This window comes from Myodes glareolus, chromosome 27, assembly GCF_982192425.1.
Source record: "Myodes glareolus chromosome 27, mMyoGla1.1, whole genome shotgun sequence".
Lineage (NCBI taxonomy): Eukaryota > Metazoa > Chordata > Mammalia > Rodentia > Cricetidae > Myodes > Myodes glareolus.
The window spans coordinates 23,042,810-23,331,167 of NC_142052.1; the positions used below are offsets into that span (position 1 = coordinate 23,042,810).

Consider the following 288,358-nt stretch of genomic DNA (forward strand, 5'->3'; position numbering starts at 1 on the left):
TACTATTTAGCATTGCCCAATCTGAAATACTAGAGTTAATTTGTACATTAATACGACATGTTATTCTGAGCAGTGACAAGACTCTACTAAAATATGATTTATTCCATAGTCACTAAACACATTAAGCCCACTTAGAACATTTTGTTCATTCTAGAACAGTCCAGGCCAGTCTGTAAATAAGCGATGACTACAAAATAGTTTGATGTGGCTCATATGTATGATGATGTCACTGCCCAAGCTCTCCGTACAGTGATCCACTGAAGTCTCAGAAACAACCCAAAGAGCTCATTTTTGTCACTTCTTATGGTAGAAACGATTTATTTAGAATCACAATGCATTGCGAATGATGGCTCATTGCCAGAACCCAGGGGGCAGAAGTCAGAATGCTGAGGGTTTGAGGCCAGCATGAGCCAGCATGAGCCAGCATAACCCTGTCTCAACACACCTGAACACCAAACTGAACACAACCAGAAATAGCACCTCACATGTGATGTATGGTATACAGGTAGCTTTCTTAGGCCAAAGAAGCATGGGACAGAGGAAGACCATGAAATTAATAACTAATTTCCTTTTTTTTTTCCAAGACAGGTTTTCTTTCTCTGTATGGCCTTGGTTGTCGTGGAACTTGCTCTGCAGAGCAGGCTGGCCTCCCGAGTGCTGGGATTAAAGGCGTGTGCCATTACCACCTGGTTTATTAATTTTCTTTTTGAGGAAAAAAGATATTTACTTTTAAATGGCACAGTGTTCTGAGTTTATTTACAAAGAGTTATTAATCCTCCTAAACAGCTCATTAAATCACTCAGAAATAAATTCCTTTGCAATATGGAGCAGAAAGTCCATAAGCTGAGTGTTCCTTGGGGAGCAAAGGGGAAAGAGTTAAGAGCCCAGCTCACTCGCTCTCCCTCTCCCAAGCCCATGGTGTGTGTGTGTGTGTGTGTGTGTGTGTGTGTGTCTTGAGTGCACATGTGTTCATGGTACCCAGAAGTCATTATTAGGTGTCTTTCTCAGTCAATAACTCCCCATCTTTTATTTATTTGGGACAGTGTCTCATTATATAACCCTACTGTACTCATATAGACCAGGCTAGACTCGAACTCACAGATCCGCCTGCCTCTGCTTCTTGGGTGCTGTTTTTAAAGGCATGCACCACCGCTGCCCAGTAGTCTACTTACTTTTTGAGGCAGTCTCTCAGTGAACCTGCTCAGTGAGTCAGCTAGACTGACTGACCAGGAAGCCCCAAGCTTCTCGTGTCTCTTCTTCCTCAGTGCTAACATAACAGGCCTGCGCCCCTGCTCCCTGGTTTTTGGGGGCTGGGGATCTGAACTCAGGTCCTCACGCTTGCACAGCAAACACTGTGCTGACTGAGACAACTCTCTACTGCCCGCATCGAAGAGTATGTGTTGGGAGCCACCTGGAGTCACAGGTGGTCCTGCAGTTTGGAGGTAGCCATGTGGGGCTGAGCACCCCTGCCTGCACCCTTGCTTGCACATGCTCAGACCAGCAGAATGGCATTAACCAATCAGGACAGCGTTCAAGCTGCTCCACCGTTTAAAAGCAGCTGCCTCGGGGCCCAACGCTCTCTCTCTAAGCTTTCTCTCGCCCCTGCTCTATCGTCCCTTCCCCCAATTTTCCTCAAGGGAATGCTCCAAATAAAGATGTGACCAGAGAAGGAATTCTCGTTTTTGGTGGGGTTCATTCCTGCTGGACAGGATGGCGCCCCGCAACTGGTGCCGAAACCCGGGACGCTGAGGGACCCTGACAACTACGCCGGGGGACCCTGAGAAGGAAGCGCCCAACAACGCGCTGAAAGCCCGAAATCAGACACCAGCACAGAGAGCCTTGAATTTCAGAACTCTGAGAACGTGGAGCGGTGAATGACGTCGGTTGAAATCCCCAGAAAGGGGAGGAAAAGAAATGTAAAAAGGAATTTCAAAGGATAGGCCTAAAATAGAAAAGAAAAAAAAAAATCAAAGTTAAGGTATCTGAAAGAAGGTACAAAAAGCAACGGGGAAGAAAAATCCCTTAAGTTCAGTGCAGGAGGAATGTAAACAGCAGCAAAAAGGGCGAGGTTTACGGTTGGGAGATCCGCGGCTTCCTCCGTGCGTACTCGCTGATAAGAGACTCGGGGCAACAGTCTCGTAGGGAGGCGAGTTTGATCGTGTTCGAAGACTGCCTTCCCTATTCTTAAAGAGCCACAGAGCTTTTGGAGGTGATTTTCGCCTAATTTTGTTAAGAGAGCTCAGTCTCTGGCTCTCACGTACAAAAAACTTTAATTTTTGACTGAGAAAGACAAGCTGCTTGATCGTGCTGAGAGTGCTGGCGGCAGCCGGCCCGCCTTTGAGCGGTAATGCCTGATTAAAAACACGGAAGTGGGCCAGGCACGGTGGTGCACACCTGTAATCCCAGCTACTCAGGAGGGAGACGCAAAATTGCACTCTCCAGTGCTAGCTCGTTCGGGAGGCGTGGCCATGCTAACCAGTTGCTGGCGGGAAATTTGCTGGAGTCCGCAGAGGCCTGCGAATAGCCAGGTCGCGGGCGGGCTAAAGTCCATGTGACATCAGAGGCCTTCTGGCGGGGCTATGGTTTTTGGAGGACTTTTTCAACACCTGAGCGGACTCGCCTGACTGAGGCGGAAGCTGCATGGTGAGCAGCGGCGCCATAGAAGGCAGAGAGGAGCTGAATCGGCTCTGCGGAAAAACTGTGTTTCCATAGCAACATGGGCGAGCGGGGAGGTGAGTTCCCAGAGAACGGGGCTCTGCGCGCGGGCGGACAGGGCAGGAGAAGCCCCTCCACGGGTGGGCGGATGCCCCCCCTCGCCGGAGCTTGGAAAAGGCTCACAGCCGGCGGTGCGAGTTCATTGCCTGAGGTGAACCGGCGAGCCGCGCACGGCCCGGGGCGGGGCCATGCGGAGCGCGCCATAAGGGGCCTCAAAGGCGGAGCTGTGGCAGCCGCCGCCCTCCGCTGCTGCCGCCCTCAGCCAAGGTCGCCAAGAATTTAGTCAGATAAGAACATTTGTCGCCAAGAATTCAGTCAGATAAAAACATTTATCCCCCAAACAACGTCCCTTCGTCAGCAGGAAGTAGCCAAATCGATGGTCTACGCCCACTCTCCCTCAAAGAACTGGTCGTGATTATCATAATAAAGGCGTGTTTACCTGGTTACCGTATCCTAGGTAACAAAGAAAGGCGGACCTATTGCCTGAGGCAACAGCTGGAATTAAACAAATGCTACCTAGAGGTTTTTTCATCTGAATAGGGGAGCTGGAGAGATGGCTCAGAGGTTAGGAGCACTGACTGCTCTTCCAAAGGTCCTGAGTTCAATTCCCAGTGACAACTGCTTTGGTTTTTAAACAATAGAGGGGGACTAGACTACCAGTGACAGCTTCCCCCAGAGAAAGGATTTCCCTTGCATTCTTTACACTTAATTTTTAATTCAAAATTTTGCTGGTACAGGCAAACAAGATTTGCTTTTTGAAACAGAGACCTGCAAGTCTCTAAGTTCAAAACCAGCCTACTTCCAGTACTGATTGTGCTGAATTTTTACACTGAGAGTTTTTAGTACTCTTAAATGTTAATTTGGGAGGAGAGTTTTGTTTATGTTTTTCTAGGAATGCTGACATACATCTGGATGCCAGCGAGACCGACCAGAGAGATAAAGAAGATGACCCAATGGATGCTGAGTGTCCTGCTGTGGAAGATTCATGCGGAGGCAGCAGAGATGACCTTCTGGGCAGTGCCAAGAGCAGCTGTTTCACAACATCGACTTGAGCAACACCCTGTGCAACCTCTTATCTCTGACTCTATTTTGCCTTTTCCCTCCTTGGGGATGGGTGGGAGCAGATATCCTTGGCATGCTGCGTCTAGGTGGGGACCAGATTGGAAAATAGTTTTGCCTTATTGCTCTTAAAGACAATAATTAGGGGGAGATGTTGGGAGCCACCTGGAGTCACAGGTGGTCCTGCAGTTTGGAGGTAGCCATGTGGGGCTGAGCACCCCTGCCTGCACCCTTGCTTGCACATGCTCAGACCAGCAGAATGGCATTAACCAATCAGGACAGCGTTCAAGCTGCTCCACCGTTTAAAAGCAGCTGCCTCGGGGCCCAACGCTCTCTCTCTAAGCTTTCTCTCGCCCCTGCTCTATCGTCCCTTCCCCCAATTTTCCTCAAGGGAATGCTCCAAATAAAGATGTGACCAGAGAAGGAATTCTCGTTTTTGGTGGGGTTCATTCCTGCTGGACAGGATGGCGCCCCGCAAGTATGGACATGCTTTTCATACCTCTTGTTTGCAAAGGTGGTTGGCTTTATCATTTCGTTGACATTAAAAATAAAAAAAGAATGTTAAAGTCCCTAGACCTTGTCACAAATGTGCTCCACTGTCTGATATTCACTCTGTTCACTCTGGCTTTGCATATGATCACGAATCCCCCACATACAGAGGAGGAAAACTGAGAATGGAGACTTCACTTTGCAAAGTAGGTGAGGATGAATGGGATGCTAACTCCATTGCATGAACGACACATATTTTTCCTCTTTTCAGCTTCTCATTACTTGAATTTCTCAGGGAACAGTGTAAATTACATGAGGGCACACACCCTTAATACATCTTTTAAAGTTAAAGTTTCTTCTTTGCTATGTAGTCTTCAAGGACCTATCTTCCCATCATTAGACAAGCAGAGCAAAAAAAAAAAAACCCACAGAAATGACACCAATCAAGAAAACCAAGAAATTCAGATAAAAAACAAAACCAAACAATATTGAGTTCTATAAACATAAAGAAACAGATCTGGGAGCCCAGGAGCTTGAAACTCTTAACCATAGCATATGTACAAATCAGTTCATCTCATTAAGTGTCCCAGGCTCTGATGCCTGGGATAGGATGAGATGGTGAGGAGTGTACCAGCCTGTTGTTGTTGGAGTGATCCTCTTCCACCTCCTTCTCCCAAGCAGATGAGTGTCTGGGTTTGCTGGGGGACGTCTGGCAGGCTCTCTGCTTCCACAGCCTGTTCCCAAACATAGACCCGATGAGTGTCTCATTTCATTTTATTTATTTAGGGATTTTTTTCTTCTTTCAAGACAGGTTTTCTCTAATGGCTCTGGCTGGCCTGGAACTCACTTTGTAGAACAGGCTGGCCTCGAACTCACAGAGCTCCACCTGCCTCCGTCTCCCGCGTGTTTGGATTAACAGTGTGCACTAACACCAGTCAGCTCTTTCCTTTCTTCCTCCCTCCCTCCCTCCCTTTCTTCTTTCTTTCCTTCCTTCCTTCCTTCTTTTGAGACAGGGTTTCTCTGTGTAGCCTTGGCTATCCTGGAAGTATATATTCTTGAACACCTTTACAGAAAGCTGACTCTCCTTCTCCCAGAAGCCATCAGCTGACAGCAGTTCCTCGGCTGCTCCCTGCTGCACTACTGACTGGTGGGTTCACGCACCTCTTCCTGCTCCCTGCTGCACTGTTGGCTGGTTTCATCTTTGCAGGTCTTGTACAGGCAGCCACAGCAGCTGTTGTGATGTCATGAGTTCAATGGTTCTGCCATGTCCAGAAGACACTGTTTTGCCCTAGGCAAGAATGGGTTTGGCGAAGCTGTTTCATATTTATTTTTAGAGCTGGGGATGCAACTGGTGAAGTGCTTGCTTCACATGGATGAGGCCCAACATCACTACCACAAAAGAAAATTCCTGTTAGCTTTTGCTTTGGGTAAATGGATCATACCAACCAAAGGTGCAGGTTCCTATGGGGAGCTTTCATCTTAAAGCTCAAGAGAAGTTCAAACCCCATCCTGCTGGTATAGTAAACTGGGTTTCGAACACTCAGAGCCATTGGCAGAGAGTACCAGAACCCAAACTTGCAATACTCTGCCCACTGTATTTATGTTATGACTTCTGTGGATGATCTGCCTAATTGCTTTGTTTCTTAAGGCGCTTAAACCCTCCCTCCACACAAAGCTCTGTTTCTTGTGGAAGGTCTTTCGACTCCTGAGTTTGTGGCATTCTCTTGACTAACTGAAAGAAAACGGAAGCTGGCCCTTGCTAACCTATTGAGTGCTGAGTCTTCTTGGAGAGGTCCTAGGCCAGGTGTTCAGGGCCTCTGTCTAGAGAAACCTGAGTGATGAACACTGGCATACTCATTGACTGTGTGCTTAGCTACTCACTCTCTCCAGGGCACAGGAATCGCCTGGAACCTCTGGTAAAGATTAAACCTTGGCAGTTTGGACTTCCTCATGGAAACCAGTAGGTTTGTCACAATACCTAGCATGTAACAGATCCCACAATAGCCAGGTATGTTGCCACAAGCCTATAATTCCAGTGATGGAAGCTGAAGTCATGGGTTCAAAGACAACCTGAACTTCATAATCGGACTCAGTCTCAAAAATCAAACCAATCAAACATAAAGCCTAGCATACAACTGCTACTCAGGATAAACGTATCTACTGAGAAGCATCATTGTTTTGCTGATCAAATACAGTTGTCTCTTGTGGTCTTTCTTGGGGATTGCTTCCACTACTCTTGAGGCTGCTAAAATCTTTGAGTGCTCAAAAGCCCTATGTAAAATGGCAAGACATTTGCCTATAACCTGAACAACTGTTCCCATACAATTCAGTTAGCTCCAGATTACTTATGATATACAGTGCAATCTACTTATGTAAATCTACGTGCAAGCACACACACACATGTCGGGGCTGGAGAGTTGGCTCAGGATTAGGAGCGGAGGACCTAAGGATGTCTCCTAGCTCCCACATCTTGAGGCTCCCAGTGACCTGTACCTCCAGCTCCAGGGGCTCTGACACCCTCATGACTTGCTCCCAGCTACTGAACTCATGTACACAAGTCTAAACAAGCATCCATATGCATAAGTCTCTTAATAAAAGTTAATTCTTCTTAATTTTTTTTAAAAAAGGAAGTGGTAGATGACCATAATTTGTGAGTCGCCTCCTAATCATCCCTTTACTCAGTTTCCATTTCTAGACCTCTATGACCCCATGACACCCAGTGACAGAACGGAGGTTAGACCAGGAGTGACAGGGAAGTCACACAGATCGCCTTACACAGGACAGCCTTTCATCTCTGTTACTTCTTCCCCAGCGTGGTTCTTTTGAAGGCTGGATGACTTCAGTCCGTGATTTGCATAATCTTCCCCTGAGAAAGTTCATGAACGGATTATGTCCTCATATGGTACAGTTTGCTACTTTCGGAATTTTCTTTCTTTGATTTACAAATCAAAAGACCCAAGGAAGCAATCTAAGCAAAGCATTTGAGAAGCAACCAGTGGTTTTGCTTAGTTATGTTAAAACATAGTCGCGTTTACTGGTCCCTCCCTCAAAGCCAACAGTGTCCTGTTAGCTCACAGGTACTGCGCAGAGCCTGCCTGCCAACCAGGGTTTGTAGGAGCAGCAACAATCTCAAAGAACTCCCTCTATACCGCTAGAATACCTCACCTTGTGGTGCTGTATGTAGACCAGACTAGCCTCTTGAGGTGATTCTCCTGCTGCAGCTTCCTAAGTGGACCGCCACACCCTGAGGCAGCTGACCTTATCACACTCTCTGTGTCGTTACTTCAAGCTAAAATAAAAAAATTGGCAGAGACTCCTGTAATTTTTGATTAGGCAAAAAACATGAAAGAGGAAGGAGGGAAAGATGAAAGGGAGGGCTGGAGGGGACGGAGGGAGGAAAGCACCAGCAGTGTCCGAACTATTCAAAGACAAGACACTAGTATAGTAAATAGCCTTAAAAAAAAAAAGAAAGAAAGAAGTTTCTTCCACACATGTGTGGGGTCGGGGAGGGTCAGAGGTTGATGAGTTTCCTCTAGTCCATGTCTGTCTAATGTTTTTGAGACAGGGTCTATCAGTGATCCTTAGCTCTGGGATTACAGATTTGTGACACCTTGCCTAGCTTTTTGTGTGAGTGCCAGGGGATCCGAACTCATGTCTTCATGTTTGCACAGTTTTGTTGTTGTTGTTTTTAATGGACTAACCCATCTGCCTTTAATACTGACAGAGAGACGCGCAAGCAGGTCATTACCTTTCAAACACTGGAGTAGCACGTGACAGTTTGCTGCTGCAGGGAGACCAGCTGCAGAGGCCCCTGCCTGACTGCAGCCCGAACCTTCGGAAAGTTCAAGGCGCGCACGGGGGTGAGCTCCTGCGCACTTAACTATCCCCCAAGTCCTTAATGGTTGTTGGGAAGGTGGCAGTGTGGCCTCAGAGAAAGAAATCCAAACCGAGTCCCCCGCTTAGGTCCTCCGGGGAACTGATGGAGCGATCCTGGGCTCTCTGCCGGAGGGAGGCCCCGGGGGTCTAGGTTGGGACTGTCCAAGCTCACTGCACTTCCGGAGGGCCTGGGGGCGCCTGGCTTGGAAGGTGAGAGGCGGGGTGCTGGCGGCTGGGAAGGGACCAAAGGAATAAGTAATTGGAAATTCTGTAATCGAGAACCCTGTGCCTAACCCTTTGGCTCTTTCCCCTCAACCCCCTGCGGGGAGTCGAAGGGCCGAGAGACGGTGCAGGGAAGAGTCACGTTTCTGAGAGGGAAGTGAAATAAAGAGGGCGGCACCCGGGGGGACCTGTGCGTCATTGAGGGACCACGGAGCGGCCAGTGCGGAGGCGTGGGGCAAGGAACCGGAGGGGCAGCTGAGCGCCCGAGCCGCTGCCCGGTCCGCTGCCCCGCAATCTACAGCCTTGTAGGGCGCAAGATGTGGCAGGCAACCCCGCTCCGACCCCGCGCACCCTGCAACTGGGAGCGGGTCCTGCTGGTCCTGCTGGCCCTGGGCGGCGCGGGGCTGTGCCACGCGAGCTCGCAGCCTGGGTACCACGCGCGGCCCAGCGCCAGGAGCAAGTAAGTGCGCGCCCCTTCTGCTCGCCTCCAGTCCAAGTCCAGCGTCCCTGCCGGTCCCTTCCGAATCCGCTTGCAGGCTCTGGAGTTTTCCTGCCAATGGCGACGGCCAGCAGCAGAGAGATCTTTATGGGTTTTGGGGCGTCACCACCCTGGGATGACCATGTGCTCCCCACCAGGTGCCTCGAGCATCCTGAAGCGGATCAGGGTAGTAGGGTAGTGCCCTGCTGAACCCCAACACTTCCTGGAGTGCGCGGGGTGTGGGGGATCTTCTTTGATACTCCAAAGACTTAAAGAGGCACCCTGGGGTGGCGGCTTTGGCACGCTCCAGCCTTCGGAGCGGGTGACTCTTAACTTGCTGGGTCTGCTCTTTTGTCCATCTGTCCATCCGTTAGTCCCTCCGTCCGTCCGTCCCCCCCCCCCTCCACCAATGTCTCATTGTTCTCCAAAGTTTACCCAACTCTTCTCTCTCAACCTCAGGAACTGGTGCGCCTACATCGCGACTAAGAATGTGAGCTGCACAGTGCAGGAAGGAAGCGAGAGTTTTATTCAGGCTCAGTACAACTGTCCCTGGAACCAGATGCCCTGTCCGTCTGCTCTGGTGTAAGTCCTGGAGCTCGAGGGCCGAAAGGGTGGGTGAGCTGGGGCGCTGGGCTCCGGCCCTTGTGGAAATTTCTTCCAGACCCTCTACAAATCCTTATAAAGTCTGAGAGCTGCGCCAGCTACCAGCAACGCTGGGCTATTTAAGAGTGTGCTGTTCTGTGGGAGCCTTGAGGATGCGCAAAATTTGGGTGATTCTCCAGGCCACAGAGGAGGATGAACAAAGCCCCTACCCCCATCTCTCTCTCTCTTTCAATTTTATTACTAACATAAGGCAGCTGAATGTAATTAGATCCATATTGTATGTTCTGGGGCGCATGAAGGATTCTAAAATGTTTTCGGTGAAGGATTAGCTGAGAGGTTTGACTGCTTGGTGTTCTGATGTAGATGAGTTTTATCCCAGCAATCCTCTTCAGTTTTTTTTTTTTAAACTAAACCTCCCAGCTTGCTTTAGAACACCCCTTCCCTTTCTTCTCCAGTTAGATTTGTGGATTCAGTGGGTAGAGATCTCAGAATAGAATGGTCTTGAAGATGAGCAGAAAAGTTAACCATCTCTTTGCTTCTAAAACAAAACAAAACAGAAACAGAGGGAAAATGATTCGTTAGCCTACAGATTCTGCAAACACATCTGTAAGTATCAATTGTGATCAGAAAGGTCTTTGAGTTTTTGTGGAAGTCGGATCTCGGGAGACGGCTGATGTGGATAAAGGGCTGTTGGGGACACGTGATGGCAGGGATTGTTTCCAGGAAGAATAAGCTGTTTGTCTTAGGGCATATTGTCAGCACTGCACAGAATGGTCAGTGGCGGGCAGCTCTGACAATCGGGCTGAGCTTGTGTTCCAGGGAGCTGCTTCAGGGGGCAGGGACAGAGGAGACTGAAGACTCGTAGGGAGGAGGTGGTCACTGGGTTCCACCCAGGCTACTTAGGGGAGCCACAGGGCCTGGGAGTTCCTGGGAGGAAAAAAGAAGGCTGTACAAACTTGAGGAAACACAGGGCGGTCTCTACTTCCTAACACGTGGTCATCACAAAGACTAAGAACAACCTTAAATTAGCCTGTATTGAGATTTAGACCTCACACTCCGCTGCTGGCAACAAGAGAACCAAGTCAGGTTTTTACACTGTAACCAAAACACAAACTGAATATTCAACACAATTTGGTAGAATTTTTGCTTGAAATTAGAATTGAATTGTCAGCCAAGGCAATTTCGTTCATTTTATACAAGAACTATATTTTGTTTTTCTATAATGTTAACGACAATTCAGAGATAAACAAATTTTTCATTAAAAGTAAAACTTAAATGGGGGTGTTAGATGGGGTGGGACCATGGCTCAGTGACTTGCTACGCAATCTTGAGGAACTGAGCTTGAATCCCCAGCACCCACTTAAAAAGCTGGGGAAGGTGACTTCCAGATAATCCCAGTGCTGTGGAGGGGTGGGGACAGTAAGATGGCTGCTTCCTGCTTGTTTCCAGCCTAGCTCAGCGAGAGACCTTGTCTCAAGAGTAAGATGTAGAGCAGTAGTTGATTCTGATATCTCTGCCTCCATAAACACCCGCGTCTGCACACATGTGAACACACACCGAACATACCTGCACACACCTACACACACACTGCACACACCTACACACACACTCAACATACCTACACACACTGCACACATGTGCACACACGCCGAACACACTGCATACACCTGCACAGATGTGCGCACACACTGAACACACTGCACATATTCTGAACATACCTATACACACACTGCACACATGTGCACACACTGAACATACCTACATACACTCTGCACACACATGCACACATGTGCACACACACTGAACACATGTGAACACACACCGAACATACCTGCCCACGCACTCAATACCCCTACACACACTGCACACATGTGCATACACACTGAACACACTGCAACACACTGAACATACCTACACATACAATGAACACATCTGTATACATGGGAACATACCCGCACACACGAGAACATGCCTGCACAATACATAAATATGTACATAGAAATTTGCATTTCTAAAGGTAATTTGTTTTTTGAGACTGAGTCTAACTATGTAATCTTGGCTGGCTTCAAACTCAGATATCTGCCTGTCTCTGCTTCCAGAAGTGCTGCGATTAAAGCCATGTACCACCATACTTGGTGGTAAATGTGGTTTTGCTTTTAAATTTGGCTTTTTGAAGCAAGGTTTGCTATGTTGCTATGTAGAAACTCCCTGTATTAACCATGCTGGCCTTGAACTCAAGGTTATTGTGCCTTGGCTTTTAGAGTGCTGGAATTATAGACATGAGACACCACTCCCAGCTTTCCTTTTTGTTTAAAAGATGATTTGGAGCTGGGAGTGTAGTTCAGTTGGTAGAGTACTTGCTTGACATGCGCAAAACCATTGCCAGGACTCATTGCCAGGACTACATACACCAGCCATGATGGCACACGCCTCTGCGCCTCAGATCTGGGACTCTTACTTGGTCCTAGGAAGACTCCTTCTTGGTCCTAGGCTGACTTTGGGAACACATTTTGGGAGACACGAGAATCTGAGGGACATGGAATTCTTCCTGTGAAGTTCCTGGAACTGAGGTTGACTTGCACACTCTGTATTTTCTATTTTTATAGCAGCCCCCAAGAGCCATTAGAAAGTAGCAGAACCTACATCCACGTCCAGGTCTTTTCTTTCTCAGTTTCAGTGTAGATGGAAGTTTCTATCTTGCCTGGTCCCACAGCCATTCAGTCCCAAAGAAACACATAGAGAATTATACTAATTATAAACTTTTTGGCATATTAGCTCAGGCTTATTATTAACTAGCTCTCATAACTTAAATTAATCCATAATTCTTATCTATGTTTAGCCACGTGACTTGGTACCTTTTCTCAGTGAGGCTTTTTCATCTTACTTCCTCTGCATTTGGTGACCCTGCCTGTAAGTCCTGCCTGGCTACTGGCCAATCAGCATTTTTTATACATTTTTATTGATATTTATTGAGCTCTATATTTTTCTCTGCTCCTCTCCCTGCCTCTTCCCTTACCCCTTCAACTCTTCCCCAAGGTCCACATGCTCCCAGTTTACTCAGGAGATCTTGTCTTTTTATACTTTCTACTTCCCATGTAGATCATACCTATGCAAGTCTCTCTTAGTGTCCACATTGTTGTCTAAGTTCTCTGGGATTGTGGTTTGTAGGCTGGCTTTCTTTGCTTTATGTTTAAAAACCACTTATGAGTGAGTACATGTGATAATTGTCTTTCTGTGTCTGGGTTACCTCACTCAAAATAATGTTTTCTAGCTCCATCCGTTTTCCTGCAAAATTTAAGCTCTTGTTATTTTTTTCTGCTGTGTAGTACTCCATTGTGTAAATGGACCACATTTTCCTTATCCATTTTTTGGTCGAGGGGCATTTAGGTTATTTCCAGGCTCTGGCTATGACAAACAAAGCTTCTGTGAACATAGTTGAGCACATGTCCTTGTGGCACGATTGAGCATCCTTTGGATATACACCCAAAAGTGGTATTGCTGGGTTTTGAGGGAGGTTGTTTCCTAATTTTCTGAGAAATCACCACACTGACATCCAAAAGAGTTATACCAGCTTGCATTCCCACCAGCAATGCAGGAGTGTTCCCTTTCCCCCACAACCTCTCCAGCATAAGTTGTCATCAGTGATTTTGACCTTGGCCATTCTTGCATGTGTAAGATGGAATCTCAGAGTTGTTTTGATTTGCATTTCTCTGATGACTAAGGATGTTGAACATTTCCTTAAGTGTCTTTCAGTCATTTTAGATTCCTCTCTTGAGATTTCTCTGTTTAGGTCTGTACTCCATTTTTTTTATTGGATTATGTGATCTTTTGGTGTCCAATTTCTTGAGTTCTTTGATTAAACCAATATGAGTGACAAATCTTTACAATGTACAGAGCATTGACTCGCAGCACCTCAGCCTCCTCCTACTCCCTCAACTTCGTAATCCCTGCTGTCTAGCCCCACCACGTGTCCTGTGTATATATGTGTGCATCGCTGGTCCCTCTGGCCCCAACCCCACCACGTGTCATGTGCATGCATGTGTGCATCGCTGGTCCCTCTGGCAGACAGGACTGGAGAAGGAAGGGCCTGCTGTGTAGACAGCCCCTCCTGCTTGTGCTCATGTTTGGTTGGCTGCTGGGAGAAAATGGCTGTATTTCTCCTCTGGACAGGACTAGACACCCCATCTTCATGCTTCATGGCAGTGATTCTGGACAGTTCCAGAACCTCCTCCCAGACCAATAGCTGTTAGTTGTTGAGACATCTGAGATTGCTATCTGTCGTTTGTAGTTGTTGCCTTATTCCATTTGCTAGAGGTTTACATATTGTTTTCTGTAAGGGCAGGAGGGTAGACATTTAAGGGGATTTGGGTCAGGCAACCTCTGTTCAAGTTCACTGTTAGGGGAAGCAATGTACTTGTCATTGAAACTGTATGGCTGCAGATAGACTCCAGGGGTCCTAGACCATCCGGGGACTGTCTGCATTACTTCTGTTGGTGTTGTTGTGAATGAAGTCGCTGTAAACACTCAGAGACGGGTATCTGTGGCAACTGTCATTGCGGACCCCTGGGCTTATGGTCTACTTCTTGCCCTCAGCTGTAGTTTGGACCTTCAAACTTTGACTTTTGAGATAGTGCATAGCCCTGCTGGCCTTTCTGTTGGTGTTGCAAGCCTGAATTGAAACTACTGTTGAGTCCCATCTGTTCTGGGGGAAGATTATGACAGATGACATGCTTCTGCACTCAGAGTCTAGAGTCTGGGTCTCACAGCGGGGAAGGCACAAACAAATGCTAGAGCCAAGGCAGGCGTGGTGGTGCATTTGGAGGGTGGAGGATGAAGGTTCAGAAGTTCAAGACCATTCCTGGGAATTTGAGGCCAGCTTAGGCTATATGAGACCCTACTTCAAAAATATAAAAACCATCTGATGAGATGGCCTCAAACAGTGATGGGTACATAGCGCTGTTGTACAGCATCCCAGTTCAGTTCAGTGAAGGGTACATAGCGCTGCTGCAGAGGACCCCAATTCAGTTCTCCATCCCTGTGCTGGACTCACAAGCATCTGAAACTTCTGCCCTAGGGCCCTGCACTCTCTTCTGACCTCCAAGCACAAGTGCACTCCTGTGCATTATCTCCGCACAACACACATACATACACAGAATTCGAACAACAAAAGCCAACTAAAGAAACAAAACAAAAGCAGTACTAATCTCCAAATACTACAGCTTCATCCATGCTGCCCGATCCGGACACAAAAAATCACTCCGTAAAACCTCAGTCTGCGGGACAGATTAGCGAGGATCAAGGCTGACAAGCAGGTGGGAGCATGGGTCTCAGGCAGCGGTTCTCAACCTTCCAAATGCTTCCTTCGGCCCTTTAATAGAGCTCCTTAGGTTGTGCTGACCCCCAACCACAAATTTATTTTTATCGCTATTTCACAACTGTGATTTTGCTACTGTTATGAATCATAATGTAAATATCTGCATTTTCCAGTGTTTAGATGATCCGTGTGTGACGGGCTGAGAACTGGTCTGAGGACTCTGATTCCAGAGCACAGCCTGGGTCAGTGTTCCTCTGCCCAGTTTCTGCCAGTCTGGCATCAAAGGAGAATGTCGTGACACACTGCTCTTTCAGAAAATCCTCCGTGGATGCAGTATAGTCATCGATGCCTCACAGTAAGGGACACTAAGGTAGATCCTGGTCTAGCCCTGGCTAGAGTGCGGGCTTCTCAGGGACTGTAGTTAGGTGCCTAACTCACTGTCTATTATTGAGGGATCCAGTTACTTGAGGCCTGTTCTGGCAAACTCCCCAAGGACTGCAGTACTTGCTTCTCCAGGGGGTTACACCTCAAATTTGGGAAGCAGTTTCTGCCTTTATGTTACAGAGCAGTCTTGTGGTGTCATAGAGGAGTGAGGATTTCCAGCTTCCTGGCTTGGGATGCTCGAGTGAGGTTCAGAAGAGCCAGGACAGAACCACTGAGGGTAAGCTCCTGCATCACAGGCCTTTGTCTTAAAGAAACGATTGTGGTCACCTGTACCCTCTGCTGCTGGCTTTGGTTCCTGCAGTGGTAGGAAGCAAATCAAAGATCTGAGAGAATTCCTACCTTGGCCAGTTTCTCCTTCCTTCCTTCTTTACTGTATGTATTTATCTGGGGTGTGTGTATGTGTGTGTAGGGGGGTGACTGTGTGCCACAGCGCTGTGTCAACATCAGAGCCAACTTGGAGGAAGTGGTTCTCTCCTTTCAACCTGCATGTGGGTACTGAGGGTTAAGCTAAGGTCATCGGGGTTGGTGGCAAGTTCCTTTACCTTCCTGAGCCATCTTAGCCAGCCCTAAAGCATTTCTACAGCCTGGAATCCGAGAACCCATTCATGGATGCTCATGACGGCTGAGGGGTTCTGCCGCTCTGACTTTTTAAAGATTTATTCTTTTATGTGCGGGGGAGTGTTTTCCCTGCAAATGTATATGCGCACCGCCCTCGTGTCTGGTGTCCATAGAGCCAAAAGAGGGAACTTGAGTTATGGATAGTCAGGAGCTGCCAGGTGGGTGCCGGGAACTGAGCCTGGATCCTTTGTAAGAGCAGCCTGTGCTGTTAACCACTGAGCCGTCTGACGGACCCTTGGTTCAGGTTTTGTTGCCGCTGCTTTGTATCCTAGACTGGCCTTATATTTGAGGTCCTCCTCCCTTGGTCTCCTGAGTGCTAGCGTGACAGACATTGGCCCCGGTGTCTGGGTGCTGTAGCTGCTCTGTCTCACCACCCATTCCGTGAGGCCACAGGCCAGAGTGGGATAGAAAGTCTTTGTTCTGATGAGAATGGGATGAGGGTGGTGTGGGGCGTGCGGCTGCTGTGCAGAACTCTGTGAGAAGGGCCTAGGAATTGGGACCTAGGCAGGCTGCTGGGAAAGGTCCTTGCTCGACGCCTTCAGCTCCTGAACTTTGGGCTGCACCACTCCCTGTCTGCCTGAGACATTACCAGCTTTCTTTCTGACTTTTCTGTATTTCTCCTTCTGTAGCAATGCTTGTCCAGATTAGTGTTCTCTCTCTCTTTCTCTCTCTCTCCTCTCTGTAAGGATTGGTCCCAGGGCCTTTCTCGGGTTAGGTCAGTATTCTACCACTGACTACATCCCCGGATCAGCCCTCTTAGGAAGATAAATCCCAGCCGGGTGGTGGTGGCGCACACCTTTAATCCCAGCACTCGGGAGGCTGTGAGTTTGAGACTAGCCTGGTCTACAGAGCACGTTCCAGGACAGGCTCCAAAGCTACACAGAGAAACCCTGTCTTAAAAAACCAAAAAGAGAAAAAGAAAATATAAAAAAGAAGATAAGCCCCAAGAGGGGCCTGGGTGGGGTACACTCAGAGTCTGTAGCTGCTGGGAAAACGTACACCAGCAGGTGTTGGTTCTGGGTCAAGTTCCAAGACACTTCTAACTTCAGATTCCAAAGGGAACAGATGGTCATCCAGTTGGAAAGAAAGTTGTCTATTAAGGGCCAGTCCTCGCCAGGAAAAATAGTTGGTTTTTTATTTCCCTTCTTAAGTACAGGATGCTTAAGGCTAAAACAAAACCCCAAGGGCCGACATCTTCTCCAGTCGGCTTCTCTCGCTGCATCCCCAGGAGCAGAATCTCATCCAAGTCCTTCACCTTTTAAACAAACACTTTGTACACAGCTGGCTGGTTGGAGCCTTGCTCCTTAGCACTGAAGGGACATCAAATCACCTGCTGAAGGCGGAGGTGGTATCAGAGGGCACCTGCCAGGGCGGCAGAGAGACCAAGCATTTAAACCTGAAAGCCACGTAGCTGCTGTGGAGCCTTTGGCGGCAGGGAAGACCCATCCTCTAGCCCTTTGGGGCTGTACCTCCGTATAGAACTCAAAATTGTCTTCCACGCCTCTTGTTTGTTTTCCCTTCTAGGTGGCTGTGTTTGGGAAACTCTTTCCAGAATATTCCCATAGTTACTCTTTCATTCTTGTTACTAGTTCAGCTAGGAGAGTAGGTAGGACAGACACGGGGGCTCAGAAAAATAACTTCACCATGTACGGCCCTGAATTCAATTCCCAGCATCACAGCAAAACAAAACGCCAAACTTTTGTGTTTTCCTTCCTAACTTTTTTTAATCTTGGAGATCATGAATACAATTTAAATAGAAGTCGTGGCCTTAAAAAACAAAAAGAAAAAGGAAAAAAGAAGCCCAGTTGCTTCTGTTAATATGCGTTTTCTTACCATTAATTTATGGTTAATAAATTTATGGTTAATTATTGGTAAATAAATTAATAAATGTTAATCTTTCCCACCTGTTAGCATGTGGTCCTTGAGTTGAACTACTGAGGTAGCCAGGACGGAGCTGGGTGTGGGTAGCCGGCCTGTAGGGAGCTGTGAACTGATAGGGCACCTAGATCAAGCTCCCCTTGGTGACTTCAGTCCAAGCGTGTGGGACGGCAACATGTATGGGCTAAGACTATAGGAGACCTGGCAGCTGGCCTGGGCTCCCAAATACCACCCACCCTCCCCACCATGCCGTGAGACACCGGTCAGTCACCAGCAGCTGAGGCACAAATTTTTCAGGGCTAAAAGGCAGGGGGTTGTGGGGAGGAGGCCGACATGAGGGTAGCCGGTCTAACTGAGAGGACTTTGAAAGCCCCCTGCCCCAAGAATGTGAGGCGCTCCCGGCAGATCACCCGGCGAACACGCATTGGCTCCATGTGCCCAGATGCTGCCGCCTCAGGAGTGGTGCTCTTTGAAGGCTTGAGAGCTGAAGGTCACGCTGAGTTGTTGGAGGAAAGATTGGAGTACTAAAGATAGAGAAATAACCCAGTGACCTGAGATAATGAGAAAATGGCGTGATTGCTGAGTGCAAACAATGCTGTCAGTGCAGAGTATACCGGCCATGCCCTCCTCCCAGAAGGAGTTTTATTTAACCCTTGGGCCGACAAACTGCCGGTATACAGATTGCTTCGAGTCTGTCGGTGTCCTGACTTATGGCTCGCGTGACTTTGTTTTTTCAATGTCCCAGAATTAACTGCTTTTGGTCCTTTCAAGAAGCGATTTCCTTGGGGCTGGGGAGATGGCTCAGAGGTTAAGAGCACTGACTGTTCTTCCAAAGGTCCCGAGTTCAATTCCCAGCAACCATGGTAAGGAGATCTGATGCCCTCCTCTGACCTGCAGACATGAATAAATAAATCTTTAAAAAAAAAAGAAGCGATTTCCTGGAATAAACGTTAATAGTGAACAGCTGATCAAATGGTGTCATTTCAATGAGGTTCAGAGTAGTTACTGTCAGGCTGGGGTAGCGCTCACCTTTAACCCCAGCACTCAGGAGGCAGAGGCAGGCGGATCTCTGAGTTTGAGGTCAGCCTGGTCTACAGAGTGAGTTCCGGGACAGCTAGGGCTACACAGAGAAACCCTGGCTTGACTCCCATCCCCACCCCACCCCCCGGAAAAAAAAAGAATAATTTCAAGGAGTGGTTGTGCTGGGAGGAATCCAGGGAGCCATCGGAGTTTTCGATGTGACAGCAGTTCACATTGCAGGAAAATGGTCAAACTATTGCATTAAACTTGCCACTACCGTTTGTCCCTTTCTTATTTTAAGAAGCACTAGGTGCTGGGGGTGAGTGGAAGCGGGAGGGTTTAGCTGAACCCCAACTCCTGGTTCAAAAACGCTGTGGAAGGCAAACTCTTTGGCGTGTGACACTTAGAAGAACCCAGCTGTTATTTTTTTTCCCCACCTAAGAATACTAAAAGACGAGGGAGTCCGCCTAAAACCTCGTTTTGGCGAGTCAGCCTTTCAGGACAGCGTCGTTCATTATGCATTTGCGGAAGAGGAAACGAATTTGGGCATTTCCATGAAAGGGATCTTCGTGACTTCTCTGCTTCCCAGTTCCCTATATCTGGACTTTGTGGGCTTAACTTTGTATCCCTTTGTAGCGATTAGCTCAGCATGGTCCCTTACAAAAGGCCTGCCTTTAATTTCCAGCACTCAGGAGGCTGGGGCAGGTGGATCTCTATGAGTTTAAGGCCAGTTTACTGTACATAGCCAGGCAAGACCATAAAGAGAGACTGTGGCTCAAAAAACAGATGTTAAGAGTTTCCTTCAAGCCGGAAGTTGTTTCACTGTGCGCGTCAGACAGGGATAATAAGATAAAGGCATATAAATGCCTCCTGAACCTCAGCTGAGGGAAACACTTTGTTTTTCTGCAAGCTGAGGCTTTTCCATGTAACTGGGCAAAGAAGGTTGGGAGCCTTAATGCTGATTGCAACAGAGCTCAGGGCGGGGGTGGTTACGAAATCCAGCCCTTCGTTGGAGGCTTGTCTCCACTAAAGCCTTTCCCTGGCTCCAGACAGAGGCTTGCTCACACACTCTCTCTCTCTCATGCTCTTCCTCCTTTTCTTTCCTGGTGATGGAACTGGAGGCCTCACATCTGCTAAGTGCAGGTCTCCATCCGGTCCTCACACAAGCTGCTTGGCTGAAGGACTTTGGCAGGGAGGCAGCAGCGTCCTTCCTTAATATTCCGAACAGTCCAGCCTGCCAGGGTAGGGGTGTCCAGGCCTGGCTTAGCATCAGGTGTCTCCTGCCTTGGAGGGATGTCCTGAAGCAGCACTCAGGGGTCAGCACAAGGCATTGCAACACCGCCTGCCCTTGCAACAGAGGCGATATCATCGCATTGCATCACTGCGGAAAGCCAGTTCAAGACACACCCCAGAACTCCCCCTTACTTTGGTACAGGAGGGAGCCCAGAAAGGCATTTGTTGCTTGTTCTCTGAACCAACTGCCCCCCATCAAAATCATTACTGGAAAGTCACTAATCCTGACAGACCCTCAATTTTTCCTTTTTATTATGTTCTGGGGTGTGTATGCCACAGCATTCTTGTGGAGGAAGACAGCTTGTAGGAATCCGTTCTTTCCTTCCACCATGTGGTCCTGGGGATGGAACTCATCAGTCTTGGTAGCAGGAGTATTACCAACTGGGCATCTCATCAGCCAATTTTCTGCTTTTTTTTTTTTTTTTTTTTTTTTTTTTTGGCTTGTTCAAGACAGGGTTTCTCTGTGTAATCCTGGCTCTCTCTGCAGACCAGGCTAGCTTTTCAAACTCTGCCTCCCATGTGCTGGGATTAAAGGTGTGTGCCGTCACCTCCCTGCCCTTAGTTACTTTTCTATTGCTATGATAAAACACCATTACCAAGGCAATTTCTAAAAGAAAGCCTTTAATTGGCTCAGAGTTTCAGAGGGTTAGAGTACCTGGTGACAAAGAGCAAAAGCCACACGGCAAGCTTTGAGCTCACATCATCCCTGTCAGCAAGTAGGAGACAGAGCTGTGAGTGGTGCCCCTCCTTTGAAACCTCAGTTCAGCTGACCTCTGCCTCTGGAGTACTGGGATTAAAGGGGTGCCATCAACCGGCTCATTTTCTCGTGTGTGTGTGTGTGTGTGTGTGTGTGTGTGTGTGTGTGTGTGAGTGACAGGATTGTGTAGACCATGTTGGCCTTGAGCTAACAGGTCTCCTAAGTCAGCGCTTGGGTTCTGGGGTTTCAGCTGTGCACATCCAGGTTCGTGTCAGTGATCACTCTTCTGCGAAGCACAGTTTAATGAACTTATGAGAAATTTCTTGTAGAAACTAAAGCCAGCATCACTGGGTCACTTTCAGAGTTTGTTATATTTCGTTTTCTGGTTCAAGGACTTGAACGCAGGGTCTTGTACATAGTAGACATGAGCTTTGCCCTGGGGCTATATCCTCCTTTGTATTTTCAAAAGCTAATATCTCTCTCTATATATAGATATGGATATAATGTATCTATCTATATAATTATAATTATCTATGTAGATATCTCTGTATATCTATGTATATATATATAGATATGTAGATATCTATATATATAGATGGACATAATATATAGATATAATTTTTTACATTCTGGCACTTTGAATATCTGGCAGATATTTAAAGTCCTATCTTGACTGTCAGAGATAAGATGTAACCCTGACTAAGACAGAAACTGGTATCAATATTATGGGGTGTTGATCTGACAGGCCTGATCATGTTTTGGGGAGGATTGTGGAAGGACATTGGAACTTGGGGCTAGAAAAGTCACTGAGTTTTGGGCCGTTCTGTGGTAGTTTGGAAGGTCAGATGAGGGCAATGCAGATGATGGAAGCCAGACTCGTGAACATTTAGAGGGGAATTTAAGTTTATACCCCGGGGGCATTTGCTATTTCAAATTAAGATCACATGGTGCCCGGTCAGCTGCAGCTGAGGAGTCCGCTGTGATTAACAAGAGACTGGAGTCACGAAGTGAACCTTTGCTTTGCTGGGATAGTCCATGCTGGGCAGCTGGAGCTGAGGAATCAGAGATAATTATGGAGAGACCAGCATCACTGAGGTAAAATCTCTGGAAGTGTTTCCTCAGAGTCAGCACGCAGAAGCTATGTGCCAGAGGCGGCCAAGGTCTCACCGAGTGCTGGCGGGTGAACTTGGTGGTGTAAGCGTCACCCAGGTGGTACTGATGTTGAAGTCTTGAAGGGGTCATGGAGGGCAGTGGAGGCTTGGCACTGTGTGACAAGGTTGTCCCTGAGGAGAGCCCAGGAAAGCTATTGGTGAAAGTGCAGCCTAGTTGCAGGAAGGAACCCCGACATTATGGAGATCCACTGTCGTGGGATGGACACCAAGAACAGCATTGGTAATAAAGCAGAGACTGCCAGAACCCAAAAGACAGGCGGTGTGTGCAGAAGAGGGTAGATCGTGAGGGGCTCCAGGACACTGGACACTGAGTTATTTACACTGTTGGAGTTCGGTTTTACTTTGCTCAGATGGTGACTATGCCCTCATTCTTCCCTCTTGAAGTAAGAAAATGCTTAACTTATTTTTTTATTTTTACAGGAGCCTACATTTGAGAAATTTTGAACATTTAAAGAGATTTTTTTTGTTTTGTTTTTTGAGATAGGGGTTCCCTGTAGCTTTGGAACCTGTCCTGGAACTTGTGTAGACCAGGCTGGCCTCGAACTCACAGAGATCTACCTGCCTCTGCCTCCCAAGTGCTGCGATTAAAGGCATGTGCCACCACTGCCTGGCTGAGAATTTGGAGTTTTTTAAGATGTTTTTTTTCTCGAGACAGAGTCCTTGACTGTCCCTGGAGCTTGCTGTGTAGACCAGACTGATCTCAGAAAGAGTTTGGATTTTAGAAGAGACTAGACATTTTAAAGGGACTGAAATTTTTTTGTTCTTCTCTCATATATTACATCCCAACCTCAGTTTCCCCTCCCTCCACTCTTCCCAGTCCCTCCCCTACACTTCTCCTCTCCCCCAGATCCACTTCCCTAGTTCCCTTCAGAAAAAGCAGAAGGAGGAAAAGGGTTACAAGCTCCCCACTCCCACTCCTGGGAGTCCCACAAGAACACCAAGGTACATGCCTGCAGAGGACCTAGGAAAGAGCCATGCAGGCCCCCGATTGGCACTTCGAGAGACTGAATTTTTAAAGTGTTTGAATTTATGAAGCCTGCGGTTCCTTTTAACTTTGTAAAAATTTTTTTATTGTGATGTTGATATTCGTATATGATCTTGGGATGAGCAAGAAAGGGAAAGTTCTGGCTGATTAGGGATCTCTGTGTGTCAAGTTGACAAGAGAAGAGTTGTCCTGGCTAGCTTTGTGTCAACTTGGTACAAGTTAAAGTCATTGGAGAGGAGGGAGGCTCAACTGAGAAGATGCCTCCACAAGAGCAGGCCGCACACAAGCCTGTAGGGCACTGTTTTAGGGACTGATGTGGGAGGGGCTGGCCCATCGTGGGAGAGTCCACCTGTATCCAGTGCTTCCCAAATGTCAAACCTTTCATTGATCCCTCCTCCCACTCTCACCACAAATCTTCAACAGAAGCTGCCAATACCTTCTTTCTTTTAGTTATTAAAGCTCGGTTTGGGACCTTCTAGAGTTTTCTATAAATGGTATCATATGGAATATGATATTTACTTGATCTGACTTTTTAAATTGAGCATAATTCATTTGAGCTTTGTCTGTGTTGTCCTCTGTGTTCATCGCTAGTGGTCTTTCCACTGTAAAAACCCTGCCCTTTGTATACACTCTGCCTGGAGGTTTCCCAGGAGCTACAGACAGTCGATCCATTACATTGATCATGAGGTTACCTCTCATTTTCTGAACAACAGTTGAGGTGCTAAGCACATAACATATGCGGACCATGAGATAGAACCATAGTGGAGTTTAAAAACACACATCACATTTGTGGTCTTAGAAATATGAAATTAGCCAGGTAGTGGTGGCGGTGCATGCCTTTAATCCCAGCACTCTGGAGGCAGAGGCAGGCAGATCTCTGTGAGTTCAAAGCCAGTCTGGTCTATAGAGCAAATTGCAGGACTACATAGAGAAATCCTGTCTCAGAAGAAGAAGAAGAAGAAGAAGAAGAAGAAGAAGAAGAAGAAGAAGAAGAAGAAGAAGAAGAAGAAGAAGAAGAAGAAGAAGAAGAAAGAAAGAAAGAAAGAAAGAAAGAAAGAAAGAAAGAAAGAAAGAAAGAAAGAAAGAAAGAAAGAGAAATGTGAGATTGTGAGATTAGGTATGTGTAAACTATGTGACCTAAGCCATTTTGAATTACAGAATTTGCAGGAAGCTCAGTGGAGATGAGAGAAGCTTGTAATTCAATTGATTTGACTACTTCATTCTATTAAATATTTTTGTGTCAGGCCTACATCTGATCCCCAAACTAGGTGCCTTGGGGGTCAAACAAGGACCCTTCTCCTGACCTTCAGAAATCCATGTCCAGTAGATGAAGTGAAGAAGAGGTGATTATAAAGTCAAGGAAAGATGCAAGAGGATGTTTGAGACATTCAGAAAAGGAGAAGCCATGTCTGGGCAGGTACATCTGAGAAGTTGTTTGGGAACCCTGGCATCTTGGCAGGTATTCGAAGGAAGGTTCTAGCAGGATATGTGCAGATGTGAGAGAAGGTAGTGCCATCACAGAGAAGACATGAACCAAGAGCCTGCAGTGGGAAAAGGTTGCTTCCTCCATAGGTGGGAAGCAGTGGCAGGCAGAGCCGCTCTAGGTCCTCCCTCCTTGGCCTGCTGAAGGCTGCATCTTCTCCCTGTGGCTCCTAACACTATCACCTCCCTAAGGACATGTTAACCCTGTGCTTTAATCCCCTCTTTGACGAACATGACCTCATGTTAATTTGATGACCTTGAGTTGCTATGGGTCCTCTACCAAGTAAGGTCACCTTCTGAGATACTGGACTCAAATATCTACGGGGGTGGGGCACAATTTAAGTCCATACCACCATGGTTGTGAGTTTGGGCTTTGTTGCTCAAGTGAAGGGAGGTTGCCAGAGCCATGCTTCCAAATGTTTATTCAGGCAACATAGATAAGATGAATTTGCCTTGGGGAGTGTGGGCAGGGATGAGGGACTCAGGGAGATGGACAGGAGACTGGCCTTAGTCTGTGCCAGGACTCCCAGGTAATGGGAGAACTGACCAAGTTAGAATGTGTTGGGCATGACAGGACATACCTGCAATCCTAGTGCTTGGGAAGCAGAGTCAGGGACCAACACATATTCAAGACCGTCTTTATTTACGTAGTGAGTTCTAGGCCAGCCAGTGCCATGTAGTGAGTTCCACTTCCTACTGTCCTTAGAAAATGAATGAATCAGAACGCAGATGGGAGCCCAGGACTGGGGTCAAGCTGTTCTGAATGTTTATTGGTTCACGGATCAGCTCTTAGCTGGGGTCTTGAGAGAAAGGACTATATGTTGCAAGGAAAGGGAAGTGGTTTCTGGATTTTGTGGTATTTATGGAAGGACAGCTTTTAAAATGGTGTATGTGTGTTGACAGAAGCTAACTTTGAAGTCCAGGCTGTCCCCAGGTACTAGGACCATAGCTGTGTACTGCAGCCACACCGGCCTTCCGACAGCGCTTTCAGCTGCATGGCATTGTGACTTCCCTGCTTGTCACCTGCTAGTTGGGGTTAACCCCATCACGTGACTGACTGAAACCATTATTCTGGAAGGAACCTGTATGTTTAATTTTATAGCAAACCTGTAATTTTATTTACACACCAAATCCACTGTATACAAATTTCAGTTGCATGAAGCTCTCCGAACTGGTACCTAGTTCTTTTATATTTGGAAGACAGAAGAGGGGTAAATGTGAGTCTCAGTTTGTGTTCGTGGCAACTGAATAGAGAAATGTCCTGATTGCTCTGATGCAGCGACCTTTGGTGACATTGGAACTGGAAGAATGTCTGATGTTTTAGGTGGCAGATTTTGTGTGTTTCTTGTGCATATGGTTTCCAGATGGATAAAATTTTGCATATTGGATTCTGGTGGCTCAAAGAATGACATGGAGTAGGCCTGGGTACCCTGGTACCTGCCTTCTGGTATGGAGGCAGAATGTGTATTTTCCTTTTCTTGTTAAGACTTGTATGAACTGAGTTTGGCTTTCAATTCTCAAATATAGAGACTTGTAGGCAGACAAGTTTTTCTTTCCCGCCCACCAGTTCCCAAATAACCAACACAGAGTTTCAATATTAATTATAAATGCTTGGGTGATATCTCAAGCTGTTACTAGCTAACTCTTATATTTTTAATGAACCCATATTTTTATCTATACTTTGCCATGTGACTCATGGCTTGTTACCTCATTTCATACACATCCTGCTTCCTCTGTGTCTGTCTGGTCATTCCCAAGACTCCACCCTTCTTCCCCGACATCCTCCTAGTCTGGCTTTCCTGCCTAAACTTATCCTGTCCAGCTATTGTCCAGTCAGCTTCTTTATTAAACCAACCACAGAGACATATATTCACACAGTGTAAAGGACTATTTCACAGAGACTGTTAATTTGAACAACTATCCATGGCTTGTTGGATCTCTGGGTTCTATGGTAGGTCTCAGACCCACACTAAGTAGCTCTAGAAATAGGTTCCCATGTCTTCAAAGTCTCTAATAAGAGTCTAGTTCCCTGAGTCACGAAAGAGTGAGGATGTTGAAGGATATACAGCATATCTTAGGTGTCCTTGGACTCCAGTACCACCCTGCAATAAATCTTGAGGAAAGTCTTTACTTACTGCTTTTCTATGGAGCCTCCCCCATTTCCCTCCCTGCTAAGAGTCTATAAAATTGGGTGGGGGGAATGGGTAGGGTAAGAGGGAGGAGGGGAAGGAGTGGGAGCTGGGATTGGTATGTAAATGAAAAAAGATAGTTTTTTCTTTTAAAAATAAAATAAAATGATTCTTTTTGTGTGTGTGCATAGATCTATGTGCCTATGTGCGTACATGACCATGCCTACACATACATGTGGAAGCCAATGGTAGATGTTGGCAATTATTCTTCAATTGCTTCCCACCTTTTTCATTTTAAACATATGGCTTTCATTGAATCTGATTGTCCACACTGGCCAGCAAGTCCCAGAAATCCCCCTGTCTCTGGTCTCCTAGCACTAGGATTAAAGGTGTGTGCTACCACACCAGGTGTTTTTTGTAGAGGTGCTGGAGACCTGAGCTCAGCCGTTACGCTTGCATGTCAGGTAACACTGGCCGAGTTGTCTCCCCAGCCCCCAAATTCTTTTTGTTTTGCTAAGCCGTGCCCCCGACCCCTGATACTTGTTCTATACTTAGAACCTGGCGTGGAGGTCAGGCTGTGGCAGCGTGCTTCAAAAGAAAAGCCAGTGCCGGAGAGCGAGAACAGCACCTTCTCGCTGGGTTACCTCTCGCCACTACCGCCTACCACTCAAAATATAGGTCGTTTTTTTTTCATTTTTCTTTTTTTTTATTTTTATTAAGCTCTACATTTTTCTTTGCTCCCCTCCCTGTGTCTCCCCTTCTCTTCAACTCTCCGCCAAGGACCCCATGCTCCCTGTTTACTCAGGAGATCTTGTCTTTTTCTATTTCCTGTGTGATTAGACCTATGTATGGTCCTCATTGTTGTCTAGGTTCTCTGGGATTGTGGTTTGTAGGCTGGCTTTCTTTGTTTTATGTTTTAAAACCACTTATGAGTGAGTACATGCATGTGATAATTGTCTGTCTGTATCTGGGTTACCTCACTCAAAATAATGTTTTCTAAATCCATCCATTTTCCTGCAAAATTCAAAATGTCATTATTTTTTTTCTGCTGTGTAGTACTTCATTGTGTAAATGTACCACATTTTCCTTATCCATTCTTTGGTCGAGGGGCATTTAGGTTGTATTCAGGTTCTGGCTATGACAAACAAAGCTGCTTTGAACATAGCTGAGCACATGTCCTTTTGGCACGATTGAGCATCCTTTGGATATATACCCAAAAGTGGTATTACTGGGTCTTGAGGAAGGTTATTTCCTAGTTTTCTGAGAAATCGCCACACTAACATCCAAAGGGGCTGTACCAGATTCAAAACAGAGGTCTTAAGTCAGCAGGATGACTCAGTGGATAAAGGCACTTGCCACCAAGGCTGGCGTTAAGAGTTGTGCCCAGAGCCTACATGGTGGAAAGAGAGACCCGCCTTGTGCAACTTGTCCTCTGACTGCTATATATTGTAGGCTTTGAGACTTAACAGGCACACACACCAACACCACCACCACCAACAACAACAACACACAACTAAAAATTAGATACTTCTTCAGTGGCTCTGAGCAGAAAGGCTGGGCTCATAGGCCATGGGAAGCTGGGTCTGTGATGAACGTCTGCCTCCTGGCCCAGGCCAACAGATGTTCTCATGGTCCACACTGTGGGAACACAAGGATGAGTTCATTAGGGAGTGACTGGGAGCTGCATTGCCTATGATTCTTCTGCCAGGAATGGGGAAGCAGAATGGAAGAGAATAAGAAACAGTGCCGTATAGATTGGGGGAGAGCTCCCAACAGAAATGGGCCTCCCATAGAGAGCTGGCTCAGGCTCAGCCCCCCTTCTCTTTCCCAACACCCAGTGACTTGATTTGGAGATGAATTTCCCAAAGCTAAGAAATGTGGCCTCCTTGGAACACAGCCGTAAGCTATAGTTAACTGCTGGATGTGGCCAGCACCAGATGACCTCCTCTGCAGCACTTGTGAGTCTGCTCAGAAGGCAGGCCCCCATCTTTCGGCAAATCTAACGATAACAGCTCCTTTATCTGTTGCAGCTGCGTTGGGGCAGCCTCCCCACCGAGCCTCGGTGGCTTTCTTTAATCCTTTCTTTAGGAATGAAGATTGTACTTTTTTTCCAGGATAATTAGAAATTGTAGGAGAAACCTACTCATTACTCCGCATGGTCAGGGCAAAACGCTGGTGGTGAGAAGGATTTGGGGTTTGAAATCAACCTTGCCCTTAAGTACATAAGGAAATTAATTCAGGAGGAAATAGAAACACCATCGACTTATAATCATGGTTTCTCCGGTGATTGTATCCTTGTAGTGGAACCAGACGACCCTTCTAGAGGGACGATTTCATTCTGAACATATCGCTTTGATCGAGGATCTATTCCTTTTAAGCACATACGAAACTTTCTTGTAATCTGACTTTAACTGAGGTTCATTAACCTGACATTTAGATTCATTATTTACATTTTATATTTCAAAAAAATATTGTGGCCTAGGCATTCTGGCTTTTTTAAAAGTTTAGATGAATTTTCCTAAAAAGCCAAGTGATGCATTTCACATGTCTTTGCTCCCAAGTTAAGCTCTCCACACAGTGATCTGATTAAAAATGTGTAATGTAGCAGAAAAGATGAATATTTTGATTTTAAGTTTGTTCTTAAGTTGTAAGAATGGCCTTGACTTTGGAGTGGAGCCATGAAAGGAACCCAGAGATCAGATCCACCCCCTCATGTTCATAGACCATCTTTGGACATAGCCATGGTGTAAAATGGCCATTTTTACTTTCAGTCAGACATGAGACTCAAGTAAGGAGTGTTTTGAAATCCCAAATTCTCAGTTTTTAAATCAGTCCCAACTTCATGGCCTTCCTTGCCTGACTGCATTTGCTTTTGGCAGAGGATTAATAAGCAGAAAAAGCTCATTTATTTATCCACTCACTGACCAAAAAAAAAAAACCCCACAAAAATAAGAAAAATATGCCAGTGGTTCCTAGAAAAATCAGTCCATTGTTTGGTCAATTTTTTAATGAGACCAATTTTGTGAAAGTGAACTGCTTGTAAAAAAAAAAAAAATGGGAGGGGCATTTGGACACACCCTGCAACGTGGAAGAACTATGAGGGCGTGAAAAAGTCAGACAAGTGCTTTAAGAATCTGCGTGTGAGGGACCAAGACTCAAGAACTCACAGAGGAAGTGACTGCCAAGGCTACAGAACAGGGAGGGCCAGGGAGTTAGTGTTCAGTGGTTACATAGAGGGTTCCTATTTAGGAAGATAAGGGCTTGGAGGTGGACACCATCAGTGTGCTAGGCGCCACAGAGTCACGCATGCAAAGATGGTTACAATGCGATGGGCAAGCTCGGGGGTGGAACATTGGCTGGGGTGCATGATGCTCTGGGTTTGAATCCCCAGGACTAGTAAATGCATGAAATTTAGCATTTTGACATTTACTTAAATATTTATCTCATATGTATTTTAGTGCAATTTTATTTCGAAAACTGTGAACTGATAGCTGGGTGGTGAGGGGTGCACACCCTTAATCCCAGCACTGAGGAGGCAGAGGCAGGCAGATCTCTGAGTGTGAGGCCAGCCTGGTCTCCTGAGTGAGTTCCAGGACAGCCAGGGCTACATGGAGAAACACTGACTCAAAAAACAAAACAAAACAAAACAAAACAAACAAGCCAAAAAATGAATCATTGGCTGAGACATGGCTCAATTAGTAGTGTTTGCTTATCATGCACAAAGGCCCAAGTTCAGTTCACCAGCACCACATACAGAATTAGGCATGGTGGTGTATGTTTGTGACCCCAACACCGAGAAGATGGAGGCTGGAGGATTATTAGCATTTAAAGTCATGCTCAGCTACATAGTGAGATTCAGAGGAGTGAGGTCAAAGGGGAAAAAGTGATTTGCTGGCATACGCATTTATTTTCTAGGATGCTCTGGGATGAGTCATTCTATGTGGTTCCTTTCTCCATCCTCCCAGACTCACCCCAGCCATCAGTACTGGGCATAACAAATGAAGCCCGCGAAGTTGGTGCCAGGTTTGGGAAGGCCAGTGAATGGAAAGGAAAGAACTTACTAGAAAGTGTGTTCTCTTGAAAAGTCCCAGGCTGAAGTGTATTCCCATGGGGTGCTGGACTTTTGATCTATGCCACGTTTTAGTAATAAAATACAGGCAAATGTCAAAAGCACTGTGTGGATGGTCCCTTGACAGCCTCCAGTGGTCCTCTTGGGGAAGCTTTCTGTTTGTGTCTACATGGTGTGTTGTATAAGCTGTCTGCTCACAAGTCTCCTGGGCTCAGAAAGCATGGTTTGATGGGATCAGAGATCAAGATCTAACGCATGAACTGCAGCTTCATGCACAAGCTTGCTTATTTCTACTACAGCAAGTTCTGTCTGGTGGGTTTTCTGTGCTAACATTTAGGTTGTGTACTTGAAAGGTGGCTGTTGCAATTAAATATTTAATTTTATTTAGTGTAATTTAAATAGCTCGTTGTGGCTGGTGGGCACCTTGGACAGCACAGCCCGGGGTCATCCTTGGGTGTGTGGCCCCTGTGTAGTTCATACTGAGCCCAGAGACACACAACTCCGTTTAACTCCGAGAAGACCGAAGAAGTCTCGGCTGCTTAGACCAGAGGAAATGGTTTTCTTTTGAAAATAGGATATTAGGTCACACAAACTTTGTACAAACATAGTACTTTTGTTTGATTAGTCAACTATTGATCTAATCAGTGGTTAACAATTATTAATTGACTTTCTGCAATAGGACACTCTGTATTTAGGAATGATGCTTTAGATAATGAGATACTATTCAGCCTTGAAAAGAAATGCTCAGACTGGAATGTAGCTCAGTCATAGACTGCCCGCCTATCACATGGAAATCTGTCAAGCCACAAAAAGCCAGGAGGAACTAGAAATGGCCTTCATAGCAAAAGGAGACAGCCTACGAAGCCCAGAACCCTGTGGTTACAGCTATGAAACATTCTGGTGAAACGAGGGAGAAAGTAAAGACCAGGGTCCCTCAGGGGAGGTGGAAGAGGAAGGATAAGTAGCCAGGGGACTTTTAGGGTAGTAAAATTGTACTATAAGACACTGCGTGGTGGCTACAGGCCACTATGTGTTTGCTCCAACCCGCAAATGCACAGGGGCTGCATAATGGTGGTGGTGGTGGTGGTGGTGGTGGTGTGTGTGTGTGTGTGTGTGTATGTATGTGCCTAGTGTGAACCAGGGGCTGGGGTGGTGGTAGTGTATATATGCCCGGTGTGAACCAGGAGCTGTGGTGGTGGTGATGGTGTGTGTATGCCCAGTGTGAACCAGGAGCTGGGTGGTGGCAGTGTGTGTGTGTGTGTGCCCAGTGTAAACCAGGGACTGGGGTGGTGGTAGTATGTATATGCTCATTGTGAATCAGGAGCTGTGGTGGTGATGGTGGTAGTGGTGGTGGCTGTGTGCCCAGTGTGAACCAGAGGCTGGGGTAGTGGTGGTGGCGTGTGTATGCCCAATATGAACCAGGAGCTGCAGTGGTGGTAGTGTGTATATGAACAGGGTGAACCAGGGGCTGGGGTGATGAAACACCCAGTGTGAACCAGGAGCTGGGGTGGTGGTGTGTGTGTATTTAGGTTCTTTAACTGAAACAAATGTCTGCCTCAGTTGTAGACATGGCTCCTTCATACTTCCAGGGTGCTGACATGGTCCCAGCTGGGAGAGACTGGGAAGGGAACCAGGCTGTGATCCGAGTTAGCTCAGCCGCCATGTGCTCATGGCCTTGACTGTCCCTTGGCTGTTTCCTTGGTATGGCTGCCCTACCCTGGGGATGTTAGCTAGCTGTCTGGTCAGCAGCTTGTGAACTCTTCCCATTGTCAGCACAGCTGTCACGTGGGGACAGCAAACTATTTGAGCTCTGCTTCACTTCCCAGTGCTCAAGGAGGTGGGTGGGTTTCCTGAAGGAGGAGATGGAGCCTGGGCCTGGGGCTCCTGAACTCAGCTGCCTTCATATCTGCTCGGGGAGTTCTGAAATGTACGTGAGGTAAAGGCCTTGACTACTCTTGTCCAGTGCATGGGAAGAAGCGCGCCTTCACGCCAGCAAGTACTCTGTCGCTAAGTCACAGCCCTGAAAGTCTGTAAACGTCTGCACTTTCCTGTGTGAGGACTCCTGGATATTGTAGTGGCTCCTCCCGGGCTCTGGAGCCTCTTAGCCTGGTGTTATGTTAGTGGGAACCCCACCTTAGCTGAGAAAAGTACAACAGGTTTATGGGGCGTGGCTGATCCTGTGCTGTGTTGTGCCCCTGAAGGCCCCTCACCCAGACCTAGGGACCCTCTACCAAGGCCCAGGGTCACCTCAGGGACCTGTCATTTAATGTAGAGAGAAATTCCCCTGAGGTTTCCTGCGTCTGAAGGTGGCTGCCTGACCTTTTCCAGTTGCTGCTGCCTGCTGCAGTGACCTCCTGTTCACAGCTAGAGATGTTTTCGCCAGTCAACCCGAAGGGCACTACCAGACCCCTGCAACTGACTGACTGGGGCCAGGTGGATGTGGATCGAGCGCTCAGTCAGAGCAGGGCGGGAACTCGGGACTCTGCTGAGCCACGGTGAGCCCCACCCTTCCTTTATGTGAGCCTGTGGGAGAGCAAGCCCTTCCTCACCCTCCACCTCCTGGCTCAGGGTTAAGGGAAGGCTCTAGAGGGGAAGGTGGGCTGCAGCCTACCTCACTCCTCTCCTCAGAGGGCCGTAGTGGGTTCTGCTGGGTGCAGCCGTATCTGGAGGGTTTTCTGCAGGCTGTCATCTCCTGGCAGACCCCCACGCAAACACATTTACACATTCCATTCCAATGCTCAGAGAAGCAGAGTCTCTTCTGAGGTTACACATTCTTCTAGCGTGATGCTCTGCTTGAGTATGTAAGATGTGCGGGGCAATTGTCCCTCTGTGGGAAGGGATTCCAGGAGTGTGGGGGTGGGAGGGAGCCCAATACTAGCGTCTACCTGGACCGGAGAAGATGCTCAAGCAGGCATCTGATGTGCGGGAGTTCAGATGCTTCCTCCCAGGGATTTAGCGCTCTCTGGACTATTTCCAGGTGGAGCCCTGCTTTGAGCTGAGAATCTGCCAGAGAGAGTGACTGGCTGTTAATGCATGCTGGGAGACTGTGTGTGGCACAGAAGGACCCAGAAGTTTCCATTCTAAATACTAAGAATGAACTTGGGCAGCTCACTCAATCTCAAATCTCTGTGGTTTTTTGCTTGTGATAGAGGGTAAAAATAAGAATTTTTTTAATTAAAAAAGAGCCAATGCAATTTCTTTTTAATACTTAAAACTATGTTTATCTCTCTCCCTTTTGGAATATGTATGTGTGTGTATGTGTCTCTGTGTGCATGTATGTGAGTGTGTATGAGAGTATGAGTGTGTGTCTCTGTGTGTCTAGTGAGTGTGTGTGTATGTGTGTGATGTGCATGTATATGTGTCTGTGTGGTATGTATACATGTGTGAGTATACTGTATGTGGTATATGTATTTATGGTATATATGCATGTGTGAGTATATGTGTGTGTGAGTGAAAATGTCTGTGTAATTGTATTGTGATGTGTGTGTTAGTATATGTCAGTGTGTATTAGCATTGCATTAGCATATAAGTATGTTTGAGTGTATGTATGAATGAGTCTGTGTGTGTATGCATGTGTTCTTATGTGTATGTGTGCATGAGCATGTATGTGTGTATACGTACATGTGAATGTCAAAGGGAGAATTGCTGAGTTGTTTGTTCTCTTCCTCCGTGTGGATTCCCGAGGTGACACTCGGATCACGCTCAGTGGCAGGTGCCTTTATTCATTGAACCATGTCATTGGCTCAACCAATGACGCTCTGAAGAGCCTGGGAAAGAATCTGCCCGCTCTGAGCTGTCACCGCCCCCAGCCCCATCATGACTACCCTAGGTTTTGCTTTTGCTTTTGCTTTAATTTCCCAGGCTTCCTCTTTGGTTTTCCTTGGAGAGATTCTCTCAGGAGCATCTCGAAAGGCGCACACTCAAGCCCCACCTCAGGCCCATTCCAGGCATACCTCTTAGGTGCAGCCGCGTGTCCACATTCCTTGGGTGGTTGTGACAGCGGAGTTAAGGACTACAGCCCAGGGAAGCGGGACAGCTGAGCAGAAGCCTTCATGGGGGCTCAGGGTTGAGATTTTCACTCTCGGGGAAAATGGAAGACTGTTCCCATAGTCATTTGTGACTTCCCTAGGAACATAACTGAGTGCACGGCTCTGAAGCTGGTGCTTAACCTAGAGTTGCTTGGCTGACTGAGTCCCACAGTTCATTCCGAGGTCCCCACAGCAACCCCAAGGGAGTGATGCAGAGCCCCGTTTCTCTCTGGAAATTGGCCCCCAGAGAAGTCCTGCTGCTGGCGCTAGTGTGGAAACGAGAAGGTGAAGGGGGTCCCCAGGCCAGAAACTGGAAACAGGGTTGAGTATGAAAGGGCTTTCCTGCGTGGTTGGGCTTTTTGTCTGTGATTTGAGCAGAAGCCTGGCCGAATCCCTTGTCTCTGGCCCTCATGCGTGCCTGCCAAGCTGAATTATCATTACCAAGTTGGATTGTCAGTGTCCCAGGCCCAGAAGTGGGTCCAGAGGATTTTACAGCTCCCAGGAAAGGTCTCTAATGTCTATTATTGTTGTTGTTATTGTTGTTTTCCAAATCAAATCTCGAATCTCAGGTCCCTGCTAGGCCAGGGCTTCCCCGCTGAACTGCACTCTGACTCCTGGCACTGGGGCTCTAAGCAAGGCCCCAGCGCCTCTGTTAGGCAGCTTTCAAGGAGAGAAGGCTTTGACTTAGGGTTCAGAGGTTGGTGCCAATACTTGCTGGCCCTGTTGCTTTGGGGCCTGAGCTAAGGCAACAGACATGTGCAAGAGGAGTGGGCAGGGTCAAAGTTTCAGTTTCCTACTCAAGGGCATCCCCAGTAACCTAACCCTCCCACTAGGTCCCACTTCCTAAATAATCTCCCACAGGCTGGTGATCAAACCTTTGTCACATGCACATTCATCTGAACCATAGCAGCTTCCACATTTCTGTCCTAGGAAGTGTGGACCAAGACATCTTTATCAAAGATTGTGAGCCACAATCACAATCTGCAGAGGTAACTATGACAACTTATGCCTCGGGGGTGGGGGGGCAATGGCTCCAGAGATGTTTCTTGAAACCACAAAGCTAAAGAGCTGTGGCGTGTAGAACAGAGGTTGCTACTGACGTGAAAGCTCACTTTGACGTCTGGGAAGTGTCTGTGAACAGAGGTTGTGGGGATGGGTTGTCACCCCGAATCTAAGTCTGGGAAGTGTCTGTGAACAGAGGTTGTGGGGATGGGTCGTCACCCCGAATCTAAGTCTGGAAAGTGTCTGTGAACAGAGGTTGTGGGGATGGGTTGTCACCCCGAATCTAAGTCTGGGAAGTGTCTGTGAACAGAGGTTATGGGGATGGGTCGTCACCCCAAATCTAAGTCTGGGAAGTGTCTGTGAACAGAGGTTATGGGGATGGGTCGTCACCCCGAATCTAAGCTACGGAAGGACTAGGTCTGGTAGCATTACCTGCAATCTCCACACTTGGGGCCTGATGTAGAAGGCCTGCAAGTTGGGGGACAGTTTGGGCTACATAGCAAGACAAACCCCAAACCATCCGCCAAGCCAAAATCAAGCAATAAAGAGAAGGGAGGGCTCTAAATGACTGAATCAAATGCTTGATGGAAAAAAGTTAGAGGTGGAAGGATTTGCTTTGACTCTGTCGGAGATCCGGTCCGTGGCTGCTTAGATCCACACTCCTGCACAGGGCGCATTGTCAGCGAGAACATGTGAGAGGAGGGCTGTACACAGTGGGCAGGAGGTAGGATGGCTGTGGAGAGGAGCAGGCAGGGTTACACTACTCCCAAGCACCCACCTCCTCCAGCTAGGCCCCACCTAAGACAGGCCTTCGGAACCACACAAAATATTACCGCCATTTAATACAGAACCTGTGTAGGACACGTCACATCATAGCAAGATCCAGCTGGGGAGGACCAGAGACGCTCCTATAGTGGTCACTAAAGTGGGACCCCATCCTCTCTGTCTTCAGGTATCGGGTGAACTTCAGGCCCAGATTCGTCACTAGGTACAAGACAGTGACACAGTTGGAATGGAGATGCTGTCCTGGTTTTAGAGGAGCAGACTGCCAAGAAAGCCCCAAAGATCCCCTGAAGAGCCCCCGGCCCCCACCTGCTCGACCAAGAAACAACCTGAAGAAAGCCACAGGTAAATTGATGTTCCTGGTGTAAATGGCAGGGTCTTTGATGGACAATTGAACAATGGTATTTGAAGGAGCAGGTACAGTAGGTTGGGACACTTCCTTGCAAATAAATTGCTTCCTTAGGGTCACTTGTCAAGCACTTCCTTTATTCTTATATCTAAATCGAAAGAAGTTAAGATTCTGTTTTTAAAATAGGTAGATTAGCCAGGAGTATTGCACCTCTGGGACGCAGTGGCATGAGGATCACCGACAGTCTGAGGCCAGACTGGGCTACCTAGTGAGATTCTGTCTCAATAAGCAAGTGAATGAAAATGAATAGAGTAAAATAAAATAAAATAAAATAAAATAAAATAGACTGGTCCTATCTGTTTGGATGAACTGTTTGCAAAGCTAAGCCAAAGTCAGAATTCTCAAGTGCCAGAAATCTCCCAAGTGTCAGGATTCTCTCACATGTCAGGATTCTCTCAGGTGTCAGGATTCTCTCAGGTGTCAGGATTCTCCCAAGTGTCAGGATTCTCTCAGGTGTCAGGATTCTCTCAGGTGTCAGGATTCTCCCAAGTGTCAGGATTCTCTCACGCCTCAGGATTCTCTCACGCGTCAGGATTCTCCCAAGTGTCAGGATTCTCTCACGCATCAGGATTCTCTCACGCGTCAGGATTCTCCCAAGTGTCAGGATTCTCTCACGTGTCAGGATTCTCCCAAGTGTCAGGATTCTTTCACGTGTCAGGATTCTCGCACACGTCAGGATTCTGTGTTGCTCGCCTTTGGCTAAAGCATAAGAATGACAGGGTAAACTTCTATGGGTAATTGTTTTCCTGTGTATGACTTTATTTCCCCCTCTTTTTAATTTCAAAGAAATGAGACCAATATTCTCCTGTGAAATTAAATGTTTAAATTGTTGTTGGTTTTTATTTTTCCCATGAGATGTTTTACATTTTAAAATAGTAATTAGTCAAAATATCTTTTGTAAAGTAGTTTGTTCAATAAATTTCATTACCAAAACAATGTACATAAATTAGGGAGTATTTATAAAACATAGAAAAATATGTGTTTTTTAACTTTATGTTTTGTTTTTTTTTTTTAAGACAGGGTTTCTGTGAGTAGCCCTGACTGTCCTGGAACTTGCTCTGTAGATCAAGTTAGCCTGAAGCTGCCTCTGCCTCCCAAGTCCTGGGATTAAAGACAAGTGCCACCACGCATTTTTTTTGTTTTTGTTTTTAACCTTAAAATAGTACATTTTTAGAGACTGATGTGCTCAAGATATACAAGGCAATGAATGACCTCATCTAGTATGCAGTGTGGAGTGGCGGCCACATTAAGTTAGCACCCTAACCACCCATGCTGTGCTTTAGATCCCTGGAATGTAATCATACATGTAATCAATCATGCCTTTGGTCAACACCTCTCCGCTTCCCCCAACCCCAGCCCCTGGAACCCACCACCCCTTGTGCCTGTGTGTGAGTTTGACTCTTTAGAGTCTATGCAGAGGGACGGTCCCATGTGTTTACTTTTCTGTGCCTGGGTTATAGTACCTTCACACAGTACCCTCTAGGTTATCTGCCACATGGGGCTAGACTTCCTTTATTCTCTGTTTAATGTTCGTGTGTGTGTGTGTGTGTGTGTGAGAGAGAGAGAGAGAGAGAGAGAGAGAGAGAGAGAGAGAGAGAGAGAGAGTTTGTCTGTCTGTCACTATGTGTGTTGTACATGTTTAAAGAGGCCAGAGAGGGCATTGGCTCTCTTGGTTGTGAGTTGCAGATATTTGTGAACTGTCCTTTGTGGGAGCTGGGAACTGAACTCAAGTCCTCTGTTCTTAACCTCTAAGCCATCTCTCTCCAGCCCTGTATCCGTATCTGAACATCGTTGCTATGGTAGCTGAATTTCAATGAGAGGCCTATTGTGGAATTTCATGTCTGTAATCTCAGCATGTGCAGAGGCACAAAGACCCTGTCTAAAACAATGCCTGCCCGGGAAATACTTCTTGACCTTCTCTTTCTGGTAGGCTGGATATTAGCTACTTGGGGAAGCATAACATAAGGAAGTCAGAGTTTCCAGCTCATTCGAGGTAAGTGTTAGGCAGGGCCTGTGAGGGACGCTCTGGGTGATGGGAAGTAAGGGCCTGCTGAATCCTGACCATTTGTCTAGGGTCAGGTTCTATATATCAAAGTTTAGACATATGTGTAGCTTCACAAATCTGTCGGTTTTATGAGGACTAGAGACAAGGAGAGTGATGACATTTTTCACTGCCTTGGAGGTAATTTACTGTCAGTGTTTTTTGTTTTTCTCCCTGTGCTAAGGACTGAACCCAGGGCCTTGGTGGCAGGAGGCAGGTGCTCTACTCCTGAGCCAGGTCTCTGGCTCATGTGAGCACTCGCTGAGTCTAGGACTTTACCTCCTTAGCTGGTGTCTTCTCGTTATGGAAGGTGAAGTTGCCACTCTCTTTCGTCCATGGCACAGCTGTGTTTTCCAGTTACACCATGTGGTTTGCACCATCAATATTCGCAGTATACAATATAGTAACCACACAGAATTTTATAGCTGTGCCCCATAGTGCACTATGGATTCTTTGGAGTTAGTAATTGTACGTCTTTTTCCTTTGCTTGATTTTCAGTGCTCTTATCCCTACATCACCCCAAACTCACCTCTGGTTATCTTTTTATGTCTTCTGCTCCATTCAGGCACAGCAGCAGATACTCTGACTGAAGAGATTTTTCAGAAATCCTCTCACCCATCCCACTGTGACCAGTCCTCCTCCTTCTGTCACCCTGGGGTCAGGACCCACCTCTCTTAGCTGGAATCTGGTTCATTTTTTCATCTGGCTTGAACACAGCCTGCAGTTGCTGCTTTTTTTTCTTTCTTTTTCCCCATTGAGATAAGGTCTCAAATAGCCCAGGCTAGCCTCAGACTTGCTATGTAGCTAAGAATAGCCTTGAACCTCTGGCCCTCCTATGTCTATCTCCCAAGGGTTTACAGCCACAAGCCAGCAAGCCTGGTTCATGAGGTGTTGGAAATAAGCCCAGGGCTTTGTTGCATACAGGGCAAGCAGTCTAGCACTGGGCTACATATATCCCTACCCCTCCAGTATGTTCATGAAGAGATTATGTAGGGGGTGAACTTTTGTTCTGTATGTATGTAGTGTGTGTATGTGTGTGTGTGTGTGTGTGTGTGTGTGTGTGTGTGCGCACGCGCATGTGTGTGTTTGCAGGGGTGGAGGCACAGAATTTTTTTCTCAGAATTTTTAAGACAATGCTTAGTTTTCCTTTGGTTTCGATATTACTGTTACCCAGTCTGAAAATTCTTGATCCCATTTTTTTATATGCTTTGGGGTGTTTTTTTGTCCCTCCCTCTTAAATTGTCATATTAGTGGGATGTTACACGAAAGGGAAGAAAATGTTTATTTCCTAGCCGCTCACTAGAAGGCGAAGTGCATTTGTGACCCAATGCTTGGATGGCTTCAACAGAAGCGTTGAAAGTTTGAGGCCAGTGTGGTTTACACAGTGAGCCCTTGTCTCGAGAACAAATGCTTGTTTCTCACTTTGTAGTGTCGTTCATTTCCTGGCTTTAGAGAGTACAGTACGTATGTGAAGCATTAATCTAATTCACCCTAATCTATAAAAACCAGGAGCCAGATATCGGGGCAAAGACCTGAACCATCAGGGAACCAGGAGCAGTGGCCAGTTGCTCCTTCCTCCTTCCTGTATCCCCAAAAGCCCGAGATCCCAGCTATACATCCCCTATCACTTCCTGTTTCCATCGAGTGCTGGGATTAAAGGCATGCACCACCACTGCCCTGCCTCTATGGTTAACTAGTGGCTAGCTCTGCCCTCTGATCTCCAGGCAAGCTTTATTTGTCAGAACACAAACAAAACGTCACACAACAAGTATAACTCCTGAAAGATTGCATTTTTTTGGGTGGGGGCAGGGTTTGAGACAGGGTCTCACTATGATCAATTGGCTGGTCTGGAGCTTACTATATAGACCAGGCTGGCTTAGAATTCAGAGTTCTCTTGCTTCTGCCTCTGAATGCTGAGATGCTAAGCGTGCACCACCATACCCAGACACCCTTGTGTCTTATTTTGTTTCATTTCCTTTGCTCAAAAACAGCATTTAGTTAGTTTAGTGATTCTGAAGATTACTCCCCCCGCCAGTATCTTTATTTATTTATTTTTAATTGAACTTCTTTATTGATTCTTTGAAAGTTTCACATCATGCACCCTGATTTCGTTTACCTCCTGGTCCCCCATATCTTTCCCTCACCTCTGTAGCACCTCCTCCAAAGAAAACAAAACAGAGCAAGCAAGCAAACAAAAACAAGAGCAAAACAAACAAACCTCTTCTCTTCATTTTTCCTGCCTCTCCAACACCTCTCCATTTGTCCTGGTGCCATTGGGGACCTCCATGTGTCACACAGTGTACTCTTGTTCAATCAGAAAGATACTAACAAATGTTCATGCAGTGAGTCACTGGCCTGGTTCAAGGTCTCCGGTTTCTGGTACCATCACTAGATTCTCACCAGAACTCCTTCGGGATGCCCCTGAGTCATGAAGATCCTGTAGATATCATTCCACAGGACCAGTCCCTTCACAACCTCCAACAGGTCCTAGAAGGGGTCGTCGTTAGGGTGGGCCAACCCAAGACCAGGCTGTGGACCTGGGTGGCAGTTGAGCTGGTCAGTCCGGGTCCCAGGGCCACCCAGTTCAGGCGAGGGGGCAGAGTCAGCTCCCCTACGCCCTTGCCCCTCAGGTTTGGTTCATTTTGACCTGTGGTGAGGGATGGGGCCATCTCTCCTGAGAATAGGGGCCAGCTCTTTCTCTAGTGTCTTAAGATAGAATAAAAATCCCAATGAGTTCTTTATAGTTCTCTGCAGGAAAGCACATTAGGAGTTTGGACATTAGGTTTTGAGTCTTGTTTTCCTGCTAAGTGGATTTAATAACTGAAAGCTGCTTGCCGTCGCAGTCCTGTGTGAGAGAGACGAGATAAGAAACACGAAGCCCAAATGCCCACAGTGCTCTGGATCCCAGGGTCTTTCATTGTTAGGCTCACATGCATTGTTTGTGGGCACGTCCTTGTTGTTTGGTTGCTTACTTTCCGTGCCAGGTTTGCCAGTGAGAGCCTTGTCCAAAGTTCCGTCTCCTCTGCTGCCATCCAGGGTGTGGCCGCTTTGCTTCTCACTCTTTACTCCGTTGCCGTGGTTTCTGTAGCGTCTGTCTTTTCTTTCTTGTTTAACTTCGTGCTCTCTCTATCAATGTCCTCCCCTTTCTAATGTAGTGCCCTCTCTATTGATGACGTCATCACATTTCAGGATTCATTACTGTGGCTATTATTCATCTATCGGGTTGTTTTCCTGGGTTCTTTTTCTCAGAGTCAGATTATTAGATGTTTATATACTTCTATCTCTCTTTTTCTTTTCATTTTTTTCCTCCTTTTTTTTTGTGCTGGGGATTGAACCTAAGACTTCACACATGCTAGGAAAACATCTCTTTTTTGCATTTAGTATCCATTATCTTCATAACAAGGGCAAACAAGCCCCTTTTAGTATAAGGATGCTAAGCAAAGTGAAAAGATTTCTGGAGGTGTTTTGAGGAAACCTCAAATATGGGATATTGGTGCCCACATGTTAAATCTCTCTGGCGTGCTTTGTGGCATCTTATCACCAGCTGTCAACTGTGGGGTGGCTACAGCTCACTGGGAGTAGTGATGCAGTCACATGACACAGCAGATGATATGATATGATAAGGAGACATTAGGGTGACAGACATCACTGATTATCTTGCTTCCTGTGCATACTTTTCAGCAACCCTCTTTACAGAGGAGGGCAGTGGAGCTCCCAGAGTTGGGCACAAACAGTAAATAGCAAAACCAGAGTAGAAAAGAGGTCTGCTTGACTCGGAACCTGTTCTCCGTCACAGAAGGCTTCAGGATCTCCTCCAGACACCTTGTAGAAACTGGCCATTCAAGTCCCGCTCTTTCTTTCAGATACTGATCCAAGCCACGTCTCACAGCCTAAGGAAACTCTGTCGCCAACGGATACAGCAGAACCAGACCAGGTAGCAGATCCAAAGCAAGGTCCTCCAGAACTTAAGCAAACCAAAGTCCAGGTGCTGGAGGAGAAGGTTGTCCGGCTCACCAGGATGGTGCTGGATCTCCAGTCCTCCATGGCAGGGCTGAAGGAGAACCTCAAACACACTGTTCAAGATGATAGCAGCAAAGGGCCAGCCCCGTGGCTCGGTCACGTGCACCCACAGCCAACCCCTGACAGCACCTTTGCCGGAGACGCAGAGCCGAGCCAGCTCCCTGGCCTCCTCTCTAGCAAGGACTCTGGCATGAAGGACATCAAGTCCGAGCTGGCTGAAGTCAAAGACACGCTGAAGACCAAGAGCGACAAGCTGGAGGAGCTCGACGGGAAGGTGAAGGGCTACGAAGGGCAGCTCAAGCAGCTGCAGGAGGCGGCCCAGGGCCCCACAGTCACCATGACAACCAACGAGCTGTACCAAGCCTACGTGGACAGCAAGATAGATGCCCTGAGGGAAGAGCTCATGGAAGGCATGGACCGGAAGCTGGCCGACCTGAAGAACACGTGCGAGTACAAGCTGGTGGGCCTGCAGCAGCAGTGTGATGACTACGGCAGCAGCTACCTGGGGGTGGTAGACCTGATTGCCGAGAAGGAGACGAGCCTGAGAAAGGACATTGCCGACCTTCGAGCCCGGCTGCCGGATCCCTCAGCCCAACCGAGGTGCTGTGATAGTCAAAAGAATGGCGACTTTGGCCAACAGATCAAGACATTAGATCAGAAAATCGAGAGAGTCGCTGAGGCCACCAGGATGTTGAATGGGCGGCTGGACAACGAGTTTGACCGCCTCTCCGGTCCAGAATCAGATGTGGACTTCGATGCAAGATGGACCGAGCTGGACGCCAGGATCAACGTGACGGAGAAGAACGCAGAAGAGCATTGCTTTTACATCGAGGAGACCCTTCGGGGGGCCATCAGTGGCGAGGTAGGTGACTTGAGACAGCTTCTCAACCAGAAAATTCACTCCCTGGAAGACCGTCTGGGGATCGTTCTGCAGGTGGCCAACAGCTCAGATGTGGAGTTGGCACCAGTGGACCCTGCCTTTCCAGGGCAGCCAGGGGCAGGGAATGAGCAGATCCTCGTGGAGCTGAGTCACCTGAAGGACAAAGTTCAAGTGGTTGAGGACATCTGTCTGCAGAGCTTGCCTCATGGGATAGATGGCACTTTGCCGAGTGGAGAGGACCTCACCCACGTCAGCCTGAGCCTTTTGGAATCCCTCAATGATACGATGTACAAGAAGTTCCAAGAAACAGGTCGCAGCATTCAAAAACTTCGAGAGGACTTCAGCTCTCTCCACTCTCAGCTGAATCACTCGGAATGCAAGGGGACTTGTTCGCGGAGCGGATTGAGTGACAGCAGAGCCGGTGACAGTGCCGAAGCAAGTGGGTTTACTAAGACCGGGGAGCAAGAGAGGACAGTGGGGACTGTCCCATCTCCTGGCGCCCCATGCTGCGGCCAGCTGGAGGAGCGCTGGCAGAGGCTGCAGAGCCGAGTGCTGGCTGAGCTGGACAACTGCAAGGAGAGCGCTCACGGGGCTCAGAGTGGGGTGTCTGTGGTCGAGGGCAGAGTGTCTCAGCTGGAGCAGACTTGCAGCCGGCTGGATGCCATCTCCGGGGGTCTGCAGAGGATCAAGGAGGGGCTGAGCAAGCACGTGGGCAGTCTGTGGAACTGCGTCCGGCAGATGAACGGGACGCTCAGGTCACACTCCAGAGACATCTCTGGCCTCAAGAACTCCGTGCAGCAATTCTACAGCCATGTTTTCCAGATATCTACAGACTTGCAAGATCTGGTGAAGTTCCAGCCATCAGCAAGTAAGTGAATGGGCACTGCATTCCAGTAATGCGCTTGCGGCATGTGGCAGAGCTGTGCTGGCCTTTCAGACGGTTTGGGAATTAACTAAACTACGTCAGTGCTTCACCAAATATGATCCATAGGTCAGTGGCAGTTTGTGAATCAGCAACATGCCAACAGTGAGAATGCCAACCAGCCTGGGGATGTAGTTTAGCTGGCAGAGTACTTACCTATCATGCATGTGGCCTTGAGTTCAATTCCCAGCACCACCTCAAGGGAGGTAGAGGTATGGTGGCTAGAACTTGGGAGGTGAAGGCAGGAAGAACAGAAGTTTAGGTATCATGAGACCCTGTCTCAAAAGAAACACACACACTCACATGCTTCCATTTACACCCCTCCATGCATGTTCATGTGTGCATGTGCACACACACATACACACACTCAAAAGATTAAGGCAACCTAGGTTATGTGAAACCCTGTGTCAAAAGAAACACGCATGAACACACACTCACATGCACTCACACACGCTCACAGATGCAGCCCTCACGCGCACACACTCACACATGCACATGTACACTTACACATGCACACTTACTCTCTCATATGCACATGCACTCACACATAGGCTCCCACATGTACCCCTGCACATACATGCACGCACTCCAGGAATTTACAATACAGTATAACTTCATGGCAGCATTCAAGCACATGATCTGTGTGTTTTATAAAGAGTCAGCTTGTAACACACTGAAAATAGGAAATAAAATCTGATTCACCACAGACAGACGGCAAAGAAGTGATCTGTACCGTATGCTCCGGGTGGAGTGAGGGGACCCCGCAAAGAGAACAGGGCAGCATGTGTCGCCTCTGCCTACGCCAAGAGAATCCCCCCTCCGTCGACCCATTTATTTCTTATGTGTGTCGTTATTGTCACCACCGTTTCCATTTCCTAATCCAGGACAGTCGTGGCAGATAGGGTGACGCCATGTTGTGTTCACAGATACAGACAGGACTGTGACCGAGCGTGGATTGAGGGCAGGTTCCTGTACTTCTGTCACCTAGGAAGCTCAGCCATGGTGCTAAAAGCAGCGCCTACTGCAGTGTAGACACCCAGCAAATGTGTAAATGGCTGAGTGACAGTCTCTTGTTCTGAGGAATGTATTTCATAGTGAAAGTTTTACTTTAAGACAAACACATAATCCTCGAAGGATAAACATGCTTTCCTCTGATCTTCTCTTGTCCACAGCCCAGGAACAGGCCAGAACTTAGAGGCTGTCCTGGTTAGGGTCACTATTGCTAGAGGGAACACCATGACAAAGCCACTCGGGAGGAAAGAGGTTATTTGGCTTACTACACTCCACTATTCATCAGCAAAGGCAGTCAGGACAGGAAGTCAAACTGTGCAGGAACCTGGAGGCAGGAGCTGGAACAGAGGCCATAGAGGAGTTCTACTGACTGGCTTGATCAGTCTGCTCTCTTTTAGAAGCCAGGACCACCAGCCCAGGGTGGCCCCACCCACAGTGTGCTAGGCCCTCCCCCATCACTAGTTAAGAAAATGCCTTACGGGTCTGCCTACACCCCAATTTATGGAGGTACCCCCTTTTATTAAACTTAGATTCTTTTCTCATATAATATAATCTGCATACAGTCTCCTTCCTCCCAGCTCCTCTCCACCTCCCTTCCCCCTGGATCCTTTCTGTCTCTCATTAGAAAAGGACAGGTTTCAAAGATGAAATAACCAAACATAACAAAATAAAGTATATTAAGATAAAACCTTCATATGGAAGTTGGTCAAGCCAAGCCAACAGAAAAGCAAAGGAGTCCCAAGAGCAGCACCAGAATCAGAGACCCACTTGTTCACACATTCAAGATCCCTATGAAAGTATTAAGCCGAAATTCATAATACACATGCAGATGAGCTGGTGCAGAGCCATGCGGGCCCTGTACTTGCAGCTTCAGTCTCTGCGAGTTCATACGAGCTTGCTTAGTTGACTGAGAGGGCCTCGTTTTCCTGGTGTCCTCCATCCCTGGTCTCCCCTGCTCCTTCTGCGCCCTTGGGGTTCGCTGAGCTCTGAGGGGGGGGGGGATCTGATGGAGACATCTCATTTAGATCTGTGCTCCAGTGTCTCTGCATGGTGTCTGGCTGCGGGTCTCTGTGTTTGTTCCCATCTGCTTAGGAGGAAGCCTCTCTGATGCTGGCCGAATGAGGCGCTGATCTGAGTAGAGTGGACCATCATTAGGAGTCATTTATTATTGCTTTCCACCATGTTAGATTTCCATACTGCCCCCCAGGTGTCCTTCAATTCTAGCTGTCTCTCCCTCATTCCCTCCCTCAATTCCCTCTCATCCTCCCCTTTCTTACCTGATCCTGCGTCCTCTCTCTCCACTCCCCTCCCCTCTCCAAACTCTTCCACCCGTAAAACCTATTCTGTTTTCTTCCTCCCAGGGAGACCCACGTGCCCCCTCCCAGTCCTTTCCTCTATGCCTGCCCTCCTTGGGTCTATGGATTGTAGCTAGCTTATCATTTATTTAACAGCTAGTCTCCAGATATAAACAAATACGTACCATATTTATCTTTCTGTGTCTGGGTTACCTCAATCAGGATGATTTTTTTTCTAGTTCCATTATTTCAAGATGCCATTTTTAAGGGTTGAATAATAGTCATTGTATAAATGCACCACAATTTTTTGTCCATTTTTCTATTGAGGTATATCTAGGTTATTTCCAGTTTCTGGATATTATGAACAGAGCAACAACAAACATGGTTGAGCAAGTGTCTCTGTAGTATGATGAAGTGTCCTTTGGATATAGGCCCAGGAATGGTATAGCTGATTTTGAGATAGAACAATTCACATCTTTCTGAGAACCAACACACTGATTTCCATAGTGACTATACAAATCTGTACTTCTCCCAACAATGGAGGTGTGTTCCCCTTGCTCCATATCCTTGTCAGCATCGACGTAACTTGTGGTTTTGATCTTAGCCATTCTGACAGGTATAAGATGGAATCTCAAAGTAGTTTTGATTTGCATTTCCCTGATTGCTAAGGATGTTGAATAATTTCTTATTAGGTTTCTCAGCCATTTGAGTTTCTTCTATTGAATAGAGAGAGTGGACACTCTTGTCTTATTCCTGATTTTAGTGGAATTGCTTTGTGTTTCTCTCCAACAAAGTTGATATTGCCTTACGATATTTCTTAATTAAGGTTCTCTTCTCCGAGATGGCTCTAGCTTGGGTCAAGTTGACACAAAACCAGCCAGCCAGAGGTCATGCGTGTGCAACAGCTCTGTGTACCAGCATGGTTCAAGTCCACTGGCTTATAAGCCCATAGCCCACCCACATGGATGGTGGAGTTTTCCAGAAGGAAATGTGTACCATTTCCATAGCTTGTGGGTGGAGCTGGGATGGGCACTGGGAGCATGCAAAGGTCATGGTCGCTGCATCGCGCTCAGCCTTGTGTCTCCCAGAGCTGAATGCAGACGCGTAGGGCCCACGGCCCGTACAGAACACCAGTCGTGTGTTGAGGAAGCCATTTCCCAACCTCCCCTCCCCTACTTTCTCTTTTCTTGTCCTTCCCTGCAAGCCTGTCATCTTTTCTTCCCTGTTAACTCCGGGTGACACAGAGCTGAGCCCTCCTGGCTCCTGAGAGCCTGTGGTAATTTCTGACTGGGCCCCCACTGAGAAGGAGCGGTGGAGAGGACCAAGGCCGGGTCCTGTCACCTCAGGAGGTGAGGGGAGAGAGAGTTCATGGTAGTCAAGTAGACATGCTCTGGATTTTGTCTCTAAAGAGCTCATTTTTAGATAAGGAGTCACCAGGGTCAAGCAGGGCTGGAAACCGGCCACCGTCCCCAGGCTTGATTATCTGCAGGACTCAGCCCCCACCTCAGATCTCAGCCGCTGCGTCTCTGGAATGTAGAGTTAAGGTCGTGAGTCCTGTGTGCTCACAGGGCAATTGTCCCTTGCGGTCGAAATGCTGTCTGGTCTGGTCTTTACAATAACAGATGCAGCCAGATACTTCCAGTTAATTAGCAGTGCTGAACAGCGTGGGAATCTGTGTCCGTTCTGAGGCTCTTCTCTGCAGAGCTGGAAGTTAAACTCTGGAGACAGCGTGGTTTCACGCACCATCCTTCCTGGGCCGTGCTGTGAATATAGACCGTGTGCGCTTGGGAGAACTTGGGATGAGAGCAGCCAAAAATTAAAGAGTAGTATTTATTCTGTGACCTCCAGAACCCTCGGACCCAGGGGTCCCGGAGTGACTCTGAGGCTAAGGCTGAAGTCACACGTCAAACAGTTAAAAGGTAACAGCAGGTGAGGCTCTGTGAGAGGTGCAGAGATCACAGATCCCATCCTCCATAGAGCGACTCAGGTGCACGGAGAGAGCGCAAAGCCTGCGCACAGTGCGGGGGGGGGGGGGGTGTTTAAAGTACAGGGCCGTGCAGAGACCCAGCTCTCCACTCACACGCTCTCGCGTACCCCTCGAACATAGCAGATGGTGGCTTCACAGGCGGCAAGTGTGAACCAAAGACTGGTGGAGAACCAGACAAAGAGGATCATGGGAATTGGCTGTTCCCCAGCCTCCCAGAGGGCTTTGCAAAGGAAGAAGCCCCAGAGACGATCCTCCAAGCTTAAGCAATTACTGAATCAGGTTGAGTGAGATGGTGAGCCGTCAGGTAAGGGGATGAGGGAAACTTCTGGAAGAATGTGAACAGATAATTAAGTGGGTGAAATTCCAAAGGCAGGAAGAAAAGGCGTTCATGGGAAGACTTTGGGGTGAAAGGGTGTTTTATTTTTTGCCGTGTAATCTCCTACCCCAATCTCGGTGGTAGTTATTTTCCATTAGTCCTGGATCGGGGACTTGTACAGGGCTCAGCAGCTCTTTTGTCTAATGTCAGCCTGACTCAGTCACATACCCACTAAACTCCATGTTGTGCTTGGCAGGAAGGTTCACGTTCACATGGGCCACAGACCTGGGGTCCTGGTGATCCCCCATGCGGCCCCTTCCTTGTATCCCAACAAGGCGTGTGCTTAAGAGTGTATGCAATATATATATTTCAATACATATATATGTGTGTGTGTTCATGTGTATATGGACTCTGATAGGTACCCAACTTCTAAAAGATGAACAACAACATGAGAATTAATAATAATATGTCACTGTGTATCGCCACTCCTGATTTAGGAGATCTGTCCGAAGCTATGTTCTGTCTCAGTCAACACAGATCTAATGCTCTAGGTCTAGAGTCTAGAGGAAAAGACCGAACAGCCATGCTAGTGAAGGTCCACCTTTAGTTACAATCAGAAACTTGAGGAGAGATGAAACATAATAGATAATGCTAGGCGAGAATTTGTTTCAGCTGCATGGCTAGGGAGAGCTGCACCATGGAGACGGCATTTGAGATATAAACAGATTGAGGACATCAACCCCTCAGCAATCTGTGCAGGAAAATGGGCCAGGCAGAGAGAATAGTGTGATTCTGGGATGCCCTGGGACAGGGATGGATTTGTTCTTTTGCAAACTTAAGTTTGGCCAAGTGTATCCGCAAGACAGAAAGTGAGGGGCTGCAGGATGAAAGAGAGGAGTCTGTTTATGCCCACTACACAGCTACGGTCAGGGTCTTGAAGTACTATGAAAAGCAACTAGGAGGGCTGGAGAGATGACTCAGAGGTTAAGAGAACTGACTGTTGTTCCGAAGGTCCTGAGTTCAATTCCCAGCGACCACATGATGGCTCACACCCATCTATAATGAGATCTGGTACCCAGAACACTATATACATAATAAATAAATTTTAAAAAAAAGCAACTAGGAGATCTTGGTTCTCTCCCAGGTTTGAAATCCCAGCCTACCCGTACTGAAGCTCTGTGACTTTGGGTAGGTTGTTAGCACCCTGAACACTTACCTCCTTTCTATCTGTGAGTTGGAAGGCAGTTTTGTAACATGAGGGCTGGCTTGCTTGTTGGGGTTTCTGTCCTGCCCAGTTCCCCACAGCTGGCAAGCCCCAAAGAAAATCACACAGAAATCTCCATAAGTTATAAAACTGATTGGCCCATTAGCTCAATCTTATTATCTCTTGTAGCTTATATTAACCCATTATTCTTATCTATGTTAGCCACGTGGCTCAGTACCTTTTTCAGTGGGGCATGTCACATGTTGCTTCTTCGGTGGTCTGGGCTGGACTGCAGGAGGAGGTTCCTGCTTCCCAGAATACTCCTGTTCTCTTTGCTCCACCTCTACTTCCTGTCTGGTTGACCCGCCTATACTTCCTACCTGGCCAATCAGTGTTTATTTAAAACATGATTCACAGAATATAATTTTCCTGTACCACAGTTTTAATAGTTTTATCAGGGATTTATTATAGCACTTGGTAATTGACAAACAAACTCCTCCCCATTTTAATTCACTCTTAACCCATTGTATGTAGATTCTGTTCCTGGCTGAGCTGTCTCCCATTTTTATCCTGCAATGTGTCCCTCCCCCAAACCCGGAGGAGAGTGGAGCCTGGGATGGGTCAGTGCCTTCCAGGCCGAGCTGCTGAGAGCTGCAGGGTGATGCTTCTCTTTCCCTTCTTTTCTACATTAGGGGCCAAACAGAGAGTATAGAGCCTAGACATCTCCTGCCAGAACCCACAGCATCACATCCTAAGACCTACAAGCTTGTTCCTTCTGAACACACTGCGAGTTTCTCAAGCCCTTTGTTCTCTGTGCACCAAGACCTTCAGGTTGGGGTAGGCCTGGGTCACTGTGTTCCTAGCTCTCATTTTCTCATATGGGTGGCACTGTTGGTCCTTGAAGCCTCATTTCAAACGCCTTTGCTTTCTCTTCCTCAAGCCTTTCGTTCCCTCCTCCTCAAGCTGTGGCTCGTCACCCGCATCCCCGTGAGCAGAAGCATGTTTGGTGCCCAGTTAACCCTCCTAGGAAGCATGAAAGCCGGAGTCTGTCTTCCTGCCCGGGACCTAGGATAGCCCTCATCTCTAACATGAGGCCGTCAGAGAGTGGGTTTGCAGGGCCAGCCAGTCTCTTGCTGAGGATGACTCTCCCAGGAACTGGCACTTCCCCTCTAACTGGTGAGGAGGGGCGGTGCTGGAGTTGAGGAAGCGCTGCTGTGGACACTAAAGCCTCTTGTCAGGCTTCCAAGAAGGGGCAGCCCTGCCTCGACCCAAGCATAGTCTTTCAACACCCTGTGGTGAGAATGTGCGGCTGTGCTTCTCGTTTCGTGGCTGCTGGTCTTGCCCCCAGGGAATCCTTCCTCTTGGAATTCTGTTATGCCACAGACTTAAGGATCCTATTTTTCATTAAGTTCCTTATGTTAAGCTGTAGCAATGAAGTAGCTCAAACTGCTGAAATACTGGACCATAACGTCTGACTCGGGCTGGTGGCCTGATAATAGTATCCTGATGGCTTTCGCCATGGACTTGAAATCCACTGAGTTTGGGGGTTTAAGGTACAGTGATGGACTAACAGAATTCTGTGAACTCACATAAAATAAGTGAAGATGTGTGTCAGTCAGGCAGTCAGAACTCACGGACCGCTCTCCTCTGGGGGTGCCTGGCTTTACAGACTGCTCTTCTCTGGAGGCGCCTGGCTTCTGTTACATCCTAGCTTTTATTCATCAAAAATTTAAATTTTGCATCTGTAGAGATGATTCAACAATTAAAACATATGTGGCTCTTACAGAGGACTGAGTTCAGTTCTAAGACCCTGCATTGGGGAAAAGCTCCTAGCCTCTTATGACTTCAGCTCCAAGGGGGACTCCACACGTCTGGTCTTCTCAGGGACATGCACACACACACACACACAGACACACACACACACAAATGCACACACACTATACAGTAGTGATGTTAGAACAACAACAAACTTCTGAATTTGAACAAAGGTGTTCTGGACAGAGCCTTTCTCATGGCTACATGTAAGTCCTGTGTAACTTCCAAAGACGTGGATCACACATGAGAGTCCCACTCAACAATTGGTGAGGTGCTCACTGGGAACTGGTTGTTAAAGTGAAAACCTCTTCCAGAGGGTTCTAGAAGTGGGAGGAAAGTCCCCTCACAAGTGGCAGGGCAGACAGATGTGCAGTCACACAGGCAAGGTGAGCCCATATTGGGTGAGACAGACAAACTCCCAAACTGGGCACCACACCACTAGCACAAAGTCAGCTCTGTGAGGGAGTCCACGTACGGGCTCCGCTGCCCTCCGGCTTCTACTGTTCACCTCTCTGTCAGGCTGAGGAGAGACCCGCTGCCTGTGTGCACTCAGCAAGCACTGTACCACAGAGCCACATCCACGGCCAGTGTCAGCCTCGGATCACTCACTCCTCTCTGCCGTGGATCAAGTGCTGTAATGCAAACGGCTTCAATTCTGATGTCACCGCAGATAGTAACACGTGACATGGCTGTTGATGTCACAAGATAGTAACATGTATGTTACAGCTGTTGATGTCACTGCAGATAGTAACATGCGTGTTACAGCTATGTCACCGCAGATAGTAACATATGATACAGTTGTTCTGGATTCCTGTTTCCACTGGTTTGAACCAAGCAGAAATTAGATCCTGTTCCCATTTTGTCCTTCTGTGGGTTTCAGTCCTTCTCTTCTGACTCCTCTACTGGAGTGGCCGCAGGGTCTCTTGAAGGCCCCTGTAGCGTCCCCTGCACTATAACTCAGACTGTCTTTCCATTCTAACGGGAATCCCGAGTGAGTGGTATGGTCAGAGCAGGCTTTCTGTCCCCTGTGTGCATTTCCACTTCCATGATGCCTAAAGAATAGTTCAGACCATGTGACGATTTCACAGACCCGCCAGCTGCATGCGGTGCACCAGCCTCCTGCCTTGCTGTCAGTAGCTGGGCCCTTGTACTGCGGAACTCTGGAGCCCATGTTTCTGAGCTAAGGCCACAGTTTCTATCCACATCTTGAGGATATAGCTCTAGATGCTTCCCCAGGACTCAGGCTCTACTGAATTCGTGTCTTCTGCAAGGGCACCCTGTGCTCTTAACCAAGGCGCTGCTCCATCCTTCTACCATATTTTTTGAGGCGGAGTCTCTCTCTGAGCCTGGAACTCAGTTTCTCAACTTGCCAACAAGCCCCAGGGATCTGACTGTCTCTGCCCTGTCTCAAAGCACGGGGGTTACATGTGTGCCCCTGCACCTAGCTCTTTTGCACGGTGGATGCTGGGGTCTAAACTCGGGTCCTCATGCTTGCGTGGCAGGCACTTTGCTGAATGAGTCGTCTCCCCTTTAGTGTCCCCCTTTCATTCTTGAGGGCATGTTTGGATACACCAGATCTCAGCACCATCTTCTGATAGACTGCACTCGACATTCACGCAGTGTGCTCCAGTCAGCCCCTGTCTAGTAGGTGTCGAATTCTGCCTGGGTGAGAAGAGGGGGTGCTGCAAAGTTCGAGGCTGAGAATTAGGAAGGCTTTGCTGGCTTCCCACAGCCAGACCTGGAAGGCAGACCTAGCAGTAACAGTGAGGGTCACCTTCTCAAATTCTTTCTGTGACTAGGCACCACCCAGCTGCAGGTGCCCGGCTGATACCTGCCTCTGCGGGGAGCTCAGCCCCGCTATCCCCAGGGTACGGAGGCAGCAGATAACAACCTAGACTCCTGTGGGTGGATGGTGTCAGCTCAGCGGAAGACAGCACCATAGCCCTGCAGCCTCCTAAGGAGAGACTTGTCTTAGTAAAGCTGACATTGGCTTCCAATCAGCACCCCCCCACACACACACACCTCTCTTTGGGACAGTCTTACTCTCTATCCCAGCCTCTATTTATAGCCTCAAACTCATAACAATTCTCCTGCCTCAGCTTCCTAAGTCCTGAGATAATAGCCATGAGTCACCATTTAAAACTCACCAGAGCTTTGAAGGACAGGGCGGGGTCACCCAAGGGAGTGAACCCTCCTCTTCTCTCCCACCCTCCTGGGGCCACTTGTTGGCAGCTAGGCCGGGTGCCCTGGTGGCTTAGTGTTCCTTCTGCTCCCTCCTCAGGTGATAACCCTGACTCACTTTCTGAACGAGAAATGGGTGCACTCAGCAGGGTTCTCTCTAGTTGACGGGAGGGCTGCTCAGCTGTTGCTCGGACTTGGTAATAAATGTCTGTGGAAACACCACGTGGCACTGGGCGGAGCCCAAGCTGGAACAGAACCAGCTTTTTCGCCGTTATCTCCCTATGAAGTGGTGACAGTTTCCCAGCATGCAGCCCTGCTCACCCCTAAAGCCCTGACTTCCCCAAAATGAATCGGAGGCTCTTTGCTCAGACAATATCTTAGATGTTTTTGACTTGTTATGATGTGTCTGATGTTGAGATCTAAATTAAAAAGAGCCATCATGGTCCTGTGTGCCCAGACTGCCCAAGTAGGACCCTAAAAAGGCAGTGACTTGTGGGTAGAATTAGGGTTCCTAGGTGAAGTGTAGTAACTCCCATACTTTGAGAACCTCTGTCTCTGCCACGTGCTTCGCCTATGCCGAGGACTGGGGATCGGAGAAAATGAACCCAGCTGGAGATGGAAGACAGATGAAAATCCAAAGGGGCCCAAGTTCCTTCCTGCTTCTCTGCTCTGCTCAAGCTCCCCACCCCCCAACAGATCTTCAGAGCTTCACAGAGGTGGTGTTTGGGCTGGACTTCAGGGATGGGTGCTGAAGAGGTTTTAGGGGACAGGCGCTGCTAAGCAAAGGCACCAAGTCAGGGAGGCTCAGGTGAGGGTGTGGCACGGGTGATGGGGGCAGGAACCCGAGGAGGAGATGCAGTGGATTTCTAATCAGTGGATATGAATTGTACAATATGTTTTATGACATTTTCATGAGTGCCCAATGCGCTTGGATCTTTCCTCTCTGCCTTCTGCTGATTCCCTTCTCTGTTGATTTGAAATTTGATGTGTCTATCTGCATACATGTTCATGTGTGTAGGTGGGTGTAGCATGTGGAGGCTAAATGTCTATTGCATCACGAGTGCCTGTGAAACTGGCTTTTCGCATGGGTGCCAGGGCTGGGGCGCAGGCTCTCATGCTTGCCTGGCAAGCACTTCATCCACAGAGCCATCCCCCTAGGACTCGGTGCCTTTAAGAAACCCACCTCATTCATTTCTTACCCTCCTCCCCTTCCTCTTGGTACCCTTTCCCAAAATAGTCTCTCTACTGTTTTAATTCCTTATTTTTGTTTTTGAGAGAGAGTCTAAGTGATCCAGAGCTTGATCTGTAGACCAGGCTGGCCTTGAACTCACAAAGCTCCTCCTGGCTCTGCCTCTTGAGTGCTGGGATTAAAGGCATGAACCCCCATAATTGGCTCGTAACTTTTAAGGAAAAAAGTCCATATTCACAAGGGGCTGGGGAGAAGGCTCAGAAATGCCAAGAAACTCACATAAATGCCAGGTGGGTGTGGAGGCCTACCTGAAATGCTAGCCTCAGAAGGCAGAGACAGGGGATTCCCGGAGCAAGGTGGATAGGAAAGCAGCCATATCAGTGAGCTCTAGGTTGGATTGAGGGAGCCTGCCCCAGTGACTAATGGGTGGCCATAATGACGGTTCTCATACAAATGACATTAACTCTGGCCTACCTCTACACATGTGTACTACACATATACAAAACATGCATACATGCACATCACATGTACGAAAATAGATTTCAGATATGTGAGGAAAGTTGCTGTCTTCTCAGCTCCCAACAGCCCTCAACACAATTTTCTACATTATAAAATATATCCGGACACTTTTCAGTTTCATGTTTAAAATATTAGCAAGTTTTCGCTGTGAACTCTCCTGCTTCCTGATACTCCTGGCTTTCTATCTGTGGGCTCCCTCACTGACCTTTAACCTTTGTCCTGTGAAAGACCCTTAACTCTTTCATGGTTTCCTCCCTCGTTTCCATGGAACACGTGCCCCGAGCTTTTAAAGAAAGAATGTTTGTGAGTTTTTATTTTTCTGAGAGGAGTTTTAGTAGTGCTGGCTGGCCTAGAGTTTGGTGTCCTCCTGCCTCAGCCTCTTGAATATGCCAGGACAGTCACCCTATCACATCCGCTTACTGCCTGCCTTCGGGATGTCACCTTCGGGAGAACTGAAATGGTGTTCACGCAAATCATTTTCTGTGGAGTTTATTCTCCCGTGAAAACTGGGCAGAGAAGGCTGAGAAATAACTTTCTGGGGTGCTCTGGCTACTTGTTCTTGGGTGGAAGGGGAACTACAAGACATATTTTGTCCCTGTAACTGTCCAGCTCCAGGTCCTGGGGCATGGCAGACACCAACATAATAAAGGAGGTGGACAGTCTTTGCATTTGCAAGTGGTATATGTGTTCAGATGCTTTGTGAGCAGTAGCCAGGGCTGGTTGAAATGCAGTTCCGGGAATGTATCCAGAGAAAGGAAGGGGTGGCAGTTCTTGGCTGAGTCATTGTGGTGGCCACTCAGAGAGGCATGAAGCAGGAGGTTCCCCGCCTGGGAAGTCCCTCCACTGGTGATCTGAAGGTCTGCGGAAAGAGTGGCAATGCTTCTTTGGGGTCAGTGACAACTACGGGGACAGGCAAAGTTCCTGACACCTGCCTGGGCAGCCACTCAGGAGCCAGCAGTGAGGCCCCAGCCTGGCACTGGGGCTGGCTTGCTGTTGAGACTGTGGTAGCCAGTGGCACGAAATCCTGGTGGGAAGACATAAGATTGCAGTGAAAGGCCATGCGTGTTAGAGCTGGGGTCGTGCAGTTCTGGGGCGCCAGCATCTACAAGGAGGCCCCAGCTTCTTCCCAGGTGAGGAGGCAGTGCGGTTGTAGTTCCTTCAACAGATACCAGGCAAGCATCTGAAGCCATGGTATTCTCTACACCCTGTGGAGGACAATGCCTCAGCTACGCAGGCACGGTCGTTTGTAGCTAATCAAGGGCTAAGCCATGGAGGCTTCACACTGGGGACCTGGAGACATTTTTAACTCTGGTTTTCTCACTTCTTAGCAGAGGAACCCTCAGAATCACCCCAGCCATCATCTGAGAAGACCCCACAAGAACCCACTGGACCTTCAGAGGACACCCCCACTGAGCCACCCCACCTGACCCCACTGCCAGAGGACCCTGCCAGACCTCCACAGACAGGCCAGCGGCCAATATTGCCCCAGAAGCCCCTGCAACCACCACCTTTACCTGCCTGGCCTGGCCGCCCAGGGCTGCCCTTCCTGCCTGGCTCTAGTGGGGTCAGCATGGAGACGGGAGAAGCTGGGCCTCCAGGCAGGATGGGCGTATCCGGAAGGGGCCTGCCCCAGGGAGTGGATGGACAGATGGGGCAGGGGCCCATTCCTAGCTCAGAAGGCTATGCAGGTGCACCAGGTGCGTTTACCCTTCAGAAGACCTGGGATGGTGAACTGCTCTAGCCTATGTCTGGTGCTGCATGTGTGTGCTGTGGGTCTAGAGTTCCACCTTTGGGATAAAGTTCAGAAAGGTAGCTTCCAAGGACACTAGAGTTTGGAGGAACCACATTTTTTTCTGATCTGACATCAGATTAGATGTCAAGAACACCTCAGGACAGCAAAAGAAATAAAACTGTAACTGTCCCCGTCGTGGGTGAGAGCCATGACTTAGCCAGAGTCAGACCCTAAAGCCATCTCTGTCTGTAGCCATCCCAGCAGCACTCAGAGGCCATACTGGCGGGCTCTGTTTACATCTGTGTCCCAAGCACACCTACTGGGGACAACGCATAGTCCCTTTCCAATCAGAGGGGGTTGACTCCTCCCAGTGATCTGATACATCAATAACTGGTTTTGGACCATGGCTGTCTGGTAAGCTCGGACACTGGGGAGGAGACACCTGCTCTTAGTCACCATGGCTGTGGCCATCACAGTTGCTTTTTCTAGAATGAGTCCATCATGTTTTTGTTTTAGGGACGCGTATATTCTTTTGGGCTATTTGCACATCCGTCCCACCATGCTTGCACGCACACACCTAATGCACGAGGCTGTCGGTGGGGTCTCCTCGCCTTAGGCCGGCACTCCTGTCTAAGCTGGCAGGTGAAGAAGACGTCTCTGAACTTGTGTTCTTGCTCTGTTTCTTTAGTGACAGAGGCCCAAGTTGAGCGTTTTGGTGAAGGGAGCATTCTATAAAATACCTGCTCAGGATCTGACACTTCACTCTCTTGTTTTTCAGGTTACCCCAAGTCACCTCCGGTGGCTACCCCAGGTATGTCCTGATTAGAATTGTTTTCCTTGGTGGTCTCTGCCCTGCAGGCATGGGTGGAGCCTGGAGCCTAGACCTTCCACACCCAACAGCCCCGAGGTCCTGGCCTCTAGGGACTGAAACCCTAGAGAGGCTCAGAGGCAGGATTTTTTCCTCCTATGCTGTCTCTGTTCATGTTTTCCAAGGGGAACGCTGGGTGGGCGGGGCCCTGTGTGATCCTGATGAGCTCTCTGGGGCCCAGGCTTCAATGGATCAAACAAGCAGCTCCCTAGATGGTTTTCCTTATGTACCGAGCACCAGTCCCTGGTGCAGCACACAGCAGTCTCTAAAGACATACACACAGCTGCATTCTTTCTTACACATACATTCAGCTTTGTATGTGTTGCCCCTTTGGGGCTTTCACATGAAGTACCCACGTGTCTCTTATCCCTGTCCATTCAGTTTCTCTGTACTAGCTGTTGGTCTAACGAGGGGAGACTCTGGACCTTTGGCATAGCTTGTACCCCAATCTACATCAACACTTTCAGCAGATAGGCTGGTCCATGTGCTCTTGCCTCTCTCTGCCCTAGGGGTGCCACTGCCTGCCCTGGTGTCCTTTTCAGCCGGCCTTACCCAGAAGCCTTTCCCCAGTGACGGAGGCGTCGTCCTCTTTAATAAGGTGCTGGTCAACGACGGAGGTGTATACAACCCCGCCACTGGTGAGTGCGGTGGGCTTCTGTCTTCATCCACATGCGGGCACCCCCACCTCATCCTGTGTCGGTCCTCTAAAGCAGGCCGGGGAGAACATAAGCTGCTTTGTCACCAAACCTCAGCTCCTGGGCTGCAGGTGCACACCGGCCACCAAGCACGCTTTCTCTGTGAATCATCAGCGGCAGAGACTCCCTTCGCAATCTTGTGTTTATGATGAGAGCCAAAAAAAGGGCTGTGCTTTCTCCAGAAGGGGCCTCACACACTGAGACAGAACTGCACTGTGAGCTTGGGCGTCTCTGCAGCACCTACGCCTGTCTCCAGGGAGCCCTGTGAGGAGTGTGGTGGAACCTGGTACAAGCTGTGTCAGCACGGCCACCTTTCCCTTCCTGCAGCCTGCACTGTGTCACACCCCTGTTCTAGGCCACCTCCTGATGTGCTGTCCTTCCTGACAGCCAGGCTTGGGGCGTTCCCTCCTAGGCCCATCACTGGCTCCCCAGGATGATTCCCGTCTGACCGTGGGCACTGCCTCCTTGCTCTCGCAGTCACTGCTGCTGTTTGTGTAGGCAGGGCCCTCAGCATCTTCCCGGTAATTTTTAGCCACTCTCTCCCCAGTCCCTGCCTGGTTACCATCTGGCTAAGTCACACTGGTTCTGAAATGTCAGTTGCATCAAAGTCACTGACAGGACTCAGTGTCAGAGAAAGAATTCAGGTATCCAGACTGTTTAAAGCAAAGCTTAGCAAGCTTTCTAATCTATGCTTAGAGGTTTGGTGCCAGAGTTGGGGTTGCTTTCTGGCTATGTTGGCTCTAGGAACCCCTTACTCACACAGGCTGGTGATCTTCGCAAGGAGGCCAACAGTCACATTTTTCTCATTCCGAGAACTAGTCTCAACAGCAGGTCAGCGCTATCAAGGAAGTTCTAGGCCATTTTGAGCTAGACTTGCCCCCGCCAGACAGGCAAATAAAAGCTTGGCTCAGCACCTCTTGAAACATCCTAGGAGTTATAAACAGGATACAACTTAAATGGTAAGCAGGCGGGAGGCCTGAGTCAGACTTACATCCTAAGCTCTGAGTATACGGACCTGGGACCCGCCCTTCCTGGGATGGAGGCTCTGAGTGGTTCACCTCTAGCCTGGGACCCGCCCCTCCTGGGATGGAAGCTATGAGTGGTTCATCTCTAGCTACTTCCCAGAGCATGTGGGCACTGAGTTAGTGAATAACAGGGCTTTTGGCCATGAGTGAATAGCACCTGTATCCAAGAGGCTGAATCTTCTAGATGAGGAGAGTAAGCATGGCCTCCTAGGGCTGGGTGGTTTGGTATCTGCCTCTTCTTGGGCTAGGCAAGTTTTGTTCTCATCAGCTGTCTTATGAATTAGGTCCAGCAGCCTAGCTTTTGGGTATATGCAATGAGGAGAAATGCCACCAAGAGACAGTCAGGGTTTGGGAAGGTGGTTTTTAACATGGCAAGGGCTGGGTCTTGGGCCTAAGTCTTCAGCAAGCACATGCCACTGTAGACGGCAGAGCAGGAATGTTGGTGGAACTGGCTGCCTGTCCCAGCAGGGTCAAGGCTGGTTTCTGTCTTCTAGCCTTCTGCTATGGTTAGATGAGGAGAATCACACTACTCCAAGTCCTGGGTTATTGGAGCTTTCATTCTGGTGGTTACAAGCGTAGGACAGTGGGCTATGAAATGAGGAACACACCAGCATGCGCTGAGTGGCCCGTCTGTAGGTGCAGCAGGAGAGCCACACCGGGGTTCATCTTCATACTGAAAAATAGGTGTGGCTGGGTGGCACCATCTTCCAAGCAACAAGCCTTCTACAGGTTTGGTGACTATCCTGATTTGTCCAGGACTTTGGGTGCTAAGAGCCAGGGGCAATTGGGGGCAACTTGAAGTGGCCTCGTAGGGTGAACGGGCGGCAAAGGCACCAGATTGGCTCACCTGTCTCCCTGCATTTTCCTAGGTATCTTCACGGCACCATACGATGGGCGCTACTTGATCACGGCCACCCTCACCCCCGAGAGAGATGCCTACGTGGAGGCAGTGCTGTCTGTTTCCAACGCCAGTGTTGCCCAGCTGCATACGGCTGGGTATAGGAGAGAGTTCCTGGAATACCACCGTCCGCCTGGGGCTGTGCACACCTGTGGGGGCCCAGGCGCCTTCCACCTCATCGTGCACTTGAAGGCAGGGGACGGGGTCAATGTTGTGGTGACTGGGGGCAGGCTGGCTCACACAGACTTTGATGAAGTGTACTCCACCTTCAGTGGTGTTTTCCTATATCCCTTCCTTTCCCACCTCTAGGGAAGTCAAGGTGGGGGCAGGGGGGAAGGTTGTAAAAACTCCAAAGCTTTAATATATTCAGTGTGTGTCACTGGAGAACGCCCCACCTGCCCCCAGGATAAAGGTCTTCCCTCACTGTAGAGACTGTCACCCCTCAGGAGTTTCCAAACAGCCTTGGAAGGGACACATGCTTAACGAGGCCCTCATTTTTCTGGAACTCTAACTGGGCAACCAGAAGACTTGGCAAAGTCCCTTTGGCTGAAAGCTGGCGTCTCCTGGGCTGGGCCTATGTGGTGCTACCTGTGGAGGCTGAAGCTGCTCCCCAGTCGGGCAGAGCCTGCAGCAGCTGGCCTTCACTGGAGGACACTGGAGCGGGTGCCTCTCTCTACACTGCCCGCAGGAGAGTTTGAACACTGAAGTGCTGAAGGCTGGGCCCAGAATGGAATCCAGGCCATCCCACACTAGGCTTGTTACCGCCTGGGACTCATCAGTCCACCTGGGCCCTGCTACAAAGGGGGATGCAACAGATATTATTTATGAAGCTTGTTGGGCTCCTTAAATGACATGTACGATATAAGTGCAAAGACAGGGAGCGTCAATAAAGATGTCAATATCACCTTACGTTCCTCTTCTGTATCTCAGGCCTTATGGACTGGGGGAAAGAGCAACCTAGAAAACTTTTTATGGCTGTAAAAATAATCTTGTGTGTAAATTAATTCCAGCCTTTAAACTGCTACCTTCCAGCTTCCAGGCTGTACACATTTAGGTTCTGATTTTGGCTGGTAAACAGAGACCAGATGGCCTTGAAGGTCAGGGCCTACCACAGTCCTGGAGCTGAAGAGGGGACTCTGTTAGGGAAGCGGTCTGGTTAGAGGCGGATGAGACTGCCTTCTCACCGCTCCATTGCCAGCTCACTGGCAGAGACAGTAAGTACCACCAACTCTAGTTCCTAAGCAACACGAGGCCCCGATACAACACGGATGGCTGAGTGGAAGCTGAGCTCATCTGAGAGGACAGGCACATTGGTCTAGGAGGCCTAGCATAATGATCTTTTCCCAGCAGCCCACAAAGTTTTAGGTACATATGGGACATTCAGTTTGGTGGCTTTTGCTAACCAGCTTTGGGGAAAGCCTGTTGATGAACGAGCACCCACAGGGAAAGGCAACTCCTTCAGGTCCCTAGTAGAAGACAGACAGGGAAACCAGGGTGTTGATAGTCGTATTCTCAGCCCAGTTGGCAGAAGAGGCTATTGCTATAAAAATGCCTTGGGTTTCACTGGTTGTTGGAAGGACGGGCCTGGACTGCATAGTTTTTAGAGCGTTCCCTGTTTCTACAGCTGGGGAGTTGGCTACAGAGTATCCTTGCCTGTCCTAGCAATGACTAATGGAAAAATCCACAGCAGCAGTGTTTTTCAGGAAAACCCAGCTGGCGCAGGGGCGCTATTGCCCTTTCCTCTCACACTCTTCTTTGAAGAATTGTTCAGTGCCAAACTGGCCAAGTGACCGGACACTAGGTGCATGGCCACTGTACGCCCCGCTCCTACACAGGTCTCTGGAGCATCAGCTAGAGCTCGGCCCGCCAGTGTGTGGGACTTACCTCCCTAGACCCAACAGGCAAAGTGGAGCGAGCCCATACTCACTGCAGGACAAAAGGGAATGAAAGCCAGATGCAGCCCTCACAGGATACAGGTCTAAAAAGGTAGAACCTATCTTTTTTTGGAGCTGGAAAATAAGGACAGACAGGCAGCCTGTCCGTGGGGGGAAAGTTTGGAGCAGCCCCCCAAGTCACCACACCCCTCAAGTCATGTACCCATGAGTCAGCGGTATAAAATGAATTACTTAGGCCTTTGGTTTCAATGATCTATAAAACATTTTGAGAGTCTAGTTGTCACTCAGTTGGTCAAAAAGTCCTCCCAGGCAGAACCAACTTGCACACACCACATGGCCACCATGATCGAAGTTCATCTTGTGAAAATCAAGGAGCTCTTGATCACTGAGAAGAAGGGCAGTATTTACTAAGGACTGGGGACATGCACACCATCAAACAGGACCATCGGAATGACTAAAGATGACAGCTACATGACCTTCCCAGGAGACCGCAAGTCTGCTCCAGGTCTATCCTACATCATTTCAGACGAGCACGTGAACGCATTCCCACTGACAAGCATTCTTGTTCCCACACATCTGCAGCACATGGACCCTATCTGCCTCCTAAATGTCCACCTGTTTTCCTTATGCCATCTTCTGATGGGTAGGAGGGGCACACACAGGCCTCACAGAAGGGACGGACAGACCAGGTCCTCTGGGCTCCACACTCTTCTTCAAACTGTTCCGAGGAAAACCCCATTTCTTTATAGTCAGACTCTTTCTTTCTAGGCCAAAGTATACTGACAGAAGACCTGTGGCTTCTCAGCCCAGCCTCGCACCATGGGAAAGCAGCATCAAACAGAGTTTTTATTAACGATCTGTGACCTGAGGGGACACAGACACCACTCTTGTCATCGCCTATGTGACATGGGTTGTGGGAATATCAGGACTGTAGCTGCCACGTGCCTCAAGAGGGGCTTATAAAGGGGTACTGAAGGTTGAGCGGACCCCTAGGGGACCCTGAAGGGCTGGTGTGCTGGCCAGACTGTAGGGGAAATGACAGAGGAATCAATCACTACTCGGCAGAACCTACAAGGCAGAGGCATGAGCTCCTGTGGGTGGAGCTTCACTTCTAGAATTGGGGTTTACAGGTGAGCAACAGGAAGAGGTTCCTCCTTCAGACACAAATGCTATTCATATGTAACTGATAATTATAATTACCAATCTCAGGCACTAATACAGACAAGATGGTCAAACATCCTCTAAAGGAAGGAGCCCAATGCACTCGGTTTGTGTTAGTTTATTATTGTAACATTTTGTTGTGAACATCAAACACTGCACCAAAATATGAGCCGTTCATCTGAAGATATCTTTACCATGACTGAGGCACGGCGCCGGTGTTTACAATTACACAACCTAAACTGCTTAGTGACAATGCTGTCTGATTATCAAATGTCATCAGCTGAACACAATTATGAAAAGAGCAATCTTTCCTCTGCCTTCAAGTCAAAATGAATCAAAGTGCTGGAAAGAGCACTTACTTCACCCGGTTTTAAATAAATCGCAGCATGCTCTCAGGCTCAGAAACGAAGTGTCCCAGAGCTACACAATAACGCTGCAAGTTCCCTGCAGCAATCAACTGCAAAAGGAGAAGGTGTTCCCGTCGTCCTAACCGTTCCTCTCTCTCAGATGCCGTGCTTCAGCAGCACTGCAGAAGGGCAAAGGGGCTGCAAGGACAGAGTCTCCCTGCCACTCAGCTCTGGTCCTTGTCCATTCCATGATTTTTAGCAGCTTTAGTTTTGGGTCACCACAATAGTATGTTTCTTTCCAACTGAAACTATGCAGATGGGCTAGACCACAGGAAGTGCAGTCCTGATCACAGGGCTAAGTGTGCATCCTACACAGCCTGATGGAGGGAGAGCAGCCACCAGTTCTACAACAGTGCTTCAACACTCAAGTCAGAGTGAGCTGGAGGACAGAGGGCAAGGCTGACAGCGACTCTGAGGCCCATCTGCCAACAGTGCCCCGTCAGCATCACCTGCCACTGGCGACAAGGGAGAGACTGCAACAAGCCATCTAAGGGTTTGCGTGCAAACACACTTGAGGGCATCTCTCTTTCACAGAAAGAACAAATGTCATTTGTAACAAATGGCAATGGATTTTCAGCACAAACCTAATACTTCAGAACACTACAGCAATAGTAATCATCTACTTTCAGCAAGAAGACTCCTTTAAATAAGGAAAAAGAGTTACATTCATTAGCCTAAATACCCACTGATCAATTTGTAGTGACAAGTGCAGGGCTAATGGACATGGGGAGAAGATCAGCACAGGCCAGGAGCCCCACAACCTAAGCTGGGCCCTCTGAAAAGGCCCATGTGTCCAAAGAAAAGAGTTTGTCAAGGAAAGGAAACAGGCTGCTGAGGCAGACTCCACAAAGGATAAACTGAAGCTGTCTGAGGAAACACGATGAGATTTTCTGTACCACAGAGACTCTACTAAGCGCAGGGTAAGTGCACACAACTCCTACTCCAGAAACCAAAGGGTGCTAAATCCAAAGGGTGCTAAATCCCAGGCAGTGCTGAGACCTTGACAGCATCAGGGGGCTGCTCTACACATCTTACTTCACTGCCTGGGAAGAATTTCACATAAACAACTGAGTTTCCCTACACCTAACACAAACAAGCGAGGCCAACACTGTGGAAGCCTGCACTGCCCCCTCTCTGTGAGCATTGCCTCCAGTGGTTCTGCCACTGAGAACTATGTTCAAAGGGTTTTTTCTTCTATTAAAGAATGTTACATGGTCTCTGCATTCAACTGCAATACTGAATCGAGGCAGGGACACTCAACTCTCCAATCTGGAAAATAACCACCCCTTTCTAATCCGACTCTAGGTGAGTGTTATTTTGGGTGAAGCAAACTGAAACACTGTGACAAGGCCAGTCATCCAGCTGCAGGGGTGAGGGCTGGAAGTGGAACCATCTTTCTCTGCAGTGCCTGCTCTGCTGAGAAGCCTTCATTTCCACCGTCCAAGAGGAGGGCTGTCCCAAGACCCAGTGAAGGTCCCGGGACGCCTTCCGCCAACACTTCTCGCCATGTTTGCACTGCAGTGACCGTCCACACCCTGTTGATCATAGGCTGTGGAGAGTCCAGGACGTAACTCTCCCTGTCACATCTGTCCTGACATTTGACAAGAGAGTTTAACTAGGCCAGTGCATGTTGCTGCCAAGAGAATGCAGAGGCGCCCACATCCCCAGAGGCCTCATCCGCAGTATCAACCGTGTGAACTGGACAATGGGCCGGTGCTGCTGCTGCGGTGCTGGCTCTCCACAGTCCTTTCCTGAAATACCTACTCACCAGGGCCACTTGAGCCAGATGACAGTGTCAGAGGAAAGGGTGACTCCTAGGACCCAGTGCAGTTGCCTTTCTACACTTGGGAGGCAAAGCTGTTGCCTTTTCTGTATTTCAAACCAATTTCTCCTGATTACTCCAGATATAAAATGTGCACTTGTTCTTCTGACTAGGGTAGAGCAGTAACTCAATCGGCTTCTTTCTCCCTGGGAAGCAGCACAGGTGAGGAGATGATGCCAGGTGCTCTCTCCTCAAAAGCCCATGCTGGTCGAGCTGGGATCATGGTGCTGGCACACAGTTGCTGGGGGTTCCCATCTTGGCACATGATGCGGTTGTCCTAGTTCAGTGACCAAGAGCAGAAGTGTCCCAAGGGGGACATGAACACGTAGCCAGCAACACTAACCGGACTTCTGGAGAAAGCCTGGTTACAGAGAGAAACGATCAACTGAGCAGTGGAAATTTTAACTCTTTACTGTGTAGTAATGCGCTGGTTCATTCTTGTTCAGTTTCTTATCTCTGCCATTCTAAGTCTCGCAGCCAAGGGGCGCAGCACACAGCTCCACAGAAAGCACGTGAGGAACCCCACATGATGGAGCTCAGGCTTGGACCTCCGCCAGGGGCTGAGTGGTGCCTGGGGAGGTGAGGGGGCAGCAGTGCCAGCTCCGGGGACCCTGTCCCTGTTCTGGAGAGCAGGTTCCTGACTGCAGGCTCCGGGGTCTTCATCTGTAAGAGGCCAGTTACTTTCCCTGTTGGGAGGCATATAGCCGTATAGTCGTTCAAGCTAGGTCATCCAGGTCCACATCAGGGATTGGGTCTCGCCAGTAACAGAAGGAACTGAACTCTGGGCATGGAAAAGCAGAATTCTGTTCCTTACTGAGAAGTGGGAACACATGTTCCACAAGCTCACTCAGCCTGTGATACCTGGAAGGAATTGGGAAGACATACAAGCTGTTATTTTACAACATGTTTAGCAAAGACCATAGGCTGTGATGCTGGCTATTCAGATTATACAAAAGGGCTGCTCAGCACTTGCTCAGAGCTCGGCCCCATCCCCCGGTCCAGACTGTCTTCCACACATAAAATAACCAGAGACTCCTTAAACCGCTACCCAAAGAAAATGTTCACAGAGGTACAACTCTACTCCTCCTGGCTGGGCCCCGTCTCAGTTCTTATCTGTCCTCAGCTGTACACGGCTGCAACACGAATACACTTACGATGACTTGTTTCCTTTGGTCCTTTCTTGTATTAATTCACCCTTTGGGTTCACGGTGAATATCCTACAGTCTGGAACTCCGACTTGTGTGTAAGCATAGACATCCTGCAGAAGACACAAAAACTTAGCTGGCTCCTCATAAGCCAGAGCCACTACATGGGCTGAAGATGGGAAATCTTTAGACAAATCCAGAAAGTGCACAGAAAATGGGCAGCAAAGAACAAATCAGGGTCCTCTGAGAATACTGAAGTAACCCCTTTAGTAGTCCAGATATGGAGGACTCCCCCTCCCCCATAAGATGCAGTACACAAGCCAGGGTGAGAACTGTCAATGAAGAGGGAGTATTTGCATCCTGGTTCTGGTGTGGACCAAGGGCATGGCTTAAGACCAGTTAGAACACTGGCAGAACTGACTGAGGAAATAAATTAAAGGGGTGGGGGTGGGGTGGGGTGAGGGAGGATATCCTTCTATATACATTCTTGGGGCCAAAAGGTAACTACAGCACTTTCCCAACTTCTGGGGAAATTTGAAAAAGCCTGGCCCTGGTGCAAACCTGGCTACTCAAGCAGCCGAGGCAAGAAGATTTCAGGTTCAAAGGCTACAGAAGCTACAGAATGGGTAACTTACATAGAACCTGTTTCAACAAAAAAATGTACATAGGGACTGGAGGGGTACTCATGGCTGAGAGCACTTGCTGCTCTTGCAGAGGGACCTGGGTTTGATTTCCAGCACCCACACGGTGGCTCAAAACCACCTGGAACTCTAGTTCTAGGAAATTTGATGCCCTCTTCTGACTTCCACTGGCACCGGGCACACATGTGGGTCAATGTGTGTGTGTGTGTGTGTGTGTGTGTGTAGACGGAGCACTCATACACAAAAAATAAATGAAAACAAAAGTGGAAAGGGTCTAGAATAACAAAGCTCCACGGTAGAGCGCACTCCTAGAATGCGGGGCTCCAGCCCTGAGGTGACGGTGTACGTCAAGTGAGACCCCACTAGGCACAACCGCGAGTTCACTCTGCTTATAGACTGGCGTGAGAACGACATGGCTATACCCTGACATGCACCTCTCTGACTTCTGCTCACACAAAATTCACACACTCCAAAGACACTTACATTAGGACGGTTTCCAAAGGCAGCGTAGAAGGGCTGCTTGGACGGGGCAAACAGGTTCTTAATATCATTCAGACACTCAATTTTGAACTTCTCTGGTTTCTTCTCTATCACTTCCCTAAAGAAGAAGAGATACAACCACCAATTCAAAACAGCAGTTTTTCCAAGAGTATGTTCTTAGACAGATCTTCACCTTCACGTCACCCTGTGTCCCTCATAACCCGCAGGCACCGTCAGCACTCTCCCTCTTTCGCTAGCCCGTCCTGCGATGGAGGATCTGGGTAACACTAGTGGGAAGAGTCACACATTCCCTTCATCATCTTAGAGCACTTCAGGGAGCCAACAAACGACAAAAACACAGACACTCTACTGCCTGAGGGAACCTGTTAGAGTTCTGTCGCCAGCACCCCACTCCCCACCCCGCCCCCAGTGGAGGAGCCCAGCATGCCCCCGGGAAAGCTACCTGTGGAAGGCAGAGAACAGACTGCTGGGAGACAGCATCAGAGGGCCTCGGGGCAAGATGGTGCCCTTGTCATTGACCCAGTGCAGATAGCCTCGGGTCATGTCGGCCATGCCAATGGCGCGTGCAGAACAGTATAGAAACTTGTAACCGTTCCTAAAAAAACAGACAAAACCAAAAAACAACAAAACAAGCATGAACGCATACACAAATATAACAATCTGGTTAGCCATGTCTTGTGGATACAGGAAAAACTTTTTTTTCCTTTTAACAGATCCAAATAAGTTCATCTCATTTACTTTGAAAATGAAATTACTGAACACAGAAGGAAACCAGTTAGGGTTAGAAACCATGGAAAAACAGAGGCATATGCAAAAATGGATTGTGTTAAACTGCAACGTGACTTGCACCGACTTAATACATGTTGCACCTAGTTCAGAAGAAGATCCAGAATGGACAAAACTGGACTATATGTAAGGTATTTGCTGTAAAGGATCTAAGGGGCCTTATTTAGTTTGTAGGTCACAAACCATTCTATAGGACAGGGGCATAATTACACCTGAGTAACTGACATATTCTGACTTTCATAGAATGGTATTCTCAACTCAAGCTGAAGGTGGAACTGTATCTCCAGAGCAGTGGCACGTGGACGTGCTAGGATCCCAAAAAGGAAGGCATGGCTTCCCTTGAGGAACTGTTTTCCATGCATGCTTATGCTAACCAGTAAATAAACCAGATTTTAAAAGTCAGCTCTCCTGATAAATCCTAGCTACAAACAGTTACAGTTCTGATGACCTAGGAAGTTAGTGATTCCCAGAACTTAGCTGAGTTATGGCAGGTAAAATGCAATAATAAGATACCAAGCACTTAACACTTTTGAAAACAAAACCAAAAAATACCTAGCCATAAACACACAATGTATACAGATCTATATTATTTTTCTCTAGTTCTTGGTCAAAGACACAGGGATGGGTACTCACTCATTGATAGAATGGTAGAGCTTCGCTATACCCTGATGAGTCCAGTCTTTACCCAGCTGTGGGAGAATCTGTCCCAAAGCATCAGATCTGGTAAGAGGGTAGAAACAGAAACAATATATAGAGCTGAGCATTTTCATACTGGCTGCCAGTAAGCACTAGGTGGGGGCACAAAACTGGGGACACTATCTCAAGGTGGTTTCCCCCTGCCTTCATGTAAAGGGCAAGGCAGCCCTGCAATAACACACCCTGAGGTGCTCCTACAGGGGGAGTTACAGAACACACAGTATTTATTTTCAGAGACAATCTACTAGCACATCTTTTTTCTCTCATTCCCTAAAATCTTAAAAGTTTATCTTCACTGAATATTAGAATTTGGGAACCAAATGGCCAAATCTTTCCAAGTTACATTTGAGAATTCATTTGTATGGTTCCACACATCTCCTCCTCACCCATAGAAAATGACTCCATTTGGGGTGTTTTCAGGATATCTCAGGGCATATGGTTTAAAAGACACTCTCATTATTGCTGGGTTCTGACTGCTTCCCCAACCCATATCCTTCCTGCCACCCACAATGTGCTCGAGCTTACTTGGTTATTGTTCCATCAATGTCAGAAATGATGATTTTGTCATTCCAGTTCCACAGGTAAATGGTACCCGCACAGCGACAGGTACCCTGATACTGGGTTGTGATACTGAATACAACGTCATTGGGGCCGTCAAGGAGCTTCAATTTTGCCTTTTATAAAAAAGCATAACATTAAAGAAAGCTGAAAATACAGACTTTGGAACAGAGTTTAACTCTTGACAATGAAACTCAGAGCATATGGTTTCTCTGGGTTCGCTAGCCCCGACTCAGGCATGGCTATGATGGTTGAGGAGACACACTGCTCGAGTACTGTTTTCCAGGTCCAAGGATTTCCTGATACAAAACAAAACCTCCCTATCGTCCATCACACCTAAAATCACTATTCACTGCCCTAGTCACGGCCTCATACTCAACCCAGTAAAACCATTTCATAGTACAACTGTGTCAAAGTGAGATGGAAAAAATTGCATTTAAAATGTCGTTGCTCTGCTGCTATGAATGCCAAGCAGCAGCATGTGGTCCTGTGCTGAATGAGCAGTAAGATTCACCAAAGAAACCTGCTAAAAATACCCATTCTTTGGTTCATTTCCAGAAACTGGGGCAGGTGTTCTACGTGGGGAGGAACCCAGGTCACAAGCTCCCTGAGTGATCCTAACTGCTCACCAGGATTTGGGGGCGCTGTTCTCCTAGAGGAGCATTTATATAAGTACAACTCTACTGCGTAATACTTACTATCTGGTCCGAGGAGAGTCGGAGAGACTTCTTATATGAAGCTGTGCTACAGTGACTCAGTGTCTCCATGGAGATGGTATCGACTTTGATTGTTTCTTCCAACTCCTGCGACCCCTCATCACTAGAAGTATCATTCTCTGCAGGCCTAATCAACAAACTAGTCACAATGAGCCAGGGAACTGACAGATGAGAGCGCTTATAAATTAGGACAAGAAAATAAACAGGTGTTACATATCCATAATCCAAGTCTCCAGAAGACTGAGGCAGAAGGATCTGTTCAAGGTTTGGTTATATTAAAACATCATTGGCAAAATGAGCATAGCAGGAAATATTTCTAAATTTAGGAAATTGACTTTATACTTCTTTTCCAAGAGAAAGTAAGGAGAGTGGGAAGATAAACTCCAGACTAGGATAACCACTGTGGGAGTGGGATCAGAGAACAGGGTTGGGAATGTGAGCACACACAACACAACCGAGAAAACTCAAATGCCCAAATCCGCCCTTCAGAAGCTTTTTAACATCCCTTCTGCCACCTGAAAAGCAGGGAGCAGGGCTACTAGCAGGGCAGTCCCGGTTATGTCCAGGATCCCTTCCTGAAGTTCTGCCTTTCCTAGTAGCCTGGCTCTGGGATGGGCGCAGTAGTTAGAAGCAATGTTGTGTATTAGGTCCTGTAAACGGGGAAAGGCATTCTTTATCTACCAAGGGCACTGACAAGCCACTTAATGTCATGTCTTTCTCTAGGAAAAAGGTATTTATGGCTAAAATTAAGCAGAGTTGCCAAGATCAACTTTGATCTTACACCCAAGCAGGATTGCCCAAGTGCTGTGAGCTAGGAGAAAGGACAGGGCACCCACCTGGCCGACCCCTCAGCACTGGAAGGTGGGTCATTTGTTGGCGGGACCTCAGATTTTCCCTCCTTGGTCTCTGGTAGCTGGACAGAAAGATGATAATGTCAGTGTACAATGTTTTCTCCAAACTTTGGCTGTAGTCCTTGCTAGGAAACAAAAACCTCCACCCATGACTGCAAACTTGAGGAACTTTTTCCACTTGAAGTTGAAGGACAGAAATCACGCACTGCTTGTAAAAAGCTATTCACAAAATATAACTGGCCCAATGGTCAGGTATCTGGTTGAGACATCTGGACTGCACCACGGAAGTAAATACTGGTGCCTTCTCCTGTCTGTCACCTGCAGAAGGGAGAAGGGCAGCCTGACCACACTGATATGGACATGAACTTGGTAAAGGCAAGACCACCCTCTGTTATCTGAAAAACAACAGTGAAACTCCCAGAATTCCCTTATTTAGAAGTCTCATCTAGTGGGAGTCTCTGCTCTCCTGCTGCCTTGTTAAAAGGGACATCCTGCATGCTTGCATGTGGATTTGTGCAGGATCTAACCTCTTGTTCACACCTGAGAGGTAACAGGGAAGCAGAAAGAGCAGTGATCTGGAGTCAAATCCCAGTTCAGCCCCAGCTCCACCCTCACTATTCACAGGGCTTCACCCAGCTCTGCCTACAAAGTGCAAGCTTCCAAAAAATCCAGCGGCTCAAACATCTGCAGAAAGCACCAGCGTAGCACCTGCACGCAGCAAAGCCTCTATCACTGCCATACAGCGACTGTACCCTGCTTTTTACGAGTGGTAGAGAAAGAGTTGTGTTTACACAAATCAGAGTCATTACCTGTTTGGTCATGCTTTCTCTCTTGCGCCAAAACCACCACCGACCAGATTTCTTTGGCATCTTGTCTTTAACCCAGGACTCGACCGTGGCCTGCAGACAGAGGTGTGGGTCAGCACAGGAGATCCAGCGGCTGTAATCACTGACTCCTCACTACCATTCTCCCATAGGACACGGCCTTGTTACAGAACGAGAGACGCTCTACACACCTCTCAAACCCACCAAGTGCTCTCCACAGCTCAGGAGGAAATGGCAAGGCTCCAGGGCAGTTTTGTGAGGCCCAGTGGACCTCAGGGTTCTGCAAGCACACAGCCTCCACCTCTTATTCTTGGAATCTGCGGCTTTTATGATACAAAGTCTGACGATATCTTGTGTGTGAGCAGAAAGTTCTCTGTAACAGGCGTCCCAACCTCAATCTAATTCAGCCACATGAATATCACCTTTCAGGAGCCCACTTCTTGCTGTTTCTTCCCATACTGAGAAGAAAATCTTTCGTGCCTTGATTCCCATTTTAACTGATGATTTAGTAAGCCTGGGGACCGCACTCAGACCTTCACACATTCACGAAACTGCTCTATCACTGAGCACTCAGTCTAGAGCTCAGAAATTGGTATAAATAAATACTTAAGAAAAATGAGGAAAACTGGCAGGCCAGGTGATTGCCTGGGATTTAGTGAACACAGCAGCTTGGATACTAAACTCAGAACCTTGACTAGAATCCAGTAATAGAGAATATAAACTTTTGGACTGCTGTATGTTAGATACTTTGAAGGAGACTTCAAATGCAGATCACTCACCTTAGGTAAACTCTTCTGGAATACTTGCAAGCTAAGGATCATGGGAGCAGCCAAAGCCCAGTTGTAGTAACTATGAGAAATAAAAATTGTGCAAACCCATCACACAGAGAGTCAGAAGCAAAAGCAGGGTTTGGGGGCAGGGCTGGAGCCTAGAGATGGTTGGGGGACTAGAGGAAAAGGAAAAAAATAACCTTATCAAATTGCTTATTCTTTCCAGTAAAGAGATGAACAACTAAATCTTGAAGATCTGCTTTAAGCCAAACTTTGGTGAACTGAGAAGCAGTAAGACTCATAAAACAAAGAGCCGGCATTGCACCAGCTCAGGTCAAAAGGTGAAGGTTCAGTCTCACTTGTAAATCATTGTGCTCTCGTTTGTGTGATGACAAATCTTACAACAAGGAAAACAATGACAGTTAGAAACTGTGGAGTACTTAGCAACGATCAAGACAACGGTGTTTACCGGTTATATATCCGTATTACAAGGTTCGGGTTGTCGATAAGGCCAGGGTTTTCTGCAAACTCATGGTAAGTGATGATATGCTCCATGAACTTTTCTGCAAAGTAAAGCAGCCATCAGCTTGTGAGAGTGCACAGATCTCTGTAGACGGTCACAGTACTCAGCACTGAAGGACTTGTGGGCTTAAAAAAAAAGGCTTTTAGAGGAAGCTATGTTTTCCATATTTATCAAAAGACATTTTTAGGTTTATCAAAAGACACTTTCATAGTTTTAGAACTCAAACTAAATCCCAAACCAAAATATAATAAAACCCCCACCCCCTTTCTAACACTCTGTGAACCCCTGCTGCCATCTGAAGCAGTTCTAGGGCTCTGCCCACCAAGTCTCCTTTCCTACCCTAGCTATCTGGGGAGAGGGGACAAAGGGCAGTGCTAATGTCAATGTGCCAGTCACGGAATGGAGTACCTGCCTTCCAGGAAAAGCCATTACAGGTTAGGGGCCAAACTCAGAAAAGTTGTAACTTAAAGTGAATACAAAGTTGGACAAGCGAGGAATCACATCTGCCTGGACTACAAAGGTCAACCCAGGCAACTCGGTTCAGTGCTGTTTACACTGCAATAGCAGGGGATCAGGTGGAGACAGTGGTGCACTGCTTCCTTGCATGCATAAGGCTCTGCAGTTAACTCTTAACACAGGAGGTGGGAAGTAAAGGCTGCAAGAACATGGACGGACAGCTCTCAGGCCCGAGACAGAAGGCAATCCCGCATTTTGCTAGGAAAACAGACTGTTGACTCAGCGGACAGACACTGTCCCACTGCTTCAGTCTTCCCTCATCGAGTCCTGGGGCTCGTCACACATGCAACATCAATGGCACGTGATCCTACCCTGCTGCTCTGCGGCCAGAGCAGTCCTAAGTTACCAGTTTCCGAGTGTGAGATTAGAGTCTCACAACAAAGGTCCTCACGGAACTACCCGCTCCACACAAAGGTACTGTGAGACTCTAAGACAAGGCCTTAGGGAAAGGTACCCATACTCACACAAAGCCAGTCAAGAATTTATGGGAACTAAAAGTAGATTTCATTAATATCTTCCCCTCATGCCAGTAATTTATTGAACAGAGGTCTGGGCACAAAGGCAGGTGTTAAACCAAGTGATGGCCAGGCTTGCCCTTCTGAGGTGAAGACAGGGATGGCTGTCCGGCATACCTTTAGAAATCTCTCCATTCTCACTGAGGCCTCCACAGAGGGAGAGAGTGACATCAGGCAAGTCCATGGCAGAGTCTGAGAGGCACTCGGTGCCACTGTCTGCAGCTGCACTTCCCACAGACTGTGGGGACTGAGAGCCAGAGAACGTGTCGGATTCAGGCCATTGCCGGGAACCAGGATCGGTGTCACTGTGCAGAGGGAAGGAAGGAGAACTAAGGATTTATTCCATTTTTGGCTTAATACATGGTCCTCTAGAATCCTACGAGGAATAGATGGGAAATCAAAAGTAACTTCTGGGATGTATGAGTGCATGATGTGTGCATGTAAGTACGGGGTAACAAACACACATGAAAAGGCCAGAGTATGGGGTGAGTCAGGTGTTCTCTATCACTCTGAGACTTACCTGTTGTAAACAGGGTGGCTCCCTGAACTCCAGCTTGCCATTTGGGCCAGGCTGGTCAACGACAGAGCTTCTGGGATCTACCTGTCCCCAGCTCTCAAGGCTGGAGTTAGAGGTACATAAAGTGCTATGCCCTGTTTATGTGGACTGGGGATCTAAACTTGGGTTTTTAGGCTTCTCATAGTTAAGTGCTCTTATCCACCAAGCTATTTTCCCAGTGACCCCGCTCCACAGCTTTTTAAAGTAGAGTTTAAAACTAGCCGGGTAGCAGTGTGCACGCCTTTAATCCCAGCACTCAGGAGGCAGAAGCAGGAGATCTCTGTGAGTGCGAGGCCAGCCTGGTCTACAAGAGCTAGTTCCAGGACAGGCTCCAAAGCTACAGAGAAACCCTGCCTCAAAACACACACACACACACACACACACACACACACACACACACACAAACAACAACAAAATCACATTATAAATGACAGCAGCAAGAATCTGAGAACTAAGAAATTAACTACAAATGTAGTAAACACTTCACATGGTGCCAGCCTTTCATCAACTGGGGCCTTCCTGACTGTAACTAAAGGAGTAAAAGAGTTAAAAGCACTTACTTAAATTGCCACAGTGAAATAACAGGGCAGTTAAGAAAAATCTGACATTTGGAAGCCCTTTGATCACTGCATTCCAAGAAAAAGGGAATGGTAACATACACAGTTTGTAGAAAATTACTAAGTCCAAAGCTATATTCTGAAAACAAAACCCAAGGCTTTTCCTAAATTCATCTTAATACTATCCAAAACTAGCCTAATTTAAAAACAGAAATACTCAAGGGAAAAGTACTCAAAAGGCTGGACCCTCTAGAACAATGCAGACTGTCTGTACAGCAGTGAGGCCTGGACCTCACTACTCTTATTTCTGAGACAAGGCACAGAAAGCCTGGTGCCAGAAGGAGCGCACACTGGACTTTTGGAAGGGAGCTTAAATGTGAAGTAAGGAGATGGCACATCACATTTCTCAGTCAGAAATGGAAACTACTTCTAATATTTGAGATGCTCAGATTAGAAGCTAGCTCTCCCTCCTTTTTTTAGTACTGGGGATTGAACCCAGGGTCCTCATGTGTGACAAGGCAGGCACTCGGCTGCTAAGTGTCATCACCAACCCAAGAACCCAGGGTCTTTCAGGTTTTACTGAAGCAAAACAAAACATGACACACCTGGTGACATGAACATGTACTTCCGGAAACATCTAAGGGCTGAGGAGCAGGTGGCAGGAGACATGTTCTCATAGGAAGCCATTTATGTTTGGGGGAATTTTCTCTTAATAGCAATGTGCACCTTCAAACTAAGAGGAAACTGACAGAGAGATGATCTCCTCACAAGAGCCAAGCTCACTGAGATATGGCAATGCAGCAACTCATGCGGTGAGAGGCAGGGAGGCACAGTCACACCTGGAGAAAACTCTAACTCCAGCACATGAGAGGTCTCTGTCGGCCACCTGACTGAGCTGTGGATGTGGGAGACAGAGGTCTCACACTCCTGTCCCCGTCTGTTCCTCTGTAGAGCCTCCCACCAACACTAGAGACGGAACGCTAACCCAACAGTAAGACAAGGAGCTTTATCAGTTACTGCAGCTGGTGTCACCCAGCCAGAAGGGCATGTCAACACGAGGGCTGCCTCCTGACTCAGCATGCTGCCAACTCACAGGAAGGACGGGACACGTGTGAACATCAGCTGGATAAAGTATGACTATTCAGTAATATAGTGACAATCACAACAGAGCACACTCATATGCAATAAAATAGCCTATGACATACCCCAGTTTTCAGTCCTTACACTACGTGTGGCTAATCAACAGACAGTAGCCTTTACCAGGAAAACTGTAACCAAGTTCATTTTCTTTCCCTTACTTTTTTTCTTTTCTGTTCTTTGAGATGTGTTTTTTTCTATTATGTAACTCCAGCTGGCTGCCCTGAATCTCCTTATGTAGACCAAACTGTCCTCTAACTCACAGAAGTCTACTTGCTTCTGCCTCCTGAGTGCTGGGTTAAATTAAAGTATGTGCCAGCATGCTTGGCCTTGCTCCCTATTTTTTAATAGAGATATTTTTTTTTTAAAAATTCAATATAAAACTAAAGTAAAGGACTGGAAAATGAGAGAAAGTCATAATTCTAACAGATCACATTTTAATTTTTTTCTATCCTTAAAAAAACTGGACCAATTTCAATTTTTTCATCTATAAAAACCCATTACTTCAAATAAAGTATGTGGATATTTTAAGATAGTCTACTATATAGAGTTACGAACAAACTTTAAGAACCTCTCAAAAATACAAGGACATGTGCTCAACTATGTTCACAGCAGCTTTGTTTGTCATAGCCAGATCTTGGAAACAACCTAAATGCCCCTCAATTGAAGAATGGATAAAAAAAAAATGTGGTACATTTACACAATAGAGTACTACACAGCAGAAAAAAGTAACGACTTGAATTTTGCAGGAAAATGGATGTAACTAGAAAGCATTATTTTGAGTGCAGTAACCCAGACACAGAAAGACAATTATCATATGTCTCATAGGTGATTTTTATACATAAAGCAAAGATAGCTAGCCTACAAACCATAATCCCAGAGAACTTAGACAACAACACAGACACTAAGAGAGACTTACGTCGATCAACGTGGGAAGTAGAAAGTATAAAAAGACAAGATCTCCTGAGTAAATTGGGAGCATGGGGACCTTGGGGGGGGCGTTGAAGGAGGTGGGGGAGAGGCAGGGAGGGGAGCAGAGAAAAATGTAGAGCCCAATAAATATCATAAAAAAACAGAGAAATGGGTTAAATAAAGATGTGAGAGTTAGCCAATAAGAGGCTAGAGATAATGGGCCAGACAGTGTTTAAATGAATACAGTTTCTGTGATTATTTCGGGTGTAAGCTAGCTGAAAGGCCGGAATGAAAAGCAGCCTGCTCGCTCCTGTTACACTGGTGCATACCTTTAATCCTAGGGTTAATGGAGGGAGAGGAGGCAGAGGCAGACAGATCTCTGAGTTCAAGGTCAGCCTGGTCTACAGAGCCAGTTCCAGGACAGCCAGGGCTGTTAAACAGAGAAACCTTGTCTCAAAAAATAAACAAACAAAAGATAAAAACAAAAACAAACAAACAAACAAATCTTAAATATATTTATGTCAACCTCATTTTCCATTCCAAGTAAAAAATGAAGTATGTTTTCCCAATAAATCATATAAAAGAATGCATGTATATAGTGCACAGTAAATTCAAACCATACTTTCTGAGTAGAAAATTAAGCTTTATAATCAGCATATTAAGTAGTAATTCCTTTTAGATTAAAATGAACTTAGGAACACGGTTAACATACATTGTGTTTGAGGTTCATGGCTGAGTTATCTTAGGAAGAATTATTTTGTGACATGGTAGGGACTATGGGCACTATGGGGACAGAGGGTTCCTTAGAATGTGGCCTTATAAGACTCAGGTTCAGACGTGGATTCACATTCTTCAAAGGAGTGAAGAAATTCTTTGTAAATTAAAATGTGCTGTTTAAAACACACAAATAAAACAAATGCCAAAGAATTCCTCAAGTGTATTCAGTTTGTTATTAGCAACTATAAAGAGCACTGACCTAGGACTGCAGGATGGCTAAGCAGGTAGCAGTGCTTCTGAGAGCTTGACAACCTGAGTTCGATCCCTGGAGCCTGGCTAGTGCAAAGAGAGGACCGACCCGGCTGTCCTCTGCCCTCCACAAGTGTGCACTGCAGCACCAGCACTACACGCACACACGCACACACACATACATCTCTTACGTAGGTCTCTCTCCTTATTGTACTAAATGGTTTATAAACAACACGCACTATCTGAGTTCCCCAACCTGAAGCATAGCAGGTTTACATGAGAGACTGTCGCGCTGCTCCTCAGATGAGGAACTGGACTTTCTCCAGCTGTTCACACCTCACTGCACAAGCACACACTACCTTTTAGGGAAATAGAGAGCTGCCACTTCAGGCTCGAGAGCTTTCAAGTCATCAAGGTAAATGTCGTCAGGTCCCTGGTGCTGACTTCTTTTGTGGACACCTGTTTTTAAAAGAAAAACACAGCAGAGGTAAGAATTTGTTCTCTATTTACAACTCTGCAATAGCATGAAGTTTTCTAAACAGAATAGGCCACTATCTGCCTAAAGCAAGGTCTAAAGATCAATCCCTAGAAGGGTTACTGCCTTGCCCTTGTCCTCGCTTTGTGCCCCGTTTCTTTCTTTCTCTGTGTGTCTGTCAATAGTACTTTAGTTCTACAGAGACTATACTTAGGTGGCATGTCCTGGAGTCTTTAAGGGAGAAATGGCACAATGTCTAGAACTTGCTGTTTGTGAGTCAGGAGATGGCAAGGAGACACCGCTGTGCACTGCACCACATGAGGGCACTTCAGTGGATGCACATACAATGGTGGGACCAAGTTATCATAAAGCAACTGAAAATTTCCACCACCCAGTAGTGTCTTAGGGTAACAGACTATGTTTGTAATGATGGTGGAGTAAATGAACCTATGGCATTGCTAGTCCGGTTAGTATAGCAATCTAATTATGTACCCGATATAATGCTTGATAATGATAAAAGTGACTATTTATATGTTTACTATTAGTTTAGGGCATACTCCCATATACCTACTGAAATCTAAAACAGTATGTCATCATATACCAGCAACAGCATCATGGCATGTTTCCTGCATCTCCTGACTGCACCAAGAGGACAAGTCGACTGATTTACACTGTGTAAAAAACAATACTAAATTGCTTGATGACATACTTCTCAGACAACAGCGCTGTCACTAAGTGATGTACCACATGGTATGTATAAAACTTTCATAATCAAGTTGGGAGGCGGTGAAGAAAATAAAGCGAGGAAATGGTAGGAATCTTTCCCCTATCCCTGTGAATTCCTACAGTGTCTCAGACCAAAACAAAGCATCTACTATAGAAGAACTGCTCATGCCCCTTAACAGTTCTTACAACAGAATACTTGCGTAGATTTCTGAGAGAGCCACTGTCAGCTAGTCATCAGATTTGGTCACAGAGCTTGTTTCTGACAACTCATTTAGGAATGATCTGAGTCTGTATCAGTTTGTCATAATGGAATGTTTCCTGCTCCTCTCCTTTTTGTCTTCAAAGTGAAGCAGGCACTCAGCTAATAAGACAGGTGGTTTTAGGTAAGGTTTACTTCCTTAGTTAAAGGCTCCAAGTCAGCATTCAAAGCGTGTAGTTTCTGACTCTTACTGAGACAACTGATACAAAGTAAGGAGTTGTGACAAGGGCTGGACTCATCCTTCACACCAATTTAGGAGGGAAATTAGTGACAGAAAGCACTGGACACTTAAAAATATTTCTATTTTAGGTGTATGGTGTTTTGCCTGATATATGGCCATGTGCTTGGTGCCCAGAGACCAGAAGAGAGCACTGGGTCCCCTGAAACTGGAATCACAGCTGATTGTTAGCTGCCATGTAGATGCTGGGAATCAAACCTAGGTCACTCAAAGTACAGTCGGTATTCTTAACCATTGAACCATCTCTCCAACCTCCAGTAGATATTTATTTTTAAAACCATACGAAACCTACAAAATTTTCCTTTAGCTAAGCAGATGTTTCTCCATTCTACTTTTACTTTTATTTAAGCAAAAGGCCATTTAAGATTTTATTCACTAGCACATTTAGTTAATAATCAAAGACAGCACATGAATCTTGGTAGAACCTTAATTTAAAAGCATAGCACAGGCCGGACAGTGGTGGCACACACCTTTAATTCCAACACTTGGGAGGCAGAGGCAGGTGGATCTCTGTGAGTTCGAGGCCAGTCTGGTCTACAGAGAGAGTTCCAGGACAGGCTCCAAAGTTACAGAGAAACCCTGTCTCGAAAAACAAAACAAAACAAAAGCATAGCACAGATACTTAGTGTACTTTGGGAATACAGAAATGATTTCTTCACACTGACAGTGGTACTATCAATGCACTCATCAACTGATTAGAACGCAATTCTTAGTAAATATTTGGTAAAGGTCTACTGAGCATTGACTCAGAAATTAATAGAAGGACGCTTACCATCTTGTTTGGAATTTAGAGAGTAAGAGAAGTAAGAGAAGCCACATAGGTGAGTCATCACAACAAAGTCTGGGACATGTTCTGACTGGAGATCACAAGAGCAAAACCAGCTATCTCACAGTATGTGAAACACTGAAATAATACACCATCCACTGATGGTGTGTGATGTCAAACACACACTTACCTTTCTTCTTTGTTGGTGAGTCTACTTTAGCAGCTGGTTTGGATTCTGTGGGAGCTTCTATTGAGGACGGACTGGGAACATGGTCTGCATCTAACATAGATGAAGTCTGAGGAGCCTCAAGAGGCAGTTCAGGAAGTTGAGCAGAAGCTGCATCACTCAGCTGCTTACACAGGGCTCTGGGTGTGGGCTTCACTATGGTACAGATAGTATCTTCAACAGTAGCATCCTTCTCAACTTCTCTTATGAGGCTGTCTTCACTGGGAATGACCCTAAAATGAGTGTTTTCCGATGGTGTAATTGTAGCTGTCCTTGGGTGACAGTCATATCTTTCTCTTTTGCTGACCTGCAAATATGAATTGTTTAAAAATGCTCATCTTGAGGGAAACAGCTTATATCACACATGAAAACTTCATTCATGACCCTACTGCTCCCCCCGCCCACGCCCATGCCAGGGGCAGGGGGTAGAACCCACTGTCTAGAGCACAGAAGGCCAGTCTCTACCAACTGCGTTATATCCCACCCTAACTTTCGGGACTTACATTTTCAGTGTGGAAACTCTAAGTTTCTTTTAGGTATCTTTAATTTTTTTAAATAAACATTATTTGTTATGTAGAAACACAAAAGATATTATTGTATTAAGTTATAAGTACGTGTACAGTGGAAATTTTATAAAGAAATGTTAATTTTTATTTATCTTTCAACCACAAGAGGGCAATGTCATCATTATACTCTGAGCTCAATACGAAATTGCTTCCTTCATTTAACAGAGCAAAGACTCTTTACTGGTGCTTACTCATGATGTGGGAGTCCCCTCTGTGTATTGCTTATATTGGTTAATAAATAAAGAAACTGCCTTGGCCTGATAGGGCAAAAGTTAGGTAAGTGGAGAAGACAGAACTGAATTCTGGGAGGAAGAAAGCAGAGTTAGAGGAACGCCATGGATCCGTGGCTGGAGGTAGATGTGCTGAAACTTTTCTGGTAGGCCACAACCTTGTGGTGATATACAGATTGTCAGAAATGGGTTAAATAAAGATATAGGAGTTAGCCAATAAGAAGCTAGAGCTAATGGGCCAAGAAGTGTTTTAATTAATACAGTTTCTGTGTGGTTACTTCGGGGCTAAGCTAGCCGGGTGGCCGGGATGAACAAGTGGCCTCCTTGCTACATACTCAGACACATCCCAGTCTTTCCAGTAAGTCCCAGTACCTTGGTAGACTCTGGGAACCCGCCCCAAGTCCACTCCATGTGAGACTCAGATCTGAGCAGGCTCTCAGCGGGCTTCACCTCCAACTCTGAATCACTCTTAGGACACATTGCCTGGGAATAAGTGCTGCAAGCACACAAGAAGAAAGAAAAACAAGGCTCAGTCTTGGTGAGATTCGCAGTGTGTAGAGAAAAGTAAATGTAAGTGTGAATATGTCAACTATAGGTACAAACACTCCAGTGAGGGAAACATCAATTGCTCATTCCACTTGCGTTCTTTAGTAAAATAAAAATGACAGTTAGTGCTTATTAAGGACTTTCCAGGTCTTCTGTAGACCCTCTATAATGTTTGCTTCTCACAGGAAAATACAGGTAATTTTGTAAGACAGAAAACATACAGGAAGGTATTAATCAGTTAATATGGCTGCAGAAACGCCTCAGTGGTAAAGAGTTGGAGAACCTGGGTCCCGTTCACAGGAATCCCATGGCAGCTCGCAATTATCTGCTAACTGTAATCACCTGTAACTAACTTCCTAGGGCATCCAACTTCCTCTTCTGGTTTCTGTAGGCACCATGCATGCATACGGTGCATAGACATATATGCAGACAAAACAATTTTATGCATAAAATACATAAACCTAAAAAATCATTTAAAATCTGAAGGTTTGATCACAGAAAATAAACAGTATGACCACACATTCTTTCACATTATTTATTTGACACCAAATAATAGAATTTAACAGTAAGTAGAGCAAATTCTATGCTAATTATTCAGATTTACAACTAGCAAACACCATCAGAATAAGATTAAATTTAGGAACAAAATGGGTTGTTAAAACAGTTCATATACATGTTAAATTTTACCTAATGGTTACTCTACTATTATATAAACAGAAAGTATTATTATTATCAAATAACATAAAGGCTACTAATATGCACCCCCCTCTTCCCTTAGGAAAACAGAAATTTCAGAGATACTTACGTTTCTAATGGGGACCAATCTCCATCAGATAAGGGATAGTGATCCCCGGAACGGAAGAGTGGAGGCTCCTTATAGTCTTCTTCCTTTAAGGAAGCATTTGAAGATCCTCTACAAAAGTGGAAAAACAGAGCAAAACCCAGAGATGTAGGAATGATTTAAAGTCAGCTTTAAAATGGGTACCAACAAGCCTCTTAATCAACAGAAGGCCACATGATTAGCAGCATCTTTTGGAAAAGGCTAACATGAACAAGGAGGTATGTACCAAAGCCACCCACCATATAACAGGAAGATAGCCAGTAGCCATATCATAGAAGGATATAAAATAAATGTGATTAAAATTTCTGATATGGTGGGGATGTTGCTCCAGTTAGTACAATTGTCCAAAGTAAAAGCTATGGCTTCACTTTTCATCATTAGGGAATTTATCACACGTCAATATGAGGTTTATATGGGGTAGCATGTGGAAATCTCTGGAAAGCATAAGGCACATTACCGCATGCTTAAGAGCTTCTTAGAGAACACTCAAGCCCCAGTAGTGCGTTGAATGTAAACTGGAATCACACCACTTAATTTGGTGGGCTAAGGGCACAGAAAGAAAACTGCTGTTTGTTCTTCAACCACTATCAAATGGATGCCCTTCCAGTGCTCGGGTCCAGTGCTCAGTCAAACAGGTGGAAGAAAATTCTATCTTAACTGAGAAAAAAAATGAACATTCTACTTTAAACTGCTACCTTGAAATTTCAGGCAGTTCTGATTTGAAAAGTGTTACAGGTTTTGAGTAAGTCTAACAACTGGTATGTAAGTGGTGATCAGAAACTCCCACTTAAACTGAAACTCCTTTAACTTATAAACTCAAAACAAAACTGTTTCAGAGGAAAAGGTCTGATACCAAATGTAAGAACCTGAGAAGGAATGCCAGGTGTATTGGTATATACCAATCCCAGTATATACTCAGGAATTGGAAACAGAAGGATTATGAGTCTGAGGCCAACCTGTGCTCTACAGTGAGACCCTGTGGAAGGAGGGGGAAGCAAAAAAGAAAGTGGGATAAGGAAGGGAATGGGATAGGAAGGGAAGGAAAGGGGAGGGGGAGGGAAGAAAGGGAGGGATGGGGCAAGCAATGAAGGAAGGGAAGAGGAGAGCAGAGAAGACAGGAGTAGAGAGAAAGGGGAAGGGAAAGGAAAGGGAGGGGGAGGGGACGGGAGGGGAGAGGGAGAAAAAGGGAGAGGATGACAAAGGGGCAGTGAAGGTGCAGAGGAAGGGCAGGGAAAAGATCCTAGGGTTGGAAAGCTACACAACTGGACTACAATGCTCCCATTTGAATCTGTGCACTCCCAGCAAATTATTCAGTAAGAACTGACAGTTTGTTTTCTGAAACGTCCTCAATGGAACGAGGCACGCCTCCAGACTGTCCAAAGAACATTAGCAGCACACTCACAGATCTGACAATAAGTGGGATGTGATGCTTCTTTCACTTGATCCCACAATAAATAGTTGGGTGAGGGCATCAGACTCACACTACACACCTTCAAGAGTAACAGCAGCTACTAGCTGCCTTGGAGCTCGACTGGGTGCACAAGGGCAGGGCCAGACACCTACATAAGCCCCTGTCCAGACTGGGAACTTTACCTTGCTGTCTGGGCTCCCTTCTCATCATCAGAGCTCACACCCACATCACATACGTCTTCTGTGACAGGAGAAGCCGCCTGTTCCTCCTTTCTATTGTCCTGCTTGCACTTCTTTCTCCTTCGTTTCTTCTTTTTCACAGAACTTGGAGCAAAAACTGTCTCTGTTTCCAAGGTGTGAGAAGTATCTGGGCTCTGAGATGGTTTTTCATCTCTGCTTGATTTCACCAAAGGGTTGTCAATATCTTTAAAAAACTGGTCTTCAGTAGGAATTGGTGAAGTGGCAAGATAAGCAGGTAGTTTCTCCTTAAAGAATAAAAGAAAAGTTATCTACAACAAACTGGACAGTTATCAAAACAATAATTAATTTCTCAAGTATACAACTTTTTACAGGGATAGGAGGACATAGTCCGTAAAGGTAGACTTAAATAAACGTGAGTTCATTTCAGTATGTAACTGAGTCTTTGTCAGAGCCACACAGAAGATGAAAAGGCTGCAATTAAATTCTGAGCCAATTAGCTAGGCAGTGGGGGAGCATGCCTTTAGTCCCAGTATGAAGAATGCATTGGCAAGAGTATCTCCTTGGGTTCAAGGCCAGCCTAGTCTATGTAGTTGAGTTCCAGGACAGCCTGAACTACACAAAGAAACCCTATCCTGAAAAACAAAAACAAGAAAAGAATCTGAACTGATTAAATTCTGTACAAAGAGCTACCAAAGTAGCAGCAGCGTGCTGAGTGTTACAAGGACTGACACGATGGTCAGAGCCTGGTGACGCAGAGGCCAAGGCCAAGGCCAAGACCACATCTGACAAGGGCAGCAGGGCAGGATTTAGAGCCAAGTGGTCAATGAACGGAGAGTGAAGAAGTGATCATGATAGAGACAACATCCAACAATGAAGGAGATCAGAGCACTACAATCGAAGTACCTTTCAGGAACTCAAAGGAAGAAAAGGCAGCCCGATATTCAAAATATCAGGATATTTTCAACTTAATACTGAATAAATTAAATCTAGTGAACTTCTCAATCATTTATTTCAATCAGGAGAAAGGAGAGGTAGACAAGCACAAATTATCTTCATAATTTAGAATGGTCAAATTTTTACACAATAGTCAGAAAACACTGAGTTTCCATAATTGGCACCCACTAAAACTTTAAGCTGGACTTGGTAAGCATCCGGAAGCTGGGAGTTTTGTTTACCAGGCTCATCACTAACATAGAACTGTCATCACACTGAATGCCCGAGTCTCCAGGTGAGGCAGATGTGCCCTGATTTCTAGAGCCTCGCATATCAGGTTGCCTTGCGCTTCTCTTCAAAGCCGTTTTGGTTTTTGGTAGTGTCTTCTAGTTTTATTACAGAAGTATTCAACATGAGGTAGAAAACACCTCAGTGTCTACTTGGTTATTTTTTTTTCAACCTGGCACAAACCTTATGTATCTAGAGGAGGGAATTTCAGTTGAGGAATTGCCTCCATCAGATTGCCCTTTGGTCAAGCTTGTGGGGGCATTTTCTTGATAAATGATTCAAGTGGGAGGGCCTGGCCCATGGCAGGCAGATGGTCCTGGCTGGTATAAGAAAATAAGCCATGAAGAACAAGCTGGTAAGTAGCGATTCTCCGTGGCCTCTGCCTCAGTTTCTGCCTCCAGGTCCTGTTCCAACTTCTCTTAATGGAGTAAGCTGTAGGGTGAACTTCATGGTTCATACAATAGATCACAGAAAAAGAAACAAAATTAAAACATCTACCAATAAGACAATTCAATAGACCAGGAAAATCTACACCTTGAAAACTGTTAAAAAGAGGTGTTGTTTCAGAATTGCTGACTGAAAAGGAACGTTGATAATGGTCAAAAAGTCAGATAAACAAAAACTAAATAAACAGCACCCGCCGGACAGTGGTGTACACCTTTAATCCCAACATGGGAGGGGGGCAGAGACAGGAGGTTCTTGTAAATTCAAGGCCAGCCTGACCTACAAGGGCTAGTTCCAGTATAGGCCTCAAAACTACAGAGAAACCTTGTCTCAAAAAAAAAAAAAAAAAAAAAAAAAACAAAAAACAAGCAAGAAAACCCACCACCTAATAGGGTTTTGTTAACTTTTTTTTTTTTTTCCTGGACAGGGTTTCTGTGTGGCTTTGGAGCCTGTCCTGGAACTAGCTCTTGTAGACCAGACTGGTCTCGAACTCACAGAGATTGCTGGGCTTAAAGGCGTGCGCCACCACTGCCCGGCATTGTTAACTTTTAATCCCCTTTGAAAGCAGATCTTATTTTATTATTATTTATTCATAGAGTAGTAATTCTAATATTTGTAAGATGGATTGGGATTTTTTTACTGTATTATTTTTATTTTAAAGAGGCCCTTAGTATGTAGCTCTGGCTGTCTTATAATATACAGTAGTGCAGGAAAATCTGGTCTATTTAGTCATATATGAAACAGAGAAGTTTTGCAAAGCTGACCTTGCTGAAGCAGGCTTTAAACAGAAGCAGGCAAAGGATCACTGGCTCACATAATGATCATCAGTGAGAGGTCTCGCATCTGATGTTCAGAAACATCACAAATATATTATGTGCTCTTAGCCTATGCTCTGATGAGGTGAAATTGTGTTTATTATAAATGTAAATGAGGTAATAAAACACCAGTAAGATGTCCAGGAAAACAACGGGATAAGGTTCCTTTATAAGTTGCACTACCTCAGGGCTACTCCACAGAACAGTGCCTACAATGAAACTCTTTTTCAAGCTCAAAAAAAAAAAAAGCAACCAAAATAATCTTGTTTTGCTATTTGTTATTTTTGTTGTCATTTTTCTCTTTGTGAATTCACTACATCAAATTAGTAGTTCACCTTCAAACCCCAAAAGTCTCTGTATCCAAATAACTTGAAGATTCGTGTTTTTGCGGAAAACGATAGTGATGCTTCTACAAGGTTTTTAATAAGAGCCATATTGACTACATCAAGAAGAGCTTGTTCTTGTTCCCACTCAGGGATACCCAGACTGCACAAGGACATGGGGCTTGTACAGGATGTGCTTCTTATAGAAGAAGACGACATAGGCCAATTAACCTAACTCTTGAAATCATAATCCAGTGGCTCTTAAGGTCATGGGTATAATATTCCTAACCAAACAAAAGAATCATTAAAAAAAAAAACCCTTATTATTAGTGTAGGGGGGCAGGTGGATGGCATAGCATCAGTATGGCATCAGAGGACAACTTTTTGGAAAGGTTCTCTCCTTCCATCTTTATATGGCTCTCTCTAGATACCAAACTCACATTGTCAGGCCTATATGGAATTTGTCTTACCAGCTGAACTATCTCTCTGGTCCTGTAAATATGTCTTCCAAATTTAAAGGTCACATATGTACATACTCACACACAGTTTAAGAGATATATCTTGAGGCAGAGCTGAATGAATTGAAGTCAAGTCATAAGTTTTAATGAACATGAAGGAGGAAAGCCCTTTGACACTAGCCAGTCTCCAAACCCTGAAAGCTGGTGTGAATTCATTTTTGGGTTTAGTTCAACATGTAATGAAAATTTACTGGGCAATAACAATCGTCCACATAAGCATGGAAAGAGCTGAGCAGTTGTTCTGAGATGTGTTCTAGAAGCCTGACACAATGTGCCCAGGGACTGTGACCTTTGAGACTTACATATTCTTCTTCAGTCTCCTCTACAAAGAAGGCTTCTCCATTGTCACCCAATTTCATATGAAGATCCACTGCACTGCCGTTGATCTCTATGTCAATCTAAGGAGGAAAAAAACATAATTCAGCACAGAGAATCTTTCATCTAGGCTAACCTAAACCTCAATTCTTGGCTCACACGCCAAATGTGGCACTGGGTTTCTAGAGATATAGCCCTGAGAAACACTGTTACCAGCCCCAGAGTCCACCCCTAAAAGAAATAAACTTGGGTACTGGGAGAGAATCAAAAGAAATGTTTTCACAGCATTTTAAAATTTATTGCTTAATCTCTAGATTTTCTTTTCTTTCTCTCTTTGGAGGACAGGGTCCTGCTAAGTTGCCTACCCTGATGTTGACTCACAGAATTCTGGCTTAGAGTTTTCAAGTGCTGCAGTTACAAGCCTGAGCCACCACGCCCAGCTTAACCTGACAAATACTGCAAAATGTGAGAAATATTGTTAACAAACATTTCTGTGTTTCCCAAGTTATAGACAGCATAACAGGGCTTGTCTCCCAGAATTCAAACATTAAAATGTTCCAGTACCCTCGTATTGAGCTTTGTGTGAATTCCCTGCTAGGGTTTTTATCCCAGGTCACTATGAACAACAGATGCTGTAAGGACCCATGAGCAGTCACTGGTCTTCTGCAAAGTCTGCTGGTGACTGGCACTGTGTTTTGTTATTCAGTTCAGCCACAGAGCAAAGCTTGGGGGCATGTGGTTATAGATATCTAACTTTTGTATATGTGTGTACATGTATGTATATCTTTGTGTATGTGTGGGTGCATATGCACATGTGAGTGCTTGGAAGTCAGAGATCAAACTTAGTCTGTGAGTCCTTTAGGCACTGTTCATCTTTCTTGAGCCGGCCTCTCACTGGAACCTGGGCTTGCCTGATTAGGGTAGGCTGGCTAGGCAGAAAGCCTAGGAATCTGCGTGTCTGTCTCCCCACAGCTGATACCAACAAGCACATGCTACTATGCCCAGTACTTACATTGGTTCTGGGGAATCAAACTTGGCTCCACATGCTTGTAGAACAAGCACTTCACTGACTGAGCCACGTCTCCAGACCTCATGTAACAGTTTATAAAAATGAACAATTCAAGGAGGAAATTATTGGCCAAGATATGAAAACATGGGCAAAAAAAAGAAAAGCGATGTAAGAAAAATTCAGCTTTTCCAAGGTCTCACCTGGTAGGTTAGTTCATATCAAGGAAACTTCTCTTTGCCACAGATGGAGACCACTACAGAAACCACAACCTCCCAAATGCAGAGTTGTGGAGCCCAGGCTCAATGTATACACAAAACTCTTGCACTCAGGTAACATTGCAAAAGAGGGGTAGGGAGACTGTAAGAGCCAGAGGATCATTGATTGTGCTTCCTGGGAGTTAGAGGTGACACTTATGAGTCTCACCAGCACAAGCTGAACAAAGACAACAACACTGTGGTATGCATACATGCTAATGTGGATGTGGGCAGGGGGACAAGAGGCTTCAACCTGACACGGACAACTGCAGGCAACTACGGATGCTAAGTATGAGAAAGTGTTCTCCAGGCTTCTCATGATCTGTCCTGAAAGCATACACACAAATAACATTATACAGATTGTTTCAGATTACACACACACACACACACACACACACACACTCAACAATTAATGAATAAAGAAATCAAGAATCAGCCAGGCAGTGGTGGCACCATGTCTCTAATCCCAGCACTCAGGAAGCAGAGGCATGCAGATTTCTTTGAGTTTGAGGCCAGCCTGTAGTGTTCTTTTGACCCTGTTCTCTTGGTGGTGGTGGGGCACACAGTTCCCTAATAATCACATGGAAACTTATTCTTTGTATGACTGCCTAGTCTTAGCTTGGCTTGTTTCTAGACAGCTTTTCTTAACTTAAATGATCCCATTTACCTTTTGTCTATGGGCTTTTATATTTCTCTATTCCATATACTTTTCTTTCTTACTGTATGGCTTGTTGTGTAACTGTCCCTGATGTCCTTTTCAATCCTTCTCCTTTTCTTGATCCTTCTCTTTTTTCCTTATACTTAATCTCTCTGCTTGGCAGCCCCATCTAACCTTTCTCCTGCCTAGTTATTGGCTGTTAAGCTATTTTTTAGACCAATCAGGTGTTTTAGACAGGCAAAATAACACAGGTTTACAGAGTTAAACAAATGCAACATAAAAGAATGTAATACGTCTTTACATCATTAAACAAATGTTCCACAGCATAAACAAATGTAACACATCTTAAATTAATATTTTACAACACCAGCCTAGTCTATAGAGCAAGGTCCAGGACAGCCAAAGGGTAAACAAAGAAACACTGTCTCGAAAAACCAAAATGAAAAATAAGTCATGAATTTGAAAGGAAGCCAGAATGGGTATCGGGGAGGGTTTGGAAAGAGGAAATGATGTTAATTATAATCTCAAAACAGAAAAAGTTTAAAAAAAGAGAAATTCAAATGAAATTTAAACATTACAGAAGAAACAGCTCACTACAGGAACCATAAGCTTGGATAAAGTATGCATGCGTGCACCTACATCTAGACCAGTTTCCTGATTTGCCAGTTGAGACATCCTAGAAGTAATGATACCTTAGTTGTAATGAGAAAAACCTGTGATCAGATTATTGCTTTTAAACACTAATTAAGTTAAAAGCCACCAGAGCGCTTTGGACATGTAAAATGAATGATTCTAAGGTTGAAGCAGGGAAGATTTTCCTAGACTACCATATGGAAGAATGAGTCAATTTAAATAACCAAAATTATAAGGATAAGGCAAAATCTGTATTGTAAAACTAATACTATGGATTCACATGGAGAGAAACTGAGTAACTGAAGAACAGACATGAAGATAAAGATGGTCCTCAATTTAAAATTTAAATTAAGAACGGGAATAAGAAAGTTAAAGCTAAATCACAGATACACACATGAATAATTCTGTAGATAAATTTTATCAATGTACGCTAAAATTTATGGGTTGAACAATTATGGGAAACGTGAATATTTGGGTAGTAAGCCAAATGAGGAGAAAAATCGAACATTCTCCTACAGTAGCTTTGTAGTGGAGCAACCCTAGCAGACACCGTGAATCAGGGAAGCACAGTGAGTGTCGACAGTAACAAGACACGCAGTGCAGATGAGTGTGTTTTAGAAGAGTAAGCATCATTCTATATTGATATTTTAAAGGAGCAATCTCCACAAAGACCTCTGTGTTCCTACATTCCTCACTGGACAGTCACAGGGAAGGACTGAGGAGCATCAAGGACACGCAGTACAAGATCAACATTGGAAAGGACGCTGGGACGGACAGCAGACAGTCCTAGAAAGCCCGATGAAATCTGGGTGATGCCTCTGGTTGACAGCGTATGTTAGCACACATTTCTGGCAAAAGTACAATGGCCATATAAAGTACTAACATTAAGGAGAAGATATTAGGCAGAAGAAACTTTTAATTTTTATTTCTTAAAATTGTTATATTTATTTCTGAATATTGATAGGAGGGCAGAGGCCATAGTATCCACGTGGAGGTTTAAGAACAACTTTCCGGAGAAGATTCTTTTCTGTCACCAGGTTCCACGGACTGAACTTAGGTCACCACACTTGAATGACAAGCACTGTCACTACTGACCATTTTCACCCACCTAAAAGTTTTTTTTAAAAAATATTTTTGTGACTTGCCTGGAGGTCAAAAATTAATTTAAAAAAAGGATTACAAAATTAATCATTATCACTTGGGAGGCAGAGGCAGGTGGTTTTCCATGGGTTGAGGCTAGCCTGGTCTATACAGCAAGTTTCAGGACAGCCAGGGTTTGTTTGCAAAATAAGACCCATCTCAAAAAACAAACGATAAATAACAGAATAAATAAATAAATAAATAAATAAATAAAAGTTAATTAGTATGACACAGGTCCATAATCCTAGTACCAGGAGAATAAAGAAGGAAGAGTGAATTTGAAGGTAGCCCAGGCTACATACAGAGCTCCTAGCCAACTTGGATCACACAGTGAGATCCTGTTCCAAACATATAAACAATGTAATAAGATAACCATAAGAAACAAAGGCATGGGAAGCCATTGGAGACCAGAGGAGACTAAGGAGACAGGACAACAAAATGTTCCTCATCCTGGTTGTAGAGATGGTTTGCATGGTAAAAATAGGTTAAAACTTGTCATACATTCTTTAAGTATATGTAATTTATCATATGTTAATTAAAAACAAACCAAAAATGGTTAAATTTCACAGACAGTTAATAATACACTAATTATCCTACACAAACACATTCCCTTTACCTTTTAAAGGAAATGGCCACGTTTGCATGTGTGTGTGTTTATGTATACATACACTAGTGAGCCTCTGTGAAGAGGCCTGAGGTTGACCTTGTATGCCTTTCTTGATTGCTCTACACTTTATATACTGAAGCAAGATTTCTCTGGAACCTAGGGCACTCTGATTAGTGTACCTAGACAGCGTGCTCCAGGGATCCCATCTGTACCTCCAGTAAGCTGGGATCACAAAGGGGCCATCCACCACTTTGTACAGAAAGCACTTTTATCCACTGACCCAACTAGTGCAATGTTTAGTCATCTTTCTTAACATTTTATATTACTGAGAATATTTACTGCCTAGAAACCAAGGAGTAGAAGTATGATTTTTGAGGTCCTCACAGCCTAGCAGTTCCTCTACAAGCACAGAAGGATGATTACTAACTTAAACACTGTAACAACAGTTGAAGAGACAGCTCAGCAGCTAAGACACCAGAGCAGTGGGATTCCCAGCACCCACGTCAGACCACACATAGCTGCTTGTAACTCCAGCTCCAAGCACACACCCTCGTCTCACTTCCTCAGGCAGCCACACTCACAAGGTACATATATATAGACACAGATGCATTAAAAGTAAAAAAAAAGGTAAATAATTTTTTAAATGAAATTACTAATACTAATATCGTCTTTAATGAAAATAGATTTACACCAATATCCTTCAAATTTTTCATTTTTAGATGCTATCAATTTAACCCAAAGATAGGGAAATGAAATAATGATTTTTTTAATATTCAAATTCAAAGTCTTAATTATTTAGGTATCATCTTAACACTTCACAGCCATTATCTTATATTTCAAACATTATTTTATACATTCACTATTAACTCTCTTGATTTGTGGATGAATGAAGCTTTGTCTTTCCAAAAATTTAAATGTATATAAAATTGTGCCAATATTGAGTGCACTTAAAAGGATATGTGAGAAGTCTTTAGCAAAAAAAATTATGCATTTGCTCATGTGTATGTGGGTGAGTGCATGTGCACTGTTCCCAGTTGGTGGAACTATTTAGGAAGGATTAGGAGATGTGGCCTTGTTGATGGGGATGTGCCACTGGGGGTAGGCTTTGAGGTTTCAAAAGCCAGGCCAGGCCTCTGTCTCCAACTTGTGGATAGGAATGTAAGCTTTCAGTTCCAGCACCAGGCCAGTCTGGCTGCATGATCCCTGCCATGATAGTCATGAACTTCCCTCTGAAAATGTGCTACTAATTAAATGCTCTCTTCTTCAGTGTCTCTTCACAGCAAACAACAGTAACTAAGAGAAGCACCAAGGTAGGACAAGTGCTTCCCAAAGTTACTATTTTAAAGAGGACTCTCAATCTGATAGATCAAATTCTAGTAAAACTGTCTGCTAAAATAATGACTTTCTTTCTCAGAGTCATATTTCCTTGACTGTGGTTTAGTCTTGTTCAATGTATATAACTGATGCTAAAATGGAAAAGATGCACACAAATAGTGAATTAATAAATAAATATCTGGTTTGGCATGCACTTTTTGGATGAAGATATCTCTAAATATCTTTTGGGAATCTGTCCATCCTTATTTCAGATTCTACATTTCTGAGATGTAGATTCTGGTGACAGTGAGGCTGTGGTTTAATCCAGTCCAATCAACATGTTCCACTCCCATTTGCAGTGACAGGTCTGTGATGGATGTGATTCAAGTGCTCTCATACACTGTAAAGATTTGTCACTCATATTGGTTTAATAAACACTGACTGGTTGGTAGCTAGACAGTAAGTATAGGCAGGGCAACTAGACTAAGAATTCTGGGAAGGGTAAAGGCAGAGAGATGCAGTAGTCAGCCAGATGCAGAGGAAGCAAGATAAGAATGCCTCATTGAGAAAAGGTACAAAGTCATATGCCTAAACAAAGATAAGAATATGGTTAACTTAAGTTGCAAGAGCTAGTTAATAATAAGCCTGAGCTAATGGTACAAACAGTTTATAATTAATATAAGCCTCTGTGTGTTTCTCTGAGACTAAATGGCTGCAGGACCAGGAGGGACAGAAACTTCTGTCTACATCCAAGTGCAAACACCAGGACTTCTAAAGGAAGTGTCTGCTGAGCTAATGGAGGTAAGGTTGGAAGCCCTGGCTGCTCTTGGGCATGAAGAAAAACCCACTCAGAGGCAGCACTCTGATTGAGGTGGGGAACTGGAATTCTGGTAGCAATTTTGAAACATTTCTAAAACAGCGCTGACTGAAGTAGATGCCCCTGGACTCTGGCTTTTCTGCTTATGAGAGCAGGAGGCAGTCTTTTATCACCCATGTGGGGACAATTTCAATACACTGGATATTTTCCTTTGATAAGTAACCATAATATCGACTTTGTGAAAGGTCAACACAAAGTTTGCTTTCTTAAATTAAACTCTTGAGTTCTGGGATGTAGTAGAAGTGCTGGTGTTCTATCAAACATCATGGAAAATGACTGCCTCTCTAGACAGTACTTTTAAAGTCTTTAGGATTTCAGGTCCATTTCTCAGGTGTCACCACGACTGAAAATTTAGAGTCAGTTAAAAACAAACAAACAAACAAACAAACAAACAAACAAATAGCTGACCCTAATCCCAAAAGAGTTGAGACAACAGGCTTATACAACCAGTAGTGCATCTTAATACAGACATGGCTTATGTTTTCCTGCCATAAGAAGGCTGTCTTTTGATAAATAAAATGGACAGGTTTCTTCCCTAATATGCCCCCCTGAGAGTCTGGGCTATAAAGGAAGGAACAGGATTGTGCCTTTTATTATGCCTGTGTATTATGTTCCTACAAGTACTGGGGTTTTTAACTTTGACTGGGTATTTAATAATAGAATTAACTGTGTGGCCTGGTAAAGATATCAAACACCGATGAGAAGGCACGCAGAGAATGCACCCATCAGTTCCTCATCACTTCCAGAGGACACTGCTTACACACATCTGCTGCAGCTCTGCTCTGCAAGGCAACCTGGTTCCAGGGTGTGGAGTGGTGGGGTGGAGTGTGGTTGGGGAGAACTTGCTGGGAAGATAGCCAGAGAAGTTTTACAAACAGATCCTTGGACACCTAATAAGAAATTTCAGGGCATAAATGAATGGTCTGAGTACCCCCAAATAGTTCCAATCTGAAAGCACTAATAGTGTCACTACAAACAATACAAAGAAACCAATGGTGAATCCCAGTTTTTAATCTCAGCATTGGAGGCAGAGGCAGGTGCACTCTGTTCAAGACCAGCCTAGTCTACAGAATGAGTTCCAGGACAGCCAGAGCTACATAGAGAAACCCTGTCTCTAAAAACAAAACAAAACAAAACTACAAAAAAAAAAAAAACCCAAATATCAAGGCACTAACTATGGCTGGACAATGCTGCCCTGGAGTGGAAGCTGCCAAGTCAGGAAGTAGAACTGTAGCTGCTTTTGCTTTCCAAAGGTGATCAAGCAACGGCTGGTCTGCAAAGTATGGTGGAAAATAATTCTGCAACACTCAGAAAGGACTATTTTTCCTGGGGAGGGGGAGGTTAATTTTGGGAAAAGAAAAAACCTAAGCTCAAGAAGAGGAAAATGTGCACCCAAAAATACCAACACAAAGCTCATCACTCTTAACTTGTACATGTTAGTCTTTAACACATGCATTTCCACCTATGCCAGGAAGCGGGGCAGTGTTCTCACAGGGCTCCACAATCTTAGTGAGAGCGGCTGACATTAGCTAGGTGGATAATGTGGGTATGAAAAGTTACCAACTACATGCTCTGCAAGTTTTATAATTAACTCAATTTTAAAACTTACAACATACACACCACAAAACCTCCCTAGTGCCCAATACTCAAGGCAGGGAAAGGATTATGCTTTCTTGTTCCACCAGGTGGTCTGAGGGGTTAAACTTGGGTCCTCAGGATTGAAGGCAAAAGCTTTAGCTCACTGAGTCATCTTACTGGTCCTATACTATTTTAAAGCGCTGTCTTAAGTAAAGGAAATATTTCGTTTTTGAAACAAGCCCAACTTCCTTGTTTGTACCTATCTTCAGTTTGGTTCTGAGTTTCAACATGTAGGATTATCTTCATAATGTCAGTTTCTTTCTCATTTGGAGAAACTTCCTGTAACAGAGTCTTCTGAATTTACAAGCCACTTCAAAAGCAATGTTTCCTTACCACTTCTTCAACAGCATTTAAGTTAAAAAAAAGAAAAAAGAGTAAGGAGGGACAGCTCACCACGACGACCCCTTCCCCACCTGAAAGCGGGCTGGTCACTGCACTTACCACTTTCTCCTTGGATCTCAGGACTCCCAGCTTCCCAAAGCGCACGTGAAAAGGTGAGCACTGATAGGTACCATCCTGCTGTCGCACCACGACAACATCGATGCACCCAGACAAAGTGGCTTGGTTAATGCCCTTGTAGAGTTCCTTCACAGTGACGAGCACCTGCCCAGCCAGCTGGCCCACATAATTCATGGTTTGAGACTGTAAGAAAATAAAGATGATATCAGCACTGAATTTGACAATAACAATGACAAAAAAAAGTTTTAATTAAACATATACTCTTGTTTGCTATTCAGGGCCCATTCCTTTCCTGCTGCTTCTGTGGTCACACACCACAAGGACAGACATCTGACTGGGAGGCTGCCTCTAGGTGGGGCCTGAGGCTGCGGAAGTTCCATTTCCTTTTACACTCCCAGGGTGGAGCCCACTGTCATCAGGGAGCCCACCTGCTCTATCTCTTTCCACCACCAGCTCAGGACCCGAAGAGAAGCAACTGAAGAGCAGTCACAGCTGCACTCCTGCCAGGGCCCTGGAACCTGCTACATCCACTCTGACCACAGCAGCCAAGCAGAAAAGGCCCAGGGGGATCAGTCCTCCACCAGAAATAAAGGATGCGATTGATAGTTGAGATGTTATGGTTCAGATACATGCTGCATCAAACTACAGTGAGCTTCCCTAGGACTAACACATGCTGACACTATTTTCCAGGGAAACCCCTTCAGTACCTCAGCACAACCCAATGGGGCATACGCTTGTGTCCCACAATATTCAGAGCACAAAAAGGGCTTTTAATTTGTTTCTCACTACTCAAATCATGATCACTAGAGCTCTGCAATTTGAAGGAGAGGTTCACCTAAACCTGGCTTTACCTCCCACCCCCATTCTTCCATGGGAAAACCCAATCCGTACAGAAACAAACCCCCTAATCCTTAGGCTCAGGTCTCATTCCGGTGCTTAAGCACACCATCACTCAGAGGACACTTTTATGTTATGCCAAAGCCAAATCCACAGAAAGCCCTTCCCCTTGAAGTAGGATCAGAGAAACCCTTCAGTTCACGGCTAATCCAGAAGTCAATTTTTATCAGACTCCAGGAGTGACAAGTCCCAGCTCCTGACCATGCGCACAGTGGTCTCTTTAGACCAGCTCTGGAGTTGCCTTAAGCTCAAAGTTCCATCTCTGCTAAGTTCTAGAGACATTCTGTGTTGTCAGGTAAGTCCTAGGGAGAACAGGGACAAAGCACTGATCCATTGAGAAAATGAAGGGGACCTGCCAGTTCCTGTCTGACACAACTCAGCCTACTCTCCAGAGCTGGGCAGTGCTTGGGCAGCACAGATTCCACTCAGCAGTCTACATAGAGATGACTATACCACAATCTACCTGCTTGGCAGCCTGAGACATATAATCCTAATTGTTTCCTTGGGTATTTATATGACCAAGGCTTCAAATTGCGCATACCAAAGAGCTGGCTTTGAGCAACATACACCAGGAGCTAAATTTATTACAATCTCCTAAGGTGGAGTCCTTTATGTTATAATCATGAAACAATCACAGGCTGGTAGCTTTGGATTTAGGATTACTTACTATCAAAGAATTGGCTTTGATAATAAGGCCAGGTTAAGCATACATCAAATATGCAATTTTTAAATTTTTACTTTATTGAGACAGGGTCTGATTGTGTAGTCCTGGCTGGCCTGAAACTACGGAGATAGACTAGGTAGCTTTGAGCTCACAGAGATCTGCCTTCCCCTGCCTCCTGAATGCTGGGATTAAAGGTTATGTCACCACGCCTGGCCAATCTCTCTCCAGGGTCTCACTTTGTAGCCCAAATTGGCCTCGAACTCAAGGCCAAATAAAATCCTATTTTAGCCTCTCAAATGATGGGCTTACAGCTGTGTGCCACTGTATCTGACAGTAATTACTTCTTGAACAAAGAAAGGAAAAAAAAATCAATGAACTACCAATACATAAGCTAAGACCAATCAATAAGCTAAAAACATGCACTGTGTGTGGCAGAAACACTGCTCCATCAGAATACTCACGGATCATCTCACTGTATCTCTTTCTTCTTCATCTTTTTGTCTGTTTTGTTTGAGATGGTCTCACTATGTAGCTGTGTGTGTCTGGAATTCACTCTGAGGACCCTACTGGTCTTGACTCACAGAGATCCACTTGCCTCTGCCTCTTGATTTCCACTAGGCCTGACTGATTATATTTTTAAAAATTAGCCTTTCTAGATCAGAAGTTCAAGGACAGCCTGAACTATCTCCAAAACACCAAATAAACAAATGAATTAGCAAACTTTCTTTCTACTGTGAGACCAGTGTAGATTTCAGAATTCTAAGAAAGAACACAGCTACATCCAAAGCCTCTACTGAGTGCCCTCCACTTGGGATGCACCAGCAAAACATCACAACCAGTGTTGTCTTCTCCCCAGTTCCTAGCAACCATTAATATGTCCTCTATTTCTGAAATGTCTGTCATTTTAGAAAGGAAGTCATATAAACAGCACCATAACTATGTAGTCTTTTAGGACTGCCTTCTTTCCCTCATTTTTTTCTGAAGACTTATCCATACGGCTGTATCAATAACTCATTTCATTTTCCTACTACATAGCATTTCATGGCATAGACTTATCATTAAAACAAAACACAACACAACACAACAAAATCCCTTTCCTTGCTGAAGGACAAGTAACTGCACTTCTGGCTATTACAAAGTTCTAAGTATCTGTGCACAGGTCTGTGTGAATGTGCATTTTCATATTCTAGGACAAATGCCTAGGAGGACAACTGAGTGCAAACCAAGTGCAGGCTTAGCTGCCTTGGAGCTGTAAGACTACCACTTTCCAGGATCACACTACCATTTCACATTCCCACCAGCAATGGGAGGTGGGAGGTGAAATTATCTGGCATCCTCATGATATGTGGCATACTGCTTCCTCTAGCCTTAACAATATATAATGATTTGCATTTCTTTAATAGCTAATGATGTTGAACATTCTTTTCATGTACTGCTCTGCCACGTGAGTGTCTGTCTACAGTTTGAAAGAGTCCTTTTCTCAGAGGGCAATGAAATGCAGATCTTTGTTCCCACTTCTGTGGGCAAAGACTATCTCTAACCAGAACCAATGTGAAGTTCATCTGGAGGTAGTTCATCATATCACCTCCTCTCCCAGGAAGTGTTTCTCTGCCACCTAGAATGTTCTGAGTTGCTCTGTTGTGTAAATCACTCATGTTCAGGACATGCTCTTTTGCCTGTTGCAACACATGAGCTAGGTGGCACACAGAGTCAGTATTACAGACTGACTGATGATGGCAATGCTAAAATGTTACAATTTGTAAAACAAACAGACAAAAAAACAAAACAAAAAAACTGTAACAGTATAGACCTTAAAAAAGAAACTGAAAACAGCAAATTTTGAACATCAGCCATAAACAATCATGTTCTAAGTGTAGCAAGCGCACATCAACTAAAGCATATAACTCATAACTAAGTCTAACAACATCTATTCGTGACGACTTTAATTACTGTGGCTAAGAGCTGTGCTGTTATACATAAAATAACTATTGTACAAAAGTTGTACAATGTAGTTGTAATTTAGTTGCTAAATGTAGAAAAATACAGGCTGTCAAGAAACTCATTTTCTCTTGGACGACATGAAGCCATTGGGTTTGTATTTTGTAGGCTGAGAAAACAAAAACAGATGGAGGCCAGGGCCTTAACATGTACTACACCCCAGAAATGGCCAGGAGCAACCTGTCGACTACACAATACATCTAATAACAGAACTTTCAGAGAGCTCACTACACCCCAACGTAGACTATTTTGAGACAAGATTTCACTGTCTGTCTGGACTGTGCTGGAACTATGTAGACTAGGTTAGCCTCAAATTCACAGACCTGCCTCTGCTTTCAGAGTGCTAGGATCAGAGGTGTGCACCACCATGCCTGCAAATAGATTTTAAAAGATAAGGAAGCTCAAACGTCAGAGACATAGGTGATGTTATAAGGTGGATACTTATGTGTGTCTCCTCCCCACCCCTACTCCATGTACCGAGGCCCTCACCTCTCAAATGAAGGGATTTGGAGATGGGCCTTTGGAACATAACCAGGGTTAGGTGAGGTCATGAAGGTCCTTATATACACAGAGAGACAGAGCAAGAGTCAGCAATCTCTTTTACCCTGCCATGTGAGGACATAACTAGATACTGGCAAGTCTATAAAAAGGTGCCCCCCGCAACACATACATTGAACCTCTCAGCAACTCAGCCTTGGATTTCAAGCCACACCAGATTTGTAATAAACGTTTACTGTGTAGTCCACATTAGTTTAGGTCAGATGCTATCCATGACATTCTGTTCAACCTTCCTAAGTGTCTTCTTAAACAGCAAATGCTGCAGTCACTTCAGCTCCAAAATAGATACTGGGATGCAGTAAGCATCGATGAGGGACCCAATCTGATTAGATGGGCAAAAAGGGGCATATGTGGCAGGGAACTTCCTGTTAAGGGTTTGTTTGGGGGTTTTTTTTGGTTTTTTTTTTTTTTGTTTTTTTTTTGTCTTAGAACAAGCTCTTGTAGACCAAGCTGGCCTCGAACTCACAGAGATTCACCCGCCTCTGCCTCCTGAGTGCTGGGATTAAAGGTGTGCGAAACCACTGCCTGGCAAGGTATAATTTAAAGAGTTACTATACATGATCAAAATTCTTACCATTTATACTATTAACTTAAAGAATTACTATACATGATCAAAATTCTTACCGTTCCAGCCGTTTTCTAAAATAGAACTTCCCTTCCATTTACAAAAGCACTTAATGACTAATTATGAAGGTAAGCCAAGTTAGGCAGTCACAGCCCCACGTGAATGCCAAGAGTCTCTGTTAATCTTTGCTACTTCTGCAATTAGTCTGTCATAAAACTGACAAACAACATGTACAGCCTTAGGCACTGTTTTGTGCCTTTCTCACAGGGAAGCTTTAGAATCCTTGAGCTGGTGTCTGGGGCTCCAAGCACACCTCCTGGGAGAACAGGCTTTAGTCAGTTAGAGGTGCGCTTGGAGGATCCCTGCAGCTTCTCACTTCTCTTTTCCTCTAACTGAAGGAAAACAGCAAGGACTATGCCCTAGGTCTGTATTTCTCAGAGGGTCTGTTATGATTCTGACCAACACCTAGGCTCAGAAACTTCCTGCAGGTTCTAGTCTCGTAACCTCTCCTTTTAATCTTGATTATACTTGTAGAAAAACCAAATTCTGAGGCTGGAGATCTCGTTCTCTAAGGCATACTCTATAATCCAATGTCTGACTGAAATCTCAGTGGGATTGACCTGACCATTTTATAGCAAATGAAATTTAATTTGTATTTTTTAAAAAATGTGTGTGTGTATTTGTGTGAGTGCCGATATGCACATATGCTGCCGTCAGAGGACATCCTTGGATGTATTCCTTGCCTTCTATCTAATTTGAGAGCATTTCCCTCATTCACTGCTGTTTATCCAGGCTGACTGGTCCATGAGCTTCTGAAAATTTTTCTGTCTCTACTTCTCACCTCGTTATAGGAGTGCTGGGATTACAAATTGTGTGCTAATGTGTCTTGATTTTACAAAGGTTGAGTAGGGTCCAAACTCAGGTCCTCATTTTGCAAGGTAAGCATTTTACCCATCGAGCCACCTCACCAGTGGAAGAAAGATAGTTTAAATGCACATGTGATGCAATAGCTGACTCATAAAGTAAACATTGGGCTGGTTCTCTATATTACAGTGATTTTTGTCATTCATAAAAAACTCAAGGGGTTGGAGAGATGGTGCTATAGAACAATCTTTTTGTACATGTCCAGTATTTGTTGCTCTCATTGGTTTAATAAAGGGTTAACTGAATAATAGTTAGGCATGTACCAGGGATATACAAACTTATATATAGGCAAAACACTTACGTATATTAAAAATATTTTTTAAAAAACAAACAAGAATCTTCTCAAACACAGGGATGAAGCTCCTCTGCAACTGAGCCTGCAGAAGCACTGCTATCAGCTGACTGGTGGGGTGGGGTGTGCCTAATTCTTAGATGTGTGCAGAGTCACAACAAGCAGACAGAGTCACCTGAGTTGGGATGTATCTAGAAATGAGATTGCAAGTAGCCACTTTTTGCCCTCTCAGCATCTCTCCTAAATTTCTATTTGCCTGGACTGTTTGGAGTCCATTTCTAAAGTCTACCTAAGGATACGCACATGCCCACACTGTTATAGCCGAGGTTTCAAAAGCCCAGGCCTCTGTTATATTCCCAAAAACCAATTGGTAAAACTAGCATACAAACAGCTCAATTGCAATTAGCAGAGGTGCTGCCTACTTAAAAAAGTTAGTCGTGTTGGAAATTGAAGCCAGGTTCTTCATATGCTAGACAAGCAATTACCACTGAGCTAGCTACCAGCCTAATTGTGTTTTTTCTTTTTTTCTTTTAACGAGAAGATAGAGGGCCTTAAGCAAAGTGATAAACTATGGTTCCATCAAAGCATATTTTCTACATGTTCTTTTGTTTGGAAAGGTAGGGTCTATATAGACTAGGTTCATGGTATAACTTAATTTGGGACTCTTCTGCTGCAGCCTTGAGTGACGGGATTACAGTGTGCAACGTAACACTCACTACTGTATTTCCTTAAGGGAGCAGAAAACATTACTACTGAGGTCTGTCTTTTATAATACCAACCACTTTCACTACCTATAAAATAAATTAGCTAGGTTCAGTTGAGTAAAAGTGGTGGTTTGAGTAAGCATGGTCCCCACAGGCTCATAAATTTGCTTGGTCACTAGGGAGTGGCACTACTTGAAGGATTAAGAGGTATGGCCTTGCTGGAGCAAGTGTGGCCTTGTTGGAAGAAGTGTGTCACTGGAGGTGGGCCTTTAGGTTTCAAAAGCCCAAGCTAGGCCCAGTGTTCCTCTCTTCCTGCTGCCTGAGGATCTGGATGTAGAACTCTCAGCTACTTCTCCAGCACCATGTCTGTGCATGCCACCATGCTCCCTGCCATGATGATAATGGCTAGCATGGGCTACAAGAGACCCTGCCTCAAAAATAACAAAAGATGGAGTTAGAGAAAGGCTCTGTGGCTAAAGGGATTTTCTGCTTTTCTGATGGACATGAGTTCAGCTGCCAGAACCCTATCAGGTGACTCACAACTGCCTCTAACGTCAGGTCTAGGGGATCCAATATCCTTTCTGGTCTGTAAGCACTGGACACAAAATATACAAATAAAAATAATAAAAAATTAAAGTCAAAGACCAAAAGAGCAAAAAGAGAAAGAAGGGGAGTGGGCAGTAAAAGAGCATGGTGGACAAGATCATGAAATTGGTACTGCTGAGGATGCATGGGTCATGAAAGGATTCTCATCCCTTTTCTCCTCATCCCCGTTTGATGCTATTGTAGCTCCATATAATTAAATTATGTCCCTACCTATATTTTCACTCCATTTTTCTCATTCTCACCTGCAGAACAATGTCTTATAATTTAGTTCTAATCTCTCAACTTAAATATTCCTGGTCTTCACGTCCACTATAACAGGTTACCAATGCTGTTACAGAGAACATCTAACTTGGCTAATAATGAGAAATGTAAGAAATAAAATTACATACCAGGTGGCAGTGGTGCACACCTTTAATCCCAGCACTCAGGAGTCAGAGGCAGGTGGATCTCTGTGAGTTTGAGGCCAGCATGGTCTACAGAGCAAGTTCCAGGAATGGCTCCAAGCTACTTGGAAATGCTGTCTTGAAAAACAAAACAAAACAGAAGTAAAATTACTAGTATATGTAATGGATTTTAAGATTTTGAAAGCCATCAAATTGTTATTAAATCAACCAATGGAATAATTATCTGCATAAGAAAAGTTTTAGCTAAATGTTTATATTGAATCTGTTCTGAAACATAATTTTAAGATTTTAAACATCTGTACTTGGGGCTATTCAAAATAAACTTTACATATAATAAAATTTATTCTTTTGTAATATTTGTTTATATGTGTATAAGTGTCTGTATGGAAGTGTGCATAGGCCAGAAGAGAGTGTCAGGTGTTACATGGGTGTTGGGATACTGTGTATTTTAAGTAAGCACTTATATAATCATAGTAATCAAGATATAGAACAATCAGATTGCTGTCTCCTCTAAGTCCTATGCCCCTCTGTGGTAAGCTCTCCTCCTCCAACTTCCCAGCATGCTTTCTGTCCTCACTCTTGTCTTTTCCTGAGTTTACACAAATAGAATCATGGAATATGTAGTGATTTCTTGTATTTAGCACAATGCACCTAAGATTTTTTTTTAACAGTGTTATACACATTAGTAGTTTATTGTTGTGGGTTTAGTTTATTATTTTTTTTCAGAGACAGAATCTCACTTTGCAGTCTTGGCTGCCCTCAAACTTGCTATGTAGGACTGGCTAGCCTAGAACTCACAAGAGAGCTCTGGCTGTCTCTGCCTCTGGAGTGCTGGGACTAAAGGCGTGCTCAGCTAGCGGTTTGTTCCTATTACATATTGCTCTGCGGTGTGACTATACTCTAGTTTACCCTTTTTCCCTGGGTGTTCCTAGTTCTTGACAATTACAAGGTAAAGCCAACACAAATATTTGTGTAAAGAATTTTATTTGGTTAAACAGGAGTGGGGTTGCACTAATTAGGAGTAGGTGTGAAAACTTTTATTGTAGCAATTGTTTAGATTTCCTTAAGGTGCTCTGTTGCAATTTATAGTAAAATAGTCCCACACTAGCCCAGGATGGAGTATAATAAAGGTTTCTTTACTTAGGGGCAGACTCACATAAAAAGCAGTGATCAGCAGTCCCGTGTGAGCGGGGAACTGGAACTGAATCCAGGAGCCGAGGGGTATGCGCATGCTTTTCATCTGCATTTATAATTCATGAGACCACGCCCAAAGTAGGCCAGTATCTTAAAATCTCAGGGGAGTTTCTTGTTAAATCTCTTTTCAAATTACTTTCAAAATGAGTTTACTTGTTTAAATGTACTTCATGTTCCTATGCGAGATGTGTACCTAATGGTCAAAGTGCAAATTCTTCATTTACTCACAAGTCATACATACTTTATGTACATCCATGACAAATCACATATGACCCAAAGCACTTCAATTTCACCTTTCCAAATGAGTATTTTATTCTCACCATCAGACAAAGCGTATGTCATGGATTGTATTAGGTATGAAAACCAGGGCCCACAGAGGTTAGGCATCCTACCTGAAGAAAAGCAGCTACAGAGAAACAGGTCCAGTCCAGTGTCCTGACACGCCACTCCCTATCCTTTCCACTGTATCTAAGAACTTACTGAGATATGTGTAGGAAGGAATTTCAAAGGGCTTTAGAAGGCCATGAAGATTCTCCACATGGTAGCATATATTAAAGACAGGCCTTTTATTACCAGTAGACTTAGATATAATGTTATGATCAGAAATATAAGGTTTTTTTGTTTGTGTGTGTTTTGTTTTTCAACACAGGCTTTGTGTGTGTGCGTGTGTATAGCCCTGGCTGTCCTGGAACTCACTCTGTAGACCATGGTGGCCTCAAACTCACAGAGATCCACCTGCCTCTGCCTCCCATGTGCTGGGATTGAAGGTGTGTGCCACCACTGCCAGACAGAAATATATGTTTCAAGGGACAAGTTCTTAACTTTCTTCCCCAGCACCCTATCTTAAACTTTCTCTACAATATGATAATTGTACAACCAACCTATTTTTGTAGTGATCACTGATAACCATAAGATCTCCAAGATAAACACAGAAGCCCAATCCTTCCTTGGCTTTCACATAAAGTCTCCCAATTTTAGCAAGCTGCTATTTCTATACCCATACCCTCTACCTCAGAGATAACTACCAAATGTGCTGGTAGTATAATTTATAATTTCTTTTGAAACATCCTTCTCTACTGGAAATTCTATTGATGCACTGACCCCTAAGTCAAGAATTAATACGACACTTTTATAGTCAAAATACAGTCTCAGCCTGGGTACAGACTGTATTCATGTAGGTTGTAGGCCCAGGAAATGATACGTTCAATCTCATTTATCTTCCTGTCTTCCATTTTCTCACCCTCTCTCATCCCCTTAAAAGGAGCCTTAGTTAAATACTACAGCTAAGTGAAGCTGACGCTGAGAAACTGTACAACTGTGTGAATTCTGTGGGCTGACAGCCCTTCCCCGAATCTGATGGTAGCCCGAGAAAGCTCAGATAGCAATGAGCCACGTGAATTACCAATACGGTTTAAAGGGTACCTAACACTCCCACTAACAAGGCAGCTAGAACACTTGCAGGCCCAAAGTTGAGTGACATTCTCAAGAGCTCACGGCTAAGGATTATATTATCAATAAGTATGCCAGAATGGTGTCTGCTTTAGAAAGAACACTTTAAGTAACACTTAAAACACTTTAAGTAACACTTAAAACTAAAACACATCTGGTTTTGGTGAAATTCTGAGTTTGTTATTGGTTTGGGCAACATGGTTGTATTTTAAAAACAAGTTTAAGGGGAAGCAGTACACCTGAACATTCTCTATTGTCCCCAAGCCACGCTGTTTATAGTGCAGGGTCTGCAGGTACTACCATCAAATAATCAAGAGATAACTCTCTAAAGAGATTAATCACTCCTGTAGTATTTCTGTCAAAAACGTATGTCCTCACCTAATCGTGTGACGACACCAGACAAACAGCAAGTCTGATCAGCACTCACTGAACAAGAAGGCTATGGAAACTGAGGGGAGTAAGAAAGTTGGAAGAGACTGAGGGCACATGGCAACGAGACAGGGGGTTCCGAAACAGAACCCCCTGTTTTGTGCTAAAAACAAAACAGAAACTAGTTCTTAGACTCCCCTGTCTCTGTTTGATAAACCCATTTACGCATGTATGCAAAGGAAAGTGCAGCAGAACTCAGCAGGGATCCCACGCCTGTGTTCTGGCTCTGGCTGCACATCAGAAACGCTTAGGGTCAGAATACAACCCCACTACAGGGGCAGTACTTGTACATGACTTGAAAATGTCACAGTATTTCAAGTTGAGGATCAGAGGCAAGTTACAGTTTCCAAGGTTGAAGGGGACACTTCCTGCTTCACTGTCCTTGAAAGAGATGCTTTCTTCCCACATAATTTCAGTCTACAGCGGCCATGGGCTGTGCTTTGCTAGCACGTGAGAGAATACAAACGACAGACGGCTTCTTCAACCCCAGTCTCTTGTGCCCTTTGACCTAGAGGGAGATCTGCCCATTTTAAGTCCCCTCAGCCTTCAGGTCAATCTCTGCAGGCGATAACACTTCTGAGATTATACAACTCTCTTTTCAGGTTTGCCCAAGGGTCATTTTAGGTGATTTTTTTTCTTTATCTCTTTTTTGTTTGTTTTTCATTTTGAGACAGTTTCACCGGGTATCCCAGGCTGGCCTCAAACTCACCATCTTCTGCTTCTGCATTTCAAGCCTTAGAGTCACCATACTCGGTACCAGATTCCTAGATAAGCTCCCTTCTAGATGGAAAGTAGCTAATGCTAAGATGGTCCACCAAAGGCAGCGAGGAACAAACAAGATTTCATTAGAGCTAAGATGTTACTCTTAAAAAAAAAATTAACATCAGAAGGACTGCTTTACCATTTTTTGAAAAAAAAAAATACCGTGGCCAGGATGATTTACATAAGAAATGTAGATAATTCCTCTGAAGTACAAAACTGGATTCAAGGAAGACGGAAAGAAATGTTCTAGAATAAGACATGAAACAATGAAAATAGCAAAAACTGCCCTGTTTTCAATGAGGTAAAAAGCAATATCACACAGAAACTCTTTACTCTACGTAAGCCTATAGGTTCCTTTTCCAGAACGGAGTAGAATTACACTAGAATACATAAACAGTGAAAAATAAATGCTTTCCCAAAAGGGTGATATTTTAACTTTGGACCCTTCAGAGAGTTGTGTCCAGCTCTTTCAAGACCAAGCTAGCAGCCTGAGGTTTTGTCACGACACACTTTAGGTAAGTATTCTAGAATACTCTCTCAGGTGCAACGACCTCTGCTGGGGCTAGCAAACACCTAGTTCTAAAACATAAGGGGTTGAGGTGGAGGAGAAACCTCAGCTCATCACAGTACTGGCTGGGGAGAGAGAGGGCAAAAACCACACTTGTAAAATAGAACTCCAAACCCACTTCCTCAGTAAGTTTGGTAGCCAGGAAAGGGGGACTTGTCTTACTATCCATCTGTCCGTATGCCTGGCTGAACACTTGGAGCTCTCGTTAGTTTAAAAGCCAGGATTCTTTACTGCACACACCCAGGTTCGTTCGAAAGTCAAACTCCTAGATAATCATTATAGCTTACCAAGCAGATACCAAATCTAGTATGCCAGCTACTGGCCATTAAGAAAATTCTCTTGGGGTGGGGTGGTGACTCAGGGAACATCAATGGCAAAGGGGACTGTTAAGAAAATGCAGCCTAAGCAAACACCTTTGAAACATACCAGCAGCAAGATGTCTAAGAACTTGTACTGCAATACAGTCGGGTCTATGTGCTGGTTAAGTGATTTTAAAAAGACTTCACAGAGAATTAAGTCTGGTCACATTCTTTCCTCTGATGTTTAAGACTAATGTGCACAAATTCATATGCATGTATCCTTTATATTACAATAGAATTCAAAATAAAATTGCCCCCCCCAGTAGCATCTGACTTGTATTCATATTCAAATAATGCTGTTACAAGCAAGGTTTGCATATGAACACCAGTGATCTCAGATCCAGAAGCAAGTATCACACAGACTATGGTAAAACCCCTAAGGGGACACAAACATTCTTAAAGACTTTTAACACTAAAATCAACAGGTTAACAGATTTCAGAAGCAATCTGTTTTTTGTTTTGTTGACTTCATGCTATATATGCTTTTTTAAAAAAGAAATCAAGGTAATTTAAATTAAATGAGAAGACACAAGGCAACATAAATACCTTCATTTGGAGCTTCCGAGTACCTGAATCTAAAATTAACTAGCCCTGGCCTCACTTTAAAATAAGGATTTAAGCCGGGCTTCATGGTACAAGTGCGTTATTACAACACTCAGGAGAGCTAAAGCAGGAAGATGGTAAGTTCAAGGACAATCTATGGAACAGTCAGCCTGCCTGTGCTATATACTAGGATCCAGATGCAAAACAAAAACAAAATAATTAAATAAACTAAAAATAAGCATTTAAATGCATTGCTTTCTAAGGCTCCATGGGCAGAGTTAAATGATATTAGCTTCACATCACCTAACTTTATTTCCTTAAAGCAGACTCTTTTAGAATTCAACTTTACAAGCTGTGTTCGAGTTTGTACCTTGTAGCAAGAGAAAACTAGATTAAAAACATTCAAACTTACCTCCCTGCTTCGGCATTTTTTGTTTGTTTATAGTCACAAGAGGGAAAGCCTACAGTCACTCTTTTGTATCACATACCCAAACAAAAGCCAGTTTCAAATAGTAGCTTAGCCTACAGGAGATCTGACCAGGACAACAAAAAGCCATAAAACTGAAGTCCCTAACTACCACACTGAGGAGCAAGAAAAGAGCTCAATACTCGCCTTTGAAATCTAGCTGTAAGCGAGTTCTCAGTTTAAAGCAACCACATTCTTCTCTAGGCAGGAAGTTATTAAATACCAAGAAACAGAATAAGGATAGCATAAAGGAAAGGGGGAGAGCAAGCGGGCAGCCAAGCACTCTGTGCTCCAGAACACTTTAAAGACAGAACGTTACCACAAAAGCACATCTTCCAAACAAGGAGTAGCCACCACTTTCACTTAGTGGGTGCTGTCCTTCTCAGGACTACCCAGATTCAGCTGCAAGCAAGGTAATGAAGGCATGGGTGAATGGAACTCACCAGAATGCCAGGAGGGGCCTTGTCACGATAAACACCTGCAGTTTTACTCAATGAGCTTTCCTGAGCCTTCTCATCTTCACTGTTATCTTCTAAGTAAAACATCTTAAAACTGAAGAGGCTTATCAAGCATGGCCATACAGAGATGAAGGCACCAACAAACAGAAAGCTATTCTGTAGACCATCAAGTGCTAACTGTTGCAGACAGGGATGTAGTTAAAACTGAAAGCAAACAGGTCTTAAAAAAAAAAGCAATGCACACACAACTTTACCAATGAGATTTGCTCAAAATGCCTCGGCCCCATCTCTCCAAAGAAGATAAGCAGGGGCATGGGGCAGGCTGTGCCATGTGTTTACACTGATAGGGACCAAGTCCTGCCCAATCGCAAGACAGTCAACTACAGCTTCCGTCACACAGAACAGGGATTGAGTTAATGATTCCTTAAGCCAATCACATCTTCATCTGTAGAAATAAAAACAGCTACACAGGGAAGAAAACACTCATGCAATCATGTAAGGAAATGATGCACATATGCTTGGATGGCATCACTGTGTCTCCTGCTCAGTCAGATTTCTACAGTCCAGTTACTAAGTAGTTTTATTCCACTGTACTGGCATGACCCAGTCTTTCTCACAACAAAACTAGACTTCAAGAGTATGACAAAGTAATATTTAAGATTCCTGCCCAAGAAACTACATACTTGGAGGATTATTAAAATAATTCCCAAAGATTAAACAACTTCTTTCAAGACTCCTCATTTACATATAAAATGAACACATTTGAGGTTGAGGAGGCAGCTCAGTGGTAGGCATGATGAGGCCCTGGGTTTAACACCCAGTCTGGCAAAAACAAAATAAAGCACATTTTGCATTTTGCTTTGCTGTCTATTGGTTAATAAAAAAGTGATAGCTCAATATTTTCATCTACTATATTCAAGGGTTAATAAATTACTTCTCTGCTGTGAAATACCCTTAGAAAATTACATGTCCATACTTCAATTTGGAAAGTTTGAACCATTCATGCCTCTGAACTCTAATCCTTCTTGACCAATGGTCTTGGTCATACTGTCTTCTGATATTTTTGAAGAGTTGCCTGGCTGCAGCATACAAGCATGTCTGCCCATTAAGAGAGGGAAGCTGGACCATAAAATAAAGCCAGAAATAATGAAGAATGCCTCTGCCTAGGGGAAACAAAGTGTCAAAGTGTGTGTGTGTGTGTGTGTGTGTGTGTGTGTGTGTGTATGGGGTGTGGGAGGTGTGGATGGGAGGGTATTGTCGGGTGTGGGGATTGTATGGGAGTATGGGGATGCATGTCCATGGGAACATGCGGTGTATGTGTGGGGTAAGGAGGGTACAAGGGGTGTGGGGGACGTATAGTGTAGGGGGTGTGAGTGGGGTGTGTCCTTGGCTCTTTCCTAGACACACAGCTTATTTAACTATATAAAACTTTATTTCAATGTCCTTTAACTCTTTCATCTCAATTCAATCTTCATACGGTGCACAGGAATGACATGCTAAGTATTGCTGTCATCCAATTTCACAAACAAGAAGTTCCGCAGAAACAGGCAAGATGGCACATCCCTTGATCCACCATTCAAGAGACGGAAGTATCTTGAGTTAGGCCAGCCTGGACCACACAGTGAGTCCTGGCTAAAGAAAAAAAAGTGTTGAGATACAAGTCTCATTGTCAAATTTTAAAATATAATTATTAAAGTGTGCTGGTCAAAGAAAACATTCCTGGACTCCTGAGAGGACTTTCTCTTCTCTGATGGTTCTCCACAACACTGCCATCTCAAGAGTCTCTGGACTCCCTGAAAAGCTGGTGACTGATAATTTTGTTCCTATGACTTCTTTCACTATGTTCGAACAATTAAGTTTTTAAGATTTAAGAAATATTAGTAGTATCAGGCACCCTCCTTTTTCCACCTATGGAAATGGATTGCTGCTGTAGTATAGACTAAGAATTTAGAACCTGGAAATCCCATTAATAACCTTTCAGGTTTGTGGTTTCTTGGGAAGGGGTATAGTAATTCTTTCAGATACAAACAACTGATAAACATAACTGTGTACTATCAGAGAAAGCACTGGTGCTAGCTGCAGTGGTGAAGTAGAAACTGGGGATGACATCAGGCCACCTCCAGAGCCTGTTTGCAACCACAGTTTGCTCTTCATTGTATTAGGAGGCTTTGAAAACCAACAGAGTCATGAGTACTGCCAGGAAGTGCTGTCCCTTTAGGGCAACATAAATAGTTATTGACCTGCTGTCTTAAATGGGCCCCCACAGGACCTGAGGGGCACATCTGCTTCTGTGGTCTGTTCTTTCCCATACTTTCTTTCCAAGCTTCCAAGACATCTACTCTCTAACCGCATCTGCATGCCATTATCACTGCTTCCTATTTCATATTCTTGCATGCAGTTTCATTTCTTGTTCAGGAAATAATTAGCAGAAAAGGTGGCAAAAAGATATTTACTTATACAATATTTATACTTTTTCCTTTCTTTGGTTTGCTGAGAAAGGGTTTCAAGTAACTTTAGCTGGCCTCAAATTCCCCCTGATCCTCCTGTCTTCATCGTCCAAGCGCTGGTACTACCGGTATGCACTACTATGTCCAGCACGTCTGAAAATGCCAACACCATGGTTAAGTTTGCTACCATGAAGTGATCCTATATAACCAGTGAAATTTAAATTAAAAGAAAGTAATCAGAACTCTCAAACTGTTTCTTTTTAGAAGTTGAATCTCTTTCCATTGAAAGTTTGTCTTAAAGGATGGGGTATAAAGCATAGTGCTAGAGTGCTGGCCTGGGACACACGAGGCTTTCCATTCAGCTCCCAACATTGCAAAATTCAAAACAAAACAACTCAAAAACCACCAAAAATCACTAAGATGTGTAAGAGAAAATCTGTAGCAGTAATACTTGATTCTTTCTTGATACTAGGCCTTGCAGTACAGTCCAGGCTGACCTGAAACTGCCAATTCTCCTGCCTTAAGGTGCCACTGCTTGGCTTTAATATTCAATTTTATATACAAAAGATAATAATTATATATATGAAGACAAATAAAATCCAGATGGCAGGAGTAACACATGCCTTACTGAAGGTGGAGCACTTAGTCAAGAAGCAAACAGTTCAATTAGCTTTGCAATTCTTAAGGGGAAAAACAGGCAATGTCTGAAGTTTACCACATCAATGTTAGTTAGCACACAGTCAGGATCCAGAAAGCAAAGACATCTACAAGGGGCAACCTTAGAAAAGGAAGAACTGTACTGGAACAAAACAAGTGCGACACTTTATTCTTTCTCTTCAAGACACAATATATTTTATTAAGAGTCTCTAGAAATGGAATATAAGACTTTTATAAAAATTACCAGTTGTTCCAACAATCCAAGTTTGTTTTTTCCAAAAAAAATAATAAAAAACTTAATGTGAGAGACTATGCATACAAGATAATTTAAATTAAATGTTTGTGAAAACTATATGGCAAACCATATGCGTGTGTATGTATGTATGTATGTATCATCTAAAAAAAAAAAAGCACAATCCTGGTTGCGTCACTTTGAACTCAGTAGTAATAAACTCAGGAGTTAGCAATGATGCATCAGTGTTCCTGAAGGGAGGAAATCAATAACACACCTCTCCTTGGTTTCATCTACGAGTGAGTCGAGAGAACTCTCTACTTTGCTCTCTGTGTCTTCCATCAGTGTGTCTGTCCTAGCGAAGGGCTTTGAACAGAACAGAAAGTTATCACACGGGGAAGAAATGAGGGATACTTTACAGAAACCTTTAACAGTGTTACAAGAGATTAAGTCACAGGCCGCCTTTCCTTTCTGCTGGGAACCGGCTGCTCGCTGTTGAAATGGGCAAGTTCATGAAACCCGGGAAAGTGGTGCTCGTCCTGGCTGGACGCTACTCTGGACGCAAAGCCGTCATCGTGAAGAACATTGATGATGGCACCTCAGACCGCCCTTACAGCCATGCCCTGGTGGCTGGAATTGACCGCTATCCCCGAAAAGTGACAGCTGCCATGGGCAAGAAGAAAGTCGCCAAGAGATCCAAGATCAAGTCCTTTGTGAAGGTTTATAACTACAACCACCTGATGCCCACAAGGTACTCTGTGGACATCCCCCTGGACAAAACTGTTGTCAACAAGGATGTCTTTAGGGACCCAGCCCTGAAACGCAAGGCAAGGCGGGAAGCCAAGATCAAATTTGAGGAACGATACAAGACAGGGAAGAACAAATGGTTTTTCCAGAAGCTTCGCTTTTAGGTATATTTTTGTTTGCATCATTAAAAGTTTAAAAAAAAATTAAAAGTTTAAAAAAAAAAAAGAGATTAAGTCACTGTTCCCTCCAGACCCAACTGACCAAGATAACAAAGGAACCAGTAATATCTGTATATTACATACAACATTTACGGGCATTCGTTTTATAAGACTACTTTCAACCACATCTGCTGGTTTCAGCAAATGATTCTTATAACACACATGCATTTCTTCGGGGTCAGGGCACAGAATGATGAACGACTAAGATCACAGCTATGTGTTAGCTTAGTTTGTAAAAGTTGCTTACATGGGAAACCTAAGGCAAGTAAGCTTGTTTTCATAGTGTTTTCTTAAAGGCAGGCTAACAAACAAGCTGAGTACAGAGGAGGTTCACAGCCTTAAGTGACTACCAGATATAGTCCTTACTCTGGCTGTGAGGACTACAAAAGTCCCATATCTCTTAGGACGCGAGAAACAGTTTATCATTATGCATTGGCATGCCTAGTTGTCTGATATCACTTTTTAAAGATAATTTTTATTCTTTTATATTAGTGTTTTGCTTACATGTATGTAAGTGTGTGTAAAGTGTGTGCTTGGTGCCCACAGAGGGCAGAAGAGGACATCAGTTCCCTGGACTTAATTATAACAGCTGTGAGCTGTCGTGTAGGTACTGAGAATTGAACTCAGGTCCTCTAGAAGAGCAATGCATGCTCTTAAACTTATCTCTTAACCATGCTCCAGCCCCTTGCCTGACATTATTTATCTAGTTAGTCCTTTGTACATATTCATCTCTGATCCCTAGAATCTGTGAAAAATAAACGTGCTTACTCAGAGGTTCAAAGACATGTCACAGGAGCTGGAATGATGGCTCAGTGATTAAGAGCACTGGCTGCTCTTTCAGAGGACCCAGGTTTGATTTCAAACACCCACAAGGCAGCTCACAATTGCCAATAACTCCAGTTCTGGGAGGATCTGATGCCCTCTTCTGGCCTCTCTTGCCAAAACATTTTTGCAATGACATGAATGAATATAAATAAAATACACAGATAAACTAGCTCTCTCTCATTAAAATTAAAAACATATTTTATATCTAAAAGGATTATCATGAAGAAGAAAACTTAAGACGACATGAAAATGTTTAACAGATCATCTTTGACTTAATATCCAGAATAGATAAAGAACTACAAGTCATCAAAAGGACAAGTCATTGATGGCTGGGGAGACGGTTCAGTAGTAAAGGAACCTGTGGTGCAAGCTCAACAACTGGAGCTGGGTCCCGGACCCATGCAAAGGCAGAAGGTACTAACGTACTAACTCCACAAAGTCGTCCTCTGAGCTGCATGCAGGATCTGAATAAATCTTTAAAGAAGATACACAAATAATCAATAAGGACATGAAAAGATTCATGAGCAAAACGCAAGCCAAAACTACAATTAGCTATCACTTCACTGCCCACTACAACTTCCACAATGTTTTGAATGACAAGTACCATCAGGGCAGAAAAACTGCATTCTTAGTAGGAATGCAAAATGGTAAAGTCAATGTGGAAATAGTCTGACCGTCCCTCAGAAAGCTAGACAGGGAACAGCCACAAAATCTTGTCATTCCATCTCCATGTACACAAAGGGTTGAAAACAGACTCAAACACATCATTGTTTGTAAGGAACATTGTTCATGGAAGCATTACTCATAGTACTCGAAGGACTAGAGGGGAAACCCATAGCATTCCATTAACAGATGGAGGAAAACGTAGAATATATTAAAATGTTTATTACTTTTAGCTATAAAAACAAATGAAGTTCTGATATGTGCTGCGAACATGGCCAGTCCCTGAAGCATGCTAAAAAAAAAAAGGCAGACACAAAAGGGCAAGCATTGTATGATTTTTTAGTTTAAAAATATGTAGAAAAGGCAAATTAATAAGCTAGATTACAGCTCGGTGTACATACATGTCTGTAGTCCCAGCCACTCAAGAGGGTGAGGTAGGAGGATGAGACTAGCCTGGGCACCAAAGAAGGCCCATATACCAAACAAAGAAAAGGTGAGAGAAGAGTACAGATTTCACTAGAGAAGGAGGAGTTACTACTTAACTTAAATTTCTGCTGGGGGAAGGGTCACAAAAACATTTTAAAAACAAGAGCAAGAGGTTGCAAACCATTTTCAATAAAATTAACACCACTAAACTGTGCACTTGAAAACAAGTAAGAATAAGGAAAATGCAATGAAATGTTAACTAAACCTTCAAACACTATCACATGGCTTGATGGCTCATCCTGAGCTAGAAATGAGACCCTTGAGGGGGCGGCTCCAGTAATTAGTTAATATGACCTAGAACTAAAACTCAATCAAGGGCAAGGCATAGTGGAGCACACCTATAATCCAAGCATTGTTTGTGATAGGACACAAGTCGAGAGGAGTCTGGGCAATACAATGAGACTTTGTCTCAAAACAATAAGAATACCTTATTTGGCTATATTCTATCTTAGTCATTTCTACTGCTGTGAAGAGATACCAGAACCAAGATAACTTATAAAAGAAAGCATTTAATTGGGAGCTTGCTTGTAGTTCCAGAGAGTGGAGTCCATACCATCATGGTGGGAAGGTTGTTAGTAGGCAGGCAGGGTGCTGTAGCAGGAGCTGAGCTTATATCTGATCCACAAGCAGGAGCAAATAAAGTAAATGCGTGTGTGGATCCCCATGGAGCCGAAGTTACAGGAAGTTGTGAACCCTCACCAGAACCCCAGTGCGGAAATCAAACTCTTGTCCTCTGGAAGAGTAAAAGTGCTTTTCTTTTACCGAAAAAAAAAATTTTTTTTTTTTTTGCTTTTATTGCGCTATACATTTTTCTCCACTCCCCTCCCTTCCTTCCCTCTCCACTTCTACCCTCTCCTATAACCCACACAGTCCCAATTTACTTAGGTGATCTTGTCTTTTTCTCTTTCCTAGGTAGATCCATGTATGTCTCTCTTAGGGTCTTTCCTCTTTGTTGTCCAGGTTTTCTGGGGTTGTGAATTGTAGGCTGGTTTTTCTTTGCTTCTTGTCTAAAAGTCACTTATGAGTGAGTACACATTATATTTATCTTTCTGGGTCTAAGTTATCTCACTCAATATGGTTTTTTCTAGATCCATCCATTTGCATGCAAATTTCAAGATGTCATTGTTTTTTACCCCTGTGTAGTGCTCCATTGTGTAAATGTACCACATTTTCTTTATCCATTCTTCGGCTGAGGGACATCTAGATTGTTTCCAGGTTTGCTGGAACAATCTTTGATAGCACAGAAGCAATCAAAACTCCATGTCCCCTTGATACACAATCATTCATTTATTTTTCCAAATATCTCCCATTTTTTCTGCCTTTTGATCTCAGAACCCCAGCGTCCAAGAGGAAAGTCTGCTACCCTCCCTCCAGATGGAGCTGTAAGAGCAAGCTGTCAAAGGGGGGCTCAACAAGGGAGCAGCAGGTCCAAGAGCAACAAGTCAGTGAAGCACCAGAGACGTAGCAACCTCACGGTCTTTCACTCTCCACACACACCCTTCTCTGTAGGCTGGGATCAAACAGTAACCCTGGCAGACAAGCCACCTGTACTCACTTCTGTGCTCTTATGCTAACAGAAGGGACAGCAACAAGAACAGTAAGTCTCACACTAGGAGAGCTAGAACAAGGAAATGAGGGAGGGAGGGAGGGAGAGAGGGAGGGAGGGGAAAGACGAGAGGAGGGAGGGGGAAAGGCTGCTTTAGGTGAAGGTCCTGAAAAGACCAAATTAAGAAAACACATGGCAGGGTATTTTAAAGCACAAGTCCAGGAAGGCTGCCACCTGAAAACAGAGACCCAAGGGAAGCACAGGGACGAGCTATGGTCACATGACTATCCTGTAAAAGAGACAAGATTAATTCTGTAGAACCAAGCCCTGATGCTTTCAATTTGGCCACCCTTTGAATTACTTTAGAAAGAAAGCAAGAATGAAGCACGAGGTGACTCCAATGCTCAGCTGATAAACATCTGAGACTCAGCAGAAATGTTAGCAGTTACACAAGACTGAACAAAAATCTCCTGTTTAATCTGAGAATCATTTCCTAAGGGCTTTCTTTCTGCTCTTCCTTGTAAAGTATTACTGTGACTAGACACTCTGCGAAGCTCACACAGCAGCACACCTATCCTTCCATGATGCCATTAGGGGTTGGAGTGTGTCCTCCAAAACAGGAAATCTAAGCTCTGAGTTCTAGTTGTTAACCTTAACTCAGTAAGAAGACTTACAGATAATCAAGACAAAATGATATTCCAGGGAATCCAACACACTCTTCTGACTTCCACAGGCACCAGGCACACACGGTGTACCCACATACATGCAGAAAAAACACACATAAACATAAAATAAAAACCTTATAAAAATACAGATTAGGCTTTCAGTGGAGAAAAATCTGGTAAACACAACCTCATCCTGGTGATCAAGGCCACGACCATTATTAAGTCAAATTATGTTACTTTACTCTCCACTGTCTTCCTCTTAATAAGTCATAACCTAGTCCTATCATGAGAAAACTGTAAGGCAAACTCTAACAGTGAAGCATCCTACAAAAGACTGACTAGCTCTCTGAAAGTGCTGAGGTCAGCTAGATGTGGTGTGCACTCCTGCAGCCCCAGCTACTTGACATGAAGATCACGGAAGCCCACTGAGCTCAAGACCAACCTGGTCTCGAACATAGTGAGACAGCTCCTGGCCAGTCCTCATCTCAACAATGGTAATAATAAACTGGAATTGTCAAGGTCCTGGAAAATGGAAAGTCTCCACAAAACACCGAGTCAGAGGACGAAGTGATCCCTACAACACTGAGAGCTGCACCAAAGGCAATCATAATAGAACGTGCCAGTCACCTCAACTTTATGAGGACAGTGCAACAGAGGGTTCTCTAGAAGGGAGAAGCCTCAGGGACTAACAGGCACCTGGACTCTCTGGTGTTCTCAAGCCCTCTGGCCTCAGACTCTGGTGACATATCTGCTTCCTATTCAGGTCTGAGAACAAACAAGTCAGGAGTGGGGCAGGTATTTCCCAGGTGTTCCAATTAGTTCCAAACCCTGCCTGGTCTGAGGGCGCACACACACCATGTCATAAACAAGACACTTCAGTAACAAAGAAAAAATAGTTAAATAGTTAAACACTTTTAAAAAGGATGAAGTAGGATGAGCGAGGACAAGGGCCCCAGCAGAGGAAAGATGAGCAACACTCAGAACAAGACAGTTACCCCACTGACAGTCGGGTAGTATGAGCCTAGACTCATGACAAGTGCTCAGAAATTAAAACCAGCATACACTGTTCACGCCAGAGAAAAAAATGTGTAGTAAATAGTAAAATCACTGCATACACTTAGTTCTGAACAATATTTAGTTATGAAAAAATAAGCAGCGGAAATTGAGAAAATATCAGACAGCTTCGTTGAGAAATTATCCCCCTGATAATTCACGGCCTCACACTAGGGGATGTGTAGTCCACTTTCAGGGTGGGTCATCCCACACCAATTAAAGCAACCAAGACAACCCCCACAGACACCCCACAGGCCAGCATGAGACAGACAGTCCTTCATGAAGATGCTCACATTGACACAAGAAGGTTAAGACTCCAGCAAGAAATTCTATGCAAGCACACAAAATGATCTCTTTACAATACAAAACAATCTTTCAAATAAACACTTGCACATTAAAAATATAAACACAGCACTCTCCAAGATATTTCTTTTGCTTTTCACTTCCAATCTCCTAAACTGAATCCCATTCCTGATCCTTGATACCCAGTTTAGAAAACTCTGCTTTATATCTAAGATGACTAGCTCATTTCCCCAACTACACTGCAAGTTACTTTCAGACAAAAGAAACAACTTCCCCTTGCCCCATGACTCTCAACCCTGGCCTCTAGTCCAGCTGGAGTTCTCAGCCTGCATCTGGCCTCTCGACTTCTATGTAGGCATGGTCTATGTTAGACCCTCATCTACTTATCAGAACTAGCCAAGCAGCTCTCCAAAGAGACAACTGAGTCAACTAGGTACCAAAGGTATGCATGAGAAAATGCCATAATGAAATCAGTTATTTTGGACAAAAATATATGCTAATACATTTTAAGTGTAGTCACAATTTTGAATATATTTCTTTTTAATTAAAGGTCCTTAGGTCATTTATTCTAGTAAAATTCCATCACAGGGACCTTATCTGCACATGCAGGTACTAAGCAAGGCAAATGATACAGTGAAAAAGCACCAGTTAAAGACAAGACTGTTTACAGAGCGTGTGAATACACGCGCCATTGTACTGAGTTTCAGCTGGGTACCAATGTGATGGAACAAAGATTCACTCCACCCAGCGCTCACCTTTACTACTTCTCCTGCACAGTGCAGACCCAGAAAAGGGGATATGGTATATACCCTCAGCTCAGGAACAGTCAAACTCACTTCAGGGCAGCAGCACAGTGGCACTCAGAGCCTGTCTCAAACAGTCCAACAACTATTTTCTCCTTCCCACCTCCCGTGTTTGAATTTAGAGGTCCCATTTCTTGAAAACTAGCTTTCATCTGACCCAGTCTCTGCCTAGTGGTTGGGAGACAGAGAACATCAACTCATTCCAGAGCAGGTGCGAGCAGGCCTGGCGGACATCTTCAACTCCACTACTTTCCCAGCTGGTTTTCTCTCCTGGCTCAATCAGTGTTGCACACATAAATGCTAGAGAAATCTAAGGTTCTAAGGTTCCACAGCAGATGCAAGCTTTCTATTACCATTTATAAATGATGCTGGCATTAAGAAGTTTCTTTATTCTATCGAATGAAAATAAAAACAGATTCCTAAAATTGATTAGGGATGTCAAATAAGTGCTTATGAATTGTGAATCCTTGGGCAGTGTGGCCAGGAAGGTAAGGGCAATGGAGGGTGGCTACTGCCATGGGGAATTGCCTTCGGGAAACCTCTTAGCTTCAGGATTCTCACATAGAAAACAGGGCTATTATCTCTGCCTAGCAGGATTGTTGTGACTCCTAAGACATAATTAGTATAAAGCTCTTAGCACAATGACTCCTAAAGAAGGTGCTCAATCAAGAGATTACAGTTGCAATCACAAGTTTTTATAGACACCAAGACACAGCCTTAGAAGAGACGAAGTAGTAGACATCTCTACCACCTGAAGGACTAGGCTTAGTGGACAGAGCATATTGAAACCTTACATTCCGAAGTCCTACCTTTCTGGTCATGCCGGTGCGGTAGGCTACTTTGAACTAGGTAAGCTGCGAGCCATTAGAAAATCCTACAATTGAAAAATCAATCCTTCCTAATAAGCATTTGCCCAAAATACAAAGTAAATTACAGTTTCTTTTAAGTGGTCCTTCATATTTAGTTGAATGCTATGGCTATAATGCCAAATAGGTGTCTCTTATTCACTGAAAACAAGGGCAAGAAATTTTAAAGGAACTTAATGTGTAGATGGACACATTGGTATGTAAAGAGGAAAACAAAGACTGACGCTATCACGTTAAACAAAAGGCTTATCTCCACAGATACTTCATGAAGCCCAGACATTCCTGACCTGCAGTCACTCCTGAGAGAAGCACTTCATTTCATACAGACCACAGGTTACACAGTCACCCACTGGAGAAAATGTAGCACAACTCCAGGAGCACCAATCCCAGCTTCAAACTCCTGTTAACTACTGACATGGTGGGAAATCATCGACCACAATTCATTTCGATCCTCATCAATGAACTTTTTGTTTAAAATTTTGTTAACTTTTTACTTTTTAAAAAAAGGCATGGTGGGACACATGGGAGGTGAAGTAGGAAGATCGAGAGTCCAAGACCCAGTTTGCAAAATAAGAAACCATTACACTATAGGCTTAAAAACAGGTACTTAAATAAGTATTCTTCAGTCAAGTATTCCTTCCATTACATTTCAGAAATAGCTAAAAGCAAAATTCAAACAGTCACTAAAGAAGCTATTTGGTACCACACACCGACTTTCTCTTCCTGGACCAATCTTACAAGTTCTGAAAGATGTTTTTCCCACCTGAAGCTCCTCTTCTTTATCTAATAAAGAAGACTAATGTAAGCCGGGTAGTGGTAGCGCACGCCTTTAATCCCAGCACTCAGGAGGCAGAGACAGGCGGAGCTCTGTGAGTTCGAGGCCAGACTGGTCTACAAGAGCTAGTTCCAGGACAGGCTCCAAAGCTACAGAGAAACCCTGTCTCAAAAAGCCAAAAAAAAAAAAAAAAAAGACTAACGAGACTAATGTAACCACGAAGATCAAATACTTTTTCAATCTAGAATCTTCTTGTCGAAATACTGCTCTTTAATCATGTTTCGTAAACTTTACAATTCTTGCCACTTTAGGCCCCCACTAAATACTTTAACTATTACTCCAAAAGTAATGAGAATACCTCAAGCCTTAAAAATCCCCCAAGGCACTCAAGTTACAGGTCTCCGCAAGTGCCTCAGATGTCCATCCCCTCTGAGGTCTCCTCCTCTTTCTTCAGAAGCACGTGCAGTTGACAGATCCTGTCTCGATACACCCACTCCACAGGTGTCAGTCCAACTTGCCTCCAATCTGAGTCTCCTACTTTCTCACTAGCCTATGCTCTACCCTCAAGGACTAACTCCCCAGAACCTGGGCTCAATGTTACTTCTCCTTTAAGGTCAATGTATACAGAAAGCAAAAGAGGCAAAGGGGCTTTGACTACCCAGACTGTTAGAAAGGTTAAGATGACCAAATTATTCACCCTAACAACTACAAAATATCCACAGCTGATTCCAGAGAAATCCCAAAGCAGCACATTGCGCAGAGTAACAGATGTCACCCTGTGCGAAGGGGGCTAATGTTTGAAGTAGAAGCTAATCAAAATACAAGGAGGTGGGACACTGGTATCTGGAGAGGAAAAAAATCGAAAACTCAGAGAACTAAGATGAAAACTAAGAATCACTGCATATTCTAGAACAGAAAAGATAGGAGCTGAAAACAACTAAGAATTTGTAAACCACCACTTAACACTTTATCTACACTTCTGGTTGATACAAATGAAAACAAGACAATACACATATTACCAAGCAATACATGAGGCTAAGGAAATTTGGTGTAAGATGCAAGTGACATAAAATGAGACAGTCAGTGGTATTTAATTTAGTCTTCAGTTATAGCTAATAAAATCTGCTAGAGAAGTGAAGGTTTTGGAGAAATTGGATAATGCTGGGTGAGAACAGGACCCACTGGCTGCCAATGCCCACCAGGTCTGTTCTTCTGAAAGCCAGTGTCTACCCAGCCAAGAGACAAAACCTACACCAGACAGCTCACAGTCAAAGTGTGTGTCATGACAGGTATGTACCAAACTACACAATTCTAAGCTCCAAGAGTAAGAAAAAGTGCCATCCTGCAAACAATTTTTAAAAGCTCATGTTCTCAGAGCTGTTATCCCCCACCACACCACCTTTCTCAGCGGTGACCCAAATTCTAAAGGAATTAGCAATCAAATACTACCTTGGCTTTGTGCAGAGGTAAAATGGAGGTCGGAGGAGCTGACAACAGAACTGTGTTGACAGGCTATACAAACTAGAATTCTACTTTCTCTCATTTCTTAGTGACATCATTAACATCTAAGTTCACACGTTTAAAAAAAAATCGCTGAAAGTTAATATCCAAAGGCTTTCAAGGCAAAGGTCTCTAGGCCTATGAGATGGCTCAGCAAGGTACTTGCCAGCAAACTCCACACCCCGAGTTTGGTCCCTAGGACCCCACACGGTGGATTAACACTGGCTCCAGAAGTACAGGTACACAAATAAGCCAATGTAAATAGTTGTCTAAAACAAGACTCAGCTGTAATCAATGATCAAATTAAAATGTGTTCATGTTGCCCTGAGTCACATCACAAGGTTACAGGGTAACACAGTTCATCGCCTAACACATTCTTGGTTGGTTTGTTTTGAGATAAGGTCTCACTGTGTATCCCAGGCTACCCGAGCCTGGAACTGGTGCTCCTTCTGCCTCAGGATCACAGAGTGCAGGAATTACAACTGTGGCAATCTCCACAGGCTTTCTTCTTTTTTTTTTTCTTTCTTCCATCCTCTTATCTCCTTCCATTCTGTGAGGAGAACATCAACTCAAGCTTCGTGCCATAAATGAACAACAGGGGCGAGGAGAGGAAAGCAGACGAGAATGGCAGGGCAGTATTCTGGCCAGGTTGTTACCAGCACTTGGGTACTGATTTCATGTGGTCCCCAAAAGTGAGCGATTTTCCCTCATATAAATGTGGAAAGTGCGTAGTTATTAAAGTATACTGCTGGGGCTGGAGAGATGGCTCGTAGCTAAAAAAGCTTGCTGTACAACCATGAAGATTGGGGTTCAGATAACAGCACCACTGGTCTCTCACACACCTATCAGTCTAGCACGGGGGGAGGGGGGACAGACGGGGGAGTGGAGACAAACTTGGGGCTTATCATTGTAACTGAAAACATGACCTCCAGGAGAAACCCTGACCCAAAAGAATATGGCATAAGGTAACAGAAGAGGACACCTGACTCCTTTCTCTGTTTACAGGCACACATTCAACTATGGCAATGACAGGGGAGGTAGATCCCATTAACTATCAGCAAGGCAAGTAAGAAAATTTATTCAAATACTTACAAGAGACGTGTGATGTAGCTCAGTTGGTAGAGAACTTGCCTTGTGCACAAAGCCCTGGGTTCAAGTCCCAAAACCTCCTAAATTAACCATGGTGGCATACAAGGTAGTTCAAGGCCTGAGCTACCTACCTATATAAGACTGTCCCCAAAAAACTATTATCCTCAAGGTATCACCAGTGAGCAGTCACTCCACACTGTACCTTCAAGCTCTTCTGATGTTTACTGAGACATAATTTTTATATAATTCAGGCAACTGCAGCCCTGACTACAAAACTAAGAACTATTTCACCATGAAGGCAAGCTATCGGTCCAAAGATCCTGCATCTAAGTCAAAAGTATAATTAATTTAGCAAGGAAGGGAAGCAGAGACAGCTAAAGCGAAGTCCCACATATACTCCTACAGCATCGCCTACCGACTGAAAAGAGCAGGTACAGGTCCTACAGCCCCTGCGCCCAAAGACACAAAAAATGACAGTCTCTGGGGAAAGTACCAAGGATTTAAATTAAAAGACACAAAGACTTAGATTTAAAAATTTGTCGACAGACTGCTAGGCAGCCCAGTCTACCTCCTGGCAAGAATGATTCCAGCTCAATGTTCCAGATCTGACGTATATTCTGCATTCAATACTGAAGAGAATAACTGTTCACACAGTGACCCGTGCTATATTTAAGTTGAATATTAATATTTAAACACTACAAAATGTCCACGGTAATGTTCATTGGCCTAACTTAACCTTGGACCACCTCTGACCTGTGGCAGCACCACTATTATCCATCTGTGGCATGCCATCCAAGAAAAATGTGATGAACTCATCATTTAAGGAAGATCCACTGGCTTCCAGTGACCTACGAGGACAAACTGCTTGCTGCTCCCTATGTTCAACCAGCCCCACCAAAGGTCTTCTAAAAGCCAGCCTCTGTACTTGGTAATGAACAGCTACTGGAGTCTTGACAGCAGAGATTCTGTGCCCAGTGCAGGATATAGCCCAATCAATAAACCAAAATTCACAATGCCAAGTGATGAGAGCAAGCATACAGCCATAAAAGAAACAAAGCCCCAGGCACCCTGTTATCCACTTCTTAACTGCACTTGGCGCGTTCAGGGGCTTTTAAAGGCTCCCATTCCCAGAGTCTCTAAGTATAGGACTTCTCAGTTGAATCTCAACTGTGCCAAATACGAAAAGTGGAACCAACCATTTCATTTCTAGCGTCCCACAGCTATGCCGGCTACCACTTCAACAAGAGGATCCTTGGGTCCGATAAAACACAACCAAGAACACATTTAACTGGGAAGAAGAAGCCACCCACAGCGCCCGACACTCACGTAGCTTTGTTCTTTTCAATTCCGGTTGGGTCTGGCCCGCAGGTGGCCACTCCAGCGGTGGTGTGAACGTGCTCAGTGGGCAGGGCAGCCCAACAAGGGCTAACACCACCTGTCTCCTCCTCCGCCTGGTGGCTGGCTGTGCTAACCCAGTCACCTGCCACACTTCTCGGTCTTAAGCCGGTGAAAACAATCAACGTCAGATCGACGCATACTCTAAATAACTGGCAAATGATCCCAAAATAGATTTCAAAATTGACCTTGTATTAGCAAAATACTGTAAATTAGTAAGCCGCGATTCAGTAACAACCTAACCTGATCCTAAACTACTGCTGGGCAAAATAGCTTTAGCATCGAAGCAGGAGACTCGGTTTCAATTTTTAATTTTTTGAAGTCTCAGATATGCATTAAAAATAAGTGTGGCCGCTTGTTCAGTAATCCCAGAGCCTCTCCAAGTATCCAGCGTTCCAGTACTTTCTGAAAGCGAGGGCGATCTTCCTAGTCTTATTTTGCATAATTACGTCTTCGAAAAGCCATCCTAAATTTGAATGAAAATAATTTTCTTATGCTGGGGGTGGATCCGCGGCGCTCAAAACTGGGCCGCGGAGCTCCGGCTTCCACACCAATCAGGACCTTCCAGGGCCCCGAGGATCGAGGGCAGCAAGCTACTCACATCTGAACCTGGTCCACGGCCTGCAGGAGCCGGTGGCGGGCGAGCCAACCGCCTGGGGGAATAACAGCACCTCGCCAGCCCCGGCAGGGGGATGGCCGCGATCGCGAGCCGGTGCCCCCTCCCCCAGGACCTGGGGGGGGGCTCGCAGACACGACCTCGGCGGCCATCCCCCTGCCGCGCCGCGCTGGGCCCCGAGGACCGCTGCTGAGGTGTAGGGGGGGTGTCCCCTCAGACGCCCGCGCGTCCTCAGGAAGCGCTGCAGCGGCTACGTGGCCCACGCGAGGCGAGGCCGCGAGCGGGGAAGCAGCCCCCGAGAACCCCCGGTGCTGTCCCCGGCCCGCTTACCTGCGGTACCGCGCGCGCCAATCACTCGTCGGATGGTCGCGCGCCCCGGGCGGGCTGCAGCGAGAAGCGGGCGAGCAGGGGGCGGGGCCGCCGCCTCGGGAGCCGCGGGCCACAGCCGAGCCCGCCGGGCCTCCTGAATGGGACGCGGCCGCGGCGGCGGCCGAGCTGGCGGTGGGCTGCGCGCACGCCCCGCCCCGCCCCGGCCACGTGACGCAAGCTCCGCCCCCACCGCCGGACGCGCGCCGCGGGCCCTGAGCGGGCTGCTCGCCCCTGGCGCGGGCCTCCGGAGAGGCTTTTGAAAAGTTTCTTCTGGTCCCTACGGCAACCTTGCGGCACTGCGCCGGGGTTTCAGAGCCCAGCTGCCAAAAAGAGTGCAACACGGTCCGTTGCATGGTGGTGTGGAAACGCTATGCCCAAACACGAGTGCACGTAGATCTGATCACTGCAGAGCCTGTGTCTGCTGATTTCCCCTCCAGGCTCAGTTATAAGACCTCCTATTTAAAAGTACACTTTAAAAAACGGCTGACACAGTGACTATTAGGGGTGTCTACTGCCTTTTATCTTGTTTTTCTGCAGCCGGTTATTTCGTTGAAAGTAGACCAATTGTCTGTTAATTTCTCCGTGCGCACGACGAGCACATTCATGCAGTCTCGGGGCCATAGAGATATACAAACTCTCTCTGGGATAGGCCGGGACACATCGGTTTCTTTACAACAATACAGCGTGATGGGCATAGGCTCTGCTAGGGCCAAGGAAACCAGTTCTCTGCACAGGCAACCATTTCATTCAGGTACCACGGTGTGGGATTCTACCAGGTAGCCTCAACTAAGGCCCGACAGAGACGCCCTAAACTACTAGGAATTTTCGCTTCATTGCGGCTTTTCATCTGATTCCCCGGCGAATTTTTTTTTTAAGATCAAAACTTTCCTGTCACTGTTCAAAGGATTTTACTCCACTGTGGAGAAGTGCAATTAAAACCAGAGAAAGGACCCTCTCCTCAATATCCAAGCCAATACACTGGAAACAGAGACATCTCCCAGGGGCGCCTTGAGTCCATGTGGTTCCCGTGAACCGGCAGATGTGGCTTACGAGCCTGGTCTGTAGAACGCGCTGTTACTGTTTATTTTCCAGCCTTTCTTTCTCCAGCTTGACTTTTCCTGTTTCTCTCGGGTTGGTCTCATTACCTCCTACCTTGAGAGAGAAATAGTCTCAAGCTTCCTTCCTTTCGTCATTCAGGAAGCCCTAGACAAGCCGCCCTTCCTCTGCCACCGCCCCTTCTGGGTTTGACAACTTACTCAGGATTGGTTCACGTTTCTAGTATTTTCCTCATTCTCTGGTGGGTGCCTGACTTATACTACCCCTGAGGCAGAGCAGGGAGTAATTAAATATCTGTTGACTGTCCCCCGACTTCCTGTACCTGTACTTGTGAAGTTGGGGCACACCCAGCTCCCATCTGCTTCACCGCTCAAGTTTGGTCTCACCTTCTGACCCTACCACCTTCCGGTTCCATAGTCAGGAGCCTTTCCCCACCAATTGTCCCACTTCTGGTCTAGATGGAGCTTAGTTTTATTTTATTTGTTGTTGTTGTTTTGTTTTGTTCTCATCTTATCAGTCTTCTTCCACTATTTCAAACAAAGGAGGCATTCTTATCCCTTACGCAGTTTGGTAGACTTGTGTTTTGTGCTACTTTGATGTTTTGTTTAAGAATGAACATCATGCCGGGTGGTGGTGATGCATGTCATTAATGCCAGCACTGGGAGGCAGAGGTAGGGTGAATCTGAGAGTTCAAGGCCAACCTGATCTAAGGGTGAGTTCCAGAACAGCCAGGGATACACAGAGAAACCCTGTCTTGGAAAACAGGGTGAGAGAAAGCAAGAAAAAGAATGAACATCTCTCCATGTACTTTCAGGACTTGTTGGCAATGGTAGCCTCCCATTACAAGCCGTGGAACAGCATATTCTTCCGAGATCAGAGGAGATCGGGTGCGTTCAGGGTGGTGTGGCCATAGACGGAACAACATATTCTTACTGATTGACAAAGCTGTCTCTGTTTACTCAGTGTCTGTTTCTTATTCGCCCAAATAACATCCTTGATGGTTAAGAAATGGAATGGGCATGCTTGTTAAACTATTCTTAAACTATTTCTAGATAGTACCTGAACTCATTGCTGTTACATGATGGGGAAAAAAAGTCAATGTATCAAGAAAACCAAAGTGATGGTGGCTAAAGTCTTTCCTGGTATCTTACAGTACTCTTCAATTTACATCTCGGAAAATGGTTGTTTTGAATATTAATAGACCATGGTTTTTAATATAAGCTTGAACTTTCTTTCAGCTATATTTACAAAAGATTTTTGTGTGTGTGAAATAAGATCCGGTTCCTGATCAGTAAGTGACAAAATTTTTTAAAAAATATTGTGGGCATCTTCCCAAATCCCATCCTCAGTGAACTCCCCCTTACTCCCAGTTGTGTTCCTTAACTTACCTGTGTCCCGTATATGAGTTACTGACCTCAAATAGTGGACCCCAAAACACATGTAAACGGCTCATACAGGACACCTCAAACTTTAATTATGCTTAATTTCTATAAAGGCGTATCTCATTCTAATCGAACATCTGGAGCTCATTCATTAAAGTATATCAGCTATCTTTCATGTGAGGTTTATTTCTCTTGTATTTTATCTTTAAGCTTGGCAAATCTGAGAAGGATTTGATACGCTGTAAGATCTGTAAAGATGAACCTTGGACCATTCTTTTTTTTCCAGCTAAGCCAAGAGTACTCTTCGAGCTCTCTGCTTATCCCATGAAGGCGATATCACCAGACCCAACTACTTGGAGCCGCATAACTGAAGCGTCTGCTTCCTTTGGAAGCCTGTCCCTCCTCCGCTCATGTCACCAAGGTCCCTCTTGCTGCCAAGCATGCTGAACTCCTTTGGGACCTACATCTCATGAGACGTTCTTGACCACCATTTCCTTCTTGAAGCTTCCGCCCACATTTATCAGCTGAGCACCTATATGCTTGAGCGGGGTGGCTTTCACTCTCCCACCAAAGCCCACAGTGATGTCAGATTCTAGCCCATCCTTGGCTCTCCCCTTTCAGTCCGGTCCAGAATCTCCTATCCCGGCTAGTGGTGCTACCATACCATTTAGGAATCTTTCTCAGCAGCCTAGGGGAGAGTCTCAATCTGCTACTCCCGTGGTACGTCCATCCTGCCTGAGCGTTTCTGTCTAGAGTTCTCTTCAGAACGGCCACAACAGCCATGTGTCACATCCTCTTCATTTGCCCTATATGTGACCTCCCTCTGGTTGCAGTAAATCTCTCCATCCCTCTGAAAGCAAAGCAAAGGAGCTTTCTCCCCATCTTTGCAGTCAGTAATTGACTGCCTTCGGTGAGAACTCTGACTTCCCGAGGAGCACATCCAGAGAGTTCCCTTTCGCTCCAGTGTTCTCTCCTGGGCATCTGTTCTGCATGCTCAGCTGGCCCTTCTGCAATGTGATAGCCTTTCCAGCATTCATTTCCATATTCCTTGTATTTTCCTCTTTACAAGAAGTCAGCAGGCTTGCTTCTTGCTCAGAGAAGTCTGCTGCAGAGAAGAAAAGCAGAAGTTGTCTGAAAGACTTTTCCTTCCTGCCTTTAATTTCCTAAACTCTAAAATTACCAAAGAACTTTGGTCAAGAAGGAGAAGAGGTACTTTTCGGGAAATCCTGGAAGAGAAGGCTTTCTCTGGAATCAGGAGGAGAAAATCGTACACCCTCCTGTCTGGCAGTTTGGAGGGCCGGGTTGGGTGGGGACTGAAACTTTCGAAAGACAACTTTGCTGTTTCTGGCTTTGGTATTTCCTGGGTCAAATGACAACCCGCATTTCCATGCCATCACTGTATGCCCTGCTCTTTCTGTAATTACATTCAGCCGAGACTGAGATGGGAGTGACTCAGATCAGCTCTCCCAGCTTAGAGATGCTGAAAATTGTCCCCAGACCTCCAAGACTCTGAAAGCTGGTTTTGGAAAGAGAGACTCCATTTTTAACTGACTCACGAGAGTGTAAATTTTTAGGTGACATAGCATGCCGTTTCAATACATGTAATGTAAAGTGTACCAATTAAATCAAGAAAACCGGCCTACCACTGAGATGTTTAGATTCTTTGACTTAGGAACATTCATAATGTCCATGGGTAATTTTATATGTGCAATTAATTGATGTCAACCGTAGTCATCCTCTTGTACCTTAGAGCCCCACAAGTTCCTTCTTCTCTCAGTTATACGCCCGTCCCCGTTAGCCCTCCTTCCTCTTTTCCCATCTCTCACATACTCGTCATAGTTTCTGGCAACCATTATGCCTGCTTGCTCTCCAGGCCTGAAGAGATCAGCATTAGTCCCCAGTTTGATGATCCTCTCTCAGTGGCTTCTACTGCCCTCCCCCAATCAAGGACTCTTCTTCCTCAGGTCCATAGGTTGACCTCGTAGAGGTAGCCGTCATAGCTCTTCCTTAGTGCATACCAGGCAATCAATAAACACCCACTGAGCAATAAAGACAAATTTATTTTTCTAGGAATATGCTTGTCTCGGGGTCCAGACCATCTCTCCCACTAAAAAGAAAAATACAAGGTTGCTGCATGGTTATAGGAACAGACCTTCCTGGGGTGGCAAGGGAATGAAGAAAAGACAGACACAGAGAGAAATCTGAGACTGAGTGATCTGAACTCTCAGTGGGAGAACCTGCAGTACCCAGGAAGCTCAGCCTGTCTATTATATACAGTTGAACATGGAGGCAGGGCTATTTCACACAGCTGAACAAAGAGGCGGGGTTATGACACACAAGTAAACAAGAAGGCAGAGTCTATGGTCCACAGCTGGATAAGACAGACAGGTTCAGTCTTCATAGAAGAACCCTCTGGAGGGGGGCAGTCGGTCTTCGAGTCCTGAACATCTCGGGGGAGAAAGTTATGATGGACGTCTCCTGCAGACACTGTCAACATCCACACAAACAGAAGAGAAGGCTTCCCATTTCCCTCAGGTCTGAGGCTGGAGCCCTATCTATAGCTGATCCTGTAACAACAACACACATTCATTCAGGACCCCACACACTCAGGGCTTCCTCCACTACCCACACAAGGCAAAATGTTTAAAATATGTTCTGGAAAGATCTATGAATTGACAAGAGACTAAGAGGTAGAGCAGCATGAAGACAGGATGAAGGCCAGAGGGCAGAGGGCAGAGGGCAGAGGGCAGAGGGCAGAGGTCACCCTCTGGCCTCAAGGCTAAACCTGAGTCTGGACTTTGCTTTCTGCAACCCTGCCTGAAAGGCAGAAGGAAAAGATAACATCTGCTTACTAGAAGACCAGTAAAAATGGGCCCCCCAGAAGCAAAATAAAAGAATGAAGAAGAAATAATAGTGTTTTTGAAAGCCCACTCCCAAACTCACTAAAGATGACACACGTGAGCCATAAAGCAGGTCTAGAAACATTTAGAAAATTTGGAACACACCGACGAGAGTCTGTGTCCATAATGCAACTAAGAAAAGGTTTAATTTCAGAAGGTAACTGACCTGATGGTACAGACAGGGTTATAATCCCAGCACTTGGGAGGAAGAGGTGGAAGATCAAGAATTTGAGGCCAGCTTGGGTATAGAATAAAACCTTATCTCAAATGATAATAAAATAAAACAATTAAAATTAAATAGGTAAAGATAACTAGAAAAACCGATAGGCTAAGAGAGTTGTGGTCAAGAAACAAGGCTGTAAGGAGATAGAGTAATGCTGCAAGGCTATGTATTAGATATTTAATACTAGGTATTAAAGCTTCGGAAGCAAAAGTTGAACAAGTAATTAATGAGAATTGTAAAAGAAACCTTTTGAGATGTAAGCAGCTTAAAGGTTAGAAAAAGAACAGTGAAATAAAGGCAAATAGAAGAAAGTAATAAAGGCAAAAATAATAAATCTAGAAACGAACACACAGCTGAAAAAACACCTGCCCAAGTTAGTTTATCTAAGACACGTAAATGTACAAACCTTGTGGAAGACAATGTAGAAAAAAAGGAAGACACCTATGTGACTAACATAAAACTATAATCACACACAACCTACAGATTACAAAGAGAATGTTGTTTTCATGCTAATCAATTCAGAAACTGAACAAGAAAGTCAGGACAAAGTCATAATCATGCAAGAACTTACACCCGTCGATACTTTCCAGGAGGGAAAATCCAGCCTGAAACAGTTCTGCAAAGGCTTTTGGTCCAACACTCGACAGGTGAGAAAGTCCAGCCTCATACAAGCTATCCCACAGTGTAGGATAGGGGCTTCTTTTCCAGGTCATTTCGTGGAGCTAGTGTAGCACGACACCTAAATCTGATTTTAAGAGCACGAGGAAGAAACTATCCAGTCCAATCTCACTCAATATAGATGCAAAACCCCTGGATGGCATTTTAGCAATTTCAACCTGGCAAAATAAAGCACCATAGCCAAACTGACGAATACAAGTTAGGATAGCGTGAGAGAAGCAGTTAGTGTAATTCACCACATTAAAGACCTGGTGGTTATCTGAACATATGCCGCCATTCGTCATCCATGCAAAGTTCATGGACAGTTAAGAATGCTTCTCTGTGTGTTTGTTTTTTAAGACAGGCTCTCACATTGGCCTGGCCAGTCTGGAACTTTCTATGTAGACCAGACTGGTTTCACAGGGATCCATCTGCCTCTGCCTCCCGGAGTGCTAGGATTACAGACAATTGTCACCACACGCTTCAGGAATGCTTTTCTTGAAGAAGGGAATTTATAGAAACCTTCAGAAATTATCACAAGCTACCCTTCCTTTGAAAATCAAGCACAGTGTCATGTTTGCTGCATTTTTGCTCAGTACTGTGTAAGGACCAAGGCAGTAGACGATGGGAAGAAGTAAAATATATCCAGATAGGCAGCGGGAAAATCACAAGAATGTGATGGAGGATGTACATATTCAAAAGAATATTTAAAATACAGTACAGAGTGTAAGCCTTTATAATGTTGCTGGATGCCAGAATCAACATACAAAATCATTAGCACTTAAAAACAGTGGCAACAAAGAGGACGTTTTTGTTGTTTTGTTTTTGATCTGTGTTTTTAAAGATCCTGTTGTATGTCAGTATTCTCTGAGACAAACTGTCATCTTCATCAGATCAGCTGTGCCTGCTTGCAAAGGTTCATCACAGTTGGGTTGTGGATGTAGAAGGAGCGGCAGGCTGCATTCCCGCCTGGCTCCCGCATGGCTAGTTTTACACCCAGAAATAACAAGACGCAAACTGTATTCATTTAAACACTGCCTGGCCCATTAGTTTCAGCCTCTTATTGGCTAATTCTCACATCTTGCTTTAACCCATATTTAGTAATCTGTGTAGCACCACAAGGTGGTGGTTTACCAGGAAAGATCCTAACCTACGTCTGTCTCAGAGAGGAAAATCATGGTGACTGCCTCACTGCCTTCTTCCTCCCAGCATTCTTTTCTGTCTACTCTGCCTACCTAATTTTCTGTCCTATCAAAGGGCCAAGGCAGTTTCTTTATTAACCAATGAAAGTAACACATAGACAGATGACCCTCCTCCATCATGTGGAAGGTTGACTTTCCCTCATAAGGGGAAGGGCAGAGCAGGTCATGGAACCCTCAGCCAAGCATCTAGCCTCACTTCTCAGCCAGTTATGCACAACCCTACTCTAACCTCACATGGCCTTGGGAAGGGGCAAGGAAAGATGAGGGGAGGGGTCTCCAGCTTCAAAGCTGACGGGAATCATCTTTCATGATATATGCAGACCTGGTGTGGCTGCTTAGAAACCACCCACACTCCTGCCCATAACCCCTTGCTCATAGCTCTGTAAATAAGTCTAAGAAACTCATTGGTTCCCCCGAGTGGAGGGGAAACCGTACCTTAGCTTGTAGTTGGGAGCTTAGAGGAGGTGGACATAGTTTAAATCTTCCTCAGGGAAGAAACTGTAGCAACAGATCTATTCAGAATGATACGAAAGAACAAGGCACTAAGAGCCAAATCTAACAGAACACATGCCTGACCTTTATAAAGATCACTGAAGGATCATGAAGCAGATCAAACGAGAGGAATGATGTGTGCGTGCATCTGCGTGTCTGCGTATGGAGGCTAAAGGTGCTGGGGTGCAAACAAAAGCCTTCAAGGTCGGCAAACACTCTGCCACTGAGCTGCTCTCCCTGCCCTTGATCTTCTGCAACAGTTTTTCTTTCCTATCTCAGGCTGGCCTTGAAGTCATGATTTTCCTGCTTCTGTCTCCTGAGTGCTGCGGTTATAGGCATGTGTCATTATACCCAGCTAGAAATAACAGACAGAAATATCTCTATAATTAATCTAGGGAGTCAATGCAATTATGCAGAGGCCTATTCTTCAAGAAATTCTTAAAGAATATAAAAGTAAGACTTAGCACGTAGCTATCAAAACTCCAATAAGAAGGGCAGATGGTATTGGTACATGGATAGACTAAATACTTCAGTGTGAGGGAACGGGAGTGAGAGAGGATAATGGGGACTGACCAAAGTACATGACTTACATGCATGAAAATGTCATAAAGAAACCTGTTTTGTACAACAGCTATACACGAATAAACACAACAGAAATGCCCACGACAAACAGGGTGCAGGTACTGGGCACGCAGCTCGGTTGGTAGAGTGTTCTACTAGAATGCAAGAAACTTTGGGTTCAATCCCAGTACTTCATATCCGGGAGGGGTGAGGGGTGAATGCCTGTGATTCTATCACAGTCCTAAGCTTAAATCATGAATTAAACCCCACACACCAATCAATAGTGGGAGACTTCAACACTCCACTCTCACCACTGGACAGGTCAGTCAGACAAGAAACAGAGAAATAAGAGAACTAACAGATGTTATGACTCAAATGGACTTAACAGACATCTATAGAATATTCCATCCAAATGAAAAAGATCCTAACACTTAGAAAGCAGAAGTCCGAGGATCGGAAGTTCAAGATCATCCTCGGCTATTTAGTGAGTTTGAGGTCAGTAAGCTACAGGAGAGCCGAGAGAGAGAAAGAGAGAGAGACAGAGAGAGAGAGAGACAGACACAGACACAGACACAGACACAGACACAGAGAGAGATTGAATTTTTAAAAAGACATGTATATGGCTAGCTTGCGTTAACTAGCTTGATTTACTAAGGAGAGGCAAGGAAGCTCTGAGTGAGTAATGTCCTGGATGAACGTGTATTGTTTGACGTGGGCACAGCCATGTCAAGAAATTCAGCCTTAAACCTATGGGAAAGTGGCAAAGCCTCCCCTTTAGAACAGCCAGCGGCTCTCAACCCGTGGGTCATGACCCCTTTGGCAAACCTCTATCTCCAAAAGTATTTGCACTGTGATTCAAAACAGTAGCAAAAATACAGTATGAAATGACAATGAAAATAATTTTATGGTTGGGGGTCACCACAACATGAGGCACTGTATTAAAGGGTCGCAGCATTGGGAAGGCTGAGAACCACTGCTTTAGAGTGAGGCTCAGAGAGACAATGAAGCCTTTCATGTGTGGATGTTGATAATGTGTACAGAAAATATCCACCACAGCTTTCTCTCCACTTGCCCGTATTTTGACCTGAAGACTGCGCCTGCCAAGATTAAACTTGTCTAAAGTAAACTTGCCTCCTGGGTTCAGCTTGTGCACCATAAATCCTGTCTCCTTCTTTATCTGTGTGCGTCAACCCTGCCACCTTGTTCAGCTGTACACAGTAAGCCCACTTCTCTTTTCAACTGTATATAAATACACTGTATATAAATATAAAAACACTCTCAGCTTCTGGTGCTGAGGTGTCTCCTTCAGCCCCACGCCAGCTTTCTGGTCTATGTGTTTGTCTTCCCCCCCCCCTCCCTCACTCCTGCGTGATTTGAATAAGAATGGCCCCCACAGGCTCATTTGTTTGAAGCACTTGACTCCCAGTTGGTAAAATTCTTTGGGATGAATCAGCAGGTGTGGCCTTGTTCAAGGAGGCAGGATTTGAGCTTCAAGAAGCCTGGTATCATTCCCTGGGTGCTCTCTGCTCTGTGTTTCAGATCCAGATGTGAGCTCTCAGCAGCTCTGCCAACATGCCTTTGTTCTGCCACCACAGACTCTCCCTCTGAAAATGTAAGCCCAACTAAATGATTTTTTTTTGTAAGTTGCCTTGGTCATGGTGTTTTGTCATGGCACCTGAAACGTGAGCAAACTGGTTAGTACCAGAAAGTGTGCTATCGTTCTGGCAGGCCTTACCATGTTGGTGTGTGGAGGGACGTGGAAGGAAGGAAGACTTTGGGACTTTGGATTAGGAAAGTGGGTGAGCACTGTAAGAGCTTACTAGGCCACTCTATTAGGAGATTTGAAGAGAGTGGCATAGTGCTGAGGGTAACACAGACTATGGAGGCCCAGCGCAAGATGGTTTAGAGGGGAACCATATTAGCACCTGAGCTAGAGATCTCTTGGGATATCCTTGAAAAGAATATATCAGCTTTCTTCTCTTGTCTTCTCTTGTCTTTGCCTGAGGCTAAATTGAAAAGTAATGGGCTAACTTCTTTAGTGGTGGAGATTTGAAGACGGCTGGATGTCAGCTCTGATGCGTGGTCATTAGTAATCATGCTTATGAAGCTGTACAATGGAAAAGAGCAAGTAGAGCAAAAAGAAGCACAGCACACAGCGGAAAGAGAAAAAGAGCACAAGGAGATTTAATATGGGAGCCAAAGCTTGGGCTGAAAGAGGTAAGATTAAGGAGAGGCCTGATTGAGAACAGAATAAAGAGAGGGGTACCGTCAGGGCTCACCCCACTTAGCTAAGCTTCCAACCTGTGAAAGGAAAAGGCCTAAGGCAGCAACATATCAAAGCTGCTACAAACGAGATTTACGGGGGCCAGGGTTCACCCCAAGTTGGTATTCAAACATGGCAGCATCATCCACATGATTCTGACTTTGGAGTTGTGAGTGATACACGAGTAAAGGGGTTGTAGAGTCTTTCTCTGTGGTTAAGGAGAGTCACTGAGACTAGGCATATGGCAGGGGAGTGCCTGCATGGAGTTTCCCAGAGCCATTGCATGAAGCTATGAAAGTGAAGCCTGGATTATATCAGAGACCCCAAGATGTTGGAGGTGTCAGAGCCCTGGGACATTTGCCAGGGAGAGTCACATACATGGAGAAAACCAGCTGACTCCTCATACTGTAATAATTTTAGAAAACAGTTTGATACTTCCTAGACAGCAAGTTGACAGTCCACATCCACAAGCTGTTCCAGAGTTAGATTCCTGCCCTGGGGAACAACCACACAAAAGGGCACAAAGACACATATAATAATAATATAGCAGGACCTCTCATAATTCCCAGGGGCGGGAAGCAGCCCCTTACGGTGGGACACTCAGCTGCTGCATCATCACATCGCCAAGCACGACCTGATTATATCAGCATGGATGAATCTGGAAAATACAATCTCGAGCAAGCAAGCATCAAATGTTAGCGTCTCATCCTGCCAATTCTACTCCATGATACATTGTCTAAGGATAAAAACAAAGGCAATAAACACCAGAAGGGAAAACAAGAAAATAAATAACAGCTTTCAGGAAAAGGGTCTGTAATCCCAGCACTTGGGAAGAGAGATGAAGAATTAAGAGTTCAAATATAGCCTTAGCTACAACCATGAATTTGAGGTCGGCCTGATCTACATGAGACCCTGTCTCAACAAACAAACAAACACAAATAAATAAACAAGCAAGTTTCAGAAAAGGACTGCCTGAGAAACAGAGAGGTTGCTACAATCTCAGAGGGACACACAGAGCATCTTTGTACCAGTCATTTAGCATTGCTTAGACTCACAGTACTGCATCTTTATTTTACAATAAAAATTTAAGATAACTGAAAGACAGAAAAATGAATTAAATCAGTATATCTCTTTGTACTTTGTATTTTGTCAAAATGTGTACAAAATTATGTATAAGTTTCATTAATATCACTTACAAGACAAAAATCAGATTATTTAAGAATTTCCCTAACACCTTGCAAGGAATGGCTTCTTTTTTTTCTTTAAACATGGTGTTATATAATTTGTTTTGTAATCAGCATCACTCCTGTTTTATAAATAGTAAACTGAGGCACGAAGTGAGCCATTGTGCTTCAGTTGGTTATTCATATAGCAGCAGGTGGAACCCAAAAGCTTAGCAAGTGTTCATATTGATAACTTCAAAAATCTTGGAAAATCTGAACTCAAATATACTTTTTTTTGTTCCTTGCTATATTTATTAGCTTATTTTGTCTCAGATTTAATTCTTGTAAAACACAAGAAACCTTTCTAAATGATGAGGAGTTATGTAAAATGGGTCAGGCAGTCAAAGAAGAAATAGCTGAAGTATAGGAGCTTTTTTTTTAAAAGGTCACCTGTAATTTACATTGCATGTCTTGAGTGCGGTGCACGTAGGTCTCTCTGCGTTTGCTCTTCTGCTCTGAGCAGTAGAGCCCTACAGCGTCGGTCATGCCAGGCGATTGCATCGCTCTGAGAGTAGAGCCCTCTCCCCCGAAACACCCCCACCCTCCCGCGTCAGTCACACCAGATAAGCACATCGCTTGGAGCCCCACAGCGTCAGTCATGCCAGGCAAGCGCACCCAGGTCCTCTGGAAGAGCGGTACACACCCAGTCCAGCCCAGGTCCTCTGTTAGAGCAGTACAGCCCAGTCCGATTCAGGTCCTCTGGTACATGACCAGTCTGACTGTTGAGCTGTCTCTTCAGCTCTATCTAGTTACTTTTGAGATAGGGTTTCCTACGGAGCCCAGGCTGGCCTTGAAGCTACTACATTCAAGTCCTGGAACTCATGATCCTTCTGCCTTAGGCTCTCTCTGACAGCTGGATTTAGACCTTGCCTCGTTTGCTTTCTTTAAGAATGATGGTTATAATTATTTGTCTTGAGAACTTCCATCCTTCTAGTTATTCCATGAGCATTCTTATTTTCATTGACATCTTCTACCAGCTCATAAAATTGGAGCCCCCAGGGACCAATGTGTTAGAACCATTGCTGGAGCTGAAATCTCTATGGAGAGCTGATGTGGAATTCCCCTCTGTATGCTATGAATACCATTGGTTAATATAGAAACTGTCTTGGGCCTTTGCAGGGAATAGACGTAGGCGGGAAAAACTAAACTGAATGCTGGGAGAAAGGAGGCAGAGTCAGGGAGAAACCAAGGGAGCCCCACCAGAGACAGCCTCTGGAACTTTTCCCAGTAAGCCCCAGCCTCGTGGCATTACACAGATTAATAGAAATGGGTTAAATTAAGATGTAAGAATTAGCCAATAAGAAGCTAGAGCTAATGGGCCAAGCAGTGGTTTAATTAATACAGTTTCTGTGTGATTATTTCGGGGCTAAGTGGCCAGGAACTAACTAGCAGCCTCCTCCAACAGATAGCCATCTTGTCTAACTAAATCTCTTGGGGCATGGCTGGGGTAACTTACAACATAACCAGCAGTTAGGACTACTGCCCTATGCCACAGACAGATCTATCCATGGAAGGCTGAGCTGGAATCTCTCAAAAAACCATGAACTATTTGGAGTACCCACTGCCTCCCACAGTTTTCAACCAGCCAACCAGTGAAGAGAAAAATATGTGCTACCGATTCTACACAAGGACTGGGCGGCAGAGCTGAGGTAACGAGTCTGTGCCCAGCTCCGAGTTAGTTCACACTGCATGCAAGAGTGTCTTTCAGGCTGCCCCTTGCCCTGGGTGACTCCATTTTGGGTATAAATATTGAGACAGAATGACTCAGCAGCTCACTGTGACTCTGTGAGTAACCAGCCATTATCTTTCCAGAACAGACCATTGGGCTCAGACAGACAACTTATTAATGTAAATAAAATATTGCTGCCAGCGAATTTATAAAGTTAAGTCAGGAAGACCTGGACATATGGGCTTATCAGAATCGTGTCACAAAAGACAGGCCTAGAAGCTTATCAAGTATAGCAGATATAATCCCTTCACCTAGGGCTATAGAAGAAGGAGCACCCCAAAGCTGAGTCACGACAGCATTCTGACCCATCACCCAGTCACTCATGATAAGTGTTGAACAGGAAAATTGCTGCAACCAAGGACCTCTGCCTCATTTCCTGGGCTCCGGCTCAAATTCAGTTTCTCCCGCCCAAGACATTTAGCCCACTTCATACTGCCTACTACCTGGCACACTCTTATGTGTCTCTGGTACTTCAAGCATCCTAGTTGGTCCTATTTAGGGGCTTTTCCTTGTGGGTGTTATTAGTTCATCCACTATAACTCTCTCTTTCTCTGTCTGTCTCTTTCTCTCTCTACCTCTCGTGTGTATGTCCCTTCCCCCCACCAAGATAAAACTCATACGATACCCAGACTTTGTTTTAGCTGAGAATGGAAAAGATAAAGGATAAAGTATAAATAGGAAGGAACAAGGATAAACAAGCTAAAACATCTACTCAGACAAACCATCATGTAAATAACAAAAAACATCTGCGGCCGGTCTGTAGCTGTATGTGTGTGGGTGTGTGTACTTCTGGTGTATTGTTAATAATTAAGATTGAATGGAAGCCCATGTTGACTGACAACCATGGATAGCAAGGGAGATCAGGAGTTCTTGGTGAGTGTGCTGGTAAGCTTTTGTCAACTTGGCACAGACCTAGACATAGACAGAAGGAGGAATCTTAATTAAGAAAATACCCCATCTCAGCTGGGTGGTAGTGGTGGTGTACACCTTTAATTCCAGCACTTGAGAGATAGAGGCAGGCTAATCTCTGTGGGTTCGAGGCCAGCCTGGTCTACAAGAGCTAGTTCCAAGACAGGCTCAAAAAAAAAAGCCCCATCTTGACCATCCCATTCCCTCATGTTCTCCTCCCCGCTCCCTTTCTCTCCTCCTCCCCTTCTGCCCTCTCTTCTCCACCTATACTCAAGGGGAGAGCAAGGAAAGAGATATATTGATTGAGGGAACCATCATGGGGCTAGCAAGAAACCTGGCACTAGGGAAATTCCCAGAAATCCACAAAGATGACTCCTAGCAATAGTGGAGAGGGTGGCTGAACTGGCCTTCCCCCTGTAATTAGATTGATGACTACCTTACTTGTCATCATAGAACCTTCATCCAGCATCTGATGGGAGCAGATGCAGAGATCCACAGTGAAGTACTGGGCTGAGCTCCCAAAGTCCAGTCGAAGAGAGAAAGAGAGAGAGAGAGAGAGAGAGAGAGAGAGAGAAAGGGGGGGGTGATAATATGAGCAAAGGGATCAAGACCATGATGGGGATACCCACAGAAACACCTGACCTGACCTAGTGGGAGCTCACGGGCTCCAGACTGAAGTAGGGGAATGAACATAGGACCAAACTAAGCCAGTGACAGCTGTATGGCTGGAGCTGTCTGTGGGGTCACTGGCAGTCGGACCAGGATTTATCCCTGGTGTTTGAACTGGCTTTTTGAAGACCATTCTCTTTGGAGGGATACCTTGCTTAGCTTAGATGTAGAGGGGAAGGGCCTTGGTCCTGCCTCAAAGCGACGTGCCTGACTTTGCTGACTCCCCGTAGGAAGTCTTACCCTCTTTGAGGAGTGGCTGGGAGTAGGGTGGGTGAGAAGGTAGAGGGAGTAGGAGGAAGGAAGTATGTATTGGGACCGGGATTGGTATGTAAAATGAGAAAAGACTGTTTTTTTTTTTTCAAAAAAAAAATAATTAATTAATTAAAAACTTTAAAAATGCTTTCATAAGTTTGGCATTTTCTTAATCAGCATTGATATGGGAGGGCCCAGACTGTTGTGGGTGGTGCTATACTTAAGGCAGGTGGTCTTGGGATCTACAAGAAAGCAGGATAAGCAAGTCATTGGAAGCAAGTCAGTAAGCAGTGTCCCTTCATGGTCTCTGTTTCATCAGTCTGCCTGCAGGTTTTTGCCTTGAGTTCCCGTCCTGACTTCCTTTGATCATAAACTGTGACCCAAGAGTTCTCAGCTGCAATAAAACCTTTCCTTCTAGAGTTACTTTTGATCATGGTGTTTATAGCACATCAATAGAGACCCAAATTAAGATAGTAGATTAAGTCAAAAATAAAATAAAAATAACCTAGCTTGGGAAGTTATTGTTACTCAATAAACTTTGACAATGTAGAAAGACACAAATGTTTCTTGCAAAGCTTCTCACATCAATTAACATCCTCAGCAGAATCCTGCTCATTCAAAAGGGTACCAGGACTAGAGGTATAGCTGAGGATGGAGTGCTAGCTTAGTGTCCAAAGCCCATGCATGTGTGTGTGAGCGCGCGTGTGTGAGCACGCAGGAATATACGGCTCATAGGAAAAGTAATTAGAAATCTGTATTTTTCTTTCAAACAAATTAACTGCTTGATAATCGGGGTGATGTTTAGTCCTTGTTAACAGAAACAGCACTTGCTCGTGAGGAGCTCAGTGTGATTTTCTGCCCCTTGGCAGTGGATGTTTGTGATTGCATAGTCCAGCAATAGATGGCGAAATCATTTGATGTCGGCTGCAAGGGACGGGAGTTTTGAAAGGCACTCACCTCAGAAGGAGTGTGCCCTCAGCACGCGTGGAGGCTTTTGGGCGTGCAGCTGTAGTGCAGCCATGGTTCTGCAGGAGGCTGGCCTAGAAAACCCGATACTGACTTTTAACCGTCCTGCTCTTCCAGGCTGCCTTTATCGGTGGCTGTTGTCTTCATTTCTTTTCAAAATAGCTCCGAATTTGAATGGGATGCCTGGACTGTTGCAAATTGTTTTTAAGACTGTGCTACGAGAAGATGGACATCTGGTCTCTTAAACTCTTCCTAAGGAAGCTCCAGAGACTCCTTGCTTCCTGCACAGTGCTGAGTTGCATGCTGACCAGGACAGAGGCCTTGCTGTCTTAGAGACTCTACTTCAGTGGGTTAATAGTTTTTCTCCTCTTCCTCCTGTCTCACCCTCCTCACTCTGTCTCCCGAAAGTCCTTTTTATCCATGATTCTCCCCTCTCCCTTATATTTCTCTAAATGGCTTATTAATGTTAGACAGATGTCTCCAGACAGAGAAGGTGTGGTCAGCCTTGTAGGTGATTGTCTGCTCTGTTGACTTCATCTCCTTTGCGAAGAGACTTCTGTTGTTAATATTCCCTGGAGTTCAGGAGATAAATATGTAGTCATCTTACAGTCCTGTGTGAGTGTTAACTGATCAGCGAATCTATGCCCCCCCCCCAAGCTAAGTAGTTCATGTTCACCATCCAAGAGCCCAGGGATGGCCCACTTGGTTAACATCAGCTTCTAGGCACAGAATTAGTCCAGGTTTGTCTCAAAGAGCACAGAAAGAAGGAAAGGGGCCAACTGGGTGGGGAGGTCCCATGAGTCCTTGTTGGGCCACTGTCGCCAACTCCTGTAGTAGACAGCACATCCTGCTCCCATAGCACCCTCCCCTCCCAGACATAGCTCCACAAGATACTCGGGCTTTGTTCTTGCCTAGAAAGGAAAAGTACAAACTGGGGAGGGGCAAGGAGGAGCAGGATAAGAAAGCCCAGGCTGGCTGTGAACAAGAAAGAACATTTTTAGATTTGGGGAGAGGAGAAGGAGGAGGAGGAGGACCTTCCCCAAAGCTGAAGGTATCTCCCTCCAATAAGCAGCTTCTTCCCAAACTTCAAGCGTTGAGAATTTTCTTTATTTCTCTTGGATTTCCCTGTGATCTGCTGCCAGAAAACACAGCTCTGTATATCAATAGTCCAGAAGAAGATGAAGTCTGGGAAGGAAACTTCTGGAATGATCATATAAAAGACTCAAAAGGGGATGTGGAATTTGCAGAGGAAGGGCTCCTCATTGTGCTCTGCTTGGAGTCTAAACTTAGGTCCCACATGAACAAGTGTGCGCAGGCACGAAAAACTCTTCATGCTGGGACAGCATCTCTCCCCTGTCCATTTTTCACGTCCTGGAGGACATTTTATGTTGCTCCTGTTGAGGTTTGGAGACAGAGCTCTTGAGAAGACAGGGCCCTGGCCTCAGAGTGGCTTGTCAACTCGCCCGTGTTGAACTCAGCGAAAACTGCTAACGGTGTTTGCTAACATGGATTTGAAGGCATTCTGAATGAACGCTCAAACTAGTATCAGGAGCCAAGCAGCCACACCGAAACTTAAAATCTCAATTACTATTTGCACCATCCATTCAATTTCAAACCTATGTGGATTTTCTATTTCATTTGTCTTTTTGTATACATGGCTGCTTTGTCCAACTTATTTGTAACTTCCTGAAGAACTAAAATATGTCCTTCAATTATTTGCAGCTCTGTTATGAGTTTAGAAAACAATAACAACAGTGATTATAAGTGCCTGTCCCTGTTACTGCCTCTGCCACAAATACCTATTAGATTTCTGGAACATTGTCTATCATGGAAGGCTGTGTATCTGAGACACACAAATACACCATACACATATATATGCACACATACATCACATACACACACCACACACATATACCATATTCACACATACACACACAACACACATATACATACATACATATATGGCGCACGCACATCATTCTCTACCCTTTTCCTTATGTGTACCTGACAAGCTAGCCTTCCTTGGAGCCATACTCTTCCCCGTTATGCATGTGCTGATTTAGGCTCAGCCTTCAGGTTGCCTCTGTCAGAAAGCCTGCCCTCAGGAAGCTCCATCTCACCACCCTGCTTATTTCCTACAACCTTCACCCCTGTTGTGCATCTCTCGTGCGAGGCTGCACTTGTCATTTCCCTTTGCTGGCCGTTCTCCCTCCGACACACAGTGCAGTATCTGGCATTTACTACTCAATGACTGTCTATTAGTTCAATAACCTAAGTCCTAACATCTCAGGGTACCTTCACCTCTGCGGATTGCACAGAATAAATCAGTAGCTTGTTGCTAAAGATCTTATGCTTTACAAAAGGATTCGAGGCAGATTTCAAAAAGAAGTGTTTCCCTATCAAAGACTTCTTTTGTATCTCAAAAGTTGTTCAGGGACATGGCAGCAGTATAACCTGAGGTGAAGAACATCTTTCTTACACATACAGGGTTTAATTGACAGCAACTGCTAACAACAACACTGTCTTCTAAATTGTGGGCACTTCTAATTAAACAGACATAAAACAGCAGGCAGATCAATAAAGAGCAGGGGCCGTTCTTATAAGCCCAGCCTCGCATCATACATCACATCAGGTCTTTAGTCTGCTGTGGTTAGTGGCTGTGAGTTTACGTCAGTGTGGTGAAGGAGGCTGGGAATGAGCGAGCAGAGCTCGGTTACTGGTTCTGGATGAGGTGGATTCTCACATATGGGAAAGAAAGACGGACTTACTCAGCCTTACATCTGTGTGTTGAGGAGGGCTGGAACGAAGCATTGAGGAAACAGAATTTACACTCACAGGTGTAACCGCTGCTACATAGGTAAGGGGAATTTCCAATCCACATTTCTCAAGGGGTGGTGTATCTATTACAGAAAAGGGAACTATGGAAATCAGTGTGAAGAATTCTTTTTTAAATTTATTTTTCGTTCATTGGTGTTTTGCCTAAACATATGTCTGTGTGAGGGTCCCGAATCCCCTGGAACTGAAGTTACAGACAGTTGTGAGCTGCCATGTGGTTGCTGGGAATTGAACCCAGGTCCTCTGGAGGAGCAGTTGGCACTCTTGACCACTGAGCCATTTCTTCAGCCCCAATGTGAAGGAGTCTTTGGGGTTTTTTTTTTGTTTGTTTTGTTTTTTGGTTTTTTGTTTTGTTTTGTTTTTTGAGACTGTGTAGCCCTGGCTGTCCTGGAACTCACTCTGTAGACCAGGCTGGCCTTGAACTCACAGAACTCCACTTAACTCTGCTTTCTGAGTGTTGGGATTAAAGGCATGTGCCACCACTACTCAACATGAAGGATTATTAAGAAAAAACAAAGCAAAATAAAACAATCCCCCCCAACAAATAAACAAACCAAGAAAGAAAGCTGCCCTATGAGCCACCTCTACCTCTCCTGCGCACACCTGATGGTTCCTTTTCTACCTGCACACCACTGCTGTTACACCCATGATGGTTAATAGACCCAGCTGAATGCACAACAACAGATAAATGGGTAATGAAAATGTGGTACACAGACGAATGGAGTTGTACTATCTGTAAGGAAAACGAAATGATAGAATTTGGAAAATAAGGTCCTTATGTTCTCCCGTGTGTGTGTGTGTGTGTGTGTGTGTGTGTGTGTGTGTGTGTATGTATATATATGTATGTATTGGGTGGAGCCTAAAAAACTAAAGGAGACCGAAAGGAGGTGAAAAGAGATGCGGAGGATCTAGAGAGAAGGCTAAACAGTTAAGAGACCTGGCTGCTCTTCCAGACGACCCGGGTGTTTTCCCGGCATCCGTATGTGAGATCAACTGTCTGTAACTCCAGTCCCAGAGGATATGGCACTTCATGGGGAACCAGGTATGCATATGATACCTAGAACATACATGCCGGCAAAACACCCACACATATAAAATAAATTTTAAAATAAAATAAGAAAGAGAGATGCTGAGGAAGAGGCAGTAGGGGTTGGGGTGGGGGAGGTAGAAGGACACAAATAGCAGGAGAGCAGGGAAAAGACGAGGGGAGGACAGAGATGGGAGCAATAAGATGGGGAAGAGGAGGAGGGAGGAGGAGGACAGCTAGAAGAACAACGAAAACAAACCACACTTGCATAGGATGCAATGGAACCCAAGACTTTGGAGGCTAGTAACTTTAAAATAGGAGAATGGAATTAATAGAAGCTCTGAAAAGAAAGAAAGAATACATAACATGAAATAAGAGAATAGGAACTCCAAAGGCTTCATAAAAAGGTTTCTTTTCGTTATTTTAACTCATGTCTCTTTGTGGGTGTGTGTACATGAGTGCAGTGCTGGGGAAAGCGAGAAGCGTTGTATTCCAAGGGGCTTACAGGGGTTGGGAGTCAAGATGTGGGGCCCGGTGAACTCAGGACTCCTGCAAAAGCAGTATATGCTCTTAACTTCCAAACCATCTCCCCAGCCTGGAACTTTTGCAATTTTTATTAAATTAAAACAGTGCCAATTAGTCCATAAATTCCCAATTAAATAAAAGAAACTGCTAAGGAAGTTTTCCTAAATATAAAAAAACCTTGATATTTTGGAATTTTGGGGCATATGTCAAAAATTTTATTTTACCGTATAATTCTACTAAGAATAAATTAATTAACACTTATAGTAATATACAGCATAGAAATTGCTAGGAATTCAACTAACCCACTCTAAAAATATTTGTAAAGTAAACAATTTTACAGTTTTAGTGTGTAATGTAAATAAAGTTATATTTCTGGTTGTTTCTCACTCACTAATCTTTATGTTGGGCCCAGTTAGGTCAGCAGGTTTGTTTCCTTTTGATACGTGCTGATGCAGACAGCAGCAACTGAGCGTGTGGTATGACTCGCTCAAATTACCCAGCTAGCCATGTGGAGCCGGTTGGGAATGGAGCAGAAAGGCTTGACTCACTGCGTTGTCTTTCCAAGTTGCGAAATCTCCCTTCTTCCTGTTGACATATCTGGCTTACCAGCACATCTTCTGTACCTAGCAGAGAACTCAACATGGCACCAGACAGAGAGAAATACAGTCTGGGCTCCTATTAGCTCCCTATGCCCCCACAGAACTCATAAAGTAGGGTCTTCCATGAACACCAGCAAGTTAGGCAGACCTCCACCAAAGGCTGTGCCTACCGGCTGATGTTGGAGACCCTCACCAAACGCTGTGCCTACTGGTAGATGATGGAGACCCTCACCAAACGCTGTGCCTACTGGCAGATGATGGAGACCCTCACCAAGGGCCGTGCCTACAGGCAGATGTTAGAGATCTTCACCAAAGGCCATGCCTACTGGCAGATGTTAGAAGGTGAAAAAAAAAACCTTCTTTGTTTCTTAAAAGGGGTTAAAAAGTATATTTATTGTATATACTTGCAAGTTACTTACAAAAGAAATTAATTTTTCATGTTTTTGGCGTGTGTGCTGTGGTACACATATGTGAATGTCTGTTTGGACATGTGTACCTGAATTCCTGAACATGTGTACATGTGTACAGAGGTTAGAGGTTAGTGTCTGTGTCTTCACTGACCGATCTCCATCTCATATATTGAGGCAGGGTCTCTCACTTGAATCCAGAGCTCAGCAGTTTAACTAGTCTGGCTAGGCAGGATCCCCAGCCTTTGCCTGCCAAGTACCATAATGACGAGTGGACGGCCATATCTACCTGGCTCTAGGAGGATGATGGGGATCTGAATTCTGTATTTAGCATCTCACAGTATAGTTCTGTAAGAAACAAACTAGCTGAGTATGGTGGTTCATGCCTGTAAAGCCAGCACTTGGAAGGCTGAGCAGGAGGCAGTAAAAGTTCTGGGCCACTCTGAACTTCAGACTGGAACCTTGTCCAAAAAATAAATAAATAAATAAATAAATAAATAAATAAATAAATAAATAAGAAAGAAAAGGTTGACATACCCTAAAAGAACCCAGAGGAGTTTTCCAAATCTAAATTTAAAATAGGACCCCCTCCAATAAAAATAATAGATTTTTTTCAAAGGCTAACACTAATTAGATCACACCTGAACATCGATTGCTGCTTTGTGTAAATTGGAAAAGCCAAAGGGGCCAATCAGGTCAACTTATGCTGATCAACCTATAGAGAAACTGTTCTGATCAATCATTTTATTTTCTTCTTGCTCCTGGCTTTTGTTGTCTGAAAGCTGCCACTAACTATATTCTGTCTGTTATATATTACACAAATTATCTATAATATATAACTATATTTCCATATAGCCTCCTCTTGATACTGGCTCTTGAATTTCATGTCTTTTTCTCAATCTTTCACCAACTTTGTGATTGCCTGGCTGAATCCCAGTCATCTGTGATATGTTGGCCCAAAGGTCACAGTTCAGTATGTAAACAGACAGTCTTGAGAGTTTGTCAGTGAGCGATGTTTATATCAGATTATTTGCTATTTCTGTAGGCAATCCATTGGCTCAGCCAGATCAACATGGCTAGAAATTCTGAAATATCCTGCTCTGCTAAGATGTCATCCCTATTAGGGATTCTGAGTTTGAGCGTTAGACCTTTGCTAACATTAAGCATGTATTTTCATGGTTCGGGGAAGATGACTCAGTTGGTAACCAGCCAGTCTAGCATAATCAGCAAGCTCAGTGAGAGACCCTGATTCAAAAAAAATTAAAGTGGAGAGTGACTGAGGGGGGACACGATATAAAACTCTTGTCTCCATGTGTACCTGCACATATGTGTGCATACACACACAGACATATACATACAAACACATACATATACATGCAATAAAAACAAAATGTGTATTTTCAAAGGGTATTATTATTTTATTTTTGTTTTGTTTTGTCTCGTTTTTTGAGATAGGGCTATACTGCTTACTATGTAGTCCTTGCTGACTGAACACTAGCCCCGCCCCAAGCTCACAGGGACCCTCGGCCTCTGCCTCCTGCTCGAGTGACGTAATTCATCTGCCATCACACCTGCTTGGGGTTATTCTTTTACACTAGAGACCCACAGCATAGTTTAAAGGCCAGTGAGGGAATGGAGCTTAGTCCAGGACTGGGGCTGGCTCTTGGGTCAGGGGGGCTGTTAGGGCAGACAAGCCCCGTGTATCTGAAGCCTTTAAAAGCCTATGGGGCCAGACGTTTGGTCATCCAAAATGGGCCCCAGGCTAGTGAGCCCCAGTGGACCACACTAAAAGGAGGTGTGTGATACACAGTGGGGAAGAATAAACTCCCCCGCTTAATGAACTGCTCTGGAGCCAACTCTGACTCTATCTATAGTGAAAGCCGTTTGTATTGGAGACCCACTAATATTCGCGTTGTTCTGTCTGCCTCACCATCAAATCCAGAAGCACTTGGTGGTATTGTTGTGCCCAGGTCACGACCCCCAGAGAGAGACCACCAGAGAGGCCCAGACTGTAACAAGCAAGGTTTAATCAGCATAATACAAACATGTTTGGAACTCATCTCCATCCCCGTTACAACAAGGTAGAGAGGAGTTGTATCTCCTCTGTGGGGTAAGCTTTTAAAGGCATAACTACAAAGAGAGTCTTTGAAGATGCTTTGGCATGGGTACAAGGACTTTTGCTCCCTCCCATTCTGTTAAGTCAGGTTTTTTTCTTGTTTTTAGAGAGGCCACTGTTCTTGAGTTAGGCCATCTTTATCAGCCTGTACCAGGTGGCTGGCTGGGTTGAGCTAAGTGACCTTGTGCTCAGAATATCCCGGGTGGGAGAGGGATATTTTCTGCTAGAAAATTTCTTCTTGCCCCTTTGAGAATAAGGGGTGAGGGTCCCACAGTATCAGGTCCAAGGCGTACCCTACTTCCTCCCAAAAGGGCAGGCCCACTGATCTGATTCCAAATTGAGTCTAGCTGGACTATAGAAAGATTTCTGGCCATTAGATAAAAGCTGGCATTGCTCAGGAGCTTGCGAAATGGGCTCCCTCTGTTAAAAGGAGCCATTTCCCTTGGCTCTGGCAGAAGGAAGATGTTTCTCCATAAACCTGGGGTTGCATATAAAAACCCCCAACTTCCACAGTCCCTGTTAGAAATATTTTCTAACACGAGCTCTCTGTCGACACAAAAATCCCAGTCAAGCCGAATCAAAACAAGCCGAATTAAAAGATATCCAGGTTTAATAGGACTCTTGCTCTAGGGTGGCCTGAAAGTGAAGGGAAGCCGCCAACATGAAGGGAGGGGGGAGGACCACGTGTTGACTTTCTGGGGAGCAGTTTAAATAGAATGGGGAAGTGGTCCTTACCTCCTCAGGGGAGGTGTCAAGGTGCAAGGGCCAGAGACCGGGATTTACAGTCCCTTTGTGGTATATTTCACAGAGACCCCTCCCCCCACAAGCATCCTGGCTCTTCTCCCCTCCTCCTCTACCTTAAAGCCCCAGGCTACTTACTGAGTGCACAGACTTTCCGCCCTGCAGCTTCTCATCTTCCCTATAGCCCAAGTGATTTTTCCAATCCCCACGTCCCTAGCCCTGGCCATGTTCAGTCTTCTGCTTTTTCTTAGCTCTGGACTCTTCCAGATGCCTCTGGATGTTCTCTCTGATCCACAGTAAAAGCCTGTCCCTCATCATGGAGCCATTTTGGTGACTTCTTGACTGCACCCCTGTATACAGGTTGCCAGGGCTTGTTAGCCCAGTTGTTACACGTTGTATACAGGGGGGCATTATGTCCAGAAGGCAAGTAAACTTACGTTGCAGAGAAACACTCCTCATGTAAGAGGAATGGAGAAAATCACTGCTTTAATTATGCCAATACTGAGGGTAAATTATGTCTAATACATTTATTTGTCTAAAACTCAACTTTACTTGTCACAATAAGTCAAAATGAAGAAAAAAATTAGGCCTTGAAAATATATTTTATAGATAGCTGCCTTCTGTCTCAATGGGACCATGAAAACCCTGCTCAAAAATTAGACTGTCGTCCTGATTCTTGTCTCCCCACTTTTCATGTGTCTTTGGGGGGCAAGACGATTGCACCTTCTGAAAGTTAGGAGAAAGTCAGCGGAACCTGAGGTTTTCCAAGGCAGCAAAACAGAGGAAGTTCTTAGGTGTTGGTGAGGGCTGTCTCTCCCACTACTCAGAGTAAGCTAGACCTGTGTTTATACCACTCCCTCATGTGTGTGTGTGTTATGTGGGTGTCTATGTGTTGTATGCTGTGTATGTGTGTATATATGCATGTCTATGTGTTGTGGGCTATGTATGTGCTGTATGTATGCATCTCTATGTATTGTGTGCTGTGTGCATGTATCTGTGTGTATGTTGGGTCCACAGGGGTTGTGCAAAGATAGGGGACAGACCATTAAAGTCTATTAAACCAGAAGCAAACTTTATTTCAGAGAAAGAAAAAAAAAATCTCCACGGAGCACAAAAAGCTTATCAGCTAGCTGAGACCGCAGCCAGAAATGGGCTTGTATGACTGTGGCAATGGGCTGTTCCAAACGTCCCTCTTTATAGCAAGAAGCAAGCATTAGGAGTAAACAAAAGAATTTTTTCAGTCTCAAGGTAAAACTCACATTCAAATGGCCCTTTTTTATAACTTCCATTAACAGAGCTTTTTAGTTAAACTAGTGTTTGTATTTAGCCCATTGTTTCTCTCTGGCATTCTCTGCTGGTGTTTACCAAGGCTCTCTGCTCCCCTGACACTGCCTGTTTTTGCTTAGCAGGAAAGGGTATGGGACAATGTACAACCAAAAAGTCAGGTGCATCCCATCATTTAAAAGTTAACTCAGCCCACATCAGTTGCTGGTCATTGGTGGCCAGGGGGTTATCTAAAAGTTGACCCTCAGTTTGCAGAGCGACTCTCAGTTTGCAGGCAGATCTCTGGGTTGTAAAGCAGAGTAACCCACTGTTAATAGTTAATCCTTAAACTGCTGAGAAAGCTGCTGACAGTCTGTTCTCATCATTCTAGGCTTACAACTTTATATTTCTTTACTTCTACATTCCTATTTCTGGAACCTACATTTCGATTTTCTTATTCTTGGGCTCTTCATGTATAAGCATATGCGTCTGTGTGTTGTGTTGCTGTGCGCTATGTGTGTGGTGTGTCACATGTGTGTGTGTGTGTGTGTATGGTATGGTTTGTGTATTCTTGTGTTTGTGCGTTTGTGCATGTGTATGTGGATGTTCCAATCAGGATTTCACGCATTCGAGGCAAGGCTTCTCCTACAGAGCTACACCCGCAGCCTTCACCTGCTCCTTTACACTCCCAGAGAAAGCCAAAGTCACCTACTGCCGCCAGCTCCCACTTTCCAGCCCCTTGACTTCCAAAGGCCAGAATCTTGGTGCAGCTGCGAGAGGAAACAGCTTGTGTGGCGGTGTGGAGAGACATTCCCATCTTTCCTGCAGGCTTCCTCGGCTCAGCCACACTCTGTCAATACTGCATGTTCCCACCAGAAAGCATTAAGAACATGAGTGAAAATATTACACGGATATAAATTCCTTATTTCACCACATGCTTCAAAAGACTGCTGTGTGGGGAGAGAAGCTCTCCCTATGCCTTTTTTTCTTTTCTCAATTGTTTCTATTGAGCTACACATTTCCCCACTCTCCTTCCTCCCTCTCATCTCCCCTCCCTTTACCTTTAATATGTTTTCATTGTCTTTTGAACAGGGGACCCCTCAGAAAATGAGCAGGAAATAGGGCAGCAAAATAGGAGAACCGCTTCGTAGCCAACTAAGTCACATGACACTCTGTCAGGCACATTTGCCTGTGTAGTCAAATTCATCCCTTCACTGCTTCCTCTGTAGCCCAGGCGGGCCTGGAATGGACAGAAGGCCTCCTCCTGTGTCTGTCTCCTGAAACCACAACCTGAGCCCCACGCCTGCTGAGTACACATTCTTTACCCCACCCATGAAAGCATGAAAATCTTACAAACATTTACGGGATATCACGTGACATTTCAATAGACGTGTTTATTGAATAATGTTTATGTCAGGATCAGCACACCACGTAACTCCTCCACCTCATTTCTTCATACTGATTATATTCAAACTCCTTCCTTCTGTTTCCTTTGCGCAGGATTTGGTTCTTTTCTGTAGTCACCCTGCTTTGCAAAGTTCTTTCTTTTTTAAATTTGCACTTATTTGTTTAGTGTGCTTGTGCGCGTGCACCCACCTGCACATGCCATGGCATGTATGGGAAGGTCAGAAGACACATGTCACAGCATGTATGTAGAGGTCAGAAGACATGTCACAGCATGTATGAGATCAGAAGACACATGTCACAGCATGTATGTAGAGGTCAGAAGACACATGTCATAGTATGTATGAGATCAGAAGACACATGTCACGGCATGTATGTGAAGGTCAGAAGACAGTGTGCAATAGTCGGTTCTTTCCTTCCACTGCATGGATCCCGGGAATCCAGCTGAGGCTGTGAGACTTAACAGCCAGCACCTTCAGCTGCTGAGCAGTCACAGGCCCCAGAACTTAGTAGATGGTGGTCACCTTCTTCTAGCCCTCTCTCCCATAGATATTTATAAAATGAATGATCTCCTTCGTCCTTGCTCAGTCTCCATGCCCTTATTTCCATTTGCAAGTGGCTTTCAGTCAGAAACAGGGATATTCAGAGCCCATCTGTCTAGGTCTGTGGTTCCGCTATGGTACAATGAAGAACTTGCTCCCTGACCCACAGAGGATCACCAGTAACAGGATTAATAAGGAGCAAAGCTGACTCTCACCAAAGACGTGTTTGTCCCAAGAGCTTTTAAGCACATGCAGTTAGCTCAAGATGGAGAACTTCTGATGGTGTACAGCAAGACTCACAGACAGGCTCAGCTCTGTGCTGTACGTAAGGGTCTGCTTACATTGCAGAGTTCAATAAGACAGTCTGGTGCGAGAGGTCCATGGGTCACCTCAGTCACAGTCCACATTCAGGAGCTCTGGGTCCGGATCTTTGGTCCAGCTGGGTGACTGCTCCGTAAATGATCTTCTGCACTAACTGTCCCATTTGCCAGGAGGAGCCCGCACAGGGAAGAAGGGAAATCACTGCTCTGTTCGTCCTTGTTGAAAGGTCTGTGATCGTCTGCGGCAGAAAGGCCGATGTGTCTACCTTTGTTGCTTTTGCTACACTAACAGATTTGCCTGGAGTTGCTCAGGCCCCCAGACTAACTCCTCAACAAGGCCTCTTCTGTGGAAGTGGAGTCAGTGAATTCCAGAGTTAACAGATTTCAAAGGTTTGAGGATTAGCAGCAGGTCTGGTCTAGTTTCTGCTTGCTGAAAGGACTAACTGTGCAGAAGGGCCACCCACTGACTGCCACAGGTTAGATTCGCAGGGATAAGGGACGTACTTATTCAAGGTCGCCTGAGCAAGAACCCGGTCCTCTGGACTGTAGCCAAGACCTAAACAGCCACACCAGGCATCCCAGAAGTGTCAAGGAGGATCAGTCTATGAACAGACAGGTAGGAAAATGCCAAGCCAGATGGGACTGGCCTGCACTCTGTTGGCAAGCCCTTAAGGGTGCTTATCAGATGATCCAGAAAAGGTAGAAGAAATGGAGACTAATAGCCTCAGGGAGGCTGTTTGGAGAACTAGAAAAATGGCCAAAACAGATCACAGACTTGGGGGAGGGAGAGAAAAGGAAGTGGGAAGCAGAGTTTCTATAAGCAGAAGACGTTTCCTGATGCATGAACAGCCAAACAAAACACCAGACATCTACCAGTCGTGCTACAGCCTGAACTAAGGTACCCAAAGTCTCTTGACACAGGAAACTATGCTAGATGCAAAAAGGAGGGCTTAAATAAACCTAATAAAATACGCAAAGAAAGTACAGAAAAACAGCAGGAAATAAACCACGGGGAAGTCTCTGCTCAGTGTCTCCTCAGCTGACCCGACAGCCTAGCCTGAGGTGACCCCGCTGTCCTGCGTCTCTCTTACCCACCAGCAGGCACTGTCTGGGTATTTTCTATCTTAACTCATAGCCCCACCACCCCTTTACCCAGATTTCACTTTTCAAGGTTTCAGGAAACAGACAGCCAACCAGTTCCAAAAGTACTAAATGGAAAATTCCAGACACAAACAACTTATAAGTTTCAAATTTTTATTTTAGTATATTACATATTTTCTATTTTATTAGTGGTCATTGTTATTACTCTCTTAGTGCGTCTACTCTGTAAATTAAATTTCACCATGGGCCTGAATGTATAGAGGAGAACATAACCATGTGGAACTGTATCTATATAGTTCTCATAGGAGTCTGGACTATCTGTGGCTTCAGGCATTCACTGGAGGGTGGTCTTAGGACATACTCCCCAAAGATAAGGGGGGGTCCCTGCACTCTGCCCTTCCACCGTAGTGAAACGAGGCTTCCGTGACTGGAGCCCTGGAGGGGCCATGAGGCATTAGATGTAGGACTGTTATTAAGAACTCGACTGTTCTTCAGCATCTCTTCTCTCAGGTGCCTCTGGTACCTCTGTGTGGCCTGGAGCTTTCCGTTGTTCTTGTCAGCGCAGCTCATCTTATACCTGTGAGACTTCCTGAGCCAAGGCCGTGTTCTACACTGGGACAGCAGGCTTGCCAGAACCGGGGCCCTGGGAACCCCGTGGCACTGCGTCACTATTTCAGGCCTGAAGCAAATATCCACCTTTGAATTAGATGTAAGCGGAAGAATCTGCCTTTATGTGGTTTAAGCCATTGTTATTTGGGGATTTAAAGTGCTGGTTATTGCGACCTGTCAAGTGGACGCAGCCTAGAGTCACCTGGGACTGGAAGTGGGAAGACTCAGCCCACTGCGGTGGTGCCATTCCCCAGGTGGGGTTCTGAGCTAAGTAAGCGTGGAGAAACGGGGCTGAGCACAAGCAAACAAACAAGTGTTTGCACGTGTTTCTCTGTTCCTGACTGTGGTATGGTGTGACTACCTGCCAGCTTCTGCCGCTGTGACGTCCCTGCAGGAAAGCACTCAAACGAACCTGTGCTCCTAGCTGCTTTCTGCCAGAATGCTTCCCCACAGCAAGAGAAACGAAACTGGAAGAGAACCCCAACTTTTCTCACAAAGACTCAGTTTTAAAGTAGCATGTCATCTTTGAATTACATCTAAACATAAATATTATAATATGTAAACATTATATCTATCTATCTATCTATCTATCTATCTATCTATCTATCTATCTATCTATCCTTCTTTTCCTTGGCTCTCCTCTCTGCCTCTCAGATGCAGACACTGTAACAATATGAGCAGGAGCAAAGTTTGTCAGCTATGCAGACTGGAGAGCACGCATGGCCTAGATCCAGCAGACACTCCTAACTCTCTGGCATGAGGAAGGCCAGCACAGAGTCTATATGTTATAAGTCTGTAAGGACAAAACCTAGATGAGTCTGTAAGGACAAGTCTGGGGCAAGTCCAGGAGAAACGGCACTAGCAGACATGTGTGCAGTGATGCTAAGAGTGACCTACAGGCAGACAGGAGTGTTAATCTGGAGTGTGACGCAGGGAAGAGTGAGGTAAGGCTGAAGAATAGTATAAAAAGTGAGGCAAAAAGACCAGAAGTCATTCTCAAGATGATCTGCTAGAGACTCTGTTGGAGAGGCGCCAGAGAAGCTCTACAGCATCGAGAATCAATCAATCAATCAATCAATCAATCCATCAATCAATCAACGAGACATTGGGCCAGAGATCTTCCAAGAGCCAGAGAACAAGCTCTTGCCTGTGGATCAAGACTTGCTGATCCAGAGATCTACGTCGAGAGCCACGAACCATCATCAGGTTGTACAGTCTAATGCCTTATTGGATAGAATATAGTAATGCTTGCCTAGGATTTAGAAATATATATGTGCTTGTGTGGTATTGCTTGTGTGATATTATACCCTTGCTTGTTATGATGATACTTAGCTGTGTCAGAACAGTTGTAAGATCTTGAAGTGCCTGTACAATAAATGTAGTTTGGACAAAGCAGAGAACTGCTATCCTGAGTGTCATTACTTACAGACCCACTCAGTAGAGCTCACGACAGTATGCAAGAGGACAGAAGAGGCAGAAAAGGCCCACAGGACCATCAAGGAAGAAGAGGCACGGGAGGGAGGAACTGAAAGTCATTGTGGAAAACATCTGATTGCCATAGACTCTGGGCTGCGTGAGAACTTTGGGGTAGCTGACAGGAACTCAAAACTCATTTGTATATTCTCCAGACTAGGTGTGTTCAAGCTGACTTCCTGCTTAGACTGTGTTCCCTCTGGTCGGGTGAAATCGCGACAGTTTTCCAGATCCTATCTCTTCCTCTATTGCTCTCCACATTATTGTTTCGAGGCAGGGTCTCTTACTGATGTCTTAGTTTGGGTTTCTGTCACTGTGAAGAGACACCATGACTACAGCAACTCTTATAGGGGAAACATTTAGTTGAGGAGTAGTTCACTTACAGTTTCAGAGGTTCAGTCCTTCATCTTTATGGTGGGGAACATGGTGGCATGCAGGCAGATGTGCTGAAGGAGTAGCTGAGAGTCCTCATCTTGCAGACAACAGGAAGTCAACTGAGACACTGGGTGGTATCCTGAGCATAGGAAACCTCAAAGACCACCCCTACAGTGGCATACTTCCTCCAATAAAACCATACTTACTGATAGTGCCACTCTCTATGAGATTATGGGGACCAATGACATTCAAACTATCACACGGGAGCTTGCTGATTTAGCAAGTCAGCCCCCAGGATCACTGCTCTCCCCAGCACTGGGTTACAGATGTGTGCCTCAGACTGGAGTGTTATGAGCTGGGGATCAAAACGCAGGCCTTCATGCTGTGCAGCAAACACTTGACACCCCCCATCTTCCCAGCTGTAACTAATGAGACTCAAGCAGAATTCGGAGACTGGTTGATGGATACATTTTACACAGATAGGAAACAAAATAAAATTGGATATTTTCCTTGATGACTGTGTATACTTAGCTAATTTATGATACCCTTGATCTCTGCATGAATTCTAGGTGGTCCTCAAATGTACAGTCTTCCTAACCGTGCTTCTGGAGTTCTGGGATGACAGGCACGCATCATGTCCAGATTTTAAAACAAAGCCCCAAACACAATAAAACACAAAGGATCAAAGTAAACTTAAAAAGAAGTTCCCATAATTCCATTCTATAACAATTATTAATACACACATACCTCTTTCACCTTTTACCCTCTGCAATGATTTATGTACTTCTGAGTTCAGAGGAGACAGGCATGGTGGCATACCTCTATAATCTCAGCACTTGGAAGCTTTAGGTAGGAGGATCAGGAGGAGTTCAAGGTCACCCTTAACTACACAGTAAATCTAAAACCTCACCTCAAAAATAAAACAGAAGAAAATAACACCAACAATAGCAAGAGCAGAGGCCATGACACAAACAAGTAAGACCTTTACTTCCTAGGTAAGATCTCAGTCAGTATGGAATGACTGCATAGGCTTTCCTTAGTGGGTTGGTAAGGTCTCTCTTCACTAACCTCCTATTCCTTAGTATCAGAATAGCCTTTTGTGTGGTGGTGTAATGAAGTATGATGAGCATCTTATTAAAACAGCTTCTACTGTGCTGATGGAGAGAGGGCCTGCTTTTCGTCCCTGCTTTTCGTCCTGGCCACCCGGCTAGCTTACACCTGAAATAACCACACAGAAATTGTATTAATTAAAACACTGCTTGGCCATTAGCTCTAGCCTCCTATTGGCTAACTCTCACATCTTGATTTAACCCATTTCTATTAATGTGTTCACCATGAGGTCGTGGCTTACTGAGAAAGATTTAGCATGTCTGACCTGGCGTCTCCATGGTGACTCTCTCACTCTGCTTTCTTCCTCCCAGAATTCAGTTCTGTCTTCTCCACCTACCTAAGTTCTGCCCTATCAGGCCAAGCAGTTTCTTTATTGATTAACCAATGAAAGCAACACATAAACAGATGGACCTCCTACACCACTACTGCTTTATGCTAAATTGTTTAATGTGGAATTTTCTGTGTCAAAAGGTATAGTTGTAAATTTTTTGATGCATGCTTCTTTTTCTTTTTCTTCCCTTTTACAAGATTTGTTTTCTTCTACAAGTAGGCTTATCTGTTTTTTTAAAGAGAGATTATAAATATCCGGATCCATTTTCTAAGTCTGAGAGTCTAACCTTCTTCTAGCAGATTCCCTTGTGTAAGAACAATTCAACAGAAAGCTCCAAACAGATACATTTGCTCCACTGGAGGGCCATGTTCTACAGTAGTCACTACGAGAGTGGAGCGAGTCAAATAGTTAACGTTAGTGACCTGCAGTTATCTGTCCACACGTATTTCATTCAAACAAAATCAATTTTTCTTTTGAAAACTAAAACTTGTTTTATGTGTTGTTTTTTACACTTTTTGTTTCTTTCATTATGTTCTTTTCCTTCTTTTTGAGACAGGGTCCCACTACATAGTGCTGACTGGCCTAGAACTCACTATGTAGTAGGTAGACCTTGAACTCACAGAGGTCTGCCTCTGCCTCTCCAGTATAGGGTTACCGGCTTGCCCCCTGTGGTGGTTTGGTTAGGTATGGCCTCCATAAGACTCAAGTGTTTGAATGCTTGGTCCATAGGGCATGGCACTATTAGAAGGTGTGGCCTTGTTGGAGGAAGTGTGTCCCTGGGGGTGGGCTTTGACGTCTTTCTGTTTTTCTTTTTCAGTTGTTTTTAAAGACAGGTTTTCTCTGTATAACTGTCCTGGATGTCCTGGCACTCACTCTGTAGACCAGGCTGGCCTTGAACTCACACAAATCTGTCTGCTTCTCCCTCCTGAGTGCTGGTATTAAAGGTGTGTTCCACCACTGCCCAGCTAGGGCTTTGAGGTCTCAAATGCTCAAGTCAGGCCCAGAATCTCTCTCTTCCTGCTGCCTGCAAATGTGAATGTAGAATTCTCAGCTCCTCCAACACTATGTCTTCCCGCATGCCACCATGTTTCCTGCCGGGATGACAAAGGGCTATACCTCTGAACTATAAGCCAGCCCCAACTAAATGTTTCCTTTATAAGAGTTGCCGTGGCCATGGTGTCTCTTCATGGCAATAAACCCTTAAGACACCACCCCACCAGCTTTTATAGAGACTTTAACAGAAAATAATTAGTTGGTGAGATAATGTGATTTCAGCCAACCATGCCGAAGTGTGTATTTTGGGTGTGGTGATGCCCATTCTTGCCATTTCTTTTAAAACATTTTTAACATTATTATCATTCTGTGTGGCACGTGCAGATGTCAGAGGGGATTCTTGCTGGAGTCACTTCTCTCCTCCCACATCTGTGTGGATTCTGTCGAAGGAGCTCAGGTTGTTAAGCTTTTGCAGCAAGCGCCTGTACCCATGGAGTCATGGTGCTGGATCTTTGACTTTCTGAATCTCATCCTATCATCCTCCTGCCTCCATAGCTGGGATGACAGGCGTGTGCCACCATGTCCTGCTTCATTCTATAGGATGTTCTACAGACATGTATGTAGAGGTTAAGGAGGAGATGCCTCTGGAATTTCAAATCCAGGTATTACACACTCTGATCAGGATTATGCTATGTGTGTGCCTTGTTTGGGCAGGAGTTAAAAGACTCACTGTAAATCCGGGAGGTACCATTCTGTGGGCTAGAGCTGAATAAAAAGGAGAAAGGGAGCCCAGGCTTCAGATTCTGCTTCCCGACCCCAGCTGCAGTGGGCAGCCACTTCCTGCCCCTGCTGCCAAGTCTTCCTGCATGACGGACTGTGTTCCCGAGAACTGTAAGCCAAAGGGATGCCCACTTCCTTCAGTTGTTCTTGTCAGGGATTTTGCAGCCACGACACAAGGAGTACCCCAACCTGTAACCCTGAGGCCCAACACTATACTCACTTCCTTGTAGGCCCCCCAATCCAGCTTCCCCATTCTCTCTATACTCATCAGCCAGAGTCCATCTTCATCACAGTAGCACTTGTGCGACTGGGTATTTTACAGTCGTGCTGAGTCACCTCATCTGAAACAGGCTGCAGAACTTCATGTGAGCCCCCTACTTCCTAGAAACCCGCTATGTCTCCTGTTCCCTACGATCCTTATGTCAACCCCTTTCCTCTTTTTAATGCCAAAAATAAATCTTCTACGTCCTCTGTAGTCCCTCACATTAGACTAATGGCTTATATCATCATAAGTGCCTGGTGGTGCCTGCCTATAATCTCAGCACTCAGGAGGCCGGGACTGGAGGCTCTGGAGTTCAAGGCCATCCTCATTGAGTTTGAGGTCAGACTGAGCTACACAGGCAGATCTTGTCTGGAAAAAATAAGTGCAATTAAATAGAAGCATCCTCCTTGTCCCTCCATTAGCCACCTGCCTCTCTGTCATGTAAAGGTAGAAGGCTAGGGTCCCTGTCCATGCACAGTGTAACTGCCACCTGCCCGCTGACTGTCACCTTGTCCTGTCTGCTCAGGCTTTGGTCTGCATCATTGCTGCCACCACCCAGGCAAATCTCGTTACCAGCTTTGAGTTTATCATCCACGCCCCTAAAGAAATGCTGCACCCCAGCCCCTGGCCCCTCAGCTTCCATCGCAGCTCCTCCCCATGCGGGTATGAACTAGCAACTTGGGATCTCCAGGATTCCAAACTCTGCGTTTGAGAGTCCTCACCGAGGCTCCTGCCACAAAAACTAAATTCAAGGCCAGCTTCCATCTCATTGACCCAGATGATCACTCTGTTTGGGGTGGGAGTGGGGACATAAATATTTTTCTCTTTTGCTCTTTGATACTCCTGGCCTTTTTCCTTCCTCCCAGGTTGTTTTGGGAGCTTTTGCTTTCTTCTTATCTAGAATCCTAAACACCACTGTGTAGGAGACTCTCCCCTTGTTTTCTTCTCTCTAAACATGGTCTTTTCTTAAAAGCCTGTAAGTCCCAGGAGTATGTGTGTTTCAGTGATCTATTACACGAATCCATAATTAACCATTTGTGGTTTGGAGGGCGGCATGTGTGTGCCACAACACACGTGTGGATGCCAACGGAAACCTGCAGGGACCAGTCCTCTCTTCCCACCATGTGGGTTCCAGGGATTGAACTCGGGTCATCAGGAATGTTGACAAGCACCCACACCTACTTACTGGCCCTCGATGACTTTGCGGAAAAATTTGAGTCACGGTCTCACTACAGCTGGCCTCAAACTTGAACTTCTCCAGTCTCTGCCTCCAAAGCACTGAGACTGCAGCAGCTCTTCACATGCAGGGCCAATGACTGCTAAAATCTGCCTTCTGAGCGCTCACCTCAGCCACAGCTGTGCCCACCTAACGCCTTCCCTGTCTTATCTACACGTCTAATAAGCATCTCAAATCCAACATACTCAGCAGGGAATGTCTCCTCAAATTGTTTCTTCTCCGTGATTTTTTCTGTCTCAGGTAGTGGAGCCGCCTTCCTTCCAGTGAGCAGATCAAGACTTAAGCTCACATAGTTCCGCCCCTTTCCCTCGTTCCTACACCCAACGCATCATCTCCAGTGTGCGAGTGAGTGCATGGAGGTCAGAGGGCAGCCCTGGGTGCTGTCCTCAGGAGCCGCTCACCTTATCAAAAATGATTCAGGATCCCTCATCACCCTGGGTATCATTAAAGCACCTTAGGTTTGCTGACCACTGAGCCCAGGGATCTGTCTGCCTTTACCTCCCCAGAGTTAGGATTACTCTCTGTGTGTACGTGGCATTTTTCATATGGTTTCTACGGATCAAACTCAGGTTCTCATGCATGCTGTGTTAGCACTTTCCTGACTGAATTATCTCCCTAGCCCTGACTTAACAAATCAGTAACTTTGAAACGGATTTCAAAGTTGTCTATTTTTCTCCATCTCTATTGCTAACAATGGTCTAAATTGTCATCAAATCTCACCTGGATTTTGATGCTAGACCAGCACTGCTCTCTTCTTTCCTTCCTTTGAATTCCTTTTCAATCCATTGTTGTCTACTAAGAACCCAGAAGAGAGCTATGTTCTCTTGGCCTACTGAAGCCGTGGCTGGTGAAGAATGAGCCAAGAGGAAGAGCAGGCCACACGCCTGCTCTCCGTGTGAGCTTCGGTGTGCTCGCAAGTGTGCCTTATCCACACACATGGTGCTAACGTTTTCCCTTAGTTATGCTGCTCATGAAAAGGAATCATATTTTTGAATAAACAGCTCCCTTCCCCTGATAATGATGTTTGTGTGTACATATATAAACACGTATAAGTGTGGATAAAGTCTAGAAATCTAGGAAGGTGATTGAGAAAGTATATCAGGCGATGAAGATTGAAGAATGGACAAAGGCTTAAGGACATGGGAAAGGGCGAGAGCCACAGAAACCCGTCGTTGACAGAAGGCTGCAATGGGACTGGGGGGATGTCTCAGCAGTTGAGAGCGCTTTGTGCTTTTCCAGAGAACTGTATTTTGGTTCCCAGGCATCCATGTCAGGGGTCTCCCAAGCACCTGTGTCCCAGCTTGTTGTTGATTGCTGTGATAAAGATCACGACCAAAAACAACTTGGGGAGGCAAAGGTTCATCTGACTTACAGGTCACCGCCCATCTTGGAGGGACACCAAGACTGCAACTCAAGGAGAGGGTAGGAACCGCTGAAGCAGGGGCCATGGAGGGTGCTGCTCCCTGGACTTCTGTCCATAGCTTGCTCAGCCTGCTTCCTCACACACGCCAGGGCTGCTTACCCAGTGTGCTTCCACCCACGGTGGCTTGGGCTCCTCCACATCAAGCATTAATCAAGAAAATGCCACACAGGCAAACAGGGCAAACTGATGGAGGCATTTTCTCAACTGAGGTTCCTGCTTCCCTGATGGTGGCTTGTGACAAGTTGGCAAAACCAAAACAAATAAAAAACCCTCTCAGATTAAAGCAGCAGCATAGAAGTCCAGCTCCAAGGAACACGGCCTTCTCAGGCCTCCTCAGACGTCTCAACACATGGCATTCATTCATAGACACACATACATTTTAAATGAATATATCAGAAATCCAGAATATGCATGTATGAGAGTATCACAAAACATTAAAATAGCATAATGGCATCTAATATATGTTTATATTAAAGTTCAAACATAAAACAACCTCATTTGTATTCTTATTCCCATCTCTGGAATCCTGCTTGTGTTTATATTGACATGTCTCAGTATATTATTGTTGTTGTTGTTGTTGTTGTATTTTGAAGACATGGTCTCACATTTGGCTTTGGCTGGCCTAAATTTTGCTGTGTAGACCAGGCTGGCCTCCAACTTATAGAAATCCACCTGCCTCTGCCTTCTGAGTGTTGGAATCAAAGGTGTGCATCACCAAGCCCAGCCTAATACGTCTCACCTAAAAACATAATTTACTTTTTTCTATGTGTATGTGTTTTTTGCACATATGTCTGTGCACCATGTGCATTCCTGATACCCAAGGAGGCCCCAGGAAGAATCAGATCTCCTGAAACTGGAAGTACAGACAGTTGTGACTCACCATGTAGATGCTGGGAACTGAACCTTCTTCCTCTAAAAGAGCAGCCAGGGCTATTTACCTCTGAGCCACTCCAGTTTCTCAGATGGTATTCTAGGGTTTTCTTTTTTTATGTATCTAATCTGATTCACGAGCTATTTCCTTTAATTTACTTTCTAATTCACTAATTCGTTCTCTGCTCAATGTTCTGTTAAGGTTTTCTTCCATTTCCGTAAATACATTTTTGATGTTCCTTTCCAAATCCATTTGCTTGTTTCTATAGCAACTGGTTCCTGCTTCTTTTTCTTTTCACATTTAAACACAACACTACCTTAGCAATTCTTTTCTATTAGTCCATTAATTCTTGTTCTTATGGGAAGACTCTCCTCTGGGATGGTTTCTCCTGAGACACCTTTTCCTGTGTGATTCCTGAGTTTTTTTATTCATGAAGTGATTTGCAGTACTTGTTTCCTCTCTGTGCCCCACATTCCTTGGGCTGTGTAGACAAACTTCCAGGAGAACAGGCCCACTTGCTGTGAGGGCTCAGAACTAGCTGTTTGTCCAGTTAGAATGTTCTAGTTTCTGTGTTATAGAGGAGGTAATTCCTTGGTTTTTACAGGGACCTCTTCTCAAGCAGATTTTGTGCGCGCACACACACACACACACATGCCACTCAGAGGCCAGAGATGCCAGATCACACCAGAGCTAGAGTGGTTGTGAGCCACCTGACCACGGAGCTAAGAGTTAAACTTAGGTCCTTTGGAAGTTAATTCTTGGGTGATCTCTCCAGCCAGCCAACGTTCCCTTTTCTGCTCTATTTATTTTAAGAATTTAATCTCCAAACACTAACATGTTCTGAGGTTTGGGAAGTTTGGGCTTCAATGTATAAATTCTGAAGTAAATAATTCATCATATAATAAAGACAGAATGATTTTCTGTTGGCTACCTTTTATCTGGAAGTATCTATTAAACCACATTCCTAGTACACCTACTCTGGGGGTTCCTTCATGATGTTATGTGATTTCTAATGGTAATACTTGTCCTTTTTGTTTCAAAATGAGCAATCTCACCTTCTGTGAAAGCTTGGAGAGAATGCACCCACCCCACAGAGCCCTTTCTCATCCTGGATCCTACCTTTTCCTACATCCTTGCCTCACCAAAGGACAATTGCAGCATCCCTCCTAAGAAAATGTCTGTCTTCTTTGTGCATGTGTGGCTTCACATGTGGTTTATAGTTGTTCATTGAACTGATAAATGTTCAACAAGCATCCTGAGGGCAAATCTCCATGTGGCTTGTCTTTGTATCCTCATAGTTTTTACACATTATATTTTGAAGGGATAAGTGAGTGGCATTACAGAAAAACTGGTGACTTACCGATTAGCCCTGGGGTTGAGTATGCTACAAAAAAAATCTCAGATTAATAATTGATTAATTTAAAGACACTGGGTGCTTAATGTAATTTTTGCTGGCTTATTAAGGTAAATGTTTGGGAAGACTGCTCTGTGGGCAGAAGAAATATAATGATTCTGGACCTCTATATAGGTCCAGACACCTCAGGAAGAGAGTGGGCGACAAGCAGTTATTATAGAGTTCTGAAGCCCATGCACAGTTTTTAAAAGATGTATTTGTTGATTTTTAAATTCATGTTCCGTGTGTTTGCTTTCATGAATTTATGTGCACTGCATGCATACAGGACCCTTGGAGGGCAGATCCCCTAGAACTGGAGTTTCAGGGAGCTGTGATCTGCCATGCGCGTGCTAGGAGAAAAACTTGGGTCCTCTGCAAAAGCAAGAAGTAATCTTAACCACTGCTTCCTCCCTTGCCAGCCCTATATAAAGTATTTTTCTAAATTTATGGTGTGTGTGTGTGTGTGTGTGTGTGTGTGTGTGTGTGTGTGTGTGTGAAAGTCAGGACAGCTCTGTGGCATCAGGTTCTCTCCTCCCCCTTTTACAGTCCTAGGAACGGAAGTCGGGTTGTTGGCGATCACGACTGGGTCTTCAGGCTTACACACTGCTATGTACCAGTTTCCTCTTAATTTGAAGCACCCCCTCCTGCAGGGAAGATCTTTAAACGGGAAGGTAAACAACTCACAATACCTTCAGGAAGTCCTTGAAGTCGACCAGATTCACTAGGCCTCTCCCTGTCAGAGTAAGCAATAAAAGCTTGGAAGACTCTGAGTCCAGACCAGCTGCCTGCAAGAAGCAGAAACCACCCGAGCTGCTTAGAAGAGCTTCAGACCAACTGAGGCCCCTGGAAAGGAAGCTCTCCAGCCTGCTGAGCTGCCTGCAGGCTGTGCGGTGGGCTCCAGGTTCCCAGGGTGAGCTTTGGTGATGCAGCTGTCTTGGAGTCATTTCTGCTTCTGTAACTTGCCCTTCACCCACACTCTTTTAATAATCTCAGAAAAGGTCATTGGGTCACCAAGTTGGACTTTGGTGATATCTGCTTTGGTCTGTCATAGGTTTCCTATCTGGTGGTGAGTAGACCTGTGTGCCACAACTCCCCCAGGGAAAGTTTGTCACACAACGCATGCCAAGCACTTTGACCCACTGAACCATCTTGCTGGTCCCTACATAAAGCATCTGAAAGTCGACAGAAGTAAATGCACTCTGAATTTGTTTCTCCCATTTCCTTTAAAGGGAGTTCCCAGAATTTGACTCTTGTTCTGAATGATGTCTTTATAACCAACTTCCTCTGTTGACAAGAGACACAGTGCATTTCCGCAGCTGTGGGTACTGCAGAAGAGAGAAGCCCTTTCAAAAGTTTCATTATTTAAGGTCTTTATATAATGTTTTTAAAGTTCAAGACTTTTAACTTTATCTTACGTATAGCTCTTTTAAACAACAATAATACAGTTTTATAATAAAACAATATGCAATTATATCCATATTCTATCTCCATATAACCAAAAGCAAAGCCCTATGTAATAAATACAGAAATACTAATATATAATTGTATCTCTACAACACACCACTGAAGTGTTTGCTTATTTTAACTTCTACTCTTTTGTCTTATTCTGCTTTAAAGTACTTACCAGCCAGGGCCTGATCATTTACTGGGACAGTCTGGCTGCTGGGGATGCATTTTTCTATTTTAGTTTTGAATTAACAAGCAGAGTGAGCAGCGTGGCTCTGTGCCCCTGCCCTGCCGGTGATCCAGCTGCTTCTATTGCACCAACGTTGCTTTCTGCTGCCCACTCAGATCCCACCAGATGTTCCAAAATGTCCTTCATAGGTTAAAGGACCCCTTGCATGACTGTAGTTTTGAAATGTTTTCATTATTTTTATTTTTAATTTGGGGAGGGGCCCACACGTGTGTACATGTGCCTTCAGAGGCGAGGCCAGAGGAGGGTGTCAGATCCTCTGCTGCTGGAGTTCCGGACAGTTGTGAGCCTCCTGCCATGGAGACTGGGAACAAGACTGACATGGGTGCTGGGAACTGAACCTGAGTCCTCTTAGCCGATGAGACCTCTCTATAAAATATTTGTATTCTTCCAGATGAAGTCTCTTATCATTATATCATGGCTTACAACGTTTCTGACTTTGAACACTTATATTCAAAGGCATAACCTTTATTAAAACATAGCTTTTAAAGTGCTCAAAAGGTTTTTTAAAATGCCATAAATCATAATGTGGCCTCGATAAGAAACTATATTAACTGCAGTGAGCCTCAAGAAATATGACGGCACACCTTTAATCCCAGCACTCAGAAGGAAGCAAAGTCAGGCGAATCTCTGAGTTCGAGGCCAGCCTGGTCTACAGCGTGAGTTCCAGGAAGGTCAAGGCTACACAGAAACCCTGTCTCAAAAACAAAAAGAGAAGGAAAGAAGGAAAAACAAAAGAAATGTAAAATTAAGAAACATTGTAATCGTCAAGTGTTTAATCGCATAGTCTAGCTCTCCACAACACAATGTTTACGGGAGCAGGTCATGACTATGCTCTGCCTTCTCTCCCCTTTTTTGTCACCTCCCAGAGCAGGGCACTACTGAGGAACTCCGTCCTGAGGGAGGAGAGAAAACAGTCCTTACCAGAGCACTTCCTTGACTTCCAGCAGCACAGCATGTGTGGCAGAGGTCAAAGCCATTAGCAACTTTCCACTTGGACATAAGTCTTGCTGGAAGTTGGAGTTATACGGGTTGGGGTGTTTCAGCGGTTATGCTGAGGGCTCTGTGAAGAACAGAGCCAGCCTACCCTAGGAATTCTGTAATGCTCACGGCACAGAGGTAATTGCTTTTTTCTTCAGTTTGAAGGAAATCAAGAGCTGCATTTCATATGCACCATCGTCTCATCTTAATTTCCGTACTTCAGAAACTGACAGCCTCCGGAAGGAGGATTTCAGCTTTACTGATTCCAGGGCAGTCAGCAGCCATTTTCCTTCTCCCTCCACAGTCTTCTCTTCCACGGAATAAAATAATAAAATCTCCCCTTTGTATTGTGGTCCTCGGTGTGGGGGATGGGCGAAGGGCCACTTCTCATGTGACTTTCTGGTGAATGGAGCTGTACTGTGCAGGAAATAAGGAACGGGACGTGCCTGTGTTGGCAGGTGGGGACGAGCAGGCATGCTTTCCAGGCCTGGTGAGCCAGCAGGGAATGCTAAAGTGTGGAGAGCAGCCTGTAGTGGGCGGGCTGCATGCATGCTGTCTGTGGCTGGCACGAAGAGCTGCTTGGAGGGACTTCCGGTGGGCAGGCTCTGGGCACTGTTTAGATAGCAATATTAGCTTCAGAGTCATCAGATAAAGGACACTGAACAATACAAGGGACACAGCTACTCTCTGGAAGGAAATTCTTGAATTCTGTTTGTCCAGTGACACGGAACTTTTATTTTTTATTTATTTATTTATTTATTTATTTATTTATTAAAAATTTCCACCTCCTCCCCACCTCCCTTTTCCCTCCCCCTCCCCACCTCCCCCTTCCTCTTCAGTCCCAAGAGCAGTCAGGGTTCCCTGCCCCGTGGGAAGTTCAAGATCCTCCCCGCTCCATCCAGGTCTATAAAGGTGAGCATCCAAACAAGCCAGGCTCCCACAAAGTCAGTCCATGTAGTAGAATCAAAACCCAGTGCCATTGTCCTTGGCTTCTCAGTCAGTCTTCATTGCCAGCCACATTCTGAGGGTCCAGTTTGATCACATGCTCCATCACTCCCAGTCCAGCTGGCCTTGGTGAGCTCCCATTAGATCAGTCCCACCGTCTCTGTGGGTGGACGCACCCCTCGTGGTCCTGCCTTCCTTGCTCATGTTCTCCCTTCTTCTGCTCCTCATTTGGACCTTGGGAGCTCAGTCCAGTGCTCCAGTGTGGGCCTCTGTCTCTATCTCCATCCATCATAGCAGCACTATTTGTAATAGCCAGAACCTGGAAACACCCTAGGTGCCCCTCAATAGAAGAATGGATAAAGAAGGTGTGGAACATATACACATTAGAGTTTTACTCAGCGGTAAAAAACAATGACATCTTGAATTTTGCATGCAAATGGATGGGAATAGAAAACGCTTTACTGAGTGAGGTAACCCAGACCCAAAAAGAGGTATGCTCACTCATAAGTGGATTCTAGCCATAATTAAAGGACATTGAGCCTATAATTCGTGATCCTAGAGAAGCTAAATAAGAAGGTGAACCCAAAGAAAATCATATAGCTATCCTCCTGGATTTTGGAAGTAGACAAGATTGCCAGGCAAAAGTTGGGTGCACGGGGATTGGGGGGGGGTGGATGTAAGGGGAGATAGGTAGAGAGAAGGGAGAAGGGGAGGATGGGGAGCGCTTGGGGGAATGGGATGGGTGGGATGGAGGAAGGGTGGATATGGGAGCAGGGAAGTAAATATTTTAATTAAGGGAGCCATTTTAGGGCTTGCAAGAGACTTGACTCTAGAGGGGTTCCTAGGTCCAAGGAGAGGTCCCCAGATTGTCCCTTGGGCAGCAGAGGAGAGGGTGCCTGAACTGGCCTTGTCCCATAGCCACACTGATGAATATCTTGCATATCACCGTAGACATGGAACTTTTATTCCTGGCTTATTAGTTCTAGAGCTGGTGGTTTCCATGCTGCTGGGGCTCAAGCTCAGGATCTGGCACACAGTAGGCCCATGCTTTGCTATTCAGTGACATCTCCGGTCCTTTCAACCTTTAGAAAATGTAGTCCTCTTTTTTTCTTCAAAATGCAAGTCCCTGCCCTCAGAGGTGGGGTCTGGGGACCAGATGGCTCAGTGGGTAGGAACAGCGGCTGTAAAAGCCTGAGGGCCTGGGTTTGGCTCCCTGGCACGCAGGGAAAAGCCGAGCTTGGTCGTGTGCACTTGGAGCCCTTCACCGGGTGGGGAAGCAGGGACAGGAGGATCACTGGGGCATGATGGCCTCCAGCTTGCTGTAGGCTCAGAGACACACCATTTCAAAGGAATGGCCTAGGAAGTGACAGCACAGGGCATTTAACATCCTTCCTTTGCCTCCATGTGCATTCAGGTGCAGGCACCCTTGTCCATGTGCCTACACCATACTCACACACACACACACACACACACACACACACACACACACACACCCCGTCTGTATGATCCCTGGGTACCAACAACATATGTGTTAGCAACTGAGGAACATTGTTTCTTGGCACTGGATTATAATAGTATTTCCTTAAGGTGTTAGAAATCACTTCAATGTTAACGACCATGACGGTAGTAATTTTAGAAGCTTTCATGTACATTTTAGAGATTGAGATTACAGTGTACATGTGTGTGTGTGTGTGTGTGTGTATCTTGACTCATCAGAAGTTATTTCAATAACTAAAGTCTTGATTTATTTATATTTGAAGCACTGAGGTCAAAGACAAAACGCAAGCACCTGTAGCCATGATGGTCATTGCGGGTCAGGATGGTAACCACCCATAGAAGCTGTGTATTTTCAAAAGCCTTGCTGCTGCAGTGCAAGCCTAGGCAGAATATAGTGAACACCTTTGAGTCTGTGTCGGCTTTATCAGAAAGCCACAGATCTCTTCTTCAGATGACAGCAGTGGACGCCGGGAAGCAACGGGAACACGGTTTGTGCTAATAACAGTACACATTACCAGTTACTAGCCTGTTCCACACATGTCACGTGGGACCTGAAACAGCATGAGTAAGTCTTGACAGGGGGAGGGGGCTGGAGATGGCAAAAGAGAGAATTGATCAGGAGGACTCACCTCCCTGTGTGCAGGAGCAACTGGGTAGATGGATGGTTTTGCAACTGAAAAGAGGCCATTTAGAGACAGAAGGAGAGAGAGAGAGATGTGGCATAAGAACAAAGGCAATATAGAAAATTCCAGATTGGTGGTTGGGGAACTTACCTTCCACACAGCTACTGTTGTCAAACCAAACCAAACCAAACTTAAAACAGAAGGAAAACTCCTCTCAGTAGTCATGCAGACTTCCTGAGCTGTGACCCACCACAAGGAGGGTCCGACTGGGGTGTGCAGTAACAGAGTTTAGAGTTCCCGGCATTTCTCTACTCCTTCTTACTCAGCCCCAGGCATAGTGTAAGCCCCGCCCTCCACTGCTTTCTCCTCACCTGTCCCATGCCACCTGCTCTTGCCACTTAGGGCTCTTTACAGGGGTTATCTTCTGAAACTATAATGTATTTCCTTCCTTTTCACATATGTGTGTTTGCATGCATGTTTCTGTATGTGTAGGCACACATGTATAGCTGCATGTGCACATGTTCTCTCTAGCTAGCTCGTCTCTGCCTTCTGAGACTGGAATCACAGGCAGCAGCTACAGACACACAGCATTTATGTGGTTCTGGAGATTCAGTCCTCAACCACTTTACTCTTGGCTTAGACACAGCATGGCTTATTAGTTCCAACCCAACCACCGATGCTTCCGCATACAGGGAGGTGAGTCCTCCTGATCAATTCTCTCTTTTGCCATCCTGCAAACCCCCCCACCCAGTCAAGACTTACTCATTTCCTCCCCAAATATCTTTCCAGCCTGGGCATCATCCTCTTCTCCTGGGTCACCACAATCCAGCGCTACAGGGGCCTCCAAAGCGGCCCAGCCCAAGGTAGAATTTGACATCCCAAAGGTTGGGGGTAGAGAGGTGGTAGAACTGTGAGGGACAGACAGACATTTCTCACCTGCGACACTCTTGGTGAGACTGTCCCCGAGGCTGGAGAAGCCTGGCACTGATGTAGGTTAGTAGGCTCATGTGCTGTTACTCAATGCTGGCCGAGATGAGACACACCAGGAGCAAGGGAAGACACAGGAGATGGGAAAAGCTGTCTCGCTGTGTGTGTTTGCATCTTACACCTCTATCACTGCCCTGTGGATCTGAATTTCAACCTGGTGCCGGCTCCCTCCTCCTCCGGAACATTTCCTGCGGCACAGGTCTGTGGGTGGTAGATTTCTCAGCTTTAGATTGCCAGCGGAAGTCCTTTATACCGATGAGGATGGCATCTGTGGTGTTGAAGATGTCTCATGTCCTCAGGCTTGGTGACGAGTGTCTTCACCCACGGAACCGTCTCTCCAGCCTGCTCTCCAGTACCCCATAGTTCAGCTCCATCGTCCCTGATTTCTAAAGCCTACCAAGCAGAGTCTTGTGAAACCTACCTTTGTTCCTCTGGAGCATAATTCATGTTTTCTGACTGCTTCAAAAAATTTTATGAGCATTTTTCTTTGCAAACTCACTATATTTTATAGTCTTCCATGTCCTACTTAATGTATTTATTCTTTCCTCCTGCTTCTTGGATGTATGAAAGATATTCTTTTTGCAGTACTGGGGACCTGATTTAGCTTGCACATGCTCTACACACATAATATATGGACGAGCTACACTCTCAGCCCTCTTATTTTTCACTTTGAGACAAAGTCTCCCAAGGCTGCCCAGACAGACTCTGAACTTATGAGCCTTCTGCCACAGCCTCCCTGTTAGCTGCTATTGCAGGCCTGTGTGACCAGCCTGTACTACATGCGAATGAGTGCTTTATGTTATTTACTTACATACTTGGCATGTGCTCTGTCATGAGTTCCATGCACATGTCATTTCTGAGCTCATTTTTATGAATGTTTTTCCTCTAGTCACTAGCCATAACCTCCCTGCTTCTTTGCAGGTACCCTAATCTGTTGCTTGTATTTATTTTGGGTGCTGAAAACCGGAAATAGGGCTTTGCCCATGGGAGGCTACTGCTCTCTCAGGAGCAACACCCCCAGTGTACAAACCTGCTAGATTTGGATTGGGTCCCTGCTGTTATAACTGTGACAGTGTTCAACACTGTGTTCATTTGAAGTGTGTGCATGCTATTCTGACACATAGTTCCACTCTTACAGAAATTTCATCCTTTTGAAGCTTCCTTACATGTGTGTGTGTGGGGGCATGGGTATATGTTGTGTGCACACAAATGTGTGCCTGTGTATATGTATGTATGCATGTGTGTGCCTCTGTGTGTACACATGTGTGCCTAGGTGCATGTATACATGTGTGCTCGTATGTACACATGCAGGGGCCAGAAAAAGATGTTTTCCACTATTGCTTTCTGACTAACTGTACTGTCTGTCACAGGTCCGTCATGGAACCAGAAGTTCACAGTTTGGGCTAGGTGGTGGGCCAGTGAGCTCTCTTGTCCCTGCCCCTCCTCCATGCTAGAATTAAAGGCACTTGAAGCCATAGCTGGTTTCTTGTGTGAATGCTGAGGATTTGAACTCATCCTCATACTTTCAAAGCAAGCACACTTACCCATTGAGCCGTCTCTCCAGATGCTTGCAACGTCCTGTTTAGCTTCAGGACGTGGAGTAGCTTTCAGTCTAGGGCTCTCTGCCTGTAGGGTTGACATGAGAAGCTTCTCCTGAGGAGTCTGTCCAGTGCCCCATGTAGCATGCTTTTCATCTGCACTGGTGGCAGTGAGGACCACGCCCAGCCTGAGTGTGCTCCAAGAATTGTCTGCAGCACTGCGGTGGCTCCTTCCAGAACTCACCATGCAGCCGCCTGCATCGCTCCAGCCCTCTGGCTTCTGTGCAATTCTCCCAATAGCTTCCAGGCATCCCTGACATCTCCACCTTTTGAATCCCCATCTCGCTCTCTTCGGCTCCGTGGGGCTGAACTGTAGCTCGAGCTCTCCGTCAGGCAAGCAGCTGGAGAAGCCACAACTGCTGCTATAACTCACTCCCAGCACCCTTAGGAACCACAGTCCTGTGTGTGTGCTAGCCCAGGCCCCAGGCATTTTTCTGCTTTATTTTTAGCCAGGTTTTCTAGCTGTTCATGCTAAGACAGTCCTCCTAACAGTGATCCTTTGTGACCAGACACAGAAGCCCCTTGTAGTGTAGTTTTACATTTGCTTCTCTGGACTCCAGATATCATTTCCATGACCATGGGTGGTTTGGGCTTGGGACTCCCACACGTTGAAAATGTGGACCCCACATGCAGTCATTATGCACTGGAGGGATCTGTTAACTTTTTCTCCCCAGAACCACCTCCAGGCAGATGGCAAGCTCAAACAGCTTCTCTGTGTCAGTTGGTGGTATTTTTACAAATACCATTTTTGTTTAGTCTAAGCCGCGTCTGCACAATTCACCTTGAACAATCTCTTGTTCTGGTGTTAGTGTTAAATTCCAGGCCTCTGTCTATGTAAAATTGGTATTATGGCTACATAGAGTCTGTGTATTGTGTGTGTGTGTGTGGGGGGGGGGTCAACCTTGGTTGACATTCCTTAGGAGCTGTCCACTTTGCTCTGGCTATGCTGGCTGCCAGAAGGTCCCAGACCCTTGGGTCTCTGCCCCCCAGCGCACCTGGCTTCTGTGGCACAGGGGTCAAACTGCCCCAGCACACTGTGGAAGTACTCACAGAACAGGCTTTCCAGCTCTCTTTTGTTTTGATGCACTTGGAATGTCTTAGATAATTTAACCTAGTAACAGCTTAGGTTTCTGATTCTAAACTTAAAATGTTTGACTATCACTTCAAATCTAGGTTTATATATCACATGAGAAGATTTATAAGAACTCAATTTTTTCATACTTGGATACTTGTCTTAATAAGCAATTAAGGTTAATTTCTTGATAATGTTTTGTTTAAGCCACATAACAGCAATGATTAAAATGGAAAAATATCAATTGATAAATAAAATTTAGCAAATTAAAGAGAATTTTTTAAATTATAAAGAGTAGCCCTAAAACTTTTTTCAATGACTAAATTTTTGAAACCTTTTTTAAAATTAAAAAAGATTATGTATATGCATCGGTATTTTGTCTGCATGCATGTGTGTGAGAGGGTGTTGAATTCCTTGCAACTGGAGTTACAGACAGTTGGTAGCTGGCATGTGGGTGCTGGGAATTGAACCAGGGTCCACTAGAGGAGCAGTCAGTGCTCTTAACCACCGAGGCATCTCTTCAGCCCTCAATGACTAAATTTTTAAACAGAAAAAAATGTAAGGATGTACTTCCAGGCCTTAGAAATGTTTCAGAATTTGTCAGGTGCCCTTATTATATATTAATTTTATAAGAACATATTTTACTATGTTCCAATACCAGTACCCTACCTGTAGCAGGTTACATGACTCATGTGTTAGGAGGAAACTTCAGCACTCTTCCACCAACAAGTCTATGGTTTTTGTTGAATTTTCTCATTTAGAAATAGCTTCAAAAGCTACAGGACTGTGGTGTGAATAATTTAATTTGGTCACTATAATGGCTGGAGTAATTCTTACACTCAGTTTGTAGAGGAATCTCAGCAAATATTGCCCTGAATACAAACATTCCTCTCTCCCTCCTTGCTTCCCTGGCCCATCAGATCCCTCTGCCACAGGGTGGGCTTCCTGGTAGGAGCATATGTTCATGTTCTCATACAATTTCAGAAACCAGAGTATGTTATCTCAATTTGGTTTGCATGTGATTCAACCTGCCTTCTTCTTCTTGAGGCTGGGTAGGGTCTCTGCTCCCACACACCTATGTCCCATAACGGTGGAGCTCTGCTGCTGGCTCCTGCGTATGTGAGCTGCACTGTGCGTCCTGTGGCGGTCACATGGGGGACCGCCACTGCTGGGCCTTTCTCTTACGTGTGCTGCACTGTGCGTCCTGTGGCGGTCACATGGGGGAGCGCCACTGCTGTGTTCTTACATGTGCTGTACTGCGGGTTCTGTGGAGAGCACATGCGAGACCACCACTGCTAGGCTCTTCTCTCGGCTGCCTGTCAGATATGCCTGCGGTGGCCCTTTCCTTCTGGTCCACTTGCTCCCAGGGAGCCTTTTTGCTGAGGCAGGAAGAATTTAGACTTTGTCTGGACAGCTACCTTCCTCAGGGTTCACTTGGTTTCCAGAAACACATTTATTAGCTATTCTATTTTTTATATCGAAGTACTTGAAACCTGGCTTTGCAAAGAAATGAAGTTTCTTTAGTTGAAAAGCAGAGCAGCCAAGAGCAGCAATCCTACTGGCTTTGCTGAGGGCCTCATGACGAGAATCCATGAGGCCTGCCATCACCAGAGAGGAAGCCAGAATGAGATTTGGGTAGCAAACAACTCCTCGTCATGAAATGAGCTCCAGGTTAGAGCGAGCACTCAGCACCCTGCTCCTGCCTGGACCCAGCACGCAGAAGCAAACACCTAGCTGGACAGTGAGTGTCCAACAGTCAGGCAGGAGCCAGCTTCAGCCTGGACCTGGTTAAAGCTCTGTGTGCACAGGAGCCATTTATCCTGGATAGGGAATCTGCTTCATTCTTACTACCAGAGTTTGAGTGTGCCCCCAGCGTTCACAGCAGGAAACTTATCTCCGACAGTGTTCAGATGCAGTCAGGGTGCACAGAAGAATGGCTAGCTGCCTCTGGAGAGGGTTCCTGACAATAGGTGAGTCTGGACCCAACTTCCTCTCCTCTGGAGAGGGTTCCCGACCATAGTCGGTTTGGACCCAACTTCCTCTCCTCTGGAGAGGGTTCCCGACCATAGTTGGTTTGGACCCAACTTCCTCTCCTCTGGAGAGGGTTCCCGACCATAGGTCAGTCTGGACCCAACTTCCTCTCCTCTGGAGAGGGTTCCTGACAATAGGTCAGTCTAGACCCGACTTCCTCTCCTCTGAGAATTCAGTCTCTTGCTTTCCCTCCTGTCATAAGACAGGGCAGCAAAAAGGTCCCTAACAAGATTCTAGCTCATCCTTGTCAGATGCCAGCCCTTTGTTCTTGGACTATGGAACCTCTAGAAGAAGAAAAAAATAATCTCTTTTCACTATAAGTCACTTGGTTTCAGGTGTTCTGTTATAGTGGCATGAAATCAACCAAGATACCACTTTGACAGAGGGAGGTGAGACCTCTTCAGCATTATGGTATCTTGTATTGATTAATCGGCACATTTAGATCAATGGCATTTGCATCGTGATGGTGGATAGAGGCGAAGTGATCAGATATCCAGTGTCAGTGTGGTTTTGGACTCCAAGCTTCAGCTCACCTCAGATGTAAGTTTAGTCTGACCATGTCCAGGAGGCACTGCTCTTACCCCCAGGGTGTAAATCAGAAGCCGGTAATGACAGGAAGAGGCAGGAAAGCCCCACCTAAGCAGCGACACCTAAGTCAGAGAGAGACTAGGCGGCGAGGAAAGGTAGGAGACTTTATTCACACCGAGGGAGGCCACGACACAAGGCCGCCGTCAGAAACGTACCATCGCTCCACTAACAGTGACCAACCACACTCACGGCCTGAACCGTGGGCTTCTGCTTCAACTGAGCGCTAAGACACAACCCTAAGACCTCGCAGGGAAACCTCATCCGCCTCAAACCCCATCCTCTCCATCTGCTCCCACTCAACAGCTCTCCAACATTTCCTGGCCTTCTTCCTTGAAACCATTCCCTAGAGTTTTTTACTATATAAACTGTGGATAAAAACCCCTAAAATGCCATTAATTGGTGCCTCATGTATATGAGTAAGAGATTTGATAACTTCCTCCCAAGTTAGCACAAAGCGGAGACACCAGGGAGACCCATCTGTCACCCAAATCATTTCCACAGCAGCAGCAGGGTGGGTGGCTCAGCTGGCCCTGCTCTCCTGGCCGCTCACTTGGACTTCTGGTCGCCTTTCTGGGGCTCTGACGCACCCTTCCTTGCCTCCTCCTCCGGGATGAAGACACTGACGGTGAAGTCGCTGGTCTCTGAGCCATACTTGTTCTTCACCACCAGCCCATACTTGCCAGAATCTGCGGTGCTCACACCTGAGATGGTGAAGAAGGCAGTCTTCCCGGCCTCAAACCTCAGGCTGCAGTGCTCATCAGAGGCCAGTGGCTTCTCGTTTTTCAGCCAGGACACCTCAGGGGTCGGGTCGCCCCACACGTTACAAGTGAGATTAAGTGCCTGCAAGAGAAGGAGGTGATAAATCTGATCCTGCCCCATCTAAAGGACAATTGCTGGGCTCCCAGGCTGGGGTGGCCACACTCTGAGCAGCATCTGTAAGGGCTGGCAGTGTTGGGGAGTCTAGAGGGCTTGCTGTTAGCACACTCAGAGACGCCTTCATCCGGCTCTCCTTCCTGAACACCCAGGCGTCTTTTGCTCTGACTTGGCCTCTGGGATGAATCAGTAGAGAAATCTCACGCCACACTCACAGGCTGCTCACTTCTGCGTGGCATCTGCGTCACAGAGCCCAGCAGCGGGATGGCACAGCTGCTCTATGTAATTCAATTTCCCCATTCCATCTCCCTCATTTTCCTCAGCTCCCTGAACCCCGTCCAATCTGTGCTGTTGCAGAGGTGCTTGGCCCAAATGCATCTGAAATCAAACCTTCCTCGCCATGTTGAAAGTCTCTCCCGAAACCCTGACATTTAGGCTGCAGATTGACTTGCTTTACTAAGAAAATGGCAAAGTTCAATGGAACTCTCAGAAGTAGTGCAGAGGATGCATTTGTGTTTACGATTGCTCTATTCAACGGGCCCTGTTTTGTACTCACCACAGCCTTCAAAAGCTGCAGGACACACCCCAACTTTTCAGCTCTGTGTTTTAGCACCTTTTATTTTTTGTAGATCATAATACAACTGCTGAGATTATAATTTCATCATTTCCCCCTCTTCTTTCTTCTTTTCAAATCCTCCCACATGCCCCTCCTTGTTCTCTTTCAAATTCATGGCCCTTTTCTTCATTAATTGTTACATTCGTGTGTGTGTGTGTGTGTGTGTGTGTGTATGTGTAACTGGTTCAGTCTGTTACTTGTATGTGTGTTTCTCAGGGCTGATCATTTGGTACTGGATAACCTATTGATTTTCTCTTCTCTGGGGAAGACCACTTCTCTGGCTTACAAAATTCCTTAGTTGCTTATAGTTCTGTGTGCAGGGTTCAGGTTTCTTGGTCTTTCCCGTCCTCTCTGGCATGCCCATTGATGCTGTCCTTGTTCCGCTCATGTGTAGGCAGCCACGTTGGTGGGACTTAGTGGGTATAACTGATGACAATAATAACACAGCCCCACAGCAGATCCCTGATCCCCTGGCTCTTACTATCCTCCGCCCCCTCTTCTGCAGTGATCCCTGGGCCGGAGGTGTGGGAGTTTTATTGTAGATGCAGCCATTGGGACTGTGCTCCATATCCTTGTATTCTGATTGTCAACTCTGTTCTCAATCTGCAGCAACTGCTGCTCATTTTTCCATTTATTAAAACATCATTTCAAAAATTTCTATAAACATAATCTACAGTATGCAAACTTTCCAGACTGCTTCTTTGTGTCAGCATAATCGCCCATGTTGTCCTTCCATGCTGCTGACCAGTGATGTGCACGTCCCTAAGGGCCATATGCACCACTTCCGGTCTGGGGGCTATTATGAAGAGAGAGTACAGGTTCCTATGTTGACATTTCCATTTCTCTGCGCTAAATGTCCAGGTGCAGTTGCTGGGATAGATGCTAAATATATGATTCATTTTTCTCCCTAGAAACTGCCAAGCTCTTTTGCTAAGAGTTGATTTAATTTTGACTGGCGTTCCAACCATGACAACCAACCATGAATAAGTAATTTGGTTTCCAGCATCTTTGCCTGCGCTTGTCATTGTTTGCATTTTTGCTGCATGTCACTTATCCCCGCAGTTCAGATCAGTATGCTATGTTTCCTGTCCTTTGTCCCCCTCTCCATGGCTAGTGATGCTAACTTACAGAATGTTGACAAGGGATGAGGTTGGCACTGTTGGGGAAGATGTGTTCTTTTAAATGTCCTCCTGACAGACCTTAAGCTATCACTTATGACCTCTTCTGTGGGAGCAAAGTTGGGTAGATCACAAACCCTGCTCACATCTCACCATTAACTAGCAAGTTTTTAAGGCAGGCTGTGTAGCTCAGGCTTGACCTGTGACCTTCTTGCCTATGCTGCCCAAGTGCTGGGAGCCACCATGTGCCACCATGCCAGTTTTAATTACCATTTTTGCTAAATTACACTACGGGTATACTTCAGAAAGAAAAGTCCAAGCCAGAGAGATGACTCAGTGGGTAAAAACACTGCTGCCAAACTGAGTGACCTGAGTTCAATCCCCCAGTGCCACATTGTAGAAGGAAAAAACTGATAACAGCAAGTTGTGCCCTGATTTGCACAAGTCTGCGGTGGTATGTTCTCCAATAAATAAACACTTACATGCAATAATTTTTAGGTGAGGCAAACCACGGTCATTACAGGCCAGGTAAATCATTTTGGATTACACAAATCCCAGACACCATAAGAACTGTGGAAAACTAGCGCCATCCCGTCTGCATTGTGGATTCAGTGCTCCCATATACATCCTAATTGTCACTGCTGCCCAATGGCTGCAACCTCATTAAGTGAGGAAAGTGTAAAAGACGGCTTAAGAACAGAAGCTGCTCTCAAAGGTTCAAAGTTGACTGTGATATTTTCCATGAACAAAGAATGGAGCTGAATGGAATCTATAGTCTTGCTTTACTACCTGAGTTCTGCACGGCCATCTCCCCACACCCACCACTGCAGACAGTCAATGCGCGTTCAAGCAGGAAATGGTTTTACTTCACTATAGATCTCTCTGGACTTGTAAGAGCTTTATTTTTATTGATATGGGGTCTGGCTATGCAGCTAAGGTGGTCTTGAACTCTAGATCCCCTGCTGAGTTCTTTGATTACAGGTTAAAATGGATGCTCATTTTGTCTCAGATTATATGAAGCCAGGAAACACCAGTATCATACCAAATGGAGAGAAGCTGGTTTTCATCCGAGATGGAGCAGTGTGTTCATTGTAACCATGAGACTCTTACTAGCATGGGCCACCTTCCAGTGTGTGCTGGAATAATTTCCTTCTTCCTTTGTTACAGGGCTACGAGTGAATGTTTTCAGGCTTTTTTTCATACAACCTAATGACTTCTGTTGGTTTTTAACTGTGCCTCTGGAGAAATGGCCTAAATGATAAATATAGCATCACAAGACAAACTTTCATCCTGATGCTGGGCTGACAAGACATTATGACTGGAATGCTGAACTTTTAACCCTGCATCTGGCTATGGTGAAGTACAGATGCAAGAAATAAGACAGATGGTAGGATACAAAAGGAAGGACCACAGTGTCGGGTGCTGGGCCTGCTCCCCATGTGGAGGCAGGGACAACCGTACCTCATGTGGAGGCAGGGACAACCGTGCCCCATGTGGAGGCAGGGACAACAATACCCCGTACTCACCTTGCCCTCCTGGATGGTAACAACATCAGGGAGACCGCCCAACACCCGGGCCCGATCTGCAAGCACAGGAATTTCTGGTTAATCACTGCAATGAAAAGGGCCAATGATCATGCCCTCAAAAGCACTTCAGGACACAAATCCTCTTTAGTTTTTCCTGATGCGATGGTTATTTCAATACTGTTTTCAACATACAAATTAAGAAAATGACCCAGCGACTCTGGCTTTAATTCTTTACTCACTTACTGCACACACAGTGCCCGTAGCTGTACCTGAAGCACCAGCGTGGGACTTAAGGACCTGCTGTGTCATTTTTATGGCCATATCCAGCCCTAGCCCTGTGTCGCTCAGCAGGACTAAGCTCAGGCCCTGAGTTGGGCTTGGCCTCTTTCTGATCTCCCTGTGATGAGCACCAGTTTCATTCAAATTGTGACTCTCCAACCTTGTTTCTATGAATTCACTCAATGCCAAAATGGCAGTGTTCCAGACTCTTTTCTTCTTCACTGGGTTTAATTTTCTTCTGATACACTGTACCCATAAGTGCCTAATACCTACTACATGGTTATGACCAAGAGATTTCTTAGGATGGCTTCAGAGGACAAGAGTCAGATGTCATAGTTGAGACCTTCCTACAGACATAAGACTAAAGGAAAACAAATGTAGACCATCTACAATTCATAAAAGAAAGAAAGAAGAGGGAAAAATCTATCTTCTTTTCTTGAGATAGTGTCTCTCTATGTAGTCCTGGCTGTCCTGGAACTCACTCCATATGCCAGGCAGGCCTCAGACTCACAGAGATCCACCTGCCTCTGCCTTCCATGTGCTAGGATTAAAGGCTTGTGACACCAAGCCTGACAAGGAAAAAATATCCACTATCATCTGTATATGTGCTGTGAAAATGAAGTTTGACTCTGAATCTGCCTGTGTGCTAAGTGTAAAGGCAGCTACTTACTTTTTTCGGCAATGGCAGCTTGTCTGTGGTTGAGAGAGACAAGACAGACAGACAGACAAATAAGATTTGTATTAGTGTCATTCCAAGTAGTTTCTCTCCCCCTCCCCCATTTCTCTCTCTCTCTCTCTCTCTCTCTCTCTCTCTCTCACACACACACACACACACTCACACACACACACACACCACACACACATACACATACACACATACACACACACACCACACACACACACACACACACCACACACACACACACCACACACACACACACACACCATACACACACACACACACACACCACACACACACACACACCACACACACACACATACACACAAACACACACACCCCCCACACACACACCACACACACACACACACACCACACACACACACACACACACACACACACCACACACACACACCACACACACACACACATACACACAAACACACACACCCCCCCACACACACACCACACACACACACACACACCACACACACACACACACCACACACACACACACACACACCACACACACACACACACACACACCACACACACACCACACACACACACCACACACACACACACACACACACACCACACACACACACACACACACCACACACACACACACACACACACACACGAGTGCAGACAGACAGCTGCTCTCTCAGTCACCGCTCTGAGTAACATGAAGAGCTGCAACAAGCTTGAACTTCATTTAATACACAAACAGGGGAGGAAAATCAGGCCACGATCTGCCTGAGAGGTATTTGGCAGCTCAGCTAGCAGTGTCAAGTGGGGTTTTTCCTGTGCTTGCTCAAACAAACCCTGTTTCTGATACTCAGATAGGCAAGCAGTACACAAAGTTCTAGGAATGTAGCTGAACAGAAGCGGCACTTGTCAGGAAGGGGAACTTACTTTAACCTCTGGAATTCAGCAACGGCTTCGTCAAATGCTGCAAAAGAAAAATAGAAAGTTAAAAATTCCTCAGTCAGAACTGACAACACACAGGGCCGATTACAAGTTCCAAGGTTCGGTCACTGCCCAGCTTCCCAGGAGACTGCCTATGGTTTCCTATTTCCGTGTAAGGCTCTCAACAAGACAAGTACTTTCTATGTAGAAAATATGAGGTAGGAGATTTTAGGTGTTTTCATCTCAGCAAGCCTTCAACCGTCTTTCAAATAAAGGTGCTGTCTAAGAATCCAGAAGAGAGAAGAAAGAGACTTTTTCTTATTAAATTACCACTGGTAAGCTCCTGGGCTAGATAGTTCAAACATCTTCACGGTAGGTCTGGTCCATTTACGAAGGAGAGCACACTAAGTAATAGTCGTCGCATTGATGTTAAGACTGACATCCAGTGTGCTGTCCATTACAGAATAGAGTCCTGAGATTGTACTTTTTTTTTCTTTTTGATTTTTTAAATACACTTTTGTTAGCATACAGAATAACAGGTTTTATTATGACATTTCATAATATGTATCACTAGTTTTGCTCATATTCTCCCCCATCTCTGTCCCTCTCTCACTGGGGCAAAGGTGGAGACAAGTGAGGGAAGATGAGAATTGCAGTGTTCTAAAAATAACCTTACCCCGTGACATCAGGGTGAGACACCTGATGGAAGACCATGAGAAAAGGCAGCTCTGCTTTAAAGTCCTACTGTTTCCTCTTTCATTGCCTTTGGGGCTCAAGAAACACACACATGCGCACACACATGCACACAAATGCACACACAGATATGACTTATCTACATGTGTTGTTGGGGTATGAGTTAGCTTATGTGGAGGGGTCAGAACACAACTTTCAGGAGCGAGTTCCCACAGCTGTTGAGTAAGGTTGAGTCCCTCTTCCTCCACTGCTGCTCAGCTTAGGAGCAGTCTCCTGTCTCCACTCCCGCCCCCATCTCAGGGCAGACATACTGAGCTCACACCTGTGTGCTGTGACATCCAGCTTTTCCTGTGGGTTCTGGGGGCTGAACCCGAGCCGTCAGACTTCCACAGCTATGCTTACACCCGTGGTGCCATTTCCTCAGCCAAGAGCCATATTTTAAGCCTAGCAAATATTTAGACAATACCAATCTACACACCCCATCTGTACATATTTTATATGTATAAATACGTATAAAGCCAGGCTTCAAGCTGCTGGGCCTTATTTTTTCTCATCTGAAAAATGACTGAGATTCAGTTTGAACAAGGATACAAGGATGATAGCATAAAAACCTTCCTGGTCCCCACATCTAACTCAGAAAAAAAAAAAAAAAGAGTGTGGTCAAGCTAACTTGTGTTTGGTGGCTGTGGCGACCCTGGTGAGATGATCTAGCCTTTGCCTTAAAGGGGGTTAAAAGTGAGATAGTTGCATAAGCTGTGTTGTTAAAAATAACTTTTGGAATAGTCTAAACCTCTCCACCCCATTACTGCTTCCCTCTTTCTGTTGTATTTCCCACAGTCAGATGAACGGCGGGGAAACCCAGAGCGCCGCTGGTGCAGTGTGGGTCGGGAGATCCTTGCCTTCTTGCTGCAGTTTCTCCATGACTGCAAATTCTCAGTGTGTCTTTGTAGGCATGATGGGTAGGGGTGGCGTGAGAGTAGGGGATTCAGATAGCACTATGTGTGTATGCCTGTAAACACACACACAGACACACACACACAGACACACACACACAAACACACACACACACCCCTCAGTGCATGCTTGGGAAGTGGCTCTCTACATACATAGTGAATTTATCCTGAGGCTGGAAAGTATGAAGAGTTATGGTACACTGTATCTTAGTGCACCAAGGAGCGCAGGAAATTCGGTCTAGCCTCCTTTGCTGACTGTCATCTAGACTTCTACTCTTTAGGAAAGCATGGGTGCAGATTATAGCCAGGGGATGGGGAGAAGCAGCATGGTGATTTTAGTTGTTTACTTAACTTTCAAAGTTTTATTCAGTAATTGTGCACCACCTTTGATGCTTGTTGCTTCCTTCTCCTGATGCTTTCTTTTCTTCCTCATTATCTACAGAAACCCCTAATCTCTCAACAGACAGCAAGAACATCTGGGACCCTTCAGACTTAGGCCCCAGCTTCCTCTGTCCTGCCCAGCATCTTCCTTGGACTCTCCTCACTCTATGGACAGAGAAGCTTCTGTATTGTTACTCTCAGAGTCGACTCTCCCCTCCGCCCTTGGTCTCGTACCACCTACCCTCTGGAGCTGACAGGTCAGCGATGCCCTGCATCCCGGGCTTTCTAGTCACATCAGCTGCTGTCTGGGACTGGATGACGTCAGTCCCCATGCACAACTGCTTTCCTCACTTTGCTCTTAAGGAGGAGATCGTGAGCCAAGGGACCTCTCACTGGCTGTGAGAGTGGTGCTTTCTCTCCATGGTTACTGTCTCCAGCTTGCTTTTCATGGTTGCCTGACTAAATTCTGGATAGTTAAGACAGTCTTGCCGAAATCATTATTAATAAGAAGCATCGGAGACCATTATTTTAGCCTAGTTCCTGCACTAGTCCCTAGCCAACCAGATCTAACCAGAATGGCGTCACTCGTACAAAGTGACATAGAATCAAATTGAACTTAAAGACAAATGAGGCCTCCAAAAAGATTGGGACTCAGAGTAACCAATCCAGAACAGGCCCACTGAACCCAAGTGTCTCCCACACCAACTTCTTCGACATCACCAGTGTAATGACCTCATTTCACCCTGGTTCATTCTATAGTGAATGCTAAGGAGCGCCTTACCTTGTCCAGAAAGATCCACTGTCTTCTGGTGTCCAGTCTTTCCATCGAAGAGTTCCATCACGTATTTCCCTTTGTCATTTGGAGTCGGCTCATTGATCTGCAGCCAGATCTGCTCCCCAGTGACCCCACTCTTAACTCTGTCTGTGTACTTAATGCCAGTCCCGCTGTTAAGATGCAGGAAAGAGTCATTACTGTTTCCTCGGTTTCTCACAAAGTCATATGCCATAGGCTTTATAGGCTTTCGGGAAACATGAGACCTGCTTATGCTGTTCTGCTTCAGGGTAATGATGGGCACTGAAGCCAGGGACTTGGATTCTAAGGACCTGGGAATGATAGCCTGGACATCTACTTAACTCACCACGGTAGCCTGGATCCCAGTGGAGATTTCCAGACCAACACTTTCCAGTGGCACTAATTGTCTTTGGTTTTGCTTGGGTTTATTTCTGGGGTGAAGGGAATATTTAAAGGTGGAAGGCCAAACTACGTACTATTTTACTGCATATTTAACACACATGTTCTGTGGCCAAACTGGATAGGTAAAAACAATGGTGGCGACTATCTGTGCATGACATCTATTGATGTATTGCTCCAAAGCTACTTGAAACACATAAACGTACAGTTGGTTGTGGAGTTGAAAGTGACTTCGCAGCCGAGTGGCTGTCAGAGCAGTGAGGCATGAACTCTGGTCCTGTGTGGGAGCAGAGGGGAAGAGCCCTGGCCATTGTCATGACTGTAGAAACACTACTGCTCTAGACAAAACATGCACATGGCAGGGCGGCATTCTCAAACTGTCGAAAGGTACTTCATGGAGATTGTGTGAGACTGTGCAATACAGGGCCAGAGAATGGTGGAGGGGGTAAAGGTGATTGTTGCCAAGTCTGGCAACTGGAGTGAACCCCTAAAGCTCACAAGATAAGGAAAGAACTGACACCTACCAACCGCCCTCTGACCCCCACATGTGCTGTGGTGTGTGCACATGTACACATAAATTAAATGTAATACATTTTTTAAAAGCAGTATATAAAATTGCCATATATATGCATATATAGTTATAATTATATGTGGAGAAAATAGAAGAAAGTTCTTTAAATTTACCATAAATGGGCTAACAAAACCATTGATGATATCATATTATAACTTTCTATTTTCTAATATCTATAAATGTATTTTCCAGAAATGCATGTACAAAGTTTATACCTTAAGTAGAATTTCAAGACGAACTTAAATTTTTTTTCACTAAAATTTTTGGCTTTCATACATACTTAGTATTTTTCTTTCAACACTACAGGCTATGTATGAGGGTATTTATTAAAATATCTGAAAATATATTAGCAATTCAAATGCCATAAGACTAGAGTGAAGAAACACATTTGTACCCTGAAGGTTTTAGCCTGAGTAACAGCATTTCTTTGAGTCAGACAGGAAGAAAGTTCTCTGCTTTGCATGAGTTATTTGGTTTCTGGCTGGCTCACACAATGGTGCTTTCTATATGTTAAGTACTTCAGACAGAATGGATTCTATTGTCCCTATTTTATTTGAGAAAGTGATATTCATAGAATTAAATGACTTGCTAAGGAAGATAAACACAGAGTCAAGACTCTCACCCACTTTAAGGTGTGTTTTTTCAGTTTGCCTCAGACTTACAGAAAACAAAATTACAGTTCTCAACCCCTGAGCCTTGTACGGACAAATAAATATTGGAGAAATTCATGTAGACGAAACCAAAACTGCAGGAAGTTCCTGCCTTGCTACTCTAACAGCAAGTTCCTTAAAATACTTTTTAATGCTCCCATTAAAAAGAATTTTTAAAAAAGATTTATTTTTAATTATGTGAATATGTGTCAGGGAGACTATATACACATAAGTGTAGGTGTGCACAGAGGCCAGAGGTGTCAGATCTGCAGCTGGAATTAGAGGTGGTTGTGAACACTTGACACATTGCTGGGAATTCAGCGTGGGTCCTCTGGAAGGCAAGTATGTACTCTTCACACTGAGCTCTCTCTCCAGCCCTTGAATAAATGATTCTTTTACAAAGGACACAACTTAGAGATACTATGTCTATCTATTCGATTATTACTGTGTGTGTGTGTTCTTTCCTTCCACCTAGTCCTGGGGATGGAACTCAGGCCCAGGCGCCTTTACCGACTGAGCAATCTCAGAGCTCTAAGACACAGAGTTTTGATTGATGATCCAGCTAATTTTGCTCCCCTCATTCTCCAGACTGATATATTATAATGTCCTAGATGTCACAGAGGAATTTCCTAGGATTTTGGTCTATTTTAAATTTTAATTACTTCCCTGCAACATTTCCTGAAAAAAGAGAACAAAGGGCCCAAAACCCAAGTCTTCCACACTGGTATTTTGCTTCTTCTTACTTTTAGAATTCAGAAAATGCCTAAGAGCACAATCAAGTACCAGCTCTGGTTGCCTGTTCAACTTACCTTTTTTTTCTTTTTTCCTACTTTCTTCTTTGTGGTGCTGGGGGTTGAACTCAGGGCCTGATGCATGCTAGGCAAGTGCTTTATCAGTGAGCTATACCACTAGCCTTAGGTTCTTTTTAAAAACAACACTTAAGTGATATATGTCTCCTCCTCTCATTCTAAACTTTCCATGCAATCTGGAAGTGTGTGTGTATGCATGCACATGTGTGTGCATGTGTGTTACAATGACCTAGCTTATCTCTAGAGTCAGACTGACCGGGCACAGCCCTCAGCTTAATTAGCTGTGTGCACACTCGAGTCACCTCCTCCAGCTTGAGCTTCCTCTCCCCTGAGGTGAAAATGCCTATTGCACAGAGCTGGGGCCGTGAAAGAACCCACCTGTCTACGGGCTTGGAGCAATGCCCAGAGGACTGCTAGTGCCCAGTGAAGCTATAATTCAAACAGACATTGTTATCTGTATCCTCAAGGGACGCTACAGAACTTCTGTTAACAGTTTGGAAAGAATGTCTAAACCGAAATTGATCTGGAGGGGGCTGCATCCCTAAAGATTGTCTACACTGTGCCTCTTTTCTGTTTCTGGCAAATATGTCTCAAGGATGCCCAGAGGTTGAGTATACTGTCAGAATTAGATTGAGAAGTCTGTTTTGGTTCAGAAACCCATGGAATTCCAGGTAAATCTGAATGTATTTCCTTTATAATTCCACAAAGGCAGCTTACGATTAAGACAGACGTCAGACTCAATCCGGTTCAAACTTAGGTCCCCAAAGCCTTCTGAGGGTGGGCAAATAAGATGCAAGATGCTAACGCCTAGTTATGCCAGCTGCTGTAACCAACAATGATAAGCCGGAACTCCTCTCAGGATGAGACTTCTGTGAGAAATGGCTACGAACACAGATTACAGGAAACTTGGGAATCTCCTAGTGCTTCGGTTTTGTTTCAGGTCACATGGGTTGGGTGTACAGATATAGAGAGGGCTGCAAGCAGAGCTCCAGGTGGCAGACCAGAGGTAGCTTATACAAGCTGTCTCAGGAGGCAGCTACATTACAGAGATGTCTATGAATGATGATATTTCTATCACAAGAAGGACATACTGTAGCCATTACTGGTACCTCACTATGTATGAGTTGAGGGAAAGATCTGAAGTAAGGGAGGGGTTCTGTCCTGTGCTCCTCACTATGAACACTCTTACTTGAAAGGGGTGGAATTTTTGTTTTCATTCCTTCTCCTGGTCAGTGTGTGTGTGTGGGGCGGAGGGGGAATGTCTACACAGCATTTACTTACTTGTGGGACCAGTTAACTTTCAAATCGTCCAGGTAGTAAGTGACAAAGGAATACAGCCGGATGCCCTCTGCTGTGCTCTGAATTTTCAGGTCTGTAGCGGACAAAGCTGAGGAAGAACACAGCACAGTTCAATCAGCTGTTAGCTCACCCTGAAAGGAGCGTACCGAAGCTTTTGTCATGGGGAGGAAATGGGAACTTACCTATCTTCCTGCATACTTCAGTCATCAGTTCTTGGAAGGCTGCAGACAGAGGGTCACAGGCAAAACTTTAGCATGAACATATTCCACATAAGGTCTAATTTCAAGCTGTTAGCTCTTGGAAACTCCCTGTCTGGTGAAAGCCATTTGACGGAAGGTAAATTTGTTGACCTACTGGTAATTAGTGGGTTTTGGTGAAATAACGTAATTTTCATAAGGTTTTAAAAAGATTTCTGCTTGTTTTGACTTGTTTTCCTTGAACTGTTTGTAACTAATGTTATAGGAACATTCTAGAAAAGCCCGCACTGAGATTTCCAGGAAGTCTGTTGGCTTTAGAACACTCTTCTCAAGTCTGGGGATGCCTTAGTTTGAATTACAGGAGTTTGTTATCTGCGACATCAGCTCCTAATGAATGTACTGTCTAGGTTGCTTGGACGTCCTCTGCCCAATAATATGGCAGCCCCCACCTCTTCTGAGAGCTGGATGGTGAACGCTAAGGCTTCTGCTGCTGGACTTCAATTCTGCCATACTGAGGAAGAGAACTGGAGACTTGGGGGTGGGGTAGCTTCTAATTATCATGATTGCCCTTAGTTTCTGAAAAATGGAAGCCGCTGCTTTGTTCTGCTAATAACTGCAAGGCTTCACATTTCATACATAAATCTTTCTTAGCACCCTTAACAATGAACCATTTTTTAATGTGTTCCTCACAGAAGGTTTTGATCCGAGAACACTTTTGTTCAGCTGTGAGAAAAATGATGATTTAAATTGGAAACAGCTTTCTAGAGTTCTACGGGCTATACATTTATCTAAGGATCAAAAGTATACTTTTGATTTCTAGGAAGTCTAAAGGAAAAATATTTTTGAAAAAGAACAGTAGGCTGCTCTGCTGGAATTTCAATTAAGCCAAAACCACTGGACACAAATCAGCATGACTTCTGTGGCCAGCCCAGCTCCAGTCGCAATTCTGGTAGCTGTGGAGCCCATAAAACAGACCCCAGCAGCTGGTAATCACCTTCATCCACAAGTTTCAGTCTGCTCTTATCTTTTCCTCGGTCATCTTTCAGGATAACTTCATAAAATCCAGCATCTTTCTTGGAAAACTGAGGAGAGAATGAACATTACAGTTGATCACAGTTCACATGTGATGCTGCAGTTGTGTGTCTCTGTGTGTGCATTTATGCATGTGTGTGTGAGTATATGTTCATGTGTGTAGGAGTGTATTCTGTGTGACAATGGTCTTTTATCCTGTCACTTGTATTATTTTTAATAAAATGCTGATTGGACAGTAGCCAGGCTGGAAGTAGAGGCAGGGAATGAGAACAGGAGAATTCTGGGAAGAGGAAAGGCAGTCTGTAGTCATCACTCAGACATAGAGGACACACATGAGAATGCCTTGCTGATGAACGGTACCAACTCACGTGGCTAACACAGGAAAGAATTATGGGTTAAGAAGTAAGAATTAATAAGAAGCCTGAGCTAATAGACCAATCTGTTTATGACTAATGTAGACCTTTGTGTATTTCTTTGGGACTGAACAATTGCGAGACCTGGGGGAACAGAAACCTATGTCAACATGTTGGGATGCATGTATGTGTATACAATATGCATGTGTGTAGAGGCCACAGACCAATCTTGAGTATTGCTCTTCAGAAGCCATCTGCCATGTTTATTTGTTTCTAACAGTTTATTTCTATTTTATGTGTATGAGTGTTCTGACCGTACATATGTCTCTACACCATATGCATGTTGTGACTGGAGACAGTGGCCCAGATCTCTAAAGAAATCAGTCCCAAACTATTTTAGTTGAGAAAGGATTACAAGAAAGTTAATATAAGAGGGCACTGGATCCCCTGGGGCTGGGGTTACATAAGACTATGAACTGGAAATCAAATCCAGGTCCTCCAGAAGAGCAACCAGCGCTCTTAACCGCTGAGCTGCATCTCCAGCTCCGACCCTGCACCCGGAGCTCTCCAACTCAGCTAGACTAGCTGGCCACAAACCCCCCGGGATCCATCTGTCTCCGTATCTCCACCACTGGGATTGTAAGTACGTTCCTTTAGCAGTTAGATGAAAGCTGTGCTGAGTCCTTCGGGCATGGAACAGCTGATGAATCTAGTTTCTGCTGACGCAGCTCTCACGTCTGTAGCCACCCACCTCTGTGATGAGCAGGGTGCAAATGCCGTCCTTAAAGTCATGCTTCTCATCCACCGATATCTCCCGTTCATCTTTGTACCACACAATGTGAGTCTCTTTTTTAATATTAGCCACCTGTAGGAAGAATCATAATTGCCCTCCTTGAAATAAGGAAATAAATGTTATTTCTATGCTGGTAAGCAGTTTTTAATGCCTTTGGGTATTAAATTAGAAAAAAAAACACTGAACTAGAGTCAGAAGACACAGATTTGTAAAGAAAACAGTCCCAAGCTATTGTAGTAGAGAAAGGGTTACAATAGGGTGAACACCAGAGACTAAACCTATAAAGAGGATCTCTGTTTCCAGCAGTAAAAGTTGTCTTAACGTCATATTTCCATAACAAATGCAGTAACGCTGCACTGGTTTGGAACAGAATGGAAACTGTCCCATTGACAGGCTCACTCTCAAAGCAGTAGGGAGATCAGTGATCAGGCCAGCTTGTGCAATACTACATGGCTTCAAAAGCAGCTTAAAATTGATGCCAAGGAGAAGTACCATGTACCCATTAAATCAAGGGATATCAAAGAAGTGAAGTACTCTCCAACATTAAAACAAAGTCATTGGACCAGCGTGGCATGGTGGTAAGTGTAACAGTCCCAGTGATACCAGAGGATTGCATGAGCCCAGGGGTTTGAAAGCAGCCTGGCTAGCATGTGAGACCCTGCTTCCAGTCCAGAGTTCTTAGGCAGACATGAAAAGAAAGGATGCCATATATTAACATAAATGCTTAAATAAAAATAGAAATCCCCAAACTAAATAAAGACAATTCCTACAGCAATAAAATAGTCTTCCAGTAGAAAACAGGATGAATAAGCTCCAATATATAGCTGAAAATTTATAAAATGGATAAAGGAAGATTATAAATATGTAAAAAAGAAGTAAGGTTTATTAACTTAATTACTTAGCAATTTTAAAAAGATGCATTAGATCCTAATCCATACATCATAATATAAATCTCAGATGGACAAAACCATTGCATATTCTTAGAGAAATTCTGAACTTTTTCTGCAACACTTGAATTATTTTTCACAAAGAAGAATATATTCATGTATTTCTTGAAAATTCAAATTATATGAAAGCGTAAAGACTTCATGAAAATCAGAAAAACAACCCCCCCCCAAAGATCACACGGGAGAGCTAGTAAGAGGATATATGACTGCAAGACAAACATGGAGAAAAGTTTACTTGTGGTGGTTTAAGTAAGGATGGTCTCCATGGGCTCATATATTTGAATCCTTTGTATCCAATTGGTAGAACTGTTTGGGAAGGATTAGGAGGTGTGGCCTTATTGGTGGAGGTATGTCACTGGGGATGGGCATTGAGATTTAAAAAGACTCCCTTCCATTCCTGTAGCACAAATAATAAAAGCCAGAGACAGATATTGGGGTTCAACCTGAAGATCAGAAAAGCAAAGCAACCAGCCACTAGAGAGACCTTTTATCTCTACCAAATCTTCAGACCAAAAGGATGAGATCCTGTCTCTCCATGAATTCTCAGACTCCACACTCCACTGAGTTCCTGTCTCTTCCCCTTCATATTCCTCTCTCCACCCAGCCCTATCACTCCTGTCTCCACCTCCCTAGTGTTGGGATTAAAGGCATGTGACCCCAAGGCTGGGATCACTCTTGTGTATGCTCTGTCTGTCTTTTAGACAGATTCAATCTTGTGTAGCCCAGCGTGGCCTAGAACTCACAGAGTTCCGTCTGCCTCTGTCTCCCAAGTCCTGGGATTAAAGGTGCATGCCACCATTCCCTGGCCTGTATGGCTGCTTTGCCCTCTGATCTTCAGGCAAGCTTTATTTATTAAAACACAAATAATACACCACTTTATATTCCCAGTGTGCTCTCTCTGCTGTTTGCTCTCAGTTTGTTTGACATGCATGCTCCCAGCTGTCCCTGTCACCATCCATTGCTCTGTGATCATAGACTCTAACCCTCAGGAACCATAAGCTCAATTAAACATTTTCTTTTATAAGATGGCTTGGTCATGGTGCTTTATCACAGCAACCAAAAAGTAATTATATACAAAAGTATTCATGTTTTCCTACACTGAAAGAATTTCAGCTACGTTGTAGATGTAACTCAGAGGTAGAGTACCAGGCCCTGCAAAACACACACACACACACACACACACACACACACACACACACACACACACACACACCCTGAAAAAGTTTATCTAGTAAGTGAACATAAGAAGCAGAACTGTTTAGACAATAGTGAAGTCAGTACACAAAAGGTTATTAACTGGTTTTTAAATCACAGAAATCTATTGTTACTATGTAACACTGAAAAAGATAACCAACTTGAAAATCTGCATCTGGACTGGAAAAAATTAGAAATGCTCTGGATCTGCTGAGCATACCAATGTTTTTTATTGTTTTTATTAACAATAATAAAAACATTGTTCTAGACATTTTTCTGTGCACCCCTCCCTACTTCTCCCCTCCCCTTCTACCCTCTCCAGTGACCTCCACATCCTCAATTTACAGGAGATATTGTCTTTTTCTCCTTCCTAGGTAGATCCACATATGTCTCTCTTAGGAACCTCTCTGTTGTCTATGTTCTCTGGGGCTGTGGAATGTAGGCTAATTTTTCTTTGCTTTGTGTCTAAAAGCCACTTATGAGTGAGTACATATTATATTTATCTTACTGGGTCTGGGTTACCTCAGCCAATATGTTTTTTTTTATAGATCCATCCATTTGCACGTAAATTTCAAGATGTCATTTTTTTAACCGCTGAGTAGTACTCCATTATGTAAATGTGCCACATTTTCTTTATCCATTCTTCGGCTGAGGGGCATTTAGGTTGTTTCCAGGTTCTGAACAGAGTCTCATTTTGTAGCCTTAGCTGGTTCTGGTGATTACAAACAATGCTGCTATGAACACAGTTGAGCACATGTCCTTGTGGTATGATTGAGCATCCTTTGGGTATATGCCCAAAAGTGGTATTTCTGGGTTTTGAGGTAGAGTGTTTCCTAATTTTCTGAGAAATCATCATACTAATTTCCAAAGCAGTTGTTCAAGTTTGCACTCCCAGCAATGGAGGAGTGTTCCCCTTACCCCACAACCTCTCCAGCATAAGCTGTCATCAGTGTTTTTGATATTTGTCATTCTGGCAGGTGTAAGATAGAATCTGAGTTGTTTTGATTTCCTTTTCTCTGATGGTTAAGGATGTTGAGCATTTCCTAAAGTGTCTTTCAGCCATTTGGGTGTCATCTATTCAGAGTTCTTTGTTTTGGTCTGTACCCCATTTTTTTTATTGGATTATTTATTCTTTTGATGTCAAGTTTCTTGAGTCCTTTGTATATTTTGGAGATCAGCCCTCTGTCCGATGTGATGTGGTGTTGGTGAAGATCTTTTCCCAATCTGTAGGTTGCCATTTTGTCTTGTTGACCATGTCCTTTGCTTTACAGAAGCTTCTCAATTTCAGGAGGTCCCATTTATTAATTGTGACCATACCAATCATGAAAAAAGTATTTAGATTTAGTGTATGTGTTGTCTGCATGGCTATATGAGTATCACATGTGCATCTGGTACTCACAGAACCCAGAAGAGGATGTTGGATCCCCTAGAACTGAGTCACAGACAGTTATGAGCTGCCACGTGTGTGTTGGGAACTGAAGCCAGGTCCTCTACAGGAGCAGCCACTGCTTCTTTTAGTGTTTTGAGCAGGGTCTCACTATGTAGCCTTAGCTGGTCTTGAACTTATACAGATCTACTCTGTCCTCAAGTGCTAGGATTGAAGGCATGGGCATCATACTGACCTCAGCCAATGCTCTTATCCATTGAGCCATCTCTGCAGCCCCATCTCTCTGTGGTTTCTTGAAGCCAGAGTGCCTCCAGCTCCGGCTCTAGGTGAACTTTGTCTCCTGGGCTGTCATCTTGGGTAGCAAAGGAATATTTGTGTGTGTGGACTCCTGGAGTGGAATAGTGCCCAGTAGTGTTTTGTGGGCAAGCTAGGGCTGTTTCTCAATCCTTTGGAGTAAACCACCTGGGGCTCAGGTGAGTCTCATGAGTCTAAACGCTTTGCTCACATACTCCACGAAGTATAAAGTAGAATAGTAAATTGCTAAATTTGCATAAGTTGCCCCAGTGATGGAACAAAGAGCTATGACAGAAGGTTTGTTCAAATCAGACTTAGGCTTAGGGTTAGGATTGAACAGGGCCTTGGGATGAGTAGAAGGCCATTTTGGGCCTTGGAGCAGCAGCACAATAGGTGATGTGTGAACCGCCATTACTACTTTGCTGGTCAGAACCTGGGGAAGGATCTGGTTCTGCTGATGAGAAGTCAGTAGAAGAGGACTCCAGAGCCCACCTCCTAGAAAGCCACAGGTAGCACAAAAGGAGAAGGACCGGACATGCGGCTTCAGGGCAGGGGTGGGTGATGGAGACACCACGCAGATGAGATGCTGAGTGAGAGCAGCAGGCGGGGTGCACGAAGGACGGTGACAGGGAGGCTGTAGGTTCCAGCAGCTGCTGAGAATGAGGTTTTCAAGAAGTTTATCATTTCCCAAGAAGCAGAAATCTAGAACTGATTTTTCTTGCATAGTTCTGCTAAATTCCTGCTTCTTTGACTTTATCAGGCCTAGCAGGGACTGGGTACTTTGACTCCAGTTTTATGACTACACCAGATCCATGGTTCCTGTCTTGAGTCATCATGACCCCACTCTACTTCACCTAACAATTCCTTCACTAAAATTTCATTTTAATTGGGAAAAACTTCTTTTCTGAGTTGGATGGTCTTGCTGTCCTCTAGGTCCTAGGTTTAAAGGACTCCTGAGTACTCCTCCTCCGAGTAGATATGATGGCACCATGATGCTCAGCTCCCCAGAGTCTTAATTCAGAGTTAGGGACTAAATTCAGGGCCTTGCACATGCTAGACAAGTGCTCTGCCCCTGAGCTACATCCCAAACCCTTTAAACTCTCAACGATTTTCTCATCTAAAGATGAAATGCTAAGTGTAAAACAGCTTAGAATGGTGTGTTGAATCCCCTCCTCACTGATCTTCCCAGAGGCTAAGACTACTGACAATTTCCAACTCTAGTCCCTGAAGGGAGCACAGAGGTGAGACAGGGAGACACAGCTGGGCACACTCAGCTATGCTTCTGTGCAAGTCTCATGATTTAGAGAAGCCCACCAAACAAGACAGGAGTTGGAGTGGGCCAGGAATAATCTACCACTTAGAACACAGATTTAGCCTAAAACCAAAGCAGTGTGTGACATTCTGCGATTGACAGAAGGTGGCCATCCCTAACCTAAAGGCCAAGCCCACGGCTCCACCATCTGCAGCTTGCTGAACATCGCCGTGTGTCTTAGTTAGTGAACATCACCGTGTGTCTTAGTTAGTGAACATCACCGTGTGTCTTAGTTAGTGAACACCGCCGTGTGTCTTAGTGAACACCGCCGTGTGTCTTAGTTAGCGCTTCTATTGCTGGAACAAAACACCATGACCAAAAAGCAGATTGGGGAGGAAAGCATTTGTCTGGCTTATACTTCTCCATTGCTGTTCTTCACTGAAGGCAGTCAGGACAGAACTGAAGCAGGGCAGGATCCTGGAGGCAGGAGCTGATGCAGAGGCCATGGAAGAGTGCTGTTTACTGGTTTGCTTCCCATGGCTTGCTGAACCTGCTTTCTTATAAAAACCAGGACCAGCAGCCCAGGGAAGGCACCACCTACCATAGGCTGGGCCCACCCCATTGATCACTCACTGAGAAAATGCCTTACAGCTGGATCTCATGGAGACATTTCCTCAGCTGAGGCTCCTTCCTCTCTGATGACTCCAGCTTGTGTCAAGTTGACACAAAACCAGGCAGTAGAGCATGGAACAACAAGTAGAACATTCACCATCACAAAGCCCTGCTTCATGTGCAAAATTATTCAAAATCATGCACAGAATGCCTTCAGCTTATGTCTAAATATATGTGAAACATAAATGAATGTTATATTTGGATTTGAGTTCTCTCAGACATTTCATTATACAAACAAAATAAAAAATATTCCAAAATCCCAAATAAAACAAAATTAGCCCTAAACACCAAGCACTTATGATGCCAATCACTTTGGAGAAGGGACACTAAAGCTGTGGTTGGAGAGATCATGCTATCTGTAGCTTGGGGTGACACCTTCCTTATCACAGTTTCCTGCTGGTTTACTCAGAACAGTCAACAGCACAATGCCTGTTGTTCATCACTCTGGATTAAATAGCGGAAGAGGAAAAATGGGTCCCAGTTCCACATACAGTCTCATCTTTATTCCTCCTGAGAAGAGTATTAAACATGCATCCATCTTTTACCTTGCATTTCTTTTAAATTTTTTTATTGATTTTGTTGAGCTATACATTTTCTCTGCTCCCCTCCCTGCTTCTCCCCTCCTCTCCAACCCTCTCCCATGGTCCCCGTGCTCCCCATTACCTTGCATTTCAGTAGCACGTTACATTCACCAGTCACTTCCCAGCTCAAATACTCAGCAAAATGAGGGCCTGGGAAATTTTAATGACATAAGCAATCTTTTAATTAGCTGCAAATGCAAGACCAAAGCTCATCTTAAATCTTGAGGCAATTTATGTTTGAAATAAGATTTTCTTAAAATTGTGAATTTAGTTTTAAAATATTTTAATGTCTACATATTTAATAACAACTATTTTAAATTATTATCTTACCAAGCATTAACATAACCAGTGCTGTTCATTTAACTTTGCTATAGAAAGAACCTTGGAATATTTTATACAAAAAAAAATCTATTTTTACCTTGTTTCCTGATCCATTCTTGTCGCTGGAATTCGGCTTCATTCTGGAGCTTCTTATAAACTAGAAATTGAAAAACAAGGAAGTGTGAAATTGAATTGAGCAGCACGAATACACACAACAACCATTATGCTAAGTGGCCTATTTTTTCAGAAAATATGGTACTCAGAGATTGTGATGGCCCTACTTGTTCTGATTTTTATAGACAGAGACAGCCTTTGAAAACTAAAACTTTGTGTATATGTGAGTCTGTGAGTGAGTGTGAGTGTGTGTGTGTGTGTATGTGTGTGTGTGTGTGTGTGTGTGTGTGTAGGCCAGAAGTAGACATCGGGTATCTTTATTAACTGTTCTCTACCTTACACACACACACACACACACACACACACACACACACACACACAGAGCTGCCAAGACAGGTCTTACTATGTAGCCTTGACTGTCCTGGAACTTAAGAGCAGGTTGGCCTTGAATTTACAGAGCTCTGCTTGCCTCTGCTACCCAAGTGCTTGGAATTAAAGCCATGCACTGCCACACCCAGCTTTCCACCTTATTTTCTAAGACAGGGTTTTGGGGTTGGAGAGATAGATGACAGCCACCTGTAACCCCAGCTCCAACACATTTCTCCATATACCTACACAGAAACACATGCACACATACTTGAAAATAATAATAAAAACAACTTTTTTTAAAAGATAGGATTTCTAACTACACTGGCTGGACTGGCTGGGCAGCAAACCCAGGGATCCTCCTGTCCCTGCTTCCCCAGCACTAAGCTTAGTGTGAGCTGCTGTATTTAGACTCCATATGTGGGTCCCGGGAATGCGAACTCAGATCTTAGTCTTTGCTGACGAGGCCATCTCCCAAGCCCCAAAACTAAACAACTTTTCCAGGGTCATAAACTGATGAAACCATACTGGATGTTACAAATACAGACATCTATCAGTCTTTCTGCAGCTTGTGGAAGTGCCGCTTTTTAAGCCATGATGGCTTTCGCAGACATTTATTACAGCTGACCTCTACAGTCTAGTTACAATAGATGACTGACAGATTGGCACACATTCAGTACTTTTACATCTTTCTTTCCAGAGTTTAATAACTTGGAGTTATCATATATAGTTAAAAAATAGTGTCACGGTTTGTTGCTGATATATATACACACATATGTATATATATGTATATGTATATATGCATATATATGTGTGTGTATATATATGGCTCTGTCATACTGCAGCTTTCTAGGCTGGAGAGTTTAGTAATATGTACTTGTTTGCACGTGAAACTATTTAAGTTCAGTCATGTCTGAAAATCAGGAACAATTTTGGTGGTTTTTTTTAAGTAATGTTCATTTAAAGGCAATGGGATACTGTGGGAAGTATTGACTAGATTTTGTAATGGGATACTCTGGGAAGTATTGACTAGATTTTGTAATGGGATACTGTGGGAAGTATTGACTAGATTTTGTAATGGGATACTATGGGAAGTATTGACTAGATTTTGTAATGGGATACTGTGGGAAGTATTGACTAGATTTTGTAATGGGATACTATGGGAAGTATTGACTAGATTTTGTAATTTGACTCAGGATTCACCAAACAGTCCCAGATGCCAGTCACAGGATCTCTTTTAAGCCATGAGGTATTTGCATCGAAATAAGTAGCCAAGTGTTCACTGACTGTCCCTCAGAACTCTTACCATCTCCAATCAGAACAAGAGTAGAATGGCCGGTTGCTTTTCCATCTTGAATCTGGAATGTGTATGTTCCCTCGTCCTCATCCTGCAGCTTCTCCATGAACATTTCAATAATGCCAGTGTTCCGGTCAATGTGCATCTTGTATTTCTTCAACATGAAAAGATAAAGAGAGAGAAATCAAAAAGGAAGACATTTGGCTTTGAAGACAATACCCTGATAAAATAAAATGAACTCCAAAGAATCATAATTTTAAAATTTTAAGAAAATTGCTTAAAAATTTTATTTCCGGAAAAGGGAATATTATGGGGGTATATGAATTAGACAGGAATTGATTATGAATATTTTGAAATTTCAAAAATATGGCCACCCAAAAAAGACCTTCACAGTTGATATGCCAATGTAGATGGAGAAAATCTCATAAGGCCTCATCCATAAATGAGAGCTATGGACAAGTAATGGCTGCCAAGAGAGGGAGAAACAGTCTTTTCTAGGATGAGCCCCCTGGTAGGTTATCTAGTCCCAGGTAGTCAACCCTAAACACATACATATACAAACCACACTAAATGGACTCAGCAGGTTGTATTAAGAGGTCATGAACTTAAAAGGGAGTAGGAGAGCATGGGAGGAGTTGGAGAAGGGGTTGGAGGGATGGAAATGATGTATATATAGTACAATGGATGAAATTATTTTTAAAAATTGAATAAAATTAAAATATTTAAAATAAATATTTTTAATTGGAAAAAATAGGGAGGGGGAAGCCTACCGGCCCTTCAAAAATTTCCTTCTCGTTAAATATGTAGTTGACTTTGGCGTTGCCAGACAGCTTCTCAGCCTGCATCCAAAACCGAACCTGACCTTTCTCCAAAATTTCAACTGCCAACTCTGACTTAGTTGGGACAGCTAGGAAAAATAAAAATAGACATAGTAAGTGATCACACTGGCAAACAACAATACTGATATAGACATTCTAACAAGGGAAAAGGGTCAATACTAATAGCAATACAGACCCCTGCTTTCTTCAAGACACAGAGACAGCGAGCATCTTACAGAGGCCTTGGCTGCTATCCTTGGGATGTCACCCCTTTTGGATCATAACTGTCCCAATTGTAAAAACAGGGAAGGTGAAGTGATGTATAGGGGAACAGGCTAACATCTGTGACTCTCCACTGCAGCTTTAGTCAAGGTCATTCAAGGGTGTTCACAAGAGAAAATGATCAGAGTTCTCAGATGGCCCAGGATGGCCAGCATCTAGCCTCAAGTCTGCTAGGAACTAGCTGTGTGGCAGTCAAGCTGCAGAGATGCCTTTCTCTGCATTTTCCTGTTCACTCCATAGAATCTTTACAGATTTGCTCTGCTTGGACATTCTGTACCGAGGAGATGCACTTGGAGAGAGAAGACGGACTCTGGGGCTGAAACATGCCCTTGAACAGTTGCTCCCCTCCTTAAGCCTGTCAACATGGATATGGCGTGCCTCACTTGACAGTCAGACAATTAACTACAGTACAACGGGAAACACTAGCATACCATGGATAATGATCAGTAATTGGAAGGCAAGTTCTCTGTTCCCCCACCGAGTTTACTGACGAGAAAGCTGAAAGCTAAGTAAGAGTCAGGACATCCAGGCCACAGGGCTAAGCCCGTGATCATCCTGCTATTCTGAGCTCTTCTTTGTCCCAGATCCATATCTCTGATGGACACTGTGGTTTCCAGTGTAATAGATGTCTGAGTGGAGCAGATAAAGGACAGTTCCCAAGACCAGAGGCTAACCCTTACTACACACAGGGCTAGAGGACAGGAAGCATCTTTTAGAAAAGTCTGAGATTCCATCACGGAGGTCCTAATACGTGAGTGGTTTGACTTGGAGTGGCAGTGCAAAGGAAGGGGCTGGATTCCTGGGGAGCCTTTGATGTTCTCTGTCTGACCTGAATCACAAGAATGGCTGTCTAGAAGAAAACAGACCAGCATGAACAGACCACCTGAGGGCACAGGGCAAACATGGCATGTGCCTACATGGAGGCAGACTTTGTCAAGGTTATGGGAACAGCACTGGAGTCAGCCCTTGGGCTTCACCAGCTGTATGCAACTGGTCTAGCTATTAGTCCCCGGCCTCATGTTCTTAACCTCTAGAATTAAACCACCACAGTACGGAGCCTTTCCGGGTCAGTGTATGTCCAAATGACATATTCCGTATAAATGCCCTAGGAAGAGCCTGGCACATAATGAATGCTGTATAAATGTTGGCTATTAGTATTTTGGTATCTGTTTTTCCCTCCAGTTGCTTCAAGAATATCCTATAATTACAAAGTATAATGTGTTGACAACTAGGAAGCACATAGCAGTGTATCTATATTTATGGCTATAGGCTTATGTGTGTGTGTGCACAATACATTATTTGTGTAGCTGGGACAAGAGCAAATGTCTGCAGATGAAGAACTGTGAGGCAGGATGTTAACGATACCACATACTCTACCCTCTGACTCAGCACACTGCAATTCAATATCATCACTGGCACAGCAGGCCATATTATTTTCAGTTTTTACATCTATACTTCTCATTTACCTCTTCCTTTTCTTAAATCCAAATCACCCTTTCTGGCAGTTTAGAAAACTTATTATTGGTAGAGTGAAGGCACATGCTTAACGGCTTTGAAAATATTTTTAAAATGGCTTTACAGAGGAGAATTTACTACATTAAAGGATAAAGGAACAGAATATCTAAAATTTACATTCTATGAGAAATGAGACTTTTAAAACCTTATAAATATCAACAAAAGGGGGCTGGAGAGATGGCTCAGAGGTTAAGAGCATTGCCTGCTCTTCGAAAGGTCCTGAGTTCAATTCCCAGCAACCACATGGTGGCTCACAACCATCCGTAATGGGGCCTGGTGCCCTCTTCTGGCCTGCAGGCATACACACAGACAGAATATTGTATACATAATAAATAAATAAATAAATAAATATTTAAAAAAAATCAACAAAAGGACTTAATGTCCTTGACCAGGAAAAATTGGGTATGAATTCAAAAATTAGATATGCTGCTTTGACCCTTGTGGAAGATCTCTTAAAATGTTCCTATAGTGACGTCATCACTGTGGTTGGGGAAAGAAAATACTGGAACTGTCCCATTTAAAATGTGGTTTCAAAGGTCTAAGGAAAACGTCACTGGCTTGGGGATTTGATGCTCATGCTCAGAGTTCAAAACACGCCCCTGGGCTTGTCCTTTGTGCCAACCACATTGTCACAGCTGGTCTCTAACAGGAAGCTCGAGTTTGCTGTCACCCTCTCTCCAAGAAGCCACAATTATAATCCTTGGGCTTATGCAAGATACAGCTTCTCAGTGGAGATGACAACAACATGAGTCAGCTACGACTTCCTTAATTACACTATCTCCAAGCCTATATGATCATCAGACCACGGGAGGCCCAGGTAGTGTGAGCTCAGCAGTGACGCCCTGTCTTGACTTCTCTCCCCACCATCTTTTAGCCTAAGTGTAAATGTTGTTGGGGAAGCTGTTGCCTGGATACGTGAACAGTATTTGCTGACTAGATTAGTGCTTCTCTCTGTTTCTACCAGCTTGAGTCGAGGATGTAAACATGTACCTTAGAAACAGCTTCTTACTAGGTCCTAAGAACTGTCACAATAGCCAGTCCTAGAAAACAAAACCAAAGTCCAGAGAAATGGAATCGATTTGCTCAGGGTCATAAGACAAGGAATGTCCAGGGAGGCTGTCACCTTCTGTACAGTTTTCAAAACTAACTTTTCAATCATCATCTACAGTAATATTGCCAGTTCTACGGCTAATAAACACACAGAGGAAATGAATGCCATGTGCTGGAATCTCCTGAAAGTCCACAGTTGCGAAGAAGTAAACATGTGCAAGCATGGGAAATCCTAGTTCAAAAGAGGGAGGGTGGAAGGTAATAAATATGCTGTAAATATGTAAAACAAGTAAATATGCTGTAAGAATCAAGGAATCTTATGACTCTTAGTTCAAAAGAGGGCACGCGAAGGATGATAAATACGCTGTAAATATGCTATAAGCATCCAGGAATCTTTTAGGCTCTTCGCTGAAAAGAGGGAGCGTATCTACCACTTTTTAGTTTGCTTTCTCAAATGCTAGATTGTTTTTCTCTAGAGGTGTCTCTACTTTGGCCACTGGCTAAGAGATCATTTCAGACCAGTGAGCCTTTTGGGTGTTATTTTCTTTCTCTTCTCTTAGGTGTCCACGGTGGAGTTTAATCTTTTATAAGGAAGGTGCCTTATTTAGGGCTTTTAAATAGTTCAGAAGGGCTCTTCTTCTTTACCCTATTTTCCAAGAGTATAAAATGTTGTCATTAGATTGCCTTTATTTAGACATTTGAATATTCTATTACAAGCCAGCATTGCAGATTTGCCTAAAACATATAAATGAGTATTGTTAGGAGATACAAATGTGATCCAAGATTGAAGAACATAATTATCCATACTACACCTATGGATCTTCACACTGCTCTGTAGAATGAAGCAGGAAGTGTATTTCTATTTTTTCTTTTTCCTTTCCTCCCTTTCTACTCTCTCTCTCTCTCTCTCTTCTGTTTGCTTTCTTTACAGACAGGGTCCTACATAGCCCAGGCTGGCCTCTATCTTCCTATTTTGTTATATAGCCTACGATGACCTGGGACTTCTGATATTCCTGCTTCTACCTGGGATAACAGGTATATACCAGCACATCTGGTTTAAATCCAGACATTTGTGAGTGCTACAAAAGTACTCTACCAACCACAGCCCCATGAAATAGTTTTTTCTATGTCAGTATCTTGGCATTTCTGGAGAAAAATGGCAAGGAAAAGTATCATTTCTAGAAAGTTCTTCTGTGGACACCGGCACATGATGTATATCCCAAGCCAATCCCTATCTCTCTTTCTCTTCCCTCCCTCCCTCCTTCCATGCCTCCTCGCCCCCACTTTCCTCCCTCTGACAGGTCTACCATGTAGCTCAGACCAGACCATGAACTCACGACTTCCCTGTCTCTATCTCCAGCTTGTTTTTTTAAAGCTCTTAGGTAAAGACAGGGTTCATGTTGTTGTCTATTCGGGCCTTGAACTTAGTAGCCCAGACAGGCTTTGAACTTGCCTTCCTCTTGTCTCCACCTACAGAGTGACTAAGGTCACAGGACTGAGCCATCAGGTAGGGCTTTAAACTCCTCCTAATCTCATTGGAGCTGTCATTTGTTCTGTCATAAGGTGACGCTGGTAAAACTGCTAGAATCTGTGACCGCATCTAGGATACTTACTTGGGAACTTGTGCTCCTGACTGAGGGCAAGCAGACGTTTTATTTCTGTAGGGGGAAACAGAAGACAAAACTTTACCTACTAAAACAAGTGTCACTATATGATAACAGGAAAACTAAAGCAACATTAGACCTAGGAGTGCATGGATTTTAAACTTACCTTCTTCATCTATCAAGTAGCTTGATGCTATTCCATCAGTGTCTGTCACATCACAAGAATAGATGCCCAAGTCATCTGTCCCAAGGTCTTTGAAGGTCATTTTTGTCCTTCAAAACAAAATATTTTTCTTAGAAATGAGCCCGAAAGGTCTGTGTGACTGTCAACTCACCCTATCGTTGATCTCCTGGACATGATACTCCCTTTGTGTGGGACACTTGTCCCACCTCCTCACTCCCAGTAACCTAAAGTTTGGTAACTCTTGGTATCCTGGGTTGAGTGTCATTTCCACTAGGGAGACTTTTTGACCTCTTGTAGGATGATGGGGCACAGGTATGGATGATGGGGCCCTGTCTCCAGGCTGTGTTGTATATATATATTGTATATACACATCCTCCAAAGACATTTTCCTGATTAGCTGGCTGGGGAGTCTAAGTGTTTCTCCTTTGCAGGTGACTCTGGCTGTTTCTATGCTATTCCTGTACTTCTCTTAAGAACTGACACTACACTGGATTATCCCCCTGTGTAAAGCCTGTGCCTTCAGGCTTCTGCTTTGCTTTCTATTGTGTCCATGACACCCAGCACCTGTCTGAAACACAGCGTATGAATTAACGAACAGATCAATATTCTAGACTGCTGTGTTTTTTCACTTTGGCGAGCTCCATTACCAGTCATGGTGTCATCTAAGGTCAACTAAACATTTAAACGTTAAGTGAATAAACTAGGAGAAAAGTTGATAATTGATTGTCTTTTTCTTTAGCCAAATGTGGTCTACTCCAAGAACCGCATTAGAGGAGTATTTTAAGGCTTATACTGGTTATGTATTTTTATAATGCCAGACATAAAATAGTTATGACTTCATCTTCTTATTCCCAGGAAGTTAAGTAGGGGGCAAGGAGCTTATTTCATGTTCTTATGGTGGAACTAAATGAGATATTAGATAGAGATATTCCTTACTTATTGCCTTTGCTTTCGACTTCTAACCGTGGAGAGTCATCAGTAGGTACGTAATCTTTGGACCAGACAAATTCTGACTTGGGTGTCATCTGGTCACATTCAAAGTTCAAGGAAATGACTCCATCATCATCCACATTTACAACGACCTCTTTGGTACCTAGAAGATCATAAAAAAGGCATTTGGGACTTGTCATAGAAACCAGTTACATAAGAGTTCTTGTGTTGAGATGCCTTCTTTTATTTAGCCTTAGACCAAGAGCTATCCCCGGCCCAGGGATAGTCCCCAGGGTTCACTGCAATTCACCTTCCATACTGTAACATGGAATTAACCGAATCTGTTGTGTTTCATATATGAAGTCAACACCATGGCCTCTGTGTGTGTCAGGAACTGAGGAGAAGCTGACTGACACGGACGTCACAGTGAACGTCACAGTTGTCATCATGAACAGAGTCTTAGGCAAAGCAAAAGTAGATTTGTGACTTTGCTTCAATAAGTCTCTCAAATCAAATAACTCTGTATTATTTTCTTTTAAAATCCACAAATCAATCTTGAAATGCATCACATCCCTTGAATTTATCTCCACTTAAATTTTAATATGATTCAGGTTGTTGTTCAAATTGCTGAGGTTATGGGGTGAGAGGAAAAAGTTTCCACGTACATTCTTCCTTTGAAAAGAACATAATTCTGGGTGAGAGAATGTAGGTAATGCTTATTCGTTCTAGTTTCTCCTGGAAATTTCTCTCTAAACTTTAAAAAAAAATGTCTTTCTAACCTTTTCTGGTGACCTACTAGATACAGGATTTATTAAAAAACTGACGTCCAATATAGCAATTTAACGTTTGTACATCAGCACATCTATTACCAAATCCAGCTTGAAAGAAGCAAAATGTGTTCTACTTATACAAATTCAGTTGTCAGATCAACTTGGTTTGTTTTAATATAAGGAAAATTATATTTAGTTTCAGAAAGACATAGTTATATTCTTTTTCAAGTTTTAGAAAACTTTCCTATAGATTTTTTACAAAGGAATGCTATTTTGTCTGTACATACCACCATTAAAGCCCATCATCCTGGGCACTGTCCAATATAACCATCAATGGCAGCAGAGAGTGCCAAAGCCCTACTAGGGATGTTCAAGAAGAAACTGAGCCCAGATAATGAGTAACAGGCTATTGGATCCCCATCCTGATAGCTGACATACTCTGTGTTCTTACTGATGGCAATGCACACTTTAACTTCCATATCTGTGTTTATGTCCAGAAAGTGATGGTTAACACATGTAAAGAGTAGAAAGAACACTAGTTTAAGCAGATTTTTTGAAGTTTTATTTTAAAGAGATGTTTATCATCATATTTGACTCATAAGGGACCTAAAATAGCAATCAATCAAATGCTTAATTGTTCCTGAAGTTAAGCATCTGCCATATGGTCCTTGTAAAGTTGCAGGCCCTGTCTTATTTCTGTTCCTGACAGCACATGACTCATGACATAATGCTCACACCCATGCTATAAAGTCCTGAACCAATGTGCTCATTGGAATTTAGGTAAAGGCTGGTGCTGACGAGTCTTTGTGCCCAGGTAGTATTACAACACAGAGTTTTCAAGAGTCACTGTGAGAATACAAAGTCAGCATATTTGTATCACTATAATGAGGACAGAAGTGATGGGTGTTAACGAAATCTTTTAACTTTTTGCATAGTGTTTACTTGGGAAGCATTACCAATTATTCATATTTATTATGTTCTTACCTATAATCCTTTTCCAGAGAAAATGAATCACCCTACTTGCTATTTATCCTAGTAAAGACATGATTTAAGTTTATAAAAGAAAAGTATTATTTGGGCTAAAAACTTGATTTATTTTTTCCTTCTGAAGCTAAATGCTAGAGTTTGCCAAACAGGAGCAGTTCCACTAGCTACACCTTTGTTCCGGTTCTGTAGAGAACCTTTGAACTCTAAAGCCTCACCCACTTACAGCCTGGCCAAACCAAGAAATAAAAACACACAGCTCCCCGAGAGCCAATGCTCATGGATCAAAGTCCACTCTTGAGGGTCCTGCTCACACTGGAGAATTCCGGACTGTCACATGGAATCTATCTATACTTCACTAGTGACAGTTCTGATAACCCTAACTGGTTACTTCCAGGTTAAGCTTAAATAGAGACGGGTTTCCTATGAGTTCTACATCCAGAACAGCCACAAGACTGCTGGCTGAGATGATCCAGCCTCACGAATACTCTAGTCAGGATTGACCATAATCCTAAATTTTCTTTGGGTCCCCATGAGATTATCAACACCCCTAATTAGCAAGAAGAATCCTAGAAAACTATACCTATATTCCCCAAAAATAGATTGTTTAAAAGATTGGTTACAAGTTATTATTGGTAACGGTAAGGAACAAAACTAAACAAAGGGAATTAGATCCAAGGTTCTTGTTTTGAAAATAAAAGAGGGGGATATGGATATGATAGGATAAAGGGGTAGATTATTAAATCTACTCTAAAAATAAAAAAGGGAGAATATAGATATGATAAGATTAAAAAGGTAGATTATTGAATCTTTTAGAAAAGCAACTATTAGTTTTAAATGTTTTATATTGGATTGGACTTTTGTATATTATGTACAAATGTTTATATTGATACAAATTTGAGATTAATTTTGTTAAAACATATTGTGCATATGTTTCTAATCTTGTTCAAGGTATTGCACCTATGCAGCTCATTTAACAATGTAATGCAAATTTCTAGTCTTTGAAAGTTATTATTACCAGTTTAGGATAATAAGGAAATGCAACTTAGTAATTAGTCACCTATTATAATCAAACCTGTAGTCACATTAAGTAAGATATATTTTAGATAGACAGGTCATCTTCAAACACTTCAGACGTCTACAGAATATGGCATTTAGAATGTTTTAATAACATAGGCATTTTTATGACAATGAGACATGTCTGCTCCAGGCAGCACTAATCTACTTCAGAGAAGATAATGGACATTGAAGAAACGCCACATGGAGTTTACTTTCTTTGTGGCAAAAGTAAACTACAGGGCAACAAAATGACCTTGCCTCAACTGCTGACAGTATGCTGTCCTAATTGGACAAGCAGGACACAAAAGAAAGTGACTGCCAAACATTGTCAAGACATGGAGGGACAGCCCTTCAGAATATCCTGCTTCACAGAACAGTCTGTCAGATATGCTAGGACTGTAGGCCAGCTGTTTCTGTCATTACTCACATATTTTTGGAAGGTACTTACTCATACTTCCTGCTTACTCATTAATATTATTTCCTTCTCAGGTCTCTGCAGAAGTTGAAGACTAGTTATAGTTACAGTTTTCTTTGTTTACCAGACACAGAAAGCAAGTTATGACAGAAAGTAAATTAGGTATAAGACTTTGGACTTACCAATATGGGATAGATATGAAGTATTTTCTCTGAATTTGTCAAATGCAAATGAACTAGACATTGTTGATGTACTTACTGGCTGTATATGTTGTATATAGTCATTGTACTTACTGTATATAGTTTTTTATATTAGTTTTAGCCTTCTTTTTTATTTATGGCAAAAGGGGAAATATAGTAATATTTAACTTGTATTTTAATAAATAAATATTTAAGAATAATAAAGTATTCTTAAATTTACTTCCTGCTGTCTGTGGCGATGGTATCTTTAGGGGATCCTGAAAAGAAATTTTGGGTTAATTGTCAAGTCCTGTGAGAGGCAGCTGTATCTATTTTTTTACACAATCTACACGTAATGGGAAAGTCCAGGACTTGTCTCAAGTCCTAGCTAGAGTAGTCTGTTAGGCTGGATCATCTCAGCCACCTCACAATTATTCTGAGCAATCTGTAGTCCAAAGCTGATCCTCAGGTGGAGTTCCAGCTTAGTGGTGTTACCCCAGTCCTGGAGGAGTCATCATCGTGGGCCCCACCCTCGTTACGGAGACTTTCAGGTTATGCATGCTCATGGTTCGCTGCAGAAAATTGATAGAGACTCAAATCCAAGATCATGTATAGGAAGGTAGATGAAACCTTTTTCTAGAATTAGTTAGTACTCTATATGACAAAAAAGTTTAAATATATATATTATACCTTAAGAAAAGCTGTCAAAGGGTCAACATAAAACCAAAGGATTATGAGATTAGTAGCAATAAAATAGTCCTTAAATTCTTATTTTTCTTCTGACCCATATCATAGTTCTTTTGACATAAGACAGAGATTCTGAATTTCACTTTAATAAGCATGCTTAGGTTTACAGAAAGAGAGAGACACACTCCAACTCCAAAACCAGTTTTAATCTTAAATTGGAGTGGGACTACCGAAAGGCAGAGGACAGAAGAAACAAACATTTGGGAATATTTATGAAATTTTATCCCGTTGGAAATGTTGTTGTACCAATAGGACAATTTACTCTTTTTCTTAAGACATTTTTTTCTAAATTATTTGTTTTTTTCTTTAGACGTCACATTTGTCCAGTGGTCTTCAAAAGCTGGACACCTTTATTCTCTTGAAAACACAGAAACAAAACCCTTCCCCAACCCTAATTTTGGGGAGATTCTCTTTTGGCAAGTTATATCTGATCAAATGAAAAGCATTTGTTAGTTTTATTGGTTAGTTCAGATTAAAAGGCCATGATGTTTGATGAACTGTCATCTCTTCAAATTAAGAGGTGTCTCTTGTTCAAATTGAATCTTTATCAATTTTGATGGTATCCACAGTTTTTCTTCTTTTGTGGAAACAAAATCAAAACCCCTTCCCCAACATAACACATGGTCTGGTTTCTGTTCTGAAGTCAGTACATCTTTTAAAGTATATTGGCTGATTTAATTCCATAGTTTTTTTCTACTATCCCATGTCTCTCTGTAGCTGTTGTTTCTTTTTCATTAGTATGTAGAACATTCAAAATTAATAAAGCATTATGCAATCTATTTCTGGGAATATTTTTCATCCCTTTCGGTTTATTTAACATGTCCTTTAGAGTTTGAGTTGATCTTTCTATAACTGCCTGTCCTGTAGAATTGTGTGGTATACCTATAATATGCTTTATATTCTAATAAGCAAAAAACTGTTTCATTTTCTTAGAGACATATGCTGGACCATTGTCTGTCTTTATTTATGCAGGTATACCAATGATGGCCATAACTTCTAGCAAATGTGTGATGACCAAATCAGTCTTTTCCAAACTCAAAGCAATTGTCTATTGAAAACCTTAATATAAGTATCAATAGTTTGGTGTACATATTTTAATTTTCCAAATTCTACAAAATGGGACACATTTATCTACTATATTGCATTTATTTGAATAACCTTTGTGTTACTTCCTGCAGGTAGTGGTGTTTGGTTGTATAAAGAACCAGTAGGACAACTCCTTATAATTTCCTTGGCTTGTTGCCATGTAATGCAAGAGTACTTTTTTTAAAACCTTTTCTATTGATATGATTTTTTTGTGAAATTGTGAGGTCTTAAGTACATTTACAATCAATAATTGATCAATTTCTGCATTACCTTGTGCTAGAGGACCTGGCAGACCCGTATGGGATTGGATGTACCTTGGATGATGTCTATTACTGATTATATCTTGCACCTGAATAAACAATGAAGTCAATTCTGTGTCATCCGATATAACTTCTGCGGTTTCAATATGCTAAACAACTCTTTCTGCTTATTGAAAATCAGTAACTATGCTGAGAGATTCTTTAAAGTCCCTTAGTACCATGAGAATAGCATATAATTCTGACTTTTCGACAGAATCATAAGGGCTTTGTTCCACTTTATTTATATTTTCTGATTTGTAACATGCCTTTCCTGATTTGTTTGTATCAGTATAGAATGGACAGGCTCCAGTTATTGGTGTGTCCTGTACAATGTGAGAAAGGATCCAGTGAGCTTTTGGGATCATTGTTGTTAATCTCCTCCCAAAAATTACTACAAGCTCTCTACCAGGATTCACTGGTAAACACGTTAAGAACTGAAAACAACCAGAAGGAAGATAGACAAACAAACACCTTCTTGCCAGTAAAGATATCACCAAATTGCAACCCTGTTTCACAAATTAGGTTGATACTTATGGTTCTGAGCTATATGCAAAAAGTGAATAAGTTGCAGTACATGCAATCAAAAAGTAGTTATTGAAACAGACAATCTTTTCAATGGAATTTCATAGTCTGAAAATGAAAATGAGAGAATTGATGATTGTGGTAAAGTCTCAGATAAGTAGAACAGTTGGATACTTAAAACCCGATGTTATTTATTTATTTACTTATTTCATGGTGCTGAGGATCAAACTCAGTCTAGGTTTAATAGCCAAACATTTCCAAACATAGTGCGTGCCAGGATAGGATGGTCAAGCTTAGCTGATGTCCTAACACCTTAACAGTTGAGATAAGAAGACAGAACTAACTCATTGAAGCATTATGGAGATTAATTTTTGTAATGTAACTGGTGATATTATATGAAATATGAAGTGAAACAAAAGATGCTGTTTTCCTTTCTATATTTCCTTTCAAATATACTATTTCAAACCTTAACTGATGCATTCCCTTTACCTCAAACGTCTGAATCTTTCCTCATTACCTTATAACTGACATCTAACCTAAGCAATATGATATTTTATAATTTTGGAAAAGAACATGGTTGTTATTTGTCTTTGAAATTCAATTATAACTTAAAAATAACTAGTTTCTAGGACAGTGATGTAGGAATCAGTTGCAGATTCAGCTAGTATTTAAGCATTTTTCTCGTCTATGAAACTTTCCTTGGTCAGTTATATCAGATTGGCACATGGTAACATTGTAGCAAGTAGAAAAGAGTGATGTGAACATTTCTTCAACCTGTGCGAATTTAATTGTACCTATGATGGATGATTGTAGTTAATTTATTTCAATAAAAGGACAATAAAGAGAACAAATAAAACCAGTTTGAACTATTTGGATCTTAAGGTTTAAAATATAAAAGCTTATAAAGAGGACTATTTATTTAGTAGCATTTTTATTTTCTAAAATGTTGCTCTGGTTCTTTAATTATTGAGAATAGAGTTAAATTCTGTAAAGGTAGAAACTCCATCTTTCATATTTGCTGTACATACTAACACGATCTGGGCACTGGGCTGAAAACGCAACTTTAAGAAAACATAGTGAAAAACTGTTATGATATTGTATTGGAACATGTTATATTAAGGCTTCCACATGACATAAATATTTTGATAAACATCAAGTGAAATAAAGGCACTGTCCTAGTGGCCATAGCTTTCCTGCTTCATTTTACATTTACAGTCCAAAGCAAGACCGACCCATGTCTGCTGTTCTGCAGTCAAGAAATAACTCCCAGCGAGTAGTTTTATCTAACTGAAAGGCCAACCCACTTTCCCATGAAGTTGTGTTAGAAAAAGGAACCAAAGTTTTCAATGACTTGGGATTTTTCAGGAACATCTTGTGAGTTTGTTTAAAAACATGAAGGTTCACGTGGCACATCGGGATTTGAGCAGAGAAAATGAAGGGTGATTTTGGACTGACAAGGCTTTAGAGATTGCCCTGGGGCTTCAGAGATGGCTCAGTGATTAGGAGTATGTTCTCCTATAGAGGACCTGCGTTTGGTTCCCAGCATTCACAACAGCTAACAACCGACACTGACTCCAGCTCCAGGAGAGCCAACTCTGAACTTCACAGGCAACCTGCACTCTTGTACACATACCCCCCATACATCCACAAACACAAGTATTGTGGCAATAAACATGGCTCCCACCAGTACCTCCGTCATGAAGCTAGACTCTCAGGAAGCCAAGGAGTGGCAAAGATCCAGACGGCAAGGCTGCAGCTTTAATCTTAATTATATTGCTTACCAAATTAAAGACTTTGGTAAGACTGTGGTCAGAAAAAGATAAATATATACAATAAAGACAGATTCAGACAGAAAAAAAAAACACGATAAATGGTTTACAATGTGTTTAAAAATATACGCAAGCTTGGGAGAGAAAGGGAAAGAATAAAGTCCTTTAAAAAAGAAATGTAGTCAGGTGTGGTGGCACACACCTTTAACCCCAGCACTTAAGAGGCAGAGGCAGGTGAATCTCTGTGAGTTCAAGGCTGGCCTGGTTTATAGAGTGAGTCCCAGAGCAGCCAAAGATACACAGAGAAATCCTGTCTCAAAAAACCAAAAATTAAAAATAAAAATTAAAGCCATGTAAAGATGGAAAATACACAGAGAATCTGGATATTGTATGTCATTGTGCTGTCTTTGAATTGTTTGACTTCTGAGGAAGGAACAACATCTGTTAAAATACATTTGCTTATAAAAGCTGCTGGATTAATCCAATCCATAAATTTAAAAAATGCCTTGACTTCAACATTTAAGTCAAAAGATATGTTACTTTGGAGAAGTGGTTTTGCTTTTGTTTCCACAGGAAATGAGAGGCTATGGATTTATTCTGGGTTAAGAAAAATCAGGTTTGATCAAGGAAGACCACCACCCCGAGAAATCTCTAATAGGAGTGGATGGCCCAAATGGCCCAAATGACATTTCAAAGGACCTCTTTTACAGATTCCTGGAGTTATATATCCAGAACAGCTTCAAGACTACTGACTGAGATGATCCAGCCTCACAGAATATTCCAGTCAGGACTTGGACATAATCCTAAATTTTCTTTAGGGTCACATAAAAAATTATCAGCACCCCTGACCAACAGGAAGCCTAGAAAACTATGCCCACATTCCCCAAAAATGGATTATGAATGCTTGTCTTTGTTTAAAGTGTTGGTTACAAGTTGTTATGAATAATAATCAGAAAAAAAGCTAAACAAAGGAGATTAGAGTCAGAGTTCTTGTTTTGGAAAAGGGGAAATGCTGTGGGATAATGCTCTTGTACACTGTAAAAATCTGTCTCGCATTTTGGTTTAATAAAATGCTGATTGGTCAGTACCCATGCAGGAAGTATAGGTGCAGCAACCAGACTAAGAGAATTCTGGGAAGAGGAAAGGTTCAGTCTGCAGTTGCCTCCCAGACATAGAGGAAGCAAGATGAGAAGGCCTCACTGATAAAAGGTACCAAACCACATGGCTAACACAGACAAGAATTATGGGTTAATTTAAGTTGTAAAAGCTGGTTAATAATAAGTCTGAGCTAATAGGCCAACCAGTTTATAATTAATGTAGGCCTCTGTGTGTTTCTTTGGGACTGAACGGCTGTGGGACTGGGCAGGACAGAAATCTCTGTTTACATATTATCTTGGTGCCTACCCTGTGGCCTCCACTGGACCTGCCTTTCCCATCTCATCCTTCGCAACCAGTCATGAATTATAAGATGCCTAGGATAAAGGGCACATTCTGATGCTACAAGAGTCACACTGCTCAAAACATGGTGGTTGTATTGTTCAAATATGAAATGTCCCCCATAGGCTCATGTGGTGGTGCTCATGGTACTACTTTGGGAAGCCCAGAGCCCTTAGGAGCTGGGGCCTACACTAGCTATTCTGTTATAATGTTGGTTGCTCCATCATGTCCTCCTTACCATGTGAACTAAAACCTCTCAAATCATGAGGAAAGTGAAACTTTTTTTCTTTTATGTCAGATAGTTGTCATGGTGATGAGAAATCTGTCTAACATGGCAGCACTTTTTTCATCTGACAGATTAACTACTGTGTAATATAGCAGGCTCTATGCTAAGCCCTCAGGGTACAGAAGAAAAGATGCGACTCCTCTTCCAAAGGAGCCAGAGTCTAATACACATTCAAGCCTGGTTATTTTAATTTTTACTTAATCTCTCTGGAGCAGAGTGAGTGTCAGCATTTTCAGCGTTCCTGGCAGGACTCTAAGGCACAGTCACCACTGAGAACTGCTATGGCAGGAGTCCAAGTGGCACTTAAGAGACAGGTATGAGTGCAGTTTTCTGAGTTAGCCAGCAATCAGCCTCCTGCCTCAGAGCCCCTGAAGTCTCTACTATGAGGCCCCGTGCCTGCATTGCCTTCTCAGCACTGTATATCAGGTCCTGAGTCAACCAAGTTTTAGACACTAGAACTGTAAAGTGCACTTGGCTGCTAGCTGAACCCAACTCATTTTCCTTTGGGGAAGTCATTCTCCTAACCTGTTCTGCTGCCAGTGTTGCGCTCCTACTTGAGGCCCTGCTTGCTGTCTGGGTTCTCCTATCCATCACCTGACTCTCCTACCTGCTGTTGTTTCTCTGGCAAGAATATCTGCAAACTTCAGAGCCAACCTGTTGACCTCCGGGTCACCCCAGGCCAGGTCTCTTTTTCCCGATCTGATCTGGCTCACCTGGCCTCTACCTTCAATGTTAGTGATACTGTTTAAAAGTATCAGACATCAAGAAGAAAAAATAAGACATCAAGAAGTTTACTAACTAGTTCTAACCTGCTCTGTGTGTAGGTTTCTTTAGCTAACAGTGTCTTGGGAAAGCACTACAGGCACACTTAGGCTGTTGTCTGGGCTCTTGTTACCAACACAATTAGACTGTGCAGCTGTCTTTGACTTCAAAGGGAGGCCAGTGATCCTGCTGACTCCAGTGGATTAAGTGAACTTTCAACTGAAACCCAATTACACTTGAAGTATCTTGTTAGGTGTGCTTGTGGTATGCTGTTACTTGATAAGCTTTATTTTCTACTCAAGAATTTAATAATGTACCACAAGTGAAGGTGTTCTTCTCAAATAAAAGAAACCAGAGTATTTTCTGAACCAAGTTTGCAAGTTTCACACCCCAAATCTTGAAATGTATAACATTTCTCCCCTTCTTCTTCCTATTCATTCTAACACAAAGCAGGCAAAATAATACACTTAAGCTTAGTAAAAGTAATAGATACAGTCAATTTTAGGCTACATTTAAGTTTTGTTAGCCAGCAACTTACAAACTGTGAACCCTAGTTTCTAGCCTATTTGGCTCTGCAGCATTATGAATGTCTGTCCTAGCTCTCACTATACCGAGCTGTAGACTCCATTGTTCCCACATGATCATAAACATGATGAACATACAGTCACACACAGGAGCCGCCATGCAGTAGCAGCTTGAGAAAGTCATGTTGCAAGAGTGAACATGCCTGCTGACTATAACAAATCTGAAAGGTCCCAGGGAAGCATTTTGACTTTCTGTGCCCAAGTACCTTTCCTAAACTGTGAGCAGCAAAGAATATTCAAGTCTGCAGCTGCTGACTAGAGTTCTAGTTCAGGAACTGAATGGCCATAGATGCAACTTTCGGTGCCTGTTCCAAATCAGTAATACAAAACTTTCACCCAGGGGGTCAAGAGCCAAGCCCCAGAGATAGCTATGCTAATGCCACACTTGGCAGCCTGCTAATTCTGAAGGCACTGATTGAGAAATTAGGTTGATTTGAGTTTCCTTTAATCAAGTTGGGAACCTATAGCCTAAATGGTGCTTTCCTCCTACTAGACAGTAGTACTGCATACAGTAATATAAACGCCCTCTGGGGCGGATGTTGCATGGGAGCCTTTACAAATACATATTCTGGTGCCTTCATATGTCTCTTCCTAGCACTTTTCTGCTTTCTTTGGAAGCTTGCAAAGGTTACTATGAGGTGTGGCATTCCTGGCCTCACTCTGTAAAGATCACTTTTGTCAAAGACCTATGTATGAACTAACTTAGGAGCAGATGAAAACAGTCATGAAGAAATGGGACGTTATGGGCAGCCTGTTCCTCTGGGGGTGCATTACTGATAGTCTTCAAGTAACCAGAGATTCAAGGAGTAGGAGCTTCCTCTGTTTATGTTTTCCTCACCAGGAAAAGAAAGACAACATTCTCTACTTACCCTGTGTTCATTTCCCTCCTGAAAACAGGGGCACACTAAAACAAAAGTCCTCACACCAGAATGAATAAAAATAAAAGCTGTTTTTTTTTATGAAACTTCAGGGAACAGAAATAAAAATTTTAAAACAGAACAAACTGAATAAGAATGGAACTCATAATCATTTTGTAGTGATTAGGAACTAACTGAGCAATGAGCACTAGAAACTTTGTTCTCATAATACAGGAGACACTGTCTTCTGCGGGCCCATCTTGGCTTCCTTGAACCCAGTAGAGAGGGCTGCGTTAGCTCAATCAACCATGCATGCAGGCCCATTATTAGTTTAACCTACGGCAAACTACGGCTGCTGGGCTAAATCTGGCCGGTTGCCTCTTTGCATATGGCCCACAAAGTAATAATGATTTTCATATTTTTAAAAGTTTTTTTTTAAAGGCCAGATACAGTGGAACACACTTTTAGTCCCAGCACTTGGGAGGCATATCTTTAAGGCCAGCTTGGTCTACATAGCAAGTTCCAGGCCAGCCTGGGCTACAGCATGAGATCTTGCCTCAAAACAAACAAAAACAAAGAAAAAAACAGCTGAGAAAATATGAAAATAAGATTAATATTTCAAGGTATAGAAACATGCCATGGAATTCAAGTTTTATAGGGTGCATAATGTATGATATTATTTATATATATGCAGAATGCATGATATTATATGATGCATGTATGTAATACCCATGAAAAGGTTCTATTAGAGCACAGCTATACCTGCTCATATTTGTCTGTGGTTGCCTTCATGTCCTGGCAGACCAAAGTTAACAAAGACCATATGGCTATAAAGCTGGAAATACTACCTTTCTCTTAACACAAAGTGTGCTGACCTGTGGTTTAACTTCAGAGATGGAATTCTATACAGTCTCCACCTGTGTAAGGGCTACCCTCTCCCTGCTATTGCAGCTTCCTCTGTGACTGGAAAATACCTTATCAGGGCTAAAGGCCAGATCATAATAGGAACAGTCTCCTGGGGGTGCTTGCTTAGAATTGGTCCCTGTGGTAGGTGCTAGCTAGCCATGATAGCTCCTAGACTACTTCAAACCTGGCTCATCCTGTTCTGAGGTTCCTGTAAAGGAATACATGATTGGCACATGCTAAGGGGATAGGTACCAACTACTTAGATGGCACCTACTGTTGGTTGAAAGTGAGAAATAGTCATTAAATCTATAAGGACAATGTTCATTTATGTTTTAGTCCTATAATATACTTTTACTTTTTAATTTAATTTTATTTTATGTGAATGAGTGTTTTGACTGCAAGTATGTCTATGTACCTTGTGTGTGCCTAGTGCCCATGGAGGGCAGAAGAGTGTCAGATCCCCTGAAACAGGATATCCTGGAGCAGCTGAGAGCTGCTATGTGGGTGCCTGGACTTGAACTGGGGTCCTCTGGAAGGACAGATCTTTTTCCCCTTTGGTACTTGGATTAAAATCTGGCTCCTGTGCATGATAGTTCAATGCTCCACTGCTGAGTGACACCCTAAGCTGGGGATGAATATTAATGAAAATGTGAGGACCCACCTGGACGTGTTTCTGCCACAACAGGGCCAGCAAGATCAGAAGGCTTCCCAACACCCGCCTGGTTGACGGCGCGGACCCGGAACACGTAGCTGACACCCTCTTTGAGGCCTTGCACCTGGAATCAGCAGGTTGGAAGTAATGAGTGTCTGATGTCACATAAGCAGGTGTGCTCTTCCTCAGTAGGTGTCATTAATTCCTCGTCAAGGAAACGAGGCTTGTGCTCTCGGGCTGCCTCTGCCATCCAGGTGGCTCTGACCTTGGTCTAGCCTCTCCGTGGACCAGCTGTCAGAGGAGGAGTTGCTAAAATCCCTCCCAGCCCTGTCATTCTCACATTCTCTCTTAGATAATTTAAGCACCTCCCAAATCAGAAACATGTTCCATGTTCCTGAAATGCATGCATGCTTTGGATGAATTAGCTGCTTTATTCTTTGATCCAAAAAAATAAACTACAAAGTGTTCAAAATAGCATTTATGTTACACACCCCGCAGTGATTCCCTTGGCAAAAAGACATTTTGTATTTGCCCAAAAGTTCATTAGAGATGCTGGAGAGATGGCTCAGACCACTAGCTGCCCTTCCAGAGGACCCCACTTTCATTCCAAGCACCCACATAGCAGCTCTCAGCTGTCTGTAACTCCTGTTCCAGGAGATCTCACACTCTTCTGCCTTCCATGGACACTAGGCACACACATGGTACACAGACATACACGCAGTCAGAACACTCATTCACATAAAATAAAATTTAAATGAACATTGTCCCTGTAAAGGTAATGCCTATTTCTCACTAAGTAGACAGGAGACTAATATAATTGTGAATTTAAAAACTCGTGAATAATCTAAGTGTATTAAAATTCTATACCCTCTTAGAGAACCAGCCCATATGTCCATCAACAGTTTAATTGATGAAGGGAATTTGATACATTTGTACAATGGAATTTTATTTAGCTGTAAAGAATGAAATTATAAACCGGGCTGGTGGTGGCACACACCTTTAATCCCAGCACTAGGGAGGCAGAGGCAGGTGGATCTCTGCGAGTTCGAGGCCAGCCTGGTCTACAAGAGCGAGTTCCAGGACAGGCTCCAAAGCTACAGAGAAACCCTGTCCTGAAAAAAAAAAATGAGAAGTGGATGGAACTGGAGATCAGGGTGCTAAATGAAATATGCAAGTCTCAGAAAGACAAAGACCTTGCTTCACCTTCTACATGCAACACAAATTTAAATGCTTACATAGGGAGGACATACAAGTAGAAAAGAAAAAGCCTAAAGTGAGGGAGAAAGAGGAAGATCAGAGGTTAATGGAGCTTATGTGATATAAAAGTGGAAGGGGGGACTTCACAGGAAGAGGAAAGAGGCCAGCAATAGGGCATGGGGGAGAAAGCAATGAGAGCTGGGAGGAGGCTAGGAACAAAGGATAATAATGTATGTGTTTAAAAGTGTTACAGTGAAACCCATTGCTTTGCATGGTAACAAAAATAATTAAGAATATTCTATATCCCTGATTTTTAAAATTATTTATTATTGTTGTCTATAAGCAATGGGACAGGAATACCGGCCATGCCACATCACACATGTAGAAGTCAGAGGACAGCCTGTGAGAGTCAGCTCTCTCCTTCCACATGTGGGTCTGAGGACTGAACTCAGCTTGCCAGGCTTGGCAGCGAGTGCCTTTGCTTGCTGGACTCAGCAAGTATCAGCCTTACGACCAAGGGTTTTTTGTTTGTTAGCTCTTAAGTTTTTATGTGTATGAGTATTTCGCCTGCAGGTATGTTTGTGCACTACATCTTGCCTGTGAAGGTCAAAAGATGAGGGCATCAGGTCCCCGAAATCTGAAGTTACGAATGGTTATGAGTGGCCATGCGAATGCCCGGAGCTGAACCTGGGTGCTCTGCACGGCAGAGAGGTCCTCCAGCCCTCTCAGCTTTAAATAACCAGGATGGCTGCTGAGAATGTTTCATAAATTTGTGAGTTATCTGGGCTCTGTATTGTTACTGTTCCTACTATTAACAATGCTGCTAACATTATCAAAATTCTTTTTTATTTTTAAAACATATAACTTAAAATAATTGTTTTACATCATTTTGAGTGAGGTAACCTAGACACAGAAAGACAATTATCACATGTACTCACTCATAAATGGTTTTTAAACATAAAGCAAAGAAAACCAGCCTACAAACCACAATCCTAGAGAACCCAGACAACAATGAGGACCCTAAGAGAGACATACATAGGTCTAATCTACATGGGAAGTAGAAAAAGACTGGCCTCCTGAGTAAATTGGGAGCATGGGGACCTTGGGAGAGGGTTGAAGGGGAGGGGAGAGGTAGGAAGGGAAGCAGAAAAAAATTTTATATTTCAGCAAAAATCAATAAAATAAAAAGAGTTGTTTTAGGAAGGAATTTAGGTGTAATTTCTCTCATAATGCTGTGGTAAGGCCAACATTCAAAATTTGACTTAAACCAAACAGTGCTGGGGAACATGTAGTCAAACAACAAAGCTTTTTGACTATGAATGTGCTACGCTCTGACTGTTAGACTTTAGATCTAACTGCTGGATTGGGTTCTGATGGCAGCAGAATGTTGTTATACAGTGATAGCTCTCACTGGAAGTTTTATAAATAATGAACTTTGCTTTTTGGTTTCATGAAACAAGGTCTTGTGTAGACCAGGCTGGATTGGAATTTACTAGTCGTGGAGGCTGACCTTGAACTCCTGATTTTCTTGCGAGTCTCCCAAGTGCTAGGATTACAGGTTTACCACCACACCTAGCTGAGACACTGAATTTTCAAAAATAATTTCAAAATTGAAATAAGTTCAGTCTGTAAATGAACTTACACCAGGGCACCGGCAGAATGCATAGAATGTAATATATTCCAAATTCTACATTGAGAAAAGAACAGAAACACTTTCTTCTGATAAAAGCAGACCAGTCCCCAGGTGCCTGTCACGCGTATACCTGATACATGGGTGGTGAGTGGCTGTGAGTTGGGTTTCTGTAACACATTCCAGAGTCTAGTCAGTGTTGAGACAGCACACCTGTACTCTTCCGTCACTCTGGCACAAGGACAACACCATGACGAACTCATAGTCTATGCACGCATACTCTTAGATTTCTTTTCTTTCCTATAATCTTACCAGGAATTATACTGCCTCCTTCCATCCACTCCTGTCTAATTATCCTCTAATTACCAATACAGTTATGAACTGCTTGGTATGAATGCAGTATGGAAATTTTGAGTGGTTATGGTAAAGTCCCACTAATTAAGCTATAAACTATGGAATCATAAGCGTTGCCCACTATGGATTTATGGTCTTTGGGCACTCTATCTGTCGCTAGCCCAGGGGAAAACACTCTTTGGCAGCTCCCAGCCAGCACAAGTGAGCTGTTGCTTCGAAGCCGCATCTGTACCAGGCAGGCACAGGTTCAGTAAGCACACTCAGGGAAACTGGAGGCAGTGACTTGGGAAGGCTGAGATGAAGGTCAAGAGTTGAGTGAACCCATTCCAGGGAGCTCCGAGTGCTTCTGCGAGCACAGGCACGCCCGGGTAAGCAGGGTGAGACAAGGCACGACTCCAGCCACCCTGCGGTTACAGCAGCACCAGTGTGAACTCTGAGAAAGGGCACTCTCCAGGGAAAGGCCACTGTTAGAAACGAGGAGGAATGAGGGTCACCTTTGGGGGACAGTAATGAGCAGTAACGTTTTAAGATTGGGCAGAACAAAAACTGTGAGAGGGGTATGTCAGAGCAAAGGGGGAAAGAGGAGGGAGGAGGGAGCTGGTGGCTGCCTTCCAAAGCCAGATTAAGGAATTCAGGTGAAATGTCACCACACAATTTCAAGCATCAAAAAATTCCCCAGCCTTAATAGCTGCCAAGTGGATGGAATCTTACCAGGAGCCCGAACTTGACTCTCACTGTGTTAGCTCAGTGTTAGTAGCTTTCCTCTTAAGAGAGAAAAGGCATGCTGTAGATCACAGGGCACCCTCTCACCCTCAGATACTTGTTCCCAATGGCTGCCTCATTGAGACCTCGCCATTGGTCATCTTTGGCACTCGCTTCCTTCAGGTCCACAAAGTAACCAGTGACTGGAGTCCGCCCTGAGTAGACTGGAGGCTCCCACTGGAGAACCAGGGAGCTCTTCCTGACTTCACTGAGCTTCAGGCTGTGTGGTGGTCCTGAGGTAGGGAGAGAGAGCACCAGGGGTCAGTGTGCACGAGGAGACTCACTATGCGTACATTCACACCCACATCCAGGGTCTCTCGGCTGACTCTCGAGCTGGTGTTCTCTACAGCAATCTCTCCGTCTCCTAAAAGTAGGCATGTTGTGGCCACTGCAAGTTTCCACAGCTGCTCTATAACTACTCATGGCACAGGTGGCCAAGGGCATGCCCAGATGCCCTCTGGAGCTGGACCAAGCATCCCTCAGGCTGTTCTTGGGTGGACAAGTCATCGCTGATTTCAATCACTCCTAGGGCAGTTAGCAGACAGTCCACAGAAGTCAAGTAAATTGATAGTACTCTAAAGAAAAGACACTGTGATGTATGCTGTGTGTACATGGCTGCATTTCTAAAGAGTCTGAGCTATGATGTCACCACCTGTATCTTTGTGTCTGCTATTCACGTGATTTACATATTCTTTTCAAATAGCAACTTCTGTCTAGACAGCCAATCAAAACCACCTGAAGTGACTCACAGTGACTTATGATAAGGTACCAAACCACGTGGTAGAATATAGGTAAAAATATGGGTTTTTGATTATAAAAATAATCAAGTTTGTAGTCATATTAGGTGTGTTTTCAAGGTTAAACATATATTTAGACAAATAGTCTTCAAATACTTCAAAGACATACAGAAAACCCCGAGACTTTTCATGACTGTGCAATATTATAACTGTAATTCTTACCTCACAACTATTTTGTTGTATATAATTTTACTATATTAAAATTAAAACATTCCTTTTTAATTATGCAAAAGGGAGAGATGCTATAGAATAAGCTTTTTGTACACTGTGAAAATATGTTGCACTCATTGGTTTAATAAGAAAGCCAGACTAAGAAAACCATGGGAGAGAGGGCAGAGTCACCAGCCAGACTCTGAGGGAGTAGGATATGTAGAAAATGAAGTAACAAGCCATGAGCCACACAGCAGAACATAAATTCATAGAAATGGGTTCATTTAAGTTGTAGGACTAGCTAGTAACAAGTCTAAGCTATCGACCAAGTATTTATTATTTGGTCAGTTATTTGGGACCAAGTATCTTGGTTATTTGGGAGCTGGTTGCTGGGACAGAAACCTCCATCAACAGATCCACCAGTGTGAAAATGGCAGAAAGAACTTTTTAACATCTAAGTCAGGTGTTTGCCTCTGTGTGCCTGCTGACATTGAGTGAACATTGAACCTCTTTTGTTTCTTTTGCTAATTTTTTATTCATACTTGACAGAAGTCAAGCAAAGAGGTATTTGCCAAGTGAGGGCAATATGGTGGTTCTTCTGGGGACAGGGTTTCAGACAGAGGAAGGAGTGGCAGAGTGGGGAGAGTAGGCAAGGTGGCTGTCCACACAGGGTGCCTTCATGTGGTCTGGAGTGTTTATAAAATCTATGATTATATCATGCCAATGATTAGATCTGTTGATGATTAAACCCAGGAGTCCTGTGTCATTCAGAATATTTAGATTTTGGAAACCAATGCCATAATCAGAAGCAAAATTAGATCACTTACAATGTGCGTATTACTAGTTGGGACCTTAATACTTAGGAAGTCTGTTTGTGTTGGTATTTGTATGTTTGGTTTTATGGCACTATATGAGATGTAAACATGAGTAAGTTTTTCTGCTTACTTCTTTTTTTCTTCCTCATGTACCCAACACCTCCATGACAACCTCCACAGCAGACTACCTGCAAACCAGATTCCCAGACTGCCGAGGGAAGAGGAGGTGTGTGAACATAGAGATACTAGAGCTTAGTAGAGAGAGGCAAGCAGAGAGAAGGCAGGCACACATCCTAGGTAGGCAGGATAAGCCAATGTCGCACTTAATGAAGAGCTACGGCAAGGGAGGAGGACAGGTAACAGGGAGAAGCCACCATCTTGGTTGGGTTGATAGATGATTGCTTCAAAACAACACAGCTGTGAAGGATGCAGGAAGTGTTTCTAGAAATAAATCTGCTGTGGGCTATGAACTGATTCTCTCAAGGGGCTTTTGAGAGACAAAGGGAAAGTTCGGAAGTCCTTCCAAATGTTCATTTGGCACTCAAGCTGTGCCTCTGCCAGTCCTGCAAACAGAGGCTGAGCAATGGCAGCTCTGGGTTTTAGTTGAAAGAGTAGCAGGAGGAATTGATTTTTAAGTTTACATTGCTAGCTATCATTTACCTATTATTTAATGCGATCATAAAATATTTTAGCTAAGTATAGCAAGCATATTCTCGTCTCTTAAATGTCATCTAGGTAGTACTTTAGTTAATTCCAGCTTGTACAGTTTGCACTTTACCTGGGACAGCGATGGTCCATTCTTCACACTTGAAGCACTCACTCACTGCAGAGGGTGCCCCCAGCCCTGCAATGTTCATGGCTGACACTTGGAACTGGTACACTGTGTTTTCCTTCAAGTTGTCAATCTATAACATTGATCATATCACAAGCAGTTGTTCAGCATTTTATTTATTTAACTCTGTGTCACAAGCATACCCTGTGGTGATCTAGTTTTATTCCATGTGCTTAACATTTAACTTATTTATTCTACATGATGGATATATCCTAGGGTAACCCCAGTAAGTCACACCCTTTTATAATCACATTCCTGCTTGTAGTCTAAAGAACACTCTCCTGTAACCTTAGTTCCAGGGAATCTGATGCCCTCTCTTGGCCTCTAAGGGTACCGGCATGCACATAGTGCCCATTCAGACAAGCAGATATACACACATACACACAAATAAAAATAAAATTTAAAAAACAGCAATTGTACCAGGAGTGGTGTTAGACAACTTTAATCTCTCAGCACTTGGGAGGCAGACATAGGTGGATCTCTATGAGTCTGAGGCCTTCCTGGGCAAGATAGCTAGTTCTAGGACTGCCAGGGCCCTGCCTCAAAAGACAACAACAACAAAACAACAAGGCAAAGCAGAAACAAATCAAAGGCCCAGGTAATTAATAACATTAAAAATAACAAGTCAATAAAATATAGTAGCATACAAACCAGTAAGAGGGTAAGGGCATACTCTGAGGTTTTATGTTTCTGATATGAGGGTAAAACAAAGAGAATAACAATGAATTCTAAATTTGTTCAGCTACCCATAAGAAATCAACAGGGTCTATAATCTATTTGGAAAGACAGACCCCAAATCACAGGATCTATGATAAATTTGCAAAGATAGATCTGAAATCCCAGGATCTATGATATAATTAGAAGGACAGACCCCAGATCACAGGATCTATCTTTCAAGGCGGAGTAGGAGGAGATGCCACACTGTTTGAACTATGCCAGAGCCAGTACAACACCTCAGCGCATAAAGACACAGCCAAGCCTGACACCACGAGTCCAGTCCCCAGCACCACAGGGTGGAAGAGAACTAACTCCTGCGGGTGTTCCCTGACCTCCAGATAGGTGGGCACACACAAAATTGACAAATCTACACAAACTTTTACATATTCAAAAGCAGTCAATAAAGAACATGAAAACGTACATGACAGAAAGATCCAGTAGACAGTACAAAATTAGGTGATTAGGTTAAAATAAGGTTAATATTCCTACATGATATAGAATATAAACTGTCAGGCAAAGGGAACTACACTTTGTTTTTGTTTTCTTTTCTATCTTTTTTTTTTTTTGAGACAGGGTTTCTCTGTAGCTTTGGAGCCTGTCCCAGAACTAGTTCTTATAGACCAGGCTGGCCTCAAACTCACAGAGATTCGTCTGCCTCTGCCTCCCAAGTGTTGGGGTTTAAGGCATGTCCCACCACTGCCCAGCTTGAACTATGCTTTTGTTTTGTTTTGTTTTGTTTTGTTTTTTTGTTTAGACAGAGTCTTATTATAGCCCAGGTTGGCCTTGAATTCTTACCTTACTTATAGAGTGCTAGGATCGTAAGCCTATGCCACGTGACTTAATGTTGGGCTGTTTCCAAAAGATGCATAAAAAGTGTTGCAGAAAGATTGAAGATTAAATAATGAAAAGTTACATGCTGTGTAAACACCAGCTATTGTTGTGATCATCATGTAAGGATCTGCGTTTTCAGACGGTCTTTAGAACCCCTGTAAAAAGTTAGTTTGACCTCAAAGGGACTACGACCCACAGGTTGAGAACAACTGGTCTAGAACATATTCAAGTACAGAACCTCTGTGATACTGGCACAAAGGAGGCCTTCTTCAAAAGGACACAGATCACTGCCCATGTTTACAGCACTAAAGGTTGCTGCAATTCGGTAAGAAAGCCATGAGGAAAATGGGCAAAACTATGAGCCGGCATGCTATGGAAGAGGATATAAAAATGAAGCCTATATACAGGAGAAGACATTTGACACTCTGATGATCAAAACTGAGAATGTCTGAATAGAAAGTGTGGGCAAGGAGGCAGAGCAGGATCTACACACTTTAGGATGCAGCACAGAGAAAAAGTGGAAGAAAAACAGAGTCACATACTCAACAATTCTATTTTGGTAATCACTTAGAAAAACCATTGCATATATGTACTATCAGGTATGTTCATTGCTATATTGTGTGATGTAGCTAAAAAAATAAATAAATAAGTGACCTACACAGCAATCAATAAGGGAATGGAAGGCATATTATGGTATGGTCACATGGTGGAATACCATATGTAATTTTAAAATAGCTGGACATAGCAACATGGGAGAATGCAAGGACACAACTTTGTAGCTGGGTGGGGTGATGCACGCCTATAATACTAGTACTTTGGAGGCTGAGGATTAGGATTACAAGTCTGAGGTTAGCCTGGGCCACATAAAGAAAACTTGTGACAGAAAACAAACAGAACTATTTTATGTTAGCATCCCTGGTCTGTGGGTGACATTTTATAAATTTCACATATTAGCTGAAGTGTGGCACTGACTTCCAGGTGGCCTGCTCTGGCCTTGTTCTGGGCTTTGACTGTGTGGGTGTCTGTGAGTGCTGGGGAGCTGGTACCTGCGCCCAGCAGGTGATGCTCTACCGAAGATCAACAGCTGTGCCAGCAGAGGGAGCCACTGGGGATCTGTGGCAGATGGAGTAGTAGAGGCCTCCCTAACAGGAGAATATCTGTTCTCCTTTCTGCCCATAACAGCCACATTATAGGAGGAGGGTCAAGTAAGCTGGCCATGTCATCATGATTTTAACTGTGAAAATCAATAAAAAAAAATTCAGAGTTATAGGATCTAGCAATGTCTGAAGCTAGTGAAATGATCACTGATGCTTTATAAGTTTTGAAAGTAAATACCAGTTTGCATAATAAATGCACATTTTGTGGTAAATATTCTAACCATGCTTACCCTGCCTAGCTAGCCATACTAATCTTATCTACCAAGGGATATTTTTCACAAAGTCACGCCAGTGTTGACAATGAACAAAGTGACACAGACCCTTTAACAGGTCTGGGGTGTGTACATGCAGCACTGTCTCATTCACAGGCTGCAGCCCACCACAGAGACACAGGCTTGCTTACCTTGTATGCTGCATCACTGACGGCCTTGATGTTGGCTTCTCTCCACTTTCCTGGCACCCCACTGATTACCTCACGGTAGTTCACATAATAGCCCGTGATCTCGGCCCCTCCAGTTGTATCTGGTTGCTTCCATCCAAGAACCATTGAGTCCCGGAAACTTTCAAGACAAGTGATGTCATAGGGTGGAGATGGTGCCGCTGTTGCAATATAAATAGCTCGTAAGAGGAAAATGCACTTACGATTCTGTATACATTCACCATGCTTACCTGGTGTGCCATGCATGAGGGTACTGGATACAGTATACAATGAAAATGTGAGATTGGGCTGAAACTTGGCACCTGACTTGGTGTATGAGAAAAAACAGACATTGAGAAAGTGTACTGAAATCACTGAACTGAGTTTTAAAAAACATGTCTGGCAAAATACTATGTCCTTAAAAAATGAGTTTTTTTCCCACAGGAAGAAACTCAAGATGATTTTGTTTTTATTTGATCTCTGATGACAACAGAATGTGTCCATATCTTGGTTTCTGTCTCAGTTTGCTTATTTGGCATCTCCATACAGTTCTAATGGTTTCATACTCATGTACACTTACTCCGAGAGGCTTTGTGTATACTCCAGTTAGGAAAAGATCCTAGATCTCAGTTAAATGCACCTTTAATAAATATTCTCTAGCACAAGGCACAGATTGCCCTGTGACTTCTTCTTGGTAGATACATGTTTATCACAATGTTTTAAACTCCTATGATTTTAGATTCCTGGTGCTAAAATGTTCCACATAGCACAAGATACTATGCAGCTATCATTGCATTGTTAGTGCCTAGCTATAAAAATATCTGAAGGATACTTCAAAACTCCTTGTCCATTTACATGGCTTTGCTGATTCCATTTATAGTTGACCACTGAAATGATACCTTTCAATGAAGAAAGAAAGATACAGTGATAGCAAGAAATCTATCTAGATATGCAATACATCAAGGAAATTTCCAAAGATTTGTTTGGATTATAAGAGCTACATAAATTATCACATTCCTATTCAAAACAACTTTCAGACTAAAGAAAACCTTGAGAATAAAGTTGTTTATCTGTCTGTCTGGCTGTCTGTCTGTCTGTCTGGCTATCTATTCCTTTTCTCTCTCAGATCACTTATAAGGATGGACCCTAAAGTGACTACTACATTTCTTCTTAGTTAATGGGATGAATAAGAGGTCAAAGCAAAAAAGTAGAGGAGTTATGAAAGCTGGGGTGGGTTAGAGATGGGGAATAAATAGGAGGCACTTATAACTTATCCTCACTTTATGTACCACATTGTCTCCCAGAGCACACACGGAACCCGCAGCACCCACTGCTCACATTTAGCTCTCTACTGAGCCATCTTCTAGCAGCCCCTTCTGGGAAGCAGTCTCTTGCCTCACGGAACATAGCTCTCCATGACTATAATACCATTCCGAACTTTTTGGAGCTGCTAAGAACTAGTGATTTGAATGAAGTATGAAAGATCACTTAAAAACCTGAGTTGAACAATGGAAGTTAATAACTCTGACCTTGGTACATTGTCACTTCATTATGAAATGTTTTCCTCTACATGTTCTGAGCATGAGCATGTCAGAGTTCATGGCAAGATCAATGAGCTTCACACAGCCCGAATAATCATCAAGTCCTTCCTACCCTCATGTCTAGGGCCTAGGGTATCTCCCCTCATTCAGAAAGTCCTGTAAACATTTTGTTATTGCTAAGATGAAGAGATAGTGCATAAAAGCCAATCCCACATTCAATAGTGACTTTGATAGTGTATTAGATGGAAACATGCTGAATGGCTAATAGAAACATAAATTCAGAACCAACAAATGAGGACTGAACACGGATGAAGCGTATGATCTGGACAATGAGAGGTGAGGACACTGATGGAGACAGATGAAGAGCTGGACTTGGTAGTTCTCACCGACTGGGTCCTTCTTCTTTGTCGGGGGCTCAGGTTTACTTTGCTCCTTGGGAGCGGCCTTCTCTGATGGCGGGCTGAGCTCCTCCTGAACTGATTCACTTACTGTACTCACTTCTGCCTGGCCCCGGTGGGAAGGGCTACTGGGTGGTGAAGGTTTGTTAGGTTTGCTACTGAGCAAAGCATCTTTCTGAGAGGTTGCTGGGGAGGCTCCATTCACGCCCCCCCTGGAGTCTGTTAGTCCACCAGGCGCATCACTCAGTTGAAGCCACACATCTGGAGACACTCCTCCCCCTACAGTCACCAGACAACAACAGAAACGACGTGAGCCAGACCCCGGACGTGTTATTCTTGGATCACAGAACAAACGGAAGCATTAGGACTACGGGCAGAGCAAAAATCAATCTTGGTTTAGCAGGGTTTACACCAGGGAACATTTCAACGTCTCCATATTTTGGAAAAAGAAGAAATAAGAGCAAAACTAAACCACAGACAAAACGGGAACCATTTCTTCTTGCAGAACCAATCCAAAGGGTTTAGTTTATACAGGAAAAAGCAATTCTTGAGAAATGTATGCTCTAATATTAACATAATATAGAAAGGACCACAAAGTTCACAAGACACAATATTAAAGGTCCTAGCTGTATAGCAGAATCATAACTGTTAGTGCAACAGTAATGAACTGTATCCCTCAACCCCCAAAAGAACATGTCTGCTACTGTCTACTTACAATAATGTCAAAGAAGAAAACTAACATTAAATATAGTTGTGGTCGTTGTTATATTGCTTGAATTTTGAGATAGGGTCTTGGTATGTAACCCAGGATGACCTTGAATTTTTAATCTTCCTGTTTCAGCATCCCCAGTTGTTATGGTTATAGGTACGCATCATTGCACCTGCCTATTCTTTTTACAGTGGTTTTAGGGCTTTACACATCATAACTGTGTGCTCTGTTACTGAGTTACATACTCAGTCAAATATTTCTATTAATATTTATGTAATTAGCATATTACAGATTTTATTTTTTTTCTGGATTAGCTGGGTCTCTTCCAACTCTATCCAAGATTGGGAGGTATAACACATACATACTTATAATTACCTTATTAATGATGTTACTCTGTTATTTTGCAAACAGATGAGACATGATTAAGCAACCACATGTGTCTTGCATGAGTTTTAGAGGCTTTATAAGAAGCATGGTAATGTCCTGTTAGGAAAAAGAAGCCGAGCTCTGCTGTGGATGAAATGGCTTTTAAGTACAAGATGGCAGAGTTGTGATGATGTACCCCTTCATGGAAGCAGGACGGCCTGCCAGGTCCCGGGATGGAATGAAGTGAGAATGAAGTTTCCTACAGTCGGAATGTCTGAGGAAACACTACAGCCGCACGGACACTGGTAAGTGATGAAGATCTTTAACACACCAGCTACGGAAAGCTAGTTGTCAACTGGAGCCAAGAGAAAGTGACCGTTTAACTGCGAGATTGTGGAGTGGAATTAGGAACTTCAAACCATTTGCAACATGATGGAAAATTGGAAAATTCATTCTTCCCTTCAGCCAAATTACAGAGAAGGAGCTTACCGATAGCAGCTTTGACTTCAATAGCTTCCGAATCCTGGGAATAGTCACTAAGTCCAGCTGCGTTCACTGCTCTGACCCGGAAAACGTAGCTCTGACCAGTGGCCAATCCATGGCAAGTGAATCTAAAGAGGAGACAGCTTTCAGAGCCTTCCAAGGAGGGTGAGGCAAATGACCAGCAGCTTAACTGAATGGCCCGGCTTTGTGAGAGATTCGTTTTTCAAAAATGAGACCTTCAGGTAGCATATGCACCTTAGATAAGAAGGCAATTTGGGCAATTTTTAAAATTCACTCTGTTAAAAAAAAATTAGGAGTCTTGACTTACCTTGAATGTTCATCAGAAAATGTTCAACAGGGAACAACAACACTACCTACCACATACTGATTCTGCATAAAGGTGAGCTAGCTAGTCTGTAAAATACAGTAGGAGATCTGAACAAAGGAAGCACCTGGTAAATAATAGGTGTGTTGACAGTATCATGAGTAGCTACTTCAGGTATATCCTTAAGATATAAGGTACCGATAAATCCTGTCACAGACACCTAACCACTGCCTTCTTTATGCCAGAGATGGCATCGTTGGAATCTGAAATAGTGAAAAATAGTTCCCAGAATTACCTCTTAGATATCAAGATCCAACAATACAATACAAAACCATGGTGTCTCCCATTTAAAACCACCATATTCCTTAACGGCTGTGATAGGTGTACGTAGCATTTCATGAATCAACGTGACATTAAGTTGGCCTTGAAGACTGTAACCCAGGAAATAATGGGTCTGCTAAGACTCTATCCACTCACTTGTTGGGCAGTTAATAAAGTGAGCTGTACTTTTCGGTCTAGTGTCTACTTGGTTGGGTGAATATTTATTGAACACCTTAGGGGTGAAGACATAGGAATAGTTATCACAGTGTCTGCCCTTCACTGGCTCCTGAATGCCCCAAGATAAAAAGGGAATACACGGCTATTTCAGTGTAAGAAATGAATGTCGTGCAGAGCACGCTGCTGTCTTCCTTTATCTGCTGGTCTCCAGCCTCTTAGGTTCCGGATCCTCTGGGAGTGTACAGCCCTTTGCAAAGGGCTAAGACAGAAACTGCCTGCAAGCCCATCAGACCCTTCCTAGGGACCACTTCTCAAGTTGGCCTTAAATGAAGCAGGCTCAGTTGGTTGAGAAAATAACTAAAAGCAAGACAAACTACTCTCCCTAAAACTAAAACCACTAAAAACAGACAGAGAAAAGGGCAACTATCAGAATGCCCTTGTTTTGATGGTGCTTTCCCTCTGCCTGGCCCTGGGTTTGATTACGGTGATGTGCAGAACTTAGGAAGTGCTAGTATTCCATTTCCTGTTCTTTTAAAAAGACCAGGTTTGGTAGAGCCTGTTAGGTCTCGCATGTGAAAGTTCAGAGAGGAACAATGGGAAAATATAATCCAAATAAAAAGAATCAGAGAAGAACCATAAAATAAACTTCTGAATGATATTCTGTGTTTCTTTCAGTGTTTAACATTACAAGACTTTGTTTCCAAATATATTATATTAGACATGCTTAGCTTTAAATTCATTTGGCTATTTAAAGTAAATGTGTATATGTGTTCTTAAAAAGATTTTTTAAACTATATACGTGTGGGTGGTGGGAGAGAATGTGCCTGTGTATGGAGGTGAGGCCAGTAGAAACTATCAGACCCCTGGAATTGGAGTTATCAATGATTGTGAGCCACCCAACGTGGGTGCTAAGAACTGAACTTGGGTCCTCTGTAAAATCAGTATACACTTCTGACTACTTGGTCATCTCTCTAAGCCCATGTGTGTTATTCCTCCACTGGCTGTGTGTGCTACATGTAGCTTATAGTAATTCTGAAAGTGTGTGCACACGCACGCACACACGCACACGCGCACACACACATGCACACACATTACCGTGAGCCCTTCACAGGGTTGTTGTTGCAGGGCTCCCATTTGCCAGAGCCAACCACACTAGACTCGATGTAGTAACCAACTAGTTCTTTGGCATCCTTGGACTCCTCCCAAGAGACCACCACTGAGGTATCTGTATTTCTACTTGGGATGATTTTTCCAGGGGGCTTGGGGATATCTATGTAAAAAAGAAAGTGATGATCAGACTCAAGGTAGTTTAACATACTTCTTTCCCATTGCATATGCCCAAGCACACATGCATAAATGTTTGCACATCATGTTTAACATACATTTGCTTTGTTTTATAATGTATTCTGCTCAAAATGTTATTTAGGAAGCATAACAGTAAATAAAATATCTATGGACACTGAAGACCATATTAGCTGTCAAATTCATGAAGTTTACTTTGCATAAACAAAACAACACTATTTTATTCTTGGTTTGGAATTTTCTCTCAACACAATGTAAATTCACAGTTGCTCAGTCTGATCCCACACTTACCAAGTTTGTCCCCTACGATAGTCACTTCTGTTGCCTCTGAGGGTTCACCGACTCCTGCTGAATTTGAACAGCGGACACGGAAGCGGTAAGATTTCCCCTCCACCAAGTCGAACAGAGCGAAGCGAGGCGACTTTACTGGGAGTTCTGTGTTGACACGCTGCCAGTTTTCTGTCCCCACGTCACACTGCAGCAGGAACAGTGACATCACGGGAAGCCCCCCGAACACACAGGGACTCCCACTTACTTACCTGCCAACAACCACCCGTTTCTAGAGCAGGGCTGAAGAAGAGGTGTGGAAAGGGACAGCTGACTGCCACAGGCTTCACATCCTCTGTGGCTTTGAGCCGTTAGATAAACTGTTACAGCACCTTCACTTCACTTGGACATAGACACATTTGACAGTCTACTTAAAGAAGTCTCTATTTCAAGGGTAGTTATTTTTCTAAGTTCTAGGGTAGGTTATCATTTCAAGGAATTGTTTTCAGTACCTAAATATGTGCAATTTTGCTAGGAATGTTATTTTAGCTGAGTGTTATGACTCAGGGCATCCTTCCGGCGCACATCTGGCTGCTGCCTCCTCAGGAAGGCCTGGATGCATCCCTCCCTTCACCAGTTCAGAAGAGTCCGGTCCTTCTCTCATCACCTTCTTCTCCTTGCCCTGTTATACATTCTCCAACTAAACCGTGTGTCATTATTTGAAGCTTGTTTATTTGCTCTCTCCTCTACCGGAAAGTGCATTCCATGAGCTCAAGGGACCTCCCTGCTCACTGTCCTCCTCAGCCCAGAAGGACACTCAAAGTTTCTTCTCTAATTATGGAAATAAAAAGATGCTGCTTCATGAAATTGTATCCAAATTTTAGAATAAACCATAAAATATACTTTAAAAACAAATTTAAATGTATTGGAAGGTATGGGGCTACATGTATGTCATCTCAGCCCTCAGAAGGCTGAAGCAGGAGAAAAGCCGTGACTGTAAAGCCACTCTGAGCTGCTCAGTGACTCCTGCTGGGATGCTGAGTTAGGCTCTGTCTCAAAAAAAAAAGCAGATAAATATATCTTATCCTTCAAATGACCTCCAGTGACTTGGATGAAGAGGTGAATGCATGATTTGGTGGGAGTTAGTCAGCACAGTCATAAGACAAGTCAAAGACTTTCTCTAACCCTAGTATCCAGAAAAAAAGAAATAGAGTAGTTGGGTGTAATGGTGCAGCCTTTCATCCTAGGTGAGTCTCTGTGAGTTCAAGGACAGCCTGGTCTACAGAGTGAGAGCTAGGACAACCAAAGATACACAATAAAACCCTGCTTAAAAAATAAAAAATTAAAAAATAAAAGTAAAAAGAGTATGGATTATATATATATATATATACACACATATATATATATATATATACTTTTTTGTCTGAGAATGAGCTAACTACAGAGAGACATTTCATTGTATGGGTTGCTAAGCCAAAATAACATATATATTTTAAAGGTATCTAGACTTCAAAATTTAGGTCTAAGGACATGTTACTTTAGAAAAGAGGTTCTGCTTTTGTTTCCACAGAGGACAGAAAGCTGTGTATTTCTTATTGGCTAATATGGTTTGATCAAATAAGACCCCCTGAAGCGATGACCTAGGTGATCCAACATCTATGACAGTTTCAGGACTGCTGGTTGAAATGGACCAACCACACAAAATACTCCATGAAAGACATGATTAACAGCACCCCCAACCAGCAGAAAGTAGCCTAAAAAACTGCATCCAAATTCCCAAATATTGTTTATAAATGTTTATTCTCTTTAAAGGACTTGATTATAAATGATTAATGGGTACAGTCAAGGTCTTTCTAAGGAAAAAATGGGGATATGATATAGAAATGAATACTACTGCATTGGTATGAACTTTGGTTTATTGATACAAATTTGAGGTCAATTTTGCTATATGTATATTTCTACTCTTGTTTAAGATATTATGTTTATACAGCTCGTTTAAAATGTAATATATAATTAAAAACTATGAATTAATAGTCATCTATAACAGTCAAACTTGTAGTCATGCTAGTTAAGTTTTTTAGATGTACAGAGATATATTTTGGATAGATAGATATTCTTCAAATTTTTCAAAGACCTACAGAATATGGCATTTAAAATATGTTTAAAACTTAGGCTTTTTTCAACAATGAGACATGTCTGCTCCTGGTAGCACCAATTACTTTAGAGAGGTTGATGGGAATTGAAGAAACTTGTTATGGAATTTGCCTTCAATGTAACAAGGCTAACCATTTGGGCAAGAAACTGTTCTTGCTTGGACTGCTTGACGGTATACTACATGAACTGGACATGCAGGACCCACAGAAAAGTGACTGTTTAACTTTCCAAAGGATGGGATGGTCCTTTAGCATTCCTGCTTTACAGAAAAAAACTGCCAGACATTCTTCAGGACACAGAAGAAAGCAACTGACAAATTTTGCCAATACAAGGCAGAACTGATCTTCAAATTTCTTGCTTCACTGAAAAGTCTGCCAAATACTATGGGCCTTTTGGCTGAAGATGGATGCCCCAGTGTTACAAAAGAACTTTGGGTGACCGTCCAAGCAGAGGGTGACCGTCTCTGTCATTTCTAGAGTTTTGAAAGTTGCTTACAATGCACTTCCTGTTTACTTAGGTAATATATTCTTCTGGGGTCTTTGATGGAGTTGAAGACTCCATTAAATTATATACATTTATTATATATAATTATGGCTTTCCTTAGTTATGTTAAAAGATAAATTAGATATAAAACTTTAGACTCACAAAGATAGAATAGATGATAGAGTATTTTCCTTAATTTGCCAAATGTAAAGGGACTAAATATTATAACTATAATTCTTGCTTGATAACTGTTTTGTATATGCAATTTTACTATGTTAAAGTTAAAACATTCTTTTTTAATTAGACAGAAAAGGGGTGATGATGTGGGATGTCCTTCTGTATATGTGTTTAATGGTTGATGAATAAAGCTGTTTTGGTCAATAGTTTATCAGAGTAAAGCCAGGCAGGAAATCCATATAGAGATATAGAGAGAGAGTAGGCTGAATCAAGCAGACACCAGTCAACTGCTAAGTAAACAAGACATGTAGAAAATGAGGCAAATGCCATGGCACATGGCAATACTTAGACTAATAGAAATAGGTTAATTTAAGATGTAAGAGCTAGCTAGAAATATGCCCGAGGCATTGGTCAAACAGTGTTGTAATCAATATAGTTTCTGTGTGACTATTCAGGTCTGGGTGATTGGGGAATGAAAGTGCAGTCCCTGTTTACACAACTGAGCAGGCTGATAGGAAAAAAATGTTTAATTGTTTAATGATAAATGATATGTACTTTGATCTGGGGAAGTTACAGGCTTTTCAAAATTCAGGTTGATGTGACCAAAGGAAATGGTCAACAGAAGCCAGTACTGACTCATCTGAAGAGCATGTCTGAGTGGGTTGTTATGCGTCAGTATGTTAGCAAAATGGTAATTACTGTCACAGAGTTAATTCAGAACCTTTTCCTGTGGAGTGTGTCAAAGACATGCAATGGGCATGGGTGTGTATTAAATTTACCAGAAAATATACATTTAGCTATTACTCTATCGTTGCTTCTATTAAAATAGAAAAAGGTTTAGGGTGATAACAAACATTTTATCTGGAGATAACATTTAGAAAATAGGAAACTATGCATATAATTTTAGATTTCAAAAAACCAGACTCTTGGAAGATTTCTAGTCTTTGTTACATGGGAAAGAAGTCATAAACTTATTGTTTACAATTTCCTGCAGATAAAAAAGAAGCAAGACATCGACCTCAGGAACATCAGACAAATGTTCACCATCAAAAATATTAATAATGGAAAACCACAGACAATAACGTGTTAAGCCAATGTAATTTTTTTTCTTTTCTTTTCTTTTCTTTTCTTTTCTTTTCTTTTCTTTCTTTCTTTCTTTGTTTTGTTTTTGTTTTGTGACAGGGTTTCTCTGTGAAACCATCCTGGCTGTCTTGGAACTCACTCTGTAGACCAGGCTAGCCTTGAAACACAGAGATCTGCCTGTTTCTGCCTCCCAAGTGCTTGGATTAAAGGTGTGGACTACTACCTTCTGGCACTCTAGTGTAATTCTTAAGATCCACAAGTTTGAAATAAATAAAAAGCTATTAAGATATTTGCATACTTTACTAGTGAGAAGGCTCAGTTAGAAAGGCAACTGCCACCAAGCCTAACTACCTAATTTTGATCCTGAGACCCACATGGAAAAAGGAGAAAATCAACGTTCATAGTTTGACGTCTGGCACATGTGCTGCCATGGGCATACTGCGTACGTGTGTGTGTGTGTGTGTGTGTGTGTGTGTGTGTGTGTGTGTGTATACACAAAAGGCATCTCTATATAAATTGCATATTCAGAGATCCACATATACTTGGGTTAGTCAACACTCTGTGGTGGAGTGGGCAGGGTCTCATGGGTACTCATTAGCTTATGGTTGACATTTATGAAATAAAAATGACGTTTTATTCAGTGCAGTATCCACTGATAAGGCCCCTCTGTTCCTACAAACAATTGCTCAACTGTCCTCCTGTAAGCAACTAGTGAAACCCACTGATTACCAAAAACTCAAACAACAATAATAAAACCTCCAAAAAACAAAATTAGACAAGAAAGTAGAAGGGGGAAAAATGGAGGGTCAGCAGGAGAAGAAAGGGAAAAGAGAAAGTATGAGCTACACAAAAATGCTGTAATGGAAATCATTATTATTCATAATCAGTATATGTTAATACACTTCTGAAGTCTGTATACTGGCCAAGCCTGGTGGCACAAGCCTGCAATCATAGCCACTTAGGGGGCAGCGATAAGATCTCAAAAGTGGGAAGTCTGTCAGAGCAGTGGTCTTCTGTGTATGAACCCTGGGTTCAGTCCCAGCACTTAAACACACAATCTCTGCACTCTGTTTTTACATTGTCACCTAATGTGTACATGTCTCCATAAACCTATAATCCTCAGAAATGGATCCTCCCACAGTAACTGTAATTCTGTAACAGTTATTCTGAAATTGAATAATCAGAAGAATAATCCAGATGAAAGGGGAAAATTGAATTACTAATATTTTATAAAAAGAAACTTTTTATGTAATTTTGCAAAGATGAAATTTAAAACATAAGCACTAACCTCATTTTTGTTAACAATAGCACATTACTCTGAATAAACACACAAATGTTTTTACGGATCAGACGAAAACACCATCTCAATCAAATCCTGATCTCATTTTTGTGGCAGTGGGCATTGAAGCAAGGGTATCACAAATCCTAGGCAGGTGCTTGATCAACAGGGGACTGGGAGCTTCATGTTAAACAAATTCTTAAATATCCTTTCAGAAGCCATGATCTTGGGAAGGAGGACTTCTTACCATGCTGTCTGGCTTCTCACCTGTTTCTGTGCTGGCAGCAGAACCACTGCCTTCAGTAATATCCTGGCCAGCTCTTCATACTTTCGTACGAGCTGTTCACAAATGCTCACCGACCCCTTTGGATACGGCTACACAACTGGCTCCCGCTCACCCTCACCCAGCTCATTTCACTATATGCTGTCCTCTAACGCTCTGATCACAGCTTGATTATAAGACATGCGGGGGAAAGAATTCTCAAGCACCTCAGACTGCTTCGTCACCCAGTCCCAATCTATTGTGTACGACGATACAGCTTCACAGTGGTGTGTGGAGCCTTATTGTCTTCACCTTGCCCTCCTGTTTGGAAGTCGTACAACTTCTCTATTCCTCTTGCCCGCTACCCTCATGTTTCATCGTCCTGACAGAAGGACGAGCAGACAGACAGCCATCACTAGAGCTGTTCCATCACAAGAGAGATGGGGGCTGCTCTAGAAAAGACCGCCATACAGGCAATCTATAGCGCAGAAATATGAGTGAGTCTCAAGGCACCATGATGAAGTTCTATGTGTTATTTATATTTTCAACAGAGATAGTTCTTAATCTATAAGAATTTAAAGAGTTTAGTTATTCCTGCTGCTGCCCTACTGTAATTACTCCACTGTTATTAGACATTAATAGGAGGTAGCACAGGTAATAATGCTGAGGTCTTACCTTTTCCACAAAATACATAATGCCCTCGTGACCACGCTGGCCAGGGGGTTTCCAGCTCAGCACTACGTAGCTCCGGGTGGCCTCAGTGACCGACAGGTCTGTGGGGGGGCCAGGAATGACACCCTCTGAAAAACAAGGTAAAATGAGGTGTACATATTCAGGGGAGCTGGAGATACATGGAGAGCCACAAATGCCTATCTCTTCCTTGCTCCACAGTGTAAAGAAACCTTATCTCCAATAAAAAAAAACATAATAATAGTAATAATAATAATAAATCATTCATTCATTTGGCTATTCAGATGCCACTGTGCAGAGCATACAGACAGACCAAGGGAACCTGGGACTGGACTTTTCTTTATATGATTTATAGCTAAACTCATAAAGAGAGAAACTGAACCGTGCAAAGAAGTGTATGTTTGGTTCCAAAGTACACAAAGGAAAAGCTAATATCTAGAGTGGGCCACGAGGTCGTGGGGTTGATTTCTGTGTCAAGGTCACAAGTGTAGGAGTCGCATGGTATCCTCTGGACCTACCTCACAATTATGACGTCTTCATTAGAAAATGTCTTCCCTGCCTTCTTCTTCCTTCATTCCCTCCTTCCATCCTCTCTACAACAGCAGAATTCCCTGCCACTTTGAAAAGATTTGTTTCCTCAAAAAAATGCTCAAAGACATTTCTACAAATTTAAAAATAGCCAGCATCTGGGAAGGCTGTGGGGTAAAGGGAACACTCCTGCATTGCTGGTGGAAGTGCAAGCTAGTACAGCACCTTTGGATGTCGGTGTGATGATTTCTCAGAAAATTAGGCAAAAACCTTCCTCAAAACCCAGTTATACCACTTTTGGGTATATATCCAAAGGATGCTCAATCGTGCCACAAGGACATGTGCTCAACTATGTTCACAGCAGCTTTGTTTGTCATAGCCAGAGCCTGGAAACAACTTAAATGCCCCTTGACTGAAGAATGGATAAGGAAAATGTGGTACATTTACACAATGGAGTACTACACAGCAGAAAAAAATAACATCTTGAATTTTGCAGGCAAATGGATGGAGCTAGAAAACATCTATTGAGTGAGGTAACCCAGACCCAGAAAGACAATTATCATATGTACTCACTCATAAGTAATTTTTAAACATAAAGCAAAGAAAACCAGCCTACAAATCACAATCCCAGAGAACCTAGACAACAATGGGGACCCTAAGAGAGACATACATAGATCTAAACTACATAGGAAGTAGAAAAAGACAAGATCTCCTGAGTAAATTGGGAGCATGGGGACCTTGGGAGAGGGTTGAAAGCGAAGGGAGAGGCAGGGAGGGGAGCAGAGAAAAATGTAGAGCTCAATAAAAATCAATAAAATTTTTAAAAAAGAAAAAATCCAGCATCAAACAATATAAACTCAAAATACCTGGTATTAATTAAAATAGAAAATAGTGTGTACAGAAAGCAAGAAAATAAAGTCTACATTGGGGGAAGAATCATTAGTAACAAACCCAGAAATGCCACAGGTGACAGAATTAGTATCACCTGTGATAATTCGGAGACAAGGACATGGAAGTGGCTACAAACATACACCATGGTTATATACATTCCACATGGTCAAGAGTGTGAAGCCTGAGGGGACACGGCACCACAGAGCCGAGAAACAATTTCAGTGGCCTCAGTGGCACATAACTGAAACTCCTAAAGTAGAGGAGAGAGAAAGGAATTATTAAAAATAAAGAATAACAGTGAAACCTGTTCAGAACAGAGGACAGATATAAACCCACAGACCCGAGAAGCACAATATTTAGGAAGAAACCCACTGATGCACATCATAATCAAAATTCTAAAATCAGTGATAAAGAGAATATCACAGAAGCAAGCAGAGAAAAAAACGTACTGCAGACCCAGAGACAAAAATCACAGTGACAATAGCTACAGTATAATAGTTACAGTACAGATCTACAGCACAAGGAACTAAGCTCTCTCTCTCCCTCTCCCCTCCCTCCCACCCTCATCCTCCATTAGATGGTGGGATGCCAAGCCCCTTTGTGATACTGCCAGTCTTGTCAGGGAAGGGACATGCGGAAGAATTCATTGACATTTAATTGATTAAAATGAGGAGAATGCAGCTATTACATTTCTTAAATAATCTAATTGTTACATAAATGCAGGCAACTATGAAAACCATAGATTGTCTCATGGATGGTGGCTATTTCCTTAAGAAGTTAGGTTGTCTTTATTCCATAGTGACCCCAAGTGATTTTGATATTTCATTCATCTATCCACAGAACACTGATTTAAAGTGTTTTTACAGAAACAGAGAAACACCCTGTCACTAAAAGAAACTACATGATTATTTGTTAGCGGCCAGAATAGCTACAGTGTTCTGGGGACGAAGGCTACCTTCTGTGGCCGGCTGTCAGAAACTGGTTTTGGCCAATTTAATATTTGAGGATCTAAACATCAATTTAATCTAGCGATTTATATCAAGTAATTATGCTTCCATGGAATGAAAACTCAAACTTCTCAAGCCATTTCCTTCTCAAATGGCATTGTTAAGACCACATACGTGCCACCAGGAAAGAGGACAGAATCTGTGGCACCTCCCGAGGTAAGGGTTAACGTCAGTGTTGATTCTCAGTGAGAATGAACCGCGTCTCTGAGGCCGCTAACACTCTGCAGCTCTTTGTGGGAAATTAAATTATGAAGCTGCTCTTGGATTCATTCATTTCCAACAAACCAACTCAAGAAAAATATCTACATTTCTAGGACTTTTGCCAGAGCTTTAAGTTTTAAGTTAAAATGTGCAAAGACTTGTTTTCTCCTACAGGACTCACTGTTTCTGAGCTGGAGCATCACAGTATGGCACATGTTCTAGAAAGGTTTCCCCGGGACCAGTTCCAGTGCTTTGTGTTCAGTGTCGTTACCCTGTGTAACATTCTTAGCAACAAGCGCTGTTCTCACCAGCTCTTCTGACTTCTTCGGCGAACTGCCACTTTCATTACTTTCAGTGTTTCATTGATCTTTACTCTGGCTATTTCTAACGCACTGGGATAAGTTTTAAAATCTTACTGTCTGGCCCATGTAAGTATTTTAAGGAGCTGCAAAACCTCCATCCACTCCTGTTACCCAAGTCCTCCCTGATCCATGGCTCCTCGTGCCGTTGTTACTGCCTCTCAACTGGACTAGTTCTTCAAAGTACTGACTGAAAACTGTTAAACTAGAATTCTATAGTCAGTGAAGATCTGGACAAGAAGGAAGGGAAACAAAGACCTTTTCACACAAACCAAAGGTGAAAAAATTGCTAAGCAGAAAATCTGCACTAACAGAAAGGTTCATTTGAAAGAAAGACTGATAACCCAAGTAAAACCGGCATATGCTTTTCCACACATTGAAGAACTCAACATTGCTAAATATAATCTGAGTTTCAGCATCTTTGCAAAAATTGATAAGTTGATTTAAATTGACATGAAAAGACGAAGAATTCCAATAGTTAAACAGCTCTGGAAACCATGACACAAGATGAGAGGGCTCAGACGCCCTGCCTTATACTGTAGGTCAGACTTATGAACAAAGGAAGGCCATAAAAGCAACAGTAGCCATGAGACTATGATACTGATGTAGAGAAAACAAAGCTGGCTGGTAGGGATTCCAGAAGTAGATGCACAGGAGTGAAGTCAGTGGAATCTGACTGTGGTGCTGAGGCAAATTTCACTGGTAAAGATCCCCATTTCAATAGACAGTTCAAGACACTGACGGCCACATGCAAGTCCCAGTAATGATGGGTCCTCCATACAATCTAGAAACAGTAACCCGAAATACACTTGGTAAAACAGAAGAGCAAATGCCTTAACATTTCTAGGGGAAAAAAGAAAGGCAAAACCCTCAGATCTAACAACAAATGCCAACTGACACAGCAGTGAGACATGAAGTGATGTTTGGTGTTAGGAGAGTACACGTCAAAAAGACAGAGCCATCACAACAAGACTGCTAGAAGGGCTACCTGAGAAGGACTGGGGACCAGTGGTCTCCCTGGGAATTCTCACATGGTGCTGATGGGAGTGTACAGTGGATCAATCATCTCGGTAGAAACAGCAGCTCCTGTGAAAATGGAACTCACGCCTAGCAGAGAGCCATCTATTCCACCCTTGAGGGTGTGCCCTAGAGACGTGAAATGCACACATCTACACAAGCACATCTGGCTTACAGAAACTTTAAAGGGCACCTACACGAACAATAAATTACAAAATAAGTCTGCTAATGAAAGGAAACAAAAATGAGTATGGCCCTATCTATATAAAGTGTGGACAACACAAACTGTAATGTCAGAAAGCAGGCCAGAGATGACCTGGAGACTTGGGAGGGTCTTAGAAATGATGGGCATGTTTGCTGCTTTGCTCACAGCAATGATATCACATGTGCATACACATAAAGCTTAGCAAATTGTACATTAACACATGCACAGTTCATCATATGACAACTGCACCATACTATGTCTTTTTAGATGAAATGTGACTATAGCTCAGGGGGTAAAGTATGTTCTTGGCCTGCACAAGGCCCTGGGCTCAATCCCCAGTCCCGCCACCCCCACACACGATTCTTTGATATGTTATTTCAGCTGCCCTCTCTTTCCAAAGCTTCACAAACAATCATATGTATTTACAAGCAAAGCTAAATTGCACACCAAAGCATCAGTCGCGGCCTCTGGAGCAGCCAGAGTTTTTACCTGTAGGTTCCTCTTCCGTGACAATGATCTGCCCAGTCCAGGGTGCTGAAGGCCGACCTAGAGAGGGCGAGCATAAAAGCCGCACGTTCATGGATGTGCTTCTGACTCTAGGTTCTAGTTCTCTTACATGTCTTCCTATGTACTTTTGCCAACATGCATAAGATACCATGGGAACCCAGCCCTTGCCAGAACCGAGAGTCTCCCTGGACTGAGTTGAATTTTCTGCAGTTCTACTTACACAATATAAGTGAGTAACCTGTGTTCATGTAACTGCTCAGTACATAGCCCCCTCCCCCAAACCATAGGCTTCCCATGCCTTCTTCAGAGACAGCACGTTTGGGAGAAACACACTGAGGACAGTCATAACACTGTAGTTCTCTGTCTGGTATCACTAAGGTCAGGTGAGACAAGAGGCACATTAGGCACGAGAGCGGAATGGGGGCAAAGCTTTCCTAGTATACTTTGAAAAGCGCTGTCTATGGGACACGAGTAAGGAAGATGGAAGAGAAAGGTATAATGTACACAACTCTGTCCTTTGGCCTGTACAGCATGGAAAAGAGAACAGTGGGTGGGAGCGATGGCCCTGCAGGTAAAGGTGCTGCTGCCAAGACTGAGGACGTGAGTTCCATAACCAGGACCACCACAGGAGAAGGAGACAACCAACTTCTAGTAATTGGTTGTCCTCTGACTTCCACACGAGCACTGTGGCATACATGCCCTCCCACACGCAAATATACCCATATAAATAGATAGGTATGATTGATTGATAGATGGTAGATAGGTAGATAGATAGATAGATAGATAGATAGATAGATAGATAGATAGATAGATAGATAGATAGATAGATGGATAGATGAACAGACAGACAGTTTAGGAAAGAAAGGAGTAGAAGAAAGTGTGAGATGGAATTGACTAATTTAACAGGGAAGGGAGCCTGAATGTGACGCGAGTTTCCTTGGAATTTTGTGGCGACACTAAAAGTAACTGAAGTAAAGAATAAAACTGCAAATGAAGAGTGAACCTGTTGCAGGAGATAGCTTTATCTCCTCCTCCCTGGGAATCTGACAGCGTCCGGAAACTCTAGAGTACAACTGGCAAATAATACCACTGGCGTGTCTGTGAGTATCCTCTGTGCGCTTGCCCTCAGTTAAGAGCTGCTGGTCCGTGAGTATCCTCCGTGCATTTGCCCTCGGCTAACAGCTGCTGGTCCGTGAGTATCCTCCGTGCATTTGCCCTCGGCTAACAGCTGCTGGCCTACTGTGTGACGAGGACTACTGGGACAGAATAAAATCTACTCTCTAGGAATTCTTAGGACATCATTTTATGGCCCCTTGTTTAGGGATGCCATACAGGTTCCCACTGAAGGCATAGTTTACATACCTGACTTTGATATTCAGGCTCAGAAGATAACTATATGAAATGATTATTTTTAAGATCTTTTAGATTATATCTTAATTGTGTGTACGCGCAGATGCACGCACTTGCACAAGTCTGTGTATGTGTGTGTATGGGTGCATGTGTGTGCATATAAGCCACAGAGTACATATGCAGGTCAAAGGACAATCACAGGAGTTAGCACCCTCCTTTCATCACGTAGGCCCCCGGGCACTGAACTCAGACAATCAGGCTTGGCAGCAGGTGCCTTTACCTGCTGGATCATCTTGACAGTTCAAGATTATTTTATATTACCTAAATGGAACCCCAAATTTGGGTCAGATGTAAATTTGTATTTTAATCAACATGGAGGATTGGATAGTAATTGCTTGGACAAAGACTTCAAGGTAAAGAAATTCACTTTGGCTGGGTGATGGTGGTGCAGGCCTTTAATCTCAGCACTCGGGAGGCAGAGGCAGGTGGACCTCTGTGAGTCTGAGGCCAGCCTGGTCTACAGAGAGAGTTCCAGGACAGGATCCAAAGCTACACAGAGAAACCCTGTCTCGAAAAACCAAAAGAAAAAAGAAAAAGAAAGGAAGGAAGGAAGGAAGGAAGGAAGGAAGGAGGGAAGGAAGGAAGGAAGGAATAAAGAAAAGAAGGAAGGAACAAAGGAAGAAAGAAAGAAATTTACTTTGAATCAGAAATGCAATTATATTTGGAATACACTAATAATGTGAATAAAAATGATCTTTGGGCTTTTGTTCCCATATTTTATTCCATCCCTAAAGTTTAGAACAAACTGTCAAGATACACTTTTCTGAGTAATTTTTCTAAAGATAAAATAAAATGAGATTTTTTTAAAAACTCAGAAAATGAATCAAAAGCAAATATTTTTTATGTTCTTGGACTCACCGGAACCACAGGAGTTTCTGATCACCAATAGATATTTTACTCTTGCCGCCCTCTAGTGGACAGATGAGGAATTACTTGCAGTGACACCTATCGCAGTATTTTTTAAAGGCACGGGGAAGATGCAGAGAAATGAAGAGGGCTTACTTTTAAGTCTAGCCTTCTCAGCTGGATCCAGAGCAGCCACGGGCTCAGAAACTCGAGATGGCAGGCCTATTCCAGTTTTATTCACAGCTCGGACGCGGAATATGTAGGAACGACCTTCTATCAAGCCGGTGACTGGAAAGCGAGCGAACTTCACAGGTGTGTCATTGCACTGAGACCAGCTATCTGTGCCCACCTCACACCTGAGGGAAAGAGGAATCAACAGGTTACGCTGAGTATGGCTAAGAGCAAAGGCCCAAGGCACACCTTCACCTGTCACCTCAGCTCGTCCCTGTGTCAAAACCTGCAACACCTGCATGGCTTATTGGGGCTAGACTTCAGCCACTCAAGACAATCCCACTCACGTTCAATGTGTCCTTCAAGTTGTTCCTTCAAACATTCCAAGTATGTGTGTGTGTGTGTGTGTGTGAGAGAGAGAGAGAGAGAGAGAGAGAGAGAGAGAGAGAGAGAGAGAGAGAGCGAGAGAGAGAGAGAATGTGGGGTACGGGAATCCACCTTTACTCGCTAAGACATCTCACCAGCCAGCAATTTATCTTTTTTAGCCTGAAGAACGAAGCCTCAGACCTTTCCTGAACGAGCAGCTGGGGGGAGGGCCTTGTGTGTTGTGAAGAGGAGTCAGAGTGGGGTAAGAAAAACGTGTGTATCCAGAATCTTTCTGTTGTATTTTTAATGCGTATGGGTGTTTTGCCTGCATGTATGTCCGTGCACCTCTTATGCGCCTGGTGCCTGCCAAGGACAGAAGATCGTGTTAGATCCCTTGTAACCGGAGTTGAAGACAGTTGTGAACTGCCATGTGGGTGCTGGGACTCGAACCTGGGTCCTCTGGAAGAGTAGCCAGTGCTTTAACCACAGAGCCACCCCTCCAGAATCTTTATAGAGTCTTAGGGAGATCCCTCACTCATCCCCTGCTAACACTTTTAATTTCACAGGTAGTGATTATTTTTGGCTTCTTTAGGCATTTTCGTTTAAAAGCAGAATTATTTTTGGACAAGTTGGAACCTAAAAAGATAACCGTGCAGCTGGGAATGGTGGTGACCATCTGTGAGCCTGGCATTTGGGAACCTGAGGTGGAAGGACCATGACCTTGAAGCCAGTCTAGGGTATACAGGGGAACTGTCTCCAAAACCTAAACCAACCAAGCAGAACAGAACAGGAAACTATACTGCAGTTTGGGAAACAGCGCTGTTTTCTTCCTTGATGATCACTGTTCTGTGTGGGCGCAAGGGTCGGAAGGTTGCTGTAATCTATTGCTTCTTTTCTTTCTCCATCCTCTGTTCTCTCTCTATGGTCTTGCTATGTAACCCAAGTTGGTTTTGAACTCATGACCCTCACTCCTCTACCTTCTATGTGCTTGGCCTGCATGCCATGTCCAGCCACGCTTGATTCTTTAGCGATGAGGCTGCTAATGAAGCAACTTGGTTCCCAATGACAGAGGCAGGGGACTGCTCAGGAGACAATAGGAGGCTACCAACCCAATCAGCTCAGCATTAGAGACTCAGTGTTGGAGTAAATTGTACAGTTTTTATGATAATGCGATTGCTTGTTTTTCACAATTAGTACACAAGGCTTTTAGTTTGAAATATGTCCCCTATATGACACTAGTTCAAAATGCACAACTTTCGAATAGTTCTCAGGGGAGGACACTTCCAGGAGAAATCAATATAAAACATGGCGTGGAGGGTCTTCCCTTCCTCACTTTCATTTTACATTCTTCGATAGGGATAACGTCGATCATTTTCTTCAACATCACATAAAGTCTTCTCAAGCATATTTGCAGCTCATGCCTTCCGTCCACCTTCCCACACCTCTGCTTTACAGAGTGTCTAGAGCTGCTCGCGGGGTGGCGCAAAGCTGAGGGGCTGCAGCAGTCTTCCTAGACCTATCTGCCAAGCTTCTGTCTGGACTCTCCCACCTCCCTGTTCAGACACTGCCATGGTGGCATTAGCGCATGCCTCTTAACCTTCATTTGTGCAGGAGAAAAGGTGAAGGGTATCTTTTCTAGAAGCTTCTATAGCATGTTGGAGCAGAGAGAGCACTGACCTACAGTTGAGCTAATAGTGGAATTCTAGCGCTGGGTTTCCTACTCATGTGACCTTCAGCAACATAATGTTTCCTTGTGGCATGTGGCTTCAGCCAGCCCTTTGTTTCTTACTTGTAATAAGAGCAGGCCTGTCTAGGATGGCTATGGGTTAGTGATAGCAAGGCCTGCTTGGGTTGATTATGGGTTAGTGATAAACACATGCAGTGTTTAGAACAGTATCAGAGCAGAGAGTAAATATTGAACAATGTGCACTGATTGTCTCCAATCTTCCATAAAATTTGCAGACCCATTGGCTATTTGTCGAAGACAGCAAAGCAGAACTGACAGTAAGAACAGAACTTATGCAAACCTCCAAATTCATCAGAAGTAGGCGGAGCTTCCATCCCACTTCATGTCTACAGTTAAATGTAAGGACTTATCACAAACACCTCTCTGGGAGGCACTGAGCACAGTGGGCACACTTTCATTTACTGTTACAAGTAGAAGGTTTATACACTGACGTAGATCATCTGTCTTGAATTGTTTCCACGGACAAAAGCAAAAGGAATTGGGGTAACTATCAGAAGAGAAACTGAGTCAGAGACTCACATACTTGGGCCAATAATCTAAATTTGTTGCTTGTTTTACCCAAATCTAGTGGATATGAATATGTAAAATCCTAAGTACAGAAGACTGCAATCAACAAGGACTCATAGGTAAGAATGTAGCCTAACACTATGAATTTTTGTTATTATTTCTTATATAATATGGATAATTGAAACCACATTGTATGGTATAAGGAATTCATTTGTGCTCCTAAAGTCAGTACTCTTAAATAACTGCCATATTAGAAATATGGAAGTTAAGTATATTGAATGTCAGTTACGTATTTCTACATTGGCCTCTGTTATTAGGTTTACAAAGTCATTACATTCTTGCCAAGTTAGTGACATGCGCTGGTTGCCAAATTCAAAGAATTTATGTAAATAAGTAGGTACTAATATGTAAGTATGTTTATATATGTATTAAACATATATGGAGAAAGAAAGGGAGAGGAGGTGAAAACCAGAGAAGAGAAAGCTTTCACTTAGAAATAATGGGAAAAATCAAGAACACATCTGTACATCCACAGACTGATATTAGGCCAAGCACTAACTTATCAATAAAGTATCCAAGGATAGGGCTCCCTCCATCCACAGCCGGCTGCTTCCAAGAGATTATGATGTAATCTTTGTTAGCATCCAAAGGCACCACATCCAAGGGTGCTGCTGGGGCTCCTTCAATCTCTGCATCAGCATCTGTGGAGACAGAGGGATCCTGTTAATCACTCACTCGGGCTCTGCCGGCTTGGCAGAGTGAGGTCATAGTGCACACATTTCCTACAGAACATAGCTACAGATTTGGCTTCACAGAGCAAACTTCAAATCTTACAATTTGTTTGTCAATATAACGAGGTGTGATTTTCCCTTTTGTTAGGAAATAAAAAGGGCTCTGAAAAGAATCTGTGGGTTTTGTCTCCTTGCCCTTGCTTCCCAAAGTTGTTGCAGAATATCTTTAAAGTGCATTTGAGCGTATCTGTGAGTGTGTTTCCAGGACCATTAGATCATGACAGCTCTGGCCCGATCAGAGGTTTAACCCAGTGCTGGTTTAACAGCTGATGGCTGGTGAGTAGGGGACTACGGAAGGAGGAAACTGGCCGGACGAAGCAGGTCAGTGGGACACGCGTTTAAAGGGTATCTAACACTTGCCCTGGCTCCTTTTTGCCACCACCCCCTCTGTCAAGCTGACAGTTGAGCAGGTCTGTTCCTCCCAGTCTGCCACCCAAGTGTCTCACCATGGGGCCTTGGAATCTGGTGCCAGCCTACCATGGGCTGAAGCTTCTGATACTGTCAACTAAACTAAATCCTGTACCAGAACCTGGCAGATAGCAGGCCAAGAACAAAAAATAAACAAACAAAAGTCAACACACATAGTGACTATTCCCAAACTGAGGGTACTCAGGAAAAGAACTCCGACAACACCCACATTTGAGTTCAGTAGAAGCCTGCGAGAGCACAGGAAACAGGAAATCGACTATGTATGAAGTAAGCGCTCGGACTGTGAGCCCTTCCCTAACTCCCGAGCCACAGTTAATTAATGGATCAGAAGGAAATGAAATAAAATATATCATCAGTAGCCCTTTAAGTGAGAATAATTAAAGACCCCGATAGCCCCGGGGGAGGGATCCATACTGCCAGTTCTTCTGAGCATATGAACAGCATTTTCATAGACAGAATTAGTTAGGACAGCCTGGGACACATGGGAGCCTCTTACCCAGGAGAAAACTCTTTTCCTATGATCTATACTTCTGCAACTCTCGTGAGTTACAAAGGTATTTTATATAACAGCGTAAACACTCGCAGACTTCTAGTTTTAATGCTACTAAGTTTGCATTACTTGTGAAGAGCTGAGATCACTTGGATTTTGGACATTCTTTTTCGTGTCCCATAAACCATCAGGGCATGTTCTCTGGGCAAATGTCTCCTGCAGACATGCGTGCTAAAGGAAAAGGACACTAATAAATCACGGCCAAGGCTGAACTTAGAATCCTTGCATGCTATGCAACAGGAAGCAAGTGCTTTCCTGGGAGCACGTCTCTCTCCTCACCAGCTTTGGGGGTGGGGGGGACAGTGATGCTGCTGACCAGGAAGAGCAGGGCAAGAGCACAAGTGATGCTGCTGCCGACGCGGGTACGTGCGGGTACCAGAAGAGGCGCCTTTCTAGAGGGGCGGCTGCCCACAGCACAGACGCATCCTGTGCTAAAGACCTATGATTCCACGCACTGATGGAGAAATCCCCATGTTGACAGAGTGGAGTCTAGTTAGCTGAACAGTCACTGGATTTGGCGTGTGATACAAAACAGGGCACACTGTAACCGACCAAGGAAGACAGGAGGTGTCCAGAGAGCCAGGGCTCAGCATTTGTATAACACAGTTTACAAGATACCATTGGGGGCGGGCTTGATGAGGCATTCACTCATTCACTCATTCACTCATTCATCCACTCTTGGCCACCTCTGGACACAGCTCCATCTGCTGACCCTGAGGAAACACTTCCCAGAAAATTCTGCCTCAGTGATACTGGTCACTTCTTAATCATAGCTGATTCTCTAGTCCCAGGTGACCAGCATCTGCTGTCCCAGAAAAGCAAAGGTTTCACCATAGTGGTCCTTAGTTCAAATAGCATTAGCACAACCACTAATTTGACTGTGTTTGTGGAATGGGGGAGGGGCCTCTGGGGATTTTTCTTTATAAACAATCAACTCTTCCTGTATTATCTTAGACTTTTACTAATCTTGGATGTAGGTATTGTGTCAAAGTTGTTTGCCCTAAGTTCATTTAATATTCTCCTAGGTGCTTGTCCTGGCTAGTTTTATGTCAACTTGATATAAGGTGGAGTCATTTGGGGAGAGGGACTCTCAGTTGAGAAAATGCCTACACTAGATTGGCTAGATTGGCCAGAAGGTAAGTCTGTCATGCATTCTTCTAATGAGTGATTGAAAGGGGGGGCCCCACCCCCCACTCATTGCGAGTGGTGCTCTTCCTGGGCTGGTGGTTTGGGTTCTTTAAGAAAGCAGTGTGTGGTGTGTTGATGAGAGAGAGAGAGAGAGAGAGAGAGAGAGAGAGAGAGAGCAGGCAAAGCAAGCCATGAAGAGCAAGCCAGTTCAAGAAGCATTTCTCTATACCTCTGCATCAGCTCCTCCCTTCATGTTCCTGCCTCAGCTTCCCTCAGCGATGGAATTATAAATTGAAAGACAAAATAAACTCTATGTCCCTTTTGGTCATGGTGTTTCATCACAGCAATAGAAACCCTACCTAAGACAGTACTAAACACAAAAGTTAAAAATAAAAGTTAAAAATAAGTATTGCTCTTGTTCTCACACCGCGGGGAGCCAAGTATGCTGGGAATGTCAGCCACACAAATGTGGAGTGCTCTCACATGAGTCTGGTTCGCAGCAGCTGCCACTGCACTGATGTGAAGACAGTGCCCACTCAACCAGCATTTACCTCTTCCAAGCTTCTGACTTTCTCTCTCCTAACCTCCAAATAGCTGAACTTTTTGTAGGCTGACAAACTGGGTCAATATCAGATTAGCCTGCTACTTGTCACAGTTTGGCCTCAGACATAGGCAAATAATAACCTTTTTCAAAACATTATCTTGTTGTTTATATTTATTATAAAGGTAGCACAGAACTATAAAATAAATGATAATCAAGAAGTTTAAAATCTCCTTTAACTCTGTAACTCAAAATAATGACTACTGACATATTGGCTTAAGCCTTTCTAGATTTGTTTTATTTTTATATTTATAAACAAAAAGATTTTTTTGAGATGTGTTTCGACATGTAGTTTAGGCTGGCCTTGAACTCAAAATCCTCCTGCCTTGGTTTGCTGAGTGCTAGGATTATAGACACGTGACAGCACATCTAACAAAAACCATAATGATTATTACTACTTGTGGTTCAGGCTTGGAACTCACTATGTAGCCCAGGCTGGCCTTAGAACTCACTATGTAGCCCAGGCTGGCCTCGAACTCATGATGCTCCTCCTGCTTCACCTCTCTTGTTCAAGGATTACAGTCATGTGTGACCACACTTGGCTAAATATGATCATTTTTAAATAACTTGGGTCATGGTCTTCATGAAATATGCTTCTTTTCCGTGATATATTTCAATAAGTATAGATATACATCATTAGTTTTCATCGCTATGTAGCATTTCATTGTTTACATGGAGCATGAACTTTATTTATTCATATATACTTATGCCTCCTTATTAAAATATACATATGGAAAGACATTTTATTTTACTGTTCTCATATTGGTGAACATCTGGATTTCTCCAGTTTTCTGTAACATTTGTCTTCACCTTTGTCCACTTGGTCCTGGAACTGGAGAAGATGAACTGTGCTTTAAATACATGGTTGCAAAACACCCTCAGAAACTCTGAAGCAATTCAAAGTCATAGGAGAGCTGTTTTTATTATGTGTACTGTGCTGTATGTATGTATGTATGGGTGTGTACATGTGTGTATGTGGGTAGGCATGCATATGTGCACACATGTATGTAGACCAGAATTCAAAGAGTGGTGTCTTAATTGCTCTACGCCTGCTTTTGGAGACAGTGTCTCACTAAACCAGGAGTCTGTGGAGCCAGCAAGACTGGCTGGGGTCAATCTGTCTCTAACACTAGTCTCAGAGGTCCATCTGCCTCTGCCCCAGCCCTATGCCCTTCAAAGCTTAGGTTATAGATGTATGCTGCTGTGCCTGCCTTTTACTGGGTGCTGGGGGCTTAATGTTTATTCAGCAGTCACTGAGCTATTTTCCCAGCCACATAAGGGAGTTTTAAAATCTTGTTATCTTTTAAGTATGGTAGGTAAAGCATCACCTGTCTGTAATTTAGAATGCTTCAGTTACTAAGAACATTTTTTCCATGTACTTGCTTGTTCTTTGCAATGCTTCCTTTATGATATTTCTATCTTGTCCTCTATAATTTTATTTTTTCTCTTCCTCTCTCTCTCTGTGCTTGTGTAGGGGAGGGATTAAGGTGGAGGAGAGTATGTAACAACTGTTGACACTATTTCTGATGACAGCATAGCTGGCTCTTCTCTTTTTATTGTTTTATAACATCTATATTTTTATGATATACATATTATCTGTGTAATAAAAACCTGTCCAAATATGCTCAGCTCCTCAACGTTTCTATAAAATATGGTGTTTTACATACTGACCGTGCTGATATAGAAGCTACCTTTTAGTAGGATCACACACCACCATGGGAAAAGTTTAAAAACACATAAAATATCATTTGAAATGCTTTGCAGTTCTGAAAAAGATCATATGGATGTGTCATATAATCCAACAATTCAACACGTGGGTATATATTGAAGAGAAATGAAAAAACTGTCCCATAAATATGAACATGAATGTAGATAGTGCTGCCACCCTTAAAACAACCAACAGTAGAGACGGTCCTGTTGCTTATCAACTGGTGGACATACAGACAGCATGAAGCACATCTACATACTGGATACTGATCGAGCAACAGAAGGAATGAGCTACTTTATGTATTATGATATGATGACATAAGGGAACCTCAAAATGCTGAGTGGAGGAAGCCTGACTCAGAAGAACACTGATATCCTGAAAGAAAATTTGTAGACATGGAAATAAATTGTGGCTGCAAAGCCACGACTGGGCATGAGAGTGGTTCAGGGAAACTCGGAGCGACCGAAATGTTAGAGAAGGAAGTCATGGGTGACGACTGCTGAACTCTGGAAATGTATTCACTGACATTCATGTGCACAGCTAGTGTGGCAGAGCTTTGTGCGTTTATACCTGAACCCTAAAATACATCATTTCAAATAATAAAGGACAAAACCAAGTGGCAGAGTGCTTGCTCCGCACATACAAGCCCAGGCCTGAGCCTCGCAACAGGGCAGTAGTAGTAGTAGTAGTAATATAAAAAATACACTTTTCTAAAAGTTGTCAACTTTACAGTATAATTGCAGAAATCTTCCTTTTTTAATTCGTTTCCAATTATCTTACTCAATCCTTTTGTATTAACGTCTGATAAATTATAATATCTTTCCATTTCCTTAATTTGTGGGTTATGAAAACTGGTGTGTGGAATTTAAATGTTGGCCCCTGCTCTGCATCTGGAGTCAGTCATGTGATGTCTCATCCAAATCTGGCAGAGACACAGTGTAGGTGGGGCATGGGAAATGCAGAACCAGACCAGGCCAGGGTTCCCAGACAAGGCCACCAAGGATTTCATTTCTGCTTTGTTGCTGGTCTGCATAACTGGAGACATTCTCCAGTCGGTAGGGATGAGACATGCAGAGGGAAGAGAAGCCTCTGCACATTCAGTCATTATCTAGCCAAGCTGACCCTGATTGTTCGGCTAACCTAACTTCTGAATGAGTCCCAGCGAGCCTGTTTCCATAGCAACCTTTACGAAGGCCACCTCTTCCATTCCCTCAGCAATACCTGACTTTACCCACAACGCTTCTGTGGAGAAGATACTCTGACATGTTTCCCAGCTGTTGCAGATGTTCATACATCTTTTATCAGTTGCTGGTTGGTGACCGAATTTAATGATCACTTGTCATTGTTCAACATGGATATGGTACAGAGTATTGAGTGTCCCCAGTAGTCATTCTCTCCGCTTCTGTTTGGTGTTACGACCACTAAGTGCTGGCAGGGAGCACATGGGCCATCTTTGGTGAGTGTTGTAGATGGAATATTCAGAATATTTGCTCACCAAACAGAAGTGATGTGAGCAGTCCCATCCCCCAGCCCCCCACTTCTTTCCTTTGTCCCTCCTAAGCTGGAATGCTAGTCTGGGACAAGAGCCTGAAATAGCGGAACCTGGGCTACTGCACATCATGCTGAGCAGAGCCAACAGCACCGCCATCTGACCTCTAAAGTGACAGGCTTAGCCAAAAGGCCAGGAAGTGAGAGACTGGTAGACGTAGGAAGGAAAATCTTTAGTGGTTATCTCATCTCAGCAGCTGAGCCGGCACCCCAATTAAAGTCTTAGCTGAGGCCCCAGAAGACGTGTGTCCTAAACTGCTGTTGTTGTCTGTGGACCCTTCTCAGGCCCCTGTCAGAACAATGCAATGCTTTGATTTTTAATTAAATTTTGTGATATGTGTGTTGTATGCATGTGGCAGGTGTGTGTTGATGTGTATGTGTGTTGTATGTATGTAGCAGGTATATGCTGATGTGTGTGTGTGTGTGTGTGCTGTATGCATGTGGCAGGTATGTGCTCATGTGTGGGTAATGTATACACATGTAGCAGGTGTATGCTGATGTGTGTATTGTATGCATGTGGTAGGTGTGTGTTGATGTGTGTGTATTGTATTCATGTGGCAGGTATGTGCTGATGTATGTGTATTATATACATATGGCAGGTGTGTGCTGATGTGTGTATTGTATGCATGTGGTAGGTGTGTGCTGGTGTGTGTGTGTATTGAATGCATGTGGCTGGTGTGTGCTGGTGCGTGTGTAGACCAGAGGCTGATGTTGGGCATCTCCCCTTGATCAATCTCCACCCTACTTTAGAGACAAGGCCTCTAACTGCACCCAGAGCTGGCAGATCAGCAAGAGCGGCTGGGCAGCAAGCCCTGCAGATCCTCTTACAGGAGTCTCGCAGCACTGGGGATACAGGTGGGAGCCATTCCCTGGCTCCAGGATCTGAACTCAGGGCCCGTGCTCACTTGGCAAGCAGTTCACCAACTGAGCTATCTCCTGAACCCAGTAAGAACAAAGCTTTAAAATTCATGAACGACATGAGATTCAGAAGAAGTCAATTAGATTGATAAAAGGCTCTAACGACAGAGTGAGTGGAGTTTTGGTCTTATTGTGAGGCATCTGGATGGCACCTGCAGTTCCATCTCCATCAAAATGCCTAGGAGTTAACTTTTCTATTTTGTGCACAAGAGCTAAAAATTAGTAACTCATCTGTATTCTTTGGATTTTTAATTGTCTGTGTATTTTGATGTTCTCTATTCTATCTGACCACAGAGAGACTGCTTCTGACCACAGAGAGCCTGTTCCTTCCCAGGCCATCTGAAGCTTAGCCACAGCAACCTCTCTCCACAGCAGGGCTAGAACCTGCAGACCAAGCATCCTGAAAGCACATCTCCTTCACCCGGCCCACACCATCCTTGATCAGCCTCCACACCCCTACCTGCCCTCTACCCTTAACAGAGAGGACTTGCACATCTCTCAGTGCTCCAAAGTCAATCTAGCCACCAAGCCTACACCTTTCCCTTTCTGGGCGACTCCAGTAAAGGCCACAGTTCAAGTTCTCCCAAGTCTGTGGCCTTTGGCCTCTGGAGCCATTGACCCTGGTTCTTTTCCACATGGCCCTGAGGAGACGCCTGTCTCTGAAACCTGTGAGCAGAAGCACTTTGTCTTCTTAAGACTCCTCCGAGTCTCCTCTGAGGCTGTACACGCCTATTATAGAGCACAGGCGAAAGTGCTAGGATCCCCGGAGAGCAACACAGCACCGCGCATACCTGGCCCACGCAAGACAGCAGTGGAAAAAGAAAGCTTAAAACCAACAACTGACAATTTGTGGACGAATTAAGTCCCATCGCCTGGTTCCTTCCTCATCAAATCAAAGCCATGAAAAGAAGTTTGGCATGAAATGATACATTTGCCATCTGAGGTGCTTATTAAAGAGGACTTCTCCAAATAATGTAGCCTCTTCCGTCGTAGCTTCCATACCTAAGACAGCTTTGCAAATGATGAGGCTGGAGAAGCTCCACTCACTGCACTGCGTCCCACTAAAGACAGCATCCTCCTGTTAGTGACCGCCACTACCCAGGTACCTTTGCGCTGCCGCCTGTGGGGAGCTTTTGTACTACGTCTCGTTTCACTGGGAAGTAATATTCCTCTTAGCGGGAGGAGTTTTAGATGACTCTTCTGACCGAAACATGTTTGCGCTGACTGTGGCCTCAGTGTTTTAAATGTGGTTGTGTCTTCTGCCTTTCGCCAGGTCTTACCTCGGACAAAGACATAAGCGCTATATTGCTCATAATACTCTCCCATTCGCACACGGATCGTATAGAGGCCTTCGTCTTCTTTGTTGAGGTGGGAGAATGTGAGTGTTGCCCGGTCTCCACTCCAGTTCATGTTCACCCATTTTGATGGAGAAACAGGTGCTCCTAGAAATGTAAAAAAACAAGCAAATTCGTTGACTTTACCTCCTCTGGCTCCCTTTCTTCTCCACTCCTCTCCCCCTCTCCTTCCTTCCATACTGAAAGCCACTTGACTCTTAGAACTCTCAAGCCACTCTGGTGTGTTTAAATATTAGGGAAAATACTAGACAGAAATGAGGGGCTCCATGACAGACACATAATTTGTAACATCTGACAAAATTAAAATTTAAAGCTCTTTGTTCAAAGAGCAGAGAAGTTCAAAGTGTTGAGTTTTGCCTCCGTGCTGGCTGGTTTATGTCAACTTGACACGGGCTAGCGTCATCTGAACAGCGGGAACCTCAACCGAGAAAAATGCCTCGCTAAGATCCAGCTGTAGGGTATTTTCTTAACTAGTGAGTGATGGAGAGGGCCCATCAATTGTGGGTGGAGCCATCCCTGGGCTGATGGTTCCGGGTTCTATAAGAAAGCTGACTGAGCAAGCCAGGGAAAGCAAGCCAGTAAGCAGCATCCCTCCATGGCCTCTGCGTCAGCTCCTGCTTCCAGGCTCCTCTCCTGTTTGAGTTCCTGACCTGACTGCTTAAGTCAAACTGTGATGTGGACGTGCAGGCTAAATAAACCCTTCGTCCTCACAATGCTTCATCAAAGCAATAGGAGCCCTAAGGCAGCCTCTTTTCAGCTTAAAATATTCTGTTACTTATAACAGGGGTCATACAAACTACAGAAAAATTCAGTGCCATAATTATGTGCAACAAATAAATATAAATTTTTAATAGTCTAGAATTGGTGAATGTTGAGGAAGAATTTTTTTCTAACTGTACAAATTATTTTGTATTGTCTGAACTTAATTTCTAAATGTAAATTTATATAATTGTATTTTAATGTTTATTCTGATTTGTTCTTTAACTTTTAGAAGTCATGATTCATATACATTCTAAAATTCCTGCTTATGCATTCCATCTCTGAGTTTTTAGCTGTAAGCATGAACTAATTCTACAACTGTCCTTTTGTTAATAACTGGTCCACTCAGAAACTTATATGAAAAACATGCTCTTTCTATTGAGCGCTACTATCTTTAAATTTTATTTTAAGGCTCAGAGCCAGAGGTTCCAGACTCTGGGGAAGACTAACCTCCTCATGTGCTGTACTTGCAGTGTCTACACGCTCGCTGCGATGTGTGGTGCTGCACTGCTAAGTTCGCTGCGTGCCGGTCAGACCTGTCCTGTGCTGGGGGCTAGTCTCTGCACACAGCCCACCGAGGCGAGCTCTGTGGTAAGTGGGGAAGCCACCTTCTGCTGTGGGTCTCCATACTGTTCCCTGCAGAATCTGCTCTGTTCTCTGCGGCCACAGCCACAGTTCCCATTTCACTACTGCCACCGCTGGGACCACAGTCTGCTAATTCCAGTCTGGGCCAGGTCATGGTCCCAACCACCATGTTGGAACCTGCTCCAGGTGTCCACATGTACATCTGATGACTAGGCCCTTAGCTTAGTGGGCATGTTGTCCATGACCCACCACTAGCCCAAGCCTGTGATTGTCTATATTACCACTTGACCTTCTGTCCTCTCTGTTATGTGTGTGTTGTGCAATCCCATAGAACTTCACATATGAAATGTGAGTTTACAGATAAAATGAGGGTCTTGAGAAATGGGCCAGTGGTTAAGAACACTAGCTGCTTTGCCTGGGGACTTGAGTTCAACTTCCAGCACCACCAGGTGTACACAACGATCTGTAACACCAGTTCAGGGAGACCTAATGGCCTCTTCTGTCAGGGCATATACACAATGCACAAACATATGTCCAGGCAAAACAGCCATACACATAAAATTACATTTTAAAAAAGGATAAGATGATATGAATGTCAAATTAGTGGCTACACAGCATTGAACCCAGCTCCGGTAGCCTTACAGAGCTGTACGTGATAGCATCATTTACATTCCCCAAAAGTCAGTCCCAGCAAAAACAAAACAAACCAACAGGGTAATTTTTATCTATTTTGTGTCTGTTTTTGTACTAGTTTACATATTTTGTATACAGAATATATTTACTATAAACTTTTAAATTATAAAGAGACTATCACACACTAATGTAAGATTACTAGCCAGGCAGTGGTGGTGTACACCTTTGATACCAGCACTCAGAAGGCAGATGCAAATGGACCTCTGAGTTTGAGATCAGCCTGGTCTGCAGGTCAAGCGCTAGGACAGCCAGGGCTATACAGAGAAACCCCTGATCAGAAAACAAAAACAAAAACAAAAACAAAATACTAATGTCTGAATTGCTTCTGAAAATTTACTGTGCTGATTAATTAATAATATTAGGATTAGGACTTAATTGTTTCATAAGGTCATAAGGTTATACATATTTTTAAAGTTTTATACAATTCTTATAAATGATATCTGGCTGGGTGGATATCACACACCTCTAATCTCAGCACTCAGGAGTGAGTTCAAGGCCAGTATGGTCTATCAAACAGCCTAGCTTACACAGTAATTATTACAGGTTTGATAATTTGTTACACATATTACTTGGTGACAAGGAAATCTTACCTTCAAAAACATTTTTTAGTTGGGCTTAATGGCATGTGTCTTAAATCCCAACACTGGGGAGGCAGAGGCAGGCAGATCTCTGAGTCTGAAGCCAGCCTGCTCTACATACTGAGTTCCAGGACAGTCAGGGCTACTCAGTGCCATCCTGTTTCAGGGAATAAACATATACATGGTGTACACACACACTGCACACACAGAGTGTCATTATTTTGAAAGGTATGTTAAACACTTAGTACATCCAGAGAATGTCCTCAGCTTACAGGCTACGCTAGCCCTGGGATGCAGACCTGCATCTTTCCTTAGGAAGCAAAGGAAGAACTCAGTTTAAAGACTCACCATTTCTGTACCACTGGACCTCTGGCTGGAAGGGTTTAATCTCAGGAGTGATGACTACCCGACAGCCCAGACTCATTGTCTCTCCTTCTCTCCCAAAAGACACATCAAACTTGTCATCAAAGTGGATGTCAAACTTGGATGCATAACCGTAAGGAGTCACAGCAACTGGGTACAACAGAAACAAACACCAGTAATGTATCTCTTCAAAGGTATACAGCATTTTTAATAAGCATAGGCAGAAAGCAGCTGCAATAAAAACAGAGCAAAGTATGTGGGCAAAAAAATCAAGTTCTACGTAAGAAGTACATAGAACACATCACACATCATTCTCATAACCACTAGTCAATGGGGACATAGCTTCTCTTTGGAGCACATCTCCCTAGTTTCTATGTGATAGAACGTCTACCTAGTTTGGAGCACGTCTACCTAGTTTCTATGTGATCCTATTCCTGTGAAACCCGAGAAGTCTGGCTACATCAGATCCTGTGGCCTTCAGAGGCCAGGTGGTTCCAGAGATGCCTGAGGGGATAGAGGAGAGTTATAAGGAAGTTCTTTACCAGCCCTAAGGTCCCAAACCCAACTGGAAAGGCACACAGGTTCTAATGTCTCCACATGCAGGGTTGAGCGGGACCATCAGAGACTGCCTTGGTATCCAGTGGGAAGTCAGTCATAACAACCCAACCAGGAGACAAAGCAGTCCTCTGTCACTTCTGCAGGCCTGTGTCACACGTGCTTTTCATCTGGGGGAAATGGTAGTGTCTGGGAAACCTGTGGGCCAAATTCAGTCTGCTTCCTTTTATTATTATTATTATTATTATCATCATCATCATTATCATCATCATCATCATCACCATCGTCGTCATCATCATCATCACCATCATCACCATCATCATCATCATCATCATCACCATCATCATTAGGAATGGGTTTTATTGTTAGATTTTTTGACAGTTGAAAAAGATGAAAATCTAATATTTATCATGTGTGAAGAGTCATAGGAAATCCAAATTTCAATGTTCATATTTATGGCTTTACTGGAATCCAGCTATATACAATCATTTGCCTGCTGCTTACAGAGGGGTTCGTGTTTCATATGTTAGGAACAGGACTGCTAAGTCAGGTGCAATCAGAAGACTCTATGCAATGGAAGAAACAGGGTAAGCTGGTCTTGCAGAGCCTGGCTTTAAAGAGAAGAAAGATGAGAAATGTGGCCATGGGAATGAGCAGGATACGGTCAGAGGACTGGGAAATGATAAACCAGGCCCATCGTGGGGACTTTGGGGACTATGCTACGATTTCATAAGTACTGATACGGTGGGGAAGGAACATTTACTTCCATTGTCTCCTCCATAGGACTGATACCAGCGATCATAACTTTGAAGTTAGGAACCATTCAGAAGGTCAAGGTCATAGGTCATCTACAGACAGCAAACCAACTGGTTAAGTGGAAGACCAAGTCAGAAGAAAGTATTGGTAGTAAATATTTTCAGAACCATCATTCGTGATTTAATGTGTAGAGAATAAGTGTGGGCTGCACCATCCTTTTCAGTTTCACAAACATAAACGGCTACTTTTAAAATATAAAGAAAAAACAATTAAACCTGGAAACAGAATAGTAACCAAAAAACATTAAAAAACAAACTAACCACGGCTGGGCACTGAGTATTATATCCACCCTGGCAAGTATATCGTAAGTATTGGGAATTATTTCATCCTTTTAAAAACCATGTTGCTTCCCCAGACTCAAGGACTCAGAGCATGGATTGGAATCTGAGCATTACTATGCTGCACTTTACTAGAGATGACACGTAGCGAATGGGCTGTTAGACTTACAGCTAAGAGGCATGGAAGCCCCAGCGTGGAGGCGAGTCTCGTCCAATTCCCCCTTGTATCCTAGAGAAGAAAAGAGAACACATGTGAGCTACTTTGCGATTGCCTGATGTTTCAGCACTGGGAGGGGTTTGAAATCCACTTTGAATAAAGCAAGGGCAAACCTACTCTTTACCACAACTGAGGCATATGCTGAGAGCTCTCCTTGAACATTCATCGCGGAGGCCCGGTACTGGGCGGTGTCTTCAAAGTCGCATCTGCAGAAACGCAGGGAAATGAGTTACCATGGTGCAGACTGGTAACTGCTGGGTGCTTTGTCAGGAGATTCTATGCTAACATAACAGACTGTAAGTCAGAGGCTCACATGAGGCTCTTTGGGACTTGAAGGATCTGTCTCTGTTCCTGGGGGACATTCTATAATCTAAGTCATCTACAAATTTTCAGGCTACAGTAGAGCAGGAAGGGAAAAGCTAACCAAGTACTAAGGCTATAAGTTATGCAGCAAATAACTGCTTTGCATTATTGAAGGAGAAAATGCCCAACTGAGCATGTGGCTTTGTCCCCAGTGTGTATACTCCAGGCTGCCCTGTCCCAGGAGGTGGGTCTCAGTCTGATGGCATCAGGATGGCAGGGAACAGAAAAAGCAGCTTCTCATGATATTCCCACAGCCTCCCTGAGGCAGAAACCTGAGCAAGGCTGGTCTTATATGCCATTTCGTGTTCTAGTTTCAAAACACAAGCGACTTCAGACAGTGGTTCTCCTGGTGTTTGGGCTCGACATGAAGTTCCAGCTCACAGCGGAACCCAACTGCTATCTCGGTACAGAAACTGGGATGTCTTCCAAAGGTGGAACAAGGAAAGAACACTCTCACAGAGGTCAGGCTGAGATTTCAAATCAGGCTGTTGTGTGTCTAATCACACTAGTTTCTGTCTTCTTCCTCGTTTCTTAGGATTTAGTTTAGTTTCATTTGAGATACACTTGTGTCTTGCGGGAAAGGAAGACAGTAAACTCCAGGAAGGTAAATACAATCACATTTCTCAGAGCTATTTAATTTTAAAAGCAACCACAAAGCTCTGCTGCTTCAGCAGAAGTGACCCTGCTTCAGCTCAGGGCTTGGTGGATGCCAGAGACACCCAGGTACTGTTTGAAATCCAGTATCTTCTATAGGGAGAAGGCAGTAGACCTCGTGAGGATGGCCAGCGCCCGTCCCCTTTACAGCTCAGCACATGGGCCTTGTGGGAACCGAAAAGATGGGCATTTGTTTACTCTCTCATCTGCATAATCAGGTTTGCATTTCAAACCATCTTGGGAAACAGTATATATTTTTTATGACTTGGAAGCTTTGATAGAGCTTCCATTTCAAATTTTGCTTAACCCAATGTCTGTCCTTGATTCGCTCACACAGACTAACGAGGCACACAATATCCCATAGTTTCTGGTGAGCTGAAGGAAAGGACATTCTCTCGGCTATCCAGCTCTCGTGGCACCCATCCTAGCCTTTATGCCTTTTGTTGATTAAAAACAGAAGAACACAGTACTGTGAGTTTGGAATTCTGTTAGGATACGGTCATAGAAATGCCTATTTAAGCAATTATCTTCTTAATTACTATAGGACATGCTCATATATAGAGAAGGATAAATCAATACATGCTCATTTTATCATCTTTTAGGAAATTCAAATGTGAGATCATGTTAGGAGGTACTGTGGGCATGGCAGACTTTGTCATGCATGCCACCTTCCAAGTTTGCATCAGGAAAAACATACATGAATAAGCATTGTGAGATAAGCCTGCACTGGGACCAGGAAGAAGGTAGACTTTGTCTGTGTGTGACCCTGAGTGACTGCTGGGTAGCACACATAAACACTGATGTTCCCTTACTTGTTGATCTCAAGAGTATGCATTCCATACCGACTTTCAATGATATACTTTCCTGGGTTTGCATGGACATTTATAGGCACCTGGTTTTTATACCTGAAATATAATGGAAACAAGATTAATAGATTAAAAAATAATTAACAGCATGATCTCTCTCACACACAAACACACACACACACACACACACACACACACACACCACAAGATCACTGTATCACTCTTCTTGTAGATAAACCTGTTAAGTGAAGTTCAACAATTCCATCTATTGAAAAAATGCAAATTACCTGAGGTTAACTAAATTCCCCAGCACTACAATCTTCTCAAAGTGCTTTCTCCTCTTCCTTAAAATTTACATGAAAAATGAACCACTCACAATCTGTATGCATCTCATGTACATAACGATAATAAAAACTACAGTTATGAAACAGTAAATAGGGAAGCGACAGGTTTATGTAAAATAGAAAACAGAATGACTCATTGATGCTGCTGGAATCAGGACAGTGATTTCCTGAGGTGGGCACAGGGCATGAAGGATGTGTCTTCGCTGCTGAATATTGCTTGGGTTCCATTTGAGTGCTGGTTACATGGTGCACAATCCAACAAACACTAACCCAAACTCTTCCTTTATTTGTAACATACATTTCTTTGTATGGACATTATACTTCAACAACAACCAAAATTGTTGGCTCTCACTAGCACGGCAGAACGAAGCTTTGTGTTAGCGCTTGTGTTACTGGCCCTCTCTGTGGGAGGAAAGCACAATATCCCTCCTACTAGCGCTCTCTCATGAACAGCGCCATTGTAACGAGGGTCATCACACTCAAGTGACTTGGTTTCTGTCGTAAGTAGGCAGGGCTTTTGACTCAGAATAACTTCAAACCATGAAAGGAAAGTTCCAGCTGTTCCATTCCTGTTTTCAGCTCGTTTACCTCGGACGGTAGCACTTGTTGAAGGGCTTCTCTGTGAGACACTAATTTCCATTCCCTATGTGGGACTGGTCTTCTTAAGTTCTCAATAGCCAGTGCTATGGTGCCACATGAGGCTTAGCCACTTAAAGCTTTTTAAAATTTTATCTATTTATTTATTGCTTAAAAAGAAGAGGAGGAGAGAAGCAGCAAGGGGTCACTTGCTTTCCTTTTGATAACCTACTTCATGTGAGCAGGTCAAACTAATGTAGCTAAGAAGCACAGGTGGCGGAGAGCTCTCTGGTCCATGTACAGAGCATCAGTACATCTAGTCCTCACAACAACCAAACAAAATGTCACTATTGAACCTCACTTCTCAGTGGAGAAACTGAGGCGTGGAGAGATCAAGGAACTCACCCTGCCATAAGGCAGGCTATAGTTGAGCTGGGATTTGAACCAGGTCTGCCTGGCTCCTTACGTGGCATTGCCATTTCTCGGTTGTTCTCTACAGCTGCATTCCATTTCTTTTAGACTGTTTGAAATGGATATAAGGAAGGGTGGGAAGAGGGAAGTGGTATAAAGGAAGAGGAAAATATTGGTTTTAGTTAACTCTTTTACCCTAACTTTGTCCTCCTAAGGTCCATGTTTTGGAAGGTTGGGGCTCAATGGTGTAGCATTATGTGGTAGTGAGGAGGGTCTTGGATCATTGGGGGCCTTATGGTGTTTTGTTAATTCCAAAATAATGAGTTACCATAAAAGAGCAAGCTCTCTCTGATCTGTGTGATCTACCACCCCGCAGGCTTGCTCGCCACGATTCTGTCTGCCAAGGGAACCCCCATAAGAGTTGGCACCATGCTGTTTGGGCTTTCAAACTGTTAGCTAAGTCTGCCTTTCATAGGTAGCCTTAGTATTTTGATATAGAAATGGAGAGCTCAAAGAAGGGAAAGTGGGAAGTACATTTGAATGTATTGGCACAGGAGACCACTTCCTAAATATAACCCCAGCAGCACAGACACTGAGAGAAACAATTAATAAATGGGACCTCTTGAAACTGAAAAGCTTCTGTAAGGCAAAGGACACAGTCAACAAGACAAAACGGCAGCCTACAGAATGGGAAAATATCTTCACCAACCCCATATCGGACAGAAGACTGATCTCCAAAATATACAAAGAACTCAAGAAACTTTTGACATCAAAAGAATAAATAATCCCATAAAATATGGGTACAGACCTAAACAGAGAACTCTCAACAGACGAATCTCAAATGACTGAAAGACACTTAAGGAACTGCTCAATATCCTTAGCCATCAGAGAAATGCAAATCAAAATGGCTCTGAGATTCTATCTTACACCTGTCAGAATGGCCAACACTGGTGACAGCTTATGCTGGAGAGGATATGGGATATGGGGAACACTCCTCCATTGCTGGTGAGAGTGCAAACTTGTTTAGCTGCTTTGGAAATCAGTATGGTGATTTCTCAGAAAATTAGGAAACAATCTACCTTAAGACCCACCAATACCACTTTTGGGTATATACCCAAAGGATGCTTAATCATACCACAAGGACATGTGTTCAACTATGTTCATAACAGCATTATTTGTAATCACCAGAACCTGGAAATAACCTAGATGCTCCTCAGCCAAGGAATAAATAAAGAAAATGTGGTACATTTACACAGTGGTTAAAAAAAAATGACATCTTGAAATTTATGTGCAAATGGATGGATCTATTAAAAAAACATATTGGCTGAGGTAACCAAGACCCAGAAAGATAAATATAATATGTACTCACTCATAAGTGGCCTTTAGACACAAAGCAAAGGAAAAAACAACCTACAGTCCACAACCCCAGAGAACCTAGACAACAAAGAGGACCCTAAGAGACATACATGGATCTACATAGGAAGGAGAAAAGACAAGATCTCCTGAGTAAATTGGGAGCATGTGGGTCACAGGACAGGGTAGAAGGGGAGAGGGGAGGAAGGGACAGGAGTGGAGAAAAATGTGTAACTCAATAAAAAAAATAAAAAAAGAAATGGAGAGCTAATATAATTTCTAAGGCACACTGTTCATTTTTCTTCTTTTCATGAGTCTGTGTGCATATTATGAGCATGTCTCTGTGTGTTCACATGCATGTGTGTTCTGGTGTATGTGAATATAGAAACCTGAAGTTGAGATCAGCAATTTTTCTCAGCTGCTCTTCTACCCTTCCCCTTGAACCAGGACCTCTCAATCAAAACTCAGAGCTCAACAGTGTGGCTAGTCTAATAGCTACCTTGCTCTGAGGAGCCCTGCCTCTGCCTTCTGAGGCTAAAATTACAGGAGAATCACTATGCCTGCCTAGCATTTATGTGGGTTCTGGGGGAATCCTCTTGCTTGCATGGTAGGCACATTTCCCCAGCCCATCACATTTCTATTGGTGTTAGCATTATCTTTTTCCACCCAGCTAGGCTGCAACGCAGCTGTCAAGACCCAGGTCAGATGCCAAGTCTTCAACACTCCTCTTTACAAGTTTTCCAAACTATGAACTGCTTTCATCTCTTGGAATCATGGTTACTCTGCTAAATATAACATTTATCAAAATTATTGTTGGGGGCAGTAAGATAGCTCTGTGGGTAAATGAACGTGCTGCCAAGACTAACGATGACCAGTGTTTGATCTCTAGGACCCACATGTTGGAAGGAGAAGAACCAACTCCAAATTGTCCTCTGACTTCCCCACACACGCCATGGGCTATACATACATATGCGCGTGCGCGCGCGTGCACACACACACACACACACACACACACACTATATAAATGTAGTTTTAAAAGTTATGGTTGAGTTTGCATCTCCCCTACTAAGTTGCTAGTCCTGATATACGTTTTCTTCTGTCCCCACTCCAATGAGGGAGTCGTTGGCATATTGCATATGCTCTGTGTTGATTAAAATGATTGAGTAGAACTGTTATGTGATAAATAGTTAAATTATACCTTCATACTTTTTCACTAAAGAAATCAAGTTCTGGAAAATGCATACCCCATGCTATGGATGATTTAATGAGTGTACATGAGGAGAGCGAGTTGAGGCTTTCAGAGTCCTGTTCCCCTCAGGTCTGGAACCAGGAGGGAAGTTCTAGCCTAGAGTCACAGCAGGATGGAAGATGTGCTGTGTGACCTTCTCCCTACTCACAGAACACAGTGCTGCTGCCTTTCTGTCTCTTGAGAGCCCGGAAGTGCTTCAGGGAGCTGTTTCAACACAGCTCTTGGCAGGGCAATGTGATCAGAGACAGCTATCAGCAACCCTGACTCTCAGACTCTCCATCTGAGGGGAAATGGGTGTGCTTTCTGACTAGAACGGCTTGGGTCAAGGGAAACTCAGCTGAGAGCTCCCTCTTGCTTGTTTGTTTTTTCACGTGCTGGAGGGTTTTCAATAGTTCTCCCCAGCACAAGAGGGACAATGTGTCACTAAAGACTGTGGCATGTGCTGCCTGACCAAATCTGAGTGACACTGGGTTGGCTTCCGTTCAGCAATGCTGTTCATATCTCTATAAAGTTTGCATTCAAGTGGCATTCGGCAGCTCCCAAGGTTGCGCCACTCTTCCTGCCCCAGGCACTGCTCGACTTAGCACCTTCATACCTTCCTGGTTAAACACACCCAGCTCTTCTAACGTGGCCACCTGGCTGAGGAACCTGCTTTAAAATGTGCAACACTTGACTGTGGGCCTCCACAGAACTCACCATGTCAGAGAGAGAAACGAAAGGACTAAGTCTCAGGGAGAGTTCGTTCTATTCTGCAGGGAATGTCCGCCCTGAGGCACTCAAGTTTTGGGTCACTTGAGACTGGCTGCCTTCAGTATTAAGTCAGAGTGGAAAAGAAGGGGGTTTGGCCTGCCCACCCACACTTCACTGCTTGTTGCTTCTGGAAAATGAATTCCAAACTAGCTAGTCATCAGCTAGCTGTGGAGAGTAGTCTACACCCTGGGATTGTTTCCAAAGGCTTGCTCAAATGCTCTGTAGGGATACCACTTTCCTTACACACTCTGTCCTTACACACTCTGTCCTTACACACTCTGCCCTTCCACACTCATGTCAGCCTAGTGCAGAGCTAGCACAGATGATGAGGGTGGTAGAGAGAGCTCCTTGGCGGAGTCAAATTCAGTGAAACAGGAAGGCTCTGAGATCCTTTCTCTGTCAGAATACCATGCAAATTGAAATGACCTCGAACGCTGGTGAGAATCCACCTTAAAGAAATAGCTACTACCCACTGTGAAACCAATCATCCGGGACTTCAGAGCTGGCTCCATGGTAAAGAGAAGAATCCAGTCAACTCTAACTGTCTCAAATAGTCCACAACCAATTTTCCTTTTTACAAATAACGGTTTTTGAGTCAGGTGTCATGTACCCCAGCCTGGCCTTGAACCCCTTATGTAACTGAGGCTGACTCTGAACTTCTGATCCTCTTGCTTCTATCTCCTGAGTGGTAGGGTGATAGGCATTCGCCATCTTGCCCAGTTTATGCAGCTATGGAGCTAGAACCAAGGATTAGTGCATGACAGGCGAGCACTCTACCAACTGAGACACACTCCCATCCACAAAAGCGTGTGTTTTATTTCATTCTCTATGCCTTATCATTTCAAGTCAAGTAAGTTGGAAATATAGCTGTCTACTATAAGTGCCCGAGGATATAAGACTGCTCAGCACACAGTGCCTATGCCCTTTGATCCCACTCCATCAGGATTAATTACTCTCCTTGGATTTGAACATAGCCTTCCAGGATATATGCAAATGAAACAACATAAATTCTGCTTTCCCCTTTAGACCAATAGATGCTAGGCAGGCTACTGTATAAAATAGCCTACTCAACACTAAAATTCCATTTTCTTCCCACCACAGGAGCATCTTTTCCTGCATGTTAACAAGGCCCTCTCCATGATGGGGGCTTCACCACCCTAGTGTGTTGGTGTCCTCTGTAAGCAATTTCCCTACTGAACGAAGGCACACAACAGGATCCCTTCTACGTCCAGACTGATCTGGAACCTCGAAACTGTCCTGTACCTGGCCTTGCTGAGTGTTGTGTTGCTGCTGCGCATCGTTCTCTGGGTAACCTCCAAGTTCCACTTAAACAGATGTAGGCAGTAACATGAGATTGGCCAGGAGAACAGCTGCTGCCCGCTCACTTTGTTAGACTTCAGGGACTCCATGACCTAACAGCGGCCAGTGGAAACTTGGAGCCAAACTGTCTTTGGAAAAGACTCCGAGGGAATCAGACTCCGGGATACATGCCTCAGCAAGGCATAGCGAGGACTTAGCTGCTATCCGTGAGGCAGCATGACTGCACCGAGCCCTCACAAACGCATTTCCTTAACCCACCTCCTCCCATGTTTCCCTCCCATTCGTACCCAGTGTGGGTACCATGAGGCTGCAGTCAGATACCAGAGAGGCCAACGACGTGATCACCAACAGCACTGACTCTCATCTGGTAAGGAGCTCCCTGCTCTGTGAGTAAGAAGATGCCAATGAAAAGTATTCACTTTGCGTCCATGTTGTGACATAAATTAGAATTCCAGCTGCTGCTTCTTAGAAAAGACACCATGTCCAAGAAGAGACGAACCCATATGAAACCTGTTCGCGGAGGTCTGTTCACCTGGCAGTGAAGCGGGCCCATGTTCCAGGGATCTTCTCTGGGAGAACCTTAAGATTACTAGCCTTGTATTTGTTTTTGTAATGTGACTCCAAATTGTAGAGGCTCCTTGCTCCACAAACCTGGGTTTGTCCCTGTTGTCACCACAGCCTGCTGTCGCTATGTGCACACTGATTCCGAACATTTTTCCTCCCCCAGGGGCGACTCTCGGTCTCAGGACAGCAGAAGGCACCTTCCCCCGAGCCATCTTGCCAGCCCTCTCAGAAACAGAGCCATTTCTTAGCTGCTCTCCGGTTCTTTTGTTTTGACTTGTATTTCTCCCTGAGCATGAAAGGGGTACTTTCTCTGCAATTTCTGGCTTTTCTCTCCTGGAAGAACTGGTGTAAAGAATGAGTCTTGGGAAATAGTGCCCTCCTTCGAGTAAAAAGGAAGTCACCTCCCCAAACGCAGAAGGGAAAAGGGCAGGACGCTACCACAGAGAGGGGCAACGCTCCCAGAAATGAAGATTTCAAAGCCACAAGTACAAGATTTGTGGTCAGTGTACTGTGACCAAGCTCTGTTGGTGGGGAAAACTGAAAACAGACAATACGACTATTTTTCAAATTTCACTTGACAAGAGCCATCACCTTAGTAGTCTTATGCTCTGTGTGGAGAGCTTTAATCTCTTTGTTTGTTAATTATTCCTTTTCCAGGCCAACAAAGTGCACCTAAGGAGTTTAATCTCCAAAACTGAGCCGTGCCTCTGGGAAACCCCACTGCTGGTTTAAAAGCACCATCAAGAACATGGCCCAGCTCATGTTTCAGATGCTGCATTTTAAAAAACAATGCTTAAGAAATTAATATTTTTCTCCTAGACATTCCTTTATATAATTTTAAAAGTCATCTTTAGTGTTTAAAAATAAAAAGAGCTGAGTAAGGCAGTACACTCCTGCAGTCCTGTGTCTGGGAGTCTGAGTCGGTAGGGTCACATGTTCAAGGCTGGCCTTTATCTCAAACAAACAAACAAAAACAGATAATAAAAAATTTAAATTAAAAGCAAAAAAAGAGAGCTACAAAAATATTCAATGAACTTTTCTATTTGATTAAGGACTTTATTTTCAACATTAATATATTTAAATTTCTGACAGAAGGATTTTTTACTTATCAAATAGTATTTATGAGAACTAAGCATTCTTTTATCTTCATGGATTTCCATGGGAATGCTTGGATTTTCTTTCTCCTTTGGCAAGTGATACTTGACGGGGAGAGATCTAATTCCGGGAATCACACACACAAGGCAGGTGCTCTACCGAAGAAGTTCATCTCTAGACCAGTAGTTAGACATTTTTTGTTGTTTATCTGTAGTTATGTTGGTGTATGTTTTGGTTTGGTTTTTGAACAGGGTCTCATTATGTACTCCAGGCTGGTCTTGAACTTGCAATCCTCTTTTTGAGAATCTTAGAGCTTACTATATATACCATACTGGCTCAAACTCATGAGGATCCTCCTGCTTCTTTTCTGAGAGTTGGGATTAAAGGTGTATGTGCAACATCACACCCAGTTATAATGTTTAATTACATCTATCTTTATATCTATCTTATCTATCTATCATCTATTATCTATGTATCTATCTTATCTCTCTCTCTACCTTGTTTTCTTCCTATCTTGTATGTGCAAGAGAGAGAGTATGAATGAATGAATATATGTACAGGCATGTTGTGAAAGTTGGTTCTCTCCTTCCATCACTGTGGGTCTTGGAGCTTGAACATCGGTCATCAGGCTTAGTGGCTAGTACCGTTACATGCCAAACCATTTTGCTGGCTCAGTGTTTGTTGTTTGTTTGTTTGTTTGTTGATTTTTAAAGAGATTAATTGCTGATTCCGTTAAAGGTTGAATGGTGCAACTTTATAGTCATAAGGAAGTGTGGGGGCAATAGCAATTAATTTTTAATTTACTTTTATATTTCAAAATTTATAAGTTAAATTTTTAGAAATCCATTTTTGTTGAAATATTAGAAGTGTTTTGTGGCATTTCTCATCTTTGTTTATTATAAACTATTTGTCATAGTAATTCATAGTCATTTTTGGCATTTTATTATTGTTGCTTTTGTTTTTGATTTTGAGGCAGAAGGGGTAGAGATGAAGCTCTCTGAGTTTTAGTTTTCTATGTATAGATACATATTTGCATGTGCATATGAAAGCTAGATCAACATCAGGTGTCTTTTTCAATCATTCTCCACCGTACTTTTAAGACAAGGTCTTTCAGTGAACCCGGAGCGTCATGATCTGTCTAACTAGGTGATCAGCAAGCTCCGGGGCTCTTCCGGTCTCCACCCTAGCACCCAGCCTCCTCCACGGGTGCAGGAACCCAAACCCGGATCCTCATGTCAGCACAGTAAGCACCCAACCAATGGAGCCATCACTCCCGCCTTTACGATTATAAAGTTATTAAAATGTATGATCTCTATGCAAGATCATTTGTTCTTCCCATTCATAAAACTGTCTCGATAGCTTCACGCTTTTGAAAACATGTACAAACTTACGGGTGTCTTTGCTGACTCCTGCGTATTGCTAGTTCAAGGTGTTTTCTCTGGATGTAAACTTAACTTGGTGATCAATTCTATTAGCTTCCACAAAGAAAACATACCATGTGAGACGGGGTTCCGGCCAGCCTGCTACAGAGCAGTGCAATTTCACATTCTCTTTCTCCCAAACTGTGTGAGAACGAGGTTTAATGATAAACTCAGGAGCATGTAGTAGATGGTCTTCATTCAGCTTTCCGTGATATGCTTGAGTGTCTTCTAACTGAAAGAGCAAGCAAGTAAACAACCAAATGTTTCCAAAATACTACCAAATTAAAGTTACTTCTAATGCTAAGATAACAAGTAGAAGCCAAAATGTTACTTTCCGTTTGTTCTCTTGTTTTGCTTGAGGTAGATTTTTATGTAGCCCAGGCTGGCTTCCAACATACTTTATAGCCAAGGATAACTTTAAACTTCTGATCTTCCTGATTCTACATCTCAAGTACAAGGATTACAGAATGGCATCGCCATTGTACCCTACTTTATGGGTTGTGGGGATTGAACCTGTGACTCTATGCATTACGCAAGCAATATAAACTTACTGCGTTCTCAGACCTAATTTTTACATTTTGCTCCTTATTTTTACAGTCAGGTAAAATCATTTCCTTCCTGGTTTTAAAAATGAGTTTCGTTTTCTAAACCCTAAGATTTAGCAACACCCCTATGATGTGTCCCTCAAGTGGCTTCAGAAACTTACTTAATATCTTTCAAATCTGAATTTCCATGAAGTTTAAAATTCCAAAGTTTGCCTTTATTTGACCTACGCATTTTGACATCTTCTCTCCTCGTTTCCGTTAGCTTTGTTTCCCTGTAACCCACGTGGTTCTGCCCTTGAAAGGACCCAGTGTGGACTACACACGCGCACACTCACACACAGCTTCTTAAACACATTTCCACTCTTCTGAGCAGCATGACATTAGCTCGCCTTACTGTTTTCCTCAGAGACAGCTCTTCTGCTTTTTCTCGAATCGCAACGCTCCTCGACTTCTTTTCAAATGTTTCCTCTCGTTGAAGGGTAGACGTGGCCTGTTTGGATATTTTGGACTGCTTAGAGGCCGTGGACTTTTTGGAGGCTGTGAGTTCTTTCTCGCTGGCAAGAAGAGTCCTCTGAGCTATGTAAGCAGCAGCTTCTTTGATTCTTTCTTCTTCTGTGTCTCTAATTCCACCAATGTGCACTTGGCTGAAACAACAGGGCAGAAGGTGGAAACAGTGTGGTAACCACAAGCTTGCCTGATTTTTACTGAGCTCAGGCACTGTCCCTGCCCTTAGGAAATCGCCATTAAAAAGCCCTGGTGTGGAGCTGGAGAGATGGCTCAACAGAGCATGTGCAGAGGACCCGGGTTCAGTTCCCAGCTTCCAGAGTTCCCAGCTCACAGCCTTCTGTAGCTCCAGTCCCCAGAGCTCCGATGCTCTCTTCTGACCTCCATGAGCAATGCATGAAGGTGGTATACTTATATACATGCAAGAAAAATATTCAACACATAAACCAAAAAATGAATCTTTAAAAATAGCCTGATAAATCGGAGTCTAACTCTTTATTATAGAAGAAAGCACCTTCCTTTAACACTAAGAATGACAAGGGCAGTGATTCCTAGTATGGTTCTGGAGCCTTCCACATACGATATCTTATTCCATCCAAATAAAACCCCACAAGGTAGATGCTATCACTCCTATTTTAGATATATAGTAACAAGACTAAAGAAGATAAATAAACAGCCCAAGGAATTCCCCTGGGCAACTGTATTTAAATATCATCCAGTTTACAATAAAAGATAAAGCTATGATTTTTCCAGAAAAGACGACAATGTACAATGGAATAGAGATCAAATGTCTGTGGCCTGATAAGTGATGTGTGAACTCTGCTATAGTGCACAGCCCAGAGTTGCCCAGACATGTAACGTGTTCTATGTCACATAAGACTCTGGTGAATAGTGGGTTTCTTTAGTCCCACAACACTTTACAGTTTAGGTTTTTAACATACATAACTTTTAAAAATTATTATCATCATATACTAATTTTGTGAAGTAACAGGCTTTCTTATTGACATTCTATACATTTTGATCATATTCATTCCTCTGGTGCCGTTTCTTACTCTCCTCCCTTTGCCCTTCAAATCTTTACTTACCCTGCTCACTTTCTACTTTATAGTTTTGAATCTTTCTTTTTACTGTCTATATATTGACTATAAATAGTATTTAATCACTCACCTCTAAAGCTCTATTCCCATGTCAACTGACCATATAAACACATGATGTCCTAATCATTCCTTTGTCATGTATCCAATGTATGACAAAAATGTCTGAAAATGAAATCCCTTGACTTCAACGAGCCTCCTTCTCAGTGGGTTTCAAGCTTCCTGAGTCTTTTTAAACCAATAGTGAGTCCTCGATAACTGTTAGCTACTATTGACTCCTCGCTTATAATAATTGCACACCAAAGGGAAAGTACACTCACCGTCCAGAATAAATAGGCACCATGTAGTTGCCTGGCAGGTTTTCTGTCTCCTCTCCAGACAGAAGGTTCCGCTTGGCTCTCTTTGTTTGGGGGCTCAACTTGGCTGAATAATCTTCTAATAGCAAGCTGGAATCTGTAAGTCTGAGATAAGACATCTGACATTAGACAGAACACAAGTGCACTGAAGATATTCCAAGGGTTGACAAAGCAAGGGGTGAGGGGGCATAACTTAGGGGACTTTTCCTAGACTCTTAGGTCTCTAATATTATTATCTTTTCCCTTTAGAAATGAATTAGAATTAGAAAGATTACAGACACTCTAGGTAGATATTAAGAAAAAACTGGTTTCATGGCTTTTTTCCCTCTAAAATTTCAAGGGAGAAGAGGAAGATGTTGGTACTTTCAAATAGCTTTTGTGGATAAAGTAGTGTTTGAAATGTAGGCAATCTATATAATGGTCTTCCTTCCTTTCTTCCTTCCTTCCTTCCTTCCTTACTTACTTACTTCTTGCAGCATTGGGACACAAACCCCAGGCCTTGTAGGCAAGCATATAAATGGTTTTGATGCATTTTGTATTCAAGTCCTCTTAGAATATAATGGGAAATGTACAGTTCTCCAAACAGGGATCCTGGGCTATTCTAATGCAGAGCCCTAGGTTCTCACTGTGAGACCTTTCCATACCTAACTGCAGGCATATTCCAGCAGTTGAGGAACCCCTGGACTCATCAAACAAGTTTTGATTACATGAACATTTGGTGTTGAGTGATACAGTATGATAAAGAATCCTTGGGCCAGTTCTATTTGACTGTGCACGCCATGGCAAATGTGTGTAAGGAGGTTGAATAACGGAAAACTTCACTGGAGAGGTGGTTTTATAGTAGAAACTATAAAAATTAACAAAACAAAAAATTAGCCTTAACCTATGTAGTGGCTGAGTTTAATTAAAGCATATTTTAATGCGGATAGTTTCACGAACTCGAGTGCATACTCCCAGGAGCCCATGTATAGACTGAAGACTGAAAATTCCTTGGTTTCTATGCTGAGGAAGGATGTCAACGACAGGAGACTGTGTGGGAACTCTCTGTACTTAACTTTTTCCTGTAGACTCGAACTATTCTAAAATAAAATAATATTATAGGCCCTAGTCTAGAGAATTCTTGAAAGGAAAGTGAAGCCTGTGAGTGGTATCTCTTGGGAAATATCAAGCTTTTCAGTAAAATTATTCAAGCCTTGGCTACTGCCTAATGTTTAAAAAACCCTTGGAGATGCTGGTTAGAGGGCTGTACCACTAAGGACACTTATTGCTCTTGCTGAAGACTGGGGTTCAGTTCCCAAAAAATGGCTCACAACCATCTGTAACTCCAGTTCAGAAAATCCAATGCCTTCTGGCATCTGAGGGCACCTGCATGCATGCAGTGCACAAAGACTTATGCAGGTGTGCGCACACATATGTGCACATACATACACACACACACGCACACACACACACACACACACACACACACGAGATAATCTTTTTTAACATGTAGAAAAGCAAAGAGAATTCCTATATCAAAAGCAGAACCATGGACCAAACATACACACAATATAAAATGGGTAACGCAAGAAGGTAAATAGTACTGTACAAAACAATAAGGGTCGAAGATTTACAGGGTGCATAGAGGCCCAGTTTCTGAGTAGACATTAAGCACACGTGCATGAATGAATGTGTGTCTCTTGTTTATTAAAACTGTGATGCGTGTGCAGGCTAGACTACTGCCACTGATCCTCTGGTGTGGTCACATGGAAGTGGCACTCTCTGCTACCCAGAGTGATAGCTAGCTCATTTGTATGCAATAGCACTGAAGCTAAAGGTTAGAACCTTGAAGTGCAGCTTGTGGATTGCTTACCAATTGGAAGCCAGGGTGAAATTTGTTCCTGGCTAACTGTTCCAGGAAAAGGACTGCATTTTATACTCCAGGTCACAAAGTACAGCCTGTGCTTATACAGGTCTAAGTTTAAAGTGGTATTTGCTTCCACCTCTTTACTCCATTACGATACAAAATAAACCATGAGATCAAGAGTATTGCTTCCTTTATTATTTTGAGATAGTTGAATTTTATCATTATTCTTTTATTTTTACTGTTTTTTTCTCATTTTTGTTTCTACAATCAAATTTTTGCAAACTCATTTTTCAGTGTTGTATCCTGGTAGAAGTTATGACATTCCACTATTTTTGTTTGCTCCTTTTTCCCTGTAAGACAAATATTTTAAATAATGAACTTATTACATAGGACAGACCACAAATGAGATTGTCCCATTCTCATGGTAAATCAGAGCAGTTGAGTTTTTTTATTGATTTTTATTGAACTCTACATTTTTCTTTGCTCCCCTCCCTGCCTCTCCCCTCCCCCCTTCAACCCTCCCCCAAGGTCCCCATGTTCCCAAGTTACTCTGATTTTGTCTTTTTCCACTTCCCATGTAGATTAGATCTATGTAAGTCTCCCTGAGTGTCCTAATTGTTGTCTAAGTTCCCTGGGATTGTGGTTTGTAGGCTGGTTTTCTTTGCTTTATGTTTAAAAACCACCTATGAGTGAGTACATGTGATAATTGTCTTTCTGGGTCTGGGTTACTTCAGCAAACAGTGAGAGTTTGACTTCTTCTTTTCCGATTTGTATCCCCTTGATCTCCTTTTGGTGTCTTATTGCAGAGCAGCTGAGTTTTAACAGTTAAATTAGATGCTAAAGATTTGTGGTAATAACACCAGCTCCCATTTAATATTTTACCTTAAGCAAACATTTTATAAAAAGTACCACGTTGTTATATATGACACAATATTATATAGAAAATACAAGATTGCTTCATTTTATGCTTTGTAAAGCTTATTCAAGTTATTGTTTCTGTTTTTAAGTCTGAGACAATGCTTCACTATGTATCCATGGCTATCCTGGAACTTTCTATGTAGACTAGTTTTGAACTCTCAGAGTTTCCTCCTGCCTCTGCTTCCTGAGTACTGTAATAAAGACATGTGCCACCACAACTAGCTAAGTTATTGCTTCTTACAGAGTGTGTGAAGTAGATGTCAAATTACCATCTAAATAGATGACTTAGCAATGTCAAGTTATTTACTGATTGATTGACTACGATAGTTCAGTTCAGGCTGGCCCAGGATCATGGTGGCTCTCCTACTTCTTCCTCCCAAATGCTGAGGTTACAGATGTGTGCAACTATCTCCAGCTTCCAAATTATTTATTGAAATTAGAAAACAAAATCAAATTAGGAACACAATGTTTTGAAGAACCATGTAACAATCTGTGTAATTATTTGAATAGAATAGCAATCTATTTTGTTGTGATCCATGAAACCAAAGTCTAATGTTTTATACTACAAATTCTAGAAGAGTTCAGTAAAGCATGTTGACTTTAAACTCCTTATTCATTTCTTAATGATTTTAGTTGTATCTAAATTTTGGTAATAACCTTTCTCTAATCCCTCAGTTTCTGAGTAAAGCTGACATACAATAGTGCTGTGTAGGTATTTTACCTATTAAAATTGCGTTGGTTATTCTTTATGTACTAACTTCAATCATGAAATTTCCTGGGTTCTTGGATCTTAATTGATCAAATAAATCATATTAAATGTGTGCCCACGCATCTGTCTGTGGCTATATCTAGGTTCATCTTTTTGCACTGGGCTATTATTATGTCATCTGCTCTGTTAATAGGTCTACATTTGATAGATTTTAAATAAGTCTCCTGCTATGAATATTATCACATGGCCAGTGGTACCATGGAGAAGGAATGGAATCAAAGGCCAGAAACCACTCTCTGGAAATCTTCTAGGAGTCCAGAAATAGACTGACCTGTGCGTCTAATTAAAATACTGAACGGATAAAAGTGTAGCCTTCACACCAGGTGTGCTGGCACACGCCTATAATCCTGGCAGTTGTAGTCTTCACACCAGGTGTGCTAACACTCACAGCAGTAATTCTAGCAGGTGGGAAACAGAGGCAGGAGGATTAGCCCAGGTTTGAGGTCTACACAGCACGCTCTGGGATGCAAAGGCTACAGACTGAGACTCTGTCTCAACAAACAAAAGTATGTTCTCTCAGTTGGACCATGACAGGATAATACTTAGCAGGAAAAGTATTTATAGAACTCTAGAGCTTTACAGTATCTCAGGGACACTTATTTAACAGGTTCTTCTCATGGGGGTAGAATCCAAGGCCTGGAGTCATGCTTCCATATTCGTACAGCAAGCTGGTGTTTGAACTGCGGTTTGTATCCAAGCTTTCTTGATTTGCAGGTTAGTATCATTTCTACTACACCACTGGTCTTCCACTTTTGCTACAGTACATTTCATCAAGTATTTATTGATTGATTAATCTATTTAATTAATCAGTTAATTAATTAAAATATTAATTCAGACATACTAGTTTACTCATAAATTCTTATATGCACAACCATACAGTCTCACTTGATGAATTATTATGGAAAATTAAAAAACAAAATTCAATTTGAAAGATAAAAAGAAGAGGTGCACCTCTCCCTATACCTTCCCAACTTATGGACTCCCACTGTGGAGACCACAATGCCTAGAATGACTCTGATGTTGATGTTCTCTTACTGAATCGTAGCTTGGGGTTATAAAATCAGCACAGTTCAGATAAGAAGTAAAATAATTATTCAACTTAAATTAAAATGTAGTTACTTAAAATTATGTTTGTCATCATCACATGACTTGTGTGAATTGTTCCGGTTTGCTGAAATGGATAGAAATGGGAATGCTCAAGGA

General features: G+C 43.9%; 4 protein-coding genes, 1 long non-coding RNA gene and 1 pseudogene across 9 annotated transcripts in view; 3 read left to right on the forward strand and 3 right to left on the reverse strand.

Moving 5' to 3' along the window:
• The first annotated feature begins 2,683 nt into the window (after positions 1-2,683).
• On the forward strand, positions 2,684-2,873 carry LOC148117611 (Nuclear RNase P; annotated as a pseudogene).
• A 5,696-nt stretch (positions 2,874-8,569) lies between these two features.
• On the forward strand, positions 8,570-62,272 carry Emilin2 (elastin microfibril interfacer 2). Of its 2 annotated transcripts, none has more exons than XM_048435934.3 (8): positions 8,570-8,821; positions 9,299-9,421; positions 36,526-36,701; positions 42,670-44,574; positions 57,477-57,842; positions 58,656-58,688; positions 59,255-59,383; positions 61,335-62,272. In XM_048435934.3, exons 1-8 carry the CDS (start codon positions 8,679-8,681, stop codon positions 61,670-61,672), a joined length of 3,213 nt encoding a protein of 1,070 aa, XP_048291891.3. In that variant the 5' UTR covers positions 8,570-8,678; the 3' UTR covers positions 61,673-62,272. The 2 variants fall into 2 exon arrangements, with proteins under 2 accessions (XP_048291891.3, XP_048291881.3); XM_048435924.3 differs by having other exon boundaries at positions 8,571-8,821; positions 57,474-57,842.
• Positions 62,273-64,521: 2,249 nt separating this feature from the next.
• On the reverse strand, positions 64,522-129,718 carry Lpin2 (lipin 2). 3 transcript variants are annotated; one of them, XM_085684017.2, is made up of 20 exons: positions 129,584-129,718; positions 98,510-98,710; positions 89,926-90,021; positions 86,285-86,586; positions 84,656-84,763; positions 83,677-83,800; positions 82,473-82,815; positions 80,178-80,277; positions 75,808-75,995; positions 74,606-74,699; positions 74,146-74,215; positions 73,352-73,441; positions 72,528-72,604; positions 71,674-71,818; positions 70,943-71,091; positions 70,355-70,441; positions 69,378-69,530; positions 68,918-69,032; positions 67,803-67,906; positions 64,522-67,509 (listed from the first exon to the last, which is right to left on the reverse strand). In XM_085684017.2, the coding sequence occupies exons 2-20, from the start codon at positions 98,699-98,701 to the stop codon at positions 67,365-67,367; spliced, it is 2,682 nt and encodes an 893-aa protein (XP_085540143.2). In that variant the 5' UTR covers positions 98,702-98,710; positions 129,584-129,718; the 3' UTR covers positions 64,522-67,364. The 3 variants fall into 3 exon arrangements, with proteins under 3 accessions (XP_085540143.2, XP_048291911.3, XP_048291903.3); XM_048435954.3 differs by lacking the exon at positions 129,584-129,718 and adding an exon at positions 128,569-129,012; XM_048435946.3 differs by lacking the exon at positions 129,584-129,718 and adding an exon at positions 112,353-112,614.
• LOC148117612 (large ribosomal subunit protein eL27) lies at positions 116,166-116,640 on the forward strand. Its single transcript, XM_087902324.1, has one exon. The coding sequence runs from the start codon at positions 116,204-116,206 to the stop codon at positions 116,612-116,614; it is 411 nt and encodes a 136-aa protein (XP_087758450.1). The 5' UTR covers positions 116,166-116,203; the 3' UTR covers positions 116,615-116,640.
• Positions 129,719-132,130: 2,412 nt separating the features above from the next.
• On the reverse strand, positions 132,131-157,031 carry LOC125401610 (uncharacterized). The gene is made up of 2 exons (XR_015736840.1): positions 156,681-157,031; positions 132,131-133,165 (listed from the first exon to the last, which is right to left on the reverse strand). It is a non-coding gene; the product is annotated as an uncharacterized LOC125401610 (long non-coding RNA).
• A 24,911-nt stretch (positions 157,032-181,942) lies between these two features.
• Positions 181,943-288,358, reverse strand: part of Myom1 (myomesin 1) — a 120,239-nt gene continuing 13,823 nt past the window's right edge. Inside the window, exons 3-38 of one of the 2 annotated variants that reach the window (XM_048435904.3) lie at positions 283,587-283,727; positions 282,063-282,312; positions 281,198-281,355; positions 272,047-272,139; positions 270,335-270,423; positions 270,170-270,229; positions 268,337-268,501; positions 265,299-265,460; positions 256,905-257,046; positions 253,711-253,910; positions 251,281-251,337; positions 246,569-246,693; positions 240,480-240,663; positions 239,982-240,156; positions 238,070-238,191; positions 236,494-236,784; positions 234,552-234,748; positions 231,390-231,516; positions 228,898-229,082; positions 224,916-225,030; positions 211,599-211,755; positions 210,645-210,751; positions 210,488-210,532; positions 205,980-206,116; positions 205,219-205,363; positions 203,530-203,589; positions 203,194-203,261; positions 196,743-196,856; positions 195,601-195,688; positions 194,592-194,630; positions 194,392-194,497; positions 190,670-190,833; positions 187,868-187,904; positions 186,941-186,963; positions 185,992-186,047; positions 181,943-182,698 (exon numbers count right to left, since the gene is read on the reverse strand). In XM_048435904.3, the coding sequence (XP_048291861.2) occupies positions 182,405-182,698; positions 185,992-186,047; positions 186,941-186,963; positions 187,868-187,904; positions 190,670-190,833; positions 194,392-194,497; positions 194,592-194,630; positions 195,601-195,688; positions 196,743-196,856; positions 203,194-203,261; positions 203,530-203,589; positions 205,219-205,363; positions 205,980-206,116; positions 210,488-210,532; positions 210,645-210,751; positions 211,599-211,755; positions 224,916-225,030; positions 228,898-229,082; positions 231,390-231,516; positions 234,552-234,748; positions 236,494-236,784; positions 238,070-238,191; positions 239,982-240,156; positions 240,480-240,663; positions 246,569-246,693; positions 251,281-251,337; positions 253,711-253,910; positions 256,905-257,046; positions 265,299-265,460; positions 268,337-268,501; positions 270,170-270,229; positions 270,335-270,423; positions 272,047-272,139; positions 281,198-281,355; positions 282,063-282,312; positions 283,587-283,727 (4,678 nt within the window). In that variant the 3' untranslated portion in view covers positions 181,943-182,404. The remainder of the gene's footprint in view (positions 182,699-185,991; positions 186,048-186,940; positions 186,964-187,867; positions 187,905-190,669; positions 190,834-194,391; positions 194,498-194,591; positions 194,631-195,600; positions 195,689-196,742; positions 196,857-203,193; positions 203,262-203,529; positions 203,590-205,218; positions 205,364-205,979; positions 206,117-210,487; positions 210,533-210,644; positions 210,752-211,598; positions 211,756-224,915; positions 225,031-228,897; positions 229,083-231,389; positions 231,517-234,551; positions 234,749-236,493; positions 236,785-238,069; positions 238,192-239,981; positions 240,157-240,479; positions 240,664-246,568; positions 246,694-251,280; positions 251,338-253,710; positions 253,911-256,904; positions 257,047-265,298; positions 265,461-268,336; positions 268,502-270,169; positions 270,230-270,334; positions 270,424-272,046; positions 272,140-281,197; positions 281,356-282,062; positions 282,313-283,586; positions 283,728-288,358) is intronic. The other variant, XM_048435911.3, reaches the window with a different exon arrangement.

Bases quoted from the DNA above. Each gene is read 5' to 3' on its own strand.
- LOC148117612 (XM_087902324.1), top strand. From the start codon at position 116,204: ATGGGCAAGTTCATGAAACCCGGGAAAGTGGTGCTCGTCCTGGCTGGA.
- Lpin2 (XM_048435946.3), bottom strand. From the start codon at position 112,454: ATGTTTTACTTAGAAGATAACAGTGAAGATGAGAAGGCTCAGGAAAGC. The intron at 80,278-82,472 runs GTAAGTGTGTGT...TTTTAAAAACAG, and splicing joins CTCACCAACAAAGAAGAAAG to GTGTCCACAAAAGAAGTCAG. The intron at 74,216-74,605 runs GTAAACACCGTT...TATTTCTCATAG, and splicing joins GTAATACGGATATATAACCG to TTACTACAACTGGGCTTTGG.
- Emilin2 (XM_048435924.3), top strand. From the start codon at position 8,679: ATGTGGCAGGCAACCCCGCTCCGACCCCGCGCACCCTGCAACTGGGAG. The intron at 8,822-9,298 runs GTAAGTGCGCGC...TCTCAACCTCAG, and splicing joins CGGCCCAGCGCCAGGAGCAA to GAACTGGTGCGCCTACATCG. The intron at 59,384-61,334 runs GTGAGTGCGGTG...GCATTTTCCTAG, and splicing joins TGTATACAACCCCGCCACTG to GTATCTTCACGGCACCATAC.